The sequence below is a fragment of the Bos indicus x Bos taurus genome, chromosome 20 (assembly GCF_003369695.1).
Source record: "Bos indicus x Bos taurus breed Angus x Brahman F1 hybrid chromosome 20, Bos_hybrid_MaternalHap_v2.0, whole genome shotgun sequence".
NCBI classification, from domain to species: domain Eukaryota; kingdom Metazoa; phylum Chordata; class Mammalia; order Artiodactyla; family Bovidae; genus Bos; species Bos indicus x Bos taurus.
In genome coordinates this window covers 16,579,760-16,823,406 of record NC_040095.1, presented here as the reverse complement: position 1 = coordinate 16,823,406, position 243,647 = coordinate 16,579,760, and the positions used below count along the sequence as shown (strand labels likewise).

At 38.0% G+C, this 243,647-nt stretch overlaps 1 protein-coding gene across 3 annotated transcripts; it reads left to right on the top strand.

The window, feature by feature from the left end:
- Positions 1-1,109: 1,109 nt before the first annotated feature.
- Positions 1,110-204,508, top strand: IPO11 (importin 11). 3 transcript variants are annotated; one of them, XM_027519917.1, is made up of 30 exons: positions 1,110-1,285; positions 24,590-24,733; positions 29,448-29,548; positions 37,533-37,605; positions 39,252-39,455; positions 47,460-47,592; positions 52,317-52,375; positions 56,330-56,378; positions 57,767-57,837; positions 59,466-59,658; positions 60,546-60,698; positions 63,455-63,498; positions 65,153-65,243; positions 67,052-67,099; positions 67,928-68,033; positions 73,263-73,389; positions 85,920-85,953; positions 86,163-86,203; positions 87,419-87,535; positions 92,472-92,585; positions 101,599-101,714; positions 108,045-108,121; positions 111,854-111,933; positions 112,357-112,437; positions 130,617-130,712; positions 131,406-131,519; positions 140,895-141,016; positions 169,436-169,531; positions 177,435-177,519; positions 186,331-186,465. In XM_027519917.1, the coding sequence occupies exons 2-30, from the start codon at positions 24,596-24,598 to the stop codon at positions 186,448-186,450; spliced, it is 2,883 nt and encodes a 960-aa protein (XP_027375718.1). In that variant the 5' UTR covers positions 1,110-1,285; positions 24,590-24,595; the 3' UTR covers positions 186,451-186,465. The 3 variants fall into 3 exon arrangements, with proteins under 3 accessions (XP_027375718.1, XP_027375720.1, XP_027375717.1); XM_027519916.1 differs by lacking the exon at positions 186,331-186,465 and adding an exon at positions 203,123-204,508 and having other exon boundaries at positions 1,117-1,285; XM_027519919.1 differs by lacking the exons at positions 169,436-169,531; positions 177,435-177,519; positions 186,331-186,465 and adding an exon at positions 155,194-155,310.
- Positions 204,509-243,647: the final 39,139 nt, after the last annotated feature.

Below are 243,647 nucleotides of genomic sequence, written 5' to 3'. Positions count from 1 at the left end.
CCAGGGCATCTTCCCGCCCCAGGGATTGAACCTGCATCACCTGCATTGTCAGGTGGGTGCTTTACACTGAGCCACAGGGAAGCCTGTACCTCTACATACCCATTCTTTTTCAGATTATTTTTCAACATAATTTTTAATGTTTGCATTGTATTGACAATTTGTATTATACATACATCTGTCATGATTTAATCATTCCTTTCTTGGTGGTCATTTAGGTACTTTTTAATATTTTTACTTTGAAAAACAGCTCTTAGGTGATGGACATCCTTGTAATGCAAGGCTTATGTTTGTCTGATTCAAATCGTAACACTGCTACTTACTAGCTGTGTGAACTTTCACAGGTTACTTGACCTCTCCTAGCTTCAGCTTCTTCATTTGTAAAGTCGGCACAGTAAAAAGCATCTCATACGGTTGTTTTAAGAATTTAAATATTCACCTGATTTAAATGATTCACCTGAAGATCTTAGAACTGTATCTGGCACATTCTAAATGATTGTTATCCATCTTTTAAAAAAATTATTATTATTAATCCTTATGAACACGTGACTATTTCCTTACAACAATTTTTTTCTAAATGTAAGAACACTTAGGTCACTAAGCTAGTTAATAGCAGAGGCAAAGATAACTGGATTTATCTCATTTTAATCTCCCCCCCCCCCCCCCCGCCCCCGCCTCCTCATCGTTCTGGGCTAAAGTGCCCACCAAGCAAGTGTATGACCTTAAAAAATAAATATACGTGGGAGGGTTGACCGCTGAGAGTAGGATTATTTTAAATGTTTTCTCTTTAGACAGATCTGTAAAACAGTGCAGTTTGGCAGCTGATATCCATAATAAGAAAGGGGAAATTATTTTGATTTAAGCTTCAATCAACCCAGGAAACAACTGATTTTCCTGGGAGCAGGGCACAGCGAACCTATGGTTTCCATGGTTACAGATTGCGCTGCGTCCGGGGTCCCAGCTCCTTATATTGCGCAAGCGCACAGTGCTACCTTTGATGGCCGGCGCCTTTGGTTTCGAAGAGAAAGCTCCTCCCTCTCCTTTCTCCGTTCTCCTATCATCTTCTCCCTTTGCCTAGTCCACGCGCTCCGGTGTCCGTGACGCAGTATTCACGCGCCCGTGTCGTTTAGAGCCGCGACGCTGAACATGGCGCGTTCCTAGAAGCCGCTTTCGGCATCAGTAGGCGGCGGCGTGTGGACTGGAAGCGTGGGGCGCAGAAGCAGCCGACGCCGCTTCGTGTTGGGGCGTGGAAGCGGGAGAGACCGACTATTCCGGACCGAGCCAAACAGTGAGGCACCGGCTTGAGAGCCTCAGAGCGCGCGCCTGTGGAAGGGAGGAGTGGGCTGGGCAGCGGAGACCTGAGAGGCGAGGGAAGAACGTGTGGCTGTTGGGAGGCCAGGCATAGCAGTAGCGAGAAGAGGGCGGCCTGTAGGCTTGGCTCTCTGTTACTTTAAGGACCCCTGGGAGCTCGAGGTTGCCCCAGTAAGCCTGGCAGCGGGAAGCATGATCGCGGAGGAATCAGGGTCCGGGGAAATAGGGACTGGGTGTCAAAATGAGGACGTAGGATGCTCATTGTGGCTGCCGTTGCGGGTTAGGGTGGTGCATTTGCCCTTGGGGGATAGGTGGTGCTAATTTGCAGAGATCGTGGTCGTCTTTAGTATAAAATCCTTGTATGTTTTTGCATATTGCATCCACGACATTGCTGCTAATAGCAATGCTGTGAAAGCTTTAATTGACTATTAGATCCTTGCTTGCCTTTAGAGAAAAAGTGAAGGAAGTTCTATATTTTCATAGAGGACCTACTTGCTAAGGTATGGCCGCCAGTGCTTGAGCCCAGCTTCTTCTGCAGGTTTTGAGGGTATTTGTGATTCAGCAATACTATATTGAGGCCCATTGCATCTGTCATTTTTCTTTATCCTTTTGTGAACGTGGTGGTGAAAGAGGGCAGCATTATCTTTTCAGATTAACTTGACTACATAGGTAGGATTGCTGTATTGCCTCCTGGAGCCAAGATTGCAATTGACATCTCCCCTCCCCACCCCATTTGAACGAGCTCGGTTGTAGTGCGGTAGTGCCCTTGCAGTTTGTCTATTCTTCAGAAGGGAATAAGGAAGAGCAGTTTACAGCCGTAATGCTTTTTATTTTTTTTCACGGATTGGGAGTTCATTCCTTCATTTTCACGTTATTTCAGACTTCTCTATTCATTACTGAGGCTTCAGGTTAAAGGCAGTGTTACTACGACATGCTTTTCATGACATTCCCTTGCATCTTTTGTCACTGAAGAAGCTTTCTGTGAAATTAGACTGAATATCTCTCCCTATTGGTGTAGTAGGATTGTGGAATTTTCCCCCTGTAACTCCTAAAACAGGGAATAAAAGAAACAGTTTAATTATAGCAGTGATTTGTGGCAGTATATTACAGCCTTAGGGCAGCTGGACTGTCGCTGCCCTAGTTACACTTCCTAAAGCAGAAGGAAATACTCAACACAAATGAATTTAGTTGTGATAATAATGATTGGATGTTATAAATAAATAGGTGAAGATGATTCAGGATCAAACTAGAATGCAAAAGAATCCTTGTAGACCCTTGGCAGTTAAAGTGTACTGAAAATCTTTGTAGAGATAAGTACGTGTGTTTTTCCAGAAATGTTCATAGTTTGAGAAAGAAAATATGTGTGATTAGATAGATTTTAACCTTTGTGTTGTATATATGTATGTGTGTGTGTTTGTATTTAATCTTGGGCTTTCCCTAGTTTAGTGTTATTGATGACAGTTCCTTTCTTTTCCTGTCTGCACCAAATGGGGACTGTCACTTAATTTCAGAGTGTTTTAGGAAACAGCAAGACACATTTTGGGCAGGTGTGAATCTGGAGTGTTTTTGCTTGGTTTTCTAAATGTCAGGCTGATTACAGATAAGTCGACAGTTAAAAGCTTTGTAGAACTTGAGCTGGATCAGTGTTCTACCCTTGCTGCTCAAAATGTGGTGTATGGCATGACCTGAAGTTTGTTAGAAGTGCACACTCGCCAGCTTAACCCAGACCTACTGAATCGGAATCTGCATTTTAACAAGCTTTCCAGATAACGTGAATGTACATTATAGCCTGAGGCACACTACGTTGGTTGGTAAAAGTTGAAGACCAAGGTCATGCACAAACCTGCATAAAAATTATAGCACTTTTTATTTTTAATCTGAGGTGGTCTTATGCTGGATATCAAGTCTGATTTGTCTGGTTGAAGCAGCTAAAGGCCCAGCAGTGCTAAGTGACTTGCATAAGGTCACATATTATCTAGATTTTTAACTCAGGTTCTGATTCACTATAATGCATTTCTTTAGCTAGTTATCAAAACTGAACTAAAGCATTCATGAATGACAGCTAGGTATTCATTCAGTAACAAACATTTGTTGACTAATGGAAAGGCAGCCTACTAATCCTGGATGTCTTTAGTAATTACTCTTGTCTCCCATGGTGGTTCCTAGCCCGCCATCTCCTTCCTTCCTTACTCTTTCCTGGATAATCTTGGCCTCTGCTTCACAGAGGAATTGCTGGGAACATCATTGCTTTTGCCCTCTTTCACCCACGTACTCCTCCACCTTTATCTGTTCATTTCTAATTGTGCTCTGGATTTTTTTTCCCCTCAGGGACAGTGTTTACTTGATGTATTCGTTTGCTAGGGCTGACATAACAAAAAACAGAGACTGGGTGGCTTCAACGACAGAAATTTATTTTCTCACAGTTTTGGAGGCTGGAAACCCAAGACCAAGGTTAGTGCAGAATTGATTGCTTCCGAGGCCTCTCTCCTTGCATTACGTATGACCACGCTCTTTTTGCCTCTTTACGTGGCTGAACCTTTGAGCACTAGAGCCTCTAGTGTCTCTTTTTCTCTTTAAAACACCGATCACACTGGATGAAAGGCCACGCTGATAGCCTCACTTAACTTAATCACATCTTCGAACATCTTATCTTCAATATTGGGGATACTGAGGGTTAGGGCTCCAACATATGAATTTTGGGGAATACAGTCCATAACAGTTGGTTATCCATTTTACTCTCAACTGGTTCTAACTTACTAGGATTTAAACGTACTGCACTCATCTTAAATATACTCTTTTCACTCTAGATTCCTCTTCAGTTTTATCTGTAATAATTTTTTTAAGTTTCTTGAGCTGTCTATATTCATTTTCTCCACCTTCCTATTACTTATTTATTTATTTTTCGATGTGTTGAAGGCTGCCATCTGTTGCCGTCACTGAATTTGATGGGGTGATGGTCTCTATTGGTCTCTTTAGTCTGAAATCTAATGGAATCTTGTAAATCTTTTGACATTTTGACTGATTGTCCCCTTAAAATTCTCTTACGTTTCTGTGCCACTGTAGTCTGCTTACGTCCCTTCTATATCTTGGTCAGTCTTTCCTTGGTATATTTTCTCTCTTCTCTGGCCACTTTAAACATTCATTTCACTCTGGGGTACTATCTTCTGCCTCTCTGCCTACTCTATTTGAAGGATTTCATCTGTTATGACTTCAACTTCTGTCCTTATTCTGATGATTCCCAAATCTCTGTTGAGCATACATCACCCTTAAGCACTGACGCACTGTGGTTGTTGTAAGACACCTTAAACTCATGTCAAAAAAACTGTGTATCTCACCCTTTCTGAAGTTGCTTCCCTTCCTCTTGTGATTCTTGTGTACAACTTGTCACTCAGTTGGAGACACCCAGAACCTTAACTCTTCCCTGTTATTACGTTGATGTGCCGACCTTCCCTCACTCTTCTATATACTAATTAACCAAATCTTGTTTCATCTCTTTCATCTACTTTTTCTCTGTGGCTACCACCTTGGTTCAGATTATCAGTATTATCTGGCCTTCTGTGTAAACCTTCTAAAAAACTTCCTTGCTTCTGACAGTGCACCACCCCTCTGTACCCTTTCTTTTTCTGTAGGTTGATTGTACTGTTATTCTGCAGTCCTTTTATGCAGGCATTCAGATAAAAATCCAAACTACCAGGCTTAGGAAATAGAGACATAATGCTTTGCGTCTTGCTTGCTTTTTGCTTTCACCTTCTGTTATTTCCTGCCTCACATTCTTTTGTCATGCTGAATTGTTTACAGTTCTTCAGAAGTGGTTAGATGTTTTTTTAAAGTTGAGATGTTTGTATGTTTTGCCTCAAACATACCCATCCCCTGTCTGATGAATACCCGTGTGTGCTCATCTGGATAACTTCTACTCAGCACAAATGCGGCCTTGCTCTCTGGGAAGCCTCCCTTAGCGTTCCTAGGGTGAGTTAGGTCTTCTGAGTGTTCTTCAATAACAGCTTAGTATAGCTTTTATAATGTCTTTTGTAATTGTCTTTTTTCCTCTCTAGAACTGAATTGAAGGACTCTCTTATTTATTTCTCAGGGTAGTTCCTGCTTTATTGCTGAGTACTGTGAATGGAATTTGAATAACCAGAAAGTTGAAAAAAATGTGAATGTTACATATTCTGGAGGTTAGACTGAGTGAGTTTGAAACGTCAAATACTTGACTTTACACAGCTGTACACGGAGATTGGGATTTAGTCACTAGATTCATTTATTTAACAAATATTTATTCATCATTCTCTTTCGTGCCCGATACTACTTCTGGATTCTGGTGATGTACCTTTCAACAAGTCGAAGTCCCTGGTCTCTAGATCTTAGATTATAATCGAGATTCTGGACAATAAAAACATGTATATTAGAATATCAGACAGTTAAAAATATTAAAATGGAAGATTAGAAAATAGAAGGAAGGATATTCAGATTAGAGAGTTTCTTGATTGAAGGGAAAGCTATTTTATATTTTAGATTAGGCAGTGAGGGAAGACTTATTTGATTAGTTGACAGTTTGAGCAGAAACTGGATTGAAGCTAAACAGCAAGACATGCTGATAGCTAGAGGGAAGAATTTTCCAGCCAGAGGGAACACATTCTACAGGGGGAAGATAAGATATATTTTATGTATCCATTCCATTAAAGAGGGGTAGTGTATTGTCTCTAGCTCTCACTGTAGACAGTGCCAAGACAGACACCCTTATCCTTTTCTCTTCCTTGTAAGCCTGTGCAGGAGTTTCTTTAGTTACAGTTTCAAGTGTGGAACTGCTGGGCATAGGATATTACCTGATCATAGGATACATACACACACACCCACACCCCCCACACACACATGTCACTGCTAATGGCGAGATGGCTCTCTGAAGTACCTTTACTAATGTATACTCCTAGCAGCAGTGCTTAAAGGTTTCTGTTTACATAGGTTCTTGCAACACTGAATATTTTCGACTTTGTAATTTTTGCCAGTCTGATGATTATAAAGTAATATCTCAATTTTTAAAAAATTCCTCATAGCCAGTGAGGCTATCTGTCTGTTCCGATACTTGGTGACCATTTGACTTTTCCCATCTGTGAATTGTCTCTATATATCCTTCGTCCTGTTTTTTATTTCTTGTTGATTTACAGGCATTCCATATATATTCTATATAGTAATCCTTTATCTTCTTAGTCATTTACAATTTCTTCTTCTAATGTTAAGCTTTTTAACTTGTGTTTTCATTGACTGTTAATTTAGGTTTTCAGTTTTGCTGTAATATTTATCAGGAAGATAAACTATAGTCTTTATTGTATTTTGGTTCTCAAGTCTAAAGATTTTTAAAAAACAGTTAATTTCACTTGGTATTTGACACCAGTCCAATTAAAAGAAAAAATTGGGTGATCAGTAGAGAGCATGGGGTTGTGATGGGAGGCTTGAATTCTAAATTCCCAGACATGTCACTAATTTGCCTGTGGCCATACTGGATTCACAATTTATCTCTTTTACCTTTTGAATGCAGTTTCTTGGCCAGTAAAACAGAATGCTTAAATTAGATATTTTTACTGTTGAGAGAAGTGGCATAGATGGCTCCAAGGTGATAGGAAATTATTTTAATGATGCAAAATATTATCTTAGTGATGAAATGTAGAACAGTTGTTAATTCTGAAGATGCTACTGGGTATACAGCCTATACATGTTTTAATGAATCAATTTTTATAAATACAAATGACTCTTCAGGCTAAACTGTCACAGCAAGATTATGAGATTCTTCTAAGACAAATCATACGATATCCTGGATCAGTAATTGGAAACTACTAGTCAAAGATACATACATTTGTAGAGGACTGATGATCCCTTAACAGTTAGCAAAAAGTTTTGACTAAAATTTGGTCAGTTATGGTCTATTAAATTTGGGCTGTGCTATTTACTCCCAAAGAACAGTGTCTTGTCCAGAATCACACTTACAGTTTTTCCTTCTCATTTCTTTGGCATCAGACAAGGAACTTTAAAACCAGTAAGCATAATTGCTGTTCTTTAGCAGTTTTTATACAAATATGTGTTTTTCCTTTCACCTAGAGAGATGTCAAAGAAGGTGGTGGTGAGACTAGTTGGGGCCTCACTGCTCAGCGTTGCCTTGGTGGGTGTCACTGTTGTTGAGGAAAAGTTCCTTAACTTGTGAGGGTATGTTCAGTCATGGGGACGACCATGTATACCAAACAGGCAAAAGACTTCCTGACGTATTTCAATGCCATTTTACTGAAAACTCCCAGTACGGCACAATACGTGGGTTTATTGGATGGGACTTCTCTCACAGCTGCATCCTGGCACTGTGTACTGCCTTTTTACACACAATGTAGGTTACACATTTATTCTGTGTCTCAACCCACTAGAATATACTCTTCCTGAGAACAGAGTTTTTTTTTTTTTCTTTTTTTGGCCTTTTTAGTGCATTGTTGTATCCTAAGTGCTTAGAATAATGTCTGGCATTTGCAGGTATTCAATAAATATTTGAATGAATGAATGTGGGAAAGTCTAATGATAAGCCAGTAAATATGAGAAACCTGATGAAGAGCACAGGATTAGAACAAAGGAAGTTAGATATTCCCAGTGAAAAGCATTGTTGTCGTTTATTGGCTTAGTGTGCCCCATTTCAGTAGCTGACGATACTGAGTGAACTGTTGGTTCGTTTATTCCTTCATTTGTTTTTTAGCCCTTCAGCAGACTGTTTACTTTTGTAGTATCTTTTATAGATATTTCTCTCTCTACTGTGATGTAATTCCTGTACTTCCAGAAACGTTGTTTCTTTCACCTCTTTTTCACCTTTTCTGAAAGCCTGCCTTCCACTCTTAGAAATTGTAATCACATTATTGCCTTAAGTTCCTCAAACATTTACTGAGCATTTACTACCTCTTTGACATATTATATTAGGTGCAGGCAGGTATAGATGAATAAGACACAGTTCTTGCCTTTATGCAGCTCCTAATTTTGTAGGTGGGACTCAAATTAACAAGGAAATAGATGTAGTAATAGAAGTATGTTCTGTAGGTAAGAATGGTGTAGAGGAAGGAGCACTTTACATCTACTGCAGTTAAAGATTCCCAGAGCACGTGTTGTCAGGAATGAGCAGCTTTCATATTCTCCATTAGCTGCCATTTAAAAAACATACATAAAAGTAGGTGGAATTGTCTGATGAACCTTATCTGCTCACCACCAGGTTTCACAGTTACCAGCTCATGGTCATTCTTATTTCATCTCACCACCGCCTAGTTCCCCTCTAACTGTGCTGGTCGTGCTGTCTAGAAGCTTGGTCAGATTCAAATTTAACTATTATTTTTTGGGCAAACTGCTTTAAGATTTTGGTTTCTCACAGTAATGAAAATATCCATTTCTTTAAGCTTTTTAGTATGATAACTTTTCTATTTTCATTATGTTGGAACTCTTCCCCTAGTTTTCACAGAAATTCATTTCTTCCTTGACACATCTTTGACTAGTTTGCTTTTGACCCCAGGCAGTTTAGCAATTTTGTAATATTTCCTATCCATAATTCCTCCAGATTATGTTTTCTGCCTTCTGTTCTTCTTTTCATAGACTTGAACTGTAGATCATGATTTGACTTGCAGGCATTTAACTGTCTTTGAAAAAATGACATCTTCCCCTCATCTCTCTGTAGGGGATGTTCCAGTAATTTATGGTAAATACTGCATTGTTTATACATTTCACCAAAAAGGCTACTCTTCATTCAAGTTATTTGCCTAGTGCCTATTCTTCCAGGAGGAAAACTGGAGCTTTCAAGTTATTATGTCACTCTCAATGGCTTGTATTTCGCCATTCTTCGTCTTTCTGAACATTTGTCCTGTCAAATGTGGACTACTGCGAGGTTTTTCTCTTTAGGGGTTTTCATCCTGCTCCTCTTATCACTCTGCCTTTTCCTATTCCACAATTTCTCAGTCTTCTTTATGCTAAAACGTTGCTTATGAATATTACATTTTCTTAAGTTCCATCATTTTATTTTGTATGAAGCTCAAAAACGTATCTTCATCTCACATTTTCTCTTGTTAGAGATGAGAGTATTTTTCATGATGCAGCGTTCAAGTAAAGAAGTAGAGACAGTGGTTTAAGGAAGTTTCCCTGCCACCTTGCAGATGGTTGTCCTGGCCAGGTGGTCACTAAAGAGAATCGCAGTGTCCTTCTCTTCCCGCGTCATTGAGGGAAAAGGATGCTTGAACATACTCTTTGGGATGTGCTACTTACTTCTCACCATCAGGTGGCACTGCAGATTAATCAGTTTATTTTTACATCCTAGTAGGACATTGTCTCGGAGAAGGCAATGGCACCCCACTCCAGTACTCTTGCCTGGAAAATCCCATGGACGGAGGAGCCTGGTAGGCTGCAATCCACGGGGTCTCGAAGAGTCGGACACGGCTGAGCGACTTCACTTTCACTTTTTACTTTCATGCATTGGAGAAGGAAATGGCAACCCACTCCAGTGTTCTTGCCTAGAGAATCCCAGGGATGGGGGAGCCTTGTGGGCTGCCGTCTATGGGGTCGCACAGAGTCGGACACGACTGAAGCGACTTAGCAGCAGCAGCAGCAGGACATTTTCTGGTAAAGGAGTATGTTGATGTGGAAGCTTTCGTAGAACATGAAAAGACTTCAAAGTGGAATTAAAGATAAACACACTATTGCTAACAAACACAAATTTATTTTCCTTTTATGCGATGAAAGTGTACAATATATATGTATGTGGAGCATTATGTAAAAGAAAAGTAATAAATCAAAAATGTTTTTTGTTTCATTTTTCTCAGTCTGTTAAATATTTTAAACTCTTGACATCACTTCATAAAGATTTTTAGAGATGAATATTTATAGTTAAAACTGGATTATAAGGCTCAAAGTCCCCTTCATGAGGAGGATTGTCTTTTGGTAAATGTTGCTATCACAGATCTAGGTAAATATGGCAGAACTATTGCTTATCAACTCTTGCTACTGAAAACCAAGTTTGTAAGCTTTCTCCTGAATGTTTTGATGAGAGTGCACTTATTGACCACATTATCTACTTAAATGTGCATATTTAATATATCACCATGATCTCTTGGTATGTGCTTGTCAAGAGAAATACATCATGATTTGAAGCTCTTGGAATGTTTTAGGATTACAGAAGAGAAATCAAGCAAATATTCCCATGCAAATTTAGAATAGATATAAAGTGAAAATTCTTGGCCTTAAAAAAAAAATCATTTTTCATCATAAAAATGAAATGTGTAGACTGTTAAAATCTCTCTAACTTCTGGGACTACTTTAGAACAGTACTGTTTTATAATTCTGTTTCTCGCTTGTCTTTATTCTTAGACATTTTTTATTTATATAGCTTTGCTGCATATATTTTATGTAGTATTTTTTTATTTGACATTATAGATACTCCTCTAATTACACAACAGACTAAAAAAGACCATTTTTAAAATTCTAATTGGTTTAGGATTTAAACTTGGATTTCTACCACTAAAGAGTTTGTAGGTCCTTTGAAACTCTTCAATAGATAGAATATTTTAGGAGTGGAGAAGAGTAAGCAAGGGAATATCTCCTCTCTTTCTTGTTGTTTTCTATGTTTTATTGTGTATTTTTTATCCCAAAGTAGATCAGTCTTTGACTGCATGACATCTTGTAGAGAATTTTGCAATAGCTCTGATGGTTCTTTAACGTAAAGGTATTTGGAGATACATGGAAGCATTTCGAGTCAAAACCGTCTTTATGTATACTGTGCAAGGATGCTAAACAACCTATAATGCACGTATGGAGGAGAGTTTTCCTGTTGAGAAACTGAAGTGAATTCAAATGGTGCAGTGTGGATTTGAATGGGACTAGCATCTCTGGTTTTTCCAGTGGTCATGTATGGATGTGAGAATTGGACTGTGAAGAAAGCTGAGCGCCAAAGAATTGATGTTTTTGAACTGTGGTGTTGGAGAAAACTCTTGAAGAGTCCCTTGGACTGCAGGGAGATCCAAGCAGTCCATCCTAAAGGAGATCAGCCCTGGGTGTTCTTTGGAAGGAATGATGCTAAAGCTGAAACTCCAATCTTTGGCCACCTGATGTGAAGAGTTGACTCATCGGAAAAGACTCTGATGCTGGGAGGGATTGGGGGCAGGAGGAGAAGGGGACGTCAGAGGATGAGATGGCTGGATGGCATCACCGACTCGATGGATGTGAGTCTGAGTGAACTTCGGGAGTTGGTGCTGGACAGGGAGGCCTGGCGTGCTGCGATTCATGGGGTCGCAAAGAGTCGGACACGACTGAGCGACTGAACGGAACTGAGCATCTCTGGAACCTTCCATATTATTGCAGAAGTCTTATGTCCTTTAATCTTGCTTTAATTTCTTAAACTATTACTCTTTCTTGCTCTTATTAACATTACTTATTAATACTTCAGCCACATGTTTTTCATTTCTTCAGTTACTTTTCTTGGTCTTGTGCTAACTTCGGCATTTACATAGTTAGAGCACTTAAAAGAAAATAACAGCTTAATTAAGATATAATGCACAGACCATACAATTCACTCACTGCAAGCATACAATTCAGTGATTTTTAGTATATTCACAGACATGTGCGGTCATCACTACCAACAATTTTAGAACATTTCATCACCTCAAACTGAAGTCACTCCACATGTTTCTCAATCCTTTTTTATTTGTGGCTTGGTAGATCCTGTCTTTGTAGCATTGAATAATATTCCATTGTCTTGATGCACCACAGTTTATTTATCCATCCACCTGCTGAAGAATATCTCGATTACTTCCAAGTTTTGGCAGTTAGGAATAAAGCTGCTATAAACCTGTATGTGTAGGGTTTTGTGTAGATACAAAGGTTCTCAGCTGCTTTGGGTAAATACCATGTGATGCAATGGCTGGATTGTATAGTAAGAGTATGTTTAAGAAACCACCAAACAGTCGTCTAAAGCGGTTATACAATTTTGTACTTCCGACAGCGATGTGTGAGAGTTCCTGTTGCTCCACGTTCTTGCTGCCTACCATTTGGCCATTCTAATAGGTGTAGTGTATCTCATTGACATTTTAATTTGTGTTTCCCCAATAGCATATGACGTGGAGCACCTTCTTGATTATTTTCACATCTGTATATCTTCTTTGGTAAGGTGTTTGTTAAGGTCTTTGGCCCGTTTTTTAATCAGACTGATTTTTTTGTTGTTGAGTCTTCAGTTCAGTCGCTCAGTCACGTCCGACTCTTTGTGACCCCAGGGACTGCAGCATGCATTTTGCCTTTTCTTCTTCTTTTTTTTTTGGCCATGCTGCACAGCAAGCAGGATCTTAGTTCCCTGACCAGGGATTGAACCTGAGTCCCCTGCAGTGGAAGCACGGAGCCTTATCCACTGGACTGCCAGCTAGTCCTGTTCAGTTCAGTCACTCTGTCGTGTCCAACTCTTTGTGACCCCATGGAGTGCCAGGTAGTCTTGAGAGTTCTTTTTATATTTTGGATAACAATTCATTATCAGATATGTCTTTTGTACATATTTTATCCCTGTCTGTGGTTTGTCTTCTCATTCTTGATACTATCTTTTGCAGAACAGAAGTTTCTAATTTTAGTGAAGTCCAGCTGATCAATTATTTCTTTTATGGATTGGGTCTTTGGTATTGTGTCTAAAAACAAACCACCACACCCAAGGTCATCTAGGTTTTCTCCTAGGTTATTTTCTAGAATTTTATATTTAAATGTAGGTCTGTAATCCATTTTGAGTTAATTTTTGTGAAAGATGTAAAGCCTATGTTTAGATTTGTTTTGTTTTGCATATGGAGGTTCAGTTGATCCTGTACCATTTATTGAAGAGACTGTCTTTCCTCCATTGTTTGGCCCTTGCTCCTTTGTCAAAGATTGAATTTATGGGTGTCTATTTCCGGGCTTTCCAATCTGTTTCATTGATCTGTTTGTCTACTCTTTCACCGGAATCACTCTCTTGATTCCTGTAGCTTTACAGTAAGTCTTGAAGTGGATAATGTTAGTCTCCTGGTTTGTTCTTCAGTATTGTAGTGGCTACTCCAGGTCTTTTGTTTCTCTGTGTAAAGATTAGAATCAGATTGTTTGTATCTGTAAGAAAATTTTGAGTTTTGGTTCCAATCAAAATCCAAAAATCAGGTTGAGAAGAAGTAACATGTTGACAGTGTTGAGTCTTCCTATCCATGAACATGGAATATCTATTTATTTAGTTGTTCTTTGAGTTTGTTCATTGGTATTTTGTTGTTTTCCTCATAGAGATCATGTATATATTTTGTTCAGTTTATATCTAAATATTTAGTTTTGGGGGGTGCTAATGTAAATGATACTGTGTTTTTAATTTTCACTTCCACTTGTTCATTGTTGGTATACAGGAAAGCATTTGACTTTTGTATATTCACCTTGTATCCCACAACATTGCTATAAATTGCCCATTAGTTCCAGGAGATTTTGGTTGATTCTTCCAGATTTCTACATAGATGATCATGTCATCTTCAGACAGACCAGATTTGATCTTCCTTTCTGATCTATATACCTTTTCTTTTCTTACCTTTATTGTATTATGAAGGACTTCCAGGTCCGTGTTGAAAAGGAGTGGTAAGAGGGAATGGCCTTCCTTTGTGCCTGATGTTAGTGGGAAAGCTTTGTTTCTCACCATTAAGTATGGTGTTGTCTGTGGGTTTTCTGTAGATAGTGTTTATAAGGTTGAGAAACCTCCCCTCATCTTTTGCCTTTTAATTAGATATCTTTTTTGAATTGTAAAAATTCTTTATATATTTTGCATATAAGTCACATATCAGATATTGTTGTTGTTCAGTTGCTACATTGTGTCCAACTCTTTGAGACCCCACTGCAGCACACCAGGCTCCCCTGTCCTTCACCATCTCCTGGAGTCTGCACAAATTCATGTATATTGAGTCGGTGATGCCATCCAACCATCTCATCCTCTCTCTACCCCTTCTCCTGCCTTCAGTCTTTCCAGCATCAGGGTCTTTTGCAGTGAATCAGCTCCTCGTGTCAAGTAGCCAAAGACTGGAACTTGGGCCATAAAGAAAGCTGAGCACGGAAGAGTTGATGCTTTTGAACTGTGGTGTTGGAGAAGACTCTTAAGAGTTCCTTGGACATCAAGGAGATCAAACCAGTCAATCCTAAAGGAAATCAGTCCTGAATATTCATTGGAAGGACTGATGTTAAAGCTGAAACTCCAGTACTTTGGTCACCTGATACGAAGAACTGACTCATTTGAAAAGACCTTGATGCTGGGAAAGATTGAAGGCAGGAGGAGAAGGGGACAACAGAGGATGAGATGGTTGGATGGCATCACCAACTCGATGGACATGAGTTTGAGCAAGCTCTGTGAGTTGGTGATGGACAGGGAAGCCTGGCGTGCTGCAGTCCATGGGGTTGCAAAGAGTTGGACACGACTGAGCATCTGAACCGAACTCATTTGCCATGAATTGATAGAACTGGATGCCATGAACTTAGTTTTTTGAATGTTGAGTTTTAAATCCAGCTTTTTCACTCTCCTCTTTTACCTTCATCAAGAGGCTCTTAGTTCCTCTTTGCTTTCTGCCATTAGGGTGGTATCATCTTCATGTCTGAGGTTGTAGATACTTCTGGCAATCTTAATTCCAGCTTGTGATTCATTCAACCTGGCATGATGCACTCTGCATGTAAATTAAATAAGCAGGGTGACAATATACAGCCTTGATGTACTCCTTTCCCAATTTTGAGCCAGTGCATTGTTCTTTGTCTGGTTCTAATTGTTGCTTCTTGACCTGCATACAGATTTCTCAGAAGGCAGGTAAGGTGGTCTGGTATTCCCATCTTTTTAAGAATTTTCCTGTTTGTTGTGATCCACACAGTCAAATGCTTTAGTTTAGTCAATTTGCAAATATTTTTTCCCATTCTGTGAATTGTCTTTACTTTCTTGATGGTATTGTTTGATAAAGTTTTAAATTTTGATGACTATAATTGTTCTTGGTTTAATTGCATGTGCTTTGGTATCATATTTGAGAATGCTTTACCTGGTCCAAAGTCATGAAGATTTACTGCTAGACCTTCTAAGAGTTTTATAGAGTTAACTCTTCATGCTTAGCTCTGTGATTCATTTGGAGTTAATTTTTGTTTATGGTATAAGGAAGAGGTCCAGCTATTCTTTGTATGTTGATATTCAGTGGTTCCCTCACTGTTTGTTGAAAAGACTATTCTTTTTCTATCCAGTTGTCTTGGTGCCCTTGTTGAAAATCACTTGCCTTTAGATGTAAGGGTCTATCTGGACTTTAAAATCTGTTTCATTAATGTGTATATCTGGCCTCTTGCCAGCACCAACACTGTCTTGATTACTGTAGCTGCATTGTAAGCTTTGAAATCTGGAAGTGTGAATGTTATTTCCGTATTTTTGTTTCTGATTCCAATCTGATAACTTATTTGTATGATTCAGTTCTTTTAAATGTGTCGAGACTAAGTTTTCGGTCTAGCGTTAAGGTCTGTCCTGGAGAATGCTTGATGTGTGCCTGAGATGAACGGTTGCTCGCATTCTGCTGTTGTCGAGTGGAATGTTTGTCAGGTCTGGTTTGTGTATCCTGTTGTTCAAAACATATTTCCTTGTTGATCTTCTTTCTAGATGTTCCGTTCATTTTTAAAAAGTGGAGTATGGAAATCTCCAGCTGTTACTGTTTGTGGTTGAGCATCCTGGGGTGGGCATGATTGAGGCCCACTGTGCTTGGCCTGATAGTCCTGGGGTAGAGCTTCTGACCTGTGAGTGCTGCCAGGCTGGCAGAAGAGTACCCAGACCTTTTGGCTGTGCTTGTCTGGAACACAGCTGCAGTGTGTAGCTGGGGCAGATGAGAAATGCTGGCTGCCTGCCCCTTGTGGGGAGAAACTGCAGCCTCCTGTTTTGGCTCATTCTGCCTGGAGGATAGCCTCTGTCATTCTGGGGAGCAGCAGTGAGCTTGTGGCTCAAATGCCACAGATTCTTGCTATTTTTACCAAAATTTAGCAGTATTTCTTGTGTAAGCGTTTCTGCGTTTGCTGTGTGTCCTTAAACATACTTTCCAGAGACTGAAAATGGTTCCTTTTTGTAACTTTTATCAGTTACAGTTATACTGAGGAGAGGATTGATGGAGCTCTTCATGCCATCGTTCCTGAAGTATTCTCTTTTCTTTCTTTAAAAAAAAAAAAAAATATATATATATATATATTTATTTATTTATTTTTGGCTGTGCTGGGTCTTCATAGACATGGGCTCTCTCTAGTTGTAGCAGGTGGGGGCTACACTTGATTGCAGCGCACAGGCTTCTCAGTGCGGTGCTGGCTTCTCTTACGGAGCACCAGCTTAGGCGCACAGGCTTCAGCAGTTGAAGCACGCGGGCTCAGTAATCGCGGTGCACAGGCTTAGTTGCCCTGCAGCTTGTGGGATCTTCCTGGACAAGGGATCGAACCCATGTCCCCTGCTTTGGCAGGCAGATTCTTAACCACTTGGACCACCAGGGAAGTCCTCCTTTCTTTCTTTTAAACTGGACATGGAAGCTAGAGTACTGATTCGATTGTTGCTGATCATTTTTGGTATTTCAGAGATGAGGTTGTATACTTCTTTTTGTATCACCTCAGAAGGCACTTAGCTCAAGTTGTGTAGCTGTTGGTGATACTGTAGTAAATTTGCTTTCTTGGTTGACCTGGTGACTGACAGTTCCCTTCATTTTAAAGGTTTATTTCTTCATTGCATTTAGCAAGTAATCTGTGGGGTGATACTTAGACACACTGGGAATATCCTGTTCCCCAACAGCTCTTCTTTCACTTAATGGTTTTAGCATCCATATTCATCTATGCCTGAATAAATTATATCACTGAGGGAACCTTTTTTGATTTTGAAATTCTTTTTCCTTCAACTTCTCTTATAACCTTATGCCTTCTTTTTCTCAGTTTACTTACGGCTTTAATTTTTAATAGTAGGGTGGCGTTATTGTTTGTGTGGAATGTCCTAAAACTAAGGATAAACACAGGTAATGTAGTAGACTAAAAAATTGTCATGACTGGAATTAAAGTTGATGCAGGCCTGAGAAGTCTGTTTTTTGGTGACAGGCAGAGGTATTGGGTTTTCTTTATTTCTTTCTTTTAATGAAAATTAGTTTGTTTTCAACTGCAGGCACATCTGTGTTATCTTTGGACTTTGGATTTTTCCAGAATTGGGAAGATATCTTACAGAATCAAGCTTAGAAAGCCCACTTACAAGGTCTGAGTGTTTTAGGCTCTTGGTCACATATCGCTAGATTATTTAGACTTTAATAGCATCGAAGAGTATTGTAGTTCCAGTAATGAATAAATTGAACTGACCGACTTGTGAAATAGTGAGAAGGGCAACTTGCCCTTTTAATTTTCACCTTCTCCTTTCTTTGTATTGTTATTAGGGGAAAAAAGGAGTATGCATTTAGATTTTGAATAATTCTCTTCAGTAGTATAGTTAAGAGCGTATAAAATGCTCATAAGGAGTGTTTCCTGTTATTATTTTGAAACTATTCAAAATAATGAAAATCAAAACAACCTCAGTGTATGCATGATTAATTAGAAAACCTAGGCAAATTTAATCTGTTTGCTTCGTTGTCCCCAGGGTCTTGATAATTAATAGGAACACTGAAAGGCAAAGGATACCTGGTTTTAACATAGGTGTGGGGTTTCTCTCACCACACACAGACCTGTAGCAGCACCTGCACTGTGAGAGACTAGCTTCTCTGGCCTTCAGGCCTCCCTTTTGATGATCCTGTCATGCCGTGAAGATCCTGTTGGGTCCTTTGGGAAGTGTCGCGCGTCCTTTGGGAAGTGTCCCGCTGGCTAGTCTTATCAGTTAGTCTGTGTCTGTCTCTGGCTCTCCTCCTGCCCTCTGCCCCACCTCCCTTCTTTTCTCATTCCTTACGCCTTCTCCTTTTCTTCTTCCCTCTCTTGCTTTGTCAGTCTCAGGTCTCCAGTTTTTTTGGAGACTAGTTTTATGTCTGACTCAACTGCCATGTGCAGATAACAGTAGCAGCGCTATTATATTTCTGCATGCTAATTCCAAAAGAGAGATGCTGGAGGTTAGTTTCCAGGTGTGCTATCCTTGAAACTGACTCTAGTAGTCAGTAGTCATCTGCCTTTTATCCTAAATGAAGTTTACTTCCACACTGTTACAGTTAAATGACTCAGTACATTTCTCTGTTCTTTTTTGCCATCGTTGTCCTTTCAAGAGAACTCCACAACTGAGTTCCGCATAAATACTTAACACATAGAAAATGTAGTCCTTTTGTTGCAGGAAGGGGGATCCCTTCCAGAGCCCAAAACTGGGCTCTTGTCTAACACTTGGAAATGAGTTGTCCGAGGAGACACATGTGCTGACTTGTCCGAGGAGACACATGTGCTGACAAATCAAGAGATTTTATTGGGAAAGGGCGCCCGGGCGGAGAGCAGTAGGGTAAGGGAACCCAGGAGAACTGTGCTGCCACCTGGCTTGCAGGTTTTATGGTGATGGGATTAGTTTCCGGGTTGTCCTTAGCCAATCATTCTGACTCAGAGCCCTTCCTGATGGTGCAGGCCTTGTTCAGCCAGGGTGAATGCCGGAGAGAAGGATTCCGGGAGGTGGTCGGACAGGTGGTGTCTCCTTTTGACCTTTCCTGAACTCTCTGGTTGGTGGAGGCTTATTAGTTCCCTGTTCCTCACCAGGCCCTCCTGTCCTAAAACAACTCATGCAAATAATTACTGTGGTGCGTGGCCCAGGGTGGGCAGTTTCAGTCAGTGTGCTTCCCCTAACACTTTCAGATTTCTTATGGATTCAGGAATCCTTTTCTCCAGGAACCTGTTATGGCAGTGTGTGGTGTGTTTCTAGGTGTTCGGGAGCAGGATGGTGTGGTGAGGCTGTTTTATGATTCAGCAGGAAGAGCTGAGTTTCCAGAACCTTGATATCAGGCCTCGCTCTGCCATGTACTAGTTTTCTGCAGTGATCCTGGGCAACTCTCTTGATAGCTGTAAATTCTTCCTCTATGAAACAGTGATACTAATACATATGCCACATTTGCTTTTTATTGGTTTGGTATGGGATCTTTAAAAAATTTAATACGCTTTAGTAATGTGGCATTTTAAATAATCCATTATGATGGGACTGTCATTGCTGAATTGTTAATTTTTGAGGATACACTTCATCTGCAATTCAGGAACTGACTGCTGCCTAAAGCTTCCCTTGTAAGTTCATTAGTTCTTGGAAATATTTCCAGTAGAAGTTACAAATGATGATTTGTTTCTCACACCAAAAAACCTTTTTACCCATTAGATAAACCACTCATAATATTGTTTTTGTGGGGGAAATGTACTCTGGATTCCAACTGGTATTCTAGAAACGTGTTTTTCATAGTTTGTTTTAATAATTCTCTCTTTCTCCCACCTCATCATTCTCCATATTTTGGGGAAAAGACCGTTTTCAATTCTTAACAACTATTTTAGTACTTGGCATGGCATTGGTTCTCCAAATATATGTAAACTAAGCTCTCCCTCTCAGACTGAAATGGGCCTCTTGGAAGCAAGGATCAAAAGTGAGAGGAGGCGAGGACAGGGCATATACTTCTGGGGAGGACCCTGATGGAGCAGGGTGCTGGGGGGAGGTAGGGATTCTGTCGTTTACATTGGACCAGATGAATCATGAAGTTTGCTGTTGTAGAGTTCCTGAGGAGTGTCCAACTCTTTTGCGACTCCATGGACTGTAGCCTACCAGGCTTCTCTGTCCACAGGATTTTCCAGGCAAGAATACTAGAGTGGGTAGCTGTTTCCTTCTCCAGGGGATCTTCCCAACCCAGGGATAGAACCTGTGTCTCCTGCATTGGCAGGTGGATTCCTTTTACCACTGATCCACCAGGGAAGCCCAAATGGTGAGGGTAAGTGGGGCATAAAGATTAGAGTATATAGACTTAAGGATTGCTTTGTCACGTAGGTCCAGAGAAGTGTAAAGTGTGAAGATGTGCATATGTGTGTGTGTGTATGAGTGCTCTGCATAATCTTTCTTCTAGGTGTAAATTGCTCTGGGGGTTGGCAGTGGTCAATGATTTTATTTTTATAGTAGTAGCCCAAAACAGAGACATGGCATTTTTCTTTCTTTTTAGGGTTGAAGTAGGGATGAGTTCTGGTGGAGCCTTTCTCTATTATTACATTCACATGTTCTTCCTGTCTTCCTGGGGCTTTTTTTTCGCACATGTACTAAAGTCCAGACACTTTAGTTTTTCCCCTACAAAGTCTTCACATGATCTTCCTGCCCATTTCTCCAACCTTATCTAGTACTACTTTCCCCTCTTCTCATTAAATGTCAATTATACTGGCTTTCTTAGGTTTGTTTATAATATTAAAACCTTGTTTTCAGTTGTTTTCCGTATCCAGATCTCTGCTTTCAGATTTTTGCCTGGCTGGGTCTCTCTTGTCATTCTCACGTCTCCTGTAAATGTCACTAGAGAAGACTTCTCAGAATACTCAGTCTAAAGTAGCACAGCCAGAGTCCATCTTTAACATTACCTTATTTTCTTTACCCACTACCTCCTATCTCCTCCTAACGCTGTCTTCTTCCACTAGAATGTAAACTGCGTGAAGTCAGGGACACCGTGTTGTTCACGGCTGTTTTCTCAGCACCTGGAACAGTGCCTGGTACACAAAAGGCTTTCAGTAATTTCGTTAAATAAATCAGTTAATTAGCTTCTGTGTGGTTCAGTGTGAAGTCCTTTATTGTTCAGAATTGGTCACTGTTGTTAATTCATCCAGTATCTACCCACTATCGTGTGTCTTGTTGGGCCCGTGGACCACAGATGGCTTAGGTGTCTGTCCTGTCACTCATGAGATACTGATTAAGAGTAGTGGCTTTGGTCTTCAAGTCCAGGGACTGCCACTTAGTAGACTGTGACCGTGGCAAGCTAAGGTCTCTGAGCCTTTAGTTTCCTACCTAACATATGGTGATAATAGTATCTACCACATAGAATAATTATTAGGAATAAATAAGTAAAGCACTTACTGCAGTACTTGACATGTAATATATGCTCAGATACTGGCTTTTTTAAAAAAACCTTTATTATTATTCTATTTTGCTTGGGGGAGAATCAGTGAATTCCTGCTCTTCATACTTCAGACAGTTCCCTTGTGAGAACTGCAAATCAGTGCTGGTCTGCCTTCTTTTTCAGGGATGTATAATGGAAGCCCCTGTATGTTTCGTCATCCACAGCACTAGCAGTAGAGCTGGGCTTTCAGATGTACCTCAGTTTTAGATGTTCTAAAAGTGCTTTTCAAACTTTGACAATTATTAGGATTTACCTAGAGGACTTATTAAAGCACAGCCCTTTGCCCCAGCGCCTCCTGCTGTCAGCCCCTGTTTCCATTTGCTAGGTTTGGAGAGAAGATTGAGAATTTGTGTTTCTGTGAGATGATGCTGGTGTTGCCAGTCCTTGATTGGTGCCACTTTGAGTGGGTTTTTCTAGAGTTGTGTTAATATGGTAGCCACTAGCCACATGTGGCTGTTGAGTACTTGAAATTGGGTTAGTTTGAAATGAGATGTACCTTAAGTATAAAATATACACAGGATTTTGAAGATTTAGTATAAAAGAGGTAAAATATCACATTATTAGTATTTTCAAAATATTGAAAGGATAACATTTTGGATATATTGAGTTAAATATTATATAATATAACTAATTTCATGTGTTTCTGTTTCTTAATGTGTCTACTGGAAAAGGTAAAAATTACATACGTGGCTTGCTTTTGTGACTTGCATTGTATTTCAACTAAGCAGAAAGGTATATTGCCGTCATCTTTATTTTATTTTTTTTTAACATTTTAACTAATTAAATAATTTATTTTTGGCTGCACAGAATCTTCACTGCTTTGCGTGGGCTTTCTCTAGATGTGATTCCCCAGACTTCTCATTGTGGTGGATTCTCTCATGAAGAACGGGCTCTCGGTGCTCGGGCTTCAGTAGCTGCCGCGCGCGGGCAGCATAGGGGCTCAGTCATGACATGAGGACTCAGTAGTTGTGGTGCACGGGCTCCAAAGCACAGGCTCAGCAGTTGTTCAGCAGCATGTGGAGTCTTCCCGGACTAGGGATCGAACCCATGTCCCCTGCATTGGCAGGTGGATTCTTATCCACTGTACTGCCAGGGAGGTCCTGCCTATCTCTTTAAAGTATCTTCTGGGGCCTCCATAAAGTGAGTCTCTCTTTTACAGCCTATTTTTGAAATCATACATTACCAAGAAACCCTGTAAATCGAGTGAAAATCCATTTACTTATTTTCAAGTGATAATGAAACACAGAAACTTATTCAAGAAGCTCCTATGATGGAAAAGAATCTGAAAAAGTATATACGACTTATATATATATATATATATATATATATATAAAATAACTGAATCACCAAGAAAGTTAAAAAAAAACACAAAACTCCTTATTAGTGATGGAGGTAATATATGTTTACCCCCCTAGTCAGTTCTAAGATAGAGACAAGAACAGACTACTAATTTATAACCTTAGTCCAACTCCATTGCTAATTGGTAATATTTGTCTGATTCCAGTTATTATACCCTGGCCCTTCTTAATTCACAAAGGCTTCAAAATGATTAATTTCCTTAAAAGTTATAATACTTTGGGTCAGATTTCTTTTAGAATCAATTTTTGGGACCTTCCCTTTTCTTGAGTCATTGCAATTTAATTACAACTCTTAACAAAGGAAGTAATTTGCTTTTGATTATGGGTTAATGACTTAGACTTTTACTATCTGGAACATTCTTCAGTTTTAGGCAGTTGGTATCACAAAACTAATTCCCAGTCACCTCTGTACCAAGAACTATTTTCTGTCAACTTTTAGTTTTCAGTTTTTAAAAAAAAAAGTTTTTAAAAAGGTTTTTTGGCCATGCTCTGTAGCATCTGGGGTCTTGGTTACCCAACCAGGGGTCAGACCCGAGTTTCCTATAGTGGAAGCACAGAGTCTGTCGCAAAGTCTTAACCACTGGACCACCAGGGAAGTCCTAGTTTTCAGTTTAGTTTTGCATACCTTGTATATGTGTATTGTGAACAACTACATATACTTTCCTAACAAACAATCGTACACAATTTTGGGGATGATTAGAAACAGAATCCTAGAGAATTCAATAAATTCCTTATGTGTTTTTAGGATGGTTTCAGACACTATAATAACAAAATCACTCTGGTGTGTACTTAAAACTACCACAACATTGTACATTAACTAAACTTCTATAAAAAATTTTATTGAAGGATTAGGTGATCCAACCTTTAAGATCCTTTTTAACTTAAGGTTTATATTTTGTTTGTTGGTTTAAGTTCTCTTGCCCCCCTCCCCTCCTCCAACACAATATTTCTTGGGTATGCGTTTGTCTTTTATATTAAAAAAAAAGTTTCAGATACATATCATTGGAGGCACCTAAGATGATAACATGAGGTACTTAGCAATCAGTCAAAGCATTCTTTTTGCAGTTCTCTTCCTTCTGGTCTTCTTTTTTTTATAATTAATTTTTCTGTATTTTGTTCATCAATTTTAAACATTGAAATCAATAAATTACTTTGTGACTTACAGTTTATGCTTATGCAATATAATTTGCCAAAGAATTTTGAGTGAAGATTAACATTCAATATCTCTAAATCTGAGCAATTCAAAAAAGTATGAAACAAGCATCAAGGCCAAGTGGATTTTTCTTTCTTACACCATATAACTTGTTCAAATCATATCATATTTCATGCTAGCTTTTTAAAAACTTTGCTTTTTTGGTTTTACTTAGCGTTTGTAATTTTCTTTTTCAAAATTATTTTTCAGAGTCCTAGGTCCTTCGCATTTTTGTATGATTTCTACCTTCTGGTCTTAAGGATAAAATGGTTAATACTTTTATAGATTTTATAATGCTTATCTTGAAAAAGAAACAAAATAATTAGAGTCTTGAGCAGGCAGTGTTATTTAACCAGAATTTAGTAACTTTGATGTTTGTTTGTCATTGCCCCTCCCCCCTCCAACTTACTGCCTTGTATTTATGGGATAATAAAATGGCATTTTCTTTTAGAAGTAAATTGGTTTAAGCAAAGGCAATTTGACTTATGGGGTTTTTAAGTAAGAGTATGGGTGGTACATGAAAGAGAAATCAAGCAGAATCTTGAAAGAGTAGGTAAATGATTGAAGTATGGGAGCAATTCAGAACATCGAGGCCTTTTCTCTGTGTTTGTTACTGTTAATTTTTATGTATCAAGTACACTCAGGTATGTCCGTGTCATTTCCAGGTTTCCATGGATCTCAACAGCGCCAGTACTGTTGTTCTTCAGGTCCTAACACAGGCCACCAGTCAGGATACTGCCGTGTTAAAACCTGCTGAAGAGCAGCTGAAACAGTGGGAGACGCAGCCAGGCTTCTACTCAGTGTTGCTGGTGAGTTGTTCTAAAAGAGTTTACTATTATTTTTGATAGAATGAGGTACTATTATTTTAATTGTTCTAAATTAAATTTACTTTAGTGAAACTGATCCAGATGTTTGGCTGCTGTATCTCTTGCCACAAGTTAATTCAGGGCGTGGCTCTTGAGGATGTTTAAGAAATGTTTGTTGATGGTTGATAAATAACCCCTCAGGGTACAGTAAGTCTCCTACATATGAGCCTCAAGTTGCGAACTTTCAACAATGTGAACATGTGCCAGCCCCGTCTGGATGTCACCTGTTGTACTTACTACTGTGCTTTTCAAGGGACTGGACTGTAAGATTTAAAAAAATTACATACATACTTGTGTGAGAAGTATTATAAACCTCTTATAGTACAGTGCTATATAGCTGATTCTGTTAGTTGGGTACCTTGGCTAACTTTGTTGAACTCAGGAACAAATTGAACTTAAGAACGCTCTCTCAGAACAGAACCGGTCTGTATGTAGGGGACTTACTGGTAGAATCTGCTCAGCAGGCAGCACTGTGCTGATAATCTGTTTTAATGCGTTAATGCTGACTTGAATGAAGACTATACGTGGTACACTTTGATGTTTGTCTTCGTCCTTATCCTTGCCCCAGTTAATTTACATTGTCAGAATTCTTCATCAGAGGTCTCCCCACTGTTGCATGAGTCGGGTCTACCATGCTCACTTTAAAACATTTTCTTTTCCCCCATCTAAAAATTATTTTCTTAACATATCTGATTTTTTCCCCTGGATATTATGGGAAATAGTATAATAATTAACAGTGCTTTAGATCTTTCTGGGAGTTTAAAGCTTTTGGATAATTAATCAAAATTGTTTTCTCATTACCAGAATAAAAAGATGTCTTTTTGTATTGAAGGCCTCTCTTATTCTTTTTCTTCTGAAAATTTGAGAATTCTGATTGGTGTTCAAGATTTGGTTTCTGACCATGGCAAGGAGGCTACGAATTGAATCAAAAACTGATTCAGTATTTGTGACTGGGTCAAAAATTCAGAGCAGAACAGTTTGCTGTATCTTGTAAAATAGAAAACCGTGGCATTACATACATGTTTTGACTTCATGACTGAAAAGTTTTGAGTTGTTACATTTGAGAAGATATACTAGTCATGCCTGGAAAGGAAATTAAGTATCTGAAGTCATACTGGATATTCTGAATATAACATTAGAAAATTGTCTCTTTGGCACAGTAACACAGAGATAAAAAACAGAGTAATTTCTAACGAGACCGAAGAAAGTGTCTTCTTCTCATAGATCATCCCAGCATTGTGTTTGTAAATTTGGGGCATAGTATGTAAATCTTTAGAAAATCTTGTATCTTTACCCTTCATATGTTTATTTAAATGAGCATGCTTTGTAATTAGCTTTGTGTTTTTTCAGACCAAAATATAAAAGACTTCTGGAATTTCTTATTTTAGTTACTGCTTGACTTTGGGAGAACCAGTAGACTTGCTTGATACTTTCTGTGTAATGTATGAATTATAAATATTAAGTGCCTAGACCTGTTTGTTTTATTTTTATTAGGTTTACTTTTCTTCTTAGAGGGATAGTAAAGTTTCTTTTGGATGCAGTATAGATAATAACAGATTTTGAAACTGCTGAATGTAAGTTATTTCTTTCTTTTTCCCTGTTCTCACTGTTTTGGTACATTGGTTCTGTTTGAGCCTTTGCCATCCAGATTAGTCTGGAGATTCCTAAATTTGTGTACCTGATCTCAGGTGTGCATTCCAACCTGGTTATTCAATATATTTATGTAATATATATTTACTTGTATTGACACCTGCAGCTTGACTTTTCTTGGTTGCTTGGTATAGCGGAGTTAGGTTGAGATCTACCAGCTTCCACAGTATTCCCACGTTACTTTCATTCATTCACTCATTTGCTCAATAGATGTTTATGAAGTTTCTGCTTTGTCAGGCTCTGTGCTGGACTCCACTCATAATACACAACTCAGTCTAGTGTGGAAGGTAGGCATGTAAAGGGTAAGACCTAATGCAATTAATTAATTAGTCTTACAATTAATGTGGTGAGAGAACCTATGCTTTCTTTTGCAAGGACACCCAAAGAGGGACTCTGCCTCAGTTGTCACAGGTCTTAAGAAATAAATAGACATTACCCAACTGTCTCTGTAACTTTTTTTGGTATGCACCTGATTTTTTAAAAATAGGATTATAGTATCATACCTATTTTTAGTACTTAACATATAAAATTTTTTTAATATACTGAAAGACATACTTCCACATTATTACTTTTGACTTCGAGGTTTTCCCACATAAAGTTGTGTTTAAGAGGTCAGTTCTAGGGATTTGAGTTGTTTTAGGTCTGAATTGTAGTACAGTTTTAGTTAACATATTCCTACAATTCCTATTTGTCCCATCTACCCACTATTATAGAAACACTAAAAATTTTATTATTATGCATGCAGGGTCTTAATTCCCCAACCAGGGGTCAAACCTATGCTCCCTGCAGTGGAAGCGTGGAGTCCTAAGCACTGGACCACAGGGGTTTTCCTAGAAAGCAGTGAAATACACTTTAATTCTCACTGTTTGTGATATTTTAAATTATACTGTAAATATTAGTTTTACTCTTCTTATTTCATACACCTTTATAACTATTATAAATTTTTGGTAACAGTTTTAATAAATTTTAAAGGTCACATACCAGTTGTAATTTTGATTTCAAGGTCATGTTGCATGGTTTAGCTTGCACAGTCATTTTTACACTGTCTCATGACGGTGCAAGGCAGGAATTGCCTGTATTTGGATTAACACAGTGAATAAATATTTTGAGTAATGGTTAACTTTGATTTGAAATTATTCATAGCACTTCTGCGTTTATAATACTTGAAAATATTTTGTTATCTAACTTGTTTGTAAGCATAATTGCTTTGATAAGGAGGATACTTTGAAATTATTTAGTTCATTCTGTTGGGTCTACTTTTTCTTTCTAAATTTAGCTATGTTTATTTTACTTATATAATTAAAAAAATTATTTTTTGGTTGTGTTGGGTCTTTGTTGCTGCCCGAAGGCTTTCTCTAGTTGTGGAGAGCGGGGGCTACTCTCCAGTTGTGGGCCTTCTCATCGTGGTGGCTTTTCTTGTTGCTCTATGTAGGTGGGATTTCAGTAGTCGCAGCACGCAGGCTCGAGGGCTCTAGGGCATATGGGCTTCAGTAGTTTTGGTGCATGCGCTTAGTTCCTCTGTGGTATGTGCATACGGTATCTTCCTGAACAAGGGAGCAAGCCCAGTTCTCCTGCATTGGCAAGTAGATTCTTATCCACTGTAGCACCAGGGAAGTCCTAAAGGTGTTTATTTTAGTTTCATGTGGGTAGATTTTACTGTATAATTAGATTTGTTGTTTCAAGTTTAATTTTTTATTAGGAAAAATTTATAATATACCTAAAAGTAGAATAGTGAAATGACTCTGTACATAGCCATTACTCAGCTTACATAATTAACATACTCCTAAGCAAATATGCTCTCTTACATGAATTGTAGAGCTATAGATACTTAGAAAATAACAGTATATGTGTAATGATAAAATTTAAGTGAAACATTTAATTACAAATCTATCCATACTTAAATTTTTTTTTTTTAATTTTATTGAAGTATAGTTGATGGTGGCGCAGTGGTAAAGAATCTGTCTGCCAGTGCAGGAGATATGAGAGACAAGGGTTCTGTCCCTGGGTTGGGAAGATCCCCTGGAGTAGGAAACGACGATGACTTAATGACTAAACAACAAACAGCAGCAGCATCGTTGATTTCAGTGTGTGATGGTTTCAGTACAGCAGAGTGAATGTTGCTGCTGCTGCTAAGTCGCTTCAGTCGTGTCCGACTCTGTGCGACCCCATAGATGGCAGCCCACCAGGCTCCCGTCCCTGGGATTCTCCAGGCAACAACACTGGAGTGGGTTGCCATTTCCTTCTCCAATGCATGAAAGGGAAAAGTGAAAGTGAAGTCGCTCAGTCGTGTCCGACTCTTCGCGACCCCATGGATTGCAGCCCACCAGGCTCCTCCATCCATGGGATTTTCCAGGCAGAGTGAATGTTACTCATATGCATATATCCACTCTTTTTTTTTTTAATAGTCTTTTCTCATATAGGCCATTACAGAGTTATTGGGTAGAGTCTGCTGTGCTATACGGCAGGTTCTTCCTGTCTATTTTACGTATAGTCGTGTGTATATGTCAGTCCCAACCTCCCAATTTATCCTTCCCCTGGTGACCGTAAGTTTGTTTTCTACATCTGTGACTCCACTTTTGTAAATAAGTTTATTTATACCCTTCTGTTAGATTCTACATAAAAGCTGTATCATGGGGAAGGAAATGGCAGCCCACTCCAGCATTCTTGCCTGGAAAATTCCATGGAGCCTGGTGGGCTATCGTCCATGGAGTTGCAAAGAGTTGGATATGACTGAGCTCACACACATAAGCTATATTATACAATATTTGTATTTCTGTGTCTGAAAAATCTATGTGTACTTTATTGTGATATATTAACTATACTTTTAACTTATTACTTATGTTTTTTAAGTTATTTAAAAACTATAAATTATACATTTAACTTAAAATATATAACTTAAAACTATAAATTAACTATACACTTAGGTTTTTTAAGTTATTTAAGTATACTTAAATAACTATACTTATTTAACTTATGTTCATTCTGATGCTTTGTTTTTTATTTACAGAATATTTTCACAAACCACACTCTGGATATAAATGTACGGTGGCTTGCTGTGTTGTATTTTAAAAATGGAATTGATCGCTACTGGAGACGTGTAGCACCTCAGTAAGTTCCATCTCTTTTCCCCTCTCAAGCTCGTCCTTTTCACATTCAAGGGGGTCTAAGACTGTCATCCGTTAATCTTCACTCTGTATATAAAAGAATTCATTTGTGCTTTCTTCAGTAGCACATATACTAAAATGGGAACAATACAGAGATTTATATGCTCCCTGAGCTATGCACATTTGTGATTTGTTTGATATTCAAATGAAAAAAAGGTGTGTTAACGACTGAAGAAGAAATGTGTTCTACATGGTTAATTACAGATCACTAATTGTCTTACTGCTTTTCTCTGTGAGTTTTCCCCCCTTTGGGCATAGGATATGTGGACTTCTCATTGGCCTTCTGTTTTCAAGGATCTTTAATTTTATGGGCACAAAATAAATGCTGAAGCATGTTTGAAAAAATGCGCTCCCCCCCTTTTCTTTTTAAGAAATTACAAGGCTAGAATTCTGGAAAATGTCATTGAGAAGGAACTTCCAGGTCATCTCTGAATCAGCTGATGTTAATTGTCTAGTTTTATGCATAATTGCCTCTGTGGTAGAAATTGAGTAGTACACATTTGTAATATCATCAATTTCAGTTGTAACTACTCGGTAGGTGGTTAAGTGAAAAAATTTATTGTAATAGTTAATTGCATGTTTTATGATTGATGGAAAGACAGTATAGACAGGACAGGAATTTGATAGAAAATAGTAAACTTTGGTTTGGGGGAAAGAGGCTCAAGAGGGAGTTTGTTGTTGTTTAGTCACTGAGTCATGTCTGACTCTTTGTGACTGGGCTGTAGCCCGCAAGGCTCCTCTTTCCATGGGGTTTTCCAGGCAAGAATATTGGCGTGGGTTGCTATTTTCTTCTCCAGGGGATCTTCCCTGACCCAGGGATCGAACCTGCATCTCCTGCATTGCAGATGGATTCTTCTCTGCTGAGCTCCTGGGGAAGCCCCAAGAGGAGGGGGATATATATATAAAATTATGACTGATTCTCATTGATGTACAGCAGAGACCACTACAATATTGTAAAGCAATTATTCTCCAATTAAAAAAAATAGAAAACTTTGCCAAAGAAGTAACATAGTCTTTATTCTCCAGTAGATGGTACTGCAGCTCTGTAGTTTTTATGTTCATAGGCCCTTTTTAAAAAAATAGAGTGCCTCAAAGTGGGCTGTAAAATATGCTCTTGGATCATACTGGAAGTAACTAGAATTTTAAAGGCTACAGTTAGGATGCTATAATATTAAATCTTTTTCTTATTTTAAAATTAATTCATAATTTTGAGAGAAATGGGATGTTTAGTGATGAGAAAGTATATTTTGTTGAGTTGTAGGAAACAATGCAGCAAGACATGTTTCTATTGCTATGTCCAATTAAATTTTATGTGTCTCCTAAAATTAATTTTGTTTTACAAGTTATATGAAGAATAAATGACTATCCTTTAGATGGGAGAATAAATTATGATTATATATTTCAGATTGTACTTTCATGTAAAGAATTAGAAACTGGAATTAGTTTAAATTTTAATTAGGTAGTTAAATCCCAAGCTGTTAGTGATAATATTGAGATCCAAACTGGAAAGGAGATGCATGTACTTAGGCAGTAAAGATGTTAAAAATGTAAACAAAGGAGCAAAGATGTGTTATTGAACTCGTTTGAACTTAAGACTCTTAAAAAATAATTTGTGTTCTCATCAAAGTGCCATCTTATAGTTTCTATTCTTAATAGTATTTTCACAGAATGATTAAGCTTTATCATTACTACATAAAATGCAACTTTTACTGGATCCTAATTAATTAGATACTATCCAGTTTCTGGTTGGAATACAGTCTGGATTCATCTAATGAAGACAGGCACAAAGTTGAAGGTGTATGCTGACTATTATTGGAAAATTGCTGAAGTCATGAGATTTCTCAGGTTAAGGGCTTGTTTTCTTTAACAGATGTATATATTTTTTTTACATGGTCCCTTGTTTTGGTAACTAATTGTTATATTATACTCTGAATTTAAATTATGAGAACCATGAAAACTGTTGAACCTGCCTTCTTGGCATAGAAGTAAACTGAATTTCAAGCTTGAATCAAAACATTTTAAGAAAAAAGCATTGTTTTCAGGGATTTGATTGACAGAAGGAAGCTATTAAAATTGGAAAGTTCAGCAGCATTATAAAAAGATTAGGGGGATAATTTTAAATGGAAAAGCATAGACTTGCATTGGACTTTGACTCCTTTTGCCTGGATATGTATTATTTTAAATTGAGGTTCAGTTGACATATAACATAACATGAGTTTCCAATATATTACATAATGATTCAAAATGTGTCTGTATTGTGGAATGATCACCACCGTAAGTAGTTTACTTCTGTCTCCATTCATGTGCTGCTGTGCTCTTGGGTTAGTTGTGTCAGACTCTGGACTATCGCTCACAAGCCTCCTCTGTCCATGGGGTTTTCCAGGCAAAAGTACGGGCATGGGTTGCCATTTCCTTCTCCAGGGGATCTTCCCGACCCAGGAATGGAGCCTGTGTCTCCAGTGTCTCCTGCATTGCAGGCAGAGTCTTTATCTGCTGAGCCATCAGGAAGTCACCACACAGAGAGAGTTTTTTTTTTTCTTGTGATGAATTTTAAGATTTACTCTTTTAGCAACTTTGAAATACGCAGTGCAGTATTATTAACTGTAGTTGCCAAGTTGTACATCATATCCCCATGACTTATTTTACATTATAACTGCAAGTTTCTACTTTTTCTTTTTAACTCCCTTTACCTGTTCCACATCTCCCCCCATGTTTATTTTATTCTTTGTTTTCTCATTTGTTTACTAATCTTACGGAAGTCACTGTTAAGCTTAAAAACACTTTTATTGAAGTGTAATAAAAATGTGCTTAAAAAGTGCACACACGAAGGGTACACTTTGAATGTTTGTAGTGTACACACCTGTGTAACTCCCACTTAGAACTGGGTAGAACTAGCACCTCAGAAACTTCCCTTCTGCCCCTTCACAGTCACCTCTACACCCTCCTCAAAGATCTGCCATTTCTCACCCTAGATTAGTTTTTACCTGTTGGAGTTGGTGATGGACAGGGAGGCCTGGCGTGCTGCGATTCATGGGGTCGCAAAGAGTCAGACATGATTGAGCGACTGAACTGAACTGAACTGAACTAACTTGATACAAATGGAAGTAAAAGTCATAGTATGTTCTCTTCTGTGTCTGACTTGTATCCAGTATTATAATTATGAGATTTGCCCATGTAGTTGCGAGTGGCAGTAATTTGCTCTTTTATGTAGAAGTACAGCATCCCATTTTAGGAATATATTACCATTATCTGTCCATTCTGCTGTTGATGGGTATGAAGGTTGTTTGTAGTTTTTGACTGTCAAAGATAATGCTTCTTTGAAAAATCTTTTACATGTCTCGTTGCATATGTTTGAATTTTACTGTTATTTATGATGATCAGGTGTATTGTTGTGTATTATTGTTGTTCAGTCACTAAGTCATGTCTGACTATTTGTGACCCCATGGATTGCAGCACACCAGGCTCCTCTGTCCTCCATTATTTCCTGGAATTTGCTAACATTCATGTCCATTGAGCCAGTGATGGCACCCAATCATCTCATCCTCTGTCGCCCTCTTCTGCCTTCAGTCTTTCTCAGCATCAGGGTCTTTTTCAATGAGTTGGCTTTTTGCATCAGGTGACCAAAGTATTGGAGCTTCAGCATCAGCATCAGTCCTTCCAATGAATATTCAGGGTTGATTTCCTTTAGGATTGACTGGTTTGGTCTCCTTACAGTCCAAGGGACTCTCAAGAGCCTTTTCTAGCACCATAATTGAAAAGCATCAATTCTTTGGTGCTCAGCCTTCTTTGTGGTGCAACTTGCACATCCATACACATCTGCTGGGAAAACCATAGCTTTGACTATACAGACCTTTGTTGGCAAAGTAATGTCTCTTCTTTTTAATACGCTGTCTAGGTTTGTTATAGTTTTTCTTCCAAGGAGCAGATGTCTTTTAATTTGCAGTGGTATCATCTGCATATCTGAGATTATTGATTTTTCTCCAAGCAATCTTGGTTCCAACTTGTGATTCATCCAGCCTGGCATTTTGCATGATGTACTCCGAATTTAAGTTAAAGAAGCAGGGTGACAATATACGGCCTTGATGTACTCCTTTTCCCAGTTTTGAACCAGTCCATTGTTCCATGTCCAGTTCTAACTGTTGCTTCTTGAACTGCATACAGATTTCTCAGGAGACACATATACTCTTCTGGTATTCCCATCTCTTTAAGAATTTTCCACAATTTGTTATGATCCACACAGTCAAAGGCTTTAGCATATTCAATGAAGTGGAAATAAATATTTATCTTGAACTCTCTTGCTTTCAGCTTTCGTAGATACTATCAGTTAGTTCTGTAAGCTGTTTTTACCAGTTTGCCCTTCCACTACTCATGTAGCATGAGTGTTGACATTTGCTCCACATTCTCACCATAGTTGGTCTGGTTTGTTTCATTTTAGTCATGCTGGTGTGCTTGAAAATTTTTGCATTTTCCTGATAGACGGTGAGTACTTTTTTCATATACTTACTAGTCTCAAGACAGTTCCAGAAAAACATCTACTTTTGCTCTCCTGACTATGCCAAATTTGACTCTGTGGATCACAACAAACTGGAAAATCCTTAAAGAGATGGGAATACCAGACCACCTTACCTGCCTCATGAGAAACCTATATGCAGGTTGAGAAACAACAGTTAGAACTGGACATGGAACAATGGACTGGTTCTAAATTGGGAAAGGAGTATATCAAGGCTATATACTGTCACTCTGCTTATTTAACTTATATGCAGAGTACAGCATGCGGAATGCTGGATTGGATGAAGCACAGGCTGGAATCAAGATTGCCAGGAGAAATATCAATAACCTCAGATATGCAGATGACACCACCCTTATGGCAGAAAGTGAAGAGGAACTAAAGAGTTTCTTGATGAAGGTGAAAGAGGAGAGTGAAAAAATTGGCTTAAAACTCAACATTCAAAAAACGAAGATCATGGCATCTAGTCCCATCACTTCATGGCAAATAGATGGGGAAACAATGGAAACAGTGACAGACTATTTTCTTGGGTTCCAAGATCACTGCAGATGGTGAGTTTAGCCATGAAATTAAAAGACGCTTGCTCCTTGGAAGGAAACTATGGCAAACCTAGACAGCATATTAAAAAGCAGAGACATTCCTTGGCTGACAAAGGTCCGTCTAGTCAAGGCTATGGTTTTTCCAGTAGTCATGTATGGGTGTGAGAGTTGGACTATAAGGAAAGCTGAGTGCCAAAGAATTGATGCTTTCGAACTATGGTGTTGGAGAAGACTCTTAAGAGTCCCTTGAACTGCCAAGGTGATCAAACCAGTCAATCTTGGAAGTCAGTCCTGAATATTCACTGGAAGGACTGATATTGAAGCTGAAGCTCAAATAGTTTGGCCACCTGATGTGAAGATTCATGGGGTCGCCAAGAGTCGGACATGACTGAGCGACTGATCTGATCTGATCTGATGTGAAGAACTGACTGATTGGAAAAGACCTTGATGCTGGGAAAGATTGAAGCCAGGAGGAGGTTGGGACAACAGAGGATGAGATGGTTGGATGGCATCACCGACTCGATGGACATGAGTTTGAGCAAGCTCCTGGAGTTGGTGATCGACAGGGACACCTGGCGTGCTGCAGTCCATGGGGTCAGAAAGAGTCGAGCTCGACTGAGGGACTAAACTGACTGGACTGGTACTTAGTAGTCATTTGGAGCTTCTCTTTTGTGAAGGACCTGCCATTTGCACATCTAAAAAAATGGAACTATCTTATTGATTTATGAGACTTTATATATATATTTAGGGCTTCCCTGGTGGCTGAGAGGTTATATATTATATATATATATATATATATATATATATATATATATATATGGGTAGAAGTCTTTTGTTGAATATATGTAGTGAAAATATCTTTGCCTGTTTCATGACTTGCTTGTTCACTTTCTTACTGGTATCTTTTGATGAAACTCAGTATTAAGTTCAGTTTAGCTACCTTCTTTTTGTAATTCATTCTTTTGGGATCTGTTTACAAAGTTTTTGCTCAACACAAAGTCATGAAAGTATGTTTTCTGCTAGAAGCTTTGTTTTACTTTTCAGGTTTTGGTGTATGATCTGTCTGTCATTTCTGTGTAAGGTAAAGATGTGAATAGGGCAGCCCATGTCTTTTTTCCCTATCGCATTTCAGTGGCACTTTACACGTAGGGGTCTGCTTTTGGATTTCTCTGCTTTGTCCTGTTGGCCTATTTGTCTGTCATTGGTTTAGGTATTGTACTTTATCAGGCTTAATGTACTTTTAATTACTTTTTTGGATTTAATTTTACTGTCCTTTTTCTAGCTTTTTTAAATAGAAGCTTAGGTAATTTTCTGTTTTTCTTCTATATGCATTTAAAACATTAAGGCTTTTTTTTTTTTATAATCGTGACTTTAGTTCAGTTTCATAAGCCTCAATATGTAGTATTTTCATTACCATTTAGTCAAAAATATTTTAACATTTTGATTTCTTTTGAGACCCATGGGTTATATCATGTAATTTCCAAACATGTGGGACTTTTTTTGTTTTCTGTTAATGATTTCATTCTTTGGACTATGCTGTCTTATTTTATGATCCCAACATATGGTATGTTGGTAAATGCTCTATATGCATTTGTAAAGCATGTATGTTTGCTGTTGTGGCTTGTAATGTTTTATTATATTTATCAGTTAGGTCAAATTTGTTAATTATGTTATTCAAATCCTTTATATTATTACTGATTTTGTGCCACTTTTTCATCAGTTACCAAGAGAAGTACATTCATCTTCAAATATAACTATAGCCTTGGTCTTCATTGTCACATAGCCTTATTTTCAGGTGTCTCTTCTGTGTCTATGTTCAGAATTTTCTCTTCCTATAAATGGCACCGATCATTGGATTAGGGCCTACTCTAATCCAGTATGACCTAATTTTAGCGTGATTGCATCTGCAAAGCCCTTACTTCCAAATAAGGTCACATTCACAGGTATTTGGGGTTAGAACTTGAACATACCTTTTGGTGGGGTGTGAGGCACATTTCAACTCAACAGATGCCTTAAAACATTTTAAAAAATTGTATGCAACTTTTATAGCTGATTTTTGGGGAGTGATTCATTCAATACAAGCTACTTTTATCATAGCCAGAATAGAAAACCTTAAAATGAAGGGTTTAAAATTTAATTTTAAAATAAAACATTCATATAGTTCAGAATAGGTACAGTCTTATACAGTGGATATTTGCCTTCTCTGCCCTTTTGCTGTCTAGTTGCCTTCCTCATTTGCAGACAAAATTGTTAGTGTTATGTTCAGCCTTTTAAGACACGGCTTCTCTAGTTGTGGACTGTAGGCTCTAGAGCACATGGACTCAGTTGTGGACTCTGGCATCTTAGTTCCACCAAGGGTCGAACCCAGGCCCCCTGCTTTGGGAGCACAGAGCCTTATCCACTGGATTACCAGGGAAGTCCCCGAAAGATTTTAAACTACTTGATTTAACAAGTTTTCCATACCAAGCATTCTCTTATTTCTGACCCTCTCTTCCACATAGAATTTTGTAAAGAAGTCAGTGTAAGAGTAGTATTTACTCATAGATTTTTTTTTTTAAGCCAGACATTAAATGTTTTGGTCAGCAGCTGTTTTTATATCAGTAGAAGCAGACATCAGAATATCACGTTCTTTAGTCTAGATTTGTCTCTATTTCCTAATAGTTTTTGCACTATTTTGTGCTTCCTATTTATTCAGCTGTGAAGGAAGTTTGAATTAACCTGATGTGTCAGTATACAAGTAATGGAAATAATTCTGTTTAATTACCCGAACAAGCAGGGACACATTGTTTGAAAGACTTTTTATTGTTAAGATTCTCAGTCATGCTTACCTGCATTCATTATTTTGCGGCGTTCTCTTGCATAATAAACATGTCTTTTTACAGTGCTCTCTCAGAGGAGGAGAAGTCTACCTTGCGTGCAGGGCTAATCACCAACTTCAATGAACCGATAAACCAGGTTAGTGAGAAAATGAGCGCCAACTGTTCTTTTTTTCCCGTGGTTTTTTTGCTTCTTTTCCAAACTAACTTTGGTTCTTTGCTTTAAAAATAAAATTTTATTAAATAATGGTCATTTGTGATGTGTATATACACTTCTCTGATGGTTTTTAAATTTTGAGATCCAATTCTAGCTGTGAAGAATTTTGATTAGATTTGGCTCTTACTGATTTAAAACTCAGAATCATTTGAAGATACACCTGTATATTTTTTAACTTCTCAGTTTTTGAGCCAATATTGAAAGTATCTCTCTACATATTCTGATTTTTTTTTAAAGATTTGTTTTGTTTTTTATTTTTGGCTGTGCTAGGTCTTCTTTGCAGTGCGCAGGCTTCTCAATGAAGTGGCTTCTCTTGTTGCAGAGCCCGGGCTTTAGGCATGCAGGACTCAGTAGTTGTGGCTCGTGAGCTCTAGAGCACTGGCTCAGAATTTGTGGTGCGTGGACTTAGTTGCTCCATGGCATGTGGCCTCTTCCCGGGCCAGGAATCGAACCCATTTCCCCTGTGTTAGCAGGCAGATTCCCCACCACTAGGCTACCAGGGAATCCCAGACTTCTGATTTTTGTCTGTTTCCTTCATCACATTTTCACTTCTTACTACTCTGTGGGGGATAGATAGTGGATTATATAGTTTTATTTTTTCTTTCCCTTTTAGTGAGATTTTTCTTTTAAGAATAAAATAAGTTTGCTTATGATACAAAAATTCTATTTTCTAAGTTACTGTTTCTTACATTTGATTCTTTTGATTTGACTATTAAAGCACATTGTATTAGGAGGTGTATCCAGTGTAGTTTTATCTAAACCTACTTATATGATCCGAGTTCTATTTTTTTTTTTGCAGTTTCTCAGCTAAGGAGATTTGATGGAAGTTGGAGAGGAACAGAGTTACTCTCTGTGGGGAAGGAGGTGGTCGTCATGGAGGGGCTTGGGTGATTGAGGGTGAACCATTGCTTAGATGTTCTGTCAACCAGTATTTGGGAAACTCTGATCTGAACAAATATCACTATGTGAATACCTAATACTGATATTCATTTCCACTCTTAGATCAGTGGCTCTCAAAGTTTACATCCTTAGAACTTCCTTATACTGCTGAAATAAAACATGGAAGAGTTATATATGTTGATGTTTATTGTATTAGAAATTAAAATTGATAAACCTAAAATATATTGTTTATTAATATGGACTGAATTTTAAAAAGTGAACGGTAGCTATTTCCCCAAACAATAAGTATTTAATGAAGAGAGTAACATTGTTCTGCATTTTTGCATATCTTTTTACTGTCTGACTACTTAAAAAATGTCTAGAATTTCAAATATATCTAGTATTTAACTAAGTTGTGATGTTATTTTAGAAGTTATATGATGAAAATCTAGCTCCACAATGGTATATTACTGGGAAAGGACAGACCTCACAGAAAAGATCCTAGGCCCCCCAGGGTTCCATAGACCACACGTTGAGAGCTACTGTCTTAAACATTTGTTCAGTGAAATCTTACTTATTTTTGTTAAATGTATGAGTAACTAAAAAGGGAATTTTCAGCTGTGAACATATTCCTTACCTTTTGCTTTAATTTCATGTTTATTTCTGAAAGTTAATTTTTTTCCCTTTAGATTGCAACTCAGATTGCAGTGCTGATTGCAAAAGTTGCTCGATTGGATTGTCCTCGACAGTGGCCTGAACTGATTCCCACTCTTATAGAATCTGTGAAAGTCCAAGATGATCTTCGACAACACAGAGCATTACTTACCTTCTATCATGTTACCAAGACTCTGGCGTCTAAACGACTGTCTGCTGATAGAAAACTGTTTTATGATGTAAGTGACTTAATGGAATTAAATTTGATAATGAAAACTGTGCTATTTGTATTGAAATCATAATGAAAACTGTGCTACTTGTATTAAAATGTAATTTTACCTCTAGATATCTTACTGATGGATTATTAATTCTTTCTAATTGACCTCAAAAGGGTCATATTAATAGGTAACATCTGAAAGGTTTTAAGCTGGATTGTGATATGACCAGTAAGGTCACTTAGTTGCCAATGAGGGGGGTTAATTGGTGGAGAACAGTCTGAAGGCAGAAAGACTGGTTTGAGGCTACTGAAGTTGTGTTCAGATGCAATGATAAAGCTCTCAAAGGAAGAAGTGATAAAGAGAACATTTAGGAGCATATAGAGGTGAGATTTAGAAAGTTAAAATTGACATGCCTGGGTAATTGGTGGATATAGGAAGCAGTCTGACACAATTGGTGATGTCTTTCGGTGTTTTAGTTCTATTCATTGAAAAAACTCTTTCTTCCCTTCATTCAGTTGCTTTGGTGTTTTTGTATTTCATTGTTTTGAACTACTGGAACAGCGATTTTCATATTTTTCAGCATAACATTTTAAACTGTACCAGATAACAATGGGAGTCTCCAGGTTTTGTTTTTGGCTACACTGTGGCTTGTGGGATTTTAGTTTCTTACTCAGGGATTGAACGTGGGTCCTTGGCAGTGAGAGCATGGAGTCCTAACCACTGGACCAACAGGAATTCCCTCCAAGTATTTTTAACAGTGTTCTTGCTTACCTTTGGAATCCTTGCTTTGAGGATATGGCTTAGGAATTTGAATTTTTAATAGGCTCCCCAGGTTATTCTTAAGACACCAAAGTTTAAACCAGAACCATATTATGTCCTCTTTACTTTTAACCCAGTAGGTGTAAATAGCTAATTTTCTGTTTATCTGAGGATACTGAGTGTAAAAGAAATTCTTCTTGTTAAAGGTTGCCTTTTAAATCCTTGTCACTTTTACTTGATGTCTAATAAGGACTAAAGAAATGGACATTTTATCTTTTCAAGTCTTTCTGTGAATTTCTTGTTGACTTTTCTCACTTTTATTCCCATCTTAGTCCCCTTCACTTTTATGTAGAAGTTTTAATGTGTGTAAGATTCTGGGTTACAATTACTCTTTATTGAAGGGTCCCCTTCTATAGAAGTCTTACTTCTTGGTTTGGCTTTTTCAAGTTATACTCTCCTAATGTATTGCCTTGGTTTTCAGATACAATGTGTATTTAGCCTACTCTGTCTCTACAAAGTATATCTAAATTAGCCTTATTTTGTATAGCTTGTTTGGGTTAGCTTCCTGTCCACTTCAACTTTCTTGCTTGGTTTTCTTGTAGTGTGAGGCTCTTTCCTCTCCGTATAGAATGAAATATAGGTCTGCCTAGCATCTTGTACTTACATCCAGCATAGTATTTATTGCATTGTACATTACATTACAATTACATTTTAATTGTTGATTCACCGTTTCTGAGATCCACCACACTGAATTTTATGAGGGAGTACTGTAGCTCTTATTGTTACAGTTATTATTATAGTCCTACTGTCTAGCCCAGAAGAATGTACATGAGTGGATGGTGCCCAATACCTGTTAAATGAATAAACAGTAGAGGAAGAGATTTGTTCTTAAATACATTCTAGATTTCAAAATGGTATGATATAGAACTTCAAAAAGCAGGAGTTGGGGAGTATATACAAAACTCAAGATACCTGGAAAAAGTAATTGAGCTTAGCACCGTTTATTTTTGAATGGAGTAGCTGAACCTGGAAACATGGAACACAGCAGGGAATAGGATGGAAATCTTGTCTGATGGGGTTGGGGAACAAGAAGTGTAGTTTATTAAAGGTAGCATATGTAGGAAGATATTATGATAAAGAGCAAGTTTGCTAGTTAAACAGCCCAATTATTTTGGTAATCTGAAGTGTGGGAAAATCTTTTTAATAATGTGGTTACTTTAATGCTAAGATGGTCCTTATGTACTAAATTAGTTTCCCACATAAAGAAGTGTAAGGTCATAGTTGAGCTACTTGATATGACAAAATAGTTCATGGTACATTTAATCCCTACTGTTTCACCTGTCCCAGCAATTTTTTTTCCCAGCGTGTTTTCCTTCCACCTTAAAATAAATTAAGTTCTTTTCATGGGTGACAGATAATCAAATCAACAGTAGTAGCTGTTTGCAGTAATGAAATTGAGCTTGATTTGACACAAAGGGGATTCATTTTCTAGAAAATTACATGCTTTTCATACAAACATGAATATAAAAAAGTTGACATTAAGTACAGTTAAAATCTAAATTTAGTCTATGAAAGCCAGGAAATTTAGGTCACAGATAGTAATTCTAATATAATTGTAAATGTATTAACCAAATAATATCTTATAGATGTGGTGTGTAACCCACAAAGGTACCTGCTATGGTAAGTGAAGTAATCCAAATCTAAAAAAAAATGAAGAAAAAATTTTTTGAAAGCAAGTGTATTTCACTTGTGTTTAGCAATATGGGTTAACAATTATGAGAAGACCTGGCTCCTAGTCAAGAATGTTTCTTTGTACTGAGCAGTTTTGGAATTTTGAGCAAGGTATTTGTACTTTATGATTCTTTAAATTTGTCTTTTAATTATAAAGTTGTGTGATTCTGTGAATTTATAATTTTTATTATTCTGAGTAAATCTTTATAAACACCATTAAAGTTTGAGATGGACATTTTAGTTTAGTTTTAGTGTAATTTAAATATTGATTTTGTGTTTTTAATTGCTTTTTTCCTAGAAGCCAAGACCTTTGTACATTTAGTTTTATTTTTTCTTTTTCACTATTTTCTTAGCAGTTAAGTTCTTAACCTACTGACTTTATCACATACTTTGCTGTTCAATTTTGGCATATAACCAGTGAAATGGTTTTCTTACTTAAGGACATTTCAAATGAACTCTAGTTGTGAAAACAATTCAATAGCCTCCATATATTTTTCACTCATATTTACCAGTTCTTAAGGTGTTGCCACATTTACTTTTCCTCTTGAAGCAAATCTTGATATGTCATTTTACCCAATACTATTTAGAGTATGAATCTCAAAAAAGGACATATTCCATAACCAGTTTTTATTTTTAATTTTTTAAGTTTGGATATTAGGAATTAATCTTAAATTCTTACTTCCCCTCGAGAGTGAGTCAACAGATTGCCTACTGAGGTATGTATGATACTGAAGAACATGAAAGACACAACTAGTCATCTACTGACATGGGAAAAATCATAAGACACAAATCTCCAAAGGTCATTTAGTAACTTTTTAAAATCTGCCATACTGTATTACATTGTTGTTATAGTCAAAGCTAAAATTCAGCAAAAATTAAAAAGCTGAAGGATTTATGATGAATAATGTTCCCACTAATAGCATATATATTTGCATGATGAGGATAAGAGAAAACTGTGCAGCGAGATGAAGTCAGATTACGATACTACTGAATAGTCTTCCTGATGAGTGTTTTATGAATAAACTAACCAAAGAGATCCACATAGCTACTTTGGGATGGGCTGATTGGCATAAGATAGCTAACTCAGCCTCATAAAAGAAATTTTCATCCTTATTCCTTATAAATTTATAATTTCATGTTTGGTTCTGTGGGAAAGTTCTCAAATAGTTAAAGTTTTGAGTGTTAAATTTGAGAATGCCAAGGTGCCACTTATACTGTATAGCTCACACCTTCGGGAAATTTACAGAATAGTGAAATTTATTTAAAATGTAAATGTGTGTTTATAAGCAAATCATTAAGTAGGTTAAATTCATCATTTTCAGTTTTGGGTGATTCTAAATGCTGTTTCTAAGTCTTGTCTCTTGCTTTGCCTAATTTCAGATTGCCTTTTAAACACATTGTTTAAAGAATGACTCCTACGATCCATAGAGTCATTTCTGCTATGAACCTGTGTGGGGATTTGAGAGAGAGAGAGAGAGAGTGTGTGTGTGTGTGTGTATCTCTGTGTGTGTGTGTGTGTGTCTGTGTCTAGGCTTAGATAAATATGAGGGAAAGAGGAAACTTTTGGTGGAAGCTTTAATCAAGGAAAGACTCAAGATGACTAGCTTGATCAAAAAAAAAAGAATTATGCACTAAACAGAACAGGAGATTTTGAGTAAAGTATAGTTTATCCTTTCTGTTTGATTCACAAGGACTCTTGTCTGGGTCCTAGGAAGATCAGACCAGATCAGTCGCTCAGTCGTGTCCGACTCTTTGCGACCCCATGAATCGCAGCACGCCAGGCCTCCCTGTCCATCACCAACTCCCGGAGTTCACTGAGACTCACGTCCATCAAGTCAGTGATGCCATCCAGCCATCTCATCCTCTGTCGTCCCCTTCTCCTCCTGCCCCCAATCCCTCCCAGCATCAGAGTCTTTTCCAATGAGTCAACTCTTCGCATGAGGTGGCCAAAGTACTGGAGTTTCAGCTTTAGCATCATTCCTTGCAAAGAAATCCCAGGGCTGATCTCCTTCAGAATGGACTGGTTGGATCTCCTTGCAGTCCAAGGGACTCTCAAGAGTCTTCTCCAACACCGCAGTTCAAAAGAATCAATTCTTCAGTGTTCAGCCTTCTTCACAGTCCAACTCTCACATCCATACATGACCACAGGAAAAACCATAGCCTTGACTAGATGAACCTTTGTTGGCAAAGTAATGTCTCTGCTTTTGAATATGCTGTCTAGGTTGGTCATAACTTTCCTTCCAAGGAGTAAGCATCTTTTCTTTTCATGGCTGCAGTCACCATCTGCAGGTCTAGGAAAGGGGACTCTTAAAGCATTGCTGAGTTATACTTTGTTTTTTACCCATCTCTGTATCCATCTGACAAATATGTGAGTTGCTACTCTGCTAGTCACTATTGGAGAAGGCGATGGCACCCCACTCCAGTACTCTTGCCTGGAAAATCCCATGGACGGAGGAGCCTGGTGGGCTGCAGTCCATGGGGTCGCGAAGAGTCAGACACGACTGAGCGACTTCACTTTCACTTTGCACTTTCATGCACTGGAGAAGGAAATGGCAACTCACTCCAGTGTACTTGCCTGGAGAATCCCAGGGACGGAGGAGCCTGGTGGGCTGCCGTCTATGGGGCTGCACAGAGTCGGACATGACTGAAGCGACTTAGCAGCAGCAGCAGCAGCAGTAGCAGTAGTCACTCCATTGGATGCCTGAGCTGCAGCTGTGAGCAAAGGTAGGATCACAAATAGAGAGGAGGGTGTTTTCACCTCCTCCTCCCTCACGTTGAGTTCATACTCTGTATACCTGAGAGCATTGTCTAGGCATCAGTAACTAAGGACAGCCTTATGGCTGTTACTAAGTTTAGAGGTCTTGAGGAATCTTGGAGCTGGGTCAGGTAACTTGTGTTGAGTAGGCAGGCACTGATTGGTTGGCCTAGACCTGCCTTTTCGGGGAGCGCTGAGCCCAGAACCTATTTCTAAGTTTTGGTTTGCTGCCTTGGGACTTAGCATGAGTGACTTCATCTTGGGCCTAATCTGGTTACCTTAGCATACGTAATCATTTAACTTTTATCATATAATATGCATAAAAATGGTAATTTAATATGATTTAATGTTGTTCAGTTGCTCAATTGTGTCCAACTCTGTGACCCTATGGACTGCAGCACACCAGGCTTCTCTGTACCTCACCATCTCCCAGAGCTTGCTCAAACTCAGGTCCATTGAGTCAGTGATGCCATCCGGCCATTTCGTCCTGTTGAGATGATATAATATAATTAAATATTTGTAGCCAATTTTCTACATTTAAAAAAATACATTATTACAATTGGTTTGTTTGAGCCAGAAAAATGAGTATGGTTGATACATCACATTTGGTCATGTTTCTTAAGTGTCTTTAAAGTTAGAATAGCATTCATTCTTTGTGTGTGTGTGTGTGTGTGTGTGTGTACGTGTGCACATCATTGACATGTTGTTAATTATCTTGTTGAGTAGAGTTAGGTTAAGCAAGTTTTGAGAGTTCCAGTTTGTGGCTAATTTTTATTGCCCCGCTATTAGTTACAAATTACAAGACTTTGATTTAAACATTTTTTGGTGCTCATTTTTTTTAGGGGAAAATTGGTCCTGAAGCTAAAAAGTTTAAGAATATCTAAAGTACTAAAATAAAATTTGCTATATTGGTTTGTTTTTGATACTAAAGGAATCAAGTCTGTGTGTTTCTCAGACTTAAGAAGCTACTAAGTAAGCAGTCAGTGGGTGGCACTGTTCCTTCTGGTTTAGAAAAAGAAAAATACAAGTATTTGGGATTTTCATGGACCAATACCTAAAATGTTTTATTAAATAGCTTATTTTTTTTATTGTCTAACTGAATATTTCCTACCCCTCTATATTTTCTTGGAGAAAATGTAGAAATATTTTAATCCCTTCTACTTGTCCTCTATTATTTTCTCTTTTCCAGATAAGCCTTCTGTGAGCATTTATCAGCTTGTATTTTCTGGAGCAGATAGAAGCCTGTGAAAGACTTGTGTTTACAAGATAGTTAATAGTATTCCTTCCCAAATTCTTGTGGTTTCTTCCTTCTTTGTCTTTCCACCTCCTTTTACCCTTGGGCTGAGAGCATAGTGCTATATTGCTTCTTCATTCTAATCATCCCTGTTTGTGCAGAGCCTTTTTGTAGACTAGCTAAAAAGAATTAGGAATTGGGACTGTAACAGCTGACTAATGCTTAAAGTAGGTGCTTAGCTCCAGAACTGGAACCTGAAACAAAGGAGAATATTACAGTTTTTTCATACTACTATTTCTTTCTTGATTTCTGTCACAAATGCTGTGTGCCTTCACACTAAAAACAGTGACTGAAGCAATAGGGGTTGGATGACTCCAGTTCAAGCTGTGGGATGCCGCTTTGCTGAGAAGCCAATTCTAGACTGTAACTAAGTGGTTTTATATCTGCAGTTCTGTTCTGGGGGAGATTCTAGGGGTGGGATAGGATACCTTATACCTTATCAGAACCCAGGAAACCATGAGAAACTAACAGAGGAAATAGGGGGGGTTGAGTAGAGATGGTGTTCTACCAGTTGCTTATAAGCCTTTCATCCTCTTGTGTTCCAGGAGGGTTACAGGGTGTTCTGCCCGTACTCATTAGCTGAGGTTTAAGCCTTTGCCTGTGTAGATAGGTGCAAAGTTACAAGGGGTATGGTGAAGGTGTTTTTCTGTATCTGGAAGCCTAGGCCTTTAAAATTACTGCATTAAAATAATAGAAGTGGAATTTGACTTTATCATAGAAATGTCATATTTACAGGATTGCATTTCTGACTGGTTTCTGATGCCTGATCTTATTATAAGTAGTTTCATTAGTTGAAATGACGTATCTCAAATAAGAAAAAATCATTCTGAAGTGTGCTAATGATCACTAGTCAGTTGCACTTTCACTAAATTTTTATTTAAAGCAAATGGCCATGTAGGCTGAGGTGGATTGCTCTTAGACTTTCTGGAAAAAACTTGAAAATACCACTGGAGTGTGGTTCTCATTTTGAGTCAGGATTTCAAATACTGGTACATATTAATATGTTCTTGGCTTTAAATACTCCAAACCTGGTGGGTAGAATTGGCAGAATGCAGAAATTTAACTCCTTTGTATTTCTTAGTGTATTGATTTATCTGGTAAACTCAGTGATAGTCCGTAAGTCAAGTGTTTTTAAAGCCAAGTGTTACAACTGTTAATAATAGTGGAAGAAAATAAAAGAGTAAAGATTGGAAATATAAAACTGCAGTGCAGGCATTAGGCTAAGTAATATTTCAAGAAACTAATAGCATTTGCAGGGGGTGGCGTGTTTATGTATGTGTGTTTATAATGGCAGCAGTGTAAACCACTTCCTGCTGGGCATTGTGACTAAAAAATCAGACGTGTGCGTTGTGACTAAAAAAGTTAGACGTGTTGCTATAAGTGATTCTTGACTTTTGAATTTTGTTGAAAATGTATTACTATGTAGGTCTAATGATTAGTGGAATCTGTAATAATATTGTGAACAAATTTGTTGATATCTTTGCAGTTAGCTTCTGGAATTTATAGTTTTGCCTGCTCTCTGTGGAATCACCACACAGACACATTCCTTCAACAAGTTTCTTCTGGCAATGAAGCTGCAGTTCTAAGTTCACTTGAACGAACTCTACTATCCTTGAAAGGTACTATTAAGCTTGACATGTTTATTTTTGAAACAGCATACCTCAGAATAGTGGCCAAACAGTTCCTCTCTATAGATTTTCTGTTTCCAGTTGCACTAGTAGAAGAATAAAGGGTTAATATTTCCCTCAGAGACAAGGGCTCTTGTGTTTTTCTTTTGTAAGAGTAGCTCTTCTACTTTGTCTAATCCATGAGAGTACACAGGGTTCAAATGGTTAGTTTTAAGTTACACTCACATTACTGGCCATGGTTCTGAATACATACCTTTCAAACACTCGCACTTCTTTTTTGCTTCATTTTTCATTCTGGGCTACTGCCATTCATGCCAACTTTCGTAAACTTCTGTCCTCAAGGCTTAGTTGAGCTCTGTCTCCCAGCTTTCTTTCCTGAGAACTCATCTTTCTCGTTTGTACTTAGATTTTAGAAACTGCTTGTTGGGGTGCTTTGTTGGCCTGTGTTTTCTGATGCTTTGCTTATGGGCATCCCCCTCGCATATATCTCTTTCACTTCCTTGAGCTGAGCTTATCTTTGTGCATGTATTCTAAGGTTCCTTTCCTTTCTAACATTCACCATCATTTCATTCTTTGTCTTCCTTCTGCTCTGGTTGCTTGAGGCTCTTTTGTGTTCCTTAGTTTAAACTCAAGCGGCCTTTATTTTTCTTACTATGGCTCATTTTGCATTCTCTGCTTTATTTGTAAGCTCTTTTGTCATACTCACCCTGGTACCTTACAGGGGCATTGCTTTAGTGCCTCACTTGTGTTAAGCAGACAGTGGACGCACAAACCCCAAGCTGTCAACACATTTTGATGTGGACAGACGTGAAATCATTTTAAAGGACTGTTGATATGTAAAATCCAATCCATTGTACAGGTGGTTTTACAAGTGAATGAGATGGTTTTGTCAAAACCAGGGAGGAAACAATTAAAAAGCCTTAGAAATGTTAACTCAGAATTAGAGAAATTGATATATAAGATTAGATACACAAGTGAAAGTGAAAGTCGCTCAGTCATGTGCGACTCTTTGTGACCCCATGCAGTCCATGGAATTCTCCCGGCCAGAATACTGGAGTGGGTAGCCTTTCCCTTCTCCAGGGGATCTTTCCAACCCAGGGATTGAACCCAGGTCTCCCGTGTTGCAGGCAGATTCTTTACCAGCTGAGCCACAAGAGAACTCCAAAGATACACAAAGTAGTATATAAGTAGTGTGTTTAATGACTAAGGAATTTTTCATGAATCCTTTTGATTGTTGAGTTTTCTTGTCTGACTTCAAAGCCTAACTCCTGACACAAATGTTGCCATACTAATCTATGTTAGTACGCTTTAAAGTTTTCAGCACCTCAGCATTTCAAGGTCTTAGATACTCATTTGCATTTCTAAGGCATCCTGACCTGGAGAAATCTCATAGCATTTTACTCTAAAATACTCGTCTGTCCAGGTATAAATGTCTGTTCTTTCATGACTTAAATGTACTTAGGACTAGAGCTTTGTGTCATCTTTGCCTTTATACCTGTGCATGTTTAGTGTGTTTTAGACATGTGTGTGCTCATTATTTCATTCACCATATTTACAGGTAGGTGCTTGGCACCGAGGAGACAGACATAATAAATGATTGTGCAAATACATGTAAAACGACATCGGTGATGGGGCTTTACAATGCTATGATGATTGATAATATGGTCAGAAAAGACTTCCCTGAGAAAGTGATGTTTGAACCAAAATCATAAAGGATAAATGGAAGTTGACTGGGTGATAAAAGGAGAAAGAAAAGACTGTCCCAGATAGTGTAGACCGAGGTCCTGTGATGGAAAAGATCTTGTCCACGATAAGGGATTCAACTTAAACCCTTTTCTTTCCTGTTATGATACAGTAACTTGAGTTGTATGTAATTGATAGTATGAAACCAAAGGTGTTTAGATATTTGCATTATAAATTCAATTTTAATACATTGCTTTCATTATTGTTTTTTTTATTAGAGTGTAGATTTATAATGTATTAGTTTCTGGTGTACAGCAAACTGACTCAGTTATATGTGTGTATTATTTTTATATGTTTTCTGTTACGGTTTATTATATTGAATATAGTTCCCTGTTTTATACAGTAGAACCTTACTGTTTATCTGTTTTATATATAGTAGTTTTTATCTGCTAATCTCAAACTCCTCTGATTTATCCTTCCTCCAAGTCCGTTTCCCTCAGTAACTGTAAGTTTGTTTTCTGTATCTGTGAGTCTGTTTGTGTTTTGTAAACAGGTTCATTTGTGTCATATTTTAGATTCCACGTACAAAGTGGTATCACATGGTATCTGTCTTTTTCTTTCTAACTTACTTCACTTAGTTTGATAAACTCTGGGTCCATCCATGTTGCTGCAAATGGCATTATTTCATTCTTTTTTATGGCTGAGTAGTATTCCATTGTATGTATGTATGTGTGTGTATATATATATATATGCTGTGTGTGTATGTATGTACGTGTGTGTGTACACACATATCTTTATCCGTTTTCCTACTGGTGGACATAAATGGCAGTAACCCTAACTATAATCTATCCTGAAGGTTGATTCCATGCCTTGGCTATTGTAAATAGTGCTGCTGTGAACACTGTGGCACATGTATCTTTTTGAATTAGAGTTTCTCTAGCTATATGCCCAGGAATGGGATTGCTGGATCATATGGCAACTCTTTGTTTTCTAAGGAACCTCCATATTGTTCTCCATAGTGACCGTACCAGTTTATATTCCCACCAACAGTGTGTGAGGGTTCCCTCTTCTCCACACCTTCTCTAGTATTTATTATGTGTAGACTTTTTAATCATGGCCATTCTGACTGCTGTGGTACCTTATTGTAGTTATGATTTTCATTTTTCTAATAATTAGTGATGTTGAGCATCTTTTCATGTGCCTATTGGCCATCTGTCTATTTAGGTCTTCTGCCCATTTTTTTGATTGGGTTGTTTGTTTTCTTTGTTACTGAGTTATATGATATATGAGTTATAAGAGTTGTTTGTATATTTTGGAAATTAAGCCCTAGTTAGTTGCACCATTTGCAAACATTTTCTCCTTGTCTGTAGGTTGCCTTTGCGTCTTGTTTATGGCTTCCTTTGCTGTGCAAAATCTTGTAAGTTTGATTAGGTCCCATTAATTGATTTTTGCTTTTACTTCTATTGCCTTGGGAGACTGACCTAAGAAAAAATTGATATGGTTTACGTCAAAGAATATTTGGCCTGTGTTCCCTTCTCGGAGTTTTACGGTGTTGTATGTTTAAGTCTCTAAGCTATTTTGAGTTTATTTTTGTTGATGGTGTAAGAGAGTATTCTAGCTTCATTGATTTATGTGCAGCTGTCCAGCTTTCCCAACACCACTTGTTAAAGATTCAGTGTATATTCTTGTCTCCTTTGAAGATTAATTGACAGTAGGTGTGTGGGTTACGCTGCCTTTACACTTCACCTCGTAAACACTAGCTCTTGAGTTATATAGAAAGCAGTGCGGTTTGTAAAGTTGTTTTCTTAAAGTGAAGTGACTTTAAATTTGATAGTATAAAGTGATAGTCTGATGCTGCTGTCATGCTGGTTATTACTTAATTCTGCTAGGTGTTTTGCATGTATTGTACTATTGAATCCTTTGTTAACCCTATGAGATAGGATTTATTAACCACCTTACTTTTTTTTATAGTCGATTTACAATATTATATTTGTTTCAGGTATTCAACATAATGATTCAGAATTTTTATAGTTTGTATTCTGTTTGAGAATGTTATGCAATATGGGCTGTATTTCCTGTTGTGTATAATATATTCTTGCAGCTTATTTTATATAATAGTTTGTTCCTCTTACTCCCCTAGCCCTGTTGCCCCACCCCCTTTTCTTTCCCCACTGGCAGTCACTAGTTTGTTCTGTATTTCTGAGTTTCTTTTTTGTTGTATTCCCTGATTTGTTTTTATTTTTCATATTGTACGTATAAGTGATAATATACAGTATTTGTCTTTTTCTGTCTGACTTATTTCACTAAGCATAATACCCTCTGGGTCTATCCATATTGTTGCAGCTGGCTAAATCTCATTATTCTTCATGTCTGAATAGTATTCCATATATATCACGTCTTCTTTATTATCTGTGTAACCACATTTTATAAATGAGGAATGTAAGATAAGAGAAGTTGCCCAAAATAATACAGTTTTAGACACTGGAGCTAGGATTTCTAAGTCTAGATCTAACTTCAAATCTATTATCCTGCTTATCTTCCCATATGTATCAGTTTACTCATAAAATGTGATGCTTGTAATTGAGCACTGTAGTCTATTCCAGATTTGGAATAGAGTTTAATCGTTATATTCCTTTTGGAGATACTGCATTTTCATTAATGTACCTTAAAACTGAATGAAGCTTTTTCATCACCGTTGAGTCATACTTTATGGAATAGAAGTAACCTTCTCAACTTCAGCCTATAGGTATTATTGTAAGTGAGAAGTACTGACAATTACGAAAATTGAACTAAAATTTGCAATATGGCTTTAGAAACATGAGTACTTACAAGTGAGAAGAACACTGCTTCAGAGACAATAACTTGGCTTTAGTTCCATCTTTCCCACTTGGGAACCAGCCAATGACTAGGAGTTACCTTTCTTTATCCAAGCTTGATGAGGCTTTGTGATTCTGAGTCTTTTATGATTATGATTTTAATAGGGAAAAATACGAAAAAATAAGGTATGAGTAAAGCTTGATTTTACTTTTCAGTGCTGCGTAAGTTAACTGTTAATGGAATTGTGGAACCTCATAAGAATATGGAGGTGATGGTAAGTAAAAGAAGTCATTTATTTTTTTGTAACTTTGGAAAAGTGCTTGGTATTTCCTGCATGTTATAAAGCTTATTCTTTTTACTTGGCATTCATTTAAAAGCTTTTTTATTAAGTGACCACTTAATTTCTTCTTCTTCTTCTTTTTTTTTTTTACCATTCTGTATATGTTATACTATACTTTTAGACTTGTGGTCTGTTTTCAGACATACAGAAAATACATCAAAGCAACTATTATGTGAAAGGGAGGAACTAGAACTAGGATGGTTCTCAAGATGCCATGGTACATTGAGAGTGTTTATTTGAATTTGAAATCATGTGAACTGTTAGGAATTTGAATGCTGTGATAACATTACTAGGGTCAGTGTAATTGATTTATAGTCTTCGTATTTTCCTTTGTCTGTTTTTATATACTTAAAATGAGGTATTTTTCTCTTGAATCGTAACATTTATAAATGTTCTTTGTAATCAATTATAAATATATACATATGAGAAGAAAGCTTCATTGATAAGCCCAACAAGCGCATACAACTCATTTTTGTATCATGGCATCTACCTTTTCTATATGCAAAAATGTATAGCTGCATATATTTTATTCCTGAACAAAGTGGAATTGTATCATACTTGTTCAGATCTCTATTAGCTTTCACAATGAGTTTAGGTCAGCTAGAATGTTACTCTGTGGATTGCCTTCGGGGCGGCACAGGAAGCTTGGAAAAGGTATATTTAATTGGTTCTTTAGGTTTGTCCTACTTCATTTACATTTGATCAGAGTCACACTTTTATTTTTTTGAACTTTGTGTTTCTGTAAGATTTTGCTTGAAATAATGGTTCTATTGTTAAAAGAATTAAAAACTGCTAATATACATCATTATAATGTGAATACAGTTTTTTTCTGTAAAAATATTACATGTTTTTTTAAAGTTAAAAAACTCAGAAGAGGAAGTAGAAAATAATAAATCATTTAAAAACTTACTGTGATAACAGTTCTAAGTTTCCTTTATAATATCGTAAACGTATTATTTTAGATATACTTTCTATCTTCCTCAGTTTTATATGAACGAGACCTACATGCTGTTTCCTTTCTTGCTTTTTCTTAAACTCAGTGCATTGTGGATATTTTTCACATGTCAGTAATATTGTTATATATCATGTTTTTAATGATTTTATGCCAAATACAATTACTATTGGTATGCAATTTAAAAAAATAATAAAATTAATCTTAGATTTTCTGTAATTTACTTGCCCAGTGATCTCTTGATGACATGTAGTTTGTTTCCAGTTTTTAATTGTTGAGAAATGATATTAAAATGAACATTTGGGTGCATATGTCATTGTGTACTTTTCTAGTAATCTCTAGGATAAATTCCTAGAAATGGAAATGTTGGGTTAAAGTATATCGACATTTATGATACTGATATATAATACATTACCTGAAGATATATGAAAACCAACCCCAGTTTTCAGTACTGATACATTTAAATATTTTGGTTGGCCAGAAAGTTCGTTCCTGTTTTTCCATAACAGCTTTTGGCCCACCCAGTATTTATGTTTATTGCCATGCTATCAAAAAACATTTTCTAGAAACCAGTTTGACAGCTCCCTCAGTGCCCTCACGAGAAATGTAAGTTCCATGAATGCAGAGACTTTTATTCACTCTTCACTCCAGAGCTTGGGATAATATCTGCTATATAAAAATGCTTAGTAGTTATTTAAACGAATGACTGTGTGATATGGTAGAAATATATCAGAAGGCTCAGTAATTATTTATAATATTCTGAATATCATAAAATTAAAATATTGAATATGTTTATCAGTTTCTTTTCAGTGTAAATGAACTGATATGAATCACATTTCTATAAATTACAATAATAATTGTCAATAGATACTCTCCATATTTTGTGAGCCTTAGGTTTTTCCTTGAGTCTTTTGTCTCAGAAGCTGTATGTCAGCTCCTGTTCAGTTAAACCTGCTGTATTGTGGTATTATTGATTAGTTGTAAATAAGAATAGAATTTTAACAAATTATGGACAACATATCAAATAGCATAAAGAGCTTAAAAATAGCATGGGGGTGTAAATGATGCTTAAGAAGCACTGTATACTGGTGGTGAGATTTGGGTTTCTGGAGGCAGACAAATTTGGCTTTGAATCTTGGCTTGGTCTTTTCATGATAACATGGCCTCAGAGTATCTTCCTTGGTACTGAGTTTCTTTTTTTGCAATATGATGATGAAATAATAGTACGTATCCCATTGGATGTTGTGAGGATTATGAGAGAAAATGATTTTTGAAATGAGTTCAACTAATTAAACTGTTCTGTAAATTGCCATTTGATGGTTAAGAGGTTCTTATTATATAACATTAGTCAAGTTACTTGGTTTATTTGGATTAGTCAGTTGTCCAATTCTATAAATTCCTGATCCTCTTGATGAACTTACTAAAATTGATGTCTTTCATAAGTTTCTGCTCTCTTTAGAGAACCCTGACTGATGCACTAATTTTGTTTAAAAGAGAATAAAATTCCTTCTGTCTTGTATCTACTGTATGGGACCGTTGCATCGAGCTTCTGTATAAATTTAACATGCGTATGGGATCTTGGTGATTTTATTTTTCCTATATTGAAAATTCTGCTATTTCATCATCCTAGAAATTACTTTATTGTTAATTATCATTACTTATAATTTATTCTCAACTGTGTTTAAAAGGTTGAAGTAGTATGAAAATGAGAGAATGGTGAGGTAGCCAGAGGATGAAGCGGTAGTGAAATTGGTTGTTGTCCTAGGTTTTCTTACTGTGTTATCTACTGTGTTGCATCATCTTTCAGCAAAGTATAAAAGAAGACCACAAGCGCTATCTCTTTGCTATTAGCTTTCATTTAACACAGCTGATAATTCAGTTTTTCATTTTCTGCTCAAAATGGCTGAGAGATGAAAATTGACAGGAAAACGTTTCATGATTTTTACATGAATCCAAAGATGGGTGCTGTTTAAGAGACTGGTAGCAGCCCCCTAGACCCCAGTGGTAATAGTGAAACTGTCTGAGTGGGGTTTTAGCCTCTGTGACTTCAGGTGGTGACATCCTAGGTGAATTGTCTCAAACGCAAGAATTGATGAGTGAACAATATAGCTCTCTATTTCAAAGAAGAAATAACAACATTCTGTTCTAGTCAGTCATTCATCAGGAAAGTGTATAGTATTTTGTGACAAAAACCTGGACCATCTCATTTGCTAAAAGGACATGTGACATCTTTTATGATGTTTATACACCAAAATTTACTGATACAAAAAACTCTGTGATATTGAAAGTCTTAAAAATTTTAATAAAGTTTTTTTTTCAGTACCCCTTTATATTTATTTCTGCAAAGTTTTCATAACATGTCTTAAAAAAATATAGTAAAAGGTGTTTTGGACCCATATGGTCAATGGTGATTCTTGCCTTCTCTGGTCTCTGAAGGCTAATGTAATTTAATAATTGAGATTGAAAACCTCTGCCACAAATGTTGATACCATTTATTCATATTAGGAATACTTATTATTGCTAAATACCATTCCTGGCTTCTGGGATAGAGCAAAGCAAACAGGCAAAGTTCTTGAATCTTAAGGGTCTGACATTTTAGGTGGAGGAGACTGATTATGTCAGGGGATTATAAGTCCAACGGAAAAGAAATAAACAGAGGAATAGAGGATATTTAGTGAAATAGAATACTTACTAAATTATTTATTTATTGCAAAGTGATTTAGGTTATTGAAGTGAGACACGGAGGAGATGAAATACTATTATTTTCTTGTGGAAGATTGAAGGTGTTATTATAGTAATGGAATGATTTTTACTTTATATAATTTTAACTTTTTAATATGATATGATAGGCATATTTTAGTTTCCCTGAGAAAGTGTATGGTAAATTCTTATAACAGAATAAATTGAAACCCTTCAAAAATGTTTTTCTTTTCTAGGGTTTTTTACATGGAATATTTGAACGTTTAAAACAATTTTTGGAATGCAGTAAGTACTTCCATGATAGTACTTTTTACTATAGAATCCTTTTTCATTAATAGCTTCTGTTTGGCACACACAAATCTCAAGGGGCTGAAATCTTATATCTTGATAATTAATTATCTAAAATTAAATTGGAAGCTCATTTTTGTCTTCATATACTTGTCTTGTCCTAAGTATTGAAGAAGCCTTTTTCTAAAAAAATATATTTTGTATCAATTCCTTCTTCCCTGTGTCTACTGGTGCTACTCTGTTCCATGCAGATACCCACAACAGAAGTATAGGCCCTGTACCATGTGCTGTTTGGACATTTTGTTGATTCTGTTTTTTTAGTACATTTAGTATATCTGTTTGATATAAATATCCTTAAATGGTACTTTCACTGTGCAAATCTCTGGTCTGCTAACCATTACTGACCTACCTGTAGAACCCTTTCTAATCTACTACTCCATATGGAAGAATTTACTGTTTACATTTGTGTTGTATTATGCTGGTGATCTGCTATCCTTTTCTCTTCTCTATGATTATAAGCACCTTTTCTCAGAATGCACACACCCATCACACAGGATACACACATATATGTACATTCTTGCACACACATATGTATAACATGTATGTGTGTGTTTTTTATTTGTGAGTGGATTTGGAGACTTAGTACCCTGAGAATATACCTTAGTGTACTCACTTTTAGGGGAGTTGCTGATTGTTTTGTCAGTCATTTTCAGTTTAGTAGAACCATTATTGAGTCTGTTGCCAGGTACTATAAGAAAGCTCATATGGTTTCTTTTTCCTTGAAAGTAGTCATTTTTCTCTGGTTTTCCCCATGGGAGAATAAAATGGAAGAACAGAAGTCCATCCAGGAGAGGAGAATGATATAACTGATGAGACAGATTATGAGGCATATGATTAGGGAGAAGGCAGGATAGTTAATGAGCTGATGGACATTATTCTGAATGTATAAAAATTAATTATACCAAGAAAATGAGCAGAAGAAAATTGTTAGAAGATTTAGGAAAAATAAGTATGTTAATATTTGAATTCTTTGTTTTTATTTATGTTACTTGAAAAGTATTTTAACTATGACAACATGGTGTTACAGATAAAATTGCTACCTTTTTACTATGAAATGGGCTCAGTTAGTGTTTTAGGATTAATTTTGTGAAATATGGCACTGAGCATTTCTGTGTCAATGTAAGGTCTTGCTTTCTAAAAACTTAATTGTTATGGTTTACTTATTTATTTGTTTGGAGTCAGGGATGCACATTCATCAATTCATAATGCAAAATGTGTAAAAACATATCTGACAGTGTTTTTGTAAAAAGTTTTGTCATTGTCTTGGTTGTAAATTTACAGAATATTATTAACTTGTGGTAATATGTGAATTGTATTTTTAATAGGTAGAAGTATAGGTGCAGATAATGTATGTAGAGATAGACTGGAAAAGACCATCATTCTTTTTACTAAAGTGGTAAGTTTGTTTTTTTAATCTTAATTATGTTTTCTCAAGTGAAATATAGATACTTGAGTTTAGTAAAGAAAGTGATGTTTTTTAAGCATACATTTTTGATTTAGTGTTAAAGTAACTTATTTTCTTACTGTGTACAGGAAAGCTAAAAAAGCCCTTTGTATCTTAAAGCTTTTAGAATACATATAATAATTAAATTTATATATACCATATGTCAAAGTGTATAAGTCACCTGGATGTAAAAAAATCAATCCTAATAAAAGAGAAGTTGATTCCTCAAAGTCTCATTATTCTCAAACCCACTGGAAAAAGCAGAGATAAAAAAGATAGTGCAGCACAGCATAAAGTAGGTAAGATGTTACAGTAGATAATATAAAAAAATCAGTATATTCATAATGATAGTTTATCATCATTAATATCACATATCTTTTGAATAGAATCATATGGGTGCACTGTCTGAGGCAATATGTATATATTTCAGATAAAATTATTTTATAAAAAAAAATTAATGGATATAGACAGCCAAATCCACAACATGGAAAACTCTACAGGAAATGATCTGTTACCTCAACAAATAAGTAACAAGGGAAAAAAAAGAGAACCGACACTATTGAATCCTTATTCAAAAAACCAACTATAAAAAAATTTGTGAGGGAACTTTCCTGGTGGTTCAGTGGTTAAGAATCGCTTCCAATGTAGAGGATGGGGGTTCAATCCTTGGTTGGAGAACTAAGATCACATATGCCACATGACGTGGCCAAATAAAAAAGTAATAATTTATGAAATTCATGTTTATAATCTCATGACTTTATTAAAGCTTTTAAAATTGGAACATTTTACATGTGCCTCCAATTAGAATGTGTTAACATATTCCTTTGTTTCTAAACCCCTTCTCCTCCCATATTTCTTAGAAATTTCTAGTTAGATAAGAAACTTGCTCACATTCAGGCCTTCTTGTTTTTTTAATGATGGGAGGGAATGGAGTAGGGTGACAATGATGAGAATATTTTACAGGTGATGCTGTGTATTTCCTACTGCATCACATCAGGAGATGTACAATGTCTGATTGCTTAAAACTGTTTATTGAGTTAGCCATTATTAAATTCTTCAACAGCCTTTCCCTTGATTCTAGCAGCCATTGATGATCATAGCTTAGATCTTTTGTTTGAATAGGGGTTACAAAATGATGGCATTCTAATTCTATTAATATTATTCCTTTTACATTTAATAGCTGGAATTTTTCTATATAGACGAAATCTCTCTCATCAACTATTTGATTCATTGAGATGCAATTGATGTAGAATATATTTTTGATTATTTGCCTTTATTATTTTTTAAAGGCCTTTCTTGTACTTTTGGTATCACATTTGCTGATTGATATAGAATTAATATGAAGTAAGTTTATTTTGAATCTTATAGTAGAAGTAATAGAAAGTTCAGGTGATGAGATACAATCTGATTTATTTCGCATTGTATGGTATACCCCAGGAAGTATATTACCTGTGAAAGTGGACTTCCCACCAAGATTCCAAACTTGCTAAGTATTTATTACCAGTTATTAGATGTACCTATGAATGATTATATTCCTATGTGAATTTGAAGAAAATATATTAATTTTTTTTTCTTTATAGCTTTTGGACTTCTTGGATCAGCATCCCTTTTCGTTTACTCCTCTAATTCAGAGATCACTGGAATTTTCTGTAAGCTATGTGTTTACAGAAGTTGGTGAAGGTGTTACATTTGAACGATTCATTGTCCAGTGCATGAATCTTATTAAGATGATTGTCAAAAATTATGCTTATAAGCCATCCAAAAATTTTGAAGGTAATGCTTTACTGGTAGTTTCATTTTTTTCATTTCCTTATTTTAATCTTAGTGTGAAGTAATTGCTATTTTTATGTAAGTTTTTTGAAGTTCATTTAAGTCTGAAAAATAAACTATTGATGGGACATGAAATAGAGATAAGGATTAGAGCTTTTGGTATATAAATGCCAGCTTTTAAAAGACATACAGTGCATTTAGTAAACTACTGTCTTTTGTAACACAGTAGAACATCAGTTGAAGCCTAGGTCTTTTAGGAATTAAGTATTCAGTAACCGCTATAGCTCATTTGTAGACTGTATTTATTTGTACAATTAAAAGTTTTCTTTTGATCATCTATAAAGTGATTCTAGGCAGGTTAAAGTTGCTTCTAGAATAGGTTAAACTGTTATATTGCAGTTGACCCTTGAACAACGCAGGGGTTAATGAGTGTAACTTAGAGCTGGCCATCCATACTCACTGTTCCTGTGCATCTGGGGATTCAGCCAACCATGTATACTGTAGTTTAGTATTTACTGTTGAAAAATATCTGAGTGTAATTGGACTCACAGAGTTCAGAGGTCAACTCTGTTTGGAATTCATTCATGTGTATGTTTATCACGATGAATGAGAATGCCTTGTAGAAGAGAGAGAGAGACATATAGGTAAGTCACTTCAATATGATGTGATAATATAGGTTGGAAATGGACTAGCCATAGTGGTAAGATAGAAGCAAGACTGATGTGTGTGTGGTATGAATAAAAGCAAGAGCATCTTTGAGATATGTCCATAATACAAATAAAAATTTATATATTGCTATTTAGAAGGTATTCTTAAATGTATTTGTTTCACTATCCAGCATGGGTAGAATGCTTGTCTGTATAATTAACTTGGAAATTTTATTTTTCTAGATAGCAACCCTGCAACTCTGGAAGCTCATAAGATTAAGATGGCATTCTTCACATATCCTACTTTGACAGAGATATGTAGAAGATTAGTCTCTCATTATTTTCTGTTAACTGAAGAAGAACTGACAATGTGGGAAGAAGACCCAGAAGGCTTTAGTAAGTATCAGTTTGTCAGTTTTTGCGTGAATTTTTCCTCCCTTTCATCAATAGATATCATTTATTTGATGATAGGTATAATAACATTGTATTTTAATGTAGTGCTTTTGTTCTGAGAATATAACTTTCAAAAGTTAGTTTATTCTCTCTTTATTAGTCATTAGTACAAATTGAGAAGCAGAAAATGAATGATTTGTTCAACTATATAGAATTTTTTCCAGAAAGATAAAATTTTTTAGAGTTATATAGTTTAAAACAAAAATATAAAATTAATTGTCTTTCTCTGTTATCAGATCACTTTCTCTGTGGTTCATTCTTTATTATTTTTTATTTGTAGATTTTTACTTCAGAAAGTAGTTTGGAGATGAAAATTTCTGAATTGCTGAATTGATTACCTATTTAAGATATTTTAATTTAAAATTAATTTTTAGATGATTAAAATATGTCTATAGGAGATCTTTTTTAAAATATAATTTTATTTTTAAATTTATTTTATTTTTGGTGCGCTTTTCTCTAGTTGCGGTGCGTGGGCTCCTTACTGGGGAGGCTTCTCTTTGTTGTGAAGCGTGGGCTCTAGGGCATACGGACTTCAGTAGTTGTAGCTCCCGGGCTCTAGAGCACAGGCTCATTAGTTGTGGATCATGTCCTTAGTTGCTCTGCAGCATCCTCCTGGATCGTCCTGGTCCAGGGTTTGAATGCGTTATCTCCTGCTTTTTTGAATGCATATCTCCTGCTTTGGCCAGTGAATTCTTTACCACTGAGCCACCATGGAAGCCCTGTAGGAGGTCTATGTAGTCGTACTTTAGTAGTAGGTAGACTGTCAGGGCCTTTGCTACAGAAAATCAAGGAGTTGTGTGTTTGATAAACTACTTGGGTGTGAATAAAGTGTGTGTCATTTATTAGGTTGGTGCAAACATAATTGCAGTTTCCAACCACGAATTTTAAATCATCGTAAGTAGGCTCAAACACACCTTTATTAATCAAAATAGGAACCGTTACAATCAACACATTTTTTGCTTATGAGAAATGTTTGTTTATTCCTGTAACAAAAAAATCCATGCTTTGGGATTTGAAAAACTCCTAAGGAAAGCATGTTCTGCCTCCTGCTGGTTGTGGAAGCATTTTCCTTGCAAAAAGTTGTTGAGATGCTTGAGTAGCGGTGGTTGGTGAGACAGCCATCAGGTAAATATGGCTTCGATGGTCCTCTCAGTTGGTTGTCAACTTCTGATGGCTGGCTCCTCATCTTAAGACTCTTGTTTCTTTGCAAAATTTCTTGAACCACCAGTACACTCTATGTTCATTAGCAGTTCCTGGGCCAAATGCATTGTTGGTGTTGCGAGTTGTCTCCACTGCTTTATGACCCATTTTGAACTCAAGAAAATCGCTCGGATTTGCTTTTTGTCTAGCATCATTTCCCTAGTGTAAAATAAATATAAACAGCATTCTAAAGGAGATCAGCCCTGGGTGTTCTTTGGAAGGAATGATGCTAAAGCTGAAACTCCAGTACTTTGGCCACCTCATGCGAAGAGTTGACTCATTGGAAAAGACTCTGATGGTGGGAGGGATTGGGGGCAGGAGGAAAAGGGTACGACAGAGGATGAGATGGCTGGATGGCATCACCGACTTGATGGATGTGGGTTTGAGTGAACTCTGAGAGTTGGTGATGGACAGGGAGGCCTGGCGTGCTGCGATTCATGGGGTTGCAAAGAGTTGGACACGACTGAGCAACTGAACTGAACTGAATAAGTCATTAGCAACAAAACATAGAATTAAAAATGTACATTAAGGTGATGGATAGCATAAGCACGGTTATTTAAGATTGCATTTCAGTATTAGGCAAAGTTCAACAATGGAAAAGCGCAATATACTTTTGCACCAACCTAATACTTCTGCCGTGGTCAGACATGGGCTAGGTTTTAGCCTCTACCCATCCCTTTGACTGGATACCTTTGTGTAGTTTTACACATATATTTCCAATGTTTTTAAAACATCATAAACATTTTTGTAAGACTTACCTTCTTTTTTGTTTAGAAATATTTTAATCCATTTAGAAAATATAATAGTACCCTGTATAATGCATATTTTTTGTTTTTGCTTTTTCTTGTAGCTAAACTCTTATGATTCGTATTGCTTTTTTAATGTAGTAATACCATATTATAATATGAAACACTGAATCCCCAGAGTTTTAAGAGTTGTGGAAATATTTTACTTTAAATATAGAAAATTTATGGATAATGTGACTAATCATTTAAACTCGTAAAACATCACTATTGTATGAAATGTTTCTCAGAATTGAATGACAGTGTATCAGGTAATGTCACAGACTCAGAGAGTGACAAATACTTTGAGCTTTTCTCCATACAGAGTGTGTGTGTGTGTGTGTGTGTGTTTGTTTTTTGGATGTGGCATGTGGGATTGTAATTCCCCGACCAGGGATTGAACCCATGCCCCCTGCCTTGGAAGCCTGGGATTTTCACCACTGGACTGCCAAGGAAGTCTTCGTACAGACTTTTTAACGAAAGTGAGAATGCTTGTGGTTACGAGTACTTTGATGTACACAGATGTCATCTGTAACTTATGGTAAAGAGATCTGTGTAAGGCCTTGTGTTCCCAACTGTTTGCTCTGTGTTATTTTATAATAATTTGCAGCTGTATTATATTGATATTACTGAAAATCTTGGTTTTCCAAACTGAGATTTTAGAAACATCATTATTGCATTTGTGGAGAGCATCATTTGTCATATTTTTAATTGCAGCAGCGGAAGAAACAGGGGGAGATTCTTGGAAGTACAGTTTGAGGGTGAGTACTGATTGAAAGGAAAATTGATAGGGAAAAGGGTAATGCTTCTGTAAGTTTCTTTTTTTTTTGCTTCTGTAACTCTTACTAGAGAATGATACTATATTGAAGATTTCAAGCATTAAGTCAGGTAGGAAACATATTTATTATCGCAAGAGTCCATATTTGAGAAGAAAGCACCTAATTAAATTATGAACTTGAATCTGAAATTTTTTGTTAAGTTGGAGGTTTGCAAACTGAATTTTCCTTCATTTTACAAATTGGAAATAATTGTCATTGCAGAAATAGGAAACATTTTGGAAGTTACCATTTTGGCTAGAAACATTTTTTTCCTCCTAAATATTTTAGTAATTATAAAGCTTCTTCTGGTACATTATTTCTCTTACTACTTAGTATGATTCTCAGAGACCAGCCCATTGCTTTCAGTTATAGAATTCTTTTTAAATATACTTTATTGATATGGCTGACATTGAGGAAGGTTTATCAGATGTGGACTTTGAACTGTTCTTTTTTGAAGACTTTCGTTTATATAATTTGCATTATCTGTTCCATAAACTTCTATAGAACTTAAAAGTTTTATAAAAAAATTTTTTTCCTGCTCTATGTCTTTAAAACTTTCTCTTATGGAAACTGTTAAATATATTGAGAAACAGAATAATATCATGAATTCTTTTATGTCCAACACCTGTTTTATCAGTTATCAATTCGTGGCTAGTCTTGTTTTGTATGAGTACTCCTTCACCGACTTGGATTATTTTGAAGCAGATATCTGAGATGATGTATCATTTCATCTGTACACATCGAAGTATGTACATTTGTAATTGATTTTAAACATAAATCACAATACCTTCAAAATTTAATTGTATTCTATTTTATGAAACAACTAGTGATTTAGTACTTTTAAGAATGAAAATGAGTCATTCTTTTATGTAATTAACATTGTGATTTCTGTTTTTAAAATTTATTTTTAACTGGAGCATAGTTGCTTTACAATGTTATGTTGGTTTTCTGCCATACATTAACATGAATCAGCCATGGGTATACACATGTCTCCTCCCTCTTGACCCTCCTTCCCACCTCCTACTCCATCCCACCACTGTTGTCACAGAGCACCAGGCTGAGCTCCCTGTGCTGCACAGCAGCTTGCCATTAGCTGTCTATTCTACACATGAGAACATTGTGATTTCTTTTGTACTTTGTGTCTGTTAAAGAAAATACAACTCTGTGGTGAATTGAATTCATTAATTATTGTTGTTACTTATGTCACTGCCAGGAAAAATAAATAATTTTTAACATACTAATTCTTCAGACAGTCATTTATAGTCCTGAATCTATAAGTAAATGTGGTTCCAGATTGCTTTTTAAATTTAAAGAATTAAGTAAAATGTAAATGGAAAATTTTCCTCTCTGTAGTTTTGCATTTTTGCATGTATAATGCCAAATGATTGAAGTAGTGAAATAACTTTTCCACGTTATGAATGAAATTATTATAATTTTATTTCCCATTGGGTTTATGAAAAACACTAATAAAGTTTTTTCAAAAAAACATCAAGAATTGGAAACATATTCAGAGTTTTAAGAATGAGTATTCTTTGTGTAGAATTAATCATTGCAGTATACCATTGTTTTCATTAGAAACTTATTTTTTTCCCAACAGCCATGCACTGAAGTATTATTTATAGATATATTCCATGAATATAATCAGACTCTAACTCCTGTACTTTTAGAAATGATGCAAACACTTCAAGGTGAGGTATATTTTGTGATATTTTGATTTATCTATTAATCAGTATTCAAAAAAATATTTTGAGTTCCTGCTATGATATGTTTCCTAGATCATATACCAGACATGAATTTGAGAAAGACTGAATGTGTGCTTTTCTGAGAGAGTAGCCTTCAAAATAGAAAGTAAGAATGGCAGTTCACAAGTGAGATAGGCTTTGGTTGTGGTAGTTAGATTTTGCCCTGGTAAGCATACTAAAACAGTGGGCAGTCATGAATATTGCTTGGGGGAAAGAATCTATGTGGAGCATGTTGTGGGAAGTACTGGGTGAAAAAGTTAAAATAATAAATGTTAGCTTCATGATGGTGGGAGTGGAAAGAATGTAATGGATTTAAGAGAGAATTATGAAGTGAAATGGGTGGCATTTGATCTTTGTACACAAGTAATTAACTATTAAAAGTGATTTGTCATTTCTGACTATTCTGATAGAGTGTAAATTTCAGGGAGGAGGCCTTGAATACATCTTTTTTTCTCACCCTGTTCCCAGTGTCTGGTACACAGAGTCACTGTTTGTTGATTGATTGACTTTTGGCAATTAACTGACACTGCTGGGCAAGGGAATCTTACACAGATTATTTGATTGATTTGGGCAGGAGTTGAATTGTAAGGGATCAAGTGTTGAGTAGGTGGTAATGTAAGGAAATAAAGGTAGGAGGATCTCCTGTAGAGAAGGAGACTCTTGATCTTGTTTGTACCATCAGAGGGTAGCTCACTTTTTAGGCTTTTGTTTTCTCAAAAAACTAATGGAGTGTTCCCGCTTAAATTATAAACCAAGGGAGTAAATGAGCTATCCATCAAGTTTTTTGTGTTCATTTAAAAGATAATGTGAGCATTCATTGTAGTTTCATATAGATTGATTTCTAATGTACAGTTATTTACTAATTTCTTAATGCAACATTATAGATTCGTAAATTTGGTAGTATACTGCTGAAGTTACCTTTTTTGTTGTTGTGTTTAGAACATTATTTCCATTTTCTCCCATCCATTTATTTTTATTAAACCACTTCAGGAAATTGGTTAAGCTAATTAGGTTACCCTCTGGTAAGTTGCTCTATGATGGTAAGGTTTATAGTGATTTCAGAGTTTAGTTATTTTCTTTCTAGTCTGGAGTGATTTACTTATATAGGGCTGTATGCTTAAGAAATCATATTTAACAGCAGAAAAGTGCTTTGATAAACTTGCTAGGAATCTTTCTGTCCTAAAGAAATATGCGTACTGGGTAAAGTAAACTGTGTTCTTTGTGTCTTAACTGTGGTCTTCTCCTGGATAGCCATGCAGGGACTGCCAGCTCTTTATTCTGGTTTCCCGTTACATAATGGTTCTCATTTACATTTTTCATTTTGTTGTCAAAATTGTTAATGTATTGTCATAACCTGGCTTATTTTTTATATTTAGGAAAATAAAACTTTTTGTATGAATTGCCTATTCTTGTTCTTTTTTTTTTTTTCCTATTGTGGGATTCATCTTTTTATTCTTTTAAAAAATTTTCTCTTATAATCAGGATATAATACAGTTTTACATTTATTTTCCTAGAATGTTGCTTGATGTAACATTTTCCAAATATGTTATAATGGTTTCTAAAGCTGTAGTGTGGTTTTACTTGTTGTAACTGTCTTCTCTAATGATGATGATAAAAAAACTTAAACTTTCTCTTATATATTTAATATCCACAAAATACATTGTAGTTAGCTGAATTGAGAAACTAACAAATTGAGTTTAAGTGTTTTTTAAAAACTAGTTTTAATTTACCCTTGTTGATACTTGTTTTTATAGGTCCCACTAATGTGGAGGATATGAATGCACTATTAATCAAAGATGCTGGTATGTTAAATGAAAATGATTTAGAGACATTTATTTCTTCAGTAGGGTGTGTCTGTTTTGTGGCAGGTGTTATGCTTGGAGAGTTGGGTTACAAGGATATCTAAAATTTAGGAATTATCTGGTGATAGAGAGTGAGCAAACAGTTGATTTTAACATAGTACCAGTTGATTAATGCTAGAATAGATGGTAATCAGGTACAGTTGATTATAACATAATATCAGTTGATTAATGCTAAAATAGATGGTAATCAAGTAGTGCCATGGAAAACTACAAGGTATTAATAGTTTTGGTGTACCCAGGGAGCGTCTCGTAAAGAAGTGCTCTGTGAGGACACAGGATAAGTGAGGGTTAATAAGTGGCGAAGCGTGGTTCCGGATAAAAGGAGCAGTATGGACAGAAGCTTGAAGGGAAGAGGGACAAGCACAGTTAAGTTCTGAATCGGGAGTATTTGATTTAATTGGAACATAGTGTTTAAGGGGTTGTGGTGAGAGAAGAGGCTGGAAAGAGGGTTATCAGGGACCATAGCATAAATTCTTGCATCCATTTGGAAGCGGATGTTATTTTTATAATTTGACATGAATAATTTTAAATGAATGTAACTTTCTCTTTGAAAACACTGAATATTTAAGAAAAAAATAGAGTGATGTAATTTAAATGTTTCTAAAATGTTTGTTTAAATAATTTCCTGGATTAATGTATTGTAGATTTCCCTTTATTAACTTATTACATATTTCAAAGTAGTCTTTAAGACTTATTTTATTACATAAGCACAATTAGCACTTGGCCCAGTATTTGAAATTAATTCTTTTTTTAAAATCTTCTTCTTAGTGTATAATGCTGTTGGATTAGCGGCTTATGAGTTGTTCGACAGTGTTGATTTTGATCAGTGGTTTAAAAACCAACTTCTTCCAGAATTGCAAGTCATTCACAACAGGCAAGTATAAAACCTTGTGTTTGTTATACACTTATCTTACCTTACTCATTTTCTAATGAAGACTAGAAGGTGTTAAAATCGCCTAAAATTAAAAAAAAATCATAGTATGACTTAGCTAATAGTGTCTCATGTAGAAAGGAATAAGACTTGAATCTTATAACTGAAAAATAAGCAAAATCATTTGTTATTTTGTTATTTTACTTCAAATGTGGATTGTGACATGTCTGATGTATTTGATAAGATAGTTTGCAGGATGAAATTTTATGCAGAGATAATGGAAGATAGGGATCTCTGAATTCTAGACGAAGATTATGTACAAAAGGAAGCCAGCTGAGACTTAGCAGAGGCTAGGGCTGATGTCAAAAGGAGCATAAACAAGTAACATCCATGAAAGGTAGCTGTCTGAGGATCACAGAGCAGTGGAAGTCTGTGGGGAAAAGAAATTGCAGTGGCACTGTGACAGAAAGCATTTGGACACACTTGAGGCTTGTATTAAGGTATCTAATTCAGTAGTAAAGGTCAGTCCGACAACTTAGTAAGTAGGACTTTTGCCCAATTTTAATTTTAGGTAATGAATGAGTAAAATGGAAGGGGAAAAAGCATTTCATAATTTGTATAAATTTTTCTTCATTTAAAATTAGACACTTAAAAATTTTCAAAAGCCTTTTTTGTTGTGAATTGGGAAGTTCTAGTGATTTATTTCTGTAAATGTGGTACTTAGAATGCTTAGTATGTAGTCATAGAACAGTTAACATGGCTACCTTAATACATGAATAGAGAACCATTCATGTATGGATCACTTTATAAATATTTAGAGCAATAGAATTGTGAGCTAGAGATGCTTTAAAGGTAATTTTCACCATTAAGTAGCTATCCTTTCAGTTTTCAGTCAGTTATTCAGTCACGAAATGTTTTCAGCACTGGGATTTGCTGTGTCCTTTCGGGACAGTGGTGATTAAAATGTTTTTCAACTCTGCCCTCTGGTTGCTAGTGAGCCTTTAATGGAGAGAAAGCCTTCAGTATTGAGACAGATTTGCAGTTTGATTGTCCTTAAATCCTAGAGGCTATTTAGTCTAGACCTGTGCTATCCAGTACAGTAGCTAGTATACATGGTTACTGAGCACTTGAAACATACTCAGTGCAAATGAGGAGATGACTTTAATTAACTAAAATTTGAATTTAAAACTAAAGCAGTGTAAAATATATATTGATGACATATTGAAGTGATAATATTTTGAATATATTGCAATAAGTGAAAATGTGAAATTTTCACATGTATCTTTTACTTTAATGTGGGTACTAAAATTTAAAATTGCATATTTGGCTTACATTATGTTTCTTTTGGACAAAACTGGTCTAGACCCGTATTTCTCAAACTTTAATATGCATATGAATCACCTGGTGAACTGGTTAAAATGCAGGTTCTAAGGTTTAGGTCTTGGTCAGATTGTGTGATTCTGTCATCCTTCCAGGTAATGATCCTGTGGGTCTGGGACTCAAACTTTGAGGAACAAACTGACCCCTGCTATTAACTTTGCCTAGAAGTGACTGTCGTCTTAGAATCTGAACCCTTCTGAGCTTCATTCTCTTTGTCTCAAATGTTGAATGTGGTAATTCCAGAGATCTCAGTCCAAAATTGAAGACTGTGTTTCCTTCATTTACTCTATACAAGTCTTGTTTACTTCTACCTCTGTGGCTGTTCAAATCGTCCCTATCCCTTGAAAAGGCATTTTTTAGTTTTCTGCCCCAAATACTATTTATCTTAGTGAAGTGAGTGCAAGTCGCTTAGTCGTGCTGACTCTTTGTGACCCCATGGACTGTAGACTGCCAGGCTCTTCTGTCCATGGGATTCTCCAGGCAAGAATACTGGAGTGTGTTCAGTTCAGTTCAGTTCAGTCGCTCAGTCGTGTCCGACTCTTTGCAACCCCATGAATCGCAGCACAACAGGCCTCCCTGTCCATCACCAACTCTTGGAGTTCACCCAGACTCACGTCCATCGAGTCAGTGATGCGATCCAGCCATCTCATCCTCTATCGTCCCCTTCTCCTCCTGCCCCCAATCCCTCCCAGCATCAGAGTCTTTTCCAATGAGTCAACTCTTTGCATGAGGTGGCCAAAGTACTGGAGTTTCAGCTTTAGCATCATTCCTTCCAAAGAAACCCCAGGGCTGATCTCCTTCAGAATGGACTGGTTGGATCTCCTTGCAGTCCAAGGGACTCTCAAGAGTCTTCTCCAACACCACATTTCAAAAGCATCAATTCTTTGGCCCTCAGCCTTCTTCACAGTCCAACTCTCACATCCATACATGACCACTGGAAAAACCATAGCCTTGACTAGACGAACCTTTGTTGGCAAAGTAATGTATCTGCTTTTGAATATGCTATCTAGGTTGGTCATAACTTTCCTTCCAAGGAGTAAGGAAATTACTTTTTAATTACATGGCTGCATTCACCATCTGTAGTGATTTTGGAGCCCAGAAAAATAAAGTCTGACACTGTTTCCACTGGTTCCCCATCTATTTCCCATGAAGTGGCGGGACCGGATGCCATGATATTCGTTTTCTGAATGTTGAGCTTTAAGCCAACTTTTTCACTCTCCACTTTCACTTTCATCAAGAGGCTTTTGAGTTCCTCTTCACTTTCTGCCATAAGGGTGGTGTCATCTGCATATCTGAGGTTATTGATATTTCTCCCAGCAATCTTGATTCCAGCTTGTGTTTCTTCCAGTCCAGCATTTCTCATGATGAGTGCAATTGTGCGGTAGTTTGAGCATTCTTTGGCATTGCCTTTCTTTGGGATTGGAATGAAAACTGACCTTTTCCAGTCCTGTGGCCACTGCTGAGTTTTCCAAATTTACTGGCATATTGAGTGCAACACTTTCACAGCATCATCTTTCAGGATTTGGAATAGCTCAACTGGAATTCCATCACCTCCACTAGCTTTGTTCATAGTGGTGCTTTCTGAGGCCCACTTGACTTCACATTCCAGGATGTCTGGCTCTAGGTTAGTGATCACACCATCATGATTATCTGGGTCGTGAAGATCTTTTTTGTACAGTTTGTGTATTCTTGCCATCTCTCCTTAATATCTTCTGCTTCTGTTAGGTCCATACCATTTCTGTCCTTTTTCGAGCTCATCTTTGCATGAAATGTTCCTTTGGTATCTCTGATTTTCTTGAAGAGATCCCTAGTCTTTCCCATTCTGTTGTTTTCCTCTATTTCTTTGCATTGATTGCTGAAGAAGGCTTTCTTATTTCTCCTTGCTATTCTTTGGAACTCTGCATTCAGATGTTTATATCTTTCCTTTTCTCCTTTGCTTTTCACTTCTTTTCACAGCTATTTGTAAGGCCTCCCCAGACAGCCATTTTGCTTTTTTGCATTTCTTTTCCATGGGGATGGTCTTGATCCCTGTGTCCTGTACAGTGTCAGGAACCTCATTCCGTAGCTCATCAGGCACTCTATCAGATCTAGGCCCTTAAATCTATTTCTCACTTCCACTGTATAATCATAAGGGATTTGATTTAGGTCATACCTGAATGGTCTAGTGGTTTTCCCTACTTTCTTCAATTTAAGTCTGAATTTGGCAGTAAGGAGTTCATGGTCTGAGCCACAATCAGCTCCTGGTCTTGTTTTTGCTGACTGTATAGAGCTTCTCCATCTTTGGCTGCAAAGAATATAATCAATCTGATTTCGGTGTTGGACATCTGGTGATGTCCATGTATAGAGTCTTCTCTTGTGTTGTTGGAAGAGGGTGTTTGTTATGACCAGTGCATTTTCTTGGCAAAACTCTATTAGTCTTTGCCCTGCTTCATTCTGTATTCCAAGGCCAAATTTGCCTGTTACTCCAGGTGTTTCTTGACTTCCTACTTTTGCATTCCAGTCCCCTATAATGAAAAGGACATCTTTTTTGGGTGTTAGTTCTAAAAGGTCTTATAGGTCTTCATAGAACCGTTCAACTTCAGCTTCTTCAGCGTTACTGGTTGGGGCATAGACTTGGATTACTGTGATATCGAATGGTTTGCCTTGGAAACGAACAGAGATCATTCTGTCGTTTTTGAGATTGCATCCAAGTACTACATTTCGGACTCTTTTGTTGACCATGGTGGCCACTCCATTTCTTCTGAGGGATTCCTGCCCGCAGTAGTAGATATAATGGTTATCTGAGTTAAATTCACCCATTCCAGTCCATTTCAGTTCGCTGATTCCTAGAATGTCGACATTCACTCTTGCCATCTCTTGTTTGACCACTTCCAATTTGCCTTGATTCATGGACCTGACATTCCAGGTTCCTGTTCCCTTCTCCAGCGGATCTTCCCAACCCAGGAATCGAATCCAGGTCTCCTGCATTGCAGGCAGATTTTTTACCGTCTGAGCCACCAGGAAACGCTGTTCAAATCCCATCTCCCTCTGCCTGCTCTTCTCTCTCATGTTTTTGCGATCCTAGTCTAAAGTTTTGTGGTCTTTAATTCTTTTAGATATGTTAAACATATTGAGAGCAGGAAATGTACTTTTTATTGGAACTTTAATGAGTAATTCTTTATATGTATTTAATAATCTTAAAATATTGTAATTTTCTAAAAGGTGTGTTATATTCCTTAGTTTACTACATTGTCACCCAGAAATATCATCTTGCCACTAAATAAATATAATACCGGAAGTTTGTGTCTACAATTCTTGGACACAGGTGGTTTTTCCCTTTGCCTAAAGAACCTTCATTTTCTTTAGCAAAGATGGCCGTAGAGATACAAGTGTATGTACATGTCAAGTCTAGAAATTTCTCACAGTGTTTTCAAAATACTCTTTGTGAGATGAACAGAATTGGGATTAGAAAATTGAGTACCAGAGTTCCTTTATTTTTATTATTATCATTACTTTTTAATAGCCTCTCCTGCCTCAGGGTTTGGGACATCAGCTGCTTACACCTATTAAGATGAACTCTTTTTGGTTACTTGAGGAATAGAAGTGAACTTGGCTTTTATGTATATATCTATGTTGTAATTACTTAATACAAAATAATCAGATTTATAATATGTCTGCTAAGAATTTTCAGTTTTTTAGATCAGAACTTTGTTGTTAATATTTATACTGCGGTACATGTAAAAGTAGCTTTTAGATTTTTGTATAAAATGTGTATTGCCTTCTTACTACATTTTAGATTTAAATGATGAAATATGCTTAGTGACATAGGCTTCTTAAAGTATCTAACGTTTTGATTGCATGGTTCCCATCTAGGTATAAGCCATTGCGACGCAGGGTGATTTGGCTCATCGGTCAGTGGATTTCTGTGAGATTCAAGTCTGACTTAAGACCCATGTTATATGAAGCGATATGTAACTTGCTTCAGGACCAAGACTTAGTGGTATGTTGCTTACATGTCTTAAAAGAGTTCTTTATAAGTTTAACATATGTCAAAGTTCAAATTCAGAAATGGTTTATATCTTTCTTTAGAATGTTGGCAGTCTTTCAATGCTGTAGTTGTTCCTTGGTGAGAAGTTTGATTTGAGGGAAGAAAATCTTTTTAATGCCATTTGTCCTTCTGATCACTAGTCAATGAAAAAAAAAATTGACCAAAGTCTACTAATCTGTAACTATTTATAATTTTTTAGTATGAATAAAAGAAGGCAGTTTTCTTTAAAAAAAAAAAAATCCCTTTATAGCTTAAATATCCTTTTTCTTATGCACGATAGAATTTGTAATTTTTACATTTGAGCTAACACCATAATCTGTTTTATCCTTACTGTTGATTCTTTTTTTGTCTCTCAGTTTTGAGAAGTTTTTTTTTTAGTTTTGTTTTAGACTTTGAAATTGTTTCTTTTAGGACTTTTTCTTCATGTGTAGCATTTCACATAATATTCTTGATTTTGTGTTACTGAAAACTTGATAATGACTTCTTCATTGCTTTGTTCCACTTCAGTAGGTTTGTTGCTTTATTTTATGTTGATTACTCAGAGAGCTTTTTTTTTTTAAAAGAGGTTTTCCCTCAGTGCTTTATTTTATGCCTCAGTGAGAATATATTCATGACTTATTGTACTTTGTCTTGTACTTAGATTTGACTCCAGCATAGTCTTTAAAAAGTGAATCTGGTTGTCTTTTTCCGAGTTTCAAATTATTTGTAGGTAAAATTAAATGATTTTTACCCCCCAAATTATGATAAGATCATATTTAATCATTTCTCAGTATTCCACCTTAAAAATTTTTTTTAAACCTACCTGATTACCGTGTTTTCCAGCAAAGGTTTGGGTCATTTTTCTCATTTTCACATGTGTACATGATAATATAAACTATTTTTAATGTTCAACAAAAGAAAACATAATTAGGGAAATTACAAAATTAAGAAAACATCGTAATTGCAGAAGCATGATGCATTCTAAAAGCAAATAGAACTGATCTTTTGATTTTCTGCTTAAATGTTACTTACTTTGTATAAATAAGTGATAACTTACTCTAAATATCATTCTATAATTATTAAATAGTTTAAGGAACCCCTGCTTAAACAAGGGAATCTAGTTTTATTTTATCATGTTTAAATTCTTAGAAGTTTATTGATAATATCTAAGCTCTTCCTAAGAATACTGTTTGCTGGAATTAATTTACTTTTGTAAATAGAATAAAGTCTATTTATTTAGAATAAAGCATTTATAAGATTTTAAGTTTTGTTTTTCTTCTTGGAAATATTATTTGCTATTCTGTCAGTGGTATCAGAGAGAACACATTAAATGCTTTATGTGAAAGTGTTACAAAAGATAGAAATTTCAGGTAAATTTTCTTTGGAAAAGAGAAATTTCTTGGATTTTTTTTTTTCTTTCTTTAATGAGTCTTTTGGGAAAGAAATGAAGAGAAAAATGAGTCATTTTGGTCAGCAGTTTAAAAGCAGAACATTAATTCTATCCCATTAACAAACATTATTGGGCAAAAGGGTTTCATGACAAGTTAAGTTTGGAAAACACTGAACTACATATTCAAATAATCCTCTTTCCTGTAGCATCAATCAGAACATTAAAAATGTACATTGATTGTGTTGTGACTGTCCAAGATGACAAATACATTAATATCCAAGGAATGCACTTTGAGGAAATGCTGTTGCAGATATAGCTTTTGCCCCTTTGCTGTATGTCTTTTGGTGGCTATGTCTCATTTGTTATAACTTCTTGAGAAAACAGTGTTTTGTAAGGCACTAAGTTAACGTTGCATAGTTTACCCCCCTCCTTTTTCTTTTAAGTACTTTTAAGATCAGTAGTATGTAAGGTTTACTGTTCTAATTTCAACTTGTGAGAAATGCTGGCTAATGAAATGTAGGAAGATACCATATACATATAGACATGCAACAATGTGCAAATGTTCAGACATATATGTACAAACATGCATACAACTGCATTTGTATGTGTATACACATGTGAAGGCAATGGCAGCCTGCTCCATTACTCTTGCCTGGAGAATCCCATGGACGGAGGAGCCTGGTAGGCTGCAGTCCATGGGGTCGCTAGAGTCGGACACGACTGAGCGACTTCCCTTTCACTTTTCACTTTCATGCATTGGAGAAGGAAATGGCAACCCACTCTAGTGTTCTTGCCTGGAGAATCCCAGGGACGGGAGGCCTGGTGGGCTGCTGTCTATGGGGTTGCACAGAGTCGGACACGACTGAAGCGACACAGCAGCAGCAGCAGCACACATATGAAAAAAGTGAAAGTGCTAGTCGCTCAGTTGCTTTGCAGCCCCATGGACTGTGTCCCGCCAGGCTCCTCTGTCCATGGAATTCTCCAGGCAAGAATACTGCAGTGGGTAGCCATTCCCTTCTCCAGGGGATCTTCCCTACTGAGGGATCGAACCCAGGTCTCCTGCATCGCAGGTGAATTTTTTACCATCTGATCCACCAGGCAAGCCCACATACTTCGTGGGTGTATGTACACATTTACACATATACACACACACAAAGCACATAGATTCTCATGAATCTAAATCTTCTTTGGCTTTCAGAGTCCATGTTCTCTTGCTTGATTGCTGCTGTTACATAGATGGGATACATATAATTGTAGTGGTCTGTGTGGCTTCCTAGTCTTATAGACATGTTATTACAAGGCTGGCTATGGCAGAATAGAAATAGTACAGCAGCTGGGAAAACCAGTTTCTCCAGTTGGTATCAGTTCAGTCAGTCAGTTCAGTTGCTCAGTTGTGTCCGACTCTTTGCAACCCCATGGACTGCAGCACGCCAGGCTTCCCTGTCCATCACTAACTCCCAGAGTTTACTCAAACTCATGTCCATCGAGCTGGTGTTGCCATCCAACCATCTCATCCTCTGTCGTCCCCTTCTTTTCCTGCCTTCAATCTTTCCCAGCATCACGGTCTTTTCCAGTGAGTCAGTTCTTTGCATCAGGTGGCTGAAGTATTCAGCTTCAGCATCAGTCCTTCCAGTGAATATGATTTCCTTTAGGATTGACTGGTTGGATCTCGTTGCAGTCCAAGGGACTCTCAAAGGTCTTCTCCAACACCACAGTTCAAAAGCATCAATTCTTTCACATTCAGCTTTCTTTATAGTCCAACTCTCACATCCATACATGACTACTGGAAAAACCATAACTTTGACTAGACGAACCTTTGTTGGCAAAGTAATATCTCTGCTTTTTAATATGCTGTCTAGGTTGGTCATAGCTTTTCTTCCAAAGAGCAAGCCAGACATCCTGGAATGTGAAGTCAAGTGGACCTTAGGAAGCATCACTATGAACAAAGCAAGTGGAGGTAACAGAATTCCAGTTGAGCTATTTCAAATCCTAAAAGATGATGCTGTGAAAGTGCTGCACTCAATATGCCAGCAAATTTGGAAAACTCAGCAGTGCACAGAACTGGAAAAGGTCAGTTTTCATTCTAATCCCAAAGAAAGGCAATGCCAAAGAATGTTCAAACTACTGCACAATTGCACTCATCTCACACACTAGTAAAGTAATGCTCAAAATTCTCCAAACCAGGCTTCACAGCACTTGAAACCTGAACTTCCAGATGTTCAAACTGGTTTTAGAAAAGGCAGAGGAACCAGAGATTAAATTGCCAACATTCATTGGATCATTGAGAAAGCAAGAGAGTTCCAGAAAAGCATCTACTTCTGCTTTATTGACTATGCTAAAACCTTTGACTGTGTGGATCACAACAAACTGTGGAAAGTTCTTAAAGAGATGGGAGTAGCAGACCACCTGACCTGCCTCCTGAGAAATCTATATACAGGTCAAGAAGCAACAATTAGAAGCGGACATAGAACAACAGACTGGTTCAAAATTGGGAAAGGAGTACGTCAAGGCTATATATTATCACCCTGCTTATTTAACTTATATGCAGAGTACATCATGCGAAATGCCGGGCTTCATTAAGCACAAACTGGAATCAAGATTGCTGGGAGAAATATCAATAATCTCAGATATGCAGATGACATCACCCTTATGGCGGAAAGTGAAGAAGAACTTAAGAACCTCTTGATGAAAGTGAAAAGAGGAGAGTGAAAAAGCTGGCTTAAAACTCAACATTCAGAAAACTAAGATCATGGCATCTGGTCCTATCACTTCATGGCAAATAGAAGAGGAAATAGGACTATTAAAAAATTTTTTTTTATGAGCAAGGAAGGTTTATTGGAGGGCCTTGCAAGCAAGGAGCACAGGGAGCTTATGCTGAAAAACCTCAAACTCAGGATTCTTTAAAATTTTATAATATGGGAAACTACTGTGTGGAGTAAGTCTCTATTCCTGTGAGTCGCATGATGATGTTGTTTGATCCAGGGGATTATTATGCAAGTTGAGTGAAAATTGTTTGGTTTATTTGAAATAGTATTACAACTTTTCATCAGCATTTTGTAATTAAAACTTGGTAATCATTGATGATACTGCAATATTTGGAAACATTTTTGTAATGTTGAGAATTTTGATTAGGTTTAAGATAATGCTAATGCTACTTTGAAAATTTGTACTTTTGAGTTTATTCCTGACTCATCTTTAAAAAGTGGATGCTTTTAGTTTTTTTACTTTTTAAAAGTTAAGAATTATATCAAGTAAAGAGAAAAATTCAGTGACTAAGATTAGAGCTACCTGGTTTTCCATATTTCCATTGTAATATTTCAAGTATGTAAGAAATAAAACATTACAAATGCAGTGAAATCTCTGTATCTTTCTTTTCTCCCACCTGTATCTTTCTGTGCTCATTCTGTTGTCTTTTTGTTGAGCAGAGTTTTTTAATTTTAGTGTAATCAGATTTATTGATTTCTTCTTTCTGTTTTGTTGTTTTTGTTTCTTGTTTAAAAAGTTGGTTTTCTTCATACTTGCTTCTTTATTCCATCTGGGATTTATTTATCAACATGATATCAAGTAAGGTTCCATTTTTATTACTTTTTAAATAAGGATAACAGTGCTCCAATGTTTATTGAAAAATCCATTTAAAAAGTATCTTCTGCATGTTTTCTTCCATTCCTCTTAGAACATGTTACTTAGTAGATACACTGCTTATTTATGGCAAGTTTCAGATTTTAGAATGTTAATTCCACAGTATAAATAGAATGGCTAAATCTTTGATGAGAGGAAGTTTTGTTTCCTAGGACTCTAGATGATTCTCTAACCAGAATATTTGATTTGCATACAGGGCTGCTTTAGTTGTAAGGTTTCTGACCCATTAATATCTTTCAATTTTGGAAATTATAAGTAATTTTAAAAACTCATTTTTACTTAGGTTATTTATGCAGTGTTCAATAAAACAAGCAGGAGTTGCTTGAAAATTAGCGTTAGTGTATTCTTATAAGGACTGCCCTGGTGGCTCAGATGGTAAAGCGTCTGCCTACAGTGTAGGAGACCCAGGTTCAATCCCTGGATTGGGAAGATCTCCTGGAGAAGGAAATGGCAACCCTCTCCAGTATTCTTGCCTGGAAAATCCCATGGACGGAGGAGCCAGGAAGGTACAGTCCGTGGGGTCACAAAAAGTCTGACATGACTCTGCGACTTCATTTTCACTTTAACTTTTCACTTTGACTCTTATAAGAGGCAGTATATAATGTACATTGTGGTACAACCAGGAGATTTGTAGTTTGGGGATGGGTGTTTTGGGGTTATTGTCTGTCAAGCAAAGAAAAGGCCATCCACATGGGCAGGTTGACTGCCAGCGTAGCAATAGTGAATTTTCTAGATGGAGTTTAAGAAGGCACTTTGGCATGCACATGACCTCAGCAGATCCTGAATACGCGGGGAGTTGCAGCTGGGATGTGGGCAGAGGTAGTTTTTAACAAGGTGCATTAAAACTCTCCTATCTTTTCACTTTTGGGTCTTTTATGGGTCTCCCAATTCTATCAGACTTTCTGTCTTATAGTTTTGATTTTGTTTTCCCACATGTCCATCCTTCATGTCTCAAAAACACTATTACGGAGTTTTTTCCACTTGTCCCTCCTCCGTGTCTCAAAGCACTGTTGTAAACTTTGTGTTAGTCTGTGTTTTCACAAAATGAATTCTGAATTAACTTATATTCAACAAATATAATTTCCAAAGAAAACATAAAAAGAAAAAAATCTGTGTTTGAGCCATAAATTCCTAGGACACTCTAAAACTAGGAGGAAAGGCAGCCTTAATCTAGTAAGTTTCTTGTAGTCCGTTTTGGCTTTGTATTGATATGTCTGGTATCCATATTGCATGAAAATGAGCTTTAGAAATTTTTTCTTAAAAGGAAATGAGTAAATGGAAGGTTTTTTTTTTTTTTTTAATCCTTTTAGGAAACTTAATTACATGCATGTTTCAGAATAAATACATTAAAATATTGTAATTCAGTGATCTTGACTTTATTGCAGAATAGAATAAAAACAGGACCATAGTAGTACCAAGTAGTAAAAGAGCCAGTGAGTAGGATAATATTATTCATATTAATGTATCTCTTATGCCTAGCATGGGGTCATAAAAATAGAAAATATTTAATGAAACAGTTGAGATAAGGATAAAAGATTATAAAGTTATTACTCTGTTTCTCTTCAGCAGAGAAATAGAATCTATTTCAAAATTATTCTCTCATGTCTGTCTTACATTTTCCTGATGGTTTAAGTCCTTGAGACACTGCCATTTCTTTGGGTCCCAGCACCTTGCTCACTGCATTAGTGTGTGAAATTCCCTGCACTGCTGTGGGCAGGCTGTGGTAGGGGTCAAGCACTAGGTTCCTCCAGGCCTGGACCTCAGCTCAACCACCGTGACAGTTAACGCAAAGGCTCGTTCTCCTGCTGCTCATGGCAGTGTCTAGTTACTCTTGCCTTTATGTGGCAACCAGTCTTCTTTGGAAGCAATGTTAACTTGTGGTTCCTTGTTCATTTCTCTGTTGCTGTCATGCTTCTCTGGAATCCTTCCAATGATTCTGATGGCTTGGTGGCTCTTGTTTGCTCCCGTATGGAATTAGTTTGTTATCTTTTTAGAAGTTTTTTCATGTCTTAGATGAAGGTGTAGGGTAGACTCAGGCTGAGTTCACAGTCTGGATCTGGTTCTCTCCCTCAGAGGTCTATGTCTTGTGTGTGAAAATTCATGTTTAGAGTCTGGTTAAGGGAAAATTTTGTTTGTTTTGTTTCATTTTCTTGCATTTATTTATTGATCTGTGTGTTAGAAATTGTCTTAGACTCTCTTCTGCCCATCTTCTATCTGATTCCCCTACTCTTCAATCTAGAAATTCAGGTTCTGACTTTCTCCTCCCATAACTTGTGAATTGCTGCAAAATTCATTGTCCCTATGCAATAAGTGCTTCCTATTTCTTCTATAGCTCAGGGAGAGCTAATTTTGTTTTTATTTGTGTTTGTCATTTTAAGTGCTCTTTTTTTTTTTTTTTTAAAGCTGTGTGTTCTTTTCTTCCCCTTTATGATCTGACTTCCTATTCTTGTAGTTAAAGTGCAGGCAAGTCATCATGACTCGTTTTATCTTTTTCTCTGTGTGGAATACTGCACTGACTTCTCTTTGTTAGGAGGGAAAACACATTTAATTTTCATTCAGGTATCTCTTTCCTATACTTATGTGTGTAAATGTCATTGTTGTGGGTAACGTGCATCTCTGGTCCTTTTGTGGAGGAGGATGAATGAAGATTTAAGGATAAGTTGCTGCTGGCAGTTTGAGTTCCTTTGGGTGGGGCATGTTTCATGTCCTGTTGTTTGTGAATTAAATTAACTGCCGCAGTGCCAGTTGTATGCCTCACAATGTACTAAATACCGACAATTTGAAGATCTAGAAATAGTTCATGTTCTCAAGGGAATTATCCTGTTCTTAAGCTCTTCATATTAGCCATTTTTATTAATAATTATTTATTATCTGGGTGTTTTTTGATAACAAGCTAAGTGTATTGTTCTTGTTCAGTTGCTTAGTTGTGTCCCACTCTTTGCAACCCCATGTTCTGCAGCACAGCAGGCTTCCCTGTCTTTCACTGTCTCCCAGAGTTTGCTCAAATTCATGTCCATTGAGTCAGTGATGCTGTCTAACCATGTCATCCTCTGCCGCCCTCTTTTCCTTTTGCCTTCAGTCTTTCCTAGCATCAGGGTCTTTTCCAGTGAGTTGGCCTTTCACATTAGGTGGCCAAAATATTGGAGCTTTAGCATCAGTCCTTCCAATGAATATTTAGGGTTGATTTCCTTTCAGATTGACTGGATTGATCTCCTTGCAGTCCAGGGGACTCTCAAATCCTCTGCAGCATCACAATTCAGAAGCATCAATTCTTCAGTGCTCAGCCTTCTTTATGGTCCAACTCTCACATCTGTACTTGAGTACTGAAAAACTATAGCTTTGACTATATGGGCTTTTGTCGGCAGAGTGACATCTTTGCTTCCTAATGTGTTATCTAGGCCTGTTATAGCTTTTCTTCCAAGGAGCAAACATCTTTTAATTTCATGGCTGCAGTCACCATTAGCAGTGATTTTGGTGTCCAAGAAAATAAAATCTGTCATTGCTTCCACTTTTACCCCTTCTATTTCCCATGAAGTGATGGGACCAGATGCCATGAACTTCATTTTTTGAATGTTGAGTTTTAAACCAGCTTTTTCATTCCCCCTCCCCCTTTCACTCTCATCAAGCAAGGCTCTTTAGTTCCTCTTTGCTTTCTGCCATTAGAATGGTATCATCTGCATATCTGAATTTGTTGTTATTTCTCCTGGCATTCTTAATTCTAGCCTGTGATTCATCTAGCCCAGCACTTCTCATGATGTACTCTGCATATAAGTTAAGTAAACAGAGTGGCAATATACAGCCTTGCAGTCCAAGGGACTCTGAAGTCTTCTGCAGCACCACAATTCAGAGGCATCAATTCTTTGGCACTCAGCCTTCTTTATAGTCCAACTCTCACATCCGTACGTAACTACTGAAAAACCACAACTTTGACTGTATGTGTTTTGGTCAGCAGAGTGATATCTCTGCTTCTTAATACTCCTTTCCCAATTTTGAACCAGTCTGTTGTTCTCTATTTGGTTCTAACTGTTGCTTCTTGACCTGCATACAGGTTTCTCAGGAGACAGGTAAGGTGGTCTGGTACTCCCATCTCTTTAAGAAAGTTCCACAGTTTGTTGTGCTCTATACAATCAAAGGCTTTAGGATAGTCATGAAGCAGGAGTAGATGTTTTTCTGGAATTCCCTTGCATCCTCTGTAATCCAGTGAATGTTGGCAGCTTGATCTCTAGTTCCTATGCCTTTTCTAAACTCAGCTTGTTCATCTGGAAGTTCTTGGTTCACATACTCCTGAAGCCTAGTTTGAAGGATTTTGAGCATAACCTTACTAGCATGTGAAATGAGCACAATTCTGTGGTAGTTTGAACATTCTTTGGCATTACCCTTCTTTGGGACTGGAATGAAAACTGACCATTTCCAGGCCTGTGGCCCCTGCTGAGTTTTACAAATTAGCGGACATATTGAGTGCAGTACTTTAACAGCAACATCTTTTAGCATTTGAAATAGCTCAGCTGGAATTCCACCATCTCTACTAGCTTTGTTTGTAGTAATGCTTCCTAAGGCTTATTTGACTTCACCCTCCAGAATGCCTGGCTCTAGGTGAGTGACCACACCATCGTAGTTATCTGGGTCACTAAGACCTTTTTTGTATAGTTCTGTGTATTCTTGCCACCATAATCTCTACTGTTTCTGTTAGGTCCTTGCCATTTCTGTCCTTTATCATGCCCACCCTTGCATAAAATGTTCCCTTGATGTCTCCAGTTTTTTTGAAGAGATCGCCAGTCTTCCCCAGTCTCTTGTTTTCCTCTCCTTCTTTGCACTGTTCATTTAAGAAGGCCTTCTTGTCTCTCCTCGCTGTTCTCTGGAACTCTGCGTTCACTTGGGTGTATCTTTCCCTTTCTCCCTTGCTTTTTGCTTATCTTCTTTCCTCAGCTCCTCACACAACTATTTTGCCTTCTTGGGTCTCTTTCTTGGGGATGGTTTTGGTCACCGTCTCCTGTACATTGTTACAAGCCTCCTTCTACAGTTCTGCAGGCACTCTGTCTACCAGAGCTAATCCCTTGAATCTATTCGTAACCTCCACTGTATAATCTTAAGGGATTTGATACAGGTCATACCTGAATGGCCGAGTGGTTTTTCCTAGTGTATTCAGTTGAAGCCTGAATTTTCAATAAGGAGCTTATGACTTGAGCCACAGTCAGCTCCCTGTCTTGTTTTTGCTGACTGTGTAGAGCTTCTCTGTCTTCGGCTGCAAAGAATATAAATCAGTCTGATTTCAGTATTGACCATTTGGTGATGTCCATGTATAGAGTGGTCTCTTGTGTTGTTGGAAAAAAGGTGTTTTCTATGACCAGTTCATTCTCTTGGTAGAATTCTGTTAGCCTTTGCCCTCTTCATTTTGGCCAAACTTGCATGGTAGTCCAGGTATCTCTTGACTTCCTGCTTTTGCATTTCAAACTCCTGTGATGAAAAGGACATCTTTTTTTTTTTTTTGGTGTTAGTTCTAGAAGGTCTTATAGGTCTTTGTAGAACTGGTTAACTTCACCTTCTTCGGCATCAGTGGTAGGGGCATAGGCTTGGATTACTGTGACGTTGAATGGCTTGCCTTGGATATCAACTGAGATCATTCTGTCCATTTTGAGACTGCACCCAGTTACTTCGTTTCAGACTCTTCTGTTGACTGTGAGGGCTGCTCCATTTCTTCCAAGGGATTCTTGCCCACAGGAATGGATATAATGGTCATCTGAATTAAGTTCATCCATTCCCGTCCATTTCAGTTCACTAATTTATTTCACTGATTGATGGACTAAGATGTCAGTGTTCACTCTTGCCATCTCCTGCTTATATCCGAATTTACCTTGCCTCATGGACCTGACATTCCAGATTCCTATGCAGTATTGTTTTTTACAGCATCATCACACATCCACAACTGAACATTGTTTCTGCTTTGGCCCTGTCACTTCATATTTTCTGGAGCTGTTCATAATTGCCCTCCACTTTTCCCCAGTAGCATATTGGACACCTTCTGACCTGGGGGACTATTTTGTAGTGTCGTATCTTTTTGCCTTTTCATACTGTTCATGAGGTTCTTGTGGTAAGAATAGTGGAGTGGTTTGCCATTCCTTTCTCCAGCAAACCATGTTTTGTCAGAACTCTTCACTATGACTTGTCCGTCTTGGGTGACCCTGCATGGCGTGGCTCACAGCTGCACTGAGTTAGGCAAGCCCCTTCGTCAAGACAGGGTTGTGATCCAGGAAGAGGAGTGTGTCTTCCTCAACTCTTTTACAACACCCAACACAATGCTTGGGAGAAATAGTTCCTTGTTGAATGTTTTTAATTGCATGAGTATGTCATGTTTTCATTAGGTCATTTCAGAGTAGAACACTTGGCATAGTGCTTTATGTATATTGGATAATCAGCACATTTGTTAAATCATTTAAAAATCTAGAAATGTTCATGTTACTTTTAGAAACAATGAAAAAAGAAAAAGCAGATGAGAAAGCGCCTGCACACTAGGTTCTTAGAATCTAGAGTAGTTAACTAATTTGATGAACATGACTAGTAAGCACCTCAAGTCCTCAGAAGTTCCTGTAAAATGATCAAAACTGTTTCTTTGTAGAAAATGACTGCAAAGGAAAAACCAATTGCTATTACAGGTGTGGAAAGTAACAGCATCTAAAAAAGTAAAGGCTCTTGTTGAGGAGATTAAAATTTTAGATACATTATTTTGCAGAGTAGCATGTAGAATTTAATGATGGCTTGAGTTTGTGTTACTTGATGTGGAAATGGAGTGCGGTAGCCTGTGCCATTTAGCTGGCCGAGTCACAGGTAAAACCTGAAAGGAAATGTAGAATATGCTGTCATGATATGATTTTCCCAGGTAACATGCTGATACACACACAAAAATGTGATTTGGCAAGGTCAAGAGCTTGTACAAAGCTCTTGTGAACTTTGAGGTTTAGAAAATGGCAGACTTTATCTTTTGGTTGTTTCAAGAACTTCCTGTAATTGAGGTTACAAGTGGCGGTTTGTGTTCTTTTCCTCCTCCCCCTTCTTCCTTCTCTTCTCCCTGCTCCATCTTCACTTAACATCCTCCAGCTTCCCGAGGCCCGCCCTGTTTTCCTGCTTCTCTTCTCTGCTTCTCAACTTGCTCTTTCCCTCTGGCATCATCTTCACAATCTTTTCTCTCAGTCTCACAGTCTCTACAGATTTATGGAAAATTATTTTTCTTCCTCGAGTACAGACTGGATTAAGCAAATCATAGTTAACTGAGAAGGGTGGGAAATGATAAAATTTTTCTTTTTAGCTCTTGCTTGCAAAGGAGAATATCTTTTTATTTCTAGATATTAATGTACCTTGTAACTTTAATATTAACAAAAAGAATAGAAAAGTGATATGTGATACATTTTTTTCTCATTCTTATTAACGATATTTACTAATTCCAGAATGATTCAAATTTCACAATATGCTTTCTTTTTAGGTCCGTATTGAAACAGCTACAACTCTGAAATTAAATATCCTTTAAATATTCTAAGAATACTTCACTGCAAGGGATTTTAGCAATACTTTAAAATTAATTATTTTTAAAACATAATTTATGACATAGTTTAAAATGTAATTTTTGATTGGTTTGTTATATTTGGTTTTTACATATATTTTATCCTGATATATTTCATATATTCTAAATTTCATGTATTCTCAGTATTCCTTAACCGCTCTTCACCTGTTGATGATTTTGAGTTTAGAACAGATCAGTTTCTGCCGGTAAGAATATTTATTTCAGGTTTTATAAAAATTTATGCTTATGTCTTTTGAATATTGTGTTATTTTATAGCTGAATTGTATGTATCTATTATTTAGTAAAGCTGCTTTCAAAAGTATATTTAGATTATTTTGGAAGTGATTGCTTTTATTGGTAACTTTAGTTTCAGTAATTCTGTTTGTTTTGTTTCATTATCTTGTTATCCATTTTAGAGTTGACTGCTGCACTTTCTGTTCTCACTAGTGTAAGACATCTCATTTCGTATCCGTCTGTTACTCTTCATCCTAGGTCATCCCCCTCTGTTGTCTGTGTATGTATGTCTGTCCTTACCTGAAAAGCACAATACCTAGTCTTATTCTTTTCTTTCCCTTCACTCAACCCTCAGCACCTGTTTTGTTTCCACATAGTTGTCACTCAGTAAACACTTGTTAAATATGTCAGTATGATTGGGGCCTTAGTGTTTGCTTTTCTTGAGAGGACTAGACAAGAAAACTTTTTGGTAAAATATCTGCCTATATTTCTTATGGGGTCATAAATGGGTACACTTGGAGAGCAGAAAGTTTTCTTTAATAGAAGAATCACTTAATGCTTTTGGATGAAAGAAAGATGTTTTACCAGTCTGTTTAAAAGTGAATCAAATATCTGAAAGAGCAAACGTTTCTGTCTCTGACATCCTGTGATTTGCTAATTTCTACTATAATTTTCACGATGTAGAAGTTAAAAGCCAGACATAGGTTTTTTGTTTTCTGTTTCCTAATCAGAAACATTCTGTTGCACGTATAATTACAAGTATTTGTCTATAAAAATTTATATCAGAAAGCTGGTATGTGAGTGCAGTAATGGCGTTCCTCTTGCTATAATGAGTGGACTTTGCAAAACAACAGGCGTATTGGAAAAGAAGTGACAAAGGACTTTTAAAAGTTGAATTAGCTGTATAAACTTTAAACACAGAAACTTCAAACACACTTTTTCTCTGAAGACATTTGTGGATGAATTAAATTTGAAAATGGGCACATTTAACAGCAATAAAGAATAAGATCACTGTCCTAAATATTGACAACTTAACCAATTTGAAGTTGTATAGGTAATGCTAAGGTTTTGTCTATTTGTCTTTTATTTCTTTGCTGTTATGACTTAATTTTACTTCTTATTTCTGTCTTTACGTGAAGGTTTTTTACATTTCTGTACCAAACTTTTATTTTTTCTTTTACTTACAGTATTTGGAAACCATGTTCACACTACTCTTTCAGTTACTTCAGCAAGTTACAGAATGTGACACAAAGATGCATGTTTTACATGTCCTTTCTTGTGTGATTGAAAGAGTCAACGTGCAGGTAATTTTGTCGTAAACATGAAAATAAATGTTAGAGAAATGTGTAGAGTACATGTAGAATTCGTTAACATCTTTGCTTTGTACACATTGTTTAAGTGTTAAAACATTCATTAAAATGGTTCTATTAGGTTGTGATTTCAGTTCTGTATCAAAATTGACTTTTATACTTGGCGTTTTTAAAAAATGACCTAAGAAAATGAAAAGATAAAAAATTGGATCAACAATGTAGTGTTGTTTGTTAGAAAGCAAAATTATATATCTCTTAGAAAATTCAGTTTATTTTGAATAATACTTTTTACAATTTAAGATGTTTGAGTGCATACTCACCAAGGTCAGTCAGCAAATACAAATATTCTCAGAAATCTGTTGTTTGTACCTTAAAGACTGAGTGTGTTTCGTAGTCTAGGCCATGTTATATCCATCACTGGTTTAATGTAAAAATAATATGTAAAGTTTTTAACAGTAAATTATTATTTAATTGTATTCAGCTTCCCTTATCACTCCTAATGTTTGTGAAAAATTGATAATCCAGGAACCACACTGTAATTATCCTATAATTTCTTATATCCAAGTTTACACTGCATATTTTTATTTGAAAAGTGCTGAATAAATCTGTGAGATATTAATTAGGAAAAGATAACTGAATTTAAGTCCACAGTCCTGGAGTCTGCTCCTGAATCTATTAGTGAATTCTGACACCTTGAACCTGCTTATTAATTCTAAAGCAATTGATGAGAATTGCTATCAATTATTGAGTAATGACAAGTTTCCAACTCCTGTGCCAGGTGATTTGCATGTATTTCTCATTTAATCCTTAAAAAAACCTTTGTGTGGGAATTAGAATTCATTATCTCGAACAATTTGAGGCTTCAAGAAATATGCCAAAGTTCAGACAGTTTAGTGGCATTGATAATATTCAAACTCATCGTTAACCTTCTCACTGGTAGTTCAGCTGGTAAAGAATCTGCCTGCAATGCAGGAGACCCAGGTTCAATCTCTGGGTCGGGAAGCTCCCCTGGAGAAGGGAATGGCAACCCATTCCAGTATTCTTTCCTGGAGAATCCCATGAGCAGAGGAGTCTGGCAGGCTGTAGTCCATAGAGTCACAAACAGTTGGACATGACTGAACAACTAACACTAACCGACTAACTGAACTCAACATTATATTGATGTAACACAGTTGCAGTTTTGAGTGACCATTAATCATTTTGAGCAGATTTGAGTCCTGGTGTCTAAAAGTAGTAATATCTTAAAATTTTTTAACACTTGTGTTTCTTATTACATTAATTACATTATTTCATTTTGATACTGGTTTATCAATAACATTGAGAGAATTTGGTCATTGAGACTGTTTTAAACTTATTTCAAGTCCCTGTCTCTGCTCTTTGGCTTGGACATGGTCTTGAACCTTGAGTCCTCATGTATAAAATGGTAAAGATAAAGATTACTCTCAAGGATTCCTGAGTATAAACTTATCACAGATATTTAATATTAAATGTTCAATATGCAGATTACTATACAATTGCAATAATATTTTAAAATTGATTATATTGTAGAAGCAAGATTTACAGTTTTTAAAATAATCTTATTTAGACACCATCTGGCTAATGGGAATTTCTTAAAGAAGGTTTTTTTTTTCTTTTTGTAGAAATGAATTTTCTTACCCCATCTCCCCAAACTGCTAAACCTTTTCCCACATAAGTTTAACATTACTCTTGCTTCAGTTCAGTTCAGTTCAGTCGCTCAGTCATGTCCGACTCTTTGTGACCCCATGAATTGCAGCACACCAGGCCTCCGTGTCCATCACCATCTCCTGGAGTTCACTCAAACTCACATCCATCGAGTCAGTGATGCCATCCAGCCATCTCATCCTCTGTTGTCCCCTTCTCCTCCTGCCCCCAATCCCTCCCAGCATCAGAGTCTTTTCCAATGAGTCAACTCTTTGCATGAGGTGGCCAAAGTACTGGAGTTTCAGCTTTAGCATCATTCCTTGCAAAGAAATCTCAGGGCTGATCTCCTTCAGAATGGACTGGTTGGATCTCCTTGCAGTCCAAGGGACTCTCAAGAGTCTTCTCCAACACCACAGTTCAAAAGCATCAATTCTTCGGCACTCAGCCTTCTTCACAGTCCAACTCTCACATCCATACATGACCACTGGAAAAACCATAGCCTTGACCAGCAGACCTTTGTTGGCAAAGTAATGTCTCTGCTTTTGAATACGCTATCTAGGTCATGCTTAGTAAATTTAAAAATGCTTTTGTTTCTATCCATGGTTATCTTTCACAGCACAAATAGTCTAAGCAGCTCATATGTCTATATCATTAGTAAATAAGATATAGTTATCCTATTAGTACTTTTTGTTTTTAGAACGTGAATAGGAAAGGGTTATGAAAAATGTTTTCAGGAAAAAACATTTTCTTGTGTTAACCTTTGAATAACACCATCACTTAAATATCCTTCAGGTATCATTTGTATATAAATATGATTTTTGTCTACTAGATTGCAAACATTTTGAACCCTCTTACAGCAGTACTTTCTGACACATAACAGTTTTTGAAGTTTTAGGGAAGTCACCATCTTTATACCATAGCTTGAAATTTTTTGAAGATTATAAAAAAATGTGTTAATCATCAAGTAAGATGTCAGGTAAGCAGTCTTTGGACTTAAGCATTTCTGAAGGAAAAGAACAAAATTAAAAATTCAAGAGCCAGTGTGAAATGTTAAATATTCTGTTGAAAGTGTTAGCTAAAATGAGATGTTAATAGAGACTTACTTTTTAAATTCCCTTGCAAATGGAACCTTTGTTAAACCATTTGTTAGTCTGTCACATATTCGAGTTTCAGTTGTTTTTCTAATGTGTTATGAATGAAAGTGGGTATAATCCTGTGTGGGAATGAACTCATAAGACTGTAATGCTCATAGTAGAGCACCCCCCCCCCCCCATTCTATTTTTTGGAGTAGAAGTGCCAAAAGATGAGTACTCTCATCTCAGTTGTGTTACACTTGTGGTTCACTTTCTGTTGTGGGATATTTAGCCTGATATCTATAAAACATTCTTAATTCCATGTGTTTTTTTTAATGTTATTTAAATAACTGATCATTGGTCTACCCAAAACACATAATCACTTTAAGAAATGTTTATAGTATTTTTTTTCCTTTTACATGTTTTCACTGAAAAGTTTTAAATATGCAGACATGTTGTAGTAAATCACTACCCATATATTCCTCATGTCATTTCATCACAACACTTTACCTTAGTATATTAGACCTCTCCTTCTGAATCATAATCATCATTAGATTCAGAGAACTTAACATTGATGTAGTGCTGTATTCTGATGTCAATTCCATATTCAGGTTTTCTCAGTTGCCCCAATAATTTATTTTTTTACCTCTCCCCTCCTAACCTAAGGAAATGTGTTTGGCTCTCACGTCATCACTTTGTTTTCTAATCGCCAGCCCCTTTTTAAAATCTTTTACAACACTGAATCTATGATTGATTTTTAAAATAGTGTCTTTGAAACATTGATTTTAATTTAGAGCATATTCTAATGAACAATTGAGACTGGGATATAAATATTTCATGACTTTCAAATGTAATTGGGTGCTTGGTTGTATTATTCACCCAGTCTATAATTCATAGCACATATTTCCTTTCTTCCATGCCTTGGAAGACATTCTGTTTAATTTGTTCAAAACCAGAACTTTCCTTATCAGTAAAACATGCTGTTTTTAGTTGAATATGAATGCATTAGTTACTCTGAAACCTGTTTTTATGTATTAACTGGTCTGCCTTTATAAGTTAATTGGAGGGATCTTTGAGATTGAGCACTTAGCAAAATTAAGTGCTCAATAAATGTCTGTTAAAATAATATTCAGAATTGGATACGTGAAGAGTCTCTTAATATTTATTCAGTTTTATCTCACTGAAATATTTGGGCAAATATTTAACTTCTTATCTTTCTGCATCTCCTCTCCTAAACCTGGGGAACAAATCTGAGAGATTTTTTTTTGTGTGTAGTATACACTATACTTTAGTGTATGATGTTTTATAAGCAGAATAGAGAAACCTTTACTGTTTCTGGGAGCAGTTTTTTTGTTTTAATTATTGGAGTATAATGCTTTACAATATTGTGTTAGTTTCTGCTGTATAACAAAGTGAATCAGCCATATGTATGGGAGAAATTTTTAATTTTTAATCCTGGGGATTGATAGTACTGAAACTGTGAAACTCGAGTGTTTTATCACCAAGTGTACGCTCATCAGATCAGTTCTAAATACAGGGTGGCTGTAGGCTGAAACCTGGAGCGCAGTTTCCAGGTTCTGTGTGGAATCAGGTTCCATTTTATTTTCCAAAAATCTCACTATCAAGCCGTGGTGTGTGTGATGTAGGGGATATTTTTTAAAACTGGTGAAGTTAATCCATGTTGGGGTTAACAGTTTTATCCTTTGAAAAGGATTAAGGGTTCATATGCTTACCTTTATAGCCTCTGCTTTTTGGTGCCTGGTCTTCAAGGCCTGATACTTGAAAGATGCCATTTGGTAATGGTTGAATGAATGAGGAAATGCTGACTCTTTTAAAAACATTATAATTCCCAATTATGTAAGTTGTTTCATTAAAAAGAACCAGGATATAACAGCATTTTTTATTAAATAATTTCTATTAAAGAAATAACAGGCGTCAGTATGTTGTTTTATATTCCTAAATTTTATTTCAGCCAATAAATTTGCTGCTTGTTTAAAATTATTTAAAAATATTTACCCTGGAGCTCTGTGTCTCTATATACTATTGAATTTATCTTTAAAAGGATGTATACTTAATACATTACATCCAGTAAACCGTTTGCTACCTGTGACCTAATAGGTCTGTCAGTGTTTCTGAAATAAGTCGCCTTCTTTACTAACCCAGCTCTGCTGCTTCCTCTGCTTCTGTTGTGATAGATACGACCGTATGTAGGATGTTTGGTACAGTATTTGCCTCTTCTTTGGAAGCAGAGTGAAGAGCACAATATGTTGAGGTGTGCTATTCTGACAACACTTATTCATCTTGTTCAGGTAAGTTCCTTCTCCACAGTTTCTAGTTCAGTTTTTTTTTTCTCCTTCTTTAAATTTTTTTTGCTATTTTCATGTGATTGATGTTAGTGGCAGTAAAAGACCTCACATTATTCTTGTTCATGTGTGATCTACACCATTTAAAAACACTTTTTTTATATTCACTATGAGCACTTTTTGACATTTAAAAAAATATTCTCTACATTTAAAAGACAATTTCTTTCATTAGAGGTGGTTGTCCCCAGAGAAGGTAGACTTGTGATTTTTACAGTCAGTTGTTTTTTGCATGTAGTTTCCTTGGTATTCAGGGCTCTTCTGTATAAACTGACTCTCCATTTTCACTTAATTTAAAGTAAAAACTTTCCTTTCATATGTTGGGAAGACAGAAAAACAGGTAAGTTGCCTTTGAGGGAAGGAGTTAATTTGATATTTGATATCTTGACTTTGAGGTATGGGGATGTGCAGCAGGTTGAGAGAACCCTAAAATTTCAGAGAGAGAGAGTTGGAGCTGCAGTTCTCATTTGAACTGTTAGGGTGGATTAAGGTCTGATGGTATGAGAATGGAGAGGGAAGCACTTAATGAGAATATCTGTCTGTAGGGATGCACAAGTGACTTTTATTGCTCTTGCTGCAAAAGTTGATAGATTTTTTCCAATGGGGAGATCTCTTTCAAAATTAAGAATTAGTACTCTAAAATGTTCCAATAAGTTGAACTAATATTATTATTATTATTATTATTTTAAAAAACCCTTTTCAGTCACCTTGAAACATAAACTTATTCTTTCACCAAATTTTTATGGTTGAGTTTTATAGTTATAAATTTCTATCTGAGGCAGTTTTAGATATATGGATAGTGATACAAAAAAAAATTTTTTTAAGCACTTTTGTCTATCCTTTAATTCTTGTGATTATCCTGAAAAATTATATCCCTTTAATAAATGAGAATACAAATGCTAATAGAAGGTTAGCAGTTAGTCTGAGATTGTTCATGTAAGTGTCAGAGCAGAGAGTGATCCTCATGTCTTTTGCCTTATATCTCTGCCAAATGTGTTTTTAGACTCAACTTGAGATTTTTGTGAAGGAGGTATGCTCTTCAAGCAGTGTTACCTTAGGAAATCTTAGGAAGCTATAGTAACTTGCGGGAAATGCTTGGAGTCTATAGGACCTTTTCCTTTAATTGTGACACCCTGGGTATGTATAGGCCAGTGGTACAAGTTTTTAGCTAAGTAATCGTGTGCCCTTGGAGAAAACATACAATGTTTAACATTAAAAATGAGAATACCTTAAAATAAGATTTTCAGTCATTTGAGAAAGTTATATAATTATTAGGGTTATTGGTAAGTTTCCTTTCATGGAATTTGTTGCATCTTTCAACTATCATTTTTATTTATTTATTGAAATTTAGTAGACATATTAGTATAAGTATTTGTTTTTATTTTTGTTTTCCTTCTTAAAATTCTAGGAACCTAGACTGATAGTCTCTCTGACTGAGGAGTTTAATAATGAATGAAAATAAACTTTCTTGCCTGCAGTAGTTTTGCCTCAGTGGAAGTAGGCATTCATTTATTTGATAAATACATTTTTGAACACCTGCAATATGCAATACATGGTACTAGGCACTGGGAAACAGAAATGAATAGGATAAGCTTTCTGTGAATGTGGTTGTCTAGGGGAAGACTGAACAGCTAAGTGCTCTTTGAGCAGTAAGGACAGAGTGCTGTGGGGCACTTGGTGGGTTACTTGTCTGAGACTGGAAGACCTCACATGGGTCATCAGAGAAGTCTTCCTTCAGAGGTGATACCCAAATAGTGTATCATTATCTCTTGACCTCCCTGTATAGAAGATGAGGATTTAATTTTCATTTTCCTGGGTATGACTCCTATCCTTCAAGCCTCCCAATATAGTTAGATTATAGTTTAAATTAGGTCACTATTTAGTGTTTGTATGACTTCATACACGGAGTTCATATATAAAGAATGTTGAAGTCATATATCATTATATACGACTAATTTTCTATCCTGTATAACCATCCACCTAATCTCCACTCCTATATTAATAATTGTTTGCTTAGTTTATTATAAGTTTTCCGTTACTGTGCAGCAAATTACCACAGATGTAAAGGAATAAAATGGCATTCTAAATACCTCATAGTTCTGTAGGTCAGAGGTCGAGCACAACATTTTGTACTCTTTGATCAGTCTGATAGCCTGAAATTGATATGCTGCCAGACTAAATTCCTCTGGAGGCTTCAAGGAAAATTTTTCTTTACATTCAGTCAGCTTATTGGGAGAATTCAGTTCCTTGGTCTGTAGCACTAAAATCCCAGATTACTTGCTGGCTGTCAGCTGAAAGTGAAAGTTGCTCAATCGTGTCTGACTCTTTGTGACCCTATGGACTGTAGCCTGCCAGGCTACCTTGGAATTCTCCAGGCCAGAATACTGGAGTGGGCAGCCATTCCCTTCTCCAGGGGATCTTCCTGACCCAGGAATCAAACCAGGGTCTCTTGGATTGCAGGCAGATTCTTTACCAACTGAGATACCAGGGAAGCCTTGGAGGCCCTCCAAGTCCCTAGAGTCCAGCCACATTCCTTGATCATGACCCCTTCCATCATTATCATCAGCAGTGGGGAAGTTCTTGGTTGTCAAATCCCCTCAGGTTTTGAATCTCTAACTTTCTTTCATGCAGCTAGCTAAAGAAAACTCTTTTAAAGGGTTCATGTGGTTAGGTCAGGTTAATCTGTATAATTTTCTTATTATAAGATCATTCAATTTGAGACCTTAGTCATATCTGGAAAGTAATATCTAAATTAGCATTTGATTGAATAACTGGGGAATGGTCTGTGTACACTGAAGTTATGAAATTAAGAATCATAGGTGGTCATCTGAGAATTCTGCCTGCTACATTTGAGCTTTCTGTGTAACTGAATCCATTCTGTCCACCTGTTATCTAAACATTCTCTCAGTATGTTCCCACACATCAGGTACTTTATTACTTTCATCATCTTGGAATCTGGAAAATTGATACAAGCTTTAGTATGCATTGGTTTTTACTCTGTGCTTGTTCATGGCTGTTATAACTGGATCCCCTTTCAGTGTCATCAGAAGGGTTCTTCTTGCCTATCCTTTCTGTAGGATGCCTGTTTTCTGTACCTGTCTTCTTCCTTGTTATGACTTCCTGTTTCTGCTGGAGCCCACGAATGTCTGTGGCATTCTGCAAAAGGTACTTGGGGGATAAATTTTGTCAAGATTTTGCATGTGTGAAAAATGCCTTAAAGTTTTCATGTTGACTAGTAGTTTGGCTGGGTGTAAAATTCTAAATTTACCCCTTGAGAGGCATTTTTAGTGTGTCTTCTAGCTTCTGGAGTTGCTCTTAGGAATCCTTAGCCATTTTAATTCTTGTTTTCTTGAATATGTCATCTCCTCTTTCCCTTTGGCAACTTATATGATCTCTGTGTTTCTATTTTCAATTTCATGATGATGTGGGTATATTTTCATTCCATTGTTCTGGACACTTGATGTATATTGCAAACTGGAAATTCATGTTCTTGGGTTCTAGATAACTCCATCACATTCTGTTGATTATTTCCACACTTTTGTGTTTTTCTTTTGTCTCTTTCTGAACTTCTTGTTGCTTAGATGATAGATGAATGACCCAGCCCTATATTTTTCTTCCTGTTCGTTTCTGCTTTTCCTTCTCTGCTGGGGTCCAGCCCCAGCAGGATCCAGGGGAACTCTCAGGATGAATGGCGTCGGCGAGAGAGACACGGGTCTTATAATGGACTGGAGAGGGATGGCACGGGTCTTATAATGGACTGGGACCTGGTGGTCCGGGGTCAAAAATAAAAATAAAAAATAAAGAGAAAGAATAAGGGAGAGAGAAAGAGACTGATATTCCTTGGTTTACACAGAAAGCCAATAAAGTCCCTGACACGGGACTTGCTCTGTTCATGGAGGCCTCAGGCGCCCTCTCGGTGGGGTGAAGATGCAGAGCGCCTTCTCAATTGGGTGGAGACGCAGAGCACCTCCTCCATCGGGTCTTAGAAGCCTGGCAAAAATGAACTCAGAGGGCCTCTGTGCTCCAGGGAGTCAGCCTGAAAAAGAAAAGAGAGAGACAGAGAGAAAGAGAAAGAAAGACACGGAGACCAGAGCTCTGGTGAAGTGGGATCTGCAGCTTTATTTTCAAAAGGAACTTTTATACTCTGAGTTACACATTTCTCAAAGTAAAAGATACAGAGTCAGCTCAACATTCCATCAATTTTACCTTTATTGAAACCAGGATATTTTCTGTATACCTTTTCATAAACAAAGATCTTATGTTATGTCTGGCTCTGTGGCCTGTTAACATTTCATGACTCTTCTGATAAAGGTTGATCAGCCAGAAACCTTGTTTTCCCTTGAAGTGTTTTTCTTTATTTCTCCCAGCCTCAGAAAGTACTAAATAAAGTTACAGTCTCACGGAGCAAAGGTGCAGTGGGTCACGACAAAGAAAGAACTTATTAGCTCAAAGGTCTGATGTGGTTAATACCAAGGCTACTACTTGTTTTTCTTACATTCCAACTACATTAACTAACGCACTCCCAGGTGCACAGTGGATAAGGGATATGGGAGCTTGGCAGCAAGCACTGGCCCAATAATGAAGCCTTTACCAGTACTGTTCTAATAATTTTTCATCCCTCAAAGGGCTCTATGCTCATTAGGACTTTTAGAATGCTTAGGCTTCCTGTGCCTTTCATGGTTGGGGAGTTGTGAGCAATTATGTGCGTTAGTTGCAAGAATATGGATAAACCTGCCAAGCAGGCTAAAAACTAGAGTCCTAAGTTGATTTTTTTTTCAGAGAAAGGTGGTCGGGGATAGCCCCCTGTTAATGTCAGAAGAGTTGGTAAAAGACATAATATAGTAAACAGTAGACAGACAGACTTTGGTTCTGGGGTAGATGCTCGGGCAGGTCCAGGGAGTGAGTCCCTTGAGTCCTGATCCGCCTTGCCTGTCAGGTCTCTTCCGCATGACCTTGTCATGGATGGGATCTCCTGTGCTGGCTCCCGGCACGTCTCTTTGTCCTTTTGCTCTACTTTCTGGGGAATTTTTTGAGCTTTATCTTTCAGTCTTTCTATTGAGCTTTTCTTCCCTGCTGTAATATTGTTAATGTCTATGAGTACTGTTTTTTAAATTAAAATTTTATTTATTTTTAATTGAAGTATAGTTGATTTATAGTATTAATTTCAGGTGTACAACATAGTCAATTCAATATTTATATAGATTATACTCCATTTGAAGTTATTACAAAATAATGGCTATATTTCTCTGTGCTGTGTCATGTATTCTTTGTTGATTACTTTATACCTGTTAGTTTGTGACTCTTAATCCCATAACCCTATTTGTCCTTCCCCACTCGAGGAGTTCTTTTTTGTATTGTTGAATAATCATTTTATATTTGTATACAATCATTTGTATACAGATAACGGTCATTTGTATTGTTGAAAAATCATTTCATTTTTGTTTTCATGAATACAGTGTTTTATTCTAATAAGGATATTAACATTTTTCTAAGCTTTTATCTCTATATGTGGTCTCTGTTTCCTTCAGTCATGTCTGTTGATGTGATTGGTTGCCTGCTTTTTTTTTTTTTTTCTTGTGAAACTTTGAGGCATGCACAAAAGAAGGAAGAACAGTATAATGAATCCTTAGGTAACCATTTCCCTTCAAGAGCTGTATCAATATTTTGTCTGTATAAATTTTATATTTTAGAGTGGGCACTAAAAAGTTAATCAAAAGGATTGAATATATATGGGAAACTTGCTGATTGTGGGTTTTTTCTTTAAAAGAGTCTAGTTGGAAGCTTTTTTTTTGTATGGAGCAAATGTTTTGGTTCTGTGATTCTGAGATCTTTCCTTAGTGAAAGATCCATCAGTCTTTTGCCCATTATATTATATCTCTGTTTTATATAGTATCCCTAGTCTTGATTACCTGATTGTCTCCTTGTCTTCAGATGCTTTGTTTTGCCTTACGAGAATAAAGGGCCAAATCTGTACTGATTAAAGAGGGCCAGTTGTTTGACTATGCACAAGGATGAGATCTTGTCATCAAATGTCTTTTAAAATACCTTCTACAGGTCCTATTACTTTTAATACTTCCCTCAGCTTCCCTTTCCAAAATACCTTGTGCTGTCAGTTCCCAAGTCTTTTGGAGTTTCTGTAGTGTACATCAGGTGGTTTCTTGCCCTTTTTCACTGCTGGCTTTGAGCTTTGGTTTTCTGAGTCTGCTAAATCAGTCTTTCTTTCCTGCTTCCAAAAATAAGTTGCTTTTATCTCTTCTTAAGCTGTCTTTGTACTTAAGAGTTCTAGGTCTTTAAAAACACATACTCCTATCTCCTTTTAGTGGATCTTGGGAGAGCACAGTAGTAAATGCACGTGTTAAATCCATCAGCTTTCTCCAGATGCTAACATAGTGATTTCTTATACACAGTCATTTTGTATAGCTGCAGCACTGAGTATCACAGTTGGGTGTAAGGGCCTGTTCTTATTGTTGCCTAGTTGCTAAGTTATGTCTGATTCTTGCACCTCCATAGACTGTGGCCTGCCAGGCTCCTCTGTTCTTGGGATTTCCCAGGCAAGAATACTGGAGTGGATTGCCACTTGCTTCTCCAGAGGATCTTCCTGACCCAGGGATCAAACCCAAGTCTCCTGCATTGGCAGGAGGATTCTTCACCACTGAGCCACCAGGGAGTCCTGAGGCCTGGTTAGGAAAGCATAAAGAATGTGTCTTGAAGTTCAGAGGAAGGTGTGTTATCATTTGTATTTTAGAAAGGTAATCAGTGCACCTGTGGGGACACTGGTTTGGAATGGAGTAAAACTAAGGTCAAAGAAATAGTTGGGAAGCTCTTCTGTTAACCGTGAAAGAGACGATGATGTGAAGTAAAGCCATGGAAAGAAGGGGGAACATTTGAGATAGAATTAAGGATTGCTTAGATTTGGGGTGAGGAGGAAGAAGCACAGAAGGTAGTTGTGGTATGATTTTTTGCTCCGTAGACAGTGGTTCATGTCACTTGAGTTAGGAAATGCAGGAACAGAAGCTATTTTTTAGGAAGATAGTGGATTGGTTCAGTGATTTACTTGAGAGTTTGAGATGCCTTCTGGTTGATAATTTCCTATGTCATAAAGAGTGTGTGGAGTTCAGAGGTTTGGGTTGGAGATAATAGATTTGGACATTATCAGCAAGTACAATGGCAACCCACTCCATACTCTTGCCTGGAAAATCCCAGGGATGGCAGAGCCTGGTGGGCTGCCGTCTTTGGGGTCGCGCAGAGTCGGACACAACTGAAGTGACTTAACAGCAGTAGCAGCAAGTACAAATCACACGAGAAGAGAGCCAAAGACAGTACCCTGAGAAATACCACTTTTTAGAGAGTGTTGTTCTTTTCTCCCTGCTTAACTGTAACTATAATTGTAATTATTTCACAGAATTGTAGACATTGTTTTATAGTTACAGTTGTGGATCGAAAGTGTTCAAATTTACTTAAAGCTGCATATCTGACACATTCTGACACATTCTTCAACCCACTAGATTACAGAGCTAAATTTCTTGAAGCTTTAACTGAGAGAGTCTTTTATGTTTAGCAGTTACTTTAGTTTTGCTAATGCTAGCATTTTGTGCTCATTAAAATGTGCACTAAGTAAGTAGATTCTAACATTCCTAGGAAATATTAAGTCTATTGATATTAAAAAATGAACTTGATTAGTTTTCCTTAATTTTTTCCTTTTTGCGTTCTGTTAAGAATTGAGCTGTGGAGAGTGAAATTTAACTGAATTTTAAGGCCCAGTTTACTACTTTATTAAATGTGACATTTTTATAAATCTCTTCTTTGGAAAAATCTTTAATAAAGTCTATCAACCCTTGCATAGTTGTAGAAAGGCCCAAACTTAATGAATTTAAGAATAAACTTAGTGTATTTCCACTGAAGTATCTATATCCTGCTGATAAAATTTTGACTTTAAATATATGTGTGTGTCATTGAAAGAGGCATTCGTATACATTTTGTTGCTTTGTAATTATATATTATATTGACATCTGAATTATTTTCTAAGTGAGGAGATGTTTGATAGTTTGCTTGGTTTCCTTTCTTTGCTTATTAGATTGTAGAGATTATGAGTTAGAAATTGATTTTCTATCCTCTTATGTTCCTTTCAAAGTGCTTCGATTTAGTGTGATGCACTGAGTCAACCTCCATAAGACAATAATTAGTCAAACTAGAATTTTAAATTAAAATCTCCCTCTTCCTCCATCTTTGTTTTCTTATTAAAAAATTGGCATAAATTCTTCATTAAAAAATGCACACATTAAAAAAAAAACTTTTACCCCTCCCAACATCCTTTTCCAACATCCATATTTAACTAGTGTCAACAGTTTTTTCTGTTTGCTCCCAAGAAACTTTTTTATGCATATATCTTCATATCAGATATATAGCTATTAAAAAACTTTTTTGGCTTGTGAAATTGTTATACACCCTTCTTTTTAATCCCAATTTGTCATTATTTTTGAAATTGTTTTCATTCCATGCCTAATCCTTTTTCATGACTACTGAGTATTCTAGAATATGAAGGTATTATAATGTAGTTATCTTAACTGATGAACATTTAGATTAGGTTCTTTTTGACTGAGTTATTTAGTTGGGATAATTTGTAGAATTTAACACATCACTGTTTACACATCTTCAGTCATCATGGAAGGGAATATAAATATGTATATGAGAAATCTCTTAAAATGAACGTGTATTTGTAACCTTGATGTATATGGTTTTACTACCATTAGGCAATTGAATATTTTTTACTACTGATTTCCAATTGTAAACAGAACTAATTTTGTTTTAATAATGCTTATAATTAGAATCATCCTTTTAAAATCTGATTGATTGATTTTTTTAATAAATTGGTTTTAGGGCTTTTTTATATGATAGGTGATTTTTTTGGTGGGAGGCGGGACTTTAGATTATCTATGTTAAGTTTTATTTATACTTCCCATAGGGATTAGGAGCAGACAGCAAGAACCTGTACCCTTTCCTGCTCCCAGTTATTCAACTGAGTACAGATGTTTCCCAGCCTCCACATGTTTATCTTCTGGAAGATGGTTTAGAATTATGGTAAGAGGAAAAACTTGATACTGTGAATCTTATTTATTTATTTTCCTGGCCTTCCCTACTGATGCCAATAAAGCAGAGGTCATGTAACAGGGTTTAAAAGCTCAGCATTGAAAAACAGAAACATAAAGGCAGTTTCCCTGAACTGGGTAACATAGTAACTCCCACTTTTCTTGGCATCTGTCGCTCATTGTAGGCTTGTAATAGTAAAAGTTAGAGAGGAAGTTTCAATAAGAACTCAGCTGCATTTCATCTTTTGGAATTTGGAATGTGAAATGAGGAATCTTGACCAAAACTAAAAATTGACATAAAAACCTCCACACTGTTAAATGGGATGTTTTGGGGGTTATTGAATTATTTTCAACTTCTTACTGCTTTACCCAGTAAATACTCGGATAAAATACCTCAGCCTCAGATATTAATGCTACTTAGTCTTGACTTAATATTTTACTGAGTATAGTAGTATATAGCGTTAAACAGTGAAAAACAATTGAACCCTGTTTCTGTGACATCTCAGCGCCACAAATTATGTAATGAATGAATTGCAGTTAAGTAAACACAGACTGAGCATTGACTAGAAATCTTTTTGCTTCATCTTACTGATGGCAGCAGTTTTCTTTGGGGCTAATCTACTTAAGATGTAGTTAACAATACAGGAAAGCTTTTAAAACTCCAATGTAAAAAACCTAGTATTGGAATTTAAAAAAGCAAGTCAAAGGAAGTATACATGGAACAAAGTGAACGTTTGTGGTGCCTCCCTCTGTCACTGCTCCCCCTCTCCTTCTCTTCCTTCCTTCAGTTTTCCTTGGGTGTTTAGGAGTGAATAGTTTTTTGATTCTTAGAAATTGTTTTTGGTGCAAATGCGAATGAATGGTCTGTAAACAACAGCAACAACAAATCAGAATACTAGATGAACAATTGTAAAACATAACTAGGTAGATACTTACTAATTTGCAATTTGTGTTTCTCATATTTTCTAGGTTATATTGTTTGAATTTAAATGACTTCTGGATGGTTTAATTGTGAACTAGCATGTGTTGGAGCCTTTTATATTCGTTTATTTTTATTTGTACAGCGTGGGTTACTCTAAATCAGAGGTTGGCAAACTTTTCCTGTAAAGGGGCAGATGGTAGGCTTCCTAGGCTTTGTCCTTTCTGTCCCAGAGATTCACCTCTGCTGTTGCAGTGTCAGAGCAGTCATAGACAATATGTATACAAATGGTTTCAGTTGTGCTCCAGTAAGACAGCATTTATAAAAATAGGGTGTGGACTGGATTTGGCCCATGAGCTATAGTTTGCCAACTTCTACTCTAGATTACAAATTAAAACAGTAATCTCTGGCAAATAGATTCTTTTCTGTAAACATATATATCATTTATCAGAAAATGAAAAATATAGTAAAGAGGTAGACTCATATGTTTATCAATGTAATTACAGATCTAGTATATTAATGTGTTAGTGAAAGGTGTACACAATTTTTAAGGATTACATAAACAGATAATAGGAATGCATTGCTCCACTAATGGTAATTCCTTTTTTCCTAGCCTTTCATTGTATATAAACAAAATTAAATCATTGGGATGCATTTTAAAAGTTTATCAAATTTACTAATGCTGCTGCTACTGCTGCTAAGTCACTTCAGTCGTGTCCGACTCTGTGTGACCCCATAGATGGCAGCCACCAGGCTCCCCCATCCCTGGAATTCTCCAGGCAAGAACACTGGAGTGGGTTGCCATTTCCTTCTCCAATGCAGGAAAGTGAAAAGTGAAAGTGAAGTCCCTCAGTCGTGTCTGACTCTTAGCGACCCCATAGACTGCAGCCTACCAGGCTCCTCTGTCCATGGGATTTTCCAGGCAAGAGTACTGGAGTGGGGTGCCATTGCCTTCTCCGTTACTAATGCTGAGATACTTTAAAGAATCAAAGTATACATTTCTTAATGTAATTTTCTTAGGGGGCTAGAACTCCTATTTGGAATCAGTATCCCAAACTCCTCTATTTGGAACACAGGTAGGCAGTCCTGTGTACATACCGCAGCATTAGGTTTGCCATCATGTTCTGATGATTACATCGTTTCTTATCTGTGAAATGAGGAAAAATAATTTCTACCTCACTTGGTTGTGTGAGCATGAGATACACATGATATATATGATTTATAAAGTCTGAGAATTGGTGAGGTTGCCTAGGAAGAAAAGGGCAGATAGAGAACATAGTGTTCTGGGCGGAATCCTGAAGAAAAAATTTTGAGGTTGCGTGAGAAGCTATCAGAGGAGGAAAACCAAGCCAAGAGAGAATATTTCTTAAAAGAGGGAATGGTTAATTATGTCAAATGTTGCTGATTGTCAGAGTAAGAGTAGTCCATAGTAAGGGTCAAGGGAGATGATAGGAGGGGTTTCAGTGGAGTAGTGAGAACAGGAGGAGGAAGAGAGTAGACCGAAGAATAAATTGGAGTTAAGTGCAGCCTATGAGCATTGGCAAGTTGTTTGAGAGCTTCGACTATGAAAAGGATGTTGAAGTTGGGCAACAGTTGGCCAGTGTAGGAATGAAGATCTGGAGGTATGATGAGGCTTGAGAGAGTGAGATAATTGAGGGAGGCAAGAAGGGATGGGATTCAGCGTGAATGGAGGGGTTGATTTTTTTTTTTTTTTTTCCTCCTTTAGATAGCAGGGATAGTTCATCTATTTTAACTGGAGACAGAGAGATTTTTGTATTGTAGTAGAATAAGATGGGAGGATATTCCATCTCATAACTTCTATTTTCTCAACAAAATATGAAGGATAGTCATCAACTGAGTGTTACAGGCTGGAATGGGAGTATTTAACAAGATGAGAAAGATTTGTGGGGACAAAAGTATAAAACAGTTACCTTGGGGAATAGAAATTTGAACTGATAAGGAGGTGCAAGTTGTTATTTGTTATATGCAAAGTGAAATTCTTCAGATTGATCATGTGATTTTTTTTTTCCCTCATAACTTCTTTGACCCAACATTGTTATTTTTTTGCTGATATTAAAGTAAATGATTTAGGCCTGGATTTATTGCATTGTAAATACAACATACCACTTGTACAAGTTTTTTAAACTTAATTTGAATTTTAGTGACTTATTATAGTAATATGTGCACATAAATAGTAATAATAGTATTGAAGATGCAGACTTTCATGAATATCTATGATATCTATTCTTTTTAACTTGTAGATTGTTTGTTCACATTATTTTGGTTTTTTATCCTGACACTGATCTGTTAAAATATCCCATTCAGTTTTCTTCATGTGAGTGCCCCTGTTCACTTCTAGCATTTTTGAACTGTAAGTTAAACAAGATATTCACTGCACAAAATTTTGATACTTTTGTATAGTGTTATAAGATTTAAGAAATAAAATATATTTAAAATTTTTTGTGAAGTAACGTGATATATGTTTAAATTCTTTTGCATTTAAATTTAATCTTATATTAATATTGTATGGTTTGTTTCATTTAGATTAAATTTTTTTTTATTTTATTTTTGGCTTGCTGAATCTTTGTTGCTGCATGGGCTTTTTTCTAGTTGAGGTGAGTTGGGGCTGCTCTGTAGTTGGAGTAGGCGGGCTTCTCACTGAAGGTGGCTTCTCTTGTTGTGGAGCACAGGCTCTGGGGCACACAGGCTTCGGTAGTTGCAGCTCCCAGGCTCCAGAGCACAGGCTCAATAGTTGTGGAGCAAGGAACACAAATAGTTGTTCCTTGGCATGGGGGGTCTTCCCGGATCAGAGATCAAACCCATGTCTCCTGCATTGGCAGGCAGATTCTTTACCACTAAGCCACCAGGGAAGCCCTGTTTTGTTTAGATGTGACTTTACTATCTATGTTCATCTTTTACATTTTAGCTTTTTTATTTGAAATTTAGTTATGTTCCTATACAGAGCAAATTTTTAAATTTTGTATTTTAACCTAACCAGGGATGCTTTACTTCAAAAGAATTTTTATAGTCATATGTTTATTTGTTGAATTGATATATCTTTTTACTTTATGCCCTCTCTTTTGTACATTTTTTGGAAGGTTAACATTAAGTTTTAATTTCTCTATGCAAAGATATAGGTACCTATATCTTTGTCTAATTATTTATCAAAGTAGTTAACTTTTCCTTTTCCTTGATGGTAAAGAATTTAGTGTTTTGACTTTTTCTTACTTCCTCTCCTTTCCAAGTCTTTATTTTTTAATATGAAATTATAAACCATGTAATTTTATTTTTAAGTAGTTTCAATTCTTCAAATCTTTTCCCTCTTTGGAATAGCATGGTTTATACTATGGAAACTACCATAGGAAGTGAGAGTGACAGTGACTTGAGTGGCATTTTACTAAAGTAATGATAGTGGAAGGGAAAGAACAAGCTTCAGACACTCTTTTTTGGATCTGTTGAGTAAGAGTGTTTTTAAACATCTAGCATTTAGAATATGCCCTCCAATGTTTTTCTCAGTGAAACCTCAGGACTGGAGTGGAGTTTTTCTTTTGGTTCATGGTTATTTTAAAGATGAATAGGATTTTTTTTTTAAGCTTACTTGAAATTTTATTCTTTAAAAATGAAATGAAATCCTGTTGTTGTTGTTGTTTTTAAACTGGTTTTTTATTAACATATAGTTGATTTACAATGTTGTGTTAATATCTTCCATACACTAGAGTGACTCAGTTATACACATACATACAGTCTTTTTTTATATTCTTTTCCATTATGGTTTATCCCAGGATGTTGAATATAGTTCCCTGTGCTGTGCAGTAGGACCTGTTTATCCGTTCCGTATGTAATAGCTTGCGTCTACTAACCCCAGATTCCCAGTGCATTTCCCTCCTCTCTCCCTCCCGCTTGGGAACCACAAGCCTGTTCTCTGTGTCTGAGTCTATTTCTGTTTGTAGATAGGTTTATTTGTACCATATTTTAGATTCCATGTGTAAATGGTATCATATGGTATTTGTCTTTCTCTTTCGAATCCTGTTACTATTGATCAAGGTAAGGTGTCCAAAGGCATCACTCCTTGTGCTGTTGAGAAGTACTTCATTTGGGGGTACCTGGTTTTCCCTGTGTAATCCCCTGCCTAGATTACCTGATTTTGTCATTTAACATTTGTGAAGTCTTTCGTAGACACAAAATAATATGGGGGTCATGTTGTTTATAATTATTTGTAACTTACATAAAATGAAAACTCATTTTCCATACTCTGGGTAAGAAATAGAAGAGTGAGACTGTCTGTGAAGCCAGTGTTATGGCAAGTTTGTTCTATGCTGGGGTAACCCACTGTACCAGTTTTTTTGTTTTCATTTCTTGATTTTCTTTCTTGTGTTTTTATATTTTTAAAATCACATACATGTGTGTATCTCTAAACAGTATATTTTAACTTTTTATGAATTGTATCATGTATGTTCTAACTTGGTTCTTTTGCTTCCTGTTTTGAGATAGATCTATAGTGATGAGCCTAATGGTGTGACTGTAATGATTCACTTACTCATTTGCCACTTTGTTTGATGTTCAAATAATGCAACTCTGAACATTCTTGTGCATGACTCCTAGAGCAAATGTGTAAGACCGTATGCCCTAGTATACGTTTCTGCCTAGAAACAGTTCCAGGTCATAGCTATATACACATATCCATATTCAGTATTACTGGATAGTAGCGGTTTCCCTAAGTGATTATATCAACTTGCATTGCTGTCAGCACTGTGCAAGTTAGTGTTTTATTGCTTTGACAGTACATGGTATGTCACACTTAATATTTTGCCGATTGATGGGGTAAAATTGTACCTTGTTTTGGTTATAATTTGTATTTTCTTAATTACTAGTTACATATCTTTATATATTTTATAGTCGGGTTTATTGTCAACCATTGTATCTTGTGTGAAATATTTGTTCATGTGTTCTGTCCATTTTTCTCTTGACTTTTTAAAAAAATATCATTCCCTTGTTAAGCATATCTATTGAAAACAATCTTCTCCCAGTATGTAACTTTTATGTTTTAACTTTTTTGAGACAGCTTTTGGTACATGATAGTTGTTAACTTTAGTGTAGTTATTAGTCTTTTTCTAGACTTTTTCTAATCTGATGCCATAAAAATCTTCTGACCTCTTGTAAAACCTGACTTTTCTCGTATAAATCCTGGAATTAATTTCTGTATTTTGTATGGAGGAGAGGTTTGGTGTCTCACCACAAAAGACTGAGTAGTCCCTTTTTTAAAAAAAAAAAAATTTTCTGTATTGTCTATTTTGCTTTCTTCCTTTAAATGGGACAGGTTTTGAAATACTTCAGTTGTATTGTTAATAGTTTTAAAGGCTGTGGAAGGTGATTTAATCATCTTTCTTTACCCCTGCTTCCTAGGTTAGTGACTTTGGAAAACAGCCCATGTATTACACCAGAGTTGCTTCGTATATTTCAGAATATGTCACCACTTCTAGGTAAGTTTTAAAGCATAAAATTACTACTGTTCTACAGGCAGCTGTAAATTATACCTTCCATTTTTAATAAACCCTTGATTTTAAGAAATAAGTTGGGTAGTATTTTAATAGTTTCTGAATTTTTTTCCTACAGTATAACTTTTTAGAACTATTTCTGTGTATTAAAGAGCAAACACTAAATTTACTTAATTGAAAAAGTCGTTTCATGCTATCAGTTGTTCATAAATGAGCTCTATACATACTTCTGATTTAGCTAAGGAATCACCAAAATAAAGATTATTACATATTAGAAAAGAACTTATTGTTCGTTGAGGTATTATTTATGTATGGGCTTGAAATAAGGAAGCTTAATTTTCTTTTTTAAAAGTTCTTTATTCATTCAGGTCAGCGTTAGTTGTTGGGTCTTAGATGCACACACAGGGTCTCCACTGTGTGATTTTCATCGCGTCTTCGGGATCTTTTGTTGTGGCACATGGACTCTCTAGTTGTGGCGCGTAGGCTTAGTTGCCCTGAGACCTGTGGGATCTTAGTTCCCTGACCAGGGACTGAACTCTTTGCCTCTGCATTGCAAGGTGGATTCTTAACCACTGGGCCACCAGGCAAGTCCCTGGAAGCTTAATGTTTTGAAGCAACACTTTTGACATGTGACATCAGAGAACTAGACACTGTGCTAGGGTTAGGCTCTTTAGTCTCTGTTAGCTATCATGGATGATAGGTAGTTTGATTCCTTTCTGAACGTGAACATGTATTCTGATGATACTTAACCATAGAAAGCCAATGCTTGTCTGCTACATATCGGCCACCATTCACAAGTATGTGATATCTTAAATTTACAAAAAATACTGTCTAGAGAAGTTATTTTGTGTGTAATTTTTACCAGTGCAGATTCACATTTAACTTGTATAGACTATTTAAGAGTTGTATATAGTGCTATTTACTGGCCTTTTGATTCTTTTTCAGTCTGCAGACTACTGCTATTTAAAAACATTGTTTATTTACAAAATGTAAAAACTGTTTATGTTTATTCCATTCAGAGTTCCCAATCTTTAATACTTACCCACGGAGCGTCTTTTAACTCCTCTCTTTTGGGGAATATACTGCATTGTAAGACATTTAATAGCATCCTCACAACCCACTGGATGCTAGTTTTCACAGCCAGAGTTTCCAGACATGGCCACATGTCCCCTAGAGGGCAAAATTGCCCATGGTTGAGAACATTTGAATTAAATTATTCACAGTCTGAAAATAAATGCAGGTCTATTGCATGGTCATCTCCTCTTGATACTTGGACCAGACAATAACTTTTTTTTAATCAGAGTTTTACTAGGAACTCATAGATAACAATGAATAGTGTTCAATATACTTTAAGATAAATTTATTAATTTTAGGGGTATTTTTTTTACTATTACTATGTAGTATTTGTTTAAGATAGCATTCCTTAGTATAAGCTGTACTTGGCATGATGGAGGCATGGAAAACAGTATAAAGTGACCTAATTGCTCTTTGCTTGTATACATTAATCTAGAAATAGCTTTTAAAATATCTGTGAGAAGAGATGGGAACTGTGGTTTTCAAAATCAAATCTTTTTTAAATATTGTTTTCTTCTTCATAGACGTTGGTAAAATTTTAGATGGCAGTGATTTAGAAATTATATTTGGTGACATACCCAGAATGTAATCATTCTGAATTTTTACTAAAGTGTAGACCCTTCTGCTATATTTATCACGGAGGTTGCCAAGTAGTTTTCTGTTCATTGTTTGTCTGTTAAACAGTGTGTCCAAGTTCAGACTTTACTGGACTTGCTCCTTAAGGAGAAAAGGACAGTGTGAAGTTTTCATTAGGATGACTTTATCCAATATAATTGTCTATTCTTTTATCCTGACATTTTGTCTTCTGTTGTGAAACGGCTTCCCTGGTGGCTCAGATAGTAAAGAATCTGGCTGCAATGCAGGAGACCCGGGTTCGATTACTGGGCCCGTAGATCCCTGGAAAAGGCATTGGCAAACCACTCCAGTGTTCTTGCCCATGGACTGAGGAGCCTGGCAGGCTATAGTCCATGGGCTTGCCAAGAGCCCACGACTGAGATACTAACACTTTCGTATATTTAGGTGACAGCCTTTGTTATTTCTGTCTTTGATTAGCATGGTAACGAGTTGGTTAGTCTCTGTCCCCTCTACATTCTCATTTTAACTGATACGTTAAATCCTAGAATATACAAAATAATTCCTTTGAAACGTTTTGAATTTGGGTTATGTTTTTCATCTATTGGTGAAAATATACGGGTGGGTTCAGTTCAGTTGCTTTGTCATGTCCAACTCTTTGCGACCCCATGGACTGTAGCACACTAGGCTTCCCAGTCTATCACCGACTCCCAGAGCTTGCTTAAACTCATGTCCAAGGAGTCAGTGATGCCATCCAACCATCTCATCCTCTGTTGTCCCCTTCTTCTCCTGCCTTCAGTCTTTCCCCGCATCAGGATCTTTCCCAATGAGTCAGTTCTTAACAGACAAACCAAGTATTGTAGTTTCAGCTTTAGCATCAGTCCTTCCAATGTATATTCAGGACTGATTTCCTTTAAGATTGACTGGTTGGATCTCCTTGCAGTCCAAGGGACTCTCAAGCGTCTTCTCCAACACCACAGTTCAAAAGCATCAATTCTTTGGCGTTCAGCTTTCTTTATAGTCCAACTCTTAAAATATATACATGAGTACTGGAAAAACCGTAGCTTTGACTAGATGGATCTTTGTTGGCAAAGATACATCTCTGCTTTTTAATATGTTCTCTAGGTTGGTCATAGCTTTTCTTCCAAGGAGCAACCGTCTTTTATGGGTCATTCTCATCTAAATAGAATATCTTCTCACTTTGCTAGGATATGAGTTAGATAAGAACCCAGAGCCTACACTTTTGCCAGGAAACATTTTTTAGTCTGTCCTATTGGAAGTGCATATGATTTCTAAAATAGTAGCAATACAAAATGAAAAGTTTTAGACATAGATGATATTTTGGAATCATGTTTTGATTTGTATAATTAATACATATAATCTATATTCTGTTCTATCATTATTGTTTGTGATAAGACATGTAAAATAGCACTGCATATACATTTGATCATACTCAATTTTAACAAAATGGTTTTTTGCTTTGCACTTTGAAAGGAATACCTAAAAGTAATATTATTTTCCTATACTATTCTGGTAATAATACTTTTAAGAACATTTTCTATGTGTAGGTTTTTCATGGGGGAGTGGATTTGAATAACAAAGCCCAAGAGTTGGGAATTATAATTTTCAAAGTATAACAGGCACTCTTTTAAGTAGGGTTACATGTTCAATGCCAGCACAGTAGACACTCAGTAAAAGCTTACTGAATGAACCCATTTAAGCAGATGTCAGAATTTGATGATAAAATGATTCAGTTGCATGCAGTTTGTCATGCTGGTACTAGAAATTTAATTTGAAATGAAAGGTTGGATTATGTAGTTATTTTCTGAAAGGAAAGAAAAGGGAGCTTAGTATTTTCTAAGTTGTTTTAAGTAATGGGAGGTATATGGAAAGCTTTAAGTTACAGGTTAATGCCAGTTTTTAGATAGATATTGATGTACTGGCAGTCAGAATAGCATTCAGAAAAGATTTATAAAGAAGGGCATGTAGCTTAGCTTTAAATGAATTGCTTCATTTAAACTGATTTGGAACAATTAATTAATTTGTTCTTTATTATTACTATTTTGGCAGAACTAAGTTCAGAAAGTGTCAGAACCTGCTTTAAGATCATCAATGGTTATATCTTTTTATCATCAACTGAATTTTTACAGGTATGTTGTAGCTTTTGCATTGTTAGAATTTATATAGTTATTATTTGATTGTTTCCTCTTTGAAATCAGAAATCTTATTTTGAAGCTTTTTCAAAGTATAAAAGATTGACTTATTACTTTGATTGGGGGGATCATCATAAGCACTGCCCACTGCAAAGGTGATGCAGTTCCATGAATTACATTATTTAACACAAAATATGCTCTACATATAAATATATCCTTACATTGCTACAAAAATCAGAATAGGAGTAAACTGTATTTTTATTTCCTAAACTTTTCCTACAGAGTTTTAATTGAAATTTTATATACTGAGAGCTCTAGTATCTAATATTCAAATAGATTGAGTCCCAAATTCAATATTATGCCTTTTTTGATATTACAGATATATTCATATGTATAATTTGACTTTTCATTGCATTTCAGACCTATGCAGTAGGTCTATGTCAGTCCTTTTGTGAACTACTAAAGGAAATTACTACAGATGGTCAAGTTCAAGTGCTGAAGGTACTGTCATCTTTCTAATGAATATTGTTGTAAGTTTTCCATCTGTATTTTGTGAGATTGGACCTTCAATTGGGTTTGGATGATTGACAAGAAAGGGAAGAGTAATTCTGGACAGAGTATTTTCTTTTAGCAGTATTAAATTGGTGTTAATACTTCTGGACTAGAGATCAGAAATCTGATTGTGCATATAAGTCACCTGAAGATGTTGTTAAAATGCACATTTCACATTTCTAACAAAGTGTCTGCTGATGAGTCCCCAAAGTCTTCCCCGCCCCTATCCTGAGACTTCACCTTGTATAATAAGGGTTTAAAAACTTATAAATTACCCAAAGGGTGGTGACGTCTGATACTTCTCACCTGTCCAGTTTGTTCACCTGCTTTTGGGACACAGTATCCCACTATAATTTGGCACTTTTAATTTGGATTGTCTATTGAATTTAGAGTACCAAGCTCGTATGAATTGTGTATAACAAAGAACCAGTGTTGCATCATTGCATTGTATACCTGAAGCTGATATAGTGTAATATGTCAGTTATATCCCCATTTAAAAAAAAAAACTTGATAGGCTATGAGTTTATTTTTATGCATTATATCTTTATGGAATCACTATATCTCTATATATTGTATATAGTTTGTATAATTAAGAACAGGCTCGAGTTATCTATACATCTACATATTAAAGATATAAATTGTATCAAATGTATATACTTAGATATAAATATTTTAAATATATGTTAATATATCTTTACATGTATATATGTGGTTCATATACACTTCCTTTGTATGGAACTTTCTGAGAAGGTGTTCTTGTTAAAAGCATCTATTTTTTGTTTCTAATTTCTTAGCTATGTTTTAAGTCAGATATGAGAGCTGATTAGGTGAAGTGTTATTATAACATAGCCAAGTAGCATTTTTTGTGTGTGAAAGTCCTGGCTTTAGATCCTAAAAGCTATTTGATTTCCTCCCAGTGAAATGAAAATGTGCTTTCCCAAAAAGGTTCGTTGTTAGAAATGCATTAACCACAGTAATCAAAGCAGCAATCCATAGTATATTTCGGGAAACTAAGTGGGTATTAGTTTGTATAGATAGTAAAGTCTTCTTTCATATTAACCAACCACTGGAACATATTCAAGCATCACACTGTTTAATGTTCTGTTCTTCAGACATTTATTATACACTTATATGCTCGTATAACGCTGCAGATATCTGTGTTAATATGCATGTTAATTTGATTTTCAAATGGCTGCATTTAGTATCACTGCTGATTATTCAGTTTCACCATGTGGGTCAGTCCAGTTCAGTCACTCAGTCATGTCCGACTCTTTGTGACCCCATGGACTGCAGCACGCCAGGCCTCCCTGTCCATCACTAACTCCTGGAGCTTACTCAGACTTGGGTCCATCGAGTCGGTGATGCCATCCAGCCATCTCATCCTCTGCCGTCCCCTTCTCCTCCAGCCTTAAATCTTTCCCAGCATCAGGGTCTTTCCCAATGAGTCAGTTCTTCTCATCAGGTGGCCAGAGTATTGGAGTTTCAGCTTCAGCATCAGTCCTTCCAATGAATACCCAGGACTGATCTCCTTTAGGATGAACTGGTTGGATCTCCTTGCAGTCCCAGGGACTCTCAAGAGTCTTCTCCAACACCACAGTTCAAAAGCATCAGTTCTTCAGCGCTCAGCTTTCTTCACAGTCCAACTCTCACATCCATACACGACTACTGGAAAAACCATAGCCTTGACTAGATGAACCTTTGTTGTCAAAGTAATATCTCTGCTTTTTAATATGATGTCTAGATTGGTCATAACTTTCCTTCCATGGAGCAGGCGTCTTTTTATTTCATGTTTGCAGTCACCATCTGCAGTGATTTTGGAGCCCAAAAATAAAGTCTGACACTGTTTCCCCATCTATTTCCCATGAAGTGATGGGACCGGATGCCATGATCTTCGTTTTCTAAATGTTGAGCTGTAAGCCAACTTTTTCACTGTCCTCTTTCACTTTCATCAAGAGGCTTTTTAGTTCATCTTCACTTTCTGCCATAAGGGTGGTATCATCTGCATATCTGAGGTTATTGATATTTCTCCTAGCAATCTTGACTCCAGTTTGTGCTTCATCCAGCCCAGCGTTTTTCATGACGTACTCTGCATAGAAGTTAAATAAGCAGAGTGACAATATAGAGCCTTGACGTACTCCTTTCTGGATTTGGAACCAGTCTATTGTTCCATGTCCAGTTCTAACTGTTGCTTCTTGACCTGCATATAGGTTTCTCAAGAGGCAGGTCAGGTGGTCTGGTATTCCCATCTCTTTCAGAATTTTACACAGTTTGTTGTGATCCACAGAGTCAAAGGTATTGGCGTAGTCAATAAAGCAGAAATAGATGTTTTTCTGGAACTCTCTTGCTTTTTTGATGATCCAGTGGATGTTGGCAATTTGATCTCTGGTTCCTCTGCTTTTTCTAAATCCAGCTTGAACATCTAGAAGTTCAGAGTTTATGTGCTGTTGAAGCCTGGCTTGGAGAATATTGAGCATTAATTTGTTAGCATGTGAGATGAGTGCGGTAGTTTGAGCATACTTTGTCATTGTCTTTCGTTGGTATTGGAATGAAAACTGACCTTTTCCAGTCCTGTGGCACTGCTGAGTTTTCCGAATTTGCTGACATATTGAGTGCAGCACTTTCACAGCATCATCTTATACGATTTGAAATAGCTCAACTGGAATTCCATCACTTCCTCTAGCTTTGTTCTTAGTGATGCTGCTTCCTAAGAGCCACTTGACTTTGCATTCCAGAATGTCTGGCTCTAGGTGAGTGATCACACCATTGTGATTATCTGGATCATGAAGATCTTTTTTGTATAGTTGATCTGTGTATTCTTGCTACCTCTTCTTAATATCTTCTGCTTCTGTTAGGTTCATACTATTTCTGTCCTTTATTGTGCCCGTCTTTGCATGAAAAGTTCCCTTGGTATCTCTGATTTTCTTGAAGAGATCTCTAGTCTTCCCATTCTATTGTTTTCCTCTATTTCTTTTCACTGATCACTGAGGAAGGCATTCTTATCTCTCTTTGCTATTCTTTGGAACTCTGCTTTCAAATGGGTATATATTTCCTTTTCTCCTTTGCCTTTCACTTCTCTTCTTTTCACAGCTATTTGTAAGGCCTCCTCAGACAACCATTTTGTCTTTTTCTTGGGGATGGTCTTTATCACTGCCTCCTGTAGAATGTCATGAATCTCTGTCCATAGTTCTTCAGGCACCCTGTCTGTTAGATCTAATCCCTTCAGTCTATTTGTCACTTCCATCATATAAGTGATTTGATTTAGGTCATACCTGAATGGTCTAGTCGTTTTCCCTACTTTCTTCAATTTAAGTCTGAATTTGGCAATAAGGAGTTCATGATCTGAGCCACAGTCAGCTCCCGGTCTTGTTTTTGCTGACTGTGTAGAGGTTCTCTGTCTTCGGCTGCAAAGAATATAATCAGCCTGATTTTGGTGTTGACCTTCTGGTGATGTCCATGTGCAGAGTCTTCTCTTGTGTTGTTGGAAGAGGGTGTTTGCTATGACCAGTGTGTTCTCTTGGCAAAACTTTATTAGCCTTTGCCCTGCTTCATTCTATACTCAGAGGCCAAATTGCCTGTTACTCCAGGTATTTCTTGACTTCCTACTTTTGCATTCCAGTCCCCTATAATGATGGAGAAGGCAATGGCACCCCACTCCAGTACTCTTGCTTGGAAAATCCCCATGGACGGAGGAGCCTGGTAGGCTGCAGTCCATGGGGTTGCTAAGATTCGGACATGACTGAGTGACTTCACTTTCACTTTTCACTTTCATGCATTGGAGAAGGAAATGGCAACTCACTCCACTGTTCTTGTCTGGAGAATCCCAGGGATGGGGTAGCCTGATGGGCTTCTGTCTATGGGGTCGCACAGAGTTGGATACGACTGAAGTGACTTAGCAGCAGTAGCAGCCCCTATAATGGAAAGGACTCTTTTTGGGTGTTAGTTCTAGAAGGTCTTGTAGGTCTTCATAGAGCCATTCAATTTCAGCTTCACCTGACCGTGTGATTCAGGTGTCAGCAAACTTTTTGTATAGTACATGTTTTAGGTTTTGTGGGCCATAGCGTTTTTGTCTCAAGTGTTTATTTCTGTTGTTGTCGATTGAAGCAGGCATAGACTACATGTATCCAACAGAATCATGCAGTTGTTTGGATCTGGCCCAGCAGCATTGTCTGCCACCCCCTGGTGTTGATCTTCAGTGCGTTCTTCTAGGCACACGTGATAGGGAAACCACAGTTTCTGCTCTTGAGCAGTCATTCTTTTGGGGTTGGAAGCTGGTAAACAGTTAGCCCATATTTACTGTTACATAGTTTTAGATTAGAGGTGTCTCCGATTACCTGGTGAACTTTTTGTAAATTTGAGTACGACATAAGATGTTAGGATTTCTTTTTAAAAAGTTCCCCAGGTGATTTTCATGAACACTTTCTACTATTAGACGTTGCTATCTGTTTGCTTTATGTTCCTCTGGGAGTATAGAAGTGATCTTCCAACCCAGCATTTTGTAGAGAACATTTTTCAGAGAGAGGGAGTTGAGATGGGAGCTGAGTCTTAACTGTTTGGTAGGGTTAGGGTTGCCGATAAAACATAGTATTTCATTTGCTAAATCTGGCAATCCTAGCAGGGTGAATTAGATTAATACAGTGTTAAATACTGCAGAGAAGTGAACAAGAACAGAGGGACTATTGTGAGAATTATCTGTTGAGGGTGGGGATAATGGTGTTATTTAAAACCTTTAGTATCTGTAAATTGGAGAGGTTCATATGCCAAATTACTGAAGTGTTAAATTGTAAAGCGATGAGAAAATGATGATATCATTAAGAATGATATTTGTTTCCTAGGGCTAGCATAACAAAGTACCGCAATCTGAGTGGTTTATAACAACAGGAACTAATCTATAGTATTTATAGTGATTATCTCTCTCACAGAGTTCTAGAAACTAGAAGTCGGAAATCAAGGTGTCGGTAGGGCTACCCTGTCTCTGAGGACTCTAGAGGAAAATCTGTTCCATGCCTTTTTCTTAGCTTCTGGTAGTTAGCAGCAATTTCTGACTTCCTTCGCTTAAATATGCGTCACTCCAGTCTTTGCCTCAGTTGTCACATGACCTTCTCCTTATATCTCTGTCTTCTCTTCTTATAAGGACACCAGTCATAATGGGTTAAGTGTGTGTTACTCACTCAGTCATGTCAAACTCTTGCAACCCCACGGACTGTATTCTGCCAGAGTCCTCTGTCCGTGGGATTTCCCAGGCAAGAATACTGGAGTGGGTTGCCAGTTCCTTCTCAAGCTTCCTGATGCAGGGATCGAACCTGGGTGTCCCCCATTGCAGGCAGATTCTTTACCCTCTGAACCACCAGGGATGGGGCCTATCCTGATGACTCCATCTTAATTATACCTGCAAAGATCTTCCCGGCTCTCCTGAATTGGCAGACTGACTCCCCCAACCAAGCCACCCGGGAGGCCCCTCAGTATTCATTCTTAAATGAATTCTATCTTGTTGCTATTTAAGAATGATTCAGTTAAAGTGTCATCGTAGACTTCTGAGGGATTTCTTGCAGAAAGGCTTTTAACCAGGCTTGAAATAAAATGTTCTTTGGTTAATTCTGATTTTTCCCAGAAAGATTTTTTATCTAACCCATTACATTCTTCAGCACACTCTCTTATTTGACATTTTATGTTTGAAATCACAATGGAAACTTAAATCCAAAATCATAGTATTGTAAGCTAGGAAGTGGGCAAATATAGAATGAAAATACAGCAGAACTCTTTGGTTTTAATTTCATAGGTTCTTTGGTTTCTTTTTTAGAGTAGGGGATAAAGGGTGGGAGTATAGGCCTTTGTTCCTGAGAAGCTTTTGCTGTGACATAAGAGTAATAATCTGTGTGTGACTTGTCTTGACCCCAGATACTTGAGGCTTGTTTCCCACCATGTGTCTATCAACCTCACTTCTAATTTCAAAGTATTCTAGCCCTAAAGCTTACAAGCCAAGTAACATTTTTCCTGTTGTTCGCTAAAATGTTGTTGTGAATTTTTATTGCATTTAAGCTCTTACCAAACTGATTATGTTGAGGAACTTCCATCTGTCTTATAGAATTTCAGCTTCATCTTTTGCCTCAGTGATAGTTTCTTTTCTGAAAGTAGCGATACAAGGAATGGATACTTGGAACTTAATTCTGTTTGAGAAATAACTGATTGGCAATGTGGGAGTGATAGAAATTTGAGAGAAAGTTGCCTTGTCATTTTGCTGTTGCCTTTGTAGATTTTTCAGTGTGTGATTTATCTTTCTCTTCTTGACTGTAAGCTTTTCCATGAGCCTAAGTTTAGTAAATAATAACTGCATGTGGAATGTTATTTTCTCCTTGACCTGTGTCTTGGTTTTGTACACCCAGCTCTGCTACTTACACATTCTTGAGTACATTCTGGACTTAAATTCTCATATTTATTGTAAAAGCTGTTACACTATATGATTTTAATAATCTGTAATTACCATTATCTGAAATTCTTGTGTTAAAGTATAATCTATAAATTCTAACTGATGAAAAACTTAGAATTTTTCTTACATTTAAACACCTACCAGAAAAAATTTAAATGGATTTTTCCTCCTGCTTTTCTGCAATATTATTAGTAAAGTAATAGTTGAAAGACAGCTTGTTCATCATACAGAATGAGATTGTGAAATTTATTTAAAAATGAGGCAAGTTTTTAGGATATGTCCTAAGAGGAATATTTTCTCTTACTATTTAAGTTATATTCTTGATGTAGTATAACTTAGCAGATGACTTAAGCAAAACTGTTACAATTAGAATATTGTCTCTGCTACCTCACAGCTGGGTGAGGTGAGCAAGTTAATCTCTAATCCTCAATTTTGATCTGTCAAATAAGGATAAAAACTTTACCTACTTCCTAGGGTTGAGGTAAGGATTGCATAACCTTATATGTATAGGCCACTTAAAACATTGCCTATCATATACTCAGCCAGTACAAGTGTTCAGATCAGATTTGATCAGACAGTCACTCAGTCGTGTCCGACTCTTTGCGACCCCATGAATCGCAGCACGCCAGGCCTCCCTGTCCATCACCAACTCCCTGAGTTCACTCAAACTAACGTCCATCGAGTCAGTGATGCCATCCAGCCATCTCATCCTCTGTCGTCCCCTTCTCCTCTTGCCCCCAATCCTTCCCAGCATCAGAGTCTTTTCCAATGAGTCAACTCTTCACATGAGGTGGCCAGAGTACTGGAGTTTCAGCTTTAGCATCATTCCTTCCAAAGAAATCCCAGGGCTGATCTCCTTCAGAATGGACTGGTTGGATCTCCTTGCAGTCCAAGGGACTCTCAAGAGTCTTCTCCAACACCACAGTTCAAAAGCATCAATTCTTCGGCGTTCAGCCTTCTTCACAGTCTAACTCTCACATCCATACATGACCACAGGAAAAACCATAGCCTTGACTAGACGAACCTTTGTTGGCAAAGTAACATCTCTGCTTTTGAATATGCTATCTAGGTTGGTCATAACTTTCCTTCCAAGGAGTAAGCGTCTTTTAATTTCATGGCTGCAGTCACCATCTGTAGTGATTTTGGAGCCCAGAAAAATAAAGTCTGACACTGTTTCCACTGTTTCCCCATCTATTTGCCATGCAGTGATGGGACCGGATGCCATGATCTTCCTTTTCTGAATGTTGAGCTTTAAGCCAATGTTTTCACTCTCCACTTTCACCTTCATCAAGAAGCTTTTTCGTTCCTCTTCACTTTCTGCCATAAGGGTGGTGTCATCTGCATATCTGAGGTTATTGATATTTCTCCCGTCAATCTTGATTCCAGCTCGTGTTTCTTCCAGTCCAGCGTTTCTCATGATGTACTCTGCATATAAGTTAAATAAACAGGGTGACAATATACAGCCTTGACGTACTCCTTTTCCTATTTGGAACCAGTCTATTGTTCCATGTCCAGTTCTAACTGTTGCTTCCTGACCTGCATACAAATTTCTCAAGAGGCAGTCAGGTGGTTTGGTATTCCCATCTCTTTCAGAATTTTCCACAGTTGATTGTGATCCACACAGTCAAAGGCTTTGGCACAGTCAATAAAGCAGAAGTAGATGTTTTTCTGGAACTCTCTTGCTTTTTCCATGATCCAGCAGATATTGGCAATTTGATCTCTGGTTCCTCTGCCTTTTCTAAAACCAGCTTGAACATCAGGAAGTTCACGGTTCACATATTGCTGAAGCCTGGCTTGGAGAGTTTTGGGCATTACTTTACTAGCGTGTGAGATGAGTGCAATTGTGTGGTAGTTTGAGCATTCTTTGGCATTGCCTTTCTTTGGGATTGGAACGAAAACTGACCTTTTCCAGTCCTGTGGCCACTGCTGAGTTTTCCAAATTTGCTGGCATGTTGAGTGCAGCACTTTCACAGCATCCTCTTTCTGGATTTGGAATAGCTCAACTGGAATTCCACCACCTCCACTAGCTTTGTTCATAGTGATGCTTTCTAAGGCCCACTTGACTTCACATTCCAGGATGTCTGGCTCTAGGTCAGTGATCACACCATCATGATTATCTGGGTCGTGAAGATCTTTTTTGTACAGTTCTTCTGTGTATTCTTGCCATCTCTTCTTAATATTTTCTGCTTCTGTTAGGTCCATACCATTTCTGTCCTTTATTGAGCCCATCTTTGCATGAAATGTTCCTTTGGAATCTCTGATTTTCTTGAAAAGATCTCTAGTCTTTCCCATTCTGTTGTTTTCCTCTATTTCTTTGCACTGATCGTTGAAGAAGGCTTTCTTATCTCTTCTTGCTATTCTTTGGAACTCTGCATTCAGATGTTTATATCTTTCCTTTTCTCCTTTGCTTTTCGCTTCTCTTCTTCTCACAGCTATTTGTATGGCCTCCCCAGTCAGCCATTTTGCTTTTTTGCATTTCTTTTCCATGGGGATGGTCTTGATCCCTGTGTCCTGTACAATGTCACAAACCTCATTCCATAGTTCATCAGGCACTCTATCTATCAGATCTAGGCCCTTAAATCTATTTCTCACTTCCACTGTATAATCATAAGGGATTTGATTTAGGTCATACCTGAATGGTCTAGTGGTTTTCCCTACTTTCTTCAATTTAAGTCTGAATTTGGCAGTAAGGAGTTCATGGTCTGAGCCACAGTCAGCTCCTGGTCTTGTTTTTGCTGACTGTATAGAGCTTCTCCATCTTTGGCTGCAAAGAATATAATCAATCTGATTTCGGTGTTGGCCATCTGGTGATGTCCATGTATAGAGTCTTCTCTTGTGTTGTTGGAAGAGGGTGTTTGTTATGACTAGTGCAAAACTCTATTAGTCTTTGCCCTGCTTCATTCCGTATTCCAAGGCCAAATTTGCCTGTTACTCCAGGTAAATTTATTGACTTCCTACTTTTGCATTCCAGTCCCCTATAATGAAAAGGACATCTTTTTTTGGGTGTTAGTTCTAAAAGGTCTTATAGGTCTTCATAGAACCGTTCAACTTCAGCTTCTTCAGCGTTACTGGTTGGGGCATAGGCTTGGATTACTGTGATATCGAATGGTTTGCCTTGGAAACGAACAGAGATCATTCTGTTGTTTTTGAGATTGCATCCAAGTACTGCATTTCGGACTCTTTTGTTGACCATGATGGCTACTCCATTTCTTCTGAGGGATTCCTTGTCCACAGTAGTAGGTATAATGGTCATCTGAGTTAAATTCACCCATTCCAGTCCATTTGAGTTCGCTGATTCCTAGAATGTCAACATTCACTCTTGCCATCTCTTGTTTGACCACTTCTAATTTGTCTTGATTCAGGGGATCATTAATAATATATAGATTCTTGAATTAAAAATTGCCAGTCTAATAACCTGTGTTTAAGACTATTTTTAACTGTGAGGTACCATTTCACGCCAGTCAGAATGGCTGCTATCCAAAAGTCTACAAGCAATAAATGCGGAAGAGGGTGTGGAGAAAAGGGAACCCTCTTACACTGTTGGTGGGAATGCAAACTAGTACAGCCACTATGGAGAACAGTGTGGAGATTCCTTAAAAAACTGGAAATAGAACTACCTTATGATCCAGCAATCCCACTGCTGGGCATACACACTGAGGAAACCAGAAGGGAAAGAGACACGTGTACCCCAATGTTCATCGCAGCAGTTTATAATAACCAGGACATGGAAGCAACCTAGATGCCCATCAGCAGATGAATGGATAAGAAAGCTGTGGTACATATACACAATGGAGTATTACTCAGCCATTTAAAAGAATACATTTGAATCAGTTCTAATGAGGTGGATGAAACTGGAGCCTATTATACAGAGTGAAGTAAGCCAGAAAGAAAAACACCAGTACAGTATACTAACGCATATATATGGAATTTAGAAAGATGGTAATAATAACCCTGCATACGAGACAGCAAAAGAGACACTGATGTATAGAACAGTCTTTTGGACTCTGTGGGAGAGGGAGAGGGTGGGATGATTTGGGAGAATGGCATTGAAATATGTATAATATCATATATAAAATGAGTCACCAGTCCAGGTTCGATGCACAATACTGGATGCTTGGGGCTGGTGCACTGGGACGACCCAGAGGGATAGTATTCGGAGGGAGGAGGGAAGAGGGTTCAGGATGGGGAACACATGTATACCTGTGGCAGATTCATTTTGATATATGGCAAAACCAATACAATATTGTAAAGTTGAATAAAATAAAATGTAAAAAACAAAAAAGCAAAAACAAACAAACAAAAAGACTATTTTTATATAGCAGTGCTGTAGCTAAACCTCATATTTGATTTGAAATCCTAGAAACTGAATTTAATTATTTATTAAATGGATGTTAGATACCAGACATATACTCATTATCACGAATTATTTGCATTTTTTATACAAAATAATATTTTAGAATAATGGTGCTATTATGCTTGCACTTGAAAGCTGAGATAATGCTCAAAATTTTTGGCATTTTCCTATTCTCAGAGTTCCAATAAAATTACAATAGTTTTTAATATTAACTCATTTTTTCATTTTTTAATATCTCTCAGATACTGTTTCTTAGTAGAGTATGCTATATAACATTTTTAATATATTTTTAACTAAATGTCACTGTTATACTACTTCTGACAGTATCTGAAAGTAGCTTCTTTGTTCTCTGAAGCAGAAAATTAGTATGTTATGAAAACTGGATAGAGAGGCAAGTATGCCTGCTTTAGGAGCAAAAATAGGCTTTATTGTATTCAATGAGTTGGGACAAATTATCTAGATGAATATAATTATATTCTAAAAATACACAAATTTTAATTAGCATTTTTTAAAATTTGAAATTTAATTCTATTGTATACACCAATTTGAGTTTAGAAATTCTCTTTTTTATCATGGTCTTATCAAGCAGTAGTGAGCCACATTGTTTTATTCACTGTGATAAGCCTTATTTAAGATGGCACACATATCTTTAAGGTATAATTTATTCTGTAATAACTACAGCTAATACTAGCATTTACTGTTTACTACACATTTCTGATCCTCACATAAACCTGTGATGATAGCACTGTTCTCTCCACCATTTTAACAGATGAGAAATTACATCACAAAGAAATAAATACCTTGTCCAGGGTCACCCAGCTAGTAAGTATTAGAACTGTGACATAAACATAGGCTTTCTGACTTCAGAATCTGTGCTCTTAATCACTTTGTATGCTGCGTAAGCCTAAATCCAGAAAATGATTTGAGTGTAAGGCACAAACTAAAAGCCTGCATTTTTCACAGGAACTATAAAAATAATCTGTTTCCAAACTGTATAATCGGAAAGGAGGTGGACAGAAACTAAAATTCAGAAGTTATGTATGTAATAACAAAATGCTGATAAAAATAGTAATAGGGGGTTGGATGATAGGATAGGGGGTACTACAGCTTATTTAGCCACAGAGGAATACTGTGCAACCTTAGAAAGAAATGAAGACAACATCTATATACAGTTTCAGAGTGATTTGAGACTATAAGCAAAGAACAGAGTCCAGAGTTTTCCTGTATTTGAAGAGTGCACATAGATAGCAATGGAAAAATAAACCAAATTAATGAAAGTGGTTAAGTGGGGGAAAGAGGGGCAGAGAATGCAAACTGAGAATGCAAACTAAGTCTTTCAGAAAGTACATTTTGTACTTTAGGGGTTGGGGTCATAGAGACGTTTTACATGATTTAAAATAATAAAGTAAAAGCAGTTCTAAAGATTTTTTTAAAAAGGAAACGTTTGAATCTAACTATTACTGTGTTAGTGGCATAAGTCATCTGAGAATATTTCAAGTAACTTTGATACACAGTATTTTATATGTATGTTCCTGGTGAGATATAACGTTAAAACAGAAAGAAACATAAGGAAATTATAAATTGCTTTCAGTATTGTTATCGTTATCAGTAAGATTGGTATTGTTATTTTGAAACCCATGTATGGATATTTTGTACATAACAGTAAGAAGCAGATAAGGTTATTTGAATATCATATTTTTCAATACAAGGGAAGAAGGATGGAACCATAAAATCAAAGAAGTTACATAAAATGCTGTGGATGGTGACTGCAGCCATGAAATTAAAAGACACTTACTCCTTGGAAGAAAAGCTATGCCAAACCTGTGCTGTGCTGTGCTTACTCACTCAGTTGTGTCCGATTCTTTGTGACCCCATGGACTGTAGCCTGCCAGGCTCCTCTGTCCATGAGGATTCTCCAAGCAAGAATACATGGCAACATGGTGGGTTGCCATGCCCTCCTCCAGGGGATCTTCCCAACCCAAGACAGTGTATTAAAAAGCAGAGACGTCACTTTGCTGATAGAGGTTGATATAGTCAAAGCTGTAGTTTTTCCACTAGGCATGTATGGATGTGAGAGTTGGACCATAAAGAAGGCTGAGTGCCGAAGAATTGATACTTAAACTGTGATCCTGGAGAAGACTCTTGAGAGTTCCTTGATAGCTAGGAGATCAAACCAGTAATCCTAAAGGAAATCAACCCTGAATATTCACTGAAAGGACTGACACTGAAGCTGAAGTGCCAATACTTTGGCCACCTGATGCAAAGAGCCAACTTGGAAAAGACTGTGATGCTAGGAAAGATGGAGGGCAGTTGGAGAAGGAGGTTACAGAAGATGAGATGGTTGGATGGCATCACCAACTCAATGGACATGACTTCAAGCAAATTCAGGATGATAGTGAAGGACAGGGAAGTCTGGCATGCTGCAGTCCATGGGGTCGCAAAGAGTCAGACACAACTTAGTGACTGAACAGCAACAACGTAAAATGCTATAATCTTAAACTGGATTTGGTGAATTATTGGTATATGCTTCTCAGGAAGAGAAATACAGATTTCCTAATTCATGTAAGCCAAGACCTAGGAGCAGTGTCAGTCCAGTGACAATGAGCATCTCAGAACCTAGATTAAATACTGCGGTCTATGAATACTGTATCCTGCCGCTGGTTGACTCCAGGGCTCAGGTGGGAGGGGCACAGGATAAACCGGGATGATCTCCTTGTGCCAGAAGGACGAGAAGATGGGATTCTGTCTAAAGAATGCAAGAGTCGACTTGAAGGAGCTCCCACTGACTAGTAAGGGTACAGTTTGAACATGGAAACTAAAATAAGTGCATTAAAACACATGGAACATGTTAAAATCTCTGAGGACATAAGGATTCTGCCCCCCACCCTCCAAGAGGAGTAAGTTACGATTTAAATTCTCTTAATATCTGTAAATTATCTTTTAATAAAACTACCTGTTATTTATTATTGTAGTTGTCTTTAGTATTATTTCCTCTTGGAGATGTTTGGCCATCTAGGTATACATGCATTCTGCTTAAAATATGCAGAGTTGTTTATTACCACTGAAACCACTAGATGCGTTTTTCAAAAATCTTGTTTAGAAGTGAAAGATAGGATTTTGATCATTATGCAAGAACCTTCTTTTCTCACTTTGTTAATAGTCATAATTTGAACTCTATGGTTTTTCAGTCACAGCTGCAATAACTTCCCTGAAAAGTGGAGCCTATGTAGTGTCATGAGTGTGAAAATAATATAAGACCATTCCCATATGGATTATCCCACAAGAAAAATTATCTCAGGTTCACTGTGTCTAAAACAAAGCCTCACTATTATTAATGGCATCACAGTTGTACCCATTGACCATATGTGAAAATGAGTATTCCCAGATTTCTTCGCTTTTGATCAGCTGTTCCAGTTCTTTTCTATATCTAATCAGTTATACTTTCTGAATTTTCTCTTAATTCTGATCCACAGTGCTTGCCTCCAAGTCTGATAATGGCATTTTCCTGTATAATTCTTCAGAAAGGGTCTCATAGTTTCTATGGTTCCTAACCTTTTTGATTGCAAAGACTCTTCCATTTTAGTTCTGAAATAAGTGAATCCTTTATACAACAGTAACTTTACCTCTGTGTATAAAGAAAATGCCTAATGGCAGAGAGCTGGATTGTATTGAATGGTACATTTCAATGAATTTATATATTAAAAGTCTTAATATTTAGCATGTGATTACTTTTCCTTTTCTGCACAAACTTCTATAATGTTTGGAGCTAATAAATTTTTTGGTGTAATTTTTTAAGTGAGCTAAATTGTCTGCAACTTCTCTGTTCCACACGTTCAGACAGATTGACCCATAGGGGTTTATTATTGTACTTCAGTTTTCTTGAAGAAGTCTCTTTCAGAGTCATGCTGACTTCCCCTACCCGTTTCCCCTCCCCAACTTGAAGCTTCTTTTTATTGTTCTTAGTGTTCTGAAATTTTACAATGATGTGCCTTGATGTAAGTTTATTTCAATTAATAGTACCAGGCACTGCTGGGCCCTTTTAGTCTGAAACGTCTCTTTTAGACCCTTTAAAGAAAATACATTGTCTTCTCCTGGGGTGGGGAGTCCCCATTGGTCAGTTGCCCAAATATGCAGACTTGGGAATATCTGGCAATTTTTTCTTAAGTAGACTTCCAACCAGTCTTATTTTTAGTTTTTCCTTTACTCTCCTTTCCAGAGATTTATGGCTCTGCTAATTCCTGTGGTTTTTGATGAGAAGAGGTAGTTCAGTTCAGTTCAGCTCAGTCACTCAGTCGTGTTCGGCTCTTTGCGACCCCATGGACTGAAGCACTCGTTTTCCCTGTCCATCACCAACTCCTGGAGCTTGCTTAAACTCATGTCCATTGAGTCAGTGATGCCATCCAACCATCTCATCCTCTGTCGTCCCCTTTTCCTCCTGCCTTCAATGTTTCCCAGCATCAGGATCTTTTCTAGTGAGTCAGTTCTTCGCATCAAGTAGCCAAAGTATTGAAGCTTCAGCTTTAGCATCAGTCCTTCCAATGAATATTCAGAACTGATTTCCTTTAGGATGCACTGGTTTGATCCTTTTGCAGTCCAAGGGACTCTCAAGAATCTTCCAATACTGTAGTTCAAAAGCATCAATTCTTCGGTGCTCAGCTTTCTTTATGGTCCAACTCTTACATCCCCAATGGTCCAACTCTCACATCCCCAGTGGGCTTCCCTGATGGCTCAGAGGGTAAAGCACCTGCCTGCAATGTGAGAGATGCAGGTTTGATCCCTGGATCGGGAAGATTCCCCTAGAGAAGGAAATGGCAACTCACGCCAGTATTATTGCCTAGAGAATCTCGTGGATGGAGGAGCCTGGTAGGCTACAGTCCATGCTGTCTCAAGGAGTCGGACACAACTGAGTGACTTCACTTTCCTTTTTCTTTTCTCACATCCATACATGACTACTGGAAAAACCATGGCTTTGACTAGATGGACCTTTGTCGGCAAAGTAATGTGTCTGCTTTTTAATATGTTCTCTAGGTTTGTTGTAGCTTTTCTTCCTAGGAGCAAGTGTTTTTTTCTTTTTTTTTAAATTTCATGGTGCACTCACCATCTACAGAGATTTTGGAGCCCAAGAAAATAGTCTGTCACTGTTTCTGTTGTTTCCCCATCTATTTGCCATGAAGTGATGGGACGGGATGCCATGATCTTCGTTTTTCGAATGTAGAGTTTTAAGCCAGCTTTTTCACTCTCCTCAAGAGGCTCCTTAGTACCTCTTCGCTTTCTGCCGTAAGTGTGGTGTCATCTGCATATCTGAGGTTATTGATATTTCTCCTGGCAATCTTGATTCCAGCTTGAGCTTCATCCAGCGCAGCATTTCACATGTGTACTCTGCATATAAGTTAAATAAGCAGGGTGACAATATACAGCCTCTATGTACTCCTTTCCCAGTTTAGAACCAGTCTGTTGTTCCATGTCCATTTGTAACTGTTGCTTCTTGACCTGCATACAGGTTTCTCAGGAGGCAGGTAAGGTGGTCTGGTATTCCCATCTCTTGAAGAATTTGTAGGGAGAAGATAAATTTGATACACATCGAGTTGCTCTTGGCTTTCTGTATTGCAGCCTTAGGTTTCAGCTTTCTCTCATCTGATAAGTCAGTTACTCCTTGAATTTCTTTTTTTTGTACCTTCCAGTATTCATCTCTCATTCCTTTTGTCCTTTTACAATTATTCCTCCTCCCTTTAAAATCTTCCTACTCTAATTTTAGTGGGGTTTTAGGAAGGTAAAGGGGGTCCAGCAGTCAGCAGATGGCCTTACTTTCCATTCCTGGATAAAATTTCTAGTGACATCTACCTCTGGGTAGCTTATTTACACCTTTCCCCCTCTTTATTCTGAGTCTGATTTTTTTGACAAAACTTACTGAGGTCAGATTTAATTATGTTATGAATCTCATCATTTCCTGTGGCTTTTAATCATAAACTGTGATATCTTTTTTTTTTTTTCCCCAGTATCTCTTAGTAGACAGCATAGTGTTCGGCCCACAGTAAAAGTTTTTGTATTTTTAAAGTTTTCGACATTCCGTTTGTCTCATGGACAAAAAAAAATCTTGTCATTCATTGTATTATTTGCTTACCTTGAGAATGTTTTGAAATGCACAAGGTGTATTTGGTTGTCACTGTATTGGGAGCATACAATTGGTACATAATGAGCAGAGATCAGAGATGCTTAAAACCCTTTGATAGGTGGAATATTCCTGCAGAGTAAATACTTGTCCCACGGGGAATGCCAGTAGTCAGTCCTGAGAACCATTGCTGGACGCTCTTCAGGGAAGCCCACCTCTCTGCCTTGAGATTGGCACTTGCCTGCAACCCTCTCAGATGGTGCCTTTATTCATTCTTACCCCTCAGGCAGTGGGACCAGAAGGGTGGGCATTTCTTATTGATCCTCACTGCTGCTTTCTGACCACTGCCTTCCTCACTCCCTGCACCCCAACTCCTGCCCGGCAAAACAGAAATCCCAGCCCCGTTTGAATTTCATGCTGTATTTGTTTTAGAAGGAACCCATCTCACTCGTATAAAAGAACTTTATGTTTTAAATTATCGCATGTCACAATCAGTGTGCATGCTTAATAATCTGTATGATTGTATTATAAATACAATAAGATTATTTCTCATTTAATAAATACCTAGTTTATATGCATTCGTTTTCCATCCAGTTGACTGATAAATTAAAAGTGCAGGTTTCAGGGCACCCAAAGCCGGTGCTCTGTGATAAGCTGGAAGGATAGGGTGGGGAGGGAGGTGCAAGGGGGGTTCAGGATGGAGGGGACACATGTTTACCTATGGCCGATTTATACTGATGTATGGCGAAAACCATCACAATATTGTGAAGTAATTTTCCTCCAATTAAAATAAGTAAATAAAATTTTTAAATGTAGGCTTCGTTTTGTATAGAGAGTATAGTTGTTACTAATTTCACTTTTCACTATTAGAATACTTTTAAAATGCCTTTTGCCTCTATAAGACCATAAATTTTAAACAAATACGAGACGTTAAGCAAGTATCATTAAACATTTTGTAAGGGTTGTTTGTTTAAAATGCAAAGATAAGAAGTACAGTTATCAGAATGTGATTAATTATAATTCTATGTGAACTATATAGCTGTGTCTAAATATTATATCCTTAAAATTGAATTGTAATTTTTAATGGACTATCTTATAGAAGTGTGTCTAGTGTCAGGATAATGAATATTTCATGTGTTTGTATGTATGTGTATTTAATATATTGTTTTCTTTACCTGTGTTTTGTATAAAGCATTGACTTGAATTACTAAGCATTACCATTGTGTCATTTTGGTTTTTAGGTTGTGGAAAATGCCCTTAAGGTGAACCCAGTATTAGGTCCGCAAATGTTTCAACCAATTCTACCCTGTATTTTCAGAGGTATTATAGAAGGGGAGGTAAGATTTTTCTTAATCTTCTAATGTTAATGCTAGATTCTAGGGTTCTATTTTACTTATTCTTTGGAAAATTACTTCTTATTCATTGTTAGATACAAAAAGGACTTACTGTTTGATTATTTTGCAGTAAATTACCTCAATTTCAGGGTAGTTATACAGCTTTGCTATTTCTGTCTCTACATAGGAAAGTATGAATTTCCTTTGCTATCTCATGTCTTTCACTCATACGCATGTGTGTTCATACACAAATATGTTAAGCATAGGAACGGGAAAAATAGTGCTAGTTTTGTTACATAAAACTAGGTAATGTATGAAATATATGAAAATACTGGTTTTCTTCTAACTTAAGCTCTTTAATAGACTCTAAATATATATGTTAGGAGCTTTTAAAGTAATATAAATGTGTAAGTATGCCATTGATAAATATTCTTTCTTTGTTCCTCTCTTTATTATATACATACATATATAATCCATAAAAATATGTACATAATATGTATATATTACCTTGTGAGACATATATATTTAGTAAGTTAGTTAGAACTCAACAATATTGGCAGTTCATTCTAAAGAAGCAGTATAAAGAAGAATATTATTTCATATCCCTGTTGATTGTTACTTTGTCAATGATTATTTATTATTGTTTATACTTGTACCATAACACAGTTTTAAATATGCTGTATTTTAATTGCACAGAGATATCCTGTAGTAATGTCAACATATCTTGGAGTTATGGGTCGAGTCCTGCTACAAAACACTAGTTTTTTTTCTTCACTTCTTAATGAGATGGCACATAAATTTAATCAAGAGGTAAGAATTTATGTACTTAAATTAAAGAAAATCTTTATCCAAATAAAGTTTCGAAAAAATTTGGTGAAATAATGAGTCTATAAAAAAAACCTTGAAGTATTTAAATTTTATTTTTTTATTGCCTGAATCAAATTTTATTATTATGTTCAAGAATACAAAATGAAGTCATACATAGTTGAATCATTCATGGAATTGCTTTCAACAAGCATGATCTTGAAATAAGTATTTTTGTTATTTTAAATCTTTAATAACCTATGCCATACGATAATTTGGGAAAAAGAAGAAAGAGGAATCTGTGAGTGGCAATTTGAAACTTAAATGTTGTTATCTCTCAAAATAGACAATGTTATTCTACTTAAGTATAGGATAGAATTTTGATTTGTTTATGGTTGTAGTTTTTGTTACCTCATACATAAAATGAAGGAAAAGGCAATGGCACCCCACTCCAGTACTTATGCCTGGGAAATCCCATGGACGGAGGAGCCTGGTAGGCTGCAGTCCATGGGGTTGCTAGAGTCGGACACGACTGAGCGACTTCACTTTCACTTTTCACTTTCATGCATTGGAGAAGGAAATGGCAGCCCACTCCAGTGTTCTTGCCTGGAGAATCCTAGGGACGGGGAAGCCTGGTGGGCTGCCGTCTCTGGGGTCGCACAGAGTCGGACACGACTGAAGCGACTTAGCAGCAGACATAAAATGAAACAGGACTACTTTACATACAGTCATGTACTACCTTTGTTTCATTTCTTTAATGAACTTGTTCTTAATGTCACGCTGTGTTTCTGTCATCATTACTATAGGAAATGACCTTTTCAGCAAAGTTTATTAAAAACATACTAAATTGAAACCAATCACCTGAGTAAGTTTGGAGTAGGTTCTTCAATGAGTTGGTTACTTGAGACTACATATATTATAGTAAAATATGATTTTTATGTCTTAAGTGATTAATCTGTTAAGGTTTATAAAATGTAGAAGGTAGAATGTACTTGACTGATATCTCTAGAATGGAGGGGCAATTTGTGAAAAATTTAGGTTTGTGGCTGAAACAGATATTTCCGTTTCCACTTTTAATGAAAATCCAGAGTAAGGAAGTGCAAATTGTAGAATGTATGTTAGTTTTTACAGAATTAGACTAACCTAATTAGAGAACCTAGACTTCACTTTGATGAATAGACAGGTCAGATTTTTCATTAGCTTCATTAAATTTAGCTGTGATGGAATAATGTTAAAAGTTTAGAGTGTGTTCAGTTGAGTTCAGCAAAATCTGTTGAGTGATCTTAGTAATAACTATACATTTTTTGTATTATTTTAAATCCTCACAACAACCCAAGGAGGTAATAATATTTTTATGTCTATCTCACACCTGAGAAAGTTGCGACTTGGAGAGATTTGGTGACTTGGTCACGTTTCCAAAGCTAGTAAGTGATGGAATTGATATGCACACCCCAGTAACCTCACTTCATCTCAGTGACCACGTTCTGCTGCCTCCTGTACATCCTGAAATAGGCACTTCTCCACTGTATACTGGAGACACTTGGTTTGACAAGCTTGATTTTTAAAGGGAGAGAGTACTTAACAGGCCATTTTGTAATGTTATTATAAGTCCTATGTTAGAACTATGTCCAGTATGCTGTGGGAAGTGAAAAGATACTGTTAAATTTTTTCCCTAGTGTTTTTTTTTCCTTCTGATAAGATACACATAGCATAAAATTTACCATCTTACCTATTTTCAAGTATGCAGGTCAGTGGTATTTAACATAATAATGTACAATCTTCACCACCATCCATCTCCATAACTCTTTCAGACTTATAAAACTTGAACCTCTGTACTCATAAAACAATAACTTCTCGTTACCCTCTCCCTGTAGCCCCTGGAAACACCATGCTACTTTTTATGTCTATGATTTTTGACTACTCTAAATACCTTATACAAGTGGAATCTTAAAATATTTGTCTTTTCGTGACTAACATATCACTTTAAGCCTAATATTCTGAAAGTTCATGGTGTGTGCATGCTTAGTCATGTCTGACTCTTTGCCACCCCATGGACTGTAGCCCTCCAGGCTCCTCTGTCTGTGGGATTCTCCAGCCAAGAATATTGGAATGGGTTGCCATTTCCTTCTCCAGAGATCTGAATGTTCATAGTATTGTAGAGTATGTCAGAATTCCTTTCCTTTTTAAGGCTGAGTAATATTCCATGGTGTGTGTGTGTGTGTGTGTATAATGTTATTATAAGATAATGGCTATACTTCCCTGTGTTATACAGTATGTGCTGTTGTTTATCTCTGACACATTTTGAGTTGAATTTTGTATATGGTATGAGGTAAGGATCCAGCTTCATTATTTTGCATATGGTTATTCACTTTTTACAGTGCCATTTATTGAAAAGATTGTCCTTTCCTCATTGAATGATCTTGGCACTCTTGTCAAAAATCGTTCAATCATTTATGCAAGGGTTTATTTCTGGGCTGTCTATTCTATTCCATCGATCTATATGACTACTTTTGTCAAAAATATTTTGACTTTTGTCAAAAATATCACATAATTTTGATTACTAAACCTTTGTAATGCATGTTGAAATTCAAAAGTGTGAGTCCTGTGGCTTTTTTCATCTTTTCAGAGATGATTTTGTCTATCCAGGATCCTTTGAGATTCTTAATGAACTTTAGGATGGCCTTTTCTGTTTCTACAAAGAAAAGATATCATTGAGATTTTGATAGAGATTGCATTGAAACTGTAGATTGCTTTGAGGAGCCGTTGTTTAGTCGCTCAGTCATGTCCGACTATTCGTGACCCCATGGACTGCAGCACGCCAGGCTTCCCTGTCCTTCACTGTCCCTGGAGTTTGATCAAACTCGTGTCCTTTGAGTCAGTGATGCTATCCAACCATTTTGTCCTCTGATGCCCCCTTCTCCTCCTACCTTCAATCTTTCCCAGCATCAGGGTCTTTTCCAATGAGTTGGCTCTTTGCATCAGGTGGCCAGTGTATTTGAGCTTCAACTTCAGCATCAGTCCTTTCAGTGAATATTCAGGACTGATTTCCTTTAGGATTGCTGGTTGGATCTCCTTGCAGTCCAAGGGACTCTCAAGAGTCTTCTCCACCACCACAGTTCAAAAGCATCAATTCTTCGGCGCTCAGCTTTCTTTATGATCCAACTCTCACATCCATACATGACTATTGGGAAAACCATAGCTTCGACTAGACGGACCATTGTTGACAAAGTAATGTCTCTGCTTTTTAATATGCTGTCTAGGTTTGTTGTAGCTTTTTTCTAAGGAGCAAGCATCGTTTTATTTCATGGCTGCAGTCACCATCCACAGTGATTTTGGAGCCCAAGAAAATAAAGTCTGTCACTGTTTCCATTGTTTCCCCATCTATTTGCCATGAAGTGATGGGACGGGATGCCATGATCTTCGTTTTTTGAGTGTCGAGTTTTAAGCCAGCTTTTTCACTCTCCTCTTTCACCTTCATCAAGAGGCTCTTTAATTCTTCTTTGCTTTCTGCCATAAGTGTGGTGTCTTCTGCATATTGGAAGTTATTGATATTTCTCCTGGCAATCTTGATTCCAGCTTGAGCTTCATGCAGCCCAACATTTCTCGTGATGTACTCTGCATATAAGTTAAATAAGCAGGGTGACAATATACAGCCTCAATGCACTCCTTTCCAATCTTGAACCAGTCCATTGTTCCATGTCTGGCCTACCTGTTGCTTCTTAACTTGCATATGGGTTTCTCAGGAGGCATGTAAGATGGTCTGGTATTCCCATCTTTTTCAGAATTTTCCACAGTTTGTTGTGATCTACACAGTCAAAGGCTGTAGCTTAGTCAATGAAGCAGATGTTTTTTCTGGAATTCTCTTGCTTTTTCTATGATCCAGTAGATGTATTGACATTTCTTAATATTGTCTTGGAATCCATGAATGTGGGATATGTTTTTATTTATTAATTTCTTAATAGGAAATGTTTAGTATTTTTTGTTATATGTCTTTCACCTCCTTGGTTAATTCCTAAGCATTTTATTCTTTTTGATGGTAATATAAATGGAATTGTTTTCATACTATCTTTGTTAGATTGGTCACTGTTTATGTATAGAAATGCAACTGACTTTTGTTTGTTGACTTCATATTTTTTAATTTTATTTTATTTTTAAACTTTACAATATGTATTAGTTTTGCCAAATATCAAAATGAATCTGCCACAGGTATACCTGTGTTCCCCATCCTGAACCCTCCTCCCTCCTCCCTCCCCATACCTTCCCTCTGGGTCGTCCCAGTGCACCAGCCCCAAGCATCCAGTATCGTGCATCGAACCTGGACTGGCGACTCGTTTCATACATGATATTATACATGTTTCAATGCCATTCTCCCAAATCTCCCCACCCTCTCCCTCTCCCACAGAGTTCCATAAGACTGATCTATACATCAGTGTCTCTCTTGCTGTCTCGTACACAGGGTTATTGTTACCATCTTTCTAAATTCCATATATATGCGTTAGTATACTGTATTGGTGTTTTTCTTTCTGGCTTACTTCACTCTGTATAATAGGTTCCAGTTTCATCCATCTCATTAGAACTGATTCAAATGTATTCTTTTTAATGGCTGAGTAATATTCCATTGTGTATATGTACCACAGCTTTCTTATCCATTCATCTGCTGATGGATATCTAGGTTGCTTCCATGTCCTGGCTATTATAAACAGTGCTGCAATGAACATTGGGGTACACGTGTGTTGACTTCATACTTTGCTACTTTGCTGAATTTATATATTCTCAGTTTTTTTGGTGGTATCTTTGGGACTTTGTGTATATAAGAACATATCATACACAAAACATAATAATTTTGCTTCTTCCTTTGCAGTTTTGATGCTTTTTATTTCTTTTGCTTGTCTATTTGTTCTGGCTAGAACATCCAATACTGTGTTGAATAGAAGTGGTAAAATTTGGCATCCTTGCCTTGTTCTTGGCAAAATAGAAATAATGACCTGTGGCAGGTGCTGGTGCTGCTTCAGCTTGTTGACAGTATGAAGGATTGGAGAGAGATGTTATAGGGTCAGACTTACTTCTGTCACTGTAGTAAGAGCACTGGCTTTTCATGGGACACTTATTTTTTTTCACTTTTCAATGTGAAGAAAAAATGTTTTTCACAAAGAATTGGCCAAAAATTGTCAAGCCATCATGTTTTGAGTCTAGAGACTATGTGAATGAAAGAGAATGTAATATTACTGTCGTTCAAATGGCTACTGTTGATTGTGAGCCGTTTTAAAGGACATCAGAATTAAATAGGACTAGGACTGATGCTCAGAGAAGGCAATGGCACCCTACTCCAGTACTCTTGCTTGGAAAATCCCACAGATGGAGGAGCCTGGTAGGCTGCAGTCCATGGGGTCGTGAAGAGTCGGACACGACTGAGTGACTTCCCTTTCACTTTTCACTTTCATGCATTGAAGAAGGAAATGGCAACCCACTCCAGTGTTCTTGCCTGGAGAATCCCAGGGCTGCCGTCTCTGGGGTCGCACAGAGTCGGACACGACTGAAGTGACTTAGCAGCAGCAGCAGCAGGATTGATGGTAAAGCTGAAACTCCAGTACTTTGGCCACCTCATGAAAAGAGTTGACTCATTGGAAAAGATTCTGATGCTGGGAGGGATTGGGGCAGGAGGAGAAGGCGACGACAGAGGATGAGATGGCTGGATGGCATCACCAACTCGATGGACATGAGTTTCGGTGAACTCTGTGAGTAGGTGATGGACAGGGAGGCCAGGCATGCTGCAATTCATGGGGTCGCAAAGAGTCGGACACGACTGAGCGACTGAACTGAACTGAACTGAGGAAAATGAGTTCCAGTAAATCCAGATAGCTTTGAACAAGCAAAGATGTTGCAGAAGGGTTTGTCTCGTCTAAACATTTGAAAACAGTTGTCAGATAGTAGAGAAAACCAAGTTAATTAGGAGTGATTTTATATTTTTAGGTAAGAAGTTGGGTTCATTGTAGTGCACCTGCTTAGTCCATCTCTAAGCATTTGCTAATCAAAGTCTTTCAGAGTTGTTTTCTGTCTTGAATGAAGAATACTTTTTAGACTAAAACCTAATTCAGTTTAGAGCCTAGAGTATTGAAGAATGGTGCTTTTGGTGTAGGGAAATTTGCTAGAAAATGATGGTATTTGTAGGCCCCTTTTCTCTTTAGACTTCCTTTTTCTTCCAAGGGATAGCATCTTTCTTCTTGTAAACACTTGTGGAATTCAGGATTGGGGGAAGGGCTTTGGGGATTATGGTTTTTTTTACCACTCAGCATCTTGATTTTCATTTAGATCATGTAATTTTAATTTGTTTCTCACCTTGTCTTCCCCCTGTTCTTGATGCCTGAGTTGGGACTTCTCAGAATTTATTTTTGCAGATACTGAATCTTTGTACTCCCATAGGAGTGGGGGTGGTGATCTGGAAGTTTCTAATTGTTCCTTATACAGATTCTCAGCTAGTTTTCCTGTATTTGAGCTCTATGCCTCTGTCTTCTTTGTGGCTTGATAATTGCAAGATTCTGAGAAACAAGTCTGTTTGCATTAGACTGTTTTTCCCCTGGCAAGCAGTTTGTTTCCAGGCTTTTTTGTTCTGCTAAGTCACTTACTAAGCACTCTTTCATACACTTGGCCATCTTCTGAGAAGTTGTTGCCTTCTTTACCAGTTGTAGTTTCTTCTCTTTTATAGACCATGTGGGGTTATTTGTTTGCTTTTTATATTTATTTACTCTCATTTTAGTGGAATTTCAGAGGGAGTGAGCAAATGTTCAGTGCTAAACTAAAATTGTTTTCACAGTGTCAGTATGCTTCTAGGGTAAATAACTTTTTTCCAAAGATTCAGTAAGTTATTTGTAGCTGAGTAATTGGAATAATATCTGTTTATCTTTCTACAAAACTGAGACTGAACTATACCTTGAGTATTTCGTTGTTTTCTAGAAATGTTATCATCTTACTCTTTCTGGCAATACCCTTTAATTTAGACTTTGTAAATTTGGGGGGAGGAGTGAAATATTTTGATAACATACTTCAATTCTATAAATTTTTCATCTTAAGGAGATGACTTTCTTCAAGACCTGCCACTTAGATTATTTTCCCCTTAATCTGTTTTAAGTGTTTGACTTGAAATAACACATATCTTTCTGATTCTGCAGAGATTGAAGATACTTTTTTATTTCCACAAGATGAATGATTTTTCATGAAATCTTATGTAAAAATGACATTTTATTGCTTGAATAGCAGCTGCTATGAAGGTTAGATTAAGAAGACAACATTTAAAAAAGATCACTATTTGCATAAACATTTTATTCTGTTCCTACAGGGAATATAATTATATAAAACTACTTAATTCTTACAGAAAGCATAAGTCATATTCTTTAAAGTTATAAAAGCGATAGAACCAGTCAGAAATAATTTTTTTCTTTCTACAATGGGTATTTATTTAATTGTGGTATCTTTAGCATGACCTGCCAGGGTAGATTCTGGCATATGTTATCAAAGTAGAGAAATCTCATCATCTTTTTATTATGCTGCTTAAGAAATACTTTAATTTTAGAAATTAATAGTTCTCTGCAATACTGCAGAATTTGTTTGCCTCATGATTCACTATAAGTAGTCATCAACATTTGTTACAGTTGTCTTATTTCTGTTTTTATTATGTGCTATTGTTATAATAGAGCAAATAAGTGTAAGTTATAAATAGTATTAGACCATAGAGATGTCTGTCTCTGCTGATTACATCTTCATTTCAACCACATGTTACTCTAGTTTTACTTGTATATATTAGATTTTAGTAACTTGATACTTTCTTTTGTATGGTTATGCTTTGTTTTTAAAATCTTGCTTACTTGATATTAATTGCAGTAAATCTGTAAAGCATCTGAGCCATTCGTTTCCAAATTAAGTGAACATTGAAGACACATGGTATAAATCAGCAGTTACTAGACTGTATTGCTTCATGGTGCCCTTAATGTGTTAGTAACATTTTCACAATGCCTCTAGAGTAAATATCTAACTGTTCTTTTGATTACGTAATCCAAACAACTTAATTTGTATTCATGTCCTTATAACTTTGTATCTATTGAAAATTATACACAAATACTCTCTATTTCCTTCTTAAATAGCCGCAGTTACTGATTAGTGGAATGTGAATGGCCATTGGGCACTACCAAGATTCTTAAACCTTAGTTTCAGGTTGGACACCTCCACTTTCATCTCCTGTTCTACCTTGACTTTTTGGTAGTACTACGCAAAGATAGGAAGTCATTGAAAGGAATGTAATGTTAAAACTGGGAACTATATTTGAACTAGTAGTTCTTGCAGTAATCGACAGATGTCACTGTGTTTCTCTGAATAATTTTAAATAACTTTGAGTTCACTGTGGCATCTTAGGACACAGCACACCGTTTGGGGAGCTCAAGTATAAATGATTGTCTTGAACTAGTAAGTGTTCACTTGACTGTTTATTATCTTTTAAACTGTTGGAAAAAAAGTATTGAAGCATTTCTTGGAAAAATGTAGAAGCACAAAAGTAGGAAAGTATGGGAACTCAAGGTTGATCTTATGTTACCAAAATCTGTGAAGTACAGATTTTGGTATTAAATGCACTTTTTAAAAGGTGTGAGAAGTGTACAAATGTTTATAAGCAAACCTGAGACCCGCTTCCAATCTACACAGTGAGTATACTTGGTCGTGTTTCATTATATAGATTCTACCTATGCATTAGTTAGGGTTCTTCAGCAAAACAGAGCCAGTTCTGTGTGTATGTAGAGAGATGGAGAGAATATACACACATACAGTTGCGCACACATGAGAAGCGGACATGGATATTAAAGGAATTGGCTCATATGGTTGATTGCAAGGATTAGCAATTTCTAATTTTGTGGGGCAGGCTGAAAATAAAAACTTGGGCAGGATTTCTGTGTTACATTCTTGAGACAGGGTTTCTTCTATTTATAGGAAACCTTAGTTTTTTCTCAAGGCTTTCATCTGATTGAATGACACTGTACTCACATTATCTAGGGTAATCTACTTAATGTCAGCTCATTGCAAATGTAATCATATCTGCAAAATACTTTCATGGCAGCATCTAGACTAGCATTTGACCAAACAAGTGGACCCTTAGCCTAGATAAGTTGAACAAGTCTATTTGGCACTCAATTAATTGGCTCTCAAGATTAATTAGATTCCATTTCTGATTTTGCTCATTTTTTTCCCCCAGCTCACAGGTTGCCCCACATTCTTGTATTCCAATTCTGTGGTTTGTTGGAATTGTACTTTAACCTTTTTTATGAGGCTTTTGCCTTTAACAGTACTTATAAGTAAAGAGCATTTCAAATATTTTGAGATGCCTCCTGGTCTTTTTTTCAGATGGACCAGCTTTTGGGAAATATGATTGAAATGTGGGTTGATCGCATGGACAATATTACCCAGCCTGAAAGAAGAAAACTTTCAGCCTTGGCTTTGCTTTCTCTTCTGCCATCTGATAATAGGTGAGGAAATGTTTACTTAAAATTTGTTTTGTTAAAGCATCAAAGAAGTATTAGCACTGTTTTGGCTATTGGTATTGCTGTGTATTGCTGGGCAGTGCTGTTTTATGCATATGTATGCTAATTTTTTTAGTTGATAACCAACCAGGTGTTGATCTGGATCTAAAAAGGTGGGAATGGTGGGCATTACAGTTTAATTTGTTGGTGTTCATTTTACCAATTTATTTCATTTTTGTCTGAATTCCCATTTTAAAAAATAACCAAATTTTATTAGATCTAATTTTAGGTCCTTGTTTTATATAAATATATTAAATAAATAATATTTCAATGTCAGTAACACTTCATAAAGTGTATTATCCTCCTAGTAATTCAGTAGTTTGTTACATAATTGTTAATTTTGGATTATCTCTAAAGAAGCTTACAAGTTATTTTTTTCTCCTTATATAGATGAAGTCATTATATTATGTTTTCCAAACTTTATTAAAATCCTCATTTCCATAAAGCAAATACAAAATGCTTTGATTTGGGACATTTAAAGAAGAGTAATTTTTTTTTTTTTCTTTTTTGCCTTTATCCCTGTCTTTGTTTGGCATTATATTTCTTTTTGGGGTATTTTTAATTTTAGAAGTATAAAAGCAGGCCTTAAGACTTCATGTTGTAGGAGAAGAATAATATACTAGATTTTTTTGTCTTAGAGAATTTTTATAGTACCTGTATCCTAGTGATAAATTAGTGAAATAAGTGCAGTTAGCTTTAGAAAATCTTTTTAAAAATTTATTATTATTTCTGGTATAGTAGTTTGAATTAAGAACACAGATGATTATTTAGTCCTCACATCATAATAATATCATATGCTATTGTATGTTATTATAAAAATAGATAATAATCTTTGAGCCCTTTTACTGTTACCCGAAAACTGGGTTTACCTCTTGGTGAGTGTCCAGCCAAAAGATACAACCAAGTCAAAGACTGGGAGAATGAAGGATTTAGTACTTGAAACAAGTAAGGCGAGTACCAGGGATCTTTCCCAGTGCAGTGTCTCCATGAACAGCAACTTTTGGGAAGCTTTAAGCTCTCGGTACATGCATAATTATGAAGGGGCATGGGTAGTCCACAGAGTCCAAGCTTTGGTTGATTGAAGTCACGAGGGTCGGTAAAGATGAACATCATCATTTCTTAGTTTCCAGTTGATCAGGAGGTTTAATGCCTGGGAAGTTTAAATTCTGCAAAACTGCTCGGGAAAGTGCTTCATACTATTCTTTACTGTTGAAACAGACCTGTGAGTTTTTACAGCTGATTTGTTATGTTTGCTACTTCTCTTGCTTGATAGCAGTTTGTTCTTTTGTTCCCTTAAAATCATTATTATTAAATCCTTCTCAGTGTTATGCATTGTAGCCAGGCTTAGATTACAAAATGGCATAGGCCAAAAATGGCTTCTCTTATATCAAGAAAGCCATGCCTCATTCTGTTTCTCTAGGGACCCCCTACCTTACATGCTTGTTATATTACCATTTGCCTTATATTTCGCTAAGTACTTTACATTTATGTCTCATTTAATCTTTAAACAGTCCTGAGTTAAAGACATAATTGTCTTGTTTTTATAGAGCAAAGAAATAACTTAAAAATGTTAAATAACTTGCTTAGGGTCTGGTAAGTGGCATGTCAAAGGGAAGATTCTGACCTTGGGCGGTTGATGCCAGAGCTTGCTCTTTTAACTCCCAGGTGGATGTACACAAGGGCAATGTTATTTCCTCTCTGAGAAACTGAGTGGCGTCTTACTTATTTTTGGAAGCCACATTGAAGCTACCAACATTTTAACTTACTGGTCTTGCCCTTCTTTTTAGTAGAAAAACAGTGACTAGAGATTTAACAGGCCTTTAAAGTGGAGATGTTAAAGAACCTGTTCTTTGGCAGTAATCAACACTTGGTAAACGTTTGCTCAGTAAATTAATGAATGGAAAAAAAACTAAGGTTGATAGAGTATGTTAGAGTGTTCTCTAACATAAAGTACTGAGATTAAGAGAAAACTTGAAATGACACAGGTTAAAAGATGAGAAAGTTACCTACTTGTATCTAAAGCATATTTGTTTTACTATTTTTGATATTACAGTTGACTTCAGTTTTTAATTTTTAAAAAAAAATTTCAATAATATTTTTGATATGTAAGTTGTGAGTATAGTTGACTTCTCTAAAGAAAATAAAAAAGGCTTCTGTTAAGGTTAAAGAAAAGTTAGACTGGGGCCTATGTCAATTTACATAAATTACGGGGCAGGATTTTTTTAAGGCTTGAATTTCTCTTAAACATTAATTTTTTTAATTTAAAAATATGATATCGGGCTTCCTGATGGCTCAGTGGTAAAGAACCTGCCTGCTAATGCAGGGGACACAGGTTCAGTCCCTGGGTCTGGAGGATCCCCTGGAGAAGGAAATGGCAACCCACTCCAGTATTCTTGCCTGGAAATTCCATGGATAGAGGAGCCTGGCAGGCTATAGTCCATGGGGTTGCAAAGAGTCAGACACTACTTAGTGACAGAACACAGCACAGTAATCTATAATGGAAAAGAATCTGAAAAACAATATATAATCACTTTGTTATACACCAGAAGCTAATACAACATTGTAAATTAACTATACTTCAATAGAAAAAATAAACTTTAAAAATATAAAAAAGTAATTAAAAATTGTGAGGAAATATCTTTCTGAATAGGAAAATCAGATCTTATTTTTGTTTTTAAAATGAAGTATTGAAAAGTCTATTGAGTGGTTGTGAATTCACATCATTTTAAGGGTACCTAGAAAGTCTTAAAATAATGTGGTAATAGAATTCTAAAGAATAAAGACTTAACTTTATAGTCCTTGATGGATTAGTGACTAAAGAAGCAGTGATAAATACAGGAAATGTGTCCATTTGAAAACCAAACAAAACAACTTAATTGCTCTAAAAATTTGCCACATTATCATTGGCCCATGACATAGCTTTGGAAAATTTAGGTTCAAGTGCTGTAGTGGAAGGGAATGTTGACAGACTGTCAGCAGTTTTATCATTTCCCGTTATAACCTTTCTTCTGTTGGGTTGGCCAAAAACTTCCTTTGAGTTTTTCTGCATGGAAAAATTTTTTGGCCAACCCAATACTTAAAACTACATAGTTGATGGAGTTTGAGGAAAATTTTCCCCATTTCATGTCCCCAGTGATATTTTCTTGTTAGTCTCGCATATAATAGTAATTTCTTCTCCTGTGTTTCTTTTAGGCTTTGCAGTGTAACATTTCCTTTGCCTGAAATAAGCAGATCTAGAGAATAATGTGTTGATGATGATATTTTGAATCAGGATACATTGGGAAATGTTATTTTCTTCTTTATTATAACGGATTTCCACATGCAAGAAATAACACTATTCTAAAGCAGGGTTTCTCAACCACAGTACTTTTGACTGTTTGGACCCAGATGATTATTTGATACTGGGGCTGTACTGTGCATTTCAGGCTATTTAGCAGCATCTGTGGCCTCTACCCACTAGATGATGGTAGAATCACTGATCTGAAGAATGCTCTTTGGGAAGCTATTTAAGCTGTCTTTTACCATGATCCACTACCTCTGATTCAGATATTTGGCAAAGACTTTAGGCTTAGGACCACACTCAAATTCTAGCACCACTGGTCACTAATGACCATAGCCAAATAACTTCCTGAGCCTAAGTTACCTGGTTTTGAAATGAGGATACTAATAGTATCTTCCTGATGAGAGTATTATAAAGATTAAATGAGTTTACGTATTAAGGTCACACAGTCTAGATAAATGAAGTTAGCTGTTTTTGTTTTATCCCTTTCCTCCTCTCTCTCAACCGTTCATCCATTTCCTGCAGTATAAGTTCTAAAAGATTAAGTCTTTTTGTGTACCTGTAATCTTAAATTCAGGGCATTTTCAGTATATTGACTATTTATAAAACTGTTAATTCATTAAAAATATGTTAACCACGTATGTCATACGTATATCACCTTCAGCTTAATGACCTTTTGTATTCTGTAGTATTCTTTCTGCGTTGTTACTAACTTAAAAATATACAATTTTGTCTTTGCCTTTGCCTTTTAGTATATCTTTTAGGCATTTTTAGTGTATCTTCTTGGTTGCCTTCTGAATATAGTACAGTCTTTGTTTTGGTAGTTGTGTGATACAACTATCTTGTGTCCTTTTTGTTTTTTATAACTGGAGTGATTCCAAGTTTGAATTTTTCCATTTCTTAAAGTCTATATTATTTATGCACAAAGGCAGTAATATTTTCTTCCGCTAACTTTTATATGAAAATAACGTTATTTACATACAGCTCTTCTGAAGTTCTTGTCCAAAGACATAGATTAAATAAAAGATTTTTTCATAGAGGAAAATGAGAGTAATCAACCTTTCCTTTGGCTCTATTCTCTGAAATAGCAATTCATTCTCTAACTTTGGAGACATACTTTTATAATGTAGTTCTAAGAATTTCAGATGTATATAAGTGTTCTCTGAGATCAAATGTTTTAAGAATTTATTTATTTTTTTTTTAAGATTTAAGAAACTTACCCATGAGGAATGTTTTTCTTAAGCTAGTTGAATAATTCAAAAAAAGATTGACAAAGCAGCAGGGTTTTTAGGTATGATGGCTTGCTTTCCAGGAGAAATTGCCTTATAATAAAGTCCTCTGGGTATCAGATTTACTAGACATGCTTGGATTGGTCATTTAGTATCTCTCCATAGTTCTCTTTTATCTCAAGAATAGTATAAATAAAATATCAGTATTTGGAAATTTATTATTCTGTACAAATTTTTTTAAAATTTTATTTTATTTTTAAACTTTACAATATTGTATTAGTTTTGCCAAATATTGAAATGAATCTGCCACAGGTATACCTGTGTTCCCCATCCTGAACCTTCCTCCCTCCTCCCTCCCCATACCCTCCCTCTGGGTCGTCCCAGTGCACCAGCCCCAGGCATCCAGTATCGTGCATCGAACCTGGACTGGCGACTTGTTTCATACATGATATTATACATGTTTCAATGCCATTCTCCCAAATCTCCCCACCCTCTCCCTCTCCCACAGAGTCCATAAGACTGATCTATACATCAGTGTCTCTTTTGCTGTCTCGTACACAGGGTTATTGTTACCATCTTTCTAAATTCCATATATATATGCGTTAGTATACTGTATTGGTGTTTTTCTTTCTGGCTTACTTCACTCTGTATAATAGGCTCCAGTTTCATCCATCTCATTAGAACTGATTCAAATGTATTCTTTTTAATGGCTGAGTAATACTATAATTTTCTAAACTAATTTACAACTTTTAAAACAAGATAGTAGTTCCAAAGAGTAATACTTTGGTATAGTTTCAGTTCAGTTCAGTTGCTCAGTTGTGTCCGACTCTTTGTGACCCCACGAACCACAGCACATCAGGCCTCCCTGTCCATCACCAACTCCCGAAGTTTACCCAAACTCATATCCATTGAGTCAGTGATGCCATCTAACCGTCTCATCCTCTGTCGTTCCCTTCTTCTCCTGCCTTCAATCTTTCCCAACATCAGGGTCTTTTCAAATGAGTCAGCTCTTCACATGAGGTGGCCAAAGTATTGGAATTTCAGCTTCAACATCAGTCCTTCCAATGAACACCCAGGACTGATCTCCTTTAGAATGGACTGGTTGGATCTGCTTGCAGTCCAAGGGACTCTCAAGAGTCTTCTCCAACACCACAGCTCGAAAGTATCAATTCTTCGGTGGTCAGTTTTCTTTATAGTCCAACTCTCACATCCGTACATAACTACTGGAAAAACCATAGCCTTGACTAGACAGACCTTTGTTGACAAAGTAGTGTTTAAATATAGTTAAATAAAAGGCAGTTTAAAATTTTTGAAATTGTGGATGTGTTGTTTTATCAGAATTGTGTTTGGTTTAAACTGACCATTCCTAAGTGAGTATTTAATGTGAGAAAGTTTTATTTTCTTCCTTTAAAATAGGATGCATTTTAACTTCTAGGTCATGCATTCTTATTTAGCATTTTATAGTATTTTCTTTTATCAGTAAATTCTTAACCTAATAGTTTAGTGGGTTTTCTACAGTAAAAACTAGTTCTCATTTTTTTTTTATATCTTTCACAAGAAAAATGTCTTAGAAGCACCTCGTGTGTGTGTGTGTGTGGTAACAGCTTATTAGGATATAATTCAGTTCACCCATTTAAAGTGTACAATTCAGTAGTTTTTAGTATATACATGGAGTTGTGCATCCATCACCACAGTCAGTTTTAGAGCATTTTGTCATTTCCAAAGGAGCCATGTACTGTTTTTCTTTAATATTTTTCTCTTTATTTTTTAAATTATGAAAGTATGATAACACCTTTACAGGAGACTTGGAAAATACAGAACAAAGTTACAGATAGTTCCATTATATAATTATTTTTTTGATAAATTAAAATTTTTAGTTGGAGTTTCAATATCAGACTCTCAAAAATTAATAGAATGAATATGCAGAGAAGTGCAGGGATATAGTAGACCTGAAAATCACCATGAACCAATTCAACATAATTAAATTTATACAATTTCACACAGTAGTAGGATACAAATTATAGTCAAGTTCCCATAGACTATAAACTAGGAGACACTGGAAGATATCCAGCAAGTTAAAGCAAGTTGCAAAAGTTTCAGGAGCCAGGTACTCTTCAGCAGTCCTTATCACTCATTCCTTTCCCCAGCCAACCACTAATCTACTTTCGCCATGGAGGTTTGCCTATTCTGGACATTTCCTGCAAATGGAATCAGACAATATGTGGTCTTTTGTGACTGACTTCTTTAAACTAGCATATTTTCAAAGTTTACACGTTGTGACAGGTATCAGTATTTTCTTTTTGTTGCTAAATCATAGTCTTCTGTATGAATATACCGCATTTTGTTTCTTTTTTTTTTTTCTTTTAAATTTTATTTTATTTTTAAACTTTACATAATTGTATTAGTTTGGCCAAATATCAAAATGAATCCGCCACAGGCATACATGTGTTCCCCATCCTGAACCCTCGCATTTTGTTTCTGCAGTCATCAAATGATGGACATGTGAGCTGTTTCTACCTTTGGGCTCTTGTGAATAATGCTGCGATTATTTGCACACAAGTTTTTGTGTAGATACTTATCATTTTTCTTGGGGATTCCTGGGTTGTATAGCCATTCTGTTTAACTTTTTAAGAAACTATCAAGCTGTTTTCAAGTTAGTTATATCATTTTATATTCCCATCAGCATTGTATAAGGATTCTAGTTTCTGCATACCCTTAGCAGCACATATTATTCTTTATTTCTGATTATAGCCATACTGGTTGGTATGAAGTGGTATCTAATTGTGGTAGGAATCTTTTTGAAATAGTTCTGCTATACCATTACTCACCTTTGGGAAGCTTGCTTGACACAACATCTTTTGACAATTGATTGATTACTATGTGCTAATTTGGGGGTTCCTGAAAATCATCATTAAACATATGTCTTAGTGTTTTGAGAATCTTACTCCCCAGTTTCTGTTACCTTTTAATTGTGATTCTGGGCAAGCTATTTGAATTCTTTACATTTGTTTCTTCATTTTTAAAATGAGGTTAATAGTATCTCTTTTGTAGACATCCTTTGGTAAAGGTTAAGTGAGATAATTAAAAACTCACTGGTTATTATTAGGTTTTTTGTATAATGTTACTTGCTTCTATATGTTAGACATAAAGAACTCAATAGATATTACTTGCTGGTATTATTGCTACAGTAGCTGCTATAGTTATTACTAGATTACATTTCATTCTGTATAAAAAAAAACATAGGTTTTATGTTTAGAAAAACTGATATATTCTACCAAAGGCAGCTTGTTCTTCAATTAGTATCATTTTTTCAGTATCAGATTGGTGCTGCTGCATAGTATTGCCCTTTTCATAGAGGCACTGAAATATTCTGTCCATGTACTGACAAAATTACTCTCCTGGGATTTAGCTGTTATTAAAGTAGTAAGTAATCTATTGTTCTGTGGGAGTTGGATTTCTGGTATGTTGCCGGTCTTTCTGTTCTTCCAGCTGAATTTAAAGTCAGTCAGTGCATAGACCCTGCCTGAGTTGTTTTTCTCCAATGGTGGTTTTGTTTGACGTTTTCATATAATAAGAGTATTATTTACAAGGAATGTTGCACTTTGATAATTTAGAGAATTCAAAGGAAATTTGGTTATACTACACTACAAAAAGCTGGCTTTGTAAATTCAGGATCCTAAACACTTAAGGTCCAAGAAATGCAGCCTTTTCCTCTGCTCCATTTCCATGGGCAGAGAGGAACAGAAAGCTGACAAGTTTGCTGTGCCCAGACAGAAAAGGAAATCTTGTGTGATTGATATTCACATAGATTAGGACCAACAGATTTCGGTCCTTGTTTTGAACAGAATGCCTACTTTTAAAACTCTCCGTTTGCTTTTACTTTATACTTATCAGAGCGATTTTAATGGCAATGTAGTTCTTTTGCAGTTGTTTTTGATTGTCTAAAGAACTACAGGGAAAGAAATGGAGAGCAGGAAATTACAGTAATCGCTAGTGTCTTTGGGAATTTTACTCCTTAATAGACATATTTCTTTTTACCTTTATGATTGTTGTAATCAGCCTAGTTTGTTTTAATTTGAAATAACCTGTCTAAATTTCCCTGTGATTAAAATATAGTGCAATGCTGCAGGGTCTTAAGAGAATCACAGAAATATGTTACTTACTGCTTATGGCATTTTCCCCCTGTGTTAGTATATTTGTTTGGTTAGGTCTTAGAAGTGGTCAAATAGTGAGATTTATCCAGATAATTGCAGTGATTATATGTGTTTGGGAAACAGCAGAGGCATTCATGTTATTGTAATCACAGTTATATCAGCTTTTAAAAAAATATGCAGTTGGTGAATTTGGCTTGAATTATGTTATTGATTAAAATATATACTGAAAATCTGTATATAAAAAACTGTATTAACTAAGTATTATGTGAATACAGAGGACTTTTAGGCATAGACATTACCATTGAGAAATTGATAGTTCTAATTAGGTGGTGGTTTAGTCGCTATGTCGTGTCAGGCTCTTGTGACCCCACGGACTCTAGTCTGCCAGGCTCCTCTCTTCATGGGATTCTTCAGGTGGGAATACTGGAATGGGTTGCCATTTCCTTCTGCAGGGGATCTTCCTGACCCAGGAATCAAACCTTGGTCTCCTGCCTTTCATGCAGATTCTTTACCAACTGAGCTCTGAGGGAAGATGACAGTTCTAGTTAGGGGAGTATGTAAAAGAGTGGTAAACTTGAAGGGCTGGTAGCTTGTACCAGGATATTTGACAAGCACAGCGTGAGTGTTAACATCACACGCCAGCGGAGTTTGAAAGGTAAGTTTTGTGTACTTTGTGGCAGTAGAAGCTTTGTACTTGACATCTGACCTGTGTATGAAGAGGCTAGATCTTGATGTGGATATCCTGGCAAGAGTTTGAGGTATTAGGGGCATGCTTATCTATAGAGCAAAGATCTAGTAACAGAGGAAAATATTAGGTAACATCAGATTGGTTCAGATCATTTCAGTCTATGAGGAACAACCCCTCTGTGATGCAGCTTTTCATGTTTTTATTTTTTGATTAGATTGTGCAGTGTATCTTTCAGTAACAGAAGCTGGGAGGTGTAGACAAGATGATTTAGGAAGATGAACAGTTGGTGCCATTAATGCATGTTCACTGAGTAGTTTTGTGGAAAAAAGAGGTAGATTATCAATATCTGGGTTTGGTGATTTAAAAAAATTTATTGTCATTTATAAAACTTTTCAAAGCTGAATGTTAACTTGTTCTTCTGATCAGTCCTTTGAAAACCCAATGTTTCTCCCCACCCAGAAGTTTGGCACATTTGGAGGTATTTTGAAGTGTTTCTGTCCTTCCACCTTAGAATTTGAATGGAAATAGTCCATTTTGGTTTTCATTTCCAATACAAATTCATTGTACCCTTGAAACGTATAGCAGAACTAAAGTGCCCCTACCTTCCTATCAGATATCAAGCCTGTGATACTGATACAGCAGACATTCAGCAGTATTTTTGAAGTTTCTTTCATGTGTTAGGGCAACATGCTGTGCGTTCAGTTTACACATTATTGTTCAGTTCAACCTGGCATCTTAGGAAAACAACTACTTATGTCTTCTGTCTCCTGTCCTAACTGCTTAGGGAAGTTCCTGAGTGCTTATGACTTTTAAATGACATTTAAAAAAAAAGAAAACTGATTGACTGAATGGTTTTTCAGTTTTTGGTGGGGCACACCATGTGGCATGCAGGATCTTAGTTCCCTTACCAGGGATCGAACCCATACCTCCTGCAGTGGAAGCGCAGAGTCTTAACTACTGGACCACCAGGGAAGTGGGTGGTGGTTGTTCAGTGGCTAAGTCACGTCTGACTCTTAGTGACCTTCACAATTAACATCATGAATGAGAAGCAGGTAGACACCATGTACTGCTAAGATGTGATATTTCAAGAATATATCACTTATGTAATATTCCAACCAGGGAAGATTAATCTGGATCTAACCATGAGGAAATGTCAGACAAATCCAAATGAGGAACATTCTGGGAGAGAGTTGGTCTTCCCTGGTGTCTCAGATGGGAAAGAAATCTGCCTGCAATGCAGAAGAAGCAGGAGACCTGGGTTCCATCCCTGAGTCAGGAAGATCCCCTGGAGAAAGGAGTGGCAACCCATCCAGTATTCATGCCTGGAGAATCCTCATGGACAAAGGAGCCTGGTGGGCTACAGTCCATGGGGTTGCAAAGAATTGGACATGACTGAGCGACTAACACTTTTCACGTTTACATGTCATGAGAGTCTTCATGAGGAAATGAAGACCCAAAGAAACCATTAAACCTGTGTATTTTTACACCAAGTTTGGTGAAGAGTCATGGGAAGATATGTAGGGTAAAGGGTATGAGATAAGTATGTATAATAAACCAGGGGGAAATTTGCAAGTCCTCTTTGTTTGGGTTCTTCTGAGTCCTCTTATCTTTGAAGATAAAGGGTGCTCCCTTCCTCCCAGTATAGGAAGGGCATTTCTCACTGGAGGGTTTAATGACTTGTTTCAGGGGACAAGGGCAAGGAGTACGGGGCTGTGGCTGGAGGTGATAGAGATCAGAAGGAGAACTTTGTGCTTATGCTGTTTGCTCAGTCTCCTTCAGCTTAAAGTAGTCAGTATGCCAGGGTGCCGTATCTTGTGGAAGCATGTCCTAAACCCCATCGTAATTCTTTAAATTACGTGACATAATTGAAAAAAATTCTCTATGTTATTCAAAATATGAAAAAAATGAACTTGAAAAACCTAGCTCTTGTTTCATCTTTACGTCTAATTCATGACATTTCCCTGTCATTTAGCTTTTTGGTTGCTGTTTTCTAATTTCTTTAACTATAAAATAGTAATAGCAATAGAGTCCGCAAGAGATAGTTGTGAGATTTGTAAATCATTTTGATAAAGATTGTCTCTAGAGTGCACTTCTGATTTTTTATTGTAAAAGAAATACTGAGTTATACAAAATATTAATATGGAAATGATTCATATTATTATCTGAAGTAATTGTCTTGCTATGAAAAAGCTGCTTTAGTATCAAAGGGAGTTATAGTATAAAATTATACATATTACTACTGATATTTTAATCACACTGTCAGGGTATTAGTAATATTAATAAGTCAGAATTAGAAAGCCTAAGCAGTCAGATTTTTGGAAAATTAATGACTAAACAGTACATAATATATACGATGTATAGTCAGTGCTTTAAATCCTTACTTTAAAGAATTACATTATACACAGATGTGTTTTATAAATAATTCAGACTAATTTAGATGTATATATAGTGAAAAGTCATTAAAGGGTCTCTTTCATCAAAGATTACCTTTGTCAGTGATTTGGTATACAAATTACCATTTTCCAGCTCAAGGCATATTCCTTAATATATTAAGGTACTTATTGGTGATATTCAGTACTTTTTATGTGCTTTTTTTTTTTTAATCAAGAAAGGAGGGCACAGAGGAGCAGCCTTTATGTTCATCATTCTAAATTACTTGTTTTGCTACCTATTTTTTTTAAGGAATAAAACAAAATTAAAGTCTCTATTGTATACTCAGAATAATAGAAATATAAATATTCTGTGCATTTAAAAAATTCACAGAAGTTACATTACTCTATTTATATCTTATTTCAACTTGTTTTTTCCATTTGATAGCTATTTGTAGTTGATGTATACAGAGTTTGTTCATTCTGAATATTTAAATAATACATATTTTTAAAAATGCTTATTTTAAAGATGAAATATTTAGGTTTGTGCATTGGGAAAACTCAGATTAACTGCCTTCTGAAAAAATAAGTTCCTGAGATTTCCTTTTAGCAAACTTTTGAAACACAGATAACATGACTTCCTGTCTCTCAGTTTCCTGTATCCATGACAACCTGTGTTTTACACACCGAGTGTGGAGGAACTAATGTGAAGAGTGGTGTTTCCTGAGCAAATTGTGACTTTAAAAAAAAAAGGTGGAGGGGTGGAGGTCAACAGTGCCACAAAAGAAATGCAGCCTAGAAATGTCGTTCTTCAGATTTAGAAAGAAAACCGTTGCTTGAATCAGCCGAGTGTTAATAATATGAATTTCCTGTTCTTGGTAAGATTATTTATTTAAATATGAACTTTTAGCTGAAACAAGAAATAATTCGACTTGTAAAAATCCATAGTTTAAAGAGAGTTTAATTGTTCTGTACTGGATTTGTGTTTTCGAAAATTATGTTGTTAAATTGATAGTAGACTTAAAGTTGATGAAGAGCATATTTATATCCAAGATCTTTATCTCCGCATTATCATTTGTCAATTTTGTTATAGTCAGTTGTAATATTTTAGGTTAACTTAGCAAACATTTTATTTTGCAGTTCATTAAATTTGATTATCATTTTGTTAAACAGTGAGTTAATGGCCTAGAGGTACTAATAATTCTAGAACATATTTCAGACTTATTATTTTATGCTATCACTGTAGTATGATTTATGATATTTGGTATTATGGCTAATCCTAATAAAATAGGGTATGGAATTTCTAAAGAACTTTTTGATGATTTAAAGTTTTACCTTTTCTTTTTGTAGCCAATTTTGATATGAACAGAGAAACCAAGAGCAGGGCTATGTGTGGAGTACGTTTTTCTCTGCCTTGCCTACGACTGTTTCTGCTTGTTGCCTGTTGCCTTGTATTGTTTTTCCATAAAGAGATTCTTGGATGTTCGTCTGTTTGCCAGCTCTGCACTGGGAGACAAATTACCTGCCGTAACTTAGGCCTTTCAAGTATTCCTAAGAATTTCCCCGAAAGTACAGTTTTTCTGTATCTGACTGGAAATAATATATCTCGTATAAATGAAAGTGAATTCACTGGACTTCATTCTCTTGTAGCATTGCATTTAGATAATTCCAGCATTGTGTATATATATCCAAAAGCTTTTGTTCATTTGAGGCATCTGTATTTTCTGTATCTTAATAATAATTTTATAAAACGCTTGGATCCTGGAATATTTGAGGGACTTTCCAATCTTCGTAATTTATATTTACAGTCTAATCAACTATCTTTTGTTCCAAGAGGAGTGTTTCATGATCTAGTTTCAGTTCAGTACTTAAATCTGCAAAGAAATCGCCTCACTGTCCTCGGGAGTGGTACCTTTGTTGGTATGATTGCTCTTCGGATACTTGATTTGTCAAACAATAAAATTTTGAGAATATCAGACTCAGGCTTTCAGCACCTTGGAAACCTGGATTGTTTGTATCTAGAAGGTAATAATTTAACAAAAGTACCATCAAATACTTTTGAAGTACTTAAGAGTCTTAAAAGACTTTCTTTGTCTCATAACCATATTGAAACAATACAGCCCTTTGCATTTAAAGGGCTTATCAATTTGGAGTATCTCCTCCTGAAAAATTCAAGAATTAAAAATGTTACTAGGGATGGATTTAGTGGAATTAGTAACCTTAAACATTTGATCTTAAGTCATAATGATTTAGAAAATTTAAATTCTGACACATTTAGCTTGTTAAAGAATTTAATTTACCTTAGGTTAGATAGAAACAGAATAATCAGCATTGATAATAATACATTTGAAAACATGGGAGCGTCTTTGAAGATTCTTAACCTGTCATTTAATAATCTTACAGACTTACATCCAAGGGTCCTTAAGCCATTGTCTTCACTGATTCATCTTCAGGCAGATTCTAATCCTTGGGACTGTAGCTGCAGACTATTGGGTCTTCGTGACTGGTTAGCATCTTCAGCCATTACTCTAAACATCTTTTGTCAGAATCCCCCATCCATGCGTGGCAGAGCGTTGCATTACGTTAAATGGACTGACTTTACAAATTGTGTTACATCTTCTGCAAATGTATCCAGAACTTGGGCTATAACATCTCTTCATATTTACCACAAGACCACTACGTTAATGATGGCCTGGCATAAAATAACCACAAATGGGAAACATTTGGAAAACACTGAGAGCGTTACTTTCGGGGAACGAATTCGTACTTCACCTGCCGGTAGATTGTTTCAAGAGAATACCTTTGGTAATCCATTACAGACTACTGCGATGTTACCTGTGCAAATACAGCGTTCTTCTCCTGTTAACTTGAACTTGGAAAAAAACAGTGCTCTACCGATTGATGCTGCTTCAGTATCAGGGAAAACATCTCCGATCTGTACACAAGAAGTTGAAAAGCTGAATGAGGCTTTTGACATTTTGCTAGCCTTTTTTATTTTAGCCTGTGTTTTAATTGTTTTTTTGATCTACAAAGTTGTTCAATTTAAACAAAAACTAAAGGCATCAGAAAACTCAGGGGAAAATAGACTTGAATACTACAGCTTTTATCAGTCAGCAAGGTATAATGTAACAGCTTCAATTTGTAACACTTCCCCAAATTCTGTAGAAAGCCCTGGTTTGGAGCAGATTCAACTTCATAAACAAATTGTTCCTGAAAGTGAGGCACAGGTCATTCTCTTTGAACATTCTGCCTTATAATTCAATTAAATAATGGGCTGTAAGAAAACCTCAGTGTCATGGACATGAATAAAACTGAAACATCCTTATAGAATTATAGACTTTATTTGGGTACATAATGGTTTCTATGAGCTTAGTATTAATAAATACAGGTTTTTAATAATTTGTGAATACTGTATTCATTGCGTAAATACTATCTTTGATAGGCACTATATCAAGTAATAATAATAGCTGACATTTCTGTGTACCAAGCAGTATGTTAAATATTTTACATATAACACTGAATCCTTAAAAAACCTACAGGGTAATAATATCTTCGTTTTACAGATAGGAAAACCTAGGCAGAGTGAGTTAAGAAACTGTCCCAGATTCCAGAGTACAAGCTTTTAGTTTTCTGCTGTCCTGCTGCCTGGGTGCTAGGGTTATAATTGTGAACAGTATGGACATGGCTTCCTATTTTTGGTAGAGCTTGAAATGTTGGGAAGGGTCCATAGGGTTACTGTATGGTATGGTAAGTACTGCACTTGGAGGTACTGTTCTGTATAACGTATATGGAGATGAGAGAAGGCTTTATACGAAGAGGGACATTGAAACTGGCTTGCAAAGAATAAGTAGACATTAGCCTAGTGAAGAGAGCTGAGTAGTAGGTAGAGATAACATTGTATCAGAAGGGTTGAAGAAATAGAATACTGCTTTCAGGAACTAAAATTCACTCCATCTGGAGTTGTAAATGGTATTGAGATCTGCAGCTAGAGAGAAAAATCAGATGATGAAGGATGTTGTAATTTCATGTTTTTCCCTGGGGCAGCAGGGGGCCATGGAAGGATCTTAAGCAATGGTAAAAGTAGCAAATGCTATTGTTTGATGACACACTCAGTGCTTCTTTTAAGCATTTAGCATTTGGCAAATATAAACTGAAAGTGCACTGTTTCTGGAAGTAACAAGACTAGAACCAGGATTGATCTGAATCATTAATCCGGGGGAGAGATGCTGGAGGCCTGGACCAGGGTATTGGCAGAGAGGATGGATGGATTCTAGAGCTAGGTGCCTTGATGATTGGCTGAGGAGTGGCAGATGAGGGAAAAATCATATGTTAGGTTTTGGGGAAATATTTGCCTTAAGATCACAGGCAACATTTTAGAAAACTTCTGTTCATTTATAAACCACATACAGAACGAAATAGACCTGTTTGAGTCACCACTTAGGTCAAGAAATAGAACATTCAAACAGAACATATACGTGGACTATTCTTAAACTTGAGGATTATAGAGATAGACAAGTGTTCAAGCTTTAAGGTGGAGGGGGACCAATATGTAATTAGGACATTTTTACTCCATTATCTTACCCACACCACAACAAAAACAGCAAAATTTGTCATGTTTGTTCTTAAGGGTTGTGAAAATGGCAGGGAGGGGGCGGAAGAGGGGGAAGCCTGAAAACCTTTTCCAAGGCTCTGACAATCAGCTTCAATGTTAGGTCTTCCTACACACCCAGTTGACTGCACATGTACTTCCCCCGCCCCGTCCTGTTGCACTTCTTGTTCTTCCCACGTCTCTGCTTGTCTTCTGTTACTAGGCCAGACTAAAAGACATATGCATGGACTTGTAATGTGTTGTGCTGCTCTGGACTAAGAGTAAAGAGATGGGGTAGGTGAAACCAAAGAGAAGGTTGTTCTCTTTACCAGTTAGACTTCGTTTATATGCATCACCCACTGAATAATAATAATAATTTTTTTTTTTTCTCCTTAGAAGGCCTGTTTCATTTCTCATTAAAACTTGTACTTTTCTTTTCTGTTATTGGACTTAATGATGAGGCCTTAGGTGGGTGAGGAGGGATATGAATCAGTAGTATCATTATTATCTAGATTGTTAATGATTTCATAGTTAGGGAGCACTATTAACGAGATAATGGGTCCACTTTTTTCAGTGTTACACCATCTCAAGTATAGTTTTTAAAAACATTTATAATGGTGAGGTCATGCATTCAACCCCATAATTATCAAATCTATTCCATTCTTTTATATTAAAAAAAAAAAAACAAGAAAAACATGAGAACCAGTTTGTCAAGTGATTCCTATAAGCACTGAAAACTAGTATTGGTTAGGTTTTTTTCACCCTAATGTCTTTTCCAAACGGTTCTACACCAGTCATTGATCATCTCCTTTTTATGGAACTTTAGTATATCTTCATTGAACAGTATTTCTTAAAGCATGGTCTTCCTGTTGAAAATCATGTAAAATGGCAGTTTCTTCCCATCCCACTACACACAGATCATCGTAGTTATTTCTTATTGTCTTAAAAAGAATGGCTTGCTTTTTCCCCCCACCTCTCTGCACTCATTAAAAAAAAGTTAATTGGAAGAATGGTTTATAATATGAGCTTCCCAGGTGGCACTAGTGGTAAAAAAAAAAAAAAAAAAAAATCTGCCTACCAATGCAGGAGATGCAAGAGACGTGGGTTTTTTCACTGGGTTGGGAAGATCCCCTGGAGTAGGAAATATTCTTGCCTGGAAAATTCCATGGACAGAGGAGCCTGGAGGGCTACAGTCCACGGGGTCACATAGAGTCAGACACGACTGAGCATACACACATACAACGGGAGAATGGTTTATAATATGAAAGACTTAGTAAGGATAATTGTTGGTTATAAATTTTTATTTTTAAATAACTTAGTGAATATCCACATGAATTTTTTTTATCCTGTTTACTTGCTAACATTTGTATGGTCACTTTTCATGTGACCATGAAGAGAATTAACTGTGTAGAAAGATGTATGTTTCCATTTAAGTGACAGAAATATTTTCAGCCTAGGTCCTGGAATATAGAGGAGAGGGGACCTGATTTTAGTGTAAATGGTGTGATAGGAATTCTGGAATAAGACCGACATATCAGGGCTTTTTCCTTTTTTTTTTTTCCCCCCAGTATACTGTTCTTTACTTAGACTTGTTAATATAAGCAGAAAAGTATACTTTAGAGAATATTTTATTTGGTTGTGGCTTTTAGTGCTTAAAAATGTATTTATTTTCTTAAATTACCCTAAGTTCATCCACCCTCTAACTTAGGATTTGATGTGAATTCAAATATTATTAGGTACAGTATACAAGTTGTGATCTAGTTAGAGCAGAGAAAATTTTAAAGTGACTAAAGTTCTGGTTTCTTTTTGGGGCTTGCTACTATGAAAAACTTAAATCATCAACTTTAGGTTATAAAACTGTTCAGAACAGGTAATTTAAAATTTTGTGTTCTTGTAAATGTTGTGTTCCTGAATACCTGTTTTTCTCCAGGGCCCAAGGGGATGAAGATGTGATGTTAAGTATGTAAATTCATCACATCGAGAAGTTATTTAAGACACATGGTCTAGGATGATGAATCAGTGCTCACTAGAAAATTACCAATAAAAGTTGGACAAGTGAAAAGAAACTAGAGTCCTGTTCACATTTAATCTATTACTTATTGTTTGGGTAACCAGATGAATATTAGAATTTTTTTTGATTTGTGCCTTTGGGATTAAGAATTTTGCATTATCTTTCTAGGGGCATTTTGTTTTCTGAACACCTGTTGTTGAGTGTGTAATGATACAAAAGGACAGAAATAGTTTTAAGCCACCATGATTTTTTAAAGTTGGGTGAAAAACACAAGAAAGAAGGATTTTTTTTTCTTTAGTATTGTGCATAGTTTTCAAAAGTAAGGAAAAAAATCACTTTCCATGAAGTTTCTGCAATTCACATATTCTGCAGGTACTTTTATATGCCCGGAAAGTAACCTCAAAATGTCATACCTCTAGGAAATACTAAGATTAAGAGCTGTAGTTTCGCTCCTGTGCATTTGACTAAAAAAGAAAGTTTACTAAAAGTGGAATTGTTTTCAATGATCAGGTGATCTTTACCTACTGAGTAAAATTTTTCATGCTCTCACCTATTGTTTGTGTATATATACATATATATATATATTATGTATATACACACATATACACAAAACAAGCAGATGTTTAAAAAGGCCTGCTTTCCTTCTGTAGTGAAGGTTAACTCTGGTCTGTGCAAATAATGTGTCAACCAAATATATACAATAAGAAAAAAGTGATAAGTAAAAAGGAAGATTATTAATACTTCTTGCCCTTCAGTTTTAATTTTATTGTCTTTTTTCATCCTTGAGGTTAAACATTCCTTGCATTATCTAAGATGAATGTTTCAGACATAGGTTTCAATACAACAACTTTCTGTTCTGTTTTCTGCCTCATATCTGGAGTAGAAGAATCAGTTGTAATATGTTACCTACAGTTTAGTTACCCATACTTGTAATTTAAAAAAGAAATAAGTAAAAATAATATTGTTTATAAAACAAGGGAGGGCAGTTTTTGAGCTTTGGGGATCATAAATTCCCATGATTATTTATTCTCTATTCCCATGATGCATAATGTTACCCTAAGGGACTCCAGGAGGTCTTCCTGGCCCAGGGATCAGACTCACAGACAGGCCTGGGTTCAATCCCTGGGTTGAATAGATCCCCTGGAGAAGGGAGTGGCTACTGATTACAGTATTCTTGCCTGGAGAATTCCATGGACAGTGAAGCCTGGTGGGCTACAGTCCGTGCAGTCGCAGAGTTGGATATGACTGAGTGACTAACATTTTCACTTTTCACTTTCCACTTGGGAAGCCCAAGTTAATTGATCAGTTCAGTTCAGTTCAGTCGCTCAGTCATGTCCAACTCTTTGCGACCCCATGAATCACAGCACGCCAGGCCTCCCTGTCCATCACCAACTCCCGGAGTTCACCCAGACTCACGTTCATCGAGTCAGTGATGCCATCCAGCCATCTCATCCTCTGTCGTCCCATTCTCCTCCTGCCCCCAATCCCTCCAAGCATCAGAGTCTTTTCCAATGAGTCAACTCTTGGCATGAGGTGGCCAAAGTACTGGAGTTTCAGCTTTAGCATCATTCCTTGCAAAGAAATCCCAGGGCTCATCTCCTTCAGAATGGACTAGTTGGATCTCCTTGAAGTCTAAGGGACTCTCAAGAGTCTTCTCCAACACCACAGTTCAAAAGCATCAATTCTTCGGTGCTCAGCCTTCTTCACAGTCCAACTCTCACATCCATACATGACCACAGGAAAAACCATAGCCTGGACTAGACAGACCTTTGTTGGCAAAGTAATGTCTCTGCTTTTGAATATGCTATCTAGGTTGGTCATAACTTTCCTTCCAAGGAGTAAGCGTCTTTTAATTTCATGGCTGCAATCACCATCTGCAGTGATTTTGGAGCCCCCCAAAATAAAATCTGACACTGTTTCCACTGTTTCCCCATCTATTTCCCATGAAGTGATGGGACCGGATGCCATGATCTTCGTTTTCTGAATGTTGAGCTTTAACCAACTTTTTCACTCTTGACTTTCACTTTCATCAAGAGGCTTTTTAGTTCCTCTTCACTTTCTGCCATAAGGGTGGTGTCATCTGCATATCTGAGGTTATTGATATTTCTCCGTGCAATCTTGATTCCAGCTTGTGTTTCCTCCAGTCCAGTGTTCCTCATGATGTACTCTGTGTATAAGTTGAGTAAACAGGGTGACAATATACAGCCTTGACGTACTCCTTTCCCTATTTGGAACCAGTCTGTTTTTCCATGTCCAGTTCTAACTGTTGCTTCCTGACCTGCATACAAATTTCTCAAGAGGCAGATCAGGTGGTCTGGCATTCCCATCTCTTGAAGAATTTTCCACAGTTGATTGTGATCCACACAGTCAAAGGCTTTGGCATAGTCAATAAAGCAGAAATAGATGTTTTTCTGGAACTCTCTTGCTTTATCCATGATCCAGCAGATGTTGCCAATTTGATCTCTGGTTCCTCTGCCTTTTCTAAGACCAGCTTGAACATCTGGAAGTTCATGGTTCACATATTGCTGAAGCCTGGCTTGGAGAATTTTGAGCATTACTTTACTAGCGTGTGAGATGAATGCAGTTGTGTGATAGTTTGAGCTTTCTTTGGGATTAGAATGAAAATGGACCTTTTCCAGTCCTATGGCCACTGCTGAGTTTTCCAAATTTGCTGGCATATTGAGTGCAACACTTTCACAGCATCATCTTTCAGGATTTGAAATAGCTCAACTGGAATTCCATTACCTCCAGTAGCTTTGTTCATAGTGATGCTTTCTAAGGCCCACTTGACTTCACATTCCAGGATGTCTGGCTCTAGGTCAGTGATCACACCATCATGATTATCTGGGTCGTGAAGATCTTTTTTGTATAGTTCTTCTGTGTATTCTTGCCACCTCTTCTTAATATCTTCTGCTTCTGTTAGGTCCATACCATTTCTGTCCTTTATTGAGCCCATTTTTGCATGAATTGTTCCCTTGGAATCTCTGATTTTCTTGAAGAGATCTCTAGTCTTTCCCATTCTGTTGTTTTCCTCTGTTTCTTTGCATTGATTGCTGAAGAAGGCTTTCTTATCTCTTCTTGCTATTCTTTGGAACTCTGCATTCAGATGCTTATATCTTTCCTTTTCTCCTTTGCTTTTCGCTTCTCTTCTTTTCACAGCTATTTTTAAGGCCTCCCTAGACAGCCATTTTCCTTTTTTGCATTTCTTTTCCATGGGGATGGTCTTAATCCCTGTCTCCTGTACAATGTCATGAACCTCATTCCATAGTTCATCAGGCACTCTATCTATCAGATCTAGGCCCTTAAATCTATTTCTCACTTCCACTTTATAATCATAAGGGATTTGATTTAGGTCATACCTGAATGGTCTAGTGGTTTTCCCTACTTTCTTCAATTTAAGTCTGATTTTGGCAATAAGGAGTTCATGATCTGAGCCACAGTCAGCTCCCGGTCTTGTTTTTGCTGACTGTATAGAGCTTCTCCATCTTTGGCTGCAAAGAATATAATCAGTCTGATTTCAGTGTTGACCATCTGGTGATGTCCATGTATAGAGTCTTCTCTTGTGTTGTTGCAAGAGGGTGTTTGTTATGACCAGGGCATTTTCTTGGCAAAACTCTTATTAGTCTTTGCCCTGCTTCATTCCGTATTCCAAGGCCAAATTTGCCTGTTACTCCAAGTGTTTCTTGACTTCCTACTTTTGCATTCCAGTCCCCTATAATGAAAAGGACATCTTTTTTGGGTGTTAGTTCTAAAAGGTCTTATAGGTCTTCATAGAACCGTTCAACTTCAGCTTCTTCAGCGTTACTGGTTGGGGCATAGACTTGGATTACTGTGATATTGAATGGTTTGCCTTGGAAACAAACAGAGATCATTCTGTCGTTTTTGAGATTGCATCCAGGTACTGCATTTCAGACTCTTTTGTTGACCGTGATGGCTACTCCATTTCTCTGAGGGATTCCTGCCCAATGGTCATCTCAGTTAAATTCACCCATTCCAGTCCATTTGAGTTCGCTGATTCCTAGAATGTCAACATTCACTCTTGCCATCTCTAGTTTGACCACTTCCAATTTGCCTTGATTCATGGAGCTGACATTCCAGGTTCCTATGCAATATTGCTCTTCCCAGCGTTGGACCTTGCTTCTATCACCAGTCACATCCACAGCTGGGTATTGTTTTTGCTTTGGCTCCATCCCTTCATTCTTTCTGGAGTTATTTCTCCACTGATCTCCAGTAGCATATTGGGGACCTACTGACCTGGCGAGTTCCTCTTTCAGTATCCTATCATTTTGCCTTTTCATACTGTTCATGGGTATCCTGGTATAAATCCACCTGCTTTTAATACTCAGTAAGCCAGTCTACTGAAGTCTGCTCAGGGGACTACACTAAGATAAAGCTTTGGCTTTAATAATCAGCTCTCAGGGGGTTTTTTTGTTTGTAAACTCCTGAATGTTGTTTTTCTCCTGTGCTGTAGAAAACCTCAGGTTCCATGGATACAGAAGACCTCTTGTACTATATCATTTTAAAGTATAAGGGACTTGAGCACCCATGGATATCCAAGCACAGCTTATAGACTAGCATGGAGTTTGGCTAAGTCTTTCAGGGGCACTAGATGGCTGTGTCCTAGCTAATGTGAGCTGCCACTCATGGGACACAGTAGTTTCAGAAAATTAAAATTTCTAAAAGTACATGGTCTCCTCTGGCTACTTTTTACTTCTGCACATTATACCTGACAGTAGATTCGAATGGATTTACACCAGAAGACTACTGTTAGGAGATGATACACTGAGAATTCCAATAGTGTGTTACTCATAAGTACAGTATGTAGCACACATAAAAGGAAAAATTGAGCTTTTTTCATAAACAAAAATAGTATAATACCTAATTCTTGGCTTGTTGTGTTTAAAGAAATAATGTATATAAGGATATAATGGATATCCAAAGGATATCCATTATCCTAAGGATAATGACTTTTCTCCTTCTCTCTCTTGCGCCAGACCCATTGCTGTTTGATTCCTGGTTTACAGCTCTCATTTGATTGTTTCCATTTTAGATGTCCAATTACATTTTAAAGCATGTAATTCAGAAGGCATGTATATTACAGAAAACAAGATTCTTAATTTCTAAAATACAGCATTGAGAGAGAATTGTGTGAATAAAAAGGAAAGCAAATGCCTAATATTCAAAACTTCATATAGAATACTGTATAAAATTTTTACCCTAAATGCTTCGTTTTAAAGTGTTACATTTTACATATTTGGAGGGAACATTTCTGTAATACTTCCAAAAGGAGAAAAAGAAATTATAACTTCATAGTGCTTCTTTTCTTTAAATATCTGTTCTGTATGCCAGGAAAGTACAGGCCTCTTCTAGCTTTTTTGTTACCCCATTATTCTGGGGTTCTTTTCCCAAACTGCTTAATGAATGTTGCATCCTTCTGAGTGATTTTTTGAATTTGAATGCTCTGAAGATGCATAACTTCTCCTTTTACTGATCCCCAAATATGGGCTTCCCAGTTGGCGCTGCTGCTGCTGCTGCTAAGTCGCTTCAGTCGTGTCCGACTCTGTGCGACCCCGTAGACGGCAGCCCACCAGGCTCCCCCGTCCCTGGGATTCTCCAGGCAAGAACACTGGAGTGGGTTGCCATTTCCTTCTCCAGTGCACCAAAGTGAAAAGTGAAAGTGAAGTCGCTCAGTCATGTCCGACTCTAAAGAATCTGCCTGACAATGCAAAAGACGAGGATTTGATCCCTGGGTTGGGAAGATCCCCTGGAGGAGGGCATGACAAGCCACTTGAATATTCTTACCTGGAAGTCCCATGGACAGAGGAGCCTGGCAGGCTGCAGTCCATGGGGTCGCAAAGAATCGAACATGACTGAGCACACTCTCACAAATATTGCATAGAATCTTTTTCTTCAGTACTTCTCTTCTAGAATCGACCCTTTTCATTCAGAGTCAAATTACATACCTTTCTACTCTGGGCCATAGTCATTTACCCTCGTGAAATCCAAGCCTCTGTCCCTCTGGTACCTAATAGATACTCCAGAGTGAGCATAGTGTCCCTTTGTCTACTGGAATTAACCCTCCCCTCCCCTGGTGGCTCAGAGGGTAAAGCGTCTGCCTGCAATGCGGGAGACCTGCGTTCGATCCCTAGGTACGGAAGATTCCCTGGAGAAGGAAATAGCAACCCACTCTGGTACTGTTGCCTGGAAAATCCCATGGATGGAGAAACCTGGTAGGCTATGGTACATGGGGTCGCAAAGAGTCAGACACGACTGAGCGACTTCACTTTCACTTTTCACTTTCTCCCAGTTAGATCTCTGCCTCTTGTGTCCTTTTGTGTGCAGCATGGGTCACATTTTAGTGAAAAAAAAAAAAAAAAGACAGACTGACTGAGGTTGCCTCACCTCACTTCTTCACCCCTACAAGACAGGAGTCTGTCCAGACTCCTCTTGGCAGAGCTAGAAATTCATGTGCAGGCAGAGGAGGGAAGAAAGGGGTTGAATCCGATGGTCACTTGACTGACTTCTCTAAGCCTGAGTAAGCCACGGGCCAGGACAAGTCTTTCTTCTGACTGGTGTGTGCAGGCAGGGTAGAGGGTGGACCTGTGTCCTCTGGCCAGTGTCCAGTCTGCTTCTGGGAATATCCTTATCCCATCTTCTGTCAGATTTTGACACTTCTTTTTGTCAGTCATTCACTAATTGTATTTTTTGGCTTTCTGTAAACCTCAGGTTCCTAAACCTGTTAGATTTCTGTCAGAACTGTTTAAGCTTTATTCTGGTTCCAGCAGTGTCAGCTAAACAGTCTCTTCATTTATGAGAAAGGGGTGAAGTTACTGCTTTGGCAGTAACCGTACAGTCAAAAGTTTATCTTGTCCATGTTGCAGTTTGATTATCGTAATCTGTTCTCAGCTCATTCCATAAATGTGCATATCTGAATTGAGGCCTGATTACGTAGAACTGTTATTTTCTAATTATGGCAAAGATACGTCCTCTTACCCTCTCCTCAGAAGTGTGTGCCCATGCCGGTAGCTCCAGCAGTGATCAGTATGATTTATTGTTGTTTGAGTGGCCAAGTCATGTCCGATGCTTTTTGGGACCCCCATGGACTGCAGCCCCCTAGGCTCCTCTGTCCATGTGATTTTCCAGGCAGTAATACTGGAGTGTGTTGTCGTTTCCTCTCCAAGGGATCTTCCTGACCCAGAAATAGAACCCCAGTCTCCTGCATTGACAGGCAGATTCTTTACCACTGAGCCACCTGGGAAACCCATATGTGTGTGTGTGTGTGTGTGTGTATTCTTTTTCAGATTCTTCTCCATTGTAGATTTTGATAACATACTGAATATTGTTTCCTATGCTATACAGTAGGTCCTTCTTGATAACCTACTTCATATATACTAATATATATCTCTTAATCCCAAATTCCTAATTTATCCTCCCCCACTTTCCCTCTTTGGTATCCATAAGTTTGTTTTCTATGTCTTTGAGTCTATTTGTTTCATAAATAAGTTACTTTGTATCATTTTTTAGATTTCACCTATTAAGTGATATCATACAATATTTGTCTGTCTGTTTAGCTTTCTTCACTTAATACGATAATCGCTCAGTCCGTTCGTGTTGCTGCAAATGGTATTATTTCGTTCTTTTTTATGCCTGAGTAGTATCCCAGTGTGTGTATATGTGTATGCGTGTATATAAACCTCCTCTTCTTTATCCATTCGTCTGCACGTGGATATTTAGTTGTTTCCTTGTTTTGGCTATTATAAATTATGTTGCTTTGAACTTTGTGGAGCTTGTATTTTTTTGAATTAGAGTTTTCATCTTTTCTGGATTTATGCCCAGAGTGAGATTGCTGGATCATAGTGGTAACTCCATTTTCCGTTTTTTAAGGAACATTTGTTCTGGTCTCTATAGTGGATGCACCAAGTACAGTCCCACCAACAGTGTAGGAGGGCTCCTTTTCCTCTACGTCCTCTCCAGCATTTCTTATTTGTACACTTTTTGATGATGGCCATTCTGACTGGTATGAGGGGATACTTCATTGTAGTTTTGATTTGCATTTCTCTAATAATTAGCAGTGTTGAGCATCTTTTCATGTGCCTGCTGGCTCCAGTACCTTTTTCTAAGATGTTTCTCACTGAACCACATAAGGCAAACTCTGTTTCTTCAGAGATTTTTTTTTAGTTCTTTTTTTTTCCCCACTTTATTATTTTTTTAAATTTGAGTGTAACTACTTTGTGCTGTATGCTAAATCGCTTTAGTTGTGTCCAATTCTTTGTGACCCCGTGGGCTGTAGCCGGCTAGGCTCCTCTTCCATGGAATTCTCCAGGCAAGAATACTGCAGTGGGTTACCATTTCCTTCTCCAAGGGATCTTCCCAGCCCAGGGATCGAACCCACGTTTCTCGCGTCTCCTGCACTAGCAGGCAGGTTCTTTACCACCGGCACCGCCTGGGAAGCCCCTCACCGCTTTACAGCCTTGTGTACACAGTGTGAATCAGCTGTAGGACCTAGAGGGGTGGCATGGGGGAGTGGGAGAAGGTGTTTAGTTCTTACGTGAAGGATATATAGTGATATCAAAAATGTATACTATTTCAGTAGGCTGTTATATACACATTAAAATGTAACAGTGGTATCAACTTTTTATTGTTTTGCCGACCTGTTGATTTAGTTCTCTAAAATCTGATCACACTTGAGAGTACAGACATATGATTTTATACTGTGTTGGCTTTGGAAACTACTTTACTGAATATTTTAAAACTTAATTATGCTTATTAATGCAGTATGCGAAACATGATATGTCTCGTAGGAATGATACTGTGAATTCTCTGGAGAAAAGAGTTAAGTAATTAAAATTTTTAGATTATTTTAAAATTCAAATAGCATAATTTTGTGTACCAGTGGATGGTTATATACTTCTCCTTTTTTAAAGTCAGGCCTATTAAGGTATAGTTCACATAGAGTAAAACCTCTTATAAGCATACAGTTTTGACAGATATACACAGTATATAACAGTACCACCCTCAAAGCACAGTATGTAACCATCACCCCAAAAGTTCCCTTGTGGCCCCTTTGCCTGACAACCACTGATGAAGTAATTTTGCCTTTCCAGAAAGTCACATACATAAGTGAAGTCATGCAGAATATAGCCTTTCAGATCTGTTTTTCTTAGCATAATGTTTTTTGAGATTTTTTTCCAACTTGTTGCATGTATCTCTAGTTTGTTTCCTTTTATTGCTGATTGTTCTGTTGGACAGGTGACGCACAGTTTATCCATTTGTTACTTGGTGGACATTCAGATCATTTGTAGTTTGGGGTTATGAATAAAGCTACTATAAATATTCACATACAGTTCTGAGAATACTTGTTTTGGTCTTGGGTAAATACCTAGGAATGAGATTGCTTACATGTATGGAATGTTTAACTTTATAAAAGTTGCGAATGTTTTTTTCCAAAGTGGATGTTTATTCTTACTGGCACTGTATGAGAGGTCCTATTATTTCTCACTCTTGCCAGCACTTGGTATTGTCAGTCTTCATCGTTTTACTTTTTATTAAAATCTCATTACAGCTTTAATTTGCATTTCCTTTGATGACTAATGAATGATATTGAGCATTTTTTCAAGTGCTCATATGCCATCTGTATGTCTTACTTGGGGAAGTATCTGTTCAAATATTTGCCCCATTTTTCAAATTGAGTTATTTGATGTCTGAGTTTTCAGAGCCAGATCTTCCTCAGATGTTTGTTTTACAGATATTTTTTCACAGTCTATGGCTTCAACATTTTGTACCTTTATCTTTTTAATTATAACATTAACATAAGACTATTATAATAAAGAATGTTTAAGTATTTCTTTCACATCTAATCTACCCACGTAAGTATTTAAGCATACTGGTAAAAGTATTTCTGCTTTAAGACATATGTTTTGAAAGTTTCGTTTATACTTTCACACTAAAATTTATCTTCATGTTCAAGAGGATAGTTAGGGAGGGAAAAAAGCAATTGTCTGTTGAAATAATCCATTTCAACATGTTTTGCTCTTCTTGTATTCTAGTGTTATCCAGGATAAATTCTGTGGTATTATAAACATCTCAGTGGAGGGCCTACATGACGTCATGACTGAAGATCCTGAAACGGGAACTTACAAAGAGTAGGTGTATCATTTAATTAATTGCACTTGAACTTCGGTAATTAATTATACCCTACGTTATTTTTGTTTATCATAACCATATAAGCATTGTATGGCAGCTTTTAAATTTTGTCTTTATAAAAGAAAACTTTTGTTATTTTGCTTGTAATATTGTTTCATCTTGAGATAAGCTAAATTTTTTTATAGTGAAATTTTGAATTGGGGTTCTTTGGTCTAGTCAGTCATTTTATGTCTTGACATTAGGTTTTAAAAAAATATTGCAAGTGTAGTTTGTCATATAAATTCCCTTTTTAAGATTTTTAAATTATTTTTAATTGAGGATACTTGCTTTACAGTATTGTGTTGGTTTCTACATACATCAACATGAATCAGCCATAGGAATATGTATGTCCTGTCCTTGAACCCCCCTCCCACCTCCCACCCCATCCCACTAGGCATACCACCTTGAATACGCCTGATCTTGTCTTTCAAAATATTTTGAATATGTTTTTCCACTAACAGTGTTCCCTTGCCCTTCAGGCAAGTTATGGAGAAAAAGGGGAGTGGATTAGCATCCTATATTTGTATTTGACTGGTTGAAGCATCACTGGCTCCTCTAAGATAGTAGAGGGTCACATGGTACTTGACTAGTTCCAGAAGACAGTAGTAAAATTTCGGTTGATCCTTGTACAGGGTGGACGGGGGTTTGGGGCTCCAACCCTCTTCACAGTTGAAACTCCAAATATAACTTTACAGTTGACCCTCTATGTCTGAAATTCTGTATCTGTGGATTCAACGAAGCACAGATCGTGTAGTACTGTAGTATGTGTAGCACTGTTATATGAGTTTATTGAAAAAAATCTACACAGTTCAAATCTGTGCTGTTCAAAGGTCAACTGTATTCTTCAGGAGCTTAGTTAAAATCATGTTATCAGGATTGCTGATAATCTCACATTTATCTGTTAATTTGAATAAAATTTTTAATCATCATATCATTTCATAGTAGAATTATCACACCTTTCTTCTTAATACTGATATTAATAAAGGGAATATTTCATATAATGATAAGGAAGGCTTCATGAGATTCCAGACTGCCTGACTTCTCCTCAGTAATGTATTTAGCCTGTTTTCCTGGCTTGAGGATGGCCATTCTAACAGGTGTGATATGATATTGTGGTTTGGGTTTCCATCTCTCTGATGATTGATGATGTTGAGATCTTTCCTGTGTCTGTTGGCCGTCTGTATGTCTAATTTGGAAAAATGTCTGTGCAGATCCTCTGACTGTTTTTTAATCAGATTGTTTGATTTTTTGGTATTGAGTTGAATCAGTTGATATATTTTGGACCTTAACCCCTTATCAAATGCACGATTTGTAAATACTTTCTTTAATCAAGTTGCCTTTTCCTTCTGTTGGAGGTTTCCTTTGCTGTACACAAGTCTTTGGTTTGATGTAGCCCCACATGTTTGTTTTTGTTGCCTTTGTTTTCAGAGCAGATATAAACAATCATCACCAAGACCAGTGTGAAGGAGCTAACCACTGTGTTTTCTTGTAGGAGTTTTATTGTTTCAGGTCTTAAGTTCAAGTCTTTGATTCATTTTGAGTTAATTTTTTGTGTTTAGTTTATCTTTTAGTTTCATCTTTTTGCTTGAGTTTCTTTTTAGTTAATAGAGCTCTTTATTAAACCAGGAAAATATATCAATGATGCTTATAATTTGCCTTCTGCTTGTCTTTGTTTAGACCGGATTCCCTTTTTTTCCTTAAATAATACATTGTTTTTAGGCACATTGAGAAATGAGGTTGACAACCTGTTGCCAAATTTGGGAATAAGGAAGAAAGGAGACTCATAAGTTGTGGTTTTATAGTTAGAGAGTACAAAACATATTGCCATCAAGGATGTAATTTTTTTAGAAACAAAAATAAAATGTAGGCTTTTATAAGCATTTTCCCCCCTCTTGACATATTGACTCACCAGACAGCTTTTCATAATGGAATAGAGAATATCCGAAGCAGCCTTGTTTCCTTGACTCTGACTTACCCCTCTGTATTATCCTAACTTGTGTTGGTCTCAGTGACCTCCTTGACGCCTCTCTCCAGTTAATCCTTCTGATCCATTCTGTTCCACTTCTTAAAATTAGAAGCCCACTTTTGTATAGCATGAAGTTGATGGGACACTGTTCTTTGCTGATCTTCAGTTTACATTAATTGGCCTTTTCTCTTCCTCTCTAAATTCTTTCCCCTTTCCCAAATGTGCCATTTCCTTTGACTCATAACATTTCTTCTCCTTGGCAGGTCATGCCCTCAGCATTGCCCTGTGTAGCAAATACCTCCTTCTAGATTCCTTTCCATAATCTCAGTAAAAAGTCATTGCTTCCTTCTCTGCTTCTTGGTGGCTTCGATGGAAAAGAATCTGCCTGCAGTGTAGGAAACCTGGGTTCGATCCCTGGGTTGGGAAGATTCTCTGGAGAAGGGCATGGCTACTCACACCACTATTCTTGGCTGGGAAATCCCATGGACAGAGGAGCCTGGCGGGCTACAGTTCATGGGATCACAAAGAGTCAGACAGGGCTAACAGGAGCAACTGACACTTTCACTTTCTGTTCCTTCATGGCACTTTGTCTATACTACTAACATACAACTGTTCAGTTCAGTTCAGTCCGACTCTGAGACCCCATGAATTGTAGCACACCAGGCCTCCCTGTCCATCACCAACTCCCGGAGTTCACTCAAACTCACATCCATTGAGTCGGTGATGCCATCCAGCCATCTCATGCTCTGTCGTCCCCTTCTCCTCTTGCCCCCAATCCCTCCCAGCATCAGAGTCTTTTCCAATGAGTCAACTCTTCGCGTGAGGTGGCCAAACTATTGGAGTTTCAGCTTGAGCATCAGTCCTTCCAATGAACACCCAGGACTGATCTCCTTTAGGATGGACTGATTGGATCTCCTTACAGTCCAAGGGACTCTCAAGAGTCTTCTCCCACACCACAGTTCAAAAGCATCAATTCTTTGGTGCTCAGCTTTCTTCACAGTCCAACTCTCACATCCATACATGACCACTGGAAAAACCATAGCCTTGACTAGACGGACCTTTGTTGGCAAAGTAATGTCTCTGCTTTTGAATATGCTATCTAGATTGGTCATAACTTTCCTTCCAAGGAGTAAGAGTCTTTTAATTTCATGGCTGCAGTCACCATTGCAGTGATTTTGGAGCCCCCAAAAATAAAGTCTGACACTGCTTCCACTGTTTCCCCATCTATTTGCCATGAAGTGATGGGACCGGATGCCATGATCTTCGTTTTCTGAATGTTGAGCTTTAAGCCAACTTTTTCACTCTCCTTTTTCACTTTCATCAAAAGGCTTTTTAGTTCCTCTTCACTTTCTGCCATAAGGGTGGTGTCATCTGCATATCTGAGGTTATTGATATTTCTCCCAGCAATCTTGATTCCAGCTTGTGCTTCCTCCAGCCCAGAGTTTCTCATGATGTACTCTGCATATAAGTTAAGTAAGCAGGATGATAATATACAGCCTTGACATACTCCTTTTCCTATTTGGAACCAGTCTGTTGTTCCATATCCAGTTCTAACTGTTGCTTCCTGACCTGCATATAGGTTTCTCAAGAGGCTGGTCAGGGGGTCTGGTATTCCCATCTCTTGAAGAATTTTCCACAGTTGATTGTGATCCACACAGTCAAAGGCTTTGGCATAGTCAATAAAGCAGAAATAGATGTTTTTCTGGAACTCTCTTGCTTTTTCGATGATCCAGTGGATGGTGGCAATTTGGTTTCTGGTTCCTCTGCCTTTTCTAAAACCAGCTTGAACATCTGGAAGTTCATGGTTCACATATTGCTGAAGCCTGGCTTGGAGAATTTTGAGCATTACTTTACTAGCATGTGAGATGAGTGCAGTTGTGTGATAGTTTGAGCATTCTTTGGCATTGCCTTTCTTTGGGATTGGAATGAAAACGGACCTTTTCCAGTCCTGTGCCCACTGCTGAGTTTTCCAAATTTGCTGGCAAATTGAGTGTAGCACTTTCACAGTGTCATCTTTCAGGATTTGAAATAGCTCAACTGGAATTCCATCACCTGCACTAGCTTTGTTCGTACAACTGTTAGTTGCCTATATTCAATTTAGTGGTCATAAGAGGATTTGAGGCAATGAATAAGTAAAGCACATGCTCTTTGTGACTGAAAACTATTAATATGGGGTTGAAGGAATTTAAACAAGAAATCTTGCATGGAGAAACATACCATCCAGGTGTAAAACAGCCTTGACTTTACTAACTACCAGGGCAAAGAAAAGCATTTGGAATTACATGGTTCCTGGTATCGTATAGAAGGAAGTAGGTATATCAAGAGAGGGAGACTGTTTCTTGCCCTGAATCCAGAAGTGAATTTTTGGTAAGATATTTTTGTGATACTTATATAAGGGACTGTAAAAGGATATTCAGCTGCAAGTAAGAGAAACCCCTGAGTCAGCTGACTTTAACAATAAAAAAGCAATTGCAGGTGAGAGAGGGTTTCTCAGGTGGTGCTAGTGGTAAAGAACCCACCTCCCAATGCAGGAGACCTAAGAGACGCAGGCTTGATCCCTGAGTTGGGAAGATCCCCTGTAGGAGGGCATGGCAACCCACTCCAGTATTCATGACTGGAGAATCCCATGGACAAAGGAGTCTGGCAGGCTACGGTCCATAGGATCACAAAGAGTCTGACACGGCTAAAGTGACTTAGCACACATGGATGTGAGTGGGAGGCTCTTGGATTAGGTATTCGTGACCACACAATACCTTAAAGACCCAGTTCTTCCTACCCCGTCCCCTCAACACATGAACTTCGTGTGCAGGCTCCTTACCGTCATTGTCAAAAGTAGTTCTCGACTCTACAGTTCGTGACGCTGCCAGTGCCAGCCAGGAGTCATCTTTTTCCTTGTGTCGTTTTAACATCATAGGACACTGTCCTAGAAGTCATTTCATCCGATTTCTCTCCATATCTAATTGGCTAGAAGTTCTTAAACATACTCATATAGAAAGCAGTCATTGACCAGGGGAATAGGATTTCCTTGATTGCTTACTGAGCCACCAGCGTTGGGGCTCAGATCAGCTTTTTCTGAAGCATATGGTGGACATGAAACAGGAGGATAACTGACAAGTTCAGGGCTCAAGTTGGGAAGGAGGACAATTACACAGGCGACCTAAGTGTCCACTGCAGAGACCAATGGAATAGCATCAGTTCTAGTTTTCTCATCTCCTTAAAAAGTGGGTTTCTATAGATTAAATAAAAGTTGTACCTTTAAGCCAGAAATAATAATTTCATATTGCATGCTAATACTGTTGGTTGTGTTTGGCTGGTTGGTTTCTTGTTGGGAAAGATTTTGAGTTAGCCAGCTAGAGTGCCTGGATGTATTTAGTGAATGAGTGTAGAATGTGAGGGGTGGCTGCCTAAGCTTATATGTTAGCTGTCCCTGTTTTAAGCTGTTGTTATTATAATTTTATTTACAATTACTTTTATTGCACTCACAGCCCACATCTTTTAGCTTAGTAAAATTCTATTAACTTTCACCTTGCTTTTTGTGTAAAACATGATTCCCTATCTTTAATCTTTGTCAACAAAATTAGATTTGATTTTTACTTGAAGATTTTCCTGCAGGAGAAAATTTCAGCTTTGGGCTTTTCAAATTTTTTTTCACTTTCCGCCTTTCAGAGACCCAAATGAATGCAATTTTCAGAATTGCAAAGTACAAATATCTCGCCCTCTGACAAAAATGTGTATATTTATATCCAGAGCATACTTTATTATTAATAAATCTTTAGGGAAGGGAGAACAGAGAGCTTTTCACTGTACAAGTAAGTTAACAGATTTTTGAAATGTAGTGAAAGAATTTGATACAGTATAAAACTTACTTCCATGGAGATCCAGATTCATCACAATTAAAATTCAAGTCTGCTGCATACTTCAGACGGAGAAGGCAATGGCAACCCACTCCAGTACTCTTGCCTGGAAAATCCCATGGACAGAGGAGCCTGGTAGGCTACAGTCCATGGGGTTGCTAAGAGTCAGACATGACTGAGCGACTTCACTTTCACTTTTCACTTTCATGCATTGGAGAAGGAAATGGCAACCCAATCCGGTGTTCTTGCCTGGAGAATCCCGGGGATGGTGGAGCCTGGTGGGCTGCCATCTATGGGCTCGCACAGAGTCGGACACGACTGAAGTGACTTAGCAGTAGCAGCAGCAGCGTACTTCAGAGAGCTAATGTGAAGGAGGTCCATCTTATTATTTATTTCTAATACAAACTAGAATCGAAACTTTTCTTAGACTTTTCACTTTATTAAATACCTTTGGAGTTGAGATAATGTCGTAATTTTCCACCTTTGTGCTCGAGTTATTTGGCCAAGTACTTGACCATTGAACAATGCAGGGGTTAGGGGCATCCACCCTCTGTGAATGTGAAGAGCCGAGTAAACCTTATAGTTAGCCATCTTCACCGACAGTCGTCTGGTTCCATGTCCTCAGATTCAGCCAACCGTGGTTGTGTAATACTGTAGTATTTTTTAATTAATTACTTTCGGCCGTGCTGGGTCTTTATTGGTGCGTGCAGGCTTTCTTTAGTCGTAGTGAGGGGCCTACTCTTCACTGCTGTGTGGGCTTCTCGTTGCGGTGGCTTCTCTTGCTGTGGAGCGTGGGCTCTTGAGTGCCTGGGCTTCAGCAGTTGCAGCATACGGGCTTGGTAGTTGCAGCTTGCGGGCTCCAGAGCACAGGTTCAGTTGTGGGGTATGGCCTTAGTTGCTCTATGGCATGTGGGATCCTTCCGGATCAGGGATCAAACCTATGTCCCCTGCATTTGCAGGCAGATTCCTAATCACTGAACCACCAGGGAAGTCCCCAATAGTATTTATTATAGGAAAAAAAAAATCCATGTATAATTAGACTCCTGCAGTTCAAACTTGTGTTGTTGAAGAGTTTACATCAACTGTACATCATAGTGGACAAAAGCATTGCAGCTCCAAAAGAGTAAAGCCATGAAGTGAGTTAGAGATTGAGCTCTTGTTGTTTTTCAGGGTTTCAGATTTCCAGTTTAAGGTTCTTAGTATTTGATTCTATCAGGTGGACTGACTGGGTCAGAGATAGTTGTTTCAAAAATGAATTTTTTAATGATCAGGGATAAGAAGAAAAGGACATTCATGTGCCCTACAAGAGTGAGTCTGATCAAGTTTCTGGTTTTAGCACTTGTCCCTAACCCTGAATCGAAGGTTATTTATATAGCTAAGTCAAGAAATGCCCTTCATGTATACTTACTACAAAACATAACAGAAAGCAAGCTTTCTTTGCCACAGCTTTTTATTGGTTAAGAACTTAATGACTCTGATAAATTGCAGAAGTCTGTTCTAAATTAGGAACAGTAAAGTTCATTCTTTTAACTTGATTCACGAGACAGTATTCATCTAGTCTCCCTGGAGCCAGTGTTGATGGAATAGGAAGCTGTCTTATCTCTGCTAATGTAAAGAGCAGTGATGCAGATAATCAAAATAAAGTGGGCTGTAACTGCCCTGCAGTGCTATCAGGGACAAGTTCTTCATAGCGTAGTAATGTCATTTGGAGCACAAAGTAGATTGTTACGTAATTGATAGTGTTTTAAAGATGTTACTGTTTAAATTATTGTTACTATTATGAAACATATACAATAATCTAGACATATGAAGATTAATGGTAAAAGAAAAAGTATTAATTTTAATTTTAAGTGTTTGTAAGTATCATTTTTAGAAAGATTATAAAAGGTACACCTTGCTTTTGTCAAGTGGTTTAGGGTTCAAAAGTTTCCTATAAATAAATTTCTTATGATTTATTACCTAAATATTCAAGCAAAATGCTCAATGCAAAAGGTATGTTATAGACTTTTTTTATTTATTTAAAACTTTTTTTTTTAATTGCAGCTGTATGTTAATGTCTCATCTTGAAGAACCAAAAGTAACAGAAGATGAAGAACCACCCACAGAACAAGATAAGAGGAAAAAGATGGTAAGTTACAAAAGTAGCTTCTAAAATCTGGGAAAATCACATATCATCATTATATTCTGGAGATTTTGAAGATACTTGGTGGTCCGTTCTTCCATCTGTCAATCTATCTGTCCATCCATTAGTCCATCCTTTGTTGCAGAATCAATGTAAAATAACTGATTTTGAAGTTTTGGGTGTACTTCTAAAACAGATAAATTGTATTCCTAGTGCAGGAAGTTGAGTTTAACTCTTGATCTGAAATAATTGTTTCTTGTCTTAGCAGAGGACTTACTCCTTTACTGACAAGAGCCATGTGACCCTCAAACCTTACTTAAATTGTAATGCTCATTCTTCTGCTTTGAGATTTATTAACATTTCCTTTTTTCCTGTTAGTTCATGGATCTTGTAATGAATTGTTTTTTGAAATATAAGTCTTTATAAGAATGCCTTTAAATTAATTTCTAGATTGTTTTGAAAACCATACTCTTACTATAAGAATCTGATAAGAAAAGAGTTGTTTATAATCATAAATTGTAAATACTTTGACACATTAATTTAAAACAGGTACATAAATAATTTTTTTCTCCTTTTTCTCTTGGAATCTTCTCTAGTCTCCTGACCTTACCAGAGATTAAGCTCATTGTGCCTTCTGTCCTCATTTGCAGTTGAGAACACCACCACTATCTACCTCAAAAGTAGAATAAATTAATTAATATATAAAATGATCAGGAGATAATGCTGAGCACCTAATAGTTAATGTTGGGTATCATTATTTTAGTCTACTTGTGATAGTCACCTCCTGAATTATCCTACATTAATCCTCAAGGGTTTCATCCTCAGTGTATAGCTGATACTGCACTGTTCTGACCGCTTTCTTTGAAACTGTGTTTGAGTTTAATCCATTTTATTTTGTTTTTATGCTAGGTGTCATCTCCGTAGCACTAGTGTAGAAGAAAGGACAATATTCAAGAATTTGTAAAACCTGAATGCTGGTCCTGTTTGTAGTGTTAAATTATGACCTTGAGCAAGTCACACTGTCTCTTGAGAACTGTTTTCTCTTCTGAGAAATGAGGGGGAAATTGGATTAGCAAATTCCAAGGGCAGTGAGCTAAAAAATTATTTGTGTGTGTGTGTGTGTGTTTTAGCTCTTAATACTGTTCCTTTCCTTCCCCAGTATATAGAATCCCAGTGAAGTTTTCAGTTGTGAGTGTACCTCTGGAAATAATTCTCCTGTGAAATGAGACTGCTAAGTGGTATCCTAAATACATGAATAATGTTATTTTCTACATTTAGAATGATGACAGCCTTTTGGTATAATATAATACTTTATCTTTCCTCTTGCTTTTTTAAACTTTGAATATATCATTGATGTTGTAGAAAAATATGATAGCATTTTTCTCAATAAGATTCTGTACTTGTAAATGAATCATAGGTATCCTGGTCCCTTTTAGTCATCAGCTTTGTGTATACTTTAATAACATGCTTAATCTGGTTAGATCTACTTTTTGCATATTGATCTGCTGAGATCTGTTTTCTATTACATACAGAGTACTTCATAACATCATAGGGTAGTCATTTCAATTCTAACTTTATTTTGAATGTAAATGAAATATTATCTCAAAGAGCAGTATAAGAACAGAGTTTTAGAAATAACCCTTAAAGGTTTTTGGTTCAGTTTTGTTATATCCTAAATTTTATTTGAGAGCTCATTATTTTATCATTATTGTTTTATTTTAGGTAGTATTGATTTATAGAACAACTTGTATTTTTTAAAGTGATTTTATTTGAAATTAGTCTTCACAGTAGCTATTGGATGTAGATTTACATTGTCATCTCTATTAAGATTTCTAGTGCCTTAGACTTAAAGCTTAGTCTTATGCTGTTAATATCATAGCATTTATGATCAGTGCGGGGGTTTTGTATCTTAGCCTTGAATAAATACAATTATGAATACAGGGCTAATTTTTCAATAACTTTTCAGTAACAAACAAAATCAGTTTCAGTGTATCGTCAAGGTTTTACATACAAGAATAAAGTATGTATTTTTTCCCATAATTATGTCATCTTTCTTGTACTGTGATGTTTTTAACATTAGAAATTTTTTGAGAACTAACTACATGTATCTTGGTTGTAATTTCAAAGGGTAGTATTTGCTGGTAGATGATTATGAATTACTGTTCAAAAGAAAAACCAATCTAGCATCAAAGATTATCTTCATTTTAAAATGGAATTTTTTTATATACTCAGAAGAAAAAGTGTAGCTGCTTGATTCCAAGATTGTGTAATTGAATGTTTGATTTACCGTCGCTGTTGCCTTAAAGTGGTCCCTAAAATGTGGTGTCTTCACTTCAGTAGCTGCTTTGATAGAGCAAAGCAATGGTGACTGTAATTCAGAAAGACGGATAATTAGTATTATATCAAATGTGCCAAATGATTTTCCGTAAGTTTATGAAGATTCTCTATATTTCATCTTAAATAAGGATGAAATTTCCATTCAGAAAAGCTATTAAGCTTTCCAGACTTTTGATTATGTGCTTTTTTAATCCAGCTCCCTCTGTACTTTCTGTTTTGGGGGAACTAATTCTGAGAAGCTTGAACGTGGCCCAGGCGTTTCATTTCCTTTCTAAGTTTCCTCTCTGCCCTGCATGCTTCTGTAGTAGGACAGTGGTTTCGTGATCTCTCTTCTATAGAGAATTTAGCTAACGCATTAACATTTTAAGTTGTTTGTAATTTCTTTTTTGTGAAATGTGACATACAAGCCACTTATAAGTTGAAACTTCTCAAATTGAAGTTTTGAGCACATTAATGCTTTCAGCAACTTTATGGTACCTAAGAAAGCATTGTTAATGTAACATTTGATACAGTAAGTAGAGCTGTTTTGATCATTCTTTCCTGTTAAATGTTTCTCAGTTTAAGCCCTAGAAATATTTTTATAATCAGTTTCTATAAAAATAATCTAGTTTTATGTATACTTAATAGGTACTTTAATTGATAATGAGGTGTAAATAAGTTGAACGTTATTAAAACTATGCTAACTTCTCACTCACTCGTGCTAGCACAAATAAAGCTCTGTCCAAGCATCATTCATATGTCTTCTGCTTTTGTTGTAGCCCAGCTAAGCAAATTGATGGTATGTTAGGTTTTGTTGCATCTTATTTGATAAATTCATGACCAAATCCTAGGTCTTATGGTGAATATAATAAATCCTGAGCACACCTTGCGTACTGCCTTTGAGTGAGTATTGTCTACTTTGCTGCTACTGCTGGTTCAGGGAGGGAAAGAAGTGCTGTGTTCTGGGAATGGAATTTGTCTGAAAATCATAGCCTACAGGTAGCCGATATTTCTCTTTCTGAGAACAGTCTGCCTCTTCCTCCACCTTTGCCTCTGCCTCCCACCCTCTTCTCCCTCTCCCCCGAGCTTTCTTCCTCTCGTCAGCTCTCCCTGAAAACTTATTTGCCTACCTATGAAATATAAACGTTTCCCTCAGACTTTTACTTATATGTATAGAACATACTGTTGGAGGGAAGGTTACCCTTTTCAGTTCCACAATGTTATTTTGTAAATCTTTAGTCCAAATATAACGTCAGTTAGGTGCTCTATGGTGATGGTTTGTTGTGGGATGTTGTAAACTCTCCCTGAATTATTTTGATCACTGAGAACCATTAGGATCCTTCTTTTGGCTGTCCCATTTGCCTCTAGAAAAACTCAACAGAACTAGTATAAACACAGAATTATATTTGATTGTCACTATTTTGGTACTATCTTCTTAATTAAATACCAGTACCCTGAACTGTGGGCTTCCTGGGTAGCTCAGCTGGTAAAGAATCCACCTGCAATGCGGGAGACCCTGGTTCGATTCCTGGTTGGGAAGATCCTCTGGAGAAGGGATAGGCTACCCACTCCAGTATTCTTGGGCTTCCCTGGTGGCTCAGACGGTAAAGAATCTGCCTGCAATACAGGAGACCCTGGTTTGATTCCTGGGTTGGGAATATGCCCTGGAGGAGGGCATGGCAATTCACTCCAGTATTCTTGTCTGGAAAATTCCATGGACAGAGGAGCCTGGCAGGCTACAGTCCATGGGGTCGTAAAGAGTTAGACGCGACTGAGCGACTAAACACAAGCACAGCACCTTGAAATGCATGGTAAAAAGACGTTTTTATTTTACAGATAATATGAGATTAATTCATTATCTTGTTATTTGTGGTTTTTAAACTGCTTTTGTGAATCCTTACCCTATCACATTTAGTAATTGAGGTAACATACAATTGCTGAAAATACTCTTTAATATTCAACTTGCATGAAATGGCACGCTGGTTATGAATTTGGAGCTTTCTGCCTTTTCTCAACATGCCCAGTTTCATTTTTCACCTTCTCGTGCTACATCTCAACTTTATCTTAACTTGAAACTGATCTCATCCAAAATCCTAAACTCTGACATTTCTCTCTCATCGCAACCTTTTCTTCTTCCTTACTAACTATTGCTCTTCTCCTGGCAAATCTGCTTTGTCCTTTTATCTGCTGCTGCTAAGTCGCTTCAGTCATGTCCAACTCTGTGTGATCCCATAGACGGCAGCCCACCAGGCTTCTCCATCCCTGGGATTCTCCAGGCAAGAACACTGGAGTGGGTTGCCATTTCCTTCTCCAGTGTATGCAAGTGAAAAGTGAAAGTGAAGTTGCTCAGTCGTGTCTGACTCCTAGCGACCCCATGGACTGCAGCCCACCAGGCTCCTCCATCCATGGGATTCTCCAGGCAAGAGTACTGGAGTGGGGTGCCATTGCCTTCTCCTTGTCCCTTTTATCTGAAGCCCCATAATTCATCCTTGTTTTTGCAATCACTTTCCCAGCTTTTGGGCTTTCCTGGTGGCTTAGTGGTAAAGAATCCGCCTGCCAATGCAAGAAATGTGGGGTTCAATCCCTGGATCAGGAAGATCCTCTGAAAAGGGAAATAGCAACCCGCTCCAGTATTTTTGTTTGGGAAATCCCATGGACAGAGGAGCCTGGTGGGCTGTGATCCATGGGATCGCGGAGTTGGACGCAGCTTAGCAACTGAACGTATATAGGTATGTTCCCAGCTTTTAACCTAGATTTCCTTGTTTTTCTGTAGTTTTTAAAAACACATTATATAGAGAAGGAAAGAGATAAGGATGATGGCAAATGTCATTGGAAACAGTATAAGCGAGCCAGTAGGCAGTGCAGCATTTTTAAAGTAATAAAAGAAAAAAAGCATTTCTCTTGTTCTCACATTACTAAAATAATCTTTTTTTTTTTTTCTGGCTGTGCCATGCTGCATGTAGAATCTTAATTACCTGACTAGGGATCAAACCCATGCCTCCTGTATTGGGAGCATGGAGTCTTAACCACTTGACTGCCAGGGAAGTCCCACTAAAGTAATCTTTTGATGTAACTTTTTACTACTGAAAATAAAAATTGTTTTATTTAATCTCTACTTGATTTGTAAGTGTTGGTCACTCAGTTGTGTCCAACTCTTTGTGACCCCATAGACTGTAGCCTGCCAGGCTCCTCTGTCCATAGAATTCTTGTGAAGTCTTTTTGAAATTTTATTTTGATGACAGTGGAAGATATCCTGTCTTCTGATTTTTCTTTATTCAACAAGATCTCTTTTCTATAGTTCTTCTGTATATTCTTGCCATCTCATCTTAATATCTTCTACTTCTGTTAGGTCCATACCATTTCTGTCCTTTATTGAGCCCATCTTTGCATGAAATGTTCCCTGGGTATCTCTGATTTTCTTGAAGAGATCTCTAGTCTTTCCCATTTTATTGTTTTCCTGTATTTCTTTGCATTGTTTATGTAGGAAAGCTTTCTTATCTCTCCTTGCTATTCTTTGGAACTCTGCATTCAGATGGGTATATCTTTCCTTTTCTCCTTTGCCTTTCCCTTCTCTTCTTTTCTCAGCTATTTGTAAGGCCTCCTCAGACAACCATTTTGCCTTTTTGCATTTCTTTTTTCTCAGGAATGGTTTTGATCACTGCCTCCTGTACAGTGTTACAAACCTCCGTCCATATATCTTCAGGCATCATGTCTATCGGATCTAATCCCTTGAATCTATTTGTCACTTCCAGTGTATAACCATAAGGGATTTGATTTAGGTCATACCTGTATGGCCTAAATAGTGGCCTAAAATAGTGTTTTTCCCTACTTTCTTCAATTTAAGTCTAAATTTTGCAATAAGGAGTTCATTATTAGAGCCACAGTCAGCTCCTGGTCTTGTTTTTGCTGACTGTATAGAGCTTTTCCATCTTCGGCTGCAAAGAATATAATCAATCTGATTTCAGTAATTATACAACTGACTCTCTATACCTCCACACAGTGGCAATAAAGTAGCATCTTCAAAATGAACTGTTTTTCTTTTGCATTTGTTTTTTACGTTTGACTGGTATACTGCTGTTTATATGTCCTTATCTTGATTTTTAGGTGATGCTAAGACGTAACCAAAACTGTCCTAGGACACATAACTTTACCTAAGGCCAGCTATATAAAAATACTAAGTATTTCAAAGTTGGATTGAACAAAACTTTTTTTAACCAGTGAGAGCTCAAAGTCAATGTTAAATTTATCCCAAATCTTGAAATACGCTATTGCAGTGGTTAATTCAACTCTCACAGACTGTAGAGTTGCATGTGACATTAAAAAATCCAAGAGGATAGGAAATAATGACTTGAAATAATCCAACTGAGATGTAATAAAATCACAAATTGATAACCAGACATCCTCCTGAGATAGCAGTTTTTCCCTTGATGGAGCTAAAATGTTAATCAAAAAGTAGTCTGAAATCCAGAGGTTAAGATCTTTCACACTAGGCTACATAATAGTAATCCAAAGACACTGGAAAAGACAATTCTGTTGAAAATGCCCTTGGAAGTAAATGAAATGATGCTTCTAAGTTTTTGTTTTTAGTCAAGATTTCAGATTAATTGCCTGCTGACATCAGTATTGTTCTTGAATATTAAAAAAAACCCATTTGTATTGAGTTTTTAAATTTTAACGAGGCAGCCTCATTATTCTTTATTTACTTGCAAAGAGACTGACATGACTGAGCGACTGAACAACAACAAATTGAATTGTTACTAAAAACCGTAGAAAGAGTTCAGTAATTTGCCACTCTTCACTGGGAAACTTTGGCAATTTGGATACAAGAGACATGGGTTTGATCCCTAGGTTGGGAAGATCCCCTGGAGGAGGAAATAGCAACCCACTCTGATACTCTTGCCTGGATAATCCCATGAACACAGGAGCCTGGCAGACTATAGTCCTTGGGGTTACACAGAGTCGGACATATCTGAGCATGCACACCTCCACACCCCCATGCAAATAAAGTCTTCAAATTCTAGATGAAGAATATGGCCTAGTTTAGGAGCACTTAGGTAACATTCCAGTGAACTTTAGACTGTCTTCTTGATGGTTTTTCCTACTTTATTCCTCTGCTGCTTCTTTCTTTTTCTCAATAAATTATCAGTAATGCTAGTTGTGTTTTTATAAGGAGGCTATGTTTTGAAGAAAGGGAAATTTAGAAAACCTTTTCAAAGAATTGTTCTACATCAGGAAGTTCCTATTTTGAAGACTTTTTTTTTTTAAATTATGAAAGTAACCTATACTAATTTAAAAGTCATGAAATCTTTGTCTGATGTGGAATACCCTTTTCCAAGGCAACATTTATAATAATACTAAGCTATTCTTTCCCTTTTCATTGTGCAAACATTTGTACTGGTGGTGCTGAAACCACATGGGGTACCCGTGGTGGGTATAACTGCTGTCACTTCAGCGTTGATAAGGTCAGTGGCAGCTAACTATACAACTGTACTGCTGCTGCTAAGTCGCTTCAGTCGTGTCCGAATCTGTGCGACCCCATAGATGGCAGCCCACCAGGCTCCCCTGTCCCTGGGATTCTCCAGGCAAGAATACTGGAGTGGGTTGCCATTTCCTTCTTCAAGGCATGCAAGTGAAAAGTGAAAGTGAAGTTGTTCAGTCGTGTCCGACTCTTCACGACCTCATGGACTGCAGCCTACCAGGCTCCTCCGTCCATGGCATTTTCCATGCAAGAGTACTGGAGTGGGGTGCCATCGCCTTCTCCACAACTATACTAGTAGTCATTGTATTCTCCACTGCCATCCTCTTAGTTTTTGTTTTTTAAAGCCAGTTTCATTTTAGAGTGTTTTCGATGACACAGTACAAATTATTAAGTTTCCTAAATCTCCACTCTTGAGTGTACATCTTTTAAATATTTTCTGTCGTAATGTCCTCTGACAGTGGTTGGTCTTGAGGAAAACTACATTTTGATTGAGTTTTGAGCTGAAATAAACCTTGTTCACGAATACCACTTGAATGTGGATGTGGAAGAGTATTTGAAAGATAAAAATGATTATTCAGACTTGAGTATTTGGCATGCATTTTCTTGAAAGCAAGCGCATCACTTCAAGGAAAACAACTAACAATTTACATTTGTATGCCCAGTGGTGGTATATGAATTATCCTGTACCCTGGGCAATATGATAATTAGAAAGCAGTAATTTGTTGTTTAATGTACTTTGTCTAATTATGAGTGAGGCTGATGAATGAATGACTTGTTTATATTTTTTTATTAGAAATTATATTTGTTTTTTTTTCCCCTTTGGTTTTAAATAAGAATGACAGATTGTTTCCCAGGAATGGTCATAATAATATCTCCCATTCTACATGTTATTCTTAAAGTGTGACTTTGACATTCTTCCTCCTTAAAAGGATACATCTGTATTTCCTTTTGTTGAAACTGGTCAGGATTACTGATGCTGCTCAGTCTAGATCATTAGGTATAGATTCTACTTTATTCTCCAGGAACACTTACTCTTGGACCCCAGCTGCCATGCTGCAAGGGAACCCCAGCATCCACAAGGAGAACATAGGTCTTATTTTCCTCAACTGAAGTCACAGATAACAACCATCATTAATTGCTAGACACATAAGTGAGAGGCTCTTCAGATGGTTCCAGTTCCCAAGATGACTTGAATCACTTCTGGCCTTCAAGTCTTCTCAAATGAAGCCCCAGAGACCATGGACCAGAGATAATCCATCCTCAGTCCATTTTTAGGAATTCCAGATGCACTGACTCCATTAACATTAGAAGAACACTTGTTTTATGACACATGGTTTCGAGTAGTTCATTAAGCCACCGTCAGAAAACTGAACAAACTCTTTATAGATTAAAGAAATCAGCCCTTAATTCTCACCTTTGTTTCCATTTATTAATCTGTCTGTCTGTCTGTCTAAAACTAGGAGCCAGAGTTAGGCTTATTAGGTTGTTAAAGTGAGGTAGAATGCAACACATTGGGGAACATGGGCTGTGTCACAGTGAGCCAATCAAGGAAGAGTTTTATAGGGCTTAGAGAGCTAAAGTTTAGTCATAGAATGGTTTTGTCAAAGACTGGTCAGAATTTGTAAGCCAGTCGTTTTGCTGGGACAGTCATTGGTCTTACCTGTAACACAAGTTCATGCAGTTACAGTTCGACCAGTCGTCAGCTTGCTTGACTTGTAGCACGTGGATCTCAATGAGCTGTGTTAAAAGAGTTTGAGCTTAGAGTGCTTGTCTTGCATGCCATGATTTAGGACAGTTTTTCTGTTTGTAAGTCCTAGTACAGTTTTGCAAATAGTGGTCTCTGCTTCCATTCTCAGATTCCCCCTTACAGCTGTTAGTGAGGCTTTATTTTTCCTCTTCACTCCCTTTGACTCGCTTTCTGAAAGATGAAGCGTTGTCTTCTGAGTACCTGTCGATCCAGATCTGCACCGCTGTTTGAGACATCATCACCACATGTTGTTTTCACCTCTTTAATTGTTAGCGATTTGTTAAGTTTAACCTTTTTTTTGAACTCTTCTTTTGTTGTGTCTCGTTTTATGGCAGGATTGGAATGGCTGCCCCCACTCTCAAGAAATAATTTCTTATCTTTTTAATGGGCTTACTCCATTTAAACCTTTAACTGGAAATATTTTGATAAGAGTGAATTGAGCATCAACTTTATATATGTGTTTATACACACACACAAATACATACATGGCTTCTGTCACAAGATTAATCCGTAGCCTACCTCTTCTTTACTGTTTTGAAATGCTACCTTTATTAGGTACTACATGGCCAGACTTGCATGAATTTGAGAATCCACATTATAGTCTACATCTCTGCCTATTTTAATTACTGTAACCTAACAGTGTATTTTAATACTCATTAATGATTTCTGAGGATATTTTACTTGAAAATTCATCATAATTTTTAAGATAAACTGAACAGTTACTAAAGAATTGTTAATTATCTCAGTCTACAGTGAGAAAAAGGTAGTTACTGGAAAACAGCAAAAACAAGACTGAAAGTCAGAAGCATAAGACTTCTGCTGTTTTGATGCTAAGAATTACAGATTTATTTTCCTTTTAGACTATTTCTTAAATCTTTCTAATGCATACATACATTCACATTATATTCCAGCTAATTCTTCTGAGCAATGCATTGAAAGTAATTGCTTCTTTGTTGTCTCACCCTGTGTGATGTGAATAAAGACATAGTTTTATCAATAGCTAAGGTGTGCTATTGTGATTCAAAGTCAAATGAAGAAAATATGAGAAAGAACATATCCATTTGTATTAATTTAAAACAATTAAAATGATTTAATTCCGTATAAAGGGATACAAATAAAATATCCTTTCTGATGAAAGAGGATTTGTTAACTAAAGAATTAACAAATTAATTATTTTGTAGGATTTCATTGTATCCTAGCTACTTGAATTCATTTTTACATAAACCACAGCAAAGTGAAATGATTTAAAACAGCTTTCACAATTTTATGCTTTTTTTATATCTAACGTGATAATGTATGTGAAGATCATATTAATAGGTCGTCTGATTTTTTTTGGAACTGTCCCTTTGAAATAAATTACTTTCAAACAGATATAAAAGAAGAAAGCTTTTGTTACAGAAAGTAGCCAAGTGTTATTTTTAACTTTTTTTTAACTTAAATGAGTTAACTTCTTTCCCACCGCTTTCTTACTGAGCTGGAAGAAATGAAGAAACAGATGACTTTCTTAACCCTAGTCAAAATGGCTTTATGTCATTGTGTGAATTAGGTAGGTTTACATTATTTTAGATACAAACAATGGATCCTTGTTTAATAGTTGTTCCCAACTGAGTGTAACTGCCCCCCGCCCCAACCCCAGGACTTACAACTTTGTCTGAAAGACATTTCTGTTGTCACAAGTCCAGAGAAGTGCTGTGGGTGTTCAGTGGGTAGGAGCCAGGGATGCTGCTAAACATGCTGCGGTACCCAGGAGAAGCAGTCCTTTGTCTTACTTCACTGAACAGTGGGCCGTGGGAGGAATGTCACCCAGACATTTTTTAGGTGCCTACTGTGTATCAGAAAAGAAGCTGGGTTGTAGGGGGCCTGGTATACTCTACGCTAAGTGTGGTAGGCAGAATAATCCCGTTCATCTCCAGGGACATCTGTGCCCTAGTCCCTGGAGCTATGAATATGTTGTGTCCTCCATGACCATGTTTTGTTGCACAGCAAAGTGGAATTCAGGTTGCTAATTGGCTGATCACAAAGGAGATTATTCAGGTGGGTCAAGTGTAATCAACAAGAGTCCATAGAAGCGAAGAGGGAGGCAGGCGGAGAGGGTCAGAATGATGAGTGTCAAAAAGACTCCATCTGCTGTTGCTTTAGAGATGGAGTGAGAAGGCTGCTAGAATAAAAGCCAAGCAAACAGATTCTTACCTAATACCTTCAGAAAGGAAAGCGGGCCTGCTGACACACCTGGATTAGCCCAGGGAGACTCTTCTGGCCTTCTCGCCTGTACGAGCAGAGACAGTAAGTTGTGGTTGTTACAGTAGCTGTGGAAATCTGGGGATTTGGATTTTATTTGGTAGCAACAGAGAGGCATTAAAAAGTTGTCATCAAAAGAGTGACCTGGTCAGATTTGTATTGTAGAAGATTGTTGTACAACCATATTCTACCATGAATTTGCTAACTCATATACTGTAACTGTATAAATGATTGGAGGCTGTGAAACTTCAGATACCAATTGACTTTTGTAAATTGGGGTATAAACCCTAAATTCCACAAGTACGGTCTCCACATTTTCATTGTTATATCCACATTTTGGGGGAAGAAGGCTTTATTATTAATAACTGTTTTTCTCTTTCCTTCGAACTAAAATTATCTGTGTAGATCTTTGACTCATAATTCCTTAGCATACTTTACATTTGAATTTCAGAGATGTTCATTTTTTTCTTTAAGAAAATGGCATTATGTAATGTGACTGTTAAACTATAGTCTCTCTTCTTTTGTACATTTTTTACCTTTGTACGTTTCCACAAACTCCAGAATTCTTAACCATGAAGCGTATCCATTAGTCCTTTTATCTTCCCTGACAGACTGCCACGTATGTGGCCCGCTGCACCAAAAATCCATATAGATTTTCTTTTAATTGAAAAAATGTAAGTAGATGTTATAGATGATTTTGTCTTTTATAAACAAAATTGTGTTCTACTTTAAAAAAAAAAGAAAAGAAAAGGTAATGCACTCTGTCAGAATTTCTCTAAATAAAAGGGGATTTTTTGACTTTGTCGTTTTTTTGATTTGTTTTAAACCTCATTTTTTTTTTTTTTTAAAGTCACTTCTTGGTTATTTTACAGAATACCTATATGTTCTCACTAAGTTTGGTTATAAAGCCAGTGCTTCTAATGAAATATCCTTTTCTCATTTTTTCATTGTAGACCAGATGTATATGTATTTAAAAAGAAATTCTATCATCTGCTGACTTAAAAAAATTTTTCTGAATAAAAGAAAAAGTAGAGCAGAAAACTTTTGGCAAGAAAAGGTTTGAGATTGTATTTAGCCATACAATGGGGAAGAGGCTTCCAGTATTATACTTGCCAAGAGAGCTTGATAGCGTTTTCCTACTCCACTCATTTAACTACAGATTAACTGCTTCCACCCACTGAATACTGACGCTATTTGATGTGCCACATCACCAGCTAGCTTTCTTCTGACCTGGGTAACTGAGAGATATATCTTCTCTTTGTTGTCTCTCCTGGCACCTTCTTTACCTCTCCCCACCTTCTCTATCTTCTCTTTTATCACACATACATACAGTAGCTGTCTCATTCCAAAGAACAAATGATGCAGCAGCTTTTTACCATTTAATATAAAAAATTTTACTACACCACGAATTTTCATGTTACCCTGCCCCCACCACACATTTTACATACAGGTTATATATGTTGGGGGCTTCCCAGGTGGTGCTAGTGGTGAAGAATCTGCCTGCCAGTGCAGGAGACGTAGGAGACAGGGGTTCAATCCCTGGGTCAGGAAGATGCCCTGGAGGGCACAGCAACCCACTCTTGTCTGGAGAATCCCATGGGCAGAAGAGCTTGACTACAGACGGGAGCCTGGCTATAGGGTGCGGTCCATAGGGTTGCAAAGTCAGACATGACTAAAGTGACATAGCACACACACACACACGTGTGTGTAGAATGGTACAAAATGGATTCTCAGTAACCTTTCACTGAATTAGATGCTAGTGTAGCAAATTTCTTTAAACACGTAAGTCAGCAGTTAACATGAACTATTTACTGGCGATTTGGGTGACCTTTGTTCAGGAACAGTCCGGCCTTTGATGTTGATGAATTGCTTCTGAAACTTTACTTGTTCCATTTCACTATGAATTTATTCCTTGAATATAAAACAAGAGTAATTCTCAGAGACTGGTACAAGCTCACTTATGGTCTTAAATCCATTGGGTATTGTAGATATTCTGCTTCTGGTTAGTCTGTTTTTATGGAAACGAAATAAATGTTGGTAGGCTAGATTTAAATAAACTCCAATATTAAAAGGTAATAGTGCGACTGATATTTTGAAATGCTTGAATTGTGCTGTTTTATAAAACCTTGTCGTTGTGTCCCATCTTTGTTAATCACAATGCTGTTGTTTTTTGAGTTTTCCATTTGACTTCCACAGATAACTCAGTCCTGGAGGCATGCTGTGTATTCCTTTGTTGTGTGCCAAGTCTGCCAACTAAAATAAAGACAGAATGTAATTTAAATCGTGCATGATATCATCTCAAGTACTCCAGCAAATTCAGATTAAACAGCCATAGAACAGTATTTCCCTTCCCAGAAACAAGTCATAAAATATGCAAATTCTCTAACAATTTTGCTATACCAGCCAATGGTCAAGTTGGAAAGTTTTCACTGCCTTCATATTCTGTCATTTTGATAAATTATTGATGGTTTACAATTTGATGGATGATAATCCTACTTTTTGAAATAGATTAAGGACACTGACTGGCTCCTTATGCATACAGTAAGCAAAAGGAACTTAAAAATGCTTCACTGAAACTAAAGAATAAAGGAAACCCTGAGGAGTTTCTAGAAATAGATGGTAGTAAATGGGAATTGTTTCATAGTTTTACTCAGTCTGTTACCTCTATTCTTTTTATTTGAATGAATGTAAAAATACAAAGTGTTTTTTTTTTTTTTTTTTTTAGGTTCACCTGCGATCTTAGGTGGCTTAGATGGTTAAGAATCTGCCTGCAATATGGGAACTTGCTTGCTTGCTAAGTCACTTCAGTCATGTCCGACTCTTTGTGACCCTATGGACTGTAGCCCTCCAGGCTCCTTTGTCCATGGGATTTTCCAGACAAGAATACTGGAGTGGGTTTTCATGCCCTCCTGCAGGGGATCTTCCCAATCCAGGGATTGAACCCAGGTCTCCTGCAGCTCCTGCATTGCAATCAAATTCTTTACCGCTAAGCCTCAATGTGGGAGACCTGGGTTCAATCCCTGGGTCAGGAAGAGCCCCTGGAAAAGGGAATGGCAACCCACTCCATCCACTATCCTTGACTGGAGAATTACATGGATAGAGAACATGGTCCATGGGGTTGCAAAGAGTCAGATGTGACTGAGTGACTAACATTTTCACTTTCTAAGATCTTAATCCTCAAAATTTTTCTATAAGAGGGTTTCTCACTTTTAGATGTACATCAGAATCACCTGGAGAGCTTTTAAAAAAATCCTGGTGCCTGAAACCAGTTAAATCAGAATTTCTAGAAGTAAGAGTTAGACATCAGCATTTAAAAAGTTTCTCAGACTGTTCCCAGTGCTGCTAAGCACATTGAACCACCATTCTTTCAGGATTTTTGGTTATATTGCTGAAGATTCTCTTGCTTCCTAGGATTCTTTATTGTGAGTGAAGGGCCTAGCCTGTGCCTAGCACATTCCTTGCATATGGTTGGAGTTTAGTAATATAAATAGAATACTTTGATTTCTATTTAATTGCTCTGAGGAAGAACATTCCATACCAAGAGAGATATAAAGAAATAAGCAGATGTTCTGTTCCTCAGAGCTGGGCTTGAAATAAATACTCAGGTCATCGTTTAAATTGTACATTTCTCTCAAACTTGCTTTCCAAAAGATTTGATGTACCTTATAAGGAAAGGTATAATAGAATAAAACAAGTCTCCATCCCATTCTTTCTAGACATAGCAGTGTAAGATAGTTCCTTTACTTACAAGCTCATCAGATAAAAATTGTAAACTAAATTCCTCAAGGAGCAACCATAACAGTAATTAAAGTAAAAATAAATTTTAAAATAGAATAAAGTAAAACTCTCAGGTGACTCCCTTGGAATTTGGGCTTCACGCTGGGTGTAATTAGTGACTAAATTTGCATTGCCAAGCATCATTAATGAAGTGAGTTCTGGTTGGTATCTGCAGGCCTTATCTGCAGGCCTCAGACTCTTTGTTAAGCCACAAAATCAGGAGAATTTATATCCTAAGAGATTTTAGAAATTGTAAATTATTAAGATAAATTGTATTTATTTATTTTTTTAAGATAAATTTTAGAAATTGAGTTACCTTTTAGTGAAACAATCAAAGGTCAAAAGAGAAGATAATTTTTTTTTTTTCTCTTCTCTAAATTTTTGGTAGAATTCAGCTGTGAAGCCGTCTGGACTTGGGCTTTTGTTTGCTGGAAGATTTTTTTTTTTTTTTTTTTTTTCTGGACTAACCTAAGAAAAATAAAAGATTCAGCTTTACCAAATTCATGCTGGGTGAAACTGAAGATTAATGCAATGGAATGTTTTTTAGTTTTAAGGAATAAAAATCTCATGAAATATACATACATCTTGGTAAGTAGCACCACAGGAGCTAAAAATCTTGTACCAACTTCAGAGACTAAGCACCTTACGGGTCAGTTGTTTTTATATCAGAAAGCTATCATTACCAACAGAAGGACCTTTTTTTTTTTTTTAACCAACAGAAGGACATTTATACAGTTCAACCAGAACCATTCTGTCTTACAGTAATAATTTCAATACCAGGGAATTGAACTGCTTGCTTATTAAAGTCCAGTGAATGTACTTCTGAAGTGAGTCAGGTTATTAACACTTCATTTTTTAGGCATTACCTTGGAGTCAGGAAATTCTGGCTAGTTATCTTCTGCTAATAACTGAAAAAAGTGAAAAAGTTCGCCTAAAGCTCAACATTCAGAAAACGAAGATCATGGCATCTGGTCCCATCACTTCATGGGAAATAGATGGGGAAACAGTGTCAGACTATATTTTTCGGGGCTCCACAATCACTGCAGATGGTGACTGCAGCCATGAAATTAAAAGACGCTTACTCCGTGGAAGAAGTTATGACCAACCTAGATAGCATATTCAAAAGCAGAGACATTACTTTGCCAACAAAGGTCCATCTAGTCAAGGCTATGGTTTTTCCTGTGGTCATGTATGGATGTGAGAGTTGGACTGTGAAGAAAGCTGAGTGCCAAAGAATTGATGCTTTTGAACTATGGTGTTGGAGAAGACTCTTTTTTTTTTTCATTTTGTACATATATATATATATATTTATGGAAAATTATTTTTTTTAATTTTTTATTTAACTTTACAATATTTTATTGGTTTTGCCATATATCAACATGAATCCGCCACAGGTATACATGTGTTCCCCATCCTGAAACCTCCTCCCTCCTCCCTCCCCGTACCATTCCTCTGGGTCGTCCCAGTGCACCAGCCCCAAGCATTCAGTATTGTGCATCGAACCTGGACTGGCGACTCGTTTCATACATGATATTATACATGTTTCGATGCCATTCTCTCAAATCATCCCACCCTCTCCCTCTCCCACAGAGTCCGAAAGACTGTTATATACATCAGTGTCTCTTTTGCTGTCTCGTATACAGGGTTATTGTTACCATCTTTCTAAATTCCATATATATGCGTTAGTATACTGTATTGGTGTTTTTCTTTCTGGCTTACTTCACTCTGTATAATTGGCTCCAGTTTCATCTACCTCATTAGAACTGATTCAAATGTATTCTTTTTAATGGCTGAGTAATACTCCATTGTGTATATGTACCACAGCTTTCTTTTTTTTTTTTTTAATTTTATTTTATTTTTAAACTTTACATAATTGTATTAGTTTTGCCAACTATCAAAATGAATCCGCCACAGGTATACATGTGTTCCCCATCCTGAACCCTCCTCCCTCCTCTCTCCCCATACCATCCCTCTGGGTCGTCCCAGTGCAATAGCCCCAAGCATCCAGTATCGTGCATCGAACCTGGACTGGCAACTCATTTCATACATAATATTTTACATGTTTCAATGCCATTCTCCCAAATCTTCCCACCCTCTCCCTCTCCCACAGAGTCCATAAGACTGTTCTATACATCAGTGTCTCTTTTGCTGTGTTGTACACAGGGTTATTGTTACCATCTTTCTAAATTCCATATATATGAGTTAGTATACTGTATTGGTGTTTTTCTTTCTGGCTTACTTCACTCTGTATAATAGGCTCCAGTTTCATCCACCTCATTAGAACTGATTCAAATGTATTCTTTTTAATGGCTGAGTAATACTCCATTGTGTATATGTACCATAGCTTTCTTATCCATTCATCTGCTGATGGACATCTAGGTTGCTTCCATGTCCTGACTATTATAAACAGCGCTGCGATGAACATTGGGGTACACGTGTCTCTTTCCCTTCTGGTTTCCTCAGTGTGTATGCCCAGCAGTGGGATTGCTGGATCATAAGGCAGTTCTATTTCCAGTTTTTTAAGGAATCTCCACACTGTTCTGCATAGTGGCTGTACTAGTTTGCATTCCCACCAACAGTGTAAGAGGGTTCCCTTTTCTTCACACCCTCACATTTATTGCTTTTGGATCACAGCCATTCTGACTGGCGTGAAATGGTACCTCATTGTGGTTTTGATTTGCATTTCTCTGATAATGAATGATGTTGAGCATCTTTTCATGTGTTTGTTAGCCATCTGTATGGGAGAAGACTCTTGAGAGTCCCTTGGACTGCAAGGAGATCCAACCAGTCCATTCTAAAGGAGATCAGCCCTGAGTGTTCTTTGGAAGGAATGATGCTAAAGCTGAAAGTCCAGTACTTTGGCCACCTCATGTGAAGAGTTGACTCATTGGAAAGACTGATGTTGGGAGGGATTGGGGGCAGGGAAGAGGGGATGACAGAGGATGAGGTGGCTGGATGGCATCACCGACTCGATGAATGTGAGTCTGAGTGAACTCCGGGAGTTGGTGAGGGACAGGGAGGCCTGGCGTGCTGCGATTCATGGGGTTGCAAAGAGTTGGACATGACTGAGCAACTGAACTGAACTGAGTCTTACAACCATTTTAATGGAAATATTTCTTAAATTATCATGTGCTTTCTTGAAGGGCAAGAATGGGGGTTAGGCATATGGAAGCAACAGAAAGAACAAAACCAAGAAATTGGAAGTCTGTAGTCTAGTGGCGTCTACTGATGCCATTAGCTTGAGAAGAATCAGCTTTGGATGTGACTCAAAGACTAAGGTTGTCAGTTTTTGTCATTTTGAAAATGAACTTGCCAGTCTTACTGATTAGACATTCTGTGTATATAATGAACGTTTTTGTCAACTAATTCAGGCTTCTACAGCAGTTCGTCCCCAAACCATATATCCACAGAGGAGAGTATTTTTTAGTGTAAATCTGTATTTTTAAATAACTTTTAATTGAAGTTTTGTTGGACATAGTTTCCCATGTGTTTGGTTTTGTTGCCTGTGTTTCCTGCTGTCATATCTGTGAAATCATTGCCAGCGCCAGGGGCATACAGATTTTCCCCTATATTACAAGCATTTTCCAGTTTGAGGTCTTATGTTTAAGTCTTTAATTTGAGTTGACTTTTGTGTGTGGTATAAGGTAAAGGTTTTAGATATGGATATACATTTTCCCAACACACTCTGTTGAAGAGACTATCCTTTCCCCACTATGCATTCTTGGCACCCTTATTGAAGATGAGTAGGTAGGTATGTATGTGTGGATTTGTTTCTGATCTCTCTCTTCATTTCCATTGCTCTGTCTATTCATCATAGTACTGGAAATCCTAGCTGGAGCAATTAAGCAAGAAAAAGAAATTAAAGACATACAAATTGAAATGACAGAAGTAAAACTGTTCATATTTACAGATGACATGATCTTATATAGAGAAACCCCTGAAGACACTGTTAAAAAAAATACTAGACCTAATTAATGAATTTAGTAAAGTTGTAGGATACAAAATCAATGTGCAGAAATTCAGTGTGTTTTCTATATGCTAATAATTATCTAAAAAGGAAATTAAGAAAACTAAGAAATTTAGAAAAAATTTAGAAATTAAGAAAAAAAATCAAGAAATTAAAAATTTACAATAGCCTCAAAAAGTTTAGGCATAAACTTAACTAAAGAAACAAAAGACTTGTATGCCAAAAACTATAAAATATTCACAAAAGAATTTAAAAACACAAATAGATATCCATGTTTATGGATTGGAAGGCTTAATATTGTTAAGAGATCTGTACTACCCAAAGCAATTTACAGATTCAGTGCAATTCCTATCAAAATGTCAATGGCAGTTTTTATAGAAATGAAAAACACCATTCTAAAATTCATATAGAACCATAAAAGATCTTGACTGGCCAGCCAAGACAGTCTTGAAAAAGAACAAAGCTGGAAGCATCACATGCCCTGATTTCAAAATATATTACAAGGCCACAGTAATTAAAATGGTATGGTACTGGCATAAAGATAATCTTTTTAGTTTGGAATAGTTTTAGGTTTACAGAAAAGTAACAAAGATAGTACAGAGTATTCTCATGCACCCTTCACCTAGTTTTCCCAAAGTCAACATCTTATATTACCATTGTACATTTATCAAAGCTGAGAAACCCACTTTGGTACATTACTATTAACTAAACTCCAGACTTTATTTAAATTTCACTGGATTTCTGCTCACGCTCTTAGTTGTAGGATTCAATCCAGAAGACCGCATATTGCATCTTGTCTGGTTCAGATTTTTAATAGTCTTTTGTTTCTTCTCATTGTTCCCAATATTTCCATGTTGTCAGTTGAACCTCAATGTTGATTCCTTTGTTTTCCTTGTAGCAGGTTTTTATCTCCTCACATTTGTGCATCTCAGCAAAGGTAATCACACCTGTTGGAATATGTTTGGGAAAGAAGAATAAATAATTTGATTTTGTAAGATTCTTCTATGAATGATTTGTTTAAATTTGGGCATATAGGTGCCAAAGTATTCTGATCATTCATCTTTAGAAGTTAACTCCTTGCCTCCCAGTGTATTCTTGGTCATTGAGGTTGCCAGATTAATGATCTCTCTAGTTTATAAACTGTACTGTTCATATCCTCTAGTGATAACATCTTGTAAAACTACAGCTTCACAGCCAGAATGTTGAAATTAATGAATCAAGATTTGGAACCCTTTTACAATTAAAGCCACTTCCCTCTTGGCCACGACCCCTCCTTTTGGTAGATGTTATGAGTGAGTTCTATTGAAAATTGGCCATTTTTAGTATTATGAGACTCTGAGTCTTATTTAAACCTTCTGTTTTAACTGGTTTTTTCTGATCCTGTTCTGGCAGGAGAAGTAGATGTGCCACTTTGTTACTGCCAGGTAGGGGAAGAAGGCCATGTTCCCCACAGAGCCTCCACTGATACCTCCTGAGGTGAGAAAGGAGAGAGTTCAAGGTCCCCAAGGGGGACATGGGAGAGGGTCGAGTCCTCGTAATAGCACAGTGTGAGTGGGCCACAGTTTACTCAGCAGTGCTTGTCTGAAGTAGAGCAGTTATTGTCTAAGTGTTTTTGTCTTGCTGTGTGGTCCCTTTCCTGGTCCTTTGGCTAGAGATCTTGTAGATATTTTGTTGGAGATTTCTGCGCTCATTGGTGTTGCCAGGTGCTGGCTTCTTCAGCCCCAAATCTGGAATTTATTCAGCAAGAAGAAAGAGCACTCAACACTGTGTTGTTCCTTGGGTGCTGGGCTCTCTGGTCTGCCTTCTCTCTACCCTTTGGAACCCCCTTTTGTTTGTTTATGTATAATGTCCAGAATCTTCCTAGTTCCAGTTTACTTACTACATTAGAAAACTATTTTCTAGAGAACATACCACTTGGTAAATGGTAGGCATTCTGTGTATTTTCACATTAAATCAGATAATTAATTATGTTAAGTGGACATTATTTGTATAAAAGTAATAGTTTTAAAATTGTTGTTAGTGATTTCAGGGTCTCTTATTTTAGTAACTACAGGCATTTTTGGGGCTTTCCAGGTGACTCTAATGATAAAGAATCTGCCTGGGATGCAGGAAAGGCAGGTTCAATCCTTAGGTCGGGAAGATCCCATGGAGAAGGACATGGCAACCTTCTCCAGTATTCTTGCCTGGAGAATACCATGGACAGAGGAGCCTGGTGGGCTACAGTTCATAGGGTCACAAAGAGTGGGACACTACTGAAGTGACTTAGCACACACACACATAGGCATTATTACATTCAAAAAAATAATATCGGGATTTTTTTTTGTGCATGTGCAGTGATAATTCTTCTCTATGGAATCATTTGGTCAATCTGTTTTATTTCTTCAAAATAAGGTATTAACAGCCATGATTAGTGAATGTCTACCACAAGCCAAAATAGACATTTATTTGCTAATGTGTATTTTTGTATAATGAAATATAGTGTTGTTGTTGTTGTTTTTGTTAAAGATCCTTTGAGGTATACAGTTAGGGCTTCCCAGGTGGCTCAGTGGTAAAGAATCCGCCTGCAGTGGAGGAGACTCGGGTTCAATCCCTGGATCAGGAATATCCTCTAGAGGAGAAAATGGCAACCCACTCTGGTATTCTTGCCCGGAAAACCCCATGGACAGATGAGCCTGGTGGGCTACAGTGCACGGGGCTACAGAGTGGGACATGACTGCTGAGCCCACGTGGCACGTGCAAGGTGTGCAGTTAGTGATTCTGTGTGTGTTTGTAATTCCTTCTTCCCTCCACAACTGTCCTTATAAAGCAGATAAATGTTTTTAATCTTCTCATGACTGATCAATACACTTTTGAAAAATACACTGATGTAGTGTTCTGGTGGGGTTTTGTTACTGTTCAGTCATCAGTTGTGTCTGACTCTTTGCGACCCCGTGGACTGCAACATGTCAGGCCTCCCTGTCCTTCACCATCTCCCAGAGCACACTCAGACTCATGTCTATTGAATTGGTGATGCCATCCAACCATCTTATCCTCTGTCCCCTTCTCCTTCTGCATTCAATCTTTCCCAGCATCAGTGTCTTTTCTAATGAGTTGTCTCTTCACATCAGGTGGCCAAAGTATTGGAGCTTCAGGTTCAACATCAGTCCTTTCAGTGAATATTCAGGAGTGATTTCCTTTAGGATTGACTGGTTTGATCTTATATTTGAAGGGACTGTCAAGAGTCTTCTCCAACACCACAGTTCAAAACCATCAATCCGTTGATGCTCAGACTTCTTTAAGGTCCAAATCTCAGATCCATACATGACTACTGGGAAAAGCCATAGCTTTCACTATACAGACATTTGTTGGCAAAATAATGTTTCTGCTTTTTAATATGCTGTCTATGTTTGTCATAGCTTTTCCAAGGAACAAGCATCATTTAATTTCATGGCTGCAGTCACCATCTGCAGTGGTTTTGAAGCCCAAGAAAATAAAGTTTGTCACTGTTTCTGTTGTTTCCCCATCTATTTGCCATGAAGTGATAGGACTGGTGATCCCATCATCAAACGAAGATGCCATTATCTTAGTTTTTTGAATGTTGAGTTTTAAGGCAGCTTTTTCACTCTCTTTTTTCACCTTCATCAAGAGGCTCTTTAGTTCCTCTTCACTTTCTGCCATAAGGGTGGTATCATCTGCGTATCTGAGGTTATTGATATTTCTCCCAGCAATATCAGCTTCTGCTTCATTTAGTCTGGCATTCCTCATGATGTACTCTGTATAGAAGTTAAATAAGCAGGGTGACAATATACAGCCTTGACATTCCCCTTCCCCAATTTTGAACCAGTCCATTGTTCCATGTCCGGTTCTAACTGTTGCTTCTTGACCTGTGTACAAGTTTCTCAGGAGGCAGGTAAGGTGGTCTGGTATTCCCATCTCTTTAAGAATTTTCCACAGTTTGTTGTCATCCACATGGTCAAAGGCTTTAGTGTAGCCAATGAAGCAGAAGTACATGTTTTTCTGGAATTCTCTTGCTTTTTCTATCATCCAACAGATGTTGGCAATTCAATCTCTGGTTCCTATGCCTTTTCTGAATCCAACTTGAACACCTGTAAGTTCTCGGTACACATACTGTTGAAGTCTAGCTTGAAGAATTTTGAACATTACTTTGTTAACATATGAAATAAGTGCAGTTGTGCAGTAGTTTGAACATACTTTGGCATTGCGTTCTTTGGTACTGGAATGAAAACTGACCTTTTCCAGTCCTGTGGCCACTGCTGAATTTTCGTTTCTTTCTTTATTAGTCTGTTGCAAATTAAAGTGGAGATGTGATAAGCTAACTGCTTTCAGTGTCATATAGCAAATTGAAACTGCTTTTAAACCAGACTATTAAGCTTTGCTTCAGTAATTGGAGTGACTTGTTGAACATCAGCTTGAAGCCCAGTTTCTTTTCACTCATATTGTAGCAGATGGCTTTAGCTAGAGATAACTCATGATATTTCAACAAAGTTCACAGCCTCTTTAGTAAGAGGTCTATTTCCTAGTCATTAAAGTAATATTGAACATCATTGCATGTTGCTTAGGAGAGCATGTATTTTTAAATGTTCAATTTCTGTACATTTTGTAGAATGATATCTTCAGGCTTGTCAGTTCTTGCTGTTCTTTCTCCTACCCATTTTCCTGAAGAATGAGTATTAAAATTACCCCTGCCATGAATTTACTCTGTAATTCTGGAATAGTCACATAAGGAATTCAGTTTCACATTCGTGGCTCCTATGCATCTGCCTCTCAGTTACATTTTCTATGTGTGGTCATTATTTTAAAATCTACTTACATTGCTCAGACAGAAGATCTGACTCAGCTACTTCATCTGCATAGAATTGAGCCCCAGTAAAGAAGGAGAATTTCTCACACAGAAACTTTACTTAAAGCCTTGTACATGTTCAGCATTATTGATAATGAGAGCAATATACAGCTTAAAGCAAAGATGTGTTATTTTCAGTTCTTGAATTTTAAGTAATGTAAATATTGACGATACCAGTGTTAACAGTGTCACAAGCTGAAAACTCATAGACCTTTTAAGTTGGTACAAACCATAGGAAAAACAACTTGATAGTATGTATCAAGAGTCATAAAATTATGTATGTACTTTAGTAATTCTTCTAAAATTGTGGTAGATATCTTCAAGAAATAATCTGAAATGTAGAGGAAAGGCTGTATACGTAGTAACATGGAACATTATTCATGAAAGATCATTCAGCAAAATTATAGTTAAAATTGCAAAAAAAAAATTGCATTTAAATTAGACTGATTACTTCAACACGCCTATAACAAAAAAAAGACAAATATATTTAGAATCCTTAAATGTATTAGAGTACAGTTTTTTGTGTGATAATTTTAAGTGCAAACAGCAATATTAATTGTGTATTTATATGTACGTAGGTGCATGCCACAGGCCAGAGAGGCCAGAATGTTTTCTCTCGTGATTGTTATCTTCAGGAAGTGGATGGATGGGTTCTTTTTAATTTAATTGTATTTCTTTTGTTTTTCAAATACTTCAACAGGAGAGGAGGAACACATTTGGGTTGTTAAAATCTATTTTTACTAATTATTTTTCTTTCTCTTTTTACCCAGAAGAATATACACATATATAAGTTACATATCAATCCAAGACAAGGCAGTGTCTCCTTTGTCAGTCCTGAGGGCCTTACTAAGCTGCCACAGTAAAGTCCCTGCTCTTCCTATGAGGCAGCCTGGACAATCATGTTAAAACTGTTTAAATGCTCTTTGGCACATTCTGTTTCTTTTAGGGTACTTTCCACCAGGTTTTGATTCTTTACATGGGTGAGCTGTTGAGAAATTGGGCTAATCAGACGACCGTGCTCAGAGGCCCAGGGGACTGAGGAATTACATTCACCGAGTCTAAACTCACTGAATGAAAGTTTCTTTGGCAGCCCTTTCCATGGGGAGGCTGTGTTCGAGTCCATTGGAAGAAGGGTGGCAGAGGCACTTCAGCTGCTGTGAAAGGAATTACAAAGAATTGAGTCACTCAGGGAAAAGGGCCTTGTTTTGCCTCTGTGACGCAGTGTGGCTCCTCTCTGTCCCACAGCTGGCCCTGAAGGACCCCGTGCACACCGTGTCCCTGCAGCAGTTCATCTACGAGAAGCTCAAGGCCCAGCAGGAGCTGCTGGGAGAGCAAGGCTTCCAGTCCCTCATGGAGACGGTGGACACCGAGATCGTCACCCAGCTGCAGGAGTTTCTGCAGGGCTTCTGAGGGCGTGAGCCGTGGCTGAGGAGGCCAGCGTGCCGCCTTGTGTGCAAGCCTGCTGGGATGATGGAGAGATCCCTTGTGTAAGAAGCAAAGAGACGCAAAGACCACGCCTTTTTTTTACTACAAAAATTCAGTGAATAAATGTAATTCCTACATAACTAAAATCACAAACCTATTCCTCAAAAGAATTTAATTTTATATTTATAAGGGGCCCTGTGTTTACTAGAGATAGATTTGACAACAATAGCTGCTTAGTTTCCTGTTAAGAGAAGAAACTGTTTGTTACCTTTTAATCATGTGCTCTTAACACTTGAGAAGAAGAAGGTTTAATGTCTGAGGTGTTTTACAGCAAGCAAAATTAGTTAAATTTGGCTGCCTTATCCCTTCTTTAAGCTAATGAGACTACAAGTTTGAAAAGTAACAATGCTGTTCAGGTGATACAATTAAAGAAATGTGTGTACCAGGCAGAAATATACAAATAGTGACAGATATACATTACTGAGATGATCTTGCCAGGGAGTTGCTTTCAACTGACATAGAAGATATGTTTTATCAGACAGATGCTTTTATTTTCATTCTAGTAATTTGATATGGGAATTAGTAAAGACTTTTTTTCCTTGTGTTATTTTCACTAATTACATTTAGTCTTTAAATGCACGTTGTAAGGCCCACAGAAGTGAATCTGTGGCACTGCAGTGCCAGGTGGGAGACATCTGGTCGTGGTTTGGTCCTGGTTCCTTTGTTACTCCTGGAGGCCAGGAGCCCTGTGAACACCGAGAGGAACTAACAGCCCACAGATCCCCCTCTGCCGTGACGTGGCTGTGACAGGCTGTTCAGCACTTACTCATCTTGGGTTCCTCGGTGCAGGGGTGCCCGTGGGGGGCTAGCAGCAGTCCCCCAGGGTACCAAAACTGATGTGATGAGTCTTCCTTCCTTATTCCTCCTACGTGCAGTACCAAAAACGGGGAAAAGGAGAAAAAAAAGCCTTACTTTGTTCTACTTGCCATTGACTATAAAGAACCTTTAAAGCATTTTAAAGAAAATATTCAAAAGCAAGCTTGGAAAATGTCTGATCTTTCTATAGAAAGTTGGGTACAGTATGTAACTGCAGGAAACCCACTGCCCCTTTGTAAGTCGTGGAGCCCAAAATGTATGGAAATATTTGATGTTTTCAGCTAAAGAAAGAAAAATATGGTCCAAATTAAATTTTCCAAAGATACCTCACCTTTGATTTGCCTGATTATTTTTCCTGCCTCACAAAAAATGAGTTGGTAAGAATGGCCCAGTGAATTTTGAAGATAGGTTTTCTTTCATAGTCTGGTGTTGACTCTGTCTTAGTAGGCGGCAGTCCTTCAGGTAGCAAATCCTAGTAACCCTTTCAGTTTTTCTTTTCATTTAAGAACCAGAACTTCTTTAATCTGATATTTCTTTTCTTTTTTTAATTTTATTTTATATAGGTGTGAAGTTGATTAACAGTGTTTTGTTAGTTTCCAGTGTACAGCAAAGTGATTCAGCTATACATGTGCAACCTTCTTTTCCCATTTAGGTAATTACAGAGTACTGAGGTCCTTTTTGGTTGTCTGTTTCCAATATATAGCAGTGTGTATGTGTCAGTCCTAAACTCTGAGCCTGCCCTCCCTGCCAGCCCACCCTTCCTCCCTGGTAACCGTAAGTCTGAGTCTGTTTCTGCTTTGTAAGTAAGTTCATTTGTATCATTTTTTAAAGATTTGGCATGTAAGCAATATCATCATTTGTCTTTCTGTCTGACTTACTTCACTAGTATGATAGTCTCCAGGTTCATCTATATTGCTGCAGAAGGCATTATTTCACTCTTTCAATTTCCGAGTACATACACAACCCCAGTCCTGTGGATTTCCTGCGATTAAACCCTACTGGCCTTCAAAGTCAGACTCTCTGGGGTATCCTCCTCCCGTTTCCAGAATCCTAGGCTTGGAAGCCTCATGTGGAGCTCAGAACTTTCTTTTTTTCTTTTTTTTTCAGAAAGAGCTTCCAAAAAATCTCAAGCCTGGTGTATTTTTAGAAGTTCACCTACAGCTTGATTTTATTTTTTATTTTTTTAAATATAAATTTATTTATTTTAATTGGAGGTTAATTACTTAACAACATTGTATTGGTTTTGCCATATATCAACATGAATCCGCCACAGGTATACACGTGTTCCCCATCCTGAAACCCCCTCCCTTCTCCCTCCCCGTACCATCCCTCTGGGTCGTCCCAGTGCACCAGCCCCAAGCATCCTGTATCCTGCATCAAACCTGGACTGGTAATTCGTTTCTTATATGATATTATACATGCTTCAATGCCATTCTCCCAAATCATCCCACCCTCTCCCTCTCCCACAGAGTCCAAAAGACTGTTCTATACATCAGTGTCTCTTTTGCTGTCTCACATACAGGGTTATTGTTACCATCTTTCTAAATTTCTTTGTCTTTGGATGTAGGGGTTTTTTTTTTGGTCGATTCCAACTTTTTTTTTTTTTAATGTGGTTGTTCAGCAGTTGTACTTTTGGTGTTTCTGTAAGATAGGGTGAGCCCGTGTCCTTCTATTCTGCCATCTTGCCTCCTCCCTCCTATGACATTTCTTTATCATTACTACTCAGTCCCCAGAACTGGCCTAAGAATGATAATTTCTTTTGTTGATTTAATTATTTTCATTTGAGGCACTGTTCCCATTAATGTTTTCAGAAATGCACATACATACTCCCATTTTTCACTTACAGTAAAATACTTATCTTTCCAGTTCCTGACAGATTTCATTACAGTGTTATGGCAAATGTTACTGAAATAGCCACCTTGCAAAAAAAAGAAAAAAATATCTCTGGGAAAGAGTTTGGTTTGGTTCATTTTTTTAAACTCAATGTTTAAAATAGGCTCAGAAAAAAAGAAAAATTCTTGTATTTTTAATTGCTCAATTAAGAGATAAAATGTAATTATTGATTTACAGAATTCTCTCCATTAATGCAGCTTCATATCAAATGTATTAAGTTTTGGACAGACAACTCAGCCAGGCCTTGGGTTGAACTGCTCTTCCTCATATAAGGTAATGATCATTTCTATTTCATAAACATACTCCTTTTCTATTTATTTTTTACTACAGAGACTTCTCCTGGCCCTCTGACAAAGGTCCATGTGGCCAACAGTAAACATTTTAGAGTTTTTGTTATAACTGGTTCCTGCTGCTTCTTTCTCCTACCAGTCATGTTGGAGAAGCCATATCATTAGATGGTAAAATATTCGTGTTTCAGATTCCCTTGAAAGATCTTCACCTTAGATCTTTATTTTCCCTGTTCCTTTATTCAACTAATGTTTGTTGAGTTCCTGTTTTATACCATACTTCTTTGCTAAATTCTGGGTTTAGAATAGGCTACTTACCTCATGAAGTTTTACAATCCAGTGAGAACACACATGTGCCAATGTAATAGGTGGAAATCATGGTTCTAATGGAAATGTTTGTTCAGGAGCAGTGGGCGTGCAGGGGAAGGAGGTCTTTCACAAAAGAGGATGATGTTGGCACTTTATTATTTGATATCCCTTAAAAAATTGTTCTCAAATAGCATTGTGTCATAAGGTTATTTAAAAAGTAAATGGCTCTGTACTGGAATTGGGCTTCTCTCTGATTCCAGACTTAGAGCTATTTGACATATAAAATAAGTCATCAGTGAGATTTTGGAAATGTTAGAATTCTGTAGCCTCACAACTAATTCCTAATTCAGTGAATTAAAACATAAGGCTCACCTTGTTAGGGTAATAGTTTTCTGTTCTGTTTCTTCATATCTTATAAATCTCAAGTGAGTAGAAATTTAAGTTGTTAGAGAGCTGATGAAGGGAAGACCAGAGACGCTTGTCACAGAAAATAGTATTTTCTTCCTCCAACTTTAAGAAACAAAAAAAAAGGTAACCTATAGAAGCTTGGAATGCATAGTACAGCAAACATCAGTATACCTTTCATCTGGATTCATCAGATTGTTCCATTTTGACACATTTACTCTCTCCCTACATATACACATACACAAATGGATATATGCTTTTGCTAAATCATTTGTAAGTTACAGATACTTCACCCTCAGTTACCTCTAAGACTGGTATTTCTCTACACATCCTCTAATACACCATTGTATACCTAAGGAAATTAATCCAGTAATATCAAATAGTTCGTATTTCAGTTTTCACAAATGCCCCAAAGGTATCTTTTATATCATGCTTGATTTATGATCTCAACATTTATACAGTGCATTCGGCGCTTTCGTTTTTAAGTCTACAATAGTCCTTTTTTTCATGTCATTGGCTCTTTTGAAGAATCTGAGGCAGCCGTTTTGTAGAACCTCCATCTGTCTGCAGTGTTCTAATCGTTTCCTGGTAATTGGATTCAGGGTAACATTTGTGGCAGCGAGACTCCCTCGCCGTGTCCTTGCCATGGTGTCCATCAGGACTTGCGGTGTCCGACTGTGTCTGTTGCCGCTGCTGCAGTGGATAAGCTGGTGCTCATCAGGCCTCTCCATAGTGTTGCAAAGACCTTCCAGCACTAGAAATTTCCAGTGGTGCTTTTGGTTTTTGTGTTTTGTTTTTTTTTAACCTTAAAATTCTTAACCTCTACTAGCCTATCTTTTCATTTACAGCAACTTCTGCGGTTTTATCTTAACCTGGATGAGTCACTGACTAAGCTATGGGGAAGGTATATTGAACCTGGAGTACGTTTCATCAACCTCCCCAAGTGTCGTAAGCTCCCTTTTTGTTATGGCACACATCAGCTAAGTGCCATCTCTTGCTCTTTCCTTCTCTCTTTCTCCCCTGCCCCCTTGTGTTTTTAAGAAATATGTAGATCTTTGTGAACACTTATGTAACCTTAATTCATATGCCACCTAAAAATGAAGAAATAAAGGTAAGCACTGCCTTTTCTTTTTTGTTTTTGGATTTGCCAACTGTTTTGTAAACAGTTGGCAAATATGCAACACTATGCTTTTTTCAACACTTCGCAAATACTTCATTATCGTATTTGGTCTGCACTTAAAAGGCAGATACATGCCACACTTTAGAGCATTTTCTTTTAGTGTGGCTTAGGATGAAAAGCAGTACTTTATCAGCTGACGAAATGGGGAGAGGAAAAATAATTATTGCTTTTATGTGAAGCTCTGATTTTGGTATCGCCATAGAACCGTGACACCTGAAACAGCAGTTCAAAGTTAACTTTTTCCTCTTAAGAAGAAAGTGCATTGTGTCCCCAACACATCCAGGTTAGTATAAAGAACCTGATGTGCCATGACAGCCCTGTGCAGCTGTCTGAAGCTGAGCTTTCAAGCAATTGAGGCAAATACTCTGGAAAAGGGTTTTGCTGTTGGTCTGAATTTCCCTGATTTTGCTTCTGGGCAGTTGAACTCCTGGCCTAGGGGACTTCTTTTGGTCTGAAGCACTTGGATAAAATTCAGAACTGAGAGTCATTGACTATATTTTCTCTAGAATCCTTTCTTACTGAAACAAGTAGAGAGTTTCCAATTAGCCAAAGATCTTTAACAAGCAAGATTTTCTCCTTGTTCCAATTAATGCCTGCATCCAGCTCATCTGGGCCTGTTGGAATTTATTTAGCCAAGTGTGTTTTGAAGAACTGTCTAATCCAAGAACGAATGGATCAATGTCTGGTCATCCAGCCCTTTTTCCCTTCAAAGTGAAACATTGATTTTCATGCCACTTTAATTTCCCAGTAGGGCAAAAATAGAATGCAAGTAACTGTTAGAACAGGTAGGAGTCTAGTGAGGCTTAAAGCACTGGTATCTGTCTGCCACTCGGCATATGGTTTTAAATCTGGAAATTAACCTTATGACTGGAAGTCTGCTGGTTGGGGGTTTTTATTGCAAGGAGTTAAAGCAGGCACACATTCTCCAGTGTCTTGCCTGGAGAATCCCACGGACAAAGGAACCTGGCAGGCTGTAGTCCAAAGGGTGGCAAAGAGTCGGACTGAGCAGCTAAGCACACAAAGCAGGAAGGTCTGGAGATACACTGTGAGTAGACCTGCAAGTGAGCTTTTTCTTTTCCCCACAGCTCTGCCATGAAGCAAGATCAGTATCTCATTTCCGAGGAGGCAGGTGTCTACATAGAGCTATTTGGGCTAGCCCCAAAGGTGCTCCCCACCCCCACCCCCCCCCCCCGCCCCCACTTCCCTTTTTAATGAATGTTGCAGCTTAAGTGACTTCCCTAGTAGCTCAGCTGGTAATGAATCCACCTGCAATGCAGAAGACCCTGGTTCAATTCCTGGGTCGGGAAGATCCACTGGAGAAGGAAGAAGCTACCCACTTCAGTATTCATCTTCTCTAGTGGCTCAGCTGGCAAAGAATCTGCCCACAATGCGGGAGACCTGGATTCAATCCCTGTGTTGGAAAGATCCCTTGGAGGAGGGAAAGGCTACCCACTCAAGTATTCTGGCCTGGAGAATTCCGTGGACTGTATAGTCCATGGGCTTGCAAAGAGTCGAACACAACTTAAGCAGTAATCTAGAAGATCAAAACTTGTTGATTGTTAGGGAAGTTGTAGCTCATAAATATGTTGACTGAGCTTAGAAGTGTATCGACAGCCAACCAGCCAGCAAAGGAAAGTCTATTGACAGTTCTGGAGGTAATCACAAACTAATCATGAGTTCTATTAGCCAAGGAAGGCAGCTCGGTTTTGTTTTTGGGTTGCAGTGCACATGTCTTGTGCTGTCTCTGGCAGTGAAATCAATACGGTGAAATGACCTTTCCTTCAGCCTGGTGCATTCTTTACTCACAGTGCGTTAGATGTGCTGAACCATGTGAGCAAATCCAGTATTTTATTAAACTTACTAGATAAGCCTGCTTTGGTAGCTAATAACATGGAGGTATGGAAATCCCAACTTACTGCCGAAAATTCATGAGGGAATTGATTATTTTTATACCTTTCAAAGGGCTCCTTGTAGATATATATAAAGGAAGAAGGGAGGTGTTTTATTTTTTTGTTTGATGTTTGTTTTATTTTAATGTTTTTAGTTAAAGAATTTCAGAGCAGGAAGGGAATCAGAGAGAGGAGATCTATTCTGGGCATCTATTCTAACCTTACCATTTCACAGGTGAGGAAATACACCCGGAAAGGTGAGGCCTGCAGCCTTAGGTTCCTAGCACCTCTTCCAATTTCAATTATATTTCTTTTTAAACAATGTTAATCATGGAACTTCCTTGGTGGTCCAGTGGTTAAGACTCCACACTTCAGTGCAGGAGGCACAAGTTCCATCCCTTGGTGGGTAACTAAGATCCCTTATGCCTCATGGCAAAAATTTAAAAGAAAAAAAAATTTTTTTTTAATTTTTTAAATTAAAAGATAGTAGTAAAAATAAAATGTTAATGGCCTAGGTTTACAATTTGTGTTTTTACTGAGCTAAAGTGAAAGAAAGAAAGTAGTGAAGTCGTGCAGTCGTGTGTGACTCTTTGCGATCCCCTGGACTGTAGTCTACCAGGCTTCTCTGTCCATGGGATTTTTCAGGCAAGAGTACTGGAGTGGGTTGCCATTTCCTTCTCCAGGGGATCTTCCGGACCCAGGGATCAAACCCAGGTCTCCTGCATTGCAGGCAGATGCGTTACTGTCTGAGCCATCAGCGAAGCCCCTTACTGAGCCAAGTGCACCTTCAAGTAACACTGTTCCTGTGTAGTGCAGGTGCCTTGTGGCAACGTGCCCAGCTCTCCCATCCCACCTTAGGACGTTGTTGTCACTCTTCAGTCATCTCTGTGCTGTAAAATCACTCGGTACATTGTTACTTTAAACAGTTACTTTTCAGATCAATTAAGAATTAAAAAAAAAACAAACACAAAAGTTTAACTTTACCTTCATTTATTTCTTCTTCAGTAATCATCCTTTATTTATGTGGATCTAAATTTCTGACATAAAATTTTCCTAACCATCACAACTTAACTCTAACCCTCTTTAACATTTCTTTGCAGGGCAGGCCTATCGAGGATGAATTGTCTCAGTTTTTACTTGCTTAAGAAAGTCTTTATTCTTCACTTGTGGAGGATACTTTTGCCAAAAGTGGGATTCTAGGCTAGTATTTCTTCTTGCTTTCACAGTATTTGAAACACAATCCCCTGTTGTTGTTATCCATGATATTCTATAGGTAAAATGGTTTTCCCTCCTCCTCTGACTTTCGATTTTTCTCCTTGGCTTTGCTCTTCTGATGATTAAATATGATATGCATAGTTTTCAGTTTTCTGTTTACTTTTATTGGTATTTTTGACTTCTGGCATTCACTTTTGATTCTTTCTTAGAATTTCAATCTCTCTGCTTATTCATCTGTTCATGCATGTTGTCTCTTTCATTAGAGCCCTTGACATACTAATGGTCAGATCAGATCAGATCAGTCGCTCAGTCGTGTCCAACTCTTTGCGACCCCATGAATCGCAGCACGCCAGGCCTCCCTGTCCATCACCAACTCCCGGAGTTCACTCAGACTCACGTCCATCGACTTAGTGATGCCATCCAGCCATCTCATCCTCTGTCGTCCCCTTCTCCTCCTGCCCCCAATCCCTCCCAGCATCAGAGTCTTTTCCAATGAGTCAACTCTTCGCATGAGGTGGCCAAAGTACTGGAGTTTCAGCTTTAGCATCATTCCTAACAAAGAAATCCCAGGGCTGATCTCCTTCAGAATGGACTGGTTGGATCTCCTTGCAGTCCAAGGGACTCTCAAGAGTCTTCTCCCAACACCACAGTTCAAAAGCATCAATTCTTTGGCGCTCAGCCTTCTTCACAGTCCAACTCTCATAATGGTAGCTGTTTTAAATCCCCTGAGAATTCTAACATCTATATTATATACAAGAGACTTCCCTGGCAGGCCAGTGGTTAAGACTACACTCTCAAGGCAGGGACCCAGCTTCCATCACAGGTCAGGGAACTAAGATCCTGTATCCTACATGGCACGGCCATGAATAAATAGGTAGGTAGGTAGATAAAAATACAATATATGTGAATCTCATTCTGATGCTTGCCTGAGAGCTCTGATTTCTTGCTTGATCATAGATCTTGATCTGTCTGTTTTGCTTGCCTTTAGCATGCCTTTTAATTTTTGGTTGAACGCTGGACGCACTGTGTTGAGTGATAGGAATTGAGATAAATGGTCTTCTAATGTGAGCATGTATGCTAATCTGGCCAGGAGTTAGGCTGCGTTTAATGTTGGCTCTTGGTGCCAGCGATTTCAGACTGTTCCAGGTAGGGGTCTTGTTTTTGTTTCCCCTCCTGACTTTGGGCTTCCCTGAGTACTTTGTCTCAGAGAGACCCTGTGTCTGGTAGCTCTTTCAGTGACTGTCCACGGTTTCACTGGAGCCCTGTTAGTGTGGTAGGTAGCAAAGTGTGTGGGAGAGGACGGTTTCTGGTCTTAGGATTAAATCTCAAGTCTCTTAGTGGGCTTGAGTCTCTGGCCTGTGACCATCACGTGTTTACTCTTGGATGGCCCTCTCGTCCTTCTGAGGTCAGATGTGAAAGCTGGAAGGGGGTAGGTTGAGAGGGATGTCCTTCTCCCATGGTTGTAGGACAAGGGCCTAGTAAATTCTTTTCCCTGGGGAGTAGCCCTCTGTGATAGAGAAATCTCTGGTCATATTTCACAAGCATGACCCTTCCCCTCCACCTGCCAGAGCTGTAAGTAATACTCAACAAAGTAAGTTCAGTTCAGTCGCTCAGTCGTGTCCGAGTCTTTGCGACCCCATGAATCGCAGCACCCCAGGCCTCCCTGTCCATCACCAACTCCTGGAGTTCACCCAGACTCAAGTCCATCGAGTCAGTGATGCCATCCAGCCATCTCATCCTCTGTCTCCCCTTCTCCTCCTGCCCCCAATCCTTCCCAGCATCAGAGTCTTTTCCAATGAGTCAACTCTTCGCATGAGGTGGCCAAAGTACTGGAGTTTCAGCTTTAGCATCATTCCTTCCAAAGAAATCTCAGGGCTGATCTGGGGAACTAAGGTCTTCCCCTAAGACTGTGGTCCCCAGATGTGATCCTTCCAGTTTATGGCTCTGGCAATTATGATCTAAGAAAGCATATCTTGGCTGTGAGTCTAAATTTACCTTTTCTCTACATTTTGGGGAGACAGCCTTGCAAACTCAGTTCTCCGAGTCCAAGAAAAGCCATTGTTTTTCAGTTTGTCCAGTTTTTTCCCATAAGAACAATAGTAACAACTTCCAAACCCTTCATATGTGGAGCTGAAACCATCCAATGTCCTCTTCATATGGCCTTCCATTGTGTAACCTATAGGATGAACATTAGGAGAAGGAAAACGCAAAGGACTGACAATTTTATTTCTGAAATGATTTAGAGATAGCAGTTTGAAGCTGTGATAAGTGCAAAAATCTTTCAAGGAAATTACACGGTCAGTTGCTTTTTAAAAATATTTTTTTCCTTATTATAAAACTGACATGTATTTGTAGTAAACAGCACTGTGTGACTCTGTGGCAGCACTGTGCTGTTCAGCTGTAGCTGCAGAGCTGGGTTTCAGCGGATGATGCTGCCAGAAGAGGATTCAGAAATTAGGGCCAGATGATGGACAGTGAATTCTAAGATGACTAAAAAGGAAATAAAGGTAGGGGCAGGCAAAGTATAGGGTCAATGGAAGGTTCGGTGGACTGTAGGTCCTAATGGTCTTAGAACAGTGGTTGCAGGAGAGGTTGATAAGCAATTTGGAAGGCCTGACAGGCAGAGGTGATGAGAGATGGAGATACTGAAGGAGGTGAGAGACGGAGATACTGAGGGAGGAGCAGTTTCAGTGATGACGAGGGTTAGTGTGGGACCATGGCCGAGAGTTCCAATTAGATTAGTCCTGCTTCTGCCCTCTGTAGAAGGTTATAGCCCTAAGGAAAAGGTTTGTTTGTTTTACGAAAGGGACGAGTAAGAGTCTGGACAAATAAGTCTGAAAAGCCCCCAGCACAGTGCCTGGTGCCTAGTAGGCGCTTTACAAGTGAGTGGGTTCTCACTGGGCCGTTCCTGTCACGGCTGAGCTGTGCCCACGCTCTGTAACGTCGTTTTAAACTCCTCGTGTGGGCTGTTGGTGGGGGTGGGCACCAGGTCTTCGTTGTGGCGTGCAGGCTTCTCGTTGTGGATCGTGGCTCTAGAGCACGCAGGTTAGTTGTGGCGTGTAGTTGCACCCCAGCTTACTTGCCCGGTGGCATGAGGGATCTTGAGTTTCCCAGCCAGGGATTGAAGCCATGTTCCCTGCAATGGGAGGTGGATTCTTAACCACTGGGTCACCAGGGAAGTTCCTATTACATCATTTTAGGATTTTCTGAAACTGGACTAGGAAATGCCCATTGTGCTAAAATTCAGCATTGTAGGGAAGAGTGTTTTGGCAAGATTTCTGAGGTGTGGTTTAAGTAACCTCTTGTAGTCAAATCATTCTCTGGGACTACATCTCCAGTGCTTAAGTCATGTTTTAATTTGATCTATTTTCATTTACCTTTTCAGAAATGTGTCCATTCTATAAAGTGAGAAATATAATTTGTCCCAACACCCTAAAAGATGCTGTATCAGGTTTCCTAGGGCTGCTGTAACAAACTACCACAAACAGGGCAACTGAAAATAACAGAACTGTATTCGTGCATAATTCTGGGGGCCAGAAGTCCAAAGCTGAGGTGTCAGGAGGGCTGCTCCCTTCTGCAGCCTGTAAGGGAGGATGCCTCCTGCCTCCCGCACCTTCTGGCATCCGCTGGCTCTTCCACCTTCCTTGGCTTATAGATGCAGCACTCCAGTCTCCGCCTCTTGTCACATGGGCACCTTCTCCACCTGCCTCTTCCCTCTTCTGAGGACACCAGTTATCTCAACTAACTCCATCTGCAGTGACCCCATTTCCAGATAAGGCCATATTCTGAGGTGCTGGGAATTATTGGCCCTCAACAATTCTTTTTGGGGAGACACAATTCAACCCCTAATAGATGGATTTAGGAGAACCTGTACTAACTGTTTCTCTGTTCACCTTGTCCCAGTGATAATATGTCTTATGCCTAAAACCCCAGTTCTGTGGATGTACCTGCTGCTCTAAAAAGAAGAGTGGGTGGAGGTTTGCCTCGGGTTAAGGGCTGAGTCTCTGCAGAAGCACCTTGCTGCTGTAGTGACGGGAAGCCTGAGTGATGTGCTGGACACGCCCCTTAGTAGTCATGGGCTCCCTGCAAGGCCATTGAACAATCCAGGCTCATTTACTAATCCTGCTTCTAAATCGTTGCTTAAAGTATAGATAATTTATTGTCAAATCTTAAATATGTTCCTTGGTTTCCATTTTATGTTTTAGTTAGATTAAATAGCAACCAGGAACCACACTTAGATGGCCATGCAAATTCCAAGGCGCTGCTCTTGCACAGCAGGACTGTGTTTTGCTGAGTCTAAGGAGAATGCAGAATGAATTGCAATAAACAAAGTCCACTCTGGCACCATTTAGATCAATTTAAAATGATAATGGAATTCAGGGTGCCTATAGCTGCACTAAACTTATGCTCCATTCTTGATTTGGCCTCTGGAAAATACAACCACAAGGACATTCAATTTAGCTGCTGTTTTAAGTTGTGTGCGGGAAGAAGCGTGGACCTTGGAATCAGATCTGAATTTGACTCTGGGCTCCTGCTTTACTGAACCGGCCTTGCCCCCAACCCCATGGTAGGCAAAATAAATGGGCCCCAAAGAGACCTGTACTCTAATCCCTGGAGACTGGGATAGTGAAAAGGACTCTGCAGGTTTGGGGTGGGAGAGTGTCCTGTATCATTCAGAGGAGCTCAATCTAATTACATAAGTCCTTAAAAGCAGAGAAGATTTCCCAGCACTTCTTGAGAGGAAGGGAAAAGGTCAGAGAGTTGTTGGATTTGAGGATGGAGGAAGGGACCAAGAACCAAGGAATGCAGGTGGCCTCCGGAGGCTGCAAAGGAAAGAAAATAGATTCTGTCCTCACACCCCTGGAAGGACTACAGCCCTGCCAATGCTTTGATTTGGGGGCTCCCGACCTCTAGAGCCAAAAGATAATAAACTTGTGTTGTAAGCCTCTAAGTTTGTGGTAATTTAAAATAGTAGTAGAGAAACAATACATGCACCACTGACCAGCTGTATGACTTTCTGAGTCTTGGGTTTCTCATCCCTCCCCCTCCCAAAAAAAAAAAGAAAAAAAAAAATATATATCATAATATTGATCTTGTGTAGTATATGCACAGACTTACTGGGATGATGTATGGAAAATCCATCATTAATCATTTCGTAACTTAGTGTCAGGAGTCCGTCCTGAGGAGTCAAACTATTTTCTCTCAGGTACTTAGCCTCCGTTTTTGGCCTAGCTGCCATCAGGTGGGGCTTTCTTGGTTGGCTCAGTGGTAAAGAATCTGCCTGCAACGCAGGAAACTTGCAAGAGATACGGGTTTGATCCATGGGTTGGGAAGATCCCCTGTGGGAGGAAATAGCAACCCACTCCAGTATTCTTGCCTGGGAAATCTCATGGACAGAGGATCCTGCTGGGCCACAGTCCATGAGGTCACAGAGAGTTGGACACGACTTAGCAAGTAAACAGCAACAGCGAGCCCTCAGGTGAATGGCTGCACGTGGCTCCGTGGTCCATGCCTTCTCGTCAGAGCGTGACGTGTGGACCAGCAGCATCAGCCTCAGCCTGGGACCTTGTTAGGATCACTGAATCTTACACCGCGCCCCAGGCCGACTGAGTCAGAATCTGTGTTTTTTAACAACATCACCAGATGATTCATATGCACTTTAAAATTGAAGAGGCACTACTAGACTGGTGGTTCTCAAACATCATATATGCTGACAGAACAAGTCCCTTGGTCTAGCGTTTAGGAGCATGGTGTTTCAATATTTGTGTTTTTAGTATATTTTCTAAGTATTTCTAATGCAGAGAGCTATAATCACTGGAATAAATCCTTAGAGATACACTTAAATATATGAGATTCACAACAGAATTGTAAACTTTTCAATTAATGTCTTTTTCTCTAAGGAAAGCAGCTATTCTAGGTAAGTGTTACTAAGTGCTGCAGTCTTAAAAGATCCATAAAGGAATAAGCATCAAAGAATAGCAGAGATACTTTCTCACTAGTTCTTAACTGTTCTGATTCCTATTCAGGCTTTATCATATGCACTTGATTAGACTTCATGAGATTCATCCAGCTTCATTTCGCTTAGAAGCAGTATTTCTTAGACAGCTCCTCAAGCGTGGAACCTTGGCATTAAAAACCCTTGGCTGTTTTCTCTTTAGCAAGAAAGACTTACCACTTAGTAAATTATCAGAAGACAGACAAGAGTTTTTGGAACGTTTTCTCCTCTGCACCCCTTCCTCCATAGACAGAAGCATAAAGAGAAGTTTTGGCAGTTGTACTTAGGGCAGCCTGGCCATGTTCCCATGACCTGGAGCACAGAGTTGCATTCCAAGAAACAAAACTAGCCTGGCTTCCCAGCATACCCAGCGCAGAATGTCTGGAGAGAGACTCAGAGTCAGGAGCTCCAAGTGCAAACAGCTGGATGAGGGCTCTAGATAGGAGCCAAAATCGAGAATGGGGAGCTGAGCAAACCTGGGCAGAAGGGCAGCCATTTAGGAGGCAGTGGTGAAGCTGCTGGACAGCCACAAATGGCTTCAAGGAACCTCACGAGGACATGAGGGCAGATGCTCTGGGCTGCCTTTTAGGACAGGGCTAAGACCAGCACTGTACCCTCAGCTTCCACCATGAAGAGCAGAATTAACTGGGAGATGGGCCCAACCAAGGCGGTGTCTGGAGAAAACTCACCATTGTAGCCCTTGAGGGCTCAGCTGCCTATATGTTCCCTGCAAGGGAACCATGCTCTCTCCACGCTTTTCCTGCTCTAGAAATAGTCTCCTGAGGTCCCACTAAACCCAGCTCACTGGCCCAGAGCCTATGTTGTGGCTCTGGTAATGCAGGCCTGGGCAGGCCATCCTGGGATCTCCACCTCACTGAACAGAAAACACTATGGCAGCCTCTTTAAAAAAAATTTTATTGAAGTATAGTTGACTGACAATGTTGTATTGGGTGTATAGCAAAGTGAATCAGTTATACATATACACATATGCACTCTTTTTTGGATTCTTTTGCCATATAGGCCGTAACAGAGTGTTGAGTAGTGTTCCCCGTGCTAGTAGGTCCTCACTGTCTTTTTATGTATAGTAATGTGTTATATAGTAACAGGCAAATTTGGCCTTGGAATACAGAATGAAGCAGGGCAAAGACTAATAGAGTTTTGCCAAGAAAATGCACTGATCATAGCAAACACCCTCTTCCAACAACACAAGAGAAGACTCTACACATGGACATCACCAGATGGTCAATACCGAAATCAGATTGATTATGTTCTTTGCAGCCAAAGATGGAGAAGCTCTATATAGTCAACAAAAACAAGATCGGGAGCTGACTGTGGCTCAGATCATGAACTCTTTATTACCAAATTCAGACTTAAATAGAAGAAAGTAGGGAAAACCACTAGACCATTCAGGTATGACCTAAATCAAATCCCTTATGATTATACAGTGGAAGTGAGAAATAGATTTAAGGGCCTAGATCTGATAGAGTGCCTGATGAACTATGGACTGAGGTTTGTGACATTGTATAGGAGACAGGGATCAAGACCATCCCCATGGAAAAGAAATGCAAAAAAGCAAAATGGTTGTCTGGGGGGGCCCTTAAAAATAGCTGTGAAAAGAAAAGAAGCGAAAAGCAAAGGAGAAAAGGAAAGATATAAGCATCTGGATGCAGAGTTCTAAAGAATAGCAAGAAGAAATAAGAAAGCCTTCCTCAGCAATCAGTGCAAAGAAATAGAGGAAAACAACAGAATGGCAAAGACTAGAGATCTCTTCAAGAAAATTAGAGATACCAAGGGAACATTTCATGTAAAGATGGGCTCGATAAAGGACAGAAATGGTATGGACCTAACAGAAGTAGAAGATACAAAGAAGAGGTGGCAAGAATACACAGAAGAACTGTAAAAAAAGATCTTCATGACCCAGATAATCACGATGATGTGATCACTGACCTCGAGCCAGATATCCTGGAATGTGAAGTCAAGTGGGCCTTAGAAAGCATCACTACGAACAAAGCTAGTGGAGGTGATGGAATTCCAGTTGAACTATTTCAAATCCTGAAAGATGATGCCATCAAAGTGCTGCACTCAATCTGCCAGTAAATTTGGAAAACTCAGCAGTGGCCACAGGACTGGAAAAGGTCAGTTTTCATTCCAATCCCAAAGAAAGGCAATACCAAAGAATGCTCAAACTACCACACAATTGCACTCATCTCACAGGCTAGTAAAGTAATGCTCAAAATTCTCCAAGCCAGGCTTCAGCAATACGTGAACCGTGAACTTCCTGATGTTCAAGCTGGTTTTAGAAAAGCCAGAGGAACCAGAGATCAAATTGCCAACGTCTGCTGGATCATGCAAAAAGCAAGAGAGTTCCAGAAAAACATCTATTTCTGCTTTATTGACTATGCCAAAGCCTTTGACTGTGTGGATCACAATCAACTGTGGAAAATTCTGAGAGAGATGGGAATACCAGACCACCTGACCTGCCTCTTGAGAAATTTGTATGCAGGTCAGGAAGCAACAGTTAGAACTGGACATGGAACAACAGACTGGTTCCAAATAGGGAAAGGAGTGCGTCAAGGCTGTATATTGTCACCCTACTTGTTTAACTTCTATGCGGAGTACATAGTGAGAAACGCTGGACTGGAAGAAGCACAAGCTGGAATCAAGATTGCCAGGAGAAATATTAATAATCTCAGATATGCCGATAACACCACCCTTATGGCAGAAAGTGAAGAAGAACTAAAAAGCCTCTTGATGAGAGTGAAAGTGGAGAGTGAAAAAGTTGGCTTAAAGCTCAACATTCAGAAAACGAAGATCATGGCATCTGGTCCCATCACTTCATGGGAAATAGATGGACAAACAGTGGAAACAGTGGCAGACTTTATTTTTGGGGGCTCCAAAATCAGTGCAGATGGTGACTGCAGCCATGAAATTCAAAGACGCTTACTCCTTGGAAGGAAAGTTATGACCAACTTAGATAGGATATTCAAAAGCAGAGATATTACTTTGCCAACAAAGGTCCGTCTAGTCAAGGCTATGGTTTTTCCTGTGGTCATGTATGGATGTGAGAGCTGGACTGTGAAGAAGGCTGAGCACCGAAGAATTGATGCTTTTGAAGTGTGGTGTTGGAGAAGACTCTTGAGAGTCCCTTGGACTGCAAGGAGATCCAACCAGTCCATTCTGAAGGAGATCAGCCCTGGGATTTCTTTGGAAGGAATGATGCTAAAGCTGAAACTCCAGTACTTTGGCCACCTGATGCGAAGAGTTGACTGATTGGAAAAGACCCTGATGCTGGGAGGGATTGGGGGCAGGAGGAGAAGGGGACGACAGAGGATGAGATGGCTGGATGGCATCACCGACTTGATGGACGTGAGTCTGAGTGAGGGAGTTGGTGATGGACAGGGAGGCCTGGCATTCTGCGATTCATGGGGTCACAAAGAGTTGGACATGACTGAGCGACTGAACTGAACTGAACTGAATGTGTTATATGTTAATACCAATCTCCTATTGTTCTCCCCATGTTTCTCCTTTGGTAGCCATAAGTTTGATTTCGACATCTATGAGTCAGTTTCTATTTTGTAAACAAGTTCTGTTTTGTAAACTGGCATCATTTTAAAAATTCTACATAGAAGTGGTAATATATGATATTTGTCTCTGACTTACTTAGTTCAGTTCAGTTCAGTTGCTCAGTCATGTCCGACTCTTTGCGACCCCATGAACCACAGCACGCCAGGCCTCTCTGTCCATCACCAACTCCCAGAGTTCACCCAAACCCATGTGCATTGAGTTGATGATGCCATCCAACCACCTCATCCTCTGTCGTCCCCTTCTCCTCCTGCCCTCAATCTTTCCCAGCATCAGAGTCTTTTCTTAACTTAGTATGATAACCTGTAGATCCATCCATATTGCTGCAAATGACCTTATTTTGTTCTCTTTTGTGGCTAATATTCCATTGTGTATATGTACCACATTGTCTTTATCCATTTCTTTATCGTAAATAGTCCTGCAGTGAACAGAGGGGTGCATATGTCTTTTGAATTATGGTTTTCTCTGGGCGTATATGCCCAGGAGTAGGATTACAGGGTCATATGGTAGCTCTATTTTTAGTTTTTTAGAGAACCTCCATACTGTTCTCTGTAATGATTGTACCAGTTTACATTCCCATCAGCAGTGTAGAAGGGCTCCATTTTCTTCACACCCTCTCTAGCATTTATAGTTTGTAGACTTTTTGATGATGGCCATTTTGACCTGTACGAGGTAATACCTCATTGCTGTTTTGATTTGCATTTCTCTGATGATTAGCGGTGTTGAGCACAGTATCAAGAACTGTGATCCCTTCAAACAGATAAAGAATTCTGTTCAGGTAGCCCTGCTGTCCCTTTGCAGTTGCCAGGTCTGCAAGATTTATGCAGATGACCTGCCTCTGGTCACTGGAAGCAGATACTAGTATATGAAGAAAACCCCATGATGAGAAGTAGTGTTCCTCGTCAAGGTCAGGGACCTCTCTCAGGAGAAGTCTGAGGGCACGGAACTCTGTTCTCTGGGCCAGAAAAACCAAGATTGAACAATTAAAAACTCCAAGGCCAAACTTCTGAAAAGTTCTGCCAACATCCCAGGACCCAAGTCAGACAATCTGTTCTGAGATCATCAGACCCCTCTTCCTGCTATGCATGGCTAATGTAACCCCTCTAAAGCATGCAGGGATAGCCTGCAGAGGAGGTGCTGAGAGACGAGTAGCAATTTAGTTGAATCCTTGGAATGCTCTGCACATACCTTAGCAGCCCTGACCTCCAGAGCCTTGTCTTGTTCATTGAGCAACTATGCCCAGTACCTAGCATATGCCAGGAATGGTCCTCAAGTGCTTCTCGTCTACTAACTTCTTTACTTTTCATGATACGACCCTCTCCACAGAGAAGATGTGTTCAGGCGGTTGAGTGGCTTGCTCAGGGTCACACAGCAAGCAGGTGACAGAACAAAGCTTTGAAGCCGGGCTTTCAGCTCCAGGGTCTATGCAGAGGAGGATAAATCAGGATCCGGATGCTTCCTGCCCTGTCATCTCTGCAGAGGACAAACACCCCAGGATAAATGTTATCAAAACAACGCGGGAGGAAATCAGGAGTGGCTGGAACCAGGCAGTACACTCCCTCCCGGGTGGGTGGGGCTTTGCGTGTTACAGAGTACTTGGGTGTGGGGAGTAGAGCTGTACATAGGAAGCCTTTTTTTGGTGGCTGTACTTGTGATGGAGGGTGAAGCTGCGAAGCTTGCTGTCCTTTACTCATCACCAGCCCCCTAAGATCGTAAAGACCCCCAGATTAGTCACGAGGTGAGGCACAGGGTGAGACCTGTGTACTCTGGGCAGGAGTGGAGGAAACTAGACAGCGGACCAGAGGAGCTGCCCAGCTGGGTGCCAGTCCCCTCCCCTCTGGCCCCGAGGAGGACGGAGAAGTGGAACTTCCTGGAGGGCAGAGGTCGAGGGTCTGGGAGGGGCACTTGGCCTATTTCTCACCTTCCTGCAAGGTCAGAGCCTGAAGAAGTCTCCTGAGAGGCTCTGGTGATTCTGGCAGCAAGGCTGGTGTCCGCCTCTCGTGGAAGGTGGGGTGAGGCTGGGGGTGGCTGAACTGCTGGTCCTGTAACGGACTCTGAAGGTCCTCCGGCTGCCCCTGCGGCCCCGTGACAGCCAGAGCGAAACCTTCTGGTGACTTAGAGTTTAACCAGAGGGAGCGGATTAAACTGGACAGTCAGTCTTGACAACAGAATACCTGAATTTGAATATTTACTCAAGAGGGACTACATTTTCAAATGTCTTTCGTTGTTGTTCAGTCACTAAGTCATGTCCAACTCTTTGTGACCCCATGGACTGCAGCACACCAGGCTTCCCTGTCCCTCACTGTCTCCCGGAGTTTGTTAAAATTCATGTCCATTAAGTTGGTGATATTATCTAACCATCTCATCCTCTGCCTCCCTCTTCTCCTTTTGCCTTCAATCTTGCAGCATCAGGGTCTTTTCCAATGAGTCGGCTCTTCACATCAGGAGACGGATTGAGGTATTGGAGCTTCAGCTTCAGCATCAGTCCTACTAATGAATATTCATTGATAGGTTGATTTCCTTTAGGACTGACTGGTTTGATTTCCTTGTGATCCAAGGGATTCCTCAGCACCACATTTTGAAAACATCAATTCTGTGGGGCTCAGCCTTCTTTATGGTCCAGCTCTCACATCCGTACATGATTACTGGAAAAACCATAGCTTTGACTATACCGACTTTTAAAGCAAAGTAATACCTCAGTTTTTTAATACTCTGTTTAGGTTTGTCATAGCTTTTCTTCCAAGGAGCAAGCATTTTAATTTCATAGCTACAGTCACCATTAGCAGTGATTTTGTAGCCTAAAAAAATAAAATCTGTCACTGCTTCCCCTTTTTCCTTATCTATTTGCCATGAAGTGACAGGACTGGATGCCATGGTTTTTGACTGTTCAGTTTCAAGCCAGCTTTTTCACTGTCTTCTTTCACCCTCATCAAGAGACTCTTTGGTTTGTCTTCATTTTCTGCCATTAGCATGGTGTCATCTGCATATCTGAGATTGTTGATTTCTCCAGGCAGTCTTGATTCCAGCTGGAGCTTCATCCAGCCAAGTGTTTCTTAAATAAGTTAAAAACACAGGGTGACGATGTACAGCCTTGACATATTCCTTTCCCAATTTTGAACCCGTCTGTTGTTCATATCCAGTTTTAACTATTGCTTCTTGACCTATATACGGGTTTTTTGGGAGGCAGGTAAGGTGGTCAGGTTCTCCCATCTCTTTAAGGATTTTCCACAGTTTATTGTCATCCATGTGGTCAAAGGCTTTAGCATAGTCAATGAAACAGAAGTACATGTTTTCCTGAATTGCCGTGTTTTTTCTATGATCCAACAGATGATGGCAATTTGATCTCTGGTTCCTCTGCATTTCCTACTTTGGACATCTGGAAGTTCTTAGTTCACGTACTTTTGAAGCTTAGATTGGAGGATTCTGAGTATTATTTGCTAGCATGTATGGTAGTTTGAAATTCTTTGGCATTGCCCTTCTTTGGGATTGGAATGAAAACTGACCTTCCAGTCATGTGGCCACTGCTGAATTTTCCAAATTTGCTGGCATATTGCATGCAGCACTTTAACAGCATCATCTTTTAGGATTTGAAGTAGCTCAACTGGAATTCCTTCACCTCCACTAGCTTTGTTTGTAGTAATGCTTCCTAAGATTCACTTGACTTCACACTCCAGGATGTCTGGCTCTAGGTGAGTGACCACACCATTGTAGTTATCTAGGTCATTAAGACCTTTTATGTATAGTTCCTCTGTGTATTCTTGCCACCTCTTCTTAATCTCTTTTGCTTCTGTTAGGTCCGTACCATTTCTGTCCTTTATTGTGCCCATCTTTGCATGAAATATTCCCTTGGTATCTCTAATTTTCTTTAAAAGATCTCTAGTTTTTCCCATTCTATTATTTTCCTCTATTTCTTTGCATTGATCACTAAGGAAGGCTTTCTTATCTCTCCTCGCTAGTCTCTGGAACTCTGCATTCCATTGGGAATATCTTTTCCTTTTTCCTTTTCCTTTTCTTCTTTTCTCAACTATTTGTAAGTCCTTGTGAGACAACCACTTTCTTGCATTTCTTTTTCTTTGGGATGATTTTGGTCACCGCCTCCTGTACAATATCATGAACCTCCGTCCATAGTTCTTTGGGCACTCTGTCTACCAGATCTAATCCCTTGAATCTATTTCTCACTTCCACTGTATAATCATAAGGGATTTGATTTAGGTCATACCTGAATGGTCTAGTGGTTTTCCTTACTTTCTTCAATTTAAGCCTGAATTTTGATCTGAGCCACAGTCAGCTCCAAGTCTTATTTTTGCTGACTGTACAGAACTTCTCCATCTTTGGCTGCAAAGAACGTAATCAGTCTGATTTTGGTATTGACCATCTGGTGATGTGCATGTATAGAGTCGTCTCTCTTGTTGTTAGAAGAGGGCATTTGCTATGAGCAGTGTGTTCTCTTGGTAAAACTCTGTTAGCCTTTGCCTTGCTTCATTTTGTACTTCAAGGCCAAAGTTGCTTCGTATTCTAGGTATCTCTTTATTTCCTACTTTTGCATTGCAGTTCGCTGTGACGTCTTTTTTTGGTATTAGTTCTAGATGGTCTTGTAGATTTTTATAGAATCTTTCGACTTTGGCTTCTTTAGCATTAGTGGTGGGGTCATAGACTTGACTTACTGTGATGTTGGATGGTTTGCCTTGGAAATGAACCAAGATCATTCTATTCGTTTTGATCTTACACCCAAGTTCTGAATTTTGGGCTCTTTTGCTGACTATGAGGGCTACCCCATTTCTTCTAAGGGATTCTTGCCAGCAGTAGGAGATATAATGGTCATCTGAATTAAATTCACCCCTTCTGATCCACTTTAATTCACTGATTTTTAAAATGTTGATGCTCACTCTTGCCATCTCTTGCTTGACCATGCCCAATTTACCTTGATTCATGAACCTAATATTCCAGGTTCCTATGCAATATTGTTCTTTACATCATTGATCTTTACTTTCACCACCCGGGACATCCACAACTAGGCGTCATTTCTGCTTTGGCTCAACTTGGAGCTATTTCTCTGCTCCTCCCCAGTAGCATATTGGACACCTACTGACCTAAAGGGCTCATCTTCTGGTGTCATATCTTTTTGCCTTTTCATACTTTGCATGGAATTCTCAAGGCAAGAATACTGAAGTGGTTTGCCATTCCCTTCTCCAGTGGACCACATTTTGTCAGAACTCTCCACCGTGACCCGTCCATCTTGGATGGCCCTGCACAGCATGGCTTGTAGCATCATTGAGTTACACAAGGCTGTGATCCATGTGATCATTTTGGTTAGCTTTCTGCGATTATGGTTTTCTTTCTGGAGGACAAAATTACAGTTCTTATTTCTTCTGTCTGCCCCCTGGTGGATGAGGATAAGAGGCTTGTGCAAGCTTCCTGATGGGAGGGACTGGCTGTGGGGAAAACTGGGTCTTGCTCTGGTGGGCAGGGCCCTGCTCAGAAAATCTTTAATCCAGTTGTCTGCTGATAGATGGGGCTGGCTCCCTCCCTGTTAGTTGTTTGGCCTGAGATGACCCAATCCTGGAGTCTACAGTCTACAGGGCTACTGATGACCTCCAGAAAGGACTTATGCCAACACATGCCTCCCAGGACTGCTGCTGTCCCTATGTGCCCCTGAGTACCCCTGTGTGTCCCTATGTGTCCCCGAGTGCCCCTGTCCCTATGGCAGGCCACTTCCAACCCACACCTCCTCCACAGGAGACCCTCATATACTCACGGTCTTAGTCTCTTGTGGGGTCACTCCTTTCACCTGGGTCCAGACCTATATTAGAATTTAAGAGAAGAGAGAGTCTTTCTTAGGCCTCATACCAAGGTATCAAGAATAAAATAGTATAACAATAAAAAAAATACTGTGCCATTGTCACTTGTGATTAAACTTCTCTGAGGGAGTTTTCAGTTTGAAATAGAAGTGGTTTGTGCACAAGTCTGACATTTCTGTATTCCATGCTCTTACATTATCCTAATACCATTTAGAACAGTTAATGTAGCAGTTAAGAATGAAGGCTCTGGCACCCAACTGCTTGGGTTTGAAATACGACTTTGTCTCCTTCTAGTTGTATGACGTTGGGCAAATTACTTAAATTTCCTGTAACTTTGTTGCCTAAATGTGTGTAAAAATAGTGCCTTTTTCTCTCCAAAAGTTGCTTAAAGGTTAGATAAGGTAATGCCCATAAAGCACTTTTAGGGCAGTGCCTGATATATTTTAAAATGCTTCATAAATGTTGGCTGTTACGACAATTGTCATTATTATATTTTAATAGCTATCTAAAAGATTATTCTACTCCATGGATAAAGACACTGAGTTCAAATGTGGGTGGTTGTGGCCAGAGATAATTGCAAAGATTTGAGCCAGGTGGTGGACTCTGGGCACAGTAGGTGGAAGAGGAGGTGGAGGAAGAGGAGCCAGCATGTGGAGTCGGGAGAACTTGTGGTGTGGTCAGGGGACAGCAACAAGACCACTCCACTGGTGAGGATGAACAGGCCATGGTGAAGATCATGGGGCAGAAAACGTCTGGAGGGTCTCCTGTAGCGGGCTTTCTCTCTTGGCTGCCTGCCCGAGGTCTCTCTGCATCCAAGGAGGATGTCTGTTTTCCTTGTAGGGCTGGGGAAAGAGCTGCTGTGTCTTTGAGAGTGCACACCAGCACGCTCTCCAGTGAGAGCCTTTGGTTAAGGTTCTTGTGCACTGGGCAGGATCCTGGGATAGTGTGTCTCCATGTCCAGGGTGCATCCCACCTCCCTGGCAAAGAGAAGTTTATTTCAGTCTCAGCTTCCATTCTCCATGAGTTGTGACTCCATTGTTGTGGGGATGGAACCCACTTCAGACGGGCTTAAGAAAGATGGGAATTTATTGGCTCCTTTAGTTGACATTGTGGGAATATATTGGTTTCAGGTGCTATCTGACCCAGCGTTGTGACAACCCAGTTTCTGGCTGTTTCTTGGCTCTGCTTTGCATAGTGTTGGCTTCCTGGGCAACTCCAGGTACTTGTCATCTTCCTTATGGAGATTCCAGCAGAAAAAGTGCTTTTTCCCCTGCTGCCCCAGCAGAGGGCTTTTTGTATCTGACTGGTTCTTGTTGGGCCACTGACTTAATTCTGAACCAATCACTGGGGCAAAAAGAACTCACTGCCCTGACGGCATGGCAAACCTGTGTCCTGCACCTGCGTTTGGAACCGGAAACAGAATCGCCAGGATGAGGACAACACAGGGAGGAAACTCCCAGGAGAAGGGCTAAAACAACAAAAAACAAAAGTATCTTCTCTGCACCGAGCCAAAGAATGACTGGTAAACATGGGAGCTGTGTGTCTGGAATAGAGATCCAAGTGGCATTTCGTCTTTGTCGTCCTGGAGAGCAACGTCTGCAGCTGTTCTTTTCCTATTTGCTGTTGGATTCCTTGGACTTTTCCATGTGGGCCCTGTCCTCACTGCTGGTTACTTGTCTTTAAGCCTGACCACTTGTTATCTACCCTAGAACACAACATTCAAGCTCTGTCTAATTAGGATTATATGACATGCGCTCTTGTCTCTCGTCCCTGTGATCTTGAACTCGCAGTCTCTCTCTTGTTCTGCCGCGGTCTGAACAGAAAGCTGCGCTCCAGTGAGGGACACAGCATGGCGTCACATCTCGTCCAGGATGCCGCTCACGGTGGCCCCTCACTTCGCCCACCTGGACCTGAGTTAGCTGATAAGCTCCTGGGGCGCGTGACTAAGCTCCATGATGAAGGGGCCCCATGTCATTTAATTCTTAAATCCTCTTACATAGGCTGTTTGACATTTCTGAGTAGGACTAAGGCTGCCAAGATGTCAGTGAATCAGTTAAAAATGTAAGCAGAGGCCTTGCCAACGACGGGCTTTCAGTGCCAGGCAGGGTGTCTGGACTTGCGTCCTGTTGACAACGAGGAACCTTGACTGTTCCTGAGTAGAGAGAGACAGCCCCTCCTCATGACCGCTGCTCACCGAGCACATACTAAATGTCAAGCCTGGCACATGTGTCCTTTACACGTGTGATCTTACTTCACAGCCAAGGTAATTCAGCAAGAGAAGTCTCTTTTCATATGGTACCTACTCACCTGAAATTACACCTTGTTCTTGGCAAGAATCCCTGAAAGCACAGAGGACGTACGGAAAACCAACCATCCCCCACTCAGTGCACCGAGTGACATGCTCCCTTCTCATCCTGTAATGTGTAAGCAGGGGAGGGTTCGTCCTTCTCACTGTTTGTCTGGACAGCTGAGGAAGACGTCACACAAGGGTTAAAATAACAGTGGAAAGGAGATGACGCACTTCCCTCCCAGCCAGTGCTTCCCTCCTCTTGGCCTCTTTTCCAGAGTGGAGATATCTGTACTCCCATCTTCCCATTCCTTCCTCCAGCCCCCACTCTCCACCATTGATTTCCCTGTTAATTCCACACCCCTTAGATCTGATCGCCACTTGCTCACCCCCTTTCTTCTTCATGGCCCTTTCTGCCACAGAGTGGCCTCTTGGACTTGTTGACTCTGTCCCCCAGCTCTGTCATCTGCATCACTTTCTCTGTGTCTTTCCATGCATGTCTGCTGGCCTTTGTTGATTGACTTCCTCCCTTGTCTTTTAAAGTCGTATTCTCTTGTCTGTTTTGCCAGATTTACTCTCCAATGGAATTGCATTTCCCCTGCCGCTTATCTAGCATTGTCCAACTTTCATGTCTGTCAAAGACAGCCCCGAGCTGCATACTAGCGTTCTCCATCTTATTTCTCCTTTGTGATGGCCTGCGTTCAGACTCCAGCTCCACCGCGCACTGGCTCTGTGGTCCTGCCGCACTGCTTTACTCTCTGCACCTCTGGGTCCCCCTCTGTTAAAGGGGGATGCTGTTATTATTTCCCCAGTCGGATTCCTGTAAAGATTAAATGAACAATTCAATACGTGAAAAGGGTTCAGAACATTACCTGCACAAAGCAGTCCTTGGACGAGTATTAGCTCTTACGGTTGTTTCGGTGCTGGTGTCACATTGTTCTGATGTGTAGGTTCACAACAAGGGTTCCTCAAGAACAGCAGACACATGTGAGTTGTGTCTCCTCCATGTGTGAGCATGGAGGAACAGCTGCCTCCATGCTGGAGGGACACAGGTGAGTTTGAGGATGACCAGGATGAAGGACGGCGTGTGTGCTCCTTTGCCAGCTTGGTGTTCTCGTGAACTCACTTTGCAGACTTGGGAGGAAGGTCGCCTGTTCTTCAAAGGGGAGAAGAGACCGTTCTTGCGTACCAGTTAAGTAATAAAATGAAAAATAAAGTAGTTTGGGTAAATACTGACTTGGTAGGATTGGTACTCCATCTGTTTTGTTCCCTTCTGATGCCCCGACAAGATTCCTAAATGCAGTTTGGATTTTGAAAACATCTGGAATCAGCCAAGCACATTTCTGAAGCTGTTGAGTGCTGACATTGTAATCTATATTTCTTGCTGCTCAGCTTGCCTGCCTGCAGTGCATCGACCTCCAAAGATGAGGCCAGTGACAGGCTCCTTCAGACAGCATCCTGCCTCAGGGGGACTGAGGGTCCTTATGAGTGTTTTGTGTGTGTGTATGCATGCACTTTATCTTTGCTTCTGATTATAAATGTAATAATGTTCTTTATTGAAACACTGCAAAATAAAAAGATAAAGAAGCAGCAACTCATAATCCATTCACCCAGAAATAACCACTCTTATTAAAGTTGTGACGTGTGTGTGTGAAGGATTTTGTGTATACACACATGCCTTTTACTATATGTGGTTTTTAAAAAAGCAAAGCTAGGATTGTTTGCATATGCATTTAGAATGCTGGCATCTTTGATAGCATTATATCCTGGTTTTTCTATCATTATATAGTTTTTATAAATACATTTGAAAACTGCCTTAATATTTGGTGGGTGGGTGTTCTGTCAGTTCAGGTCCTCCGGGATGCCAGGAGAAGATTAGCTGCATGAGGAACACGTGGGGAGAGATCTCTGTGAAGGACAAAGGGAGAGGGAGCAGGAATGGGCAGGTGGGGTGGTGAGAGGAGACGAGGAGGAAGGGTTGGCCAGGAGGAGAATCATGGTCCTGGAAGGGCTTGCGCAGGCTGGTGAGGGTCAGCCCCTGGCAGAGGTTGCCCTTCACACAGTTCTCATGTTGGGGAAGAATGGCCTGACTCTAACGCCCCCATCTGTCAGTGGTGGGGTGGGCAGCAGGGAGAAGGCATGACCTCGACATGAACACAGTGTGGAGCCAAAGGGATGGCAGCCGAAAGCTTCTAGTCAACAGTCCCTCGTGGAAAATTGTTACAGGAGATCTGAATGCTTCTGCTTCCTGAAGGCACCGCTTCCTGGTCACCACAGGCAAACCCTAAATTCTTTAATTAACCCTTTATTGTTAGCTATTTTAACCATTATCACTTTTTGTCATTATACATTAAGAAGCAATAAATATTCCTTGACATAAATCTTGGTGTTCTTCATTGATAATTTCTTTAGTATAAATTAATATGTGGACTTCTGGTTGAACATGATGCATTGAAAGTAAGTTTTCTTGGGCTACCTCTTAAACTCAGTTTTGATTTGAAGAAATCAACAGTCAAAATCGACAAACTCAGTCCTAGAGAGAGCCGTGGATGAGATCATTATAAAAAATTTAGAAGATAGAAAAATAGTAAGATGAACATTCACAGATTAATCAAAGAGAAGAAATACTGAAACCCAAGGTGCCTGAAGAGGAGGAGGCCAGTAAGTTGTAAAAACCTTGAAGGGCTTAGGAATTGGAGGTACCACGTGTCTTAGAAGAGTGTGAAGACGGAGAGCAGGATTGCACGGACATCTACATAAGAAGGCAGGCCTCCTGATGACCTCCACTGCCCTGGGACGCCTCCCATAATCTCGAAGAGGCTACAGACTTTGGCATGTTAACCGGAGAGGGCTGAGCATAGGTATAAAAGAGAGATTACGTGCAAGTCTACAGACTAACCCTGACCCTGCTCCATTCCATTTTCTTGGCTTCTGTTTTTCCATCTGTAAAAATGGGAATATGTTAATAACTTTACCTGTCAGTGTTGTTTAAAGGATAAAACATAAAACATGTAGAACAGTGTCTGGCACATGGTGAGTGTGTATAAGTATCTCCTCTCGCTGTCACTGCTATCAGCATATTTTGGGTTGGCCAAAAAATTCATTCCGGTTTTTCTGTAACTGCATGAAAAATCTAAACGAACATTTTGTCCAACCCGAGATAGACACAGAGCTTTCTCTTTTTTTCATTTATTCATGTACCAAATCTTATACTGTTATCATTTCAGCTCATAAGGCTTTGTATTCTTTCTCCTTTCCTTTACTTGAATGTAAATCAGTGGATTAACTTTTAGCACACTGACCTCTACAAGATACTGCCTTCCACTTTCAGAATGTAGGTGTCTCCTCATTTTTACAAATATTCTGTGTCCTTAAAACACATGTCTTTAGTTTTCTTTTTATAATTTATGCACATCTCTTCTTAATTTTGTTCCTAGACTCCTGTAGTTGATGGCAATGTGAATGGAAATTTTGATTTCCGTATTTTTCAGATTAGTCAATACTGACGTTTAAGAGGGCTGTACGCAATTACTCTGTAACTTGCTCTGTAGCTTGTGGCTTTACTATTAAGTAGAAATACTGAATTTTGGTTTCCTATTTTAAATAGCTTTTCAGTAGATTCTCTTGATGTTTTACTGAACAGTGCATTAACTCAACAGTTATATTTCAAGCTGGTACTATGACATGGAAACACTGTGATCAATGAGACCAAGACAGTTGCTTCCCCATGGAGTTTATATTCTGACAGAGAAACATACAGTAGCAGGTAATGATGATTGTAGAACTTGTTACCTAAAGCTTTCCGGAGTGTCCTGGCAGTGTATACACACTCAGTCACTCAGCTGAGTCTGACTCTTGGTGACACCATGGACCGCAGCACCCAAGACTCCCCTGCCCTCCACTACCTCCTGGAATTTGCTCAAATTCATGTCCATTGAGTTGATGCTGTTTAATCATTCTCATGCTCTGCCACCCCATTCTCCTTTTACCTTCAGTCTTTTCCAGGGTTAGGGTCTTTTCCATTGAGTCAGCTCTTCACATCAGGTGGCCAAAGTATCAGAACTTCAGCTTCAGCAACAGTTCTTCCCATGGACTGTTGTTGTTCAGTCACTCAGTCGTGTCCCACTCTGCGACCCCATGGACTGCAGCACGCTAGGCTTTCCTGTCCTTCACCATCTCCCAGAGTTTTCTCAAACCCAAGTCCATTGAGTCGATGATATCATCCAATCATCTCATCCTCTGTCACCCCCTTTTCCTCCTGCTTTCAATCTTTCCAGCATCAGAATATTTTCCAATGAGTTGACTCTTCACATCAGGTGGCCAAAATATTGGAGCTTCAGCTTCAGCATCAGTCCTTCCAATGAATATTCAGGGTTGATTTCCTTTGGGATTGACTAGGTTGATCTCCTTGCTGTCCAAGGGATTCTCAAGAGTCTTCTCCAGCACCACAGTTCGAAAGCATCAGTTCTTTGGCATGCAGCCTACTTTATGGTCCAACTCTCACATCCTTACATGACTACTGGAATAACCATAGCTTTGACTAGACAGATTTGTCAGCAAAGTGATGTTTCTGCTTTTTAATATACTGTCTAGGTATGTCATAGCTTTTCTTCCAAGGAGCAAGTGTCTTAATTTAATGGCTGAAGTCACCATCCACAATCATTTTGGAGCCTAAGAAAGTAAAATCTGTCACTGTTTCCATTGATTCCCCATCTATTTGCCATGAAGTGATGGGACTGGATGCCATGATCTTAGTTGTTTTAATGTTAAGTTTCAAGCCAGCTTTTTCACTCTCCTCTTTCACTTTCATCAAGAGGCTCTTTAGTTCTTCTACACTTTCTGCCATTAGGGTGGTATCATCTGCATATCTAAGGTTGTTGATATTTTTCCCAGCAATCTTGATTCCTGCTTGTGATTTATCCAGCCTGGCATTTCACATGATGCCCTCTGAATGTAAGTTAAATAAGAAGGGTGAGAGTATACAGCCTTGTCATATTCTTTTCTCAATTTTGAACCAGTCAGTTGTTCTATGTCCAGTTCTAACTATTGCTTCTTGATCTGCATACATTTATCAGGAGAAAAGTAAGGTGGTGTTACAATCATATCTTTAAAATTTTTCCAGTTTGTTTTGATCCACACAGTCAAAGGCTTTAGCATTGTAAATGAAGTGGAGGTAGATGTTGTTTGGAACTCCCTTGCTTTCTCCATGATCCAATGAATGCTGGCAATTTGATCTTTTCTAAACTGCCTTTTCTAAACCCAGTTTGTACATCTGTAAGTTCTCAGTTCACATTCTGCTGAAGCCTAGCTAGGAGGATTTTGAACATTACCTTTCTAGCATGTAAAAAGAGCACAAATGTACAATAATTTGAACATTCTTTGGCATTCCCCTCTTTGGGATTGGAATGAAAACTGACCTTTTCCAGTCCTGTGGCCACTGCTGAGTTTTTGGAATTTTCTGACATATTGAGTGCAGCACGTTCACAGCATCATCTTTTAGGATTTGAAATAGCTCAACTGAAATTCTATCACCTCCACTAGCTTTGTTCATAGTATTGCTTCCCAAGGCCCACTTGACTTCACACTCTGGGATGTCCAGCTCTAGGTGAGTGATCACATCATCGTGGTTATCCAGGTAATTAAAACCTTTTTTTGTATAGTTCTGTGTATTCTTCCACCCTTCTTAATCTCTTCTGCTTCTGTTAGGTCCTTACTGTTTCTGTCCTTTATCATGCCCGTCCTTACATGAAATGTTCCCTTGGTATCTCCAATTTTCTCGAAGAGATCTCTGGTCTTTCCCTTTCTGTTGTTTTCCTCTATTTCTTTGCATTGCTCATTTAAGAAGCCCTTCTTATCTTCCCTTGCTATTCTCTGGAACTCTGTATTCAGTTGGGTATATCTTTTCCTTTCTCCCTTCCCTTTCACTTCTTTTCTCCGCTGTTTTCTAAAGCCTCCTGAGACAACCACTTTGCCTTCTTTCATTTCTTTTTCTTTGGGATGATTTTGGTCACCACCTCCTTACAATGTTATAAACCTTGTCCATAGTTCTTCAAGCACCCTGTCTACCAGACCTAATCCTTTGAATCTATTCATTACCTCCAATGTATAATCATAAGCAATTTAAGTCATACATGAATGGCCTAGTGGTTTTCCCTACATTTTTTCAATTTAAGCCTGAATTTTGCAATAAGGAGCTCATGATCTGAGACACAGTCAACTCCAGGTCTTGTTTTTACTGACTGTACAGAGCTTCTCCATCTTTGGCTCCAAGGAACATAATCATTCTGACTTTAGTATTGACCTACTGTTGATGTCCATGTGTAAAGTTGTCTCTTATATTGTTGGAAGAGGGTGTTTGCTATGAGCAGCATGTTCTCTTGACAAAAGGCTGTTAGCCTGTGCTCTGCTTCATTTTGTTTTCCATGGCCAAACTTGCCTGGTATTCCAAGTATCTCTTGAATTCCTACTTTTGCATTCCAATCCCCTATGATGAAAAGGACCTCATTTTTGGTGTTATATCTAGAAGGTGTTGTTGTAGGTCTTCATCAGATCAGATCAGATCAGTCACTCAGTCATGTCCGACTGTTTGCAACCCCATGAATCGCAGCACGCCAGGCCTCCCTGTCCATCACCAACTCCCGGAGTTCACTGAGACTCACATCCATTGAGTCACTGATGCCATCCAGCCGTCTCATCCTCTGTCGTCCCCTTCTCTTCCTGCCCCCAATCCCTCCCAGCATCAGAGACTTTTCCAATGAGTCAATTCTTCGCATGAGGTGGCCAAAGTACTGGAGTTTCAGCTTTAGCATCATTCCTTCCAAAGAAATCCCAGGGCTGATCTCCTTCAGAATGGACTGGTTGGATCTCCTTGCAGTCCAAGGGACTCTCAAGAGTCTTCTCCAACACCACACTTCAAAAGCATCAATTCTTCGGCGCTCAGCCTTCTTCACAGTCCAACTCTCACATCCACACGTGACCACAGGAAAAACCATAGCCTTGACTAGATGAACCTTTGTTGGCAAAGGAATGTCTCTGCTTTTGAATATGCTATCTAGGTTGGTCATAACTTCCCTTCCAAGGAGTAAGCGTCTTTTAATTTCATGGCTGCAGTCACCATCTATAGTGATTGTGGAGCCCCCAAAAATAAAGTCTGACACTGTTTCCACTGTTTCCCCATCCATTTCCCATGAAGTGATGGGACCGGGTGCCATGATCTTTGTTTTCTGAATGTTGAGCTTTAAGCCAACTTTTTCACTCTCCACTTTCACTTTCATCAAGAGGCTTTTTCGTTCCTCTTCACGTTCTGCCATAAGGGTGGTGTAGAACCAGTCTATTTCAGTTTCTTTGGCGTTACTGGTTGGAGCATAGACTTGGATTACTGTGATACTGGATGGTTTGCCTTGGAAATAAACTGAGATCATCGTGATGTTTCTGAGATTGCATCCAAGTACTGCATTTAAGACTCTTATGTTGACTATGAGAGTTACTCCATTTCTTCTAAGGGATTCTTGCCCAGAGTAATAGATATAATGGTCATCTGAATTAAATTCGCCCATTCCCATCCATCTTAGTTCACTGATTCCTAAGATGTCGATGGTCAATCTTGACATCTGCTTGACCACATGCAATTTACCTTAATTCATGGACCTATAATATTTCAGGTTCAAATACAATGTTCTTTACAGCATCAAACTTTACTTTTACTACCATACACATCCATAGCTGAGCATTGAGAAAGAAATTTCTGCTTTGGTCCAGCTGCTTCATTCTTACTACAGCTATTACTAATTGCCCTCTGCTCTTCCCCAGTAGCATACTGGACACCTTCCAGCCTGGGGGCCTCATCTTCCAATGCTATATCTTTTTGCCTTTTTGTACTATTCATGGGGTTCTCCAGGCAAGAATACTGGAGTGGGTTGCCATGCCTTTCTCCAGTGGACCATGTTTTGTCAGATCTCTTCATTGTGATCTGTGTGTCTTGGGTGACCCTGCACAGCGTGGCTCATAGCTTCACTGAGTTACCCAAGCCCTTCACCGTAACAAGGTTGTGATCCATGCAGGGGATATAATAGGTGGATATAAATCCACCAAATATTAAGAATTCACCTGCAATGTGGGAGACCTGGGTTCAATCCTTGGGTTGGGAAGATCCCCTGAAGCAACCCACTCCAGTATTCTTGCCTGGAGAATCCCCGTGGACAGAGGAGCCTGGTGGGCTACAGTCCATGGGGTCGCAGAGTTGGACTCGACTGAGCAACTAAGCACAGCACTGCACAATCAAATATTTTTGGATCGTAATTCTAATCTTGAACTCCAGGAGACTAGAAAGGAGAAAATGTTCATCAATTAACTTTGTAAACTTAGTCTAATCTTGGGATCCAAGCTGGAAAAGTCAGTCAGAGACAAAAAGCCAACAACATATAATGTGTATATACTTATATCTGTAGCTGGAGCTTTCATGACCTAGTTTAATTTATCTTGAAAATGCAAAGATGGTTGATCTCTATACCATCCATTAATGTCATTCACCACATTGACAAAACTGGAGAGTAGGTGAGAGAGGAAATAAGTACATTAATTACATTAGAGCCATATCCTAAATACTTTTCATGCAGACAAAAGCAAATGGTCAAGCAGCACATGGTAAATCTCTTGGAGGAGTCTTCACGGGGGAAGCTCATGGAGACAGAGACAGTGGGAGTGTCTGTCCACTTTTGACCATCTTGGTTGAGCCTGGCAATCTGGCAGGACCAGGTACCGGACGCCAGGGAGGAGCCCCTGGGCTCTGGGGCTTTTAAATTCCATGACTAGGGGATCACTGGTCCTTTCTCTGATGTGTAGTGAGACGGGATGAGGTCTGAGCCTTTGGGAATGTTGGGCCTGCTTGTGGCAGGATTAGCCATTTCAGCTCCATCCTGGTGAGATGGTGAAAGTGAAAGTGAAGTTGCTCAGTCGTGTCTGATTCTTTGAGACCCTGTGGACTGTAGCCCACCAGGCTCCTCCATCCATGGAATTTTCTAGGCAAGAGTACTGGAGTGGGTTGCCATTTCCTTCTCCAGGGGATCTTCCCAACCCAGGGATAGAACCTGGGTCTCCTGCATGGCGGGCAGATGCTTTACTGTCTGAGCCACCAGGGAATCCACCAGGTGAGATGGGGAACTGGAGTCTAAATCTTTGCTTAACCAGAAATATAATGCTTCAAGGGGTGGGCCTGAACCAGTTCCCTTGGAGCCTTGCAGAAGAGCAACTCCATTTCTGGAAGGTCACCCTTCAGAGGATTGGTCTTGAAAAATAAGCCTTTGACTTTCAATATTTTAAGCATAAAACAGAGAAAAATCACAAAACTTGAGGAAGTTAGATGTTACTTTTATAGTCCTTATTATATGTTAGATATTATATACAGTATACATTTTTTTACAAGTACAGGGTTGAATATGCCTTATCTTATATTGTTCTTTGTAAGTGATTCAATGAGATTTCTAAGTATTGAAACATAGATTTTGCTTTTAAGCTTTCACTAAATTGCCTTTTTCTGGAAAGCGGTTTCTATGGAAACACTTAAAAATACGTGGAGACTCACTTTGCACAAATGAGCAAAACTTGTGACTGTTTAACAAAGGCCCTGAAGCCAGAGGCAGGGGTCTGGGTCAGACAGGATGTCTGGATTAGAATTCTAAGATGGAGACGAGATGAAGATGTGCCACATGGATTAAGGGTACTGAGAAATTTCTAATGAGCTGGGTTCAGCTAATAGGAAAACTCACTCTTTGTGGTTCAATGTATATAGTAATCAGCGGGAGGGTCCAGTCATTCTCAACAAATATTTTTTACTTCTCTATAAAGGGATGAGTTGAAAACCATTTAATGCATTCTTGTATACAGTTAGAGGAACTGGAATGACCTCAAATAATTATCAGAGGCACAATTCTGGGTTTAGTTTGGCCATAGTTTATCAAATGCCTTGAATGAAAGTGAAAGTGAAAGTCATGTCCAACTCTTTGCAACACCATGGACTGTATAATCCCTGGAATTCTCCAGGCCAGAATAGTGGAGTGGGTAGCCTTTCTCTTCTCCAGGGGATTTTTCCAACCCAGGGATCACATCCAGGTCTCCCGCATTGCAGGTGGATTCTTTACCATTTATCGTAAATGCCATTTGATAAGGCATTTCCAAACCTTGACCATGACAGTCATGAATTAGTGATAGTCCTAAGTACTGTAGATAGGTGCAAAGCACTGATGCCTCCAGATGCTTGTGGCATTCGGGCGAACTAATAGTGCAGTTCAGATAAGCCCCCCAAAGGTAGAAAGGCTCTTTCTTACTCATGAAAAAGTTCAAAGTAGGATTCCAGGCTAACAGAGGGCTCTCTTCCATGAAATAATCCAGGGCTCCAACCTCCTTCCATCTGTGGCCCCCTCACTCCCTAGAGCCTGTCATTATTTTGCATCTAGTGGGCAGAAGGTAAAAGGGAAGTGAAACATGCCACTATTTAAAAGCCCTGGTGGACTTTCCTGATGGTACAGTGGTTGACTCTGCTCTTCCACTGCAAGGGCCCCAGGTTCAAGCCCTGCTTGAGGAGCTAAGATCCTACATGTGGTATGGCCATTAACAAAAAGAAAAGCCTTGGCCTAGAGAGGGCAAATCACCTCCGTATACTTTCTGTGTTGTGCTGTGTTTAGTCAGTCAGTCATGTCCAACTCTTTGTGACCCCATGGACTGTAGCCCGCCAGGCTCCTCTGTCCATGGGGATTCTCCAGGCAAGAATACTGGAGTCGGTTGCTATGCCCTCCTCCAGAGGATCTTCCCAACCCGGGGATCGAACCCAGGTCTCCCACATTGCAGGCAGATTCTTTACTTAATCACCAGGGAAGCCCAAGAATATTGGAGTGGGTAGCCTATCCCTTCTCCAGGGGATCTGCCTGACCTAAGAATCAAACCGAGGCCTCCTGCATTGCAGGTGGATTCTTTACCACCTGAGCCAAGAGAGAAGCCACCATATACTTTCTACTGGCTCTAACTCTGTCTTAGCAGCCACATCTAATTGCACAGGAGACTAGGAAGTTAGTTCTAGTTTTGTGCTCAGGAAGAGAAGAAGGACAAAGATTTGGTGGCTGGCTAGCAGTCTCTGCTCTATTGTTTATCATTTCATTGGGAAGAATGAAAAAACCTAAATAAGTGAACAATGGTTCTCCAATTCAGTAAATAAATTATGAGACATCAATATAACTACATGGCATCTGAGCTTCCCTATCTATTGAGATTGAAATGAAATTGGCTCAAGCTCTGTATCTGACAGCCTGTGGAAAATTCAATATCCTCTCTAGGATTTTGATGAATTTCCAGGGGCTAAGTACTTGTAGGCATTTTCAATGCTGAGTTCTGGCTCTGTCAACCTCAGTTTTCGTCTCCCAGACTGCAAGGCAGCCCAGATATATCACGCGTCCTCTTTTCTTGGTTAATCCTCAATCCACTCTAGGGAGTCATCTGGATGGGCAGCAGCCTGTACTAAAGGTTGGAGTGGGTGTTACTGTTATTTAGCATCATTGTAGACTCCTGAAAAGTCCCATTCCTCTGGGCCCCTACGGTATTACTGAAAAAGATTTAGTTTCGGGACCAGGAACCAGGCTTGATCACTCAAGAGCTTTTGTGTAGCAGAGTTTTATTAAAGTATGACAAGGACAGAGAAAGCTTCTGATGTAGACAGCAAGGGAGTTATATACTTTTTAATTGGTTACTACAATAAATCAAAAGAATGTCTCAAGGTTGCATTGATCTTACTAGCCCCACTCCCACAATTTACATTTTAAAACAACAGGTTTAGAATTTAACAGTAGAAAGATCTTACCAGACCCGCTCCCATAATATACATTCTAAGATATCAGGATTAGTCAGAAGGTTTTCAGGAAGGACAAACTGTCCTCAAGCAGGATACGTTGTTGTTATACAATCCAGGAACCAAAGATCAAATTGCCAACATCCCCTGGATAATCGAAAAAGCTAGAGAGTTCCAGAAAAACATCTATTTCTGCTTTGTTCACTATGTCAAAGCCTTTGACTGTGTGGATCACAATAAACTGTGAAAAATTCTGAAAGAGATGGGAATACCAGACCACCTGACCTGCCTCTTGAGAAAGCTGTATGCAGGTCAGGAAGCAACAGTTAGAACTGGACATGGAACAACAGACTGGTTCCAAATAGGAAAAGGAGTATGTCAAGGCTGTATATTGTCACCCTGGTTATTTAACTTCTATGCAGAGTACATCATGAGAAACTCTGGGCTGGAAGAAGCACAAGCTGAAATCAAGATTGCCGGGAGAAATATCAATAACCTCAGATATGCAGATGACACCACCCTTATGGCAGAAATTGAAGAAGAACTAAAAAGCCTCTTGATGAAAGTGAAAGAGGAGAGTGAAAAAGTTGGCTTAAAGCTCAACATTCAGAAAACGAAGATCATGGCATCCAGTCCCCTCACTTCATGGCAAATAGATGGGGAAACAGTGGAAACAGTGGCAGACTTTATTTTGGGGGGCTCCACAATCACTGCAGATGGTGACTGCAGCCATGAAATTAAAAGATGCTTACTCCCTGGAAGGAAAGTTACGACCAACCTAGACAGCATATTAAAAAGCAGAGACATCACTTTGCCAACAAAGGTCTGTCTAGTCAAGGCTATGGTTTTTCCAGTAGTCATGTATGGATGTGAGAGTTGGACTAAAAAGAAAGCTGAGAGCCAAAGAATTGATGCATTTGAACTGTGGTGTTGGAGAAGACTCTTGAGAGTCCCTTGGACTGCAAGGAGATCCCACCAGTCCATCCTAAAGCAGATCAGTCCTGAGTGTTCACTGGAAGGACTGCTGTTGAAGCTGAAACTCTAATACTTTGGCCGTCTGATGTGAAGAACTGACTTACTTGAAAAGACACTGATGCTGGGAAAGACTGAAGGTGGGAGGAGAAGGGGCCAACAGAGGATGAGATGGTTGGATGGCATCACCGACTCAATGGACATGAGTTTGGGTAAACTCCAGAAGTGGTGATGGACAGGGAGGCCTGGCGTGCTGCAGTCCATGGGGTTGCAAAGAGTCAGACACGACTGAGCTGAACTGGATCCTTACTAAGGAATGTAGAAAAAAAAAGTGTCTTTTCTTCCTCCTTGAGAATTCCAGACCCCTATCTCCTCTTTGAGAGCCCGAGTCCCCTTTCTCCTCCTCTTGGACCCCGGACTTCTTATCAAGCTGCTTAGGAATTGACTCTTTCATTACTCTGCTTCTTTCCCTCTCCATGGCTTTAGCCTCTGTTTGTAGATCCAAGCATTCACAAAATATTTGTCTCCTCTGTTTCTGCTGTTCAGTAACACAGAAGGATCAGGATGATTAGATTTGACTTTCTAGGTCTCCAACCAGTCTCCAAATGGAATGGCACAGTATGTAATTTTTTCTACTGACAGAAATCATGTAACCTTACAGACTTAGAAGTCAAAGCAGCCACTGTCACCTTTGTCTTTGCATACTTTTTCATTCTGCTGCTTACATATAATTCCGTATAGCCGTTACAGCTGAAGCTATATTGTGAAGTGGAAAAAAACAAGCTATTGAATTGTATCCCAATATGGTATCCAAAATACGCAAAGATGCATAGCAAAAAGATCTGGTGATATGCACCATAAAGTTAACAGTGAGTGGTTCTGTTGTAGATATTTATTTTCTTATATATTTACATTATATATTATATTTATATATTTTCTGTATCATTAAAGATATCTGTAATGAACATGTTTTACTATTATACACAGAAAAAGAAAGATTATTTTTCAAGACAATCCTATTGCCTAAATTAAGCAAAACCAGGAAAGCAGATATTTTACCAAATTCTATTTTCAGAGAGTCTATTTTTCTGTGGTTCAGATTTGTTGAACTCTTTCCTGTGGGTTCAGAAGCAGGAATAATCCTGCTGTCTTAAAGAATGGGAACAGTAAGGGAAACTTAGGGAACCTGGGGGAGCCAGGCTAGCTTTTGAACCCTGGATTTCATTATTTAAGCATGTGTCCTGAGATGGCCCGCCCTGCCTTGCACTTGATCTTTATTTGCCTGTTCCTCTTATTTCAGATCCCACATAGTCAATTTCTTTCTTTCTTTCTTTGGTCTGAAGTTTTGTGAGAAGATTTTACTTTGTTTTGCTGAGTTTTTTAAAAAATTTATTTATTTTTTAATTGAAGGTTAATTGCTTTATAGAATTTTGTTGTTTTCTGTCAAACCTCAACATGAATCAGTCATGGGTATACATATGTCCCCCTCCCTTTTGAACCTCCCTCTCATCTCCCTTCCCATCCCACACCTCTGCTGCTGCTGCTGCTGCTGCTAAGTCGCTTCAGTCGTGTCCGACTCTGTGTGACCCCATAGACAGCAGCCCACCAGGCTTCCCCATCCCTGGGATTCTCCAGGCAAGAACACTGGAGTGGGTTGCCATTTCCTTCTCCAATGCATGAAAGTGAAAAGTGAAAGTGAAGTCGCTCAGTCGTGTCCGACTCTTCGTGACTGCATGGACTGCAGCCTACAAGGCTCCTCTGTCCAGGGGATTTTCCAGGCAAGAGTACTGGAGTGGGGTGCTATCACCTTCTCCGCTAAGTTGA

Bases quoted from the DNA above. Each gene is read 5' to 3' on its own strand.
- IPO11 (XM_027519916.1), top strand. From the start codon at position 24,596: ATGGATCTCAACAGCGCCAGTACTGTTGTTCTTCAGGTCCTAACACAG. The intron at 60,699-63,454 runs GTAAGTATCAGT...TTTTAATTGCAG, and splicing joins AGAAGACCCAGAAGGCTTTA to CAGCGGAAGAAACAGGGGGA. The intron at 63,499-65,152 runs GTGAGTACTGAT...TTTTCCCAACAG, and splicing joins CTTGGAAGTACAGTTTGAGG to CCATGCACTGAAGTATTATT.